Consider the following 288,358-nt stretch of genomic DNA (forward strand, 5'->3'; position numbering starts at 1 on the left):
GAGCTGTGATTGTGATGCCTCCCAAAGCTCACTGTCTGGGTTGGATGATAACAGAAATCCCAAGTTATCCACAAGGCATCAGCTTGTTCAGATGCAGAACTTACAAGTTTAAAAAAATCCTGTTTCAATTTAATGAAGTCACAGGGGTATTATAAATTATGCTAATTAGTCCTAATTAGGGTATTTCTTCTCAACCTCAACACTTTTAAGTGTTGTGCATCGGACAAGCAGAGCTGTGGTTTGGTTTATGGTCAAACATTGGATGACGGGGCTCTGTTTAATGAAATATGTGGTTGGCTGAGAGTTGCTCAAGGCTGATCAATTATTTGTGAGTTTCAATTCCAGGCCAAATGAGAATAGCTTACATGTGTTCCTTGTCTGAAGGACGGAATCACTTTGCCTAGATTCTAAAGTGTTACTTTTATGAAAGAAATGTTACAAGGGTGCAATAAAATTAATAAAGTGATACATTCACTCACATGGGATTAATTTTCTGCATGTCTCTCCTGATATAATATAGTTCATTTCAATTTGTACGCTAGTAATGCAAGCATTTGTTTCATTTTACACTCCAAATTTGTTTATTGATTTATAATGTGATAATACATTTATTCTTTTGACAAGTTACATAGAATTACAACTTAAAACAGTCCAATTCACCCAACAAATGCTTATAATCATCACGATCTTATAGGTGTATAAGATGATGAGAGGCATTGATCGTGTGTATAGTCAGAGGATTTTCCCCAGGGCTGAAATGGCTAGCATGAGAGGGCACAGTTTGAAGGTGCTTGGAAGTAGGTACAGAGGAGATGTCAAGGGTAAGTTTTTTACGCAGCATGGTGAGTGCGTGGAATGGGTTGCTGGCGATGGTGGTGGAGGCGGATACAATAGGGTCTTTTAAGAGAATGCTGGACAGGTAGATGGAGCTCAGAAAATTAGAGGGCTATTGGCAACCCTAGGTAATTTCTAAAGTATGGACATATTCGGCACAGCTTTGTGGTCCGAAGGACTTGTATTGTGCTGTAGGTTTTCTGTGTTTCTAATTCTACTTTTGAAACCTAAAGCATTCTACAATCATTAAGGGCTTTGGTTCTAAATGTTCTTGCATTATGTTCATGATATCAGCAAAGCTCATTTTGGCTGCTTTGGTTTGAGCAGTTAAACTTCTAAGCAAACTATATGTTTTTCCAGCTGTTGCACTCAGTAACACTGGCACTTGCTTTTCCTTGGCTATTTTATTTGCTTCAAAATACAGCTCAATTTGTTCAGTATGCGTCATCCAGTCATTTGTTGTGTAATCAAATAGCTCTGTCTTTCTGATGTAACCAGCCATTTCCGCTTTTTTTTAAATTTATGATAGTTATCACCAAATATTCACTAATAATGAACCCATGAATTTTGTCCATATTCTGCCTTTTTTAAAACTGGGACGTCTCTCTCCCCAATCCGAAGAAAAGCTTGCTGTGGTTCAACAGGTAGGTGATCATCTCGAATTTGTTTTAAAAGTACCTCATCGTGACTGTTATGTTTTATTACTCCAAAAACTAATCGAAAGGAAAACTCAGGAGCCAGGAAACATGTGTACTTAGTTTTTACTTTCCTTTTGTTTAGTGAGGTGCAATGAACTATGTCATGCATAAATACAGCATGACCTGTTATGAATTATGCAAACAAAGAAAGAATGCTTGATCAAACAATATATTTATAATGTTACAAATGTTACTCAAGTATTAAATACACTACAAATAACTGGTGGAAATACACAGCAGATCAGGCAGTATCTGAGGAGGTAGGACCAAAGGCAATGTTTCTGGTCATTGAAATTTTGCCAGAACAGTCTCTATCAATTACAGCCAACAATCCATCATGTACCAACATCTCACAGATTGTAATCAATCTATTTGATAATCTCAGGCACATTACAGAAACATATGGTCACTCATTAATATATTTTGCAAAGGACAAGCTGACATAAATCAGGAAACAGCAGAAAATAATCATTTGACATTGGCAGAGCCTCAAAACCAGACCCACACAATGTTCAGGGAAAAGAAGACTGACTATCAATAGGAGTGACCAAGGTTGCATAACTGAGACCATACAACAGAATGCTCAGTCCTCAGGCCTCATCCTTCTTCTCTACTTTCCTCTCATCTCCTAATCTCACCTGAAGTGAGCTGTAGAGGGGTAAGTCATTGAGGCAGGTACAACTGTGATATTTAAAAGTCATTTGGACAGATATGTGGATAGTAAAGTTTTAGATGGATACAGGCCAAACACAGGCAATTAACCACCAAGAAGCAACACTGAGCGTCATAGGAAGTCATTCTTGCCTGTGGCCATCAAACTTCACAACTCCTCCCTCGGAGTGTCAGACACCCTGAGCCAATAGGCTGGTCCTGGACTAATTTCCACTTGGCATAATTTACTTATTATTATTTAATTATTTATGGTTTTTATATTGCTATATTTCTACCTATTTTTGGTTGGTGCGACTGTAATGAAACCCAATTTCCCTCGGGATCAATAAAGTATATCTGTCTGTCTGTCAAAAAAAACAGGGCGGAACAGGCTGTTCCGGCCCAATGAGCCACACTGCCCAGCAACCCACCTATTAACCAATTTGCCAAGTCAAGTCAAGTCACTTTTTATTATCATTTCGACCATAAACCACTGGTACAGTACACAGTATAAACAAAATAACGTTCCTCCAGGACCTTGGCGCTACATGAAACAATACAAAAAACTAGACTATGTGAGACAGCACAAGGCTACACTAGACTACAGACCTGCACAGGACTACATAAAGTGCACAAAACAGTGCAGGGTATTACAATAATTAATAAACAAGACAATAGGCACAGTAGAGGACAAATTACAATATAATAATAAAGGATGTATATGTCAGTCTAGACTCTGGGTATTGAGAAGAATGATGGCTTGGGGGAAGAAACTGTTGCACAGTCTGGTTGTGAGAGCCTGAGTGCTTCGATACCTTTTGCCAGATGACAGGAAGGAGAAGAGTTTTGTGAGGGGTGCGTGGGGTCCTTCACAATACTGTTAGCTTTGTGGGTGCAGCATGTGGTGTAAATGTCTGTAATAGCGGGAAGAGAGACCCCGATGATCTTCTCAGCTGACCTCACTATCTGCTGCAGGGTCTTGCAATCTGAGACGGTGCAATTCCCGAGCCAGGCAGTGATGCAGCTGCTCAGGATGCTCTCGATACATCCTCTGTAGAATGTGGTGAGGATGGGGGCGGGTGTGGGAGATGGACTTTTCTCAGCCTTCGCAGAAAGTAGAGACGCTGCTGGGCTTTCTTTGCTATGGAGCTGGTGTTGAGGGACCAGGTGAGATTCTCCGCCAGGTGAACACCAAGCAATTTGGTGCTCTTAATGATCTTTTGTTTTGTAATTTATTTTTTTATTGAAGTTCATCAAACAAACATTTCCATAAGATGTATTTCAGACATTGTACATATATATCACAAAATCTCCACGATGTATTCATCTGGGGTATACACTTATAGAAAAGAGTGGAAAGAAAAAACAAGCAAAAGGAAAGAATTATGTGCAAGTAGGGAGTGATCTTTTTTTTTTACAACAGATTCATTGATTTGTGAGAATAAAATCAGGCCTATGAGACATTATGTAGTTAAACCATTTTTCCCAGTATGAATCAAATTGTTCCAGCTTATGATTAACAGATACTGTTATCTTCTTCATTTTGTAAATGTCCATTGTAATTTCTATCCATTTATTTAAAGTTGGGCTCTGCTGTGATAACTATTTCCTAGTAAGAGTCTTTTTACCAGCCACCAACAATATATTCATTAAATATTTATCTCTTTTCAACTATTCTTGAGGTATATATCCAAAATATATGGTCTTACTCTCTAAGGGTATTTCACATTTAAAGATGTCTTGTAGGGCATTGTGTATCCCCCTCCAATAGTTTTTGATAACAGGGCAGTCCCAAAAAATATGATAATGATTTGCTTTTTGATTTCCACAATTTCTCCAGCAAACAGGGAGGTTACTATCATAATGGGATTTCTGAGAAGATGTAATAAAATATCTTATCAAGTTTTTCCATCCAAACTCCCTCCATTTCTGTGAATTGGTACACTTCCATTGATACCTCCATATTGTTGTCCATTCTTCCTCAGACATAATTATCCCTCCTTCCTTCTCCCATTTTGTTTTAATGTATGAAGTCGTATGTGTTTTAAGATTTGACAACCTCTTATACATGCTTGAAATGATTCTACTACCATTTTCTGAATTATATGCTTTTCTAAAGAGCTCTATCTAGCACGTATTTGCCTTGGTTACATTTTTAAGCATCTTATTAACATATTGTCACATCTGTAAATACTGACAAAAATCTTGTTTTTCTAATGTGTTTCTCTTAAGCATTTTAAAACTGAACAGTGTTCCCTCTTTCATTATGTTGCAAAGAACTGTTATTCCTTTAGCTGTCCAGTCCTTAAATCTAGCATCCAATTTATTTGGTGTAAAATCCGAGTCATATGCACACCATTTAAGAATTGCAATATCTCCCTCTAGATTATATTCTTTTATAGTAGTTTTCCATATTGTAAGAGTCAATTTCACCCATGGGTTATCAATAGTATTTATGTACCTTTGCAGGTTGTTATCAGCCAAAATTGCTTGTATGGGGATGGGAAGTACCCACTCCTCAATGTTTTTCCATTGACCGTCATATGATGGGTTGCACCAACATATCACAGCTCTCAACTGTGCTGTAAAATAATAATCTCTAAGAGAAGGCAAGCCCCATCCCCCTTTTCCTTTGCTAATTGCAAAGTTTTGAGACAAACTCTAGGCCTTTTACCCTGCCAAATATACCCTGATAGCATCTTGTTCCATTCATTGAATTGATTATAATTAATCTCTATTGGTAGGGTCTGAAAGAGATAGAATAGTCTGGGCAGTATATTCATTTCATCCTTGAACTGAGACTGAAAAAAGGAATCAAGCTCCATCTTGTCACATCTTCCTTAATTTTTTTTATATAAAGGCTGATAATTACATTCTGATAATTTTGCTAAATCTTTTGGCATAATGATGCCCAAATATTTGAAAGACTCTGTGTGCCATGCCCAGGGGTATCGACTTTCAATTTCTCTTGGTGGGCTATAGTAATATGAAAATAATTGTGTTTTATCTATGTTGATCTTGTATCCTGATCATTGACCATATTGTTCAAAGGATTGCATCAATTTAGGTAAAGAGTATGTTGGCTGCCCTAGATAGATCAAAATGTCATCGCATAACAAGCCAATTTATGCTCTGTCCCTTTAATAGTAATTCCCCTAATATCTTCATTTTGTCTGATGTATTGAGCTAATGGTTCCAGATATAACGCAAAGAGTAGCGGTGACCATGCACAACCCTGTCTCATGCCCCTTTCTAGAGTAAGACTATTTGATAAATATCCATTGATTTTAATCCTAGCAGTAGGGTTGTCATATAGTGTCTGTATAGTTTTAATAATTGTGTCTTGGACACCAAATCTATGTAAAACTCTGTAAAGAAAATTCCAATTAACCAAATCAAATGCGTTTTCAGAATCCACGCTTATCACTATTGCTTCGATTTTATTTTTTTGTATATGATCCATAATGTGAAGTGTCCATATATTGTCTTGAGTCTGGCGTTGTATAAAACCTATCTGATCATTATGTATCAGTATGGGTAGAAACTCCTCTAATCGTTTGGCCATTATGGAGGTAAATAACCTATAATCTACATTAAGAACGGATATTGGTCTAAATGACCTGCATTCCATTTTATCCTTGCCTTCTTTTGGCATAGCTGAGATTATCGCTTCCTTCCAACTGGGTGGCATTTGTGCCTTTTTTAGAGCCCAGTTCAGTGTGGGGAGTAAAACAGGAATTAACTCATTTTTTAAATTCTTTCTACCACTCTGCCGTATACCCATCTGATCCTGGTGACTTGCTTAATTTAAGCCTACTAATTGCAGCTTTAAATTCATCTTCAGTTATGTCAGCAGTCATCGTTCTATTTTGTTCTTCGCTTAAAGTGGGTAACTCTAGAGAATTCAAGAAGGTATCAATTTGGGTTATGCTTCCCCCTGGAACTTTGGAATATAGCATTTTGTAAAACACTTCAAAAGCTTCTTGAATTTCACTTAGCTTATTTTTTTTATCATTTTCGTTCTTGGGTCCCTAATTCTATGAATTTTATTTTCTGCTATCTTTTTTTCAGTTTCCATGCCAGTATTTTCATAGATTTTGATCCACTTTCATAACGTCTCTGTTTCAGAAACATTAAATTTTTCCTGATTTCTTGCATAGCCAAACTATTAAATTCATTGCTAATTCTTTTAATTTCCCCTAATGTATCCTGTGCCAAATTCAATTTGTGTTTTTCTCTAGTTCCTTCAGCCTATTTTGTAATTCCTCTAATGTTTCATTCCTTATTTTTTTCTTATATGAAGATATCGCTATAATTTTCCCCCTTAAGACAGCCTACCGAGTATCCCATAAAATGGGAGGTGAAACCTCTCCATTATCATTAAATTCTAAGTAGAGACCAATTTCTTTTTTAATTTGTTCCTTAAGGTACGGATCATTGAGTAGACTTGAATTTAGTTTCCAAATAGTATTCTTTGGTTGTAGGTCAAAATCAACAGATAAATATATAGGTGCATGGTCACTTACATCTAGTGTCCCAATTCCACAGGTGTTTATTTTTTCTTTGTCTTTTCCAAATGTTATGATATAGTCTATTCTTGTATATACAGAATGTGGAGCAGAATAATGAGTGTAATCCCTTCTGTCAAGGAAAAGATCCCTCCAGATATCAATTAAACCAACATCCACAAAAAGTGTATTAACTTTCTTATGTAAAGATTTTGTTTCATAGGTTTTTCTACTGGAAGAGTCTAAGTTTGGTTGTAATTGTAAATTTAAGTCTCCCCCACATATCAGGAGACCTTCTGTTTCCGTTACCATAATATCAGTAATTTTCTGAAAGAAACCAATATCACTTCCCAGGGGTGCGTATATATTCAATAGAGTAACTGAATTGCCGTCTATATTCCCCCTTACCAGAATATATCTGCCTTCTTTATCTCCCATTTCAAATACTTTTTTAAAATTTAGCTTACTTGAGATAAGAATAGCAACTCTTCTATGTCCTGATTTATATGAGGAGAAAAACAGATTAGTGAAGCCCATTCTCTTTAGTTTTTTATGCTCATTATCATTTAAATGAGTTTCCTGTAAATATACTACATGGGCTTGTTCTTTTTTCATTTTGGATAAAATTCTCTTATGTTTGATTGGATTTAATAGCCCATTTACATTAAAAGAAATGAATTTTACCTTGTCCTTAGCCATCTGTATTTATCTGTCAATGTATCATTGAAATTAGAATAAAACTTAATCGATCTACTCCCTGAACAAATAAGAACCAAGAAACTCAAATAATAACAAAAATGGCAACAAACGTGTGATTCCAAGGCTGAAGTCTCTAGTAGATGACCCTGCGTTGAGCTAGAGGAAATGTCTAGCTGTGGGGGATAACCCCTCCTACTTGTGAGTTGAGGGCCCCCATTGCAGTATTCATAAAAGTCAGTGAACAAATCCATTACACAGAAAAGATTTCCCTGTACACTCCTCCTATATATTCATATATATATATGCACACACACACAAATATATATATGCATACATATATATACACACACACACACACACACACACACACACACACACACACACACATATATATATATATTTTCTCATTTTGGTGGGGAAAAAGGAGTAAGTGAGTGAATAAAGAATAACAACTAAGTAATATACAATCCACATTATAATAAGTATTTCTTGAGATAGGTATATCACCATGTACTTTTGCTTCTTTCTAGCTTCTCAACATTTTTAAAGTTAGCCAAATCTTGTGGCTCTACTTATGGGGGTAAGGACTGTCTTTGGGAAACTCCCGGTCTCTTCCTGATATGTTTCCCTCGGCCTCCTCCCGTCTCCTGCCTTCTCGTTTCTTGCACTATTTCCCAAGCTGAGCAGGACAATTCCTCAGCCAGGCTTTCCTTCATTTTGCTCACGCTGACGGGCAACCTTCTGGCCTTCATGTCTGTAGTCGCCTCTTCCACTGTCTGGTACAACCGCGTTCCGTTGTCATAAAACACTCGAAGTTTAGCAGGGTACAGAGTTTGAAACCTTATCTTATTTTGCTTTAATACTCGCTTTACTTCGGAGTATTCTTCGCATTTCTTAAGGACCGTGGGGGAGTAATCTTGGTCGAAATATATTAATTTACCCTCTAAAAACACTCTCTTCTTACCCCAGGCCCTTCGTAGAATCTCCACCTTGGTGCTGTACCGAAGGAATTTAATTATTATTGAGCGTGACTTTCTATCCTGGGTAGATTTTGGGACTAACGCGCAGTGGGCTCTTTCGACTTCCAGCTTCATAGCCGGGAGAAGATCCAACGCGTCCCGCAGTAACTTTCCGACAAACTCCGTCATAGACGAGCCCTCCGCTCCTTTGGGAACGTTGTAGATTCTGATATTTTTCCGCCGCAATCTTCCCTCCGGGTCAAGCAGTTTACCTTCTAGGTGATGTATTATTTTTATTGTCTTGCTCAGTATCTGTTCCACGTTTTGAACGCGATCTTCCACCTTCTCAATGCGAGTCTCTGCCACCGCTATTTTTTGATTAACGTTGGCGAGCTCTGCCTTAATATCACAAAGCTGCTGCTTCATATCTTTCTGGACCTCCATTATTTCTTTCAGGATTTCAAAGATATTCGCCGCTTCGTCAAACAAGGCCAGGCAACCACCTCGCTAGCACACGGTCGGGTCAGAGAGCCGCTCGCTGCACTCCTCTCGGAAGCAGGCTCCGCAGTGTCGCTTTTTTTATTTCCATTTCTTCTCCCCATTCTTGCCCTTCTTTTCAGTTCAAATATTTTTCGAAAAATATTCTATTTGACGGGTTAATGGGGCTTAATACGTGTTTTTCCGGAGGAGCTAGTGACTTAAGCTGCCATTCTCGATGATGACGTCACCAGAAAACCTGCTCTTAATGATCTTAATGGAGGAGCCGTCAATGTTCAGCAGAGAGTGGTAGCTCCACGCTCTCCTGAAGTCAACAACCATCTTTTTTGTTTTGCTCACATTTAGAGACAGGTTGTTGGCTCTGCACCAGTCTGTTAGCCACTGCACCTCCTCTCTGTAAGCTGACTCATCAGTTTTGCTGATGAGACCCACCACGGTCATGTCATTGGCGCATTTGATGATGTGATTCGAGCTGTGTATTGCTGCACAGTCATGGGTCAGCAGAGTGAACAGCAGTGTGATGGTGTTGGAGATGCTGCTCCCGATCCGAACTGACTGAGGTCTCCCAATCAGGGAGTCTAGGATCCAGTTGCAGAGGGAGGTGTTCAGGCCCAGTAGGCTCAGCTTTCCAATCAGGTGCTGAGGAATGCTGAACTGAAGTCTATGAACAGCATTTGAACCCATGTGTCTTTTTTTGTCTAGGTGGGTGAGGACCAGGTGGAGGGTGGTGGCAATGTGATCATCTGTTGAGCGGTTAGGACGATACACAAACTTCAGGGAGTCCAGTGAGGGGGCAGCAGGGTCTTGATGTGCCTCATGACGAGCCTCTCGAAACACTTCATGATGATGGATGTGAGAGCAACATGGTAGATGTTGAGGCAGGATACTGAAGACTTCTTAGGCACAGGGACGATGGTGGCGGATTTGAAGCATGTTGGAACAACAGCGCTCCCAGGGAGATGTTGAAGATGTCAGTGAGAACATCTGCCAGCTGGACTGCACATCCTCTGAGCACTCTACCAGGAATATTGTCTGGTCCAACAGCCTACCATGCACACAGGACAATTTACAATAACCAATTTAACTTACTAACCAGTGCATCTTTGGAACGTGGGAGGAAATAGGAGCACCCTGAGGAAACCCATGTACTCATGGAAATATGTACAAATTGAATTCCGAACTCCGACATCCGAGCTAAAATAGTGTCACACTAACCGCTACACCACCCTGACTCAGATAGGCTAATGTAGGCAACTCAGTTGGCACAGATGAATTGGACCAAAGTGCCTATTTCTGTGCTATGCAATTCTATGACTTTATGACTGCATTTACACTAAAATCTTACCAAAACCCTCCAATCATCACTACTCCTCCCTTGTGCCTTTCACTTTTCAGAACTGTAACCTGATTGTGCTGACACTGAGTGACGGGAGTCAATGAAGGTGAAGACACACCCTGCTTGACTTCATACTTGCAACCAATTTTCATCTCTCCATTATAAATTTAAAAAATTAAAGGTTGCATTGAACCATAACAAGAAAGCATATAATTGTGCAAGGTTAGTTGATTCAATAGAAAATTAAAAGCATCAAAGAATGACCAATAAGAGAAGAATAGAATAATACCAAGGTATCCAGAAATGCAAAAACAGATAATAATGATTTAAAGTTATTTTAAAATGAAAATTATTAATCAAATGAGCATGGTACCTAAAGAAAGTGAGATGGGAAATTAATGGAATGTAATGAGATGGCAGATGAATTAAACTGGTATTTTGCATTCATCTTCTCCAGGTGATGCAAGTAAAACACCAGTAAGATAGATAGATACTTTATTGATCCCAAAGGAAACCCCAAAGAACTGTAAATTAGGAACTGTAAGGGAGGGAAGAACCCTGGAAAATTATAATCACCACCAGACAAATTGTTGGAATTGCAGACCAAGAAGAACTTGACTCTGATGAATTTCATCCTATCATTGTAAAAGAAGAGGCTTATGAGATAGCTGACGGGTTGATTTAATTTTTCAGGTTTCTCAAGATTCAGAGTGGCAAGGTAGCATAGCAGTCAGTGTGATGGTGTTACAGCTTGGTGTGTCAGAGATTGAAATTCAATCCCAGTGTCTTCTGTAAGGAGTTTGAACATCCTCCCTGTGAAATGCATGGGTTTCTTCCCATCATCTAATGACACATCAGTTAGTAAGCTAATTGGTCATTATAGATTGTCCCATGATTAGGCTATGGTTAAATTGGGGGTTTCTGGAGGCACAGCTCAAAGGGTTGGAAGGTTCTATTCTGTGATCTATCTCTAAGTAAATAATAAATAATTAAAGAAATTCCATTAGATTAGAAAATAAGTGTCACCCCTTTATTCAGTGACGAAGGAGCTAGAAAGTGGAAACTACTGTATTATCATTTGTCAAAGGGAAAGTCTAAGAAAGTATTATTGATGGCTTTCTTGCAGAACACTCTGAAAAAAGTTAAAGCAGTATGAAGAAGAAATTATATTTGGCCAATTTAGTAGAATTATTAGAAGGACAACCACGTGCTGTGGATAAAGGGGAACCAGGGGACGCAAAACACTTAGATTTTCAGAAGACATTTGGTAAAGTTCCACATCAAAGAAGAATAAAATCTTGGCATATTAGGTTACATATTGGCATGATGGAAAATTAGCCTGCTGGCAGAAATCTTCAGATTGACAAGATTTACAGTACATTAGAATTGATGCTGTGAGCCTCAATTTTTTTTACAATTTCCTGAAAAGATGAAGGCATTGGAGGTATGATTGCCAAATTTGCTGCTATGCGGAGGAGTAAGTGCAAAAGGACATAAGAAGGCTGTAAAAGGATATAGATAGAGTAAATAAATGGACAAAGATCTAGTGAATGGAATATAATGAGGAAAAAAATGAAACTGGCCGTGAAATATACAAATGAGGCAAACTATCTTAATGATGAGAGATTGCAGAAGGAGCTAGGTGTCCTAATGCATTATTTGCAATGTCTAGTATGGAGGTATAGTAGGTAATATAATTAGGGAAACTAGCAAAATGCTATCATTTATTGCTAATGGAATTGAATGCAGAAATAGTGAGATTGTGATTCAGATATTGAGCTCTGGTGAAACTGCAGTAATGGCCTCATTATTTAAGGGACAATGTAAATTGGAAGATGTTCAGAAAAGATTTGCTCAAATGGGACACAGAGTGAACTGATTGCCTTATGAAAATGATTGCACAGGCTAGGCTGGAATTTTGAACAGTGGGAGGTAATTTGACTGAAACATACAAGATCTTGAGGGATCTTGACTATATAAATTTGATGAGGATGTTCCTTTTATGGGAGAATCTAAAACTAGAGGGGTAAGGCAAAACTAATCTTTGGAACATTCTTCAAAGGGTGGTGATGGTTTAAACATTTTTAAGCCAGTGAAGCTTGATAAGCTCACTAGGAAAAGGCAGGGTTTAAATTCCAATAATGTCACCATGATCTTATGAAATGGTTGACCAGCTTCATGGGGTGAGCAGCCTCTTCCTATTCCTAGTTCTTAAGTTTATAGTGCCTTCTCATATATGTAGGCAAAGAATGAGAAGGGATAAGCTGAATCTCAGCTCAGTTTTGTACCTTTGTACATTTGTGGCTCAAGGGATAGGTGAGTAACTCCTTTACAAATGTCTAAGCTGGCTATGGATAGCCATTGGTTCTACTCTGGGCATCATCAACATAATGACAATTTTTGCTAAACCAGATTATCAATTGTTGATTTTGTTATTTTGAACCATTTTTAAAGTGACTATTCTATGCTATATGTCTGTGATTAACAGAGCCCCTCTGAATTTGTTACTATGTGTGCTCTGAAAGGCTATCATTGAATATGCCTGGGATTAACAAGTACTCATAAATTTTACAAAGATTTCTACTTGAAACCCATTGAAGTGTTGCACTGAAGAATTCCCAAACCCTGTAATTACAATCTCAATGAGTTCCAATGTGATTTCACCTGTTCTGCCACCATAACTTTGATGTAGACTGGGAAGAAGTAGAAGATCCCTGATGGAATTTCAGGCGTATGCTTCTAGTTAAAAGACAGTTGCTTTATAAATGTCTTTGCCGAATCAATCATGCAAAATAGATGTCCATTACAAAGTGTTGGATATGTGGCTGAGAGAATTAGTTCAATATTTTGCTCTTTTAAGGGGTGTGTGTTTTGGTGAATTTTTGCTTTTAGTTTTAACTCATAACAATTTTCAGATGATCATGTAAGAAGAGATAGTCCTTTAGTTTATACATTTATTATCCAGAATCATATTGGAATAATATTACTAATAAAATTGCCAGCAACCTTTTGTAGACTTAATCCAGTTGAGCTTTTTGTTTCATACATTTGAGTTTTCAATAGGTTGGGCCTAGGTATGAGTAATCTTTCAATACTTCTTTTTGGTATATGAACATCACTGTTAAGGATGGCATTTATTGCCTATCTCTAATTTCCCTTGAGGAGGTGGTGGTGAGCCTTCCTTGAGTTACTGCAGTCCACATGGTGAAAGTACCCCCACAGTGCTCTTGCGGAGGGAGTTCCAAGATTTCATGAAAGCCCAGCGATTTATTTCCAAGTCGGGATGGTGTGTGACCTGGAGGGAACCTGCATATTACTCTCATACACCCTTGCTTTGTCGACAGTGCTTCTTCTACAGATGCTGCCTGGCCTGATGTGTTCCACCAGCATTTTGTGTGTGTTGTTTGACCCTTGCTTTCTTGGTTATTTTGTGAGTTATCAGAATTACCCAGGTAATTGAATAAATCATGGAGTGAGCAGCCTCTTCCTATTCCTAGTTCTTAAGTTTATAGTGCCTTCTCATATACGTAGGATTACGTATATTGCCCCATATGCTCCTGCCCCCACTCCTGCTCTACTCTGACCGCTGTATTACTGAGTACTCTGCCTCTCACCTGTTCCTCATTATTGCCTGTTCTGCTGCCACTTCTGTCTCATTGTGCTCCACCTATCATCTGCCTCTCTTTTTATTGCTTAGTGTATTTTAGTCCTGTTTTTTCACCTATTTGTTGCCAGATTGAATAAATCACCCCATAAATAAATCAACTGCAGTAGATTTTGTAAAGGGACACATTGCAGTCATGGTGCATAGCTGATAGAGGAAATGATTACTTTAAAGGACTGGGGATGGCTCCCATCAAAATAGTTTCATTCATCTGCAAAAAGTAGAGCTTCTTCAGTGCTAAAATTGCATTTTCCAAGCAAGTGATAAGTATCCCATCACACTACTGATGCATGCTGTGTAGATGAAAGAAAATCTTTGAAATGACAGTAGATGAATTACATTACAGCATACCCAGTCTCTCAGCTGCTCTTATAACCAAGGTATTTATGTTACTGGTTCAGTTGAGTTCTTGGACACTGGTGATGCCCAGATGTTGACTATGACGGTCTAAGGGTAATGGTAATACACAGATGGATAGACTCTCTTTTGATGGAAATAGTTATTCAATTTGTGGTGTGAGTATTACTTGCAACCTATCAATCTTTGCCTGAATGTTGTCTAGGACCTGCTGAATGAAGGCACAAACTACATTGTTTTTTGAAGAGTAGTCAATTGCATTGAACATAATGGAAGCATCAATAAATACTTTCACTTGACTTTGATGAAATTAGTGAAGATGGTCTGAAGAAATCCTGGGGCTGGGACAATTGATCTTTGCAACAACCACCTTGCTTTGTGTAAAGTATGACTCCATCTACTAGAATGTTTTCCACTTCTTGCCTAATGACCAGGATTCTTCAATGGCATATTTTTGTTGAACGCTATGTTGATACTAATGACAGTTACTCTTGCTTCAGTCCATGTTTAGACCAAGACTGTGATGACGTCTGTAGTTGAGCTTTTCTGGCTGAATCCAAACTAAACATTATTGCACAGTTTATTGGGCAGTAAATGTCATTGGCTCACACTGTTGATCACACCTTCCAATACTTTGATAATGATTGATGGTGGTTCAATATCATGCCCCCAATAAATATTTATCCTCTGTTCTGACTGTCAGAAAAGATAAGACCAGAGATCCTGATAATCAATATGGACTTAGTTGTCAAAAAAGGCCTGGCTCTGTGTTGTATGATTCTATCGTTAGAAAACTAAGTGAAAATATTGCTCTGCTATGAATTTCCAAAATTTAACACCTTGCACTTTGCTAGATTAAACTTCTTTTGCCATTCATCAGCCCATTGAGTGTGGAGTCCTGAGGATAGATGTGGTGGCACAGTAGCACAGTGGTGAGCACAACACTTTATATTACAGGTGACCTGAGGTCAATTCCTGTCATTGTCTGTAAGGAATTTGCATGTTCTCCCTTGGTGGGTTGTCAGTACCTCCAGTTGAACTTTGTCTTTTTGTGTGTTTTCCCCTCAGTCTGTGGTTTTGTATTGCCATGTGCTTTTGCTTGTTTTCATGCCCCATATGCTCCTGCCCCCACTCCTGCTCTACTCTGACTGCTGTATTACTGAGTACTCTGCCTCTCACCTGTTTCTCATTATTGCCTGTTCTGCTGCCACTTCTGTCTCATTGTGCTCCACCTATCATCTGCCTCTCTTTTTATTGCTCAGTGTATTTTAGTCCTGCTTTTTCACCTATTTGTTGCCAGATTGTGCCAGTGAGTTTTCCTGAGCCTCTCCAACATCTGTATCTGAGCTCTGTCTGTCCGAATATTGACTCTGTGCCATGCTCAGATCCCCTTGTCTCCAAGCCCAGATCCCCCTGAGGAATTTCTGAAACTTAGTGCCATCCTGCCTGAATACATGGACCTCAAGGTGTGTTCAGAAAGTCCTGGGCCACTTCCCTACTGCCTCATTGTCCATATGATTGTGCCATTGACCTCTTGCCTGGCACATCTCCCTGTCTTCCCTGTCCATACTTGAAACAGAAGCCATGAGTAATTACGTTCAGGAGTCTCTGGCTGCAGGCATCATCCAGCCGTCTTCCTCCCCTGCCGGTGCCTAACCCTTTACCTAAACTCCCATCAGCCAAAGAAACAGCCAAATTACTAGTACTACATGTATTTTAAATTACATGGTTTACCTGTAGATGTTGTGTCAGACAGGAGCTCTCAGTTCACATCCAATTTCAGGAGAGCATTCTGTAATCTTCTGGGTGCCTCTGACGCTGTCTTCAGGATTCCACCCACAGACCAATGGCCAGACCGAGCGGGCCAACCAACAGCCAGAGACAGTATTGTAGTGTCTGGTCTCCCAGAACCCCTTCACGTGGTGTCAGCAGCCACCCTGAGCCAGCTCTTCATGCCATGACGTCAGAAAGCATCTGTAGAGGTGGGGAGTGGGTTACTGTCAGACCCTCCAGTTGAACTTTGCCTTTTTGTGTGTTTTCCCCTAGCCGTCAGTCTGTGGTTTTGTATTGCCATGTGCTCTTGTTTGTTTTCATGCTCCTGTCCCTGATCCTGCTCTACTCCAGCCCCTGTATTACTGAGTACTCCACCTCCCACCTGTTTCCCATTATTACCTGTTCTGCTGCCACTTCTATCTCGTTGTGCTCCACCTATCATCTGCCTCTCTGTTTATTGCTCAGTGTATTTTACTCCTGTTTTTCAGCTGTTTGATGCTAGATTGTGTCAGTGAGTTTTCTTGAGATTTTTCAGCATTTGTACCTGAACTCTGTCTGAATATCGACACTGTCTGTTTCCCAATTCTGGTTTTTGGATTTCTCTGGAATTTTTGATCAATCTGGCCAGAATGGATCCAGCAGACCCCAGAAGGGCTGCAAAGGGAAAAATTGGAACTATAAAACAGTAAGCCTAACATCTGCATTAGGTAAGTAATTGGTGGAGATTCTGAGGGATAAGGTGTACATTTAACAAGATGGGTTGATTAGGGGTAGTTGCACTTCTACATGTGTAGGAGATCTTGGCTCACAAATTTGATTAAGGTTTTTGAACAAGTAACCAAGAGTTCTTTGCTCAGAATTTATGGACTTCAACAAGGCCTTTTGATAAGGTTCTGGATGGTAGACTGTTAGGTTTGACTGATGGGATACAGGGAGAGATGGCAAAACTGATACAGAATTAACTTGATGATAGGGAGAAAAGCATGATGGTGTAAGGTTGCTGTTTGGATTAGTGGCCAATGAGTAGTAAAGCACCTTGGGGTTGGTGTTGGGCCCATTGTCACCCATATCAATGTTTTTGAGAACGTATGCAGCATTGTTAGTAAATTTGCAGGTAACACAACAATTGTAGACGGAGATAAAAATTGTCAAGAATTACAGGGGGATTTTGATCAGCTGGGTAGGTGGGCTGGTGATGGCAAATGCAGTTTAATTGAGTTAAGTGCAAAGTATTACATTTTGGGAATTCAAACCAGGTAATCTTTTCACTTAGTTTTCAAATGATAGAATCGTAGAACAAAACAGCCCATGTTCATCTGAGGCCAGGGGAGGAAAAAACCAGAGGTCATGGGTTAAGGGTGAACAGGGAAAGTTTAAAGGGAACATTATGGGGGGCTTCTTCACACAGAGTGGTGGGAGTGTGGAATGAGCTGCCAGATGAAGTGGTAAATGCAGGCTCACTTTTAACATTTAAGAAAAACTTGGGTAGGTACATGGATAAGAGGTGTATGGAGGGATATGGTCCAGATGCAGGTCAGTGGGACTAGGCAGAAAAATGGTTTGGCACAGCCAAGAAGGGCCAAAAGGCCTGTTTCTGTGCTGTAATGTTCTATGGTTCTATTATTTTATACTGATCCTACATCAATCCCAGTTTAGTCTCCTGACACTTCCATCAAGACCCATTCATGTACATATGTTTCAAGAGGTACATTTAATGTCAGAAATCTACAAAATATACATCCTGATTCTTTTTATTTGCAAACATCCATGAAAACAGGAATGCTTCAAAGAATGAATGACAGCTAAATGTTGGAACCCCAAACCCCCTCCCACGCATAAGCAGCAGCAAAGCAATGACCCCCTCCCACCAGCAAAAAAAGGATCTGCACCCTCCACCAAGCACTCGGCTATGCAGCAAAACATCAATAAAGACAGAGACTTGCAGTACCCCAAAGACTACTCATTTATCTGGTAATTCAAAATACCACAGGCTCTTTCCCTTCCTAATAAAGGAAAAAGAGATGTCCCCATTTCACACTGAGAAGGGAGATATAACAAAACAACCTGCCAATTTATGGTGTTAATAGTCTGTTGCGTCACTTTTTCTAAACTGTGTACCCAAAGAACTCTGGTCTCTAGGCATGCAGCAGCTCGCTGCTTATGATCTTCCATCTCCCACAACACATCAGGTGGGGGCATCGACCTCAAATCTGCCTGCCTCCAGAGCCATGAAGATCCGGCACATAGGCTTCCAGGTCGCATCCTTGGCATATTGAAATGCAGCCAACGGGAGGCCCTGAGAGTGGGTCCCATTCCCGCAAAGAACCAAAGTCAGCGTGTAACTCCAGGTCAGGGTCTTCAAAAGAACCCTGAAAGGGAAAAATGGAGATATTAAAGATAGAAATTCAGCTGTTTCCGAAGATGCAAGAAAAGGAGTTGCCGTTAGGTGCCTTCTTCCTAAGCTCTGCTCTCTGCCCTATTGGGGCGATTTACATTGACCAACTACACCCACCAACTGGCATGTCTTTGGGAAGCTGGTGCATATCGAGTAATGGTCACAGGGGGAGCATGCAAACTTCACACAGGCAACATCTGGAGAGATCAGGATTGGACTCTGCTCACCAGCACTGCGAGACAGCAACTCTACCAGTTTTGCCCAGCCCTAGATTGAGGTCTTCATACTGAAACATAGCAATTCTCTCTTCATGATGAACTTCTAAACTTTCCCTACCCTACTCTTGCCTAAGTGTCTTCTAAATGTTGTTCATGTACCTGCCTCAGTCACTTCCTCATGGAACTCACCACATCTATGATCACCTTAGACCTGTGCCCTCGAGTTCTTCATCCTTCCAACTCTAAGAAAGAGTCCGTGAACATTAATGTACCCTTTGCTAAAACTTCACTCCTACTCACCTCAGCAGGCTCCCTCCGTATTCTGTGGAGGGGAAATAACAGCTGCCTAACCCATTGAGTATATCTAGCATTTCCTGGTTTTACTTTTGCCCATATTTCTTTGCAAAGGAGAGGAAAAAAAGCAATAGAGATGTTAAAATTTCCCGAGGGGCCCCAGCATCCATCACCACTCACCTAGAAAAAGGACAGATCCTGCATTGTGCCACTTCTTGCTCAGCCCGTTGATCTGAATACTCACGTTGTGACCATCTTTGTTGGATTTAACCTTTCTGGATGGAACCAAAAGGACACAGAGAGAGTAAGTACAACTTGTGATAACATAACACTAAACAGCATGGAGCCATGTATTACTAACAGCAACTACAAAAAGTTAAGTGCATTAGGTATGGGGGAAAAACCCTCTGGTGCTCCACTTATATACATTGCTCTGGTAACACACGCCTTCTTTCCAACAATCATGATATAATTGTCCAGACTGTGACAACACAGTTTGAAGTCTTCTTCCCTTAGCAACCAAATTCTCCAATTTAAAAATGTAGATAATTTAGCCATGGCAGGGAAGTCAACTCACACTTAATTGACGTAGAAGACAAAAAAAGTAACAAAAATCTTTTGTTCCCCAGGGGGAAACATTTTAACTCCCTTAATGTATTCAGGTGATAATGCAGTAAAGTCATTAGATTGTCTTGGTTGTATTTTTGCATAGTGTTTGTATAAAAAATATTCTGTCAGTTATTCATGCATGTTACTTGAGATAATACACTGCACACTGTATCTCTGCAGCTTGCATTGTCATGGTGTTTCATAGCCCATTGCTCAGTATTTTGTCTTCTAGTTCTGTTTATACACTAAGTTATCCTAACTGTTTGAAAGTGCAAACCATAAGAGTTTACATTCATCTTATACATTTCATGACTTTTTAAAATATTTACAACTATTGAAATTCTTCTCAAATGCAGTAATTGCTATTATGTAGGTAAGACAGCAGTCATTTTGTGTCCCATAACTCCCATAACATAATTAATAAATGGGATAATCTGCATTGAGTGAAAATTTTCTTCTTCAAATTGTGTCATAGTATCCATGAATTCTGTACTAGATGGCAAATTATATGTAAGATAGGATCTCTGGCTGCACAGAGATTGTACCTTGCATGCCTCTGACTGAATGTGGCTATTGATCCATGGCTGATGTAGCTCTCAGAGTTGGACATCTAAAATATACAAGTTTTTTTGGTGCAATGTGGAGTTTTACAGACTGATTAACACTCTTATTCATCACTAACTGTCCAAGTTTCAATGTCGGGAATGAACCCTTAGATGAAATATCAGGGCTTCTTGCTCGATATTCCTGTGCTGCTCAGTAGGTGCAATAAGTATGTTTTTCAGTCCTATTGGGAACACATTCATCTCTAAAACTAAATGTAGTTTATCTTATGTTGCAAAGAAATGCCCTCGTTCTTTGAAATGAATTTCCACCTTGTATTGATGTATTGTCTTGAATTTTTCTATTGTGTTTAAAGAGTTTTGCTTGATTCTATATGTGAACATCTGGTATTATCTGTGAAAATTAAGACTTTTAAAATCTGGAGCAGGCAGAGTACAGGTATCTCTAAGGAACTGATATTTTATTCAAAAAGAACACAACTTTTTAGAGATGCTGATTAGTATACATTGTCACATACATGGGTGAAGTTTTCATTCCACTAAAACTCCTGAAGACCATTCATTGAGACATCTGTGTTTTAGGAAGCCAATTCTCTCAGGATTTAAGTTAGGCAAAGATTACCTTGATCACCACCTGCTTGATTCCAGAAAGGACCAAAACCAATCTGTTTCTCTGGAATCACATGTACCACGGTTCTCAAACGACACACACAAAATGCTGGGGGACCTCGGCTGGCCAGGCAGTATCTATTGAAAAGAATATAGTTGATGTTTCAGGTCAAAGCTCTTCATCAGGACTGGAGAAAAAAAAAAGAGAAAAAATAAGAAGGTGGGGTTGTGGAGGTAGAAACACAAGGTGATAGGTGAAAACGGGAGGGGTGGAGGGATGAAGTAAAGAGCTAAGAAGTTGATATGTGAAAGAGATACAAGGCAAGAGAAGGGGGAGAACAGAGGCCATGGAAGAAAGAAAAGGAGAGGAGCACCAGCGGGAGGTGATGGATGAGCAAGGAGTTAAGACGAGAGAGGAAAACTGGGAATGGAGAATGGTGAATGAAGCCCAGCTGACTATCCTTAATCAGTCCATGTCTTTCCAAATACTTATATATCTGGTTCCTTAGAATACTTTCCAATAACTTTCCCATAACCAATGTCTGACTCACTGGCCTATAATTTCCTGGTTTCTGTTTAGAGCCTTCTTTAAACAGTGGAGCAACATTGGCTATCCTCCAATCCTCTGATACTTCGCCTGTTGCTAAGGATGTTTTAAATATCTCTGATAGGGCCCTGGCAATTTCTGTACTTGTTTCCCAAGGGGTCCAAGGGAACAGCTTTTCAGGCCCTGGGGATTTACTTACCCTGATTTGCTTCAGGGTAGCAAACACCTCCTCCATACAGGGTCCATGAAGTTGATGCTGCTTTGCCTCATTTCTGTAGATTCTGTGTTCGTCTCCTGAATAAATACAGATGCAAGGTAGGCTTCTTACACAGACAATGGTGAGTGTGTGGAACACACTTCCAGAGATTGTGGTAGAAGCAGATACATTTGGGAGACTTGAGAGACTGTTAGATGACTTTGAAAGGCATTTCAAAGTTACTGAACTGAAGTCTTCAGACCTCCAAATAAAAAATTATGGGAGAAAAGGTAACTCCTGTGGGAATGAAACTCGTAACAGCGAACCACATGCAACTTGTATGTGGCAAAATCAGGAGCATTTGTATTTTGCGTTCATGATTGCCTCAGACAACAACAACTTGATTGACGACCCCTACACCTTTTGCATGTCACACCCCCTGCAACAGAGTCAACTGACAGCAAATTAAGAAAGGTACTGGACGATGGCAAGGACGGCAATGGAAAACTGAAATGTATCAAGGGTAAAATAGTGTTAAATGAAAATGCCACACCCAAGTTTTACAAAGCCTGTTCAATTCCTTATACCATCCGTGATAAAGTAGCCAGTGAGCTAGATTCCACGGAGGCTGAAAGAATTCTTTCCAAGGATGAGTGGAGCCCGTGGGCAATGCCAGTGGTCCTAGTATCCAAGAAGAATGGGCCTGTCAGCATCAGTGTGATTTTAAGGTCACCATCAACCCAGTACTGAAAGTAGATTAATACCTTCTGCTTAGGATAGAGGCAAACCTTTCTGGAGTGAAACACTTCAGCAAAGTAGACTTAGCTGATGGAGTTGGAAGAAGATTCCAAAGTGTTTATCAATATAAACACTCACAAAGGGCTTTATCACTATAAGAGGTTTATTTTTAGAGCAACATCTGCACCTGCATTCTGGCAGAAAGCTATGGACCAGGTGCTGCAAGGTTGCCTGGGCACTCAGTGTTACATGATAGACATCATTGTTAACAATGAGGATAACAAGGAAAACTTCAAGGATCTCAAGACAGTGTAAAAAAGATTATAGGCTCAGAACACAATGCAATAAGTGTGAATTATTTACACCAAGTATCACTTACTGTAGTGTGGTCATCCTTACTGTAGTGTGGACACAAGTGCACTGAGAAAATTCAAGCAGTGATGGATGCCCCAGGGCAAAAGGATGTGTCAGTGACGTGCTCCTTTTGAGGATTTGTCAAATACTATAACAGTTTCCTCCCAAACCTGGCTACTGTTCTCCACCTTCTGAACTCATTACAACAGATCGGGAAGAAACATCAATGGACAAAGCAGTGTGAGATGGCTTTTCTAGAGGTAAAGAAATTGGTGACATCAGACACTGTACTCACACATTATGATCCACATCTTCCAGTAAAGTTTGTCTGTGATGCCTCATCTTGTGGTATGTGTGCAGTCATGTCTCATGTTATGGATGATGGAAGCCTAATAGCTTTGGCATCATGTTCCTTTACCACTGCAGAGAGAAGTTATGCATGGATTGACAGACGGCTCTTGAGTGTGGTTTGGGGTGTAAAACATTTCAACCAGTACTTGTTTTGGTAAGAGTTTACCCTCATTACTGATCATCAACCACTAGTATCCATTTTCAATCCACAGAAGAGTGTTCCACTTACAACAGCAGGATGAATACAGAGATGGGCTCTGTTTTTTGGAGGACACAATTAAAAGATCAAATTCAAGAGGATTGTGAGGACTGTATTTGGAGAAGCATAGTCTGATTAGGGATGGCTTTGTGAATGGCAAAATGGCAATGCTTCATTAACCTGAGCTTGTAACAAAGCACATTGATGATGGTTGAGCAGTTATTATTGTTGTTATTGATTTTAGTAAGGCTTTTGATAAGGTTCCCTTGGTATTTTCATTCAGCAAATCATGGGATCCAGAGAAACATGGCTGTGTGGATACAGAATTGGCTTGCCCAGAGAGGACAGAGGGTGGTTGTAGATGGAATGTATTCTGCCTGGAGGTCTGTGACCATTGGTGTTTCATAGTGATCTGTTCTGGGACCCCTGCTTTTTGTGGCTTTTATAAATGACTCGGATGCAAAAGAGGAAGGTAGGTTAGTAAGTTTGCAGATGACACACAGGTTGGTGGGGTTGTGAATAGTATGGAAGCTTGTTGTAGGTTGCAGCAGGACATTGACAAAATGCACAGATGTGCTGAGAAGTAGCAGATGGAGTTCAACCCAGAAAAGGGTGATGTGATTCACCTTGCAGGTCACATTTGAAGGCAGAATACAGGGTTAATCATTAGATTCTTTGTAGTGTGGAGGAACAGAGATGTCTAGGGTTCCATGTCCATAGATCTTTCAAAGTTGCTGCGCAAGTTGATAGGGTGGTCAAGAAGGTGTATGGTTTTTTTTTTACATTCAGCAGTAACAGCTGCAAGGTAATGCTGTAGGTCTATAAAATCCTGGCTAGACCATGTTTGGAATATTGCGGTCAGTTTTGGTCCCTTCCTTACAGGAAGGATGCGGAAGGTTTAGAGAAGGTGCAGAGGAGATTTATCCTGATGCTACCTGGATTGGAAAGCATGTCTTATGATAAAGCAGTGGCTGATTGGCAGGAGGCAAAGAATAGGAATAAAGGGAGCCTTTTATGGTTGGCTACCAGTAACTAGTGCTGCTCCACAGGGTCTGTGGGGGACTGCTTCTTTTTACGTTATATGTCAATGATTTAGATGATGGAATTGATGGCTTTGTTGTACAGTTTGCAGATGATATGAAGATAGGTGAAGGGCAGGTAGTTTTGAGGAAATAGGGAGGCTACAGAAGGACTTGGGCAGATGGAATACAGTGTCAGGAAGTGTATGGCCATGCACTTTGGTAGAAGAAATAAAAAGGTTGACTATTTTCTAAATGGACAGAAACAAAACAGAACTCTGAGGCTCAAAGGGATTTGGGAGTCCTTCTGCAGGATTCCCTAAAGGCTAATTTGCAGGTTGAGTCTGTGGTGAGGAAGGCAAATGTGAGGTTAGAATTCATTTTAAGAGGGCTAGAATATAAAATCAAGGATGAAATGTTGGATTTTATAAAGCATTGGTGAATTGGAGTATGTGAGCAGCTTTGGGCCCCTTACCTTAGAAAGGATGTATTGAAATTGGAGAGGGTTCAAATGAGGTTCCAGGATTGAATGGCTTGTCACATGAAAAGCACTTTATGGCTTCATGAGACTTCAGAAGATTGAGAGGGGACCTCAATTAAACCCATTGAATGGTGAAAGGCCACGCTAAAGTTGATGTGGAAAGGATGTTTCCTATGGGGTCTGTGTCTAAGACCAAAGGGCACACTCTCAAAATAGAGGGGCATTCTTTTAGAATGGAGATGAGGAGGAATTTCTTCAGCTAGAGAGTGATGAATCTGTGAAATTTGTTGCCACAGGCAGAGGTTGATAGATTCTTGACTAGTCAGGGCATGAAGGGATACAGATGGAAGGCAGGAGATTGGGGCTGAGAGGAAAAATGGATCAGCCATGTTGAAATGGTGGAGCAGACTAGATGGGCCAAATGGCCTGTTCTGCTCCTATATCTTATGGTCTTATGTTCTAAGATAGGTTGAATGAGCTTGGGCTTTTCTCTTTGGAATGAAGGAGGATGAGAGGCAATTTGATGGAGGTGTACAAGATCATGAGAGGCATAGATGGAATGGATAGTCAGGGACTTTTTTCCCTGGGCAGAAATACCTAATAAGAGAGAGCATAACTTTCAGGTGATTGGAGGAAAGTACAGAGGGGGATGTTAAAGGTAAAATTTTTACACAGAGAGTGGTGAGAGTGTGGAACCTCCTGGCAGGGGTGGTGATACCTTAGGAGCATTTAAGATAGGCACATAGAAGAATGGAGAATATGTCAGAAGGCAGGGTTAGATTGATCTTAGAGTAGGTTAAAAGGTCAACACAACATCAGGGGCTGAAGGACCTGTACTATGCTATCGAGCTCTACAGTATGTTCTATGTTCTAACAGTTACTTATTATTGTGATTAATAGCTGACTTGATATCATTTATTATTTCTGGAATAATATACAAGCTTCTTTTAGAAGGTGGAACTGTTTCCCACCATTACACCTGATAGAGAGTGGAGTCTAACATTAGTGCATGATCTGTCAAGTACTTGTGAAGTGAGCCTCACAGCTGAAGCATCACATTGAAACAGGTGCCTATGCATGTGAGCACAGTGCGTATCTTAATCTATTTCAGCTGCCACAGATTCCTAATGTGCTTTTTTTTATAGCACAGGTTCTGCCATCAGTTCTGCACTCCCCCGGTGTGTGCACTTTTCTACATGCAGGTGGTCGCTGTGAGATATGGCTCAGCAATAGATGCTTCTTTCCCCCATTGCTAGGCAATTCAGAGCCAGCTGCACAGAAGGCTGCAGACAGAACTGGAGCATAACTGAAAGGTGTTGTGCAGGAGAAGATTTAGAGAAAGGGAAGACCAAGTCCAAGATATCTGGGTAAGGACAAAGACTTTAAGCCATTCTTGATCAACTGGTAGTTAACTTAGAATTGAAACAATATCTTTGGACATTCAGACTAAGTTAATTGAAAGGATTGCAGTGAAGGTACAAAATTGGAGGAAGTGAGGTAAGGCTGGAGGGTTGCACAGTGGAAGGGAGCGAGTGCTGGAGGGAAGGAAGGCAATGGTCTTGTTGACACTTTCTTTATCATAGAATATTAAATAATTAACAATATTGGGTTCCAGGAGGCAATAGATATGTCTAGTCAGAACCATTAGAAGTTATTGTATTAATTATTTAGCTATATTACATATTTATTTGGAATAATAGTCATTTGATTTAGTGGATGTCTTAATTGTAGGAGACATAGTGAACACAATGGAAAAAGGCTGGAATTGTCAGAGGTCAATGATCTCATGTGATGGCGTTGGGTTTGCTGATTGTGAAGTTCTAAACTCAAATGAAGAACTGAAGTCTTATCCGATTAGATAGCTATGGGCACCCTCACTAAAAGGAGATTATACTGTAACTAAACAATCTTCAAAGACTTGTTCACTTCCCTGTTTATGCTCCATGGCAAGATTAGCTGCCAATACCCACTATTTGAACAGTGGGTCTCCCCTCCCTACCAAGGAGGAGATACTTCCAACTAACAAAGTAGTTTAAACACAGTTCATTTAAATTCAAACAACATTCTTAAAACACATTAAAAACTCACAGATGATTTCTATATTATAAAAGGCTTCCAAATTACAAACCATTTCTAAAGCTCAAAAGATTTCCAAAATACAGGTACAATTCTTTTAAGCTAAAAAGACTTACCCACAAGCTGCAGACAAACCAATTGTCTATCACAGAAATTGAAGGCAGAGGAATAGGTTCTAATTCACAGTGTGTTTCTGTCATGCTTCTTGATTTTCTTGGACCATTCCTAAAAAGCCTGAACTGCTGTCTACATTTATACTATTTTTTTGCCTCTTGGGTGACTTCACATATATAATTTTTTTTCAGATACCTTTTAACAAAGGTGGTCTAAAAGCTTCTGGAGACAGAATTCCCAGGTACTGTCAACTAATGATGCGAAGCTAATTCTTTGAGTACACAAATCTTCCAACTTATTAATAGATCAGTTATTTAATATATTAAGCGATATTATCCATCTGGGCTGCAAGCTTCCTTGAATGAAATAGCGTAGCTATACCAGGTGCTGTGGGGCACAGAACCTGCTGTATAAACAGAGCTTGTTTGCAAAGCTGTTGTTTCAAACATCAAACTGATTACTGCTTTCCATTTACAGTAGGAACTGGATACTGGCTCCCATTTGCAACTAAAGTTAAACAAAGAATATTAGTTGGAAATTTAACTTATTCAAAAACAACACTTTGATCTTTAGAAGTGTCAGCTGCTGTGTTTGGAAAGTTGGGCTTGGAGAAAACAGTGAACATCCATCATGCTCAGCCTCAGTGCATTGCAGTCTTAGTTCCTCAATGGAGTGTCCTCACCCCAATTATTGTCAATGACTTTTGTGTGAAATAAATATAATTAGTGTTCACCTTAAGACCAGAAGCAGAAATCATTACCAATGATTGTACAGGATTTGGGTCAATTTGCAAGTCCATCTTCTATATAAGACCTGGACAACAATTAGGCCTGCGTAAATCAGTGACAACTAATGCATAAAGGCCGTTTTCTACAATAAAGAATCTAACCACCTTCCCTTGATAATCATTGTTTTCACATCATTTTATCTCCTTCTATTCTCATCCTCAGCAATTGCCACTGACCAGAAATCTAACTGAGTTAGCCAGGTCAAAGGTGTAGTAAGAAGAAGTCAGCTGCCTTCATTAATCTCTTCACTTCTCAGTTTGTTTCCACTATCAACAATGCTGAATCATGAATATAATAGAATTGTAACAACATCAAAAAGTTCAGTGTCACCCTGGCCAAAGCAGGTTGAATAACAGACACTCGGTCCATCATCTTAAACATTCATTTCTCCACCACTAGTGACTGTGGCTGCAGATTTTACCATTTGAATGTAAGTCATGGCTTAACTAGTGTTTATTTCTCTTTTGACTCATTTGGTTCCAAGTTCAAACCCAGTGTGGAGACTTAAACACATAAATCTGGGCATGAATACCCACACATATGTACCTGAGGGAATGCTGCAATGTCACTGATACTGTATTTTTAAATTATCCTTGTCTGCCCTTATACAATCTAGTGAATTTTATCAAGAACATGGGCATTACCTACTGTACATGTCCTGCCCAATATTTAGCTTCATTGAAACAAATTATTTAGGTATTATCATGTCACAGTTTTCAGATGTCTGTACACCAATCTGCTCTTGGGTTTCCTACATTACCACTGTAACTACATGTTGAAATAGACTATTTTATGGCATTCTTAGATCATTAAAGACACTTGATAAACACAATCCATTTTTCTCTTTATTTATAAGATGCAGTACTGTACAGCAAATCATGATGTCTTCTTTGGCCAGCCTATTTGGAAGGGTGAGGGCAGCAGGTCCTGGAGACAGCATGATCTTGGGGTTCTCCTCCTAGTCATACACTGCCCTGACTTATGTATATATGGCATTCCTTCATCACTGCTTGGTTATGATCCTGGATTTCTCCATCTAATTAAAATTATGGGTGTACAGAGAGTCTCGGCTTCCTTGCAGCCATATCTACACATAGGAAAGGTTTTGGGAGTAAACCCTGAGGAAGAAATCTAGAGCCCAAGGCAGTTTGATGTTGTTTACAACTTCACTCTGGCAACCTCTGCAATGACACTGGTGCCAAGCTGTATCAGCACTTGCCCTTCCCTTGGACTACATCAGTGACGTGGAGAGGGGAATCTGCTGCATGGGCAACAGCTGGGTCTTCAAATCTTCTTGCCCAGGCTTGTGCCCTGGAGAAGACACAGTCCATCAGAGATGAAAACCCATGATCCCCTGGGATCGACAGCTGCCTACTACAGAGAGAGACATTTAATAAGGTGGCTCACCACCACATGATTATGGGCAATTGGAGACAGGAAATTATTTCCTTCTCTTTGCTAGTGACACATAAATGTTTACAAGTTCACTACCCAAAGTCAACTAAGCTCCTACAAAAATTTAGTCACTCCTCCGGCTAATTATAAATGTTCAAAGAGAAGAATCAATAGCAAAGATCCTCTGCTAACAAATTAAAACTCTGAATAAGATTCAGATATGTACGGTGTAAGGTGACGCCAAACTTATCCATGCTATCCCCATCTCTCAATTCCTCCATCTCTACCAAATCTCCTCTCGAGATGAGTCTTCTCATTCCAGAACTAAGAAGAGGTCCTCCTCCTTCAAAGAAAGGGGCTTCCCCTCCTTCACCATCATTGCTGCCCTCAACCACATCTCTTTCATTTCACGCACACCTACCCTAACCCCATCCTCCCGCCACCCTACCAAGGATAGGGTTCCTCTAGTACTCACCTACCATCCCACCAGCCTCCACATCCAGTGCACAATTCTCTGAAACTTCCACAATCTCCAAATCGGGTCGTACCATCAAACACATCTTTCACTCCTCCCCGACACCCCCCCCCCCCCAACTTCTGCTTTCCGCAGGGATCGCTTCCTACACAACTCCCTCGTCCATTCATCCCTCTCCACTAATCTCCCTCCTGGCACTTAACCTTGCAAGCGGTAAAAGTGCTACACCTGCCCCTACACCTCCTTCCTCACTTTCATTCCGGGCCCCAAACAGTCCTTCCAGGTGAGGCAATACTTCACCTGTGAGTCTGTTGGGGTCATCTACTGAGGCCTCCTGCATATTGGTGAAATCTGATGTAGATTAGGAGACTGCTTTGATGGGCACCTATGCTCCATCCACCGGAAAAAGTGGGATCTCCCAGTGGCCACCTATTTTGAATCCTACTTCCCATTCTGACCTGTCAGGTCAGTCCATGGCCTCCTCTACTGCAATAAGGCCACTCTCAGGAGCAGCACCTTATATTCCGTCTGGGTAGCCTCCAAAATGATAGCATGAACATCAATTTCTCAAACTGCCAGTAATGCCCCCCTTCACCATTCCCCATTCCCCTCTCTCACATCTCCTTACCTGCCTATCACCTCCTTCTGGTTCCCCCCCCCCCCCCACTCTTTCCCTTTCATCCATGGCCTTCTATCCTCTCCCATCAGATTACCCTTCTCCAGCCCTTTATCTCTTTCATCAATCAAATTGCCAGCTCTTTACTTCACCAATCCCCCCTCCTGGTTTCACCTATTACCTACTACCTTGTATTTCTTCATCCCCTCCCCCCATCTTCTAACTCTGACCTCTCATTTTTTTTATCCAGTTCTGATGAAGGTCTTGGCTCAAAACATTGACTGTTCACTCTTTTCCAGAGATGCTGCCTGGCCTGCTGAGTTCCTCCAGCACCTTCTATGTGTTGCTTAGAATTCCAGCGTCTGCAGATTTTCTCCTGTTTGTGATTGGATCACAACGTTGTCTTAGGATTTGGAGGCTTGTGTGCCTCAATAACCCAGAGCGCTGTTTGGGCTGGAGTCAGGGCATTATGCTTTGGCTCTTGTGAGGGTCACCCATACTAAACAGGTCAAAGTGTAGAGGCCAGGCTAAGAGTGATCCACCAGTCCTCCAGATTTGGGAGATCAGCCCAGACTTGAGGACTTTCATTGCTGCCTTCAATGCCAGTGGCATAACAGACAGTAAACAATGCCTGTCCCTGGGCATCATTGAGGTATCAAGAAATGAGTGGTGTAACTCTATTGTCTTGGTTCCAAAGAAAGATAGTACTATGAGATTCTGTATATATTTTTGTTATCTGAATGTAATCTCTGAATTTGATTCCTATCTAGTTCCTCCCATTGATGAACTTATTGACTGGTTGGGCAAATCAAAATTTTTAACCACCACTGATCTCTGCAAGGGTTACTGGCAGGTGCTGTTGACTCTACAGTCCTGTGAGCTGGCAGCTTTCCGTACGCCATGGGGTCTGTATCAGTTCACTGTAATGCCTTTTGGACTGCATGGTGCCCCAGCTACGTTCCAAAGATTAATGGATCAGGTATTGTTGGGATTTTCTGATTTTGCTGCAGACTACTTGGATGATATTGTTGTTCACAGTGCTATCTGGGAGGAGCATAAAGATCACCTGAAAGCGGTCATCGGACGTCTCCAGGAAGCCGGATTGACTGTCAACTCCTCAAAGTATCAGTTTGCCAAGACTGACACTGAATATCTTGGCTATATTATTGGCAGTGGGGTTATCAAACCTCAGACCCACAAACTTCAAGCCATTCAGTCCTGTCTGCGTCCACAGACAAAGACCCAGCTGAAGTCATTCCTTGGAATGTCGGATTGGTACAGACAATTTGTGCCTAACTATTCCTCTCATGCTGCTGTTCTCACAGATATGATTCAGCAGATGAGGCTTACTCAGCTGCAGTGGAGTGAGGAGGTGGAATGTGCTTTCAAGGACCTCAAGGATGCGCTGAGTGAGAACCCAGTGTCGTGTAGTCCTGACTTTACTAAAGATTTTGTGTTGCAGACGGATGCCTCAGAGCGAGGTTTGGGAGCGGTGCTTTTGCAGGGAGAGGCCAATGATCATCACCCAGTGGCTTACATCAACAGGAAGTTGTTCCCGAGGGAGACTCGTTATTCCACTGTGGAGCAAGAATGCTTGGCAATGAAATGGGCTTTGGACTCCCTCAAGTTTTATCTCCTGGGAAGAGAATTGATCCTGGAATCTGACCATAAAGTCCTGAGGTGGATGGACGGGATGAAGGATGCTAATAGCTGTATCACCTGCTGGTATTTGACGATGCAGCCATATTGTTTCACCATTCAGCACATTCCCGGGTGAGATAACACCACTGCAGACTTTTTATCACGCTCTTATAGGGCGTGATACCAGAAAGAGGGGAGTGTGTGGCGGCTGCAATTACCAGCCGCACCATCAACCGGGCATATTAAAGTGTCCTGTAGCCGACCGTCCTCCTGATAATCTGGCAAACGACTGAGCTGTTGCATTACACCGGCCTAAATCGATGGGGCTGGATAATTGGATTGTATATAGCCAGAGGGGTGTTCTCTGGAGCTGCTTCATTTATGCTGTATCTTTTAACGAGAGGAATGTTTTCTCTCCCCTGCAATTTACTATGGACTGGCCAGCATTGAATATAAACCCGCAGTCAGGAGATGAGTGGAATCACTTGGTTTGAGGACTATTTAATCCCATTTGCCTGCATTTGGCCCATATCTCTCTAAATCTTTCCTATCCACATACTGGTCAATTTATCTTCTTAATGTTGTAACTGTACCCACCCCTACCACCTCCTCTGGCAGCTTGTTCTATATCACTTTCACCCTCTGTGTGAAAAACATGTTCCTCAGATCTCCTTTATTCCTCTCTCACTCTAATCCTGTATCCTATACTCCCCTACTCTAGGTAAAGGACTCTGCAACCTCCATACCCCTCATGATTTTATAAAGCTTCTTTCCTCTTGAGGAACAGTCCCATCCTGTCCTGTCTTTCCTGATAAACTAAGCCCCCCAGTCTAGGTAACAGTCCTGCACATCTTTTCTGCACCTTCTCTAACTTATTCAACTTTCTCCTATGAAATGGTGACCAGAAACTGCACAGAGTACTCCAAGTATATCTGAACCAACAATTTTTTTGCAACTGTAACATGATGCTCCATCTCCTGAATTCATTGCTTTAGCTATTGAGGGTGATTCATATGCCTTTATCAACAGTGTCTCCACCTTTAGGGACTATGTACTGTACTTAGACCTCATGGTCCCACTGTTCAACAACACTCCCTAGGGCCCAGCCACTCACAGTGCATGTCCTGCTTCTCAACAAAGTGGTTTAGCTTCTCAAAGTGCATCACTTTGCACTTGTCCAAGTTAACTTTCATCTGCTATTCCTTTGCCCACATTCCTAGTTGATCTATATTCTGCTGAACCCTTAGATAACCTTCCTCATTGACCACTGTATCACCAGCTTTGATGTCATGTGCAAACTTACTAATCATGCCACCTATAGGATTCAACACCTATCCTTGTGACACACCAATGGTCACAGGTCTCCAACCTTTTGTGAGACATGATGTCCCAACAGACATGTGTCTCCACAGTAAATAACCATCCTTAATCAGATCTTGCCTTTCCAAATATAAATACATTCTGTCTCTAAGAATCCATCTCTGTAACTTTCCCACCACTGATATAAAGTACACTGACTTCTACTTCCTTGGCTTGTTCTTCAATCTTAAATAAAGACACAACATTAGCTATCCTACAGTCTTTCTGTACCTCACACAAGACTAATGGTGATACAGAGATCTTTGCTCGGGCTCCAGCAATCTCCTTCCTTGCTTTCCATAATGTCTTAGGGCAGCCCTAGTCAGTCCCTAGGGATTTATCCACATTTGTACACTTCAAGGCTGCCAACTCTTCCTCCTTTATCATGTCAATATGCTTCAGGATATCACTGTCTTCCTCTCCGAACTTGCCAACTTTTGTGTCTTTCTCCACAATAACTATTGATAGGAAAAGGTTGGAAGTATTCATTGAAGACCTCACCTATTTCCCATGGCTCTACACATGAATTATTACACTGATCCTCAAGGGGAATTCTTTTTGTTGCAGACAGGATTATGCATTCTTAGAATTATCAGGGTGTGTGCATGATGTATATACACACACATACAAATATATGTGCATATGCTTGTGCACATAGATACGCAAGTACACATGTACACTTGCACATCATACATACACACATCATACATCACATATGTGAACACATGTATACACACCTGCACATCCACAGATGTACATGTATACAGACATATGCAAATGAACATGCACAGTCACACGTCATGAACATTTGTGTATACTTACATTATACAAATGTATACACACCTATACACATGGAGGAAGACAAATTGATGATTAAAAGCTGCTAGAAAATCTTGGCTTTTATAACTACCAAGGATGCTGTAGATAGTATTTATAGTCATTATTTGGTATTATTAACAAGTTTAAAATATGAATGTTTGCACCAACCATAATTAAAGCAGATATATTTTGCTCCCTAGGTAACCTCAACCAAACTACAACAAAACAAAAACAGGTCCAAGCTACATTCACCTCTGGAACATCTGAACAGTAAAGCCACCTATGTTACACTATTGTTTATTATCTACATCTTCACCTTCAGAACTATAATTCCAAGTAAACTAATCTCCAAATTCCTAAGCATGGCACTCAGCACCTCCCTTTGCAACAGGATCTTTGACCTCCTAAACAAAGGACTACAATCAGTAAGGATATGCAGCTACACTTCTGGCATGATGGTCCTCGACACTGGCACCCCACAAGGCCCTACTGTACTCCCAATACACTCACAACTGCAAGGCCAGACTCTGCTTGGACTTGATCTACAAGTTCACTGATGACACCAGTGGCCGAATATCAAATAAAAATAAGCTGGAGGACAGGAAGGAGATAAAGAGCCCACTAGCATGGTGTCATGACAACAGCATTTCCCTCAATATCAGCAAAACAAAGGAGCAGATATTCACATTTAGGTAGGGGGGTAGTGCACATGTTCATTTTTATTTCAATGATACTGAGGTTGAGAGGACTGGAAACTTCAAGTTCCTTGGAGTGAACACTACCAAATGCCTGTCTAGGTACAACCACATAAGACACTAGAGCAATTACCATACCATTCTGTACTGTATACAGATAGGATGCTTTCTATGCAATGCACACAAAATGCTGGAGAAGCTCAGCAAGCCAGGCAACATCTATGGAAAAGAGTAAACAGTTGATGTTTCAGGCTGACACCGTTCATCTTTATATGGTGTATAAACGGAAGCTGTTGAAGATCAAAGAGGACATGCCAAATCTCTTTAGGGTTGAAGGTCAAAGAGGACATTCCAAGTCTTTAGCTTCCTGAGGAAGTAAAGGTGCTGATGAGCTTAGCTTCACCAATTTCTACTGTTGCACCACAGAAAGCATCCTGTCTGGATACAGCACAGCTAGTTATGGCAACTGTTGTACCTACAACTGTAAGAAACTACAGAGTGTGGTAGGCACAGCTCAGCACATCACAGAAACCAGTCTCCCCTCCCTGTTTGTGACAAAAATAAGCCAATTTACCTACCTATTTACCAGAAATGGGACTTTCATCAGTTACAAATACACTGCATCTGGAAGTGAGAACCTAGCAAGTCTATTCAGGCTCAATAGAAATTCTTTCAAACAACACAAGGCACATTCCCCAATTTACCTGGACAATATTTGCAGTGGGGCAAATCCTCCTTTCCCAATCTCAAGCACTCTACAACATCAGTTGTCTTGCTAGTCCAGTATCCAATTCTAAGAGACATTGCTCTTCAATTGGATTGAACTGTGTCCTGTTAACAAATTAAGCTCATTAGTAGCTGTTGGTTTCTTGTTACAATGTGGTGCATGTTGTTTGGGATCACTTCCTCTGTGCAAAATTAATTACTTGTTATGGTTCAGCATGTCCACATTGTACAAAAGTAACAGTGAGAGGTCCCACTAATTACCAACTCAGATGAGCCAGCTCAGCAAACCTAATGCAACAGTTAGCCATGTGTATCATGCAGAGCTGGGCACAGACCCCACACTCAGGAATTTGCCAACGGGCTGGCTTTAATTGGTCTTTCAATCTTTCCTGGAAGTTTTCTCTTCTCACTGATTACAGCTATTTTTTTGTTTTTGCTGAGACACAGTTATATTACAGCAATTCCCTGTCAGTTCTTCAAAACTTTGCCCAAAAGCTGAGGAGAACATGGTGAAAAATAGAATTTAAAATGTAATTTTACCCTTCAGGCCATAACTTATTTGATTATCAACTCTCAATGCTTTCTGTCCAATTATTTTTACTTCTTTTCAAGCCAGACATTATTTCTATCAATCTGGAAACGAGCATCAAATGTAAACATTAAATTGAGCTTTTTACAATGTATGTTGCAAGACAATGATATAATCTGTGGAATTCATTGTTCAAGTGCCTGTAGATGTCAAGCCATTTGGTATATTTAAGGCAGTGCTCAATAGATTCTTGTTTTGTCAGGGCATGAAGGGATATGGGGAGAAGGCAGGAGTCTGGGGCTGAGAGGGAAAATGGATCAGCCGTGATGAAATGCCAGAGTAGACTTAATGGGCCAAATGGCCTAATTCTACTCCAGTATCTTATGGACTTGTGGTCTTATAATTGACATGGAGCACTGGAAATATGTGCAAAGTATTAGCTTTAAAAACAATTCAGAGTGAAAATTGAAGTGAGAGGGGAAAGCTGAGGGAACCAGCAACATCAATAGGTCAAAGGAAGGGATTCTGCTGAAGGAGTATGAGGAGTGAGGAGCCAAAGTAAAGGAAAGAAACACAAATGGAATGATCTTCATACAATTTGGCACAGGGTCAATAAAATCTGAGAGTTGAAAACATAGCTCAAAGGGTGGAGTAGGATAAATGGTTTTTGTTCCATGGGAGCAAAATGTGTTCTGGTGAAGGGTCTTGGCCCAAAATGTCGACTGTTGATTCATTCCTCTGCTAGATGAGTTCCTGCAGTTTGTGTGTGTTATACTGGCAAAAGAATTGAGAGAAGGAGGAACTACTCTGATGGGATAGGCTTTACTTGGGCTGGGCTACTGTCTGAGCAAAGCAAATACCCAATGCTCAAATTAAGCAGGCCAGGCGGATTACTGGAGAGGGAAGAATTTAGATAGTTAAAGGGAAAGGGCAAGGGAATGGTGTAGCGTAGCAAATGTGTAACAAATAGCAGGAAATGATAGTGCATATAAAAACAGGAATAGTCTACATCTTAAATTGGAGACAGAGCAGGGAGGAACCATAAGTCAAATTTGAAATTTTTTATTGGAATGAATGCAGTATTCATAACAAGGTAAGTGAATTAATGGTTTAATTATAAATAAGAATGATTTAATGCTATTATAGAGCCAAGGAGCAAAGTGACCAAAGCTGGGAATTAAATATCCCAGGGTACTTAACATTTAAAAGAGATGAGTAAAATTGTAAAGGAGACAGATGATTCTGATATTATAGAACAGAAAAAAAGGCAGCACCAGGATTATAGCTTGGAGCATTAAGGAAAATCAATCATTTTGGTTGGAGATGAGAAATAACATGGCAGAAAGCATTGGTAGGCATTGTTTATAGGCAATGAGTGGTGACATAGGGCATAATGTGAATCAAAAAATTAAAGGTATCTGTAGACGGGGTAGTCTACATGTACATCCTATTCTGCCAGCAGCAAAACTATCCAGAAGATGAACTCATGGAGAGGCTTTACAAATCAGTAAGTTGAGAGACCAACGAGGGAGCAGGAGATATCAGATGTTTTCCTATATAGTGTGATAAAATTAACTAATATTCTGGTAGTTAAGGGACCTCCAGGGAAGAGTGATCATAATATGACAGAACTTCATTTCAAGTTTGAAAATTATTTAGTTCAAACTGAAACAAGAGTTTGAAATCTGAAGTAAGTTATGAAAGTATGAAATATATGTTGGCTTTCTTAGATTGGGACTCTGCATTAAAAGGTATGACAGTAAACAGGTAATAGTGAACATATATGAATTAGTATATAGCTTACAACAAGTAAAGTATATATATTACTTCAAATAACAAAACCCTGAAGTCCTTACCTCACATGTTATGGACAAATAGAACTTGATAAAGTTCTGATCTGAGCCGTCATAGAATGGTGTGTGACCAGGTCTGACCCAAACCTTAATGTTTTTGTAGAATATGGACTCGTCCCAACTCAAACCTGATGTGTGAATCTGTTTTACATGGTTTAGTTATCTCTGCTCCAGAGCCCAGAGATAAGCCAGCTCAATTGCAACAACAAAGCAAAGAAAACAGTGGCACCAATCTGCAGAGGACCGTCAAAGGGATTAGCAGCGTCTGTGGAAGGGAGGATATTGTTGATGCTTTAGCTTAAAACACTGCATTAGCACTGAGTGTAAAATTGTGGTTACTCAACAAGTTAAAATCAGAAGAACTTAGAGATCCTTTTGTGTTTGTCAGGCTGGAGAAGGTAAAATATTATTAAGGCTCTTCCAGTACTCTATTTATTTCAGCAAATCTGGACATAGTCTACTGGAGTAAATTGAAATCCTTTCCCAAATTACTTATTTATTTATTGACATACAGGCAGTGTGGGCCCTCCCAGCTCATCAAACCACGCCACACAGCTATCCCCCAATTTTAATCCTTGTCTAATCATGGGACAGTTTACATTGACTAATTAACCTACCAACAGGAACGTCTTTGGACTGTGGGAGGAAACTGGAGCACCTGAAGGAAACCCATGCATTCGTGGGGAGGTGTACAAGCTCCTTACAGTAAGCAGCAGGTGTTGAACCATGGTTGGCTATACTGAAAAGCATTGTGCTAACCACCAGGCTACCCTGCCACTCATATAATGTTATGACGTAACAAAGACAATTACTCTACACATGACTGGCTCTCTCATGCATTACAACAAGCCTTTTAGGTAGGGCATTAACGTTCTGGGGCAAAGGGTTGGGGGGAGGGAACATTTATTTTCTTTCACTTGCTTTAATGTCTGTGTGAATCTCCACAGTATCTGTTGATTGTGTGTTCTCTGTCTCAGAGGCCGAAGGCAGAGCATCCTTCAGGTGTCAAGTGTAAATTTACAGCACTTTTCATGCTGTAAAGTGTTCCTGAAAGAACAGCCTCTCATCACTATAGGCTCTTCCCTGAACTCCCTAGGACATTACCTTGGGACAGGGGAAACTATTTCTTCCAATGAAAACCTTTCAATAGCAGACCTTTGCAATAACAAATTCCTCCGCAGTACATGCCAAAGTAGAAGCAAAATTATATGGTCTGACAAAAAAACTCAATGCAACACTCTACTGCGCTAACAGTCCTGACTTTGTTGGTTAACAACTCAAAGGAAAAATACCATTCTAATTGCTCTATGTTGCGCTCTCTCTCCAAGAACAATAACCTATGGAATTCATTGCCCCAGGCAGTTATGGAGGCCAAGACATTGGGTATATTTAAGGCAGAGGTTGATAGATTCTTGATTAGTCAGGGCATGAAGGTTTACAGGGAAAAGACAGGAGACTGGGACTGAAAGAGAAAATGGATCAGCCATGATGAAATGGCAGAGCAGAGTTGATTGGCCAAATGGCCTAATTCTGTTCCTATATTTTATGATCTTATAGTCTAAATAGAGTGGTTAATAACTCCAGTGGTCTTGGAGAGAGAACAATGTAGAGTTATCAGAATGATGCCTGAGTTAGAGATTATTTTATGAGGAGGAAGTACCTCCACTAGTATTGTAGGCTTTTGCAATTAAAAAGATGGAGGCATTTTATGTTTCAGAAAAAGCAACTCATTTATTGAGCACCAAAAAACTGAACTCAAAATGTACTAAAAACCCTTTACGTAATTACATATCACACCAGACCAGACATTTCCACCAATTACTTTACCCTATAGTACTATGAAAGTTTAGGTGCGATTTAATGTGAGGTTTTATGATTTTAAGGAGACAAGTCAGGATAAATACAGAGCAAGTAATTCCAGTATTTTGGAAGCTGTGGAGAAGGGAGCATAGTCTAAAGTTAAAGCCAGCCATTTCAGGAGTGAGGAAGTTAGAAAGCCCTTCAGTTCACAGAATCTGATCAAAATTTGGAACTCTATTTTGCAAATTGAAATTGATCTGTGGTCATTTGCGACTTCAGTTTTTAATGACTAACGGTGAATTTAATGTTGAAAATGTGGGAATCTGGCATTAGGTCACAGATAAGCTATTATTGAATGACAGAAACAAATCAAGAAGCTTAATAGCCTGTTCCTGTTCCTATTATTTGCCACCAATGTCTGAAGAATAGAATTACTTTCCATCTATTGATAATGTGGAATGGATGCTTCTCTACTTTGCTGAGGTCCTCAGAGTATGATTGATCACAAATGTATGGTTAAATGTTGGACGTCAGTGGGGCTAGTGACGCTATTGTCACACAGCTCCAGAGGCCTCGACTTCAATCCAGACTCTGTGATGCTGTCTGTGTGGAGTTTGCACGCTCTCCCCATGACTGTATAGATTTCCCCTGTGTGCTTTGGGTTCTTCTCAAAATCATGTTGATCGATTAATCAGCAGCTGTAAATTGATCTTTGTGTGCAGGTGAGTGGTAGAATGTGTGGGTAGTCGAGGGAAACATGGGAGGAATAAAGTGAGATTTATAAATCTGTGCTTGATTGTCAACGTAATGCACTGAATGTCCTGTTTTCATGCCCTGTGACTCAGTGGATGAAGATTCTCTGTTTGGGAGGAAGTTAAAGTGGGGCAATCATCCTATGGCGAAGAAGATACCATCCTCTTTGTTCTGAGAGATAGCAAATTCTAGGGAAGAGCCTTAGTAGCAAATAATCCCTATTAGACTTACTGCCGACAGTACTCCATCTGTTTCGCACCTGAATCTGCCTGCCCCTGATGGTTTGCTCTTGCATTGATTTGCTTTAATCTTGTAACATTACACATGTGCCTTGCTATAAAAGCAAAATGCTTACATATATGCTGAACTTTTGTACTTTTTTTCATATTGTCAGCACTGCATATACCCATTGCTGTACTTGTTGAGATCTGATTCAGGATACCTTGGAAACAACATTTCAGCACATCGTAAGAACCAGCCTCCCCTCTTCTCTGCCCTGTAAAGCAGCCAAAGACCATACCCACCCTGGATACTCTCTCTTCTCCCCCTCCAATCAGGCAGAAGATACAAAAACCTGAAAGCATGTACCACCAGGCTCAAGGACAGCTTCTGTCTCACTGTTATCAGACTCTTGAACATACCTTGTATGATAAGATGGACTCTTGACCTCATAATCTACTTTGTTATAATCCTGCACTTTATTGTTTACTTGCATTGCCCTTCGCTGGTAGCTTTTACACTTCAATCTACCCTGTTATTGTTTTACCTTATTCTACCTCAATGCACTGTGTAATAATTTGATCTGTATAAATAATACTTAAGGCAAGCTTTTCACTGTACCTTGGTATGGGTGACAATAATAAACCAACACCAATACTAATACCAAAAACAATATCCTAGCCATTGAATATCACTGTCAGTGAAGCCACTCCTAGCATGTATGTCCTAGTATATAATTGACTCCTAGCATATATATTTCACAGATGAGGTTGATTGTCTATCATTGATATTGTAGAGAAGTTGCTGATGGTCTTGTTCTTTAGCCATTGCTGTCTCGGCAGTGGAGGTATTCCCAACGTGCTGTTTGGTTAACTGCTCCCACTCTTTAACAAGATTCATGTTTCAAAGACTGACTGGTTTGTTTGAGTTTACTTTTGTAATTTCTTTAATGTGAACTCTGCAACCCCTGTACTTTATCTCTTAAAAAAGGGAAGGCAACTGGACAAGTTTATTTATATCATGTTCAAGTTTATTGTCACAGGCTTGCATACATACTTATGTTGCTGCAGTGCAGTGTAGTACATTACAAACATAACAGATAACATATATTGTAGATAACTGAAGTATATGACAAAACAAACAGAACAATGCTAGTGTAGGTTGAGAGAGTGGAGAAGATTTATAGTCTGAGCTACTCCTAAGGTTTAACAAAAAATCCTGCATTAACAAAAAATTACTAGACAAGGAGCAATCTAATGAAAATAATGATATACTTGCAATTTGAACCATGCTTGTGTTGGTTTCTTGTTGACAATCATTATTCCAGTAATGATAAGAATCCACTTCAGCACATTGTAAATGAACATTCCTGTAATAACTACATTCCGAAAGTAAAGAACGTTTGATTAACACACTTGATGAAACAAATTATTCATAAGATTAGGTTGTGGCTGGCAAGGTCAACACATCCTTTGTGATCCAGCTTCTTGAATTGAAACATTTCCAATGGTGCAGTTTGGTATGGACCTCTTATGACTTGGGCAAGTGGTAATGAAATGACAGTTATATTGTTGCACTTTGTCATAAGAGAAATCTATAGTAATCATTCCTAGTTGCATTGCTGGAGTTCCAAAATAACCATGTTTACAAAACAAATCATAAACTAAGATAAAAGCGTGGAGATTTTTATCCAATTCTTTAAAATAAATCTCTCGGATTCTCACATCATTTCCTGCTCTAATTAGGTAGACCACTGGTGATGATCAAAAACAAGCTAAATTTAATCTGAACTCAGGCTCCACAGCATGATTCTGAAAGCAGTAGGTGCTGTGGTTCGTTGACCCATCTGGTGTGCAGGCTTTACAGACAGCACAATTCACAGAGGTCAGACACTCACAGGGTAGCCAGTGTTTTTATGGGTGAGAAAGGGAGTCTCTCTATCACTATCATAATTTACAATAACTAAAAGTTTATAAAAATAATCACTGATGTTATTCCTTTCTTCTCCCTCAGTATATTATATATATTTTTACTTGATTTGAAGTATCAAGTTCTGATTTGAAGAACCTTTACAAGAATATGAAAAGGTTATTTGACTCAAGGGGCTGTCACCTTTGTGACCTTAGTCCCATTATTCAGCTCATTATCCACATCTCCAGAGTCTTTCCCCCTCTCTGAAACAAAAGTGATTTCCTTTACCTAACATCTCATGGCCACCTGTGTGCAGTGTGTTGGTGTGTGCACACTACGATGGGGCCACTCGTGTGTGAAGTAGATTTTCTATGTGGGTCTGATGACTGAAAACAGTAAGGTTTCCTGTATTCCATGAAGATTGCACCTCCTCCATGCTATTTATAAATAGTCTCTGCTTTATGGTATTGTGGTTTGAAGGTCACTGATAGACAGTAGGATAGACAGTTTGTCTTACAGACAAACCACAGAAATTATCCCTTCAGCTCATTGAGTATGTATATCTATTGTATTTACATTCATCCCATTTTTATTCTGCCACAACTCGCATCAGAACAGCCCTTCCCAGACTCTGCTCCTCTCCTACACACCAGGCACAATTTACACTGGCCAATTAATACGCCAACCGAATGGCTTTGGGATGGGGCAGGGAAGCCTGTAGACTGCAAGAAGATCTTCTGTTAGTTAGTTTCTGGTTTTCCTTGTTGCAGGGGAGCGGGGCAAAGGACTTGCTGCAACTGCATATTTGGATCCAATATCTCTGGGTCCGAATTACTCTGGGAACAGACCTTCTGTGGCTTGTAAGAAGAGCTAGCACGGATATAACACCTTGAACATAATGAATCACTCAAGGCATTTCACATATGAAACAGTGGAGAGGTAAGGTAGATTTTTAGAAAGAAATGTGAGGTTATCCGTTTTATTGAGATAGTTCCAAAGTTAATCTTCACCATAGATTTTCCCACATTATTTTGAACAAACACCAGTTCCAGGCTCAGTTTTTCAGCTTACCATTCTATTGGGCTTTTCTGCAGCTCACGAAAATACAACACAGAACCGTACAGTACAGGAACAGGCCCTTCAGCCCACATTGCTGCATGACTACACCGCCAAATTAAAGTAATTCTTTTATGCCTTTATATGATCCATATCCCCACATTCCCTGCATACTCATGTGTCTAACAGCCTCTTAAACAGCACTATCATATCTGCTAAATATCACCCACAGCAGTCTATCCAAGCATCCACTACCATCTAGGTAAAAAAATTCCTGCTCATCTCCTTCAAATATTTTCCCTCACATCTTAAATGCATGTCCTCCTGTACTTAACATCTCTACCCTGTGAAAAAGACTGTACTCTTTCTATACCACTCATAATCTTATAAACTTCTATCAGGTTGCCAATGCTCTAATGTCATGAGCCCTGCAAGTCTGTATGATGAGCTGTAGAGCGTTGGGCTTTGAGTTTTTTAGAACTCCTGTATTTGTTACTTGTTGTTACTTGAGTTGGAATGTTATGATGAGGTTGTATAAGGCATTGGTGAGACCGAATATGGAGTATTGTGTGCAGTTTTGGTCACCAAATTACAGGAAGGATATTAATAAGGTTGAAAGAGTACTGAGAAGGTTTACAAGGATGTTGCTGGGACTTGAGAAACTGAGTTACAGAGGAAGGTTAAATAGGTTAGGACTTTATTCCCTGGAGTGTAGAAGAATGACGGGAGACTTGATAGAGGTATATAAAATTATAATGGGTATAGTTAGAGTGAATGCAAGCAGGCTTTTTCCACTGAGGTTAGGGGAGTAAAAAACCAGAGGACATGAGTTAAAGGTGAAAGGGGAAAAATTTAAAGGGAACATTATGGGGGGGGGGGGCTTCTTCACACAGAGAGTGGTGGGAGTGTGGAATGAGCTGCCAGATGAAGTGGTAAATGCGGGTTCACTTTTAACATTTAAGAAAAACTTGGACAGGTACATGGATGCGAGGTGTATGGAGGGATATGGTCCAGGTGCAGGTCAGTGGGACCAGGCAGAAAAATGGTTTGGCACAGCCAAGAAGGGCCAAAAGGCCTGTTTCTGTGCTGTAATGTTCTATGGTTGTCTTAACTAGAGTCATTAAGCCCTTGTGCTTTCTGCTTAATTTTGTCTAGCTTATTTTGACTGGCATGGGTTTTCCACATATTGTGATTATTTAAAGCAGACTCCTGATTAGCATTTATCACGGGATCCTTGTTTGGGGAATAATTTGTGCCATAGTATTGCACAGTCAAACCATCAATGTTCTGATGGAACCCCTATGTATAGATTCATGTTTCTGTCTCTGGGAGTCTGTTGCACCTCCGCGCTTGGGTTCTGTCTTTGCCAGCGCACAATGTGACACCAAAAGAAAACAGCCCAAGTTTGGCCAACCTCTCTTTGTTGCTCATATCTCTAATTCAGCACCCTGTTAAACATTTTCTGCATTCCTTTCACATTCTTCCTGTAATGGGCCAACCAGAATTGCACACAATAACACAAGATGTTTTAGGGGAATTGAAATGGATTTGATTTGCAGTTTCAGTTGCGTTATTGCCAAACTGAACTCACCTAATAGAGCTAAAGAGCTGAAGAGAAGAAATCCAGTCTCAAACACAATAAAATCTGCAGATGCTGGAAATCAGAAGTAACGGACATAAAATGCTGGAGGAACTCAGCAGGCCAGGCAGCATCTATGGAAAAGAGGAAACAGTCGATGTTTTGGGCCGAGACCCTTCATCGAGTCAGCTATTTGTTAACACTTATCACTTCACACACTGAGACATTGAGGCAAGGGGAAACATTGGCTTTATGTAACAATTCCATTTATATTCTGCTTATTTAGCTACTCATTCCATAACTTGTTTGCCCTTTTGTGAAAATAGCTCTGCTTCCCTTCTGCTTTATCATAACCTATTAAGTATTCTTTGAATTTTGTGGTATTTGAATCTTTGGCCACTGGGAATAATTGACTCAGATCTGGTAAATCTCCTTCTTATCTTGAAAACTTCAAAGTTGCCCCCTCCAATAAAAAAACAAGCTCAATTAGTTTGAACTTTCCTTATAAAAGAGCATTTTTAACTCAGCAGGAAGTTCTGATTTTATCCAATGGGAAGTTCTCAAGGGAAGCCATTATTTCAGAATGTGTGCTGAATCTCAGTTAACCTGCAGTTCACAAGGGAAGATCACAGAATGAGACCAGACAAATGCCCTGCCTCGCCTCCCCAATCTGAGAACTCAGGAGGGGAAAGGTTAAACAGTGTTCCTCTCCCAGTCACAATAAATTGATTCCCACACTTACTGGAAAATTACCTTGTCTGAATATCAGTTAAGTATTAGACCTGTTTATGATCATACTGCAGATAACCAGTGAGTTCAGATTATCAATATCTTGAAAAGTGACTAGCTAAAGAATGATCTGAAATTTGCGGACACACAAGAAAATACACAGAATCTGAGGCAACACAGCGCCTGCTGAAGGAATTCAACATGTCCTGCAACATCTGTGGGGAGAAGGGAATTGTTGAAACATCTGTATCAGAAAACTGTATTTGTGTTTGTGTTTCCCCCATTATAAAAGCAGTTATCCCCCTAAGGAACATTTTTATGAAAGAATTAGACTGGCAGATTTTTACGATTAGATTTCTATGGAAAGAAATCAGATGGTTACCCTGAACAAAAATGGTGGTGCGACAGGAGGACCATACTCTGAATCCTTGCTTCAGATGGTGGTGAAAGGGGCAGACATGAAAAATGAGACTCACATGTCAGTTACAGAAAGGAACCAACTCACTACTCCACACTTGCTTGTCAGTTTTAGAGCAGGGGTTGGTGCCAGGGAGGGAACTCATGCTGATATTATTACAAACCGCTGGCTACCTGGTGTCATTGCAATTATCCCATTGATCTCAAGATGGCCTGAGGTGAGTTTATTGATATTCTGTTGGTCCAAGTTAATTAGCAAAATCAGTGAAGATGTCTTAGCTATGCTGTGTACTGAGGATCCATTTACAACATATGAGACAACATTGAGTAATGGGACAAAGTTTATTACTCACCCTTCACTGTAACATGATAAACCCTGTATTAAATGAAGAATCAGAATAACTGAACTCCTTCATTGTGGTACAGATTCAGGAAGTGAATTTTCATGGGTTGGCAGAGACCTGTATCACACTTCACCATCTTCAGAGTGACCCAGATCATTGCACATTTCCTTCCCGGAAAATGCTGCCACTTTGTGCAGGCCTAATTCCATAGATCACTAGGTGATGACTGAGATGTGTTAATGCAGGAGAAAAGTCAGGCCTCATGCCATCACAGTGGCAGTGAGAAAGGGGGAGTGGGAAGGTGGTGGAATTCCATCATATCCTGTTGTTGAGGGGGAAGGCATTGCATGAAGTTATTGTTGCATTGAATCATCAGTGATTACAGAGACACATTAAGGGTGTGTGGACAGATGGTGAGGGATCAAACCAAGGATGAAATTAGAGGTGGAATGGGAGTAAGAACTTGGAAGGGTGGAGCTGGGTAGAGGCATCCACTGGGATCTGAAGGTCAGGAGGTTGAGAGTCAGCTCCTGAGCTTCAGGGGTAGAAGGTTTGGGAATGGAAGTTAGAGGGTCAGTGATTTGCTTTCAAGTAAACAGGTTTGCACAGGAAGGTGCAGCAGGGGTGAAACAGAAGTATTTGACTCCAAGAGATTAACTCCAGCACTGCTCTAGGAGGGCCAGGTTGTTCTGGGAATGCCCAGTGGAGGTCACCTCTATAATTGCATAACATTGACAAGGTGTTGCATCATTGGCTGTATTGATGGAATTATAAATACTGGTCAGATAACTGGGAAAATCCCCCCTCCCCCACACACCAACTGCTCCATTCTTCTTCCAAGTAGAGCAGCAGGATCTTTTACATTCTCCATAAAGGATGGCTGAGGCCCTGGTTGATTGGTTCATACAAATCATGACAGCTACAACAGTCCAGCCTTCCTTACTGCTGCACAAAAGAGGCACAATAGATAATGAGTTCCAGATCCTGTGTGTGAAGTGGCAAATTTTTAAGAATTAACCAATAAATGAATCACTACAGAAGCAGACATATTCTGAGAAGGTATCTTCAGGAAAAAGTTGAAGGGGTCAAGATGAATGTACAAACATATAAATTAAGAGCAGTGGTGGGGAGCTCAAACCCTCGATCCTGCTCTGTCTTTTAATAAAGTATTAGCTGATCTGATTGCTAACTCTACTTGCCTACATGCATTGCTCTTTACAGAAGACATATGTCTACATGAGGAAGATCTTCTCACATCACTTCTGTCTTAGGTGGATGGGTGACTCCTTACTTTTAAATGCTGACTCCTGGTTCTGGATTCTACTGAAAAATGACACATTGCCTTCACGTTATTCCTTCGCCCCAGGAACTTATGTGTTTCAAGCAGGTCATCACTCTTTTTCAACTCCAGAAGCAGCCCCAGCCTGACCAACATTTCCTCATTAATCAATCATTCCATTCCAGGTTTTAGTTTGGTAGGCCCTGAACCTTAAATGGCTAAGATGATGCCAAATGGCTGCTTCTTTGAGATCATCTGAGGAATCAGCTTAAATTCATCTCTTTACTATCTCTTTTTTTCTTTTTAAGGTGGCTGGGGTTCTGCCAAAGTCTGTGATCCACAGATGTACTCAAACTGTGGTTTTCCATGGCAAATGAGTTCCTGCTCCTGGAACTCACGGATTGACCATTTTTTGACATATCCAGGAGTGGACTGGAAGACGCGCCTCCAGGGCATGGGCCTGCATCGCCCTGTGGATGACCAATTCCATGCTGGTGTCGCTGACTGAGGCATCACAAGAGAGGGAACATCAGAATTTTGCAGTGGCAGAATTAACTGACGGAGGTCTCTGCACTCGAGCAATTGCTCCCTCTTTCTTTCAATGGTGGGGAGAGTTTGCTGCAGATTCTCGAGTCGGATAATCTCGGAATAAAGAGTGATGTGGCAGATTGTAACACCGTTATAGCGACTGTTTGTTAGTCTCCCCTTTCAGTGTGAAATGGGTGACATCTCTCCGTCCCTTGTTAGTGAGGGAGGGAGAGAGAGTGAGCCTGTGGCATGTCCAGCTGTCAGGTAAACAATAGTTTTTGTTCACTGTAGATCATGGTCTCTCATTGAGGGCCATTCTGTTATTTGGTGGGTGATGGGCTTTCTGCTGAAATGGGTGGGAGTTGGGTTGATGCTTTGCTGCTGTTTGTATGTTGGGGGTGAATGGGGGATTTGGGGTTGTAACATTTCTCTGTCAATCATTCTTTGGGGTTCTCTTCTGATTGTCGTGGATATCTGTAAAGAGTAAGAATTTCATTTTGTATATTGTATACATTCTCTGATATTAAATTGACCATTTGAAATGTTCAAACCACTACATTTGTAGTCTCAGAAATGCTCCATATAACTGAAACATAACTTCCTTGTTTTTGTAGTCAATCGACTTTGCAATAATTGTATCATTTTGATAACATCCCAATTATTTGTGTCTGAATTGTGCACCAGGATACTGAAAGCTGTGCAATTGCTTGCCATTTAAATAATTCATCTGTTTTATAAGTATCTCACTTAAATGGATAGCCTTTTGTAGCTTTATGTTTTCTTCACAACTTATTTTCCTCCATCTGTGTGCCTGTGATACCGCTTCAAGTCAGTTTTTCATAGCACCCGTGCATGCCTGCACTTGCAACCAAGTCTTCAATGCATTCTTTCATCAGTTATATCAATTGTTAGAAGTTGAGATATCAGCACAGATCCCTGTGGTGCACCACCCTTTATAAAGCACTAAAACCGGAAAATTATTCATTTTTGCTGACTCTATGTCTCCTGTTGGGCAGCCAATTTTCTACAAGTGCCAATATGTTATCTCCTATGCCACAGCTTTTGTTTTCTATAATAACCACTGGTGAGACAGTTCATCAATTACCTGGTGGGGGCAAGTATTTGAGCTCTACTTTTCTCTGGACCAAATTTGTAACACCACTTCAGCAGAGTGGAATGCTTCCCTGGCCCAGGTTTCAGCTCCAGGCTCCAACTGAGTTTCCAGTATTGGGGTAATTTGCATTGATTTACACTATTGTTTTCCAGTCATAAATCTGAATGCCTGGAACCTTGGTGAACCAAGTCCCAGCATAGTTAATTGCGTAAATAATATGTGATTCACTCTTGAGATATGTGCCTCATTTGTGTTTCAATGGAGTTGTTGTGAAGTGTCCACTGTTCCTCTGGAATTCATTCTATGATTTCTGGAAGGACAACATGACTGCTCTCACTCAGGCCCCAAAACTGAGGCCCTTTTGCAAATTACCCCAAAACTGGAAATTCAGGAGCTGAAGTCCGGGCCAGGCAAACATTCCACTCTGCTGAAGTGATGCTGCAGTTACGGTCAGGAGAATCGTACACCAATTCTCCCCGCCAGGCAATCCTGATAAAGTTGGTGTGCTCTTGACATTCATGCATGCTTTCATGAGCTGAACTAGAAGTAATTGTTGATGATATTTTCACCCAACACTCAACCATCTCCAACTCAGCATAGGACATAGGAGCCATTCAGCCCACCGAGTCTGCTCTGCCATTCCATCATAGCTGATCCTGGATCCCACTCAACCCCATATACATACCTTCTCATCATATCCTTTGATGCCCTGGCTGATCAGGAAATGATCAACTTCCGCCTTAAGTATACCCATGAACTTGGCCTCCACTGCAGTCTGTGGCAGGGCATTCCACAGATTCACTACTCTCTGGCTAAAAGAAAATCCTCCTTACCTCTGATTTATAAGGTCACCCCTCAATTTTGAGGCTGTGCCCTCTGGTTCTAGATACCCCCAGCAAAGGAAACATCCTCTCCTCATCCTCCCTATCTAGTCCTTTCAACATTCAGTAGTTGCCAAACGCTCCCCATATGTTAATCCTTTCATTCTGGAACTATCATTGTGAACCTTCTCTGGACTCTTTCCAATGACAACACATTCTTTCTGTGATATTGGCCCCAAAACTGTTGGCAATACTCCAAGTGCAGCCTGACTAGTGTCTTATAAAGGATCAGTATTACCTACTTACTTTTATATTCTATTTCCTTTGAAATAAATGCCAACATTGCATTTGTCTTCTTTACCACAGACTCAACCTGTAAATTAACCTTCTGGGAGTTTTGCATGAGGTCCATCTGCAGCTCTGGTTTGAACCTTCTCCCCATTTAGATAGCAGTTTGCACTACTGTTCCTCTTACTGAAATGCATTATCATTCATCTACCAACACTGTATACCAGCTGTCACTTTTTTGCCCATTCTTCCAATTTGTCTAAGTCCTACTGCATCGCATTGCTTCCTCAGCACTACCTACCCCTCCACCTATCTTTGTATCATCTGCAAACTTTGCCACAGAGCCATCAGTTCTGTTATCTGAATCATTAACAAACAATGTGAAAAGTAGCAGCCCCCAATACTGACCCCTGAAGAATACCACTAGTCACTGGCACCCAACCAGTAAAGACCTACTTTATTCTTGCTCTCTGCCTCCTGCCTGTCAGCTATTCCTCTATCCGTGCCAGCATCTTTCCTGTAACGCCATAGTATTTTATCTTGTTAAGCAGCCACATGTGTCACCCTTATCAAATGCCTTCTGAAAATCCAAGTAAATGACATCCACTGCCTCTCCTTTGTCCACTCTGCTTGTTACTTCCTCAGAGAATTCTAACAGATTTGTCAGGCAAAATTTCCCTTTACAGAATCCATGCTGACTTTGACTTATTTTATCATTAGTGTCCAAGTATTCCAAAACCTTATCCTTAATAATAGACTCCAACACTTTCCCAGCCACTGAGGTTAGACTAACTGGCCTATAATTTCCTTTCTTCTGCCTTCCCCTCTTCTTAAGGAGTGGAGTGGTATTTGCAACCATCCAGTCCTCCAAGACCATGCCATAATCAAGTGATTCTTGAAAGATCATGACCAATGCAATCATTATCTCTTCAGCAACCTCTCTCAGGACTCTGGAATGTAGTCCATCTGGTCCAGGTGGACTATCTACCTTAAGACCTTTGAGTCTGCCTAGCACTTTTTCCTTTGTAACAGCAATGACACTCACTCCTGCTCCCCGACACTCATGGACCTCTGGCACACTGCTAGTGTCTTCCACAGTGAGGGCTGATGCAAAGTACCTATTAAGTTCATCTGCCATTTCTTTGTCTCCCATTACTACCTCATCAGCATCATTTTCCAGTGGTCCAATATCAACTCTCATCTCCCTTTTACTCTATATGCAGTATAACTGAAAACACTTTTAATATCCTGCTTTATAATATTGGCTAATTTGCCCTCATATTTAATCTTTTCCTTTCTTATAGCTTTCAGTTGCGTTTTGTTGGATTTTAAAAGCTTCCCAATAATTCAACTTCCCACTCACTTTTGCTACCTTACATTCCCTTTCCTTGGCTTTTATGCAGTCCTTAACATCTCTTGTCAGCTTGTCAGCCACGGTTGCTACCCCTGCCATTTGAAAAGTACTTCTTCTCAGAATCAGGTTTATTATCACCGGCATGTGATTTGAAATTTGTTAACTTAGTAGCAGCAGTTCAATGCCAACACATAATATAGAATAATAAATAAACAAATAAATCTTATTCAGTATACTTCATACAGTATACGTATATTGAATAGATTAAAAATCGTGTTAAAAACACAAATACTTCATCTTTTTAAAAAAAGTGAGGCTGTGTCCAACGGTTCAATGTCTATTTAGGAATCAGATGGCAGGGGGGAAGAAGCTGTTCTTGAATCACTGAGTGTGTGCTTTCAGGCTTCTGTATCTCCTACCTGATGGTAACAATGAGAAAGGGGCATGCCCTGGGTGCTGGAGGTCCTTAATAATAGATGCTGCCTTTCTGAGACACCGCTCCTTGAAGAAGTCCTGGGTACTTTATAGTCCACAAGATGGAGCTGACTAAATTTACAACCCTCTGCTGCTTCTTTCAGTCCTGTGTAGTAGCCCCTCCATACCAGACAGTGATGCAGCCTGTCAGAATGCCCTCCATGGTACAAAAATAGAAGTTTTTGAGTGTATTTCTTGACATAGCAAATCTCTTCAAACTCCTGATAAAGTATAGCCGGTGTCCTGCCTTCTTTATAACTGCATCGGTATGTTGGGACCAGGTTAGATCCTCAGAGATCTTGACACCCAGGAACTTGAAGCTGCTCACTCTCTCCACTTCTGATTCCTCTATGAGGATTGGTATGTGTTCCTTTGTCTTACCCTTCCATCAGCAAATTTATAGATGGTATTGAAGCTATGCCTAGCAGTCATGTGTATATAGAGAGTAGAGCAGTGGGCTACGCACACACCCCTGAGGTGCACGAGTGTTGATGGTCAGTGAGGAGGAGATGTTATCACCAATTCACACAGATTGTGGTCTTCCAGTTAGGAAGTCGAGGATCCAATTGCAGAGGGAGGTACAGACACCCAGGTTCTGCAACTTCTCAATTAGGATTGTGAGAACGATGGTATTAAATTCTGAGCTATAGTCGATGAACGGCATCCTAACATAGGTGTTTGTGTTGTCCAGGTGGTCTAAAACCGTGTGGAGAGCCATTGAGATTGCATCTGCCATTGACCTATTGTGGTGATAGGTAAATTGCAGTGGGTCCAGGTCCTTGCTGAGGCTGTAGCTCAGTCTAGTCATGACCAACCTCTCAAAGCATTTCATCACTGTAGATGTGAGTGCTACCGGGTGATAGTCATTAAGGCAGTTTATGTTATTCTTCTCAGGCACTGGTATAATTGTTGCCTTTTTGAAGCAAGTGGAAACTTCTGCCCACAGCAGTGAGAGGTTGAAAATATCCTTGAATACTCCCGCTAGTTGGTTGGCACAGGTTTTCAGAGCCTTACCTGGTACTCCATCGGGACCTTCCACCTTGCAAGGGCTCAATCTCTTTAAAGACAGCCTAACATCGGCCTCTGAGACGGAGATCACAGGGTCATCAGGTGCAGCAGGGATATTCACAGCAGTGGTTGTGTTCTCCATTTCAAAGCGGGCATAGAAGGTGTTGAGTTCATCTGGTAGTGAAGCATCACTGCCATTCATGCCAACAGGTTTTGCTTTTTAGGAAGTAATATCTTGCAGACCTTGCCAGAGTTGTCGTGCATCTGATGCCACCTCCAACTTTATTCATAATTGTCTCTTCACCCTTGAAATAGCCCTCTGCAAATCATACCTGGTTTTCTGGTACAGGCCTGGATTGCCAGACTTGAATGCCCCAGATTTAGCCTTCAGCAGATAATGTTTCATCCGTGGCTTTTGGTTTGGGAATATTCAGTAAGTCTTTGTGGGCACACACTCATCCACACAGGTTTTAATGAAGTCGGTAACAACTGCAGCATACTCATTCAACTTTGAAGATGAATCCCTGAATTCAGTCCAGTCCACTGATTCAAAGCAGTCCTGTAGATGCTCCTGTGCTTCCCTTGTCCATACCTCTTGGTCCTCACTGCTGGTGCTGCAGTCTTCAGTCTCTGCCTATACTCAGGGAGTAGAAGTACAGTCAGGTGATCAGACTTCCCAAAGTGAGGGTGTGGAATAGCACGGTAAGCATTCTAGATGATGATGTAGCAATGGTCCAGAGTGTTGTTTCCTCTGGTATTGCAAGTGATCTGTTGATGGTAATTGCTTAGTGATTTTTTTCAGACTGGCCAGGTTAAAGTCTCCCAAAACAATGGTGAAGGTGTTAGGATGTGAGACATATTTATTCTGCGCCTTGTGAACTATTCTCAGAAACTTCAGCCTTCCCTGCTCTGCTGTCATCCCTGCCAGTATCTTTGTCCAATCCACCTTGGCAAGCTTCTGTCTCATGCCTCTGTAATTCCCTTTATTCCATTGCAATATTGATTACATGTGACATGTGCTTCTCCCTTTCAAACTGCAGTATGAATTCAATCATATTATGATCACTGCCTCCTAAGGGTTCCTTCATATTAAGCTCCCTAGTAATTACACAACACCCAATCCAAGATAACCTTTCCCCAGGTAGGCTGAAGCACTAGTTGCTCTAGAAAGCTATCTCATAGGCATTCACAAATTCCCTCTCTTACAATCCGACACCAACCTGATTTTCCCAATCCCCTTTCATATTGAAGTCTCCCATTACAATTGTGTCATTATCCTTATTACATGTCATTACCAGCTCCTTCTGCCTATGCCTTCCTGCCTGTCATTTCAATGCAAAGTAGATCCTTTGATGGTAAGCTCCCAATTAGGGCCTTCTTTCAGCCATGACTCAGTGATGACCACAATGTCATATTGACCAACCTGTAATTGTACCTCAAGTTTGTCCACCTTTATCTGAATGCCCCGTGCATTTAAATACATCACCCTCAGTCCTGCATTCTTTGCCCTTTTGAATTTTGCCTCTGAGGTACAATTTAATTCTTTGCTCTGTCTGGGTTTGTACCCAATCATTGACTTGTCTTTCCATACATTCATTTTGCATCCATAATCTACTTGTAAACCTGCTGGCTCATTCTCAACTCTATCATACTGGTTCCTATCCCCCGCCATATTAGTTTAAACCAATACCAACAGCTCTAGTAAGCCTTCCTACAAGAATATTGGTTCCCCTTGGATTCAAGTGCAACTCGTCCCTTTTGTACAGGTCACACCTGCCCCAGAAGAGGTCCCAATTATCCAGCAATCTGAATCCCTGCCCCCTTGATAATGCAAGGACCATGTGCTCCACCTTGCTTCCAGAAGTCAATGACCATCTCCTTCATTTTGTTGATATTGAAGGAAAGATTGCTGTTATGATTCTATGCTACTAGGTTCCCCATACCCTTCCTGTACTCCATCTTGTCATTGATTGAGGTCCAGAACCACTATGACGTTTCATCTGCTAACTTGTAAATGGGGATAGAGCAGAAATTGGCCACAAGGTGATGAATCCTGAGGCAATTTCTCAAGCTAGAGGAGTATTTGCTTCGACTGAGGTCAATGTGGGAACTATAGAATCCTCCACAGGTGAGGCAGGAGGTTGTTTTTGAGGTAGCCAGTTTGAGAGATGTCTGATTATGGTCCTGACCCATTGCCCTGAGGTTCTCAATGCCACCCTGAATGCCCATTCTCTATTTTGGATGTTCATGGGCAAGAAGTTCCCAGGAGTCATGAGGGACATAACAAATTTTCAAAATACTCTGCTCTTCCTTTGCTCTTATGGTTATCTCTTCTCATGACAGAGCTTGGTATAGAGTGTGTGGCTCTAGGGTCTGATAAAGGGCATGCAAGCAGCATGGCCTACCCAGTGCAGCTGCACAGTTGACCACATGATTGGAAAATAAATCATGGCTCCCAATTTATTCTGGCATTGATTGTATCTGACCCTGTAAGGTCAAGCTGAGAAGTATCTTAGTGATCTTATTCTCTGTTTGTTCCACTTCAACAATACATACCATTACCACCTTTAAGAGGAAGGTGTCTGCGTGTATCTGGTCTCTCTCACCTTCTCGCCCACTGCTCCCGGAGGAAGGTCCCTGTGTTTGAATGGACTCTCTTTCCCTCTTGCTCTGGGAGTGAATACTGGAGCCCTGGTTCTTGGGCAGGTTTAATCAATGCAGTTTGTGGACTGGACTCTGTAAGTCACATTATCTGGTGGCTTGTTGCTCCTTTTTTTGTTGTTGTTTTGTGTGATTTTGATCGGGGTGGACTGGATCTGTGACTGGAGTTAACGAATGACACTGCTCTAGATTGAGTTAAACTGTATATGTTTGGACTCTTTTGATGACTTGGGAGGGTTGATGTTTTATACACTGTGTGTTTTGTTTGTTTTATTTTCATTTGTGCAAATTGTATTAGGGGTTGATGTTTTTCTCTGAACAGGTTCCATAGTTTTTCTTTGCTTCACGGCTGTCTGTGGGAAGACGAATCTCAGGGTTGTACACTGCATACATACTTTGATAATAAACGTACTTTGAATCTTTTGAACCTTTGAAGTATGTTAATAGAACATAGAACATAGAATAGTACAGCACATTACAGGCCCTTTGGCCCACAATGTTGTGCCGACCCTCAAACCCTGCCTCCCATATAATCCCCCCCCCCTTAAATTCCTCCATATACCTGTCTAGTAGTCTCTTAAACTTCACTAGTGTATCTGCCTCCACCACTGACTCAGGCAGTGCATTCCACGCACCAACAACTCTCTGAGTGAAAAACCTTCCTCTAATATCCCCCTTGAACTTCCCTCCCCTTACCTTAAAGCCATGTCCTCTAGTATTGAGCAGTGGTGCCCTGGGGAAGAGGCACTGGCTGCCCATTCTATCTATTCCTCTTAATATCTTGTACACCTCTATCATGTCTCCTCTCATCCTCCTTCTCTCCAAAGAGTAAAGCCCTAGCTCCCTTAATCTCTGATCATAATCCATACTCTCTAAACCAGGCAGCATCCTGGTAAATCTCTTCTGTACCCTTTCCAATGCTTCCACATCCTTCCTATCGTGAGGCGACCAGAACTGGACAGAGTATTCCAAGTGTGGTCTAACCAGAGTTTTATAGAGCTGCATCATTACATCGCGACTCTTAAACTCTATCCCTTGACTTATGAAAGCTAACACCCCATAACCTTTCTTAACTACCCTATCTACCTGTGAGGCAACTTTCAGGGATCTGTGGACATGTACCCCCAGATCCCTCTGCTCCTCCACACTACCATGTATCCTGCCATTTACTTTGTACTCTGCCTTGGAGTTTGTCCTTCCAAAGTGTACCACCTCACACTTCTCTGGGTTGAACTCCATCTGCCACTTCTCAGCCCACTTCTGCATCCAGGTCGTTAATAAAAATCACGAAAAGTAGAGGTCCCAGAACAGATCCTTGTGGGACAACACTAGTCACAGCCCTCCAATCTGAATGTACTCCCTCCACCATGACCCTCTGCCTTCTGCAGGCAAGCCAATTCTGAATCCACCTGGCCAAACTTCCCTGGATCCCATGCCTTCTGACCTTCTGAATAAGCCTATCCTGTGGAACCTTGTCAAATGCCTTACTAAAATCCATGTAGATAACATCCACTGCACTACCCTCATCTATATGCCTGGTCACCTCCTCAAAGAACTCTATCAGGCTTGTTGCTTGTTCTCTTGCTGTTCCCCTTGATGCGATGGCTTGAGAGCCACAGAAAAAGGTGGGAACAAAAATAGTGGGAACCCCAGCTGATGCAAACTGATTGAAATGTTTTGTTTCTACAGTCTCTCTGAGACTCTATCAGTAGCGCCTCATTGATTACTTTTAAAGAGCAAACACGAGGAAATCTGCAGATGCTGGAAATTCAAAAAACAACACACACAAAATGCTGGTAGAACACAGCAGGCTAGGCAGCATCTATAGGGAGAAGCACTGTCAACGTTTCAGGCCGAAACCCTTCGTCAGGATGATGCACCATCAATAACTCACGCCGAGACTTAGGAAGTGAGATATCGGCTTTTATTGACTAAAGAACACACTACATCCTGGGGAAATGAGGGAGAGCAGCAGGCCACAGTCGCCTTTATACAGGGGTCTGTGGGAGGAGCCACAGGGGTAGTCAGCAGGGTCTTGGGAGGAGCCACAGGAGCAGTCAGACAGGTATATCTAGTTCACCACACAGGACTAACTGAAAGGAAAGGTAGTAAAAGATTTGAATGTAGTGGGGGGAGGGGGAAATGCAAAATGATAGGAGAAGACTGGAGGGGGTGGGATGAAGCTAAGAGCTGGAAAGGTGATTGGCGAAAGTGATACAGAGCTGGAGAAGGGAAAGGATCATGGGACGGGAGGCCTCAGGAGAAAGAAAGGAGAGGGGGAGCACCAGAGGGAGATGGAGAACAGGCAAACAACTAAATATGTCAGGGATGGAGTAAGAAGGGGATGAGGGGCATTAATGGAAGTTAGAGAAGTCAATGTTCATGCCATCAGGTTGGAGGCTACCCAGCCGGTATATAAGGTGTTGTTCCTCCAACCTGAGTTTGGATTCATTTTGACAATAGAGGAGGCCATGGATAGACATATCAGAATGGGAATGGGACGTGGAATTAAAATGTGTGGCCACTGGGAGATCCTGCTTTTTCTGGCGGACCGAACGTAGGTGTTCTGCGAAACGATCTCCCAGTCTGTGTCAGGTCTCACCAATATATAAAAGGCCACACCGGGAGCACCGGACGCAGTATACCACACCAGCTGACTCACGGGTGAAGTGTCGCCTCACTTGGAAGGACTGTCTGGGGCCCTGAATGGTGGTGAGGGAGGAAGTGTAAGGGCAGGTGTGGCACTTGTTCTGTTTACAAGGATAAGTGCCAGGAGGGAGATCGGTGGGAAGGGATGGGGGGGACGAGTGGACAAGGGAGTCGCGTAGGGAGCGATCCCTGCGAAAAGCAGAAAGATGGGGGGAGGGAAAAATGTGTTTGGTAGTGGGATCCTGTTGGAGGTGGTGGAAGTTACGGAGAATTATATGTTGGACCTGGAGGCTGGTGGGGTGGTAGGTAAGGACAAGGGGAACCCTATCCCGAGTGGGGTGGCGGGTGGATGGGGTGAGGGCAGATGTGCGGGAAATGGGAGAGATGCATTTGAGAGCAGAGTTGATGGTGGAAGAAGGGAAGCCCCTTTGTTTAAAAAAGGAAGACATCTCCTTCGTCCTGGAAAGAAAAGCCTCATCCTGAGAGCAGATGCGGAGGAGACGGAGGAATTGTGAGAAGGGGATAGCCTTTTTGCAAGAGACAGGGTGGGAAGAGCTGTTGTTGTCTGGCGTACTGACCTCTACCTGGCCGAGGCACAGCGACAACTCTCTGATACCTCCTCTTATTTACCCCTTGATCATGATCCCACTAAGGAGCACCAGGCCATTGTCTCCAATACCATCACCAACCTTATTAGCTCTGGGGATCTGCCATCCACTGCCACAAACCTCATAGTTCCCACACCCCACACTTCCCATTTCTATCTCCTACCCAAGATCCACAAACCTGCCTGTCCAGGTAGACCTATTGTCTCAGCTTGCTCCTGCCCCACTGAACTCATTTCTGCATACCTTGACACTCTCTTATCCCCCCCCTTGTTCAATCTCTTCCCACCTATGCTTGTGACACTTCTCATGCTTTGAATTTTTTCAATGATATTAATTTCCCTGGCCCCTCCATCTTATTTTCACCATGGACGTCCAGTCCCTATATACCTCCATCCCCCACCGAGATGGTCTCGAAGCTCTTCGGTTTTTTTTGGATTCCAGACCTAATCAAATCCCCTCTACCACCACTCTCCTCTGTCTAGCGGAATTAGTTCTTACTCTCAATAATTTCTCCTTTGGCTCCTCCCACTTCCTCCAAACCAAGAGTGTAGCCATAGGCACCCGTGTGTGTCCCAGTTATGCCTGCCTTTTTGTTGGCTTTGTGGAACAGTCCATGTTCCAAGGCTATACGGGTACCCATCCTCCTCTTTTCCTTCACTACATCGACGACTGCATTGGTGCTGCCTCTTGCATGCATGCTGAGCTCATCGACTTCATTAACTTTGCCTCCAACTTTCACCCTGCCCTCAAATTTACCTGGTCCATTTCTGATACCTCCCTCCCCTTTCTTGATCTTTCTGTCTCCATCTCTGGAGACGGCCTATCTACTGATATCTACTATAAGCCTACAGACTCTCACAGCTACCTGGACTATTCCTCTTCCCACCCTGTCTCTTGCAAAAAGGCTATCCCCTTCTCACAATTCCTCCGTCTCCACCGCATCTGCTCTCAGGATGAGGCTTTTCTTTCCAGGACGAAGGAGATGTCTTCCTTTTTTAAACAAAGGGGCTTCCCTTCTTCCACCATCAACTCTGCTCTCAAACGCATCTCTCCCATTTCCCGCACATCTGCCCTCACCCCATCCACCCGCCACCCCACTCGGGATAGGGTTCCCCTTGTCCTTACCTACCACCCCACCAGCCTCCAGGTCCAACATATAATTCTCCGTAACTTCCGCCACCTCCAACGGGATCCCACTACCAAACACATTTTTCCCTCCCCCCATCTTTCTGCTTTTCGCAGGGATCGCTCCCTACGCGACTCCCTTGTCCACTCGTCCCCCCCATCCCTTCCCACCGATCTCCCTCCTGGCATTTATCCTTGTAAACAGAACAAGTGCTACACCTGCCCTTACACTTCCTCCCTCACCACCATTCAGGGCCCCAGACAGTCCTTCCAGGTGAGGCGACACTTCACCTGTGAGTCGGCTGGTGTGGTTATACTGCGTCCGGTGCTCCTGGTGTGGCCTTTTATATATTGGTGAGACCCGACGCAGACTGGGAGACCGTTTCGTGGAACACCTACGTTCGGTCTGCCAGAAAAAGCAGGATCTCCCAGTGGCCACACATTTTAATTCCACGTCCCATTCCCATTCTGATATGTCTATCCATGGCCTCCTCTATTGTCAAAATGAATCCAAACTCAGGTTGGAGGAACAACACCTTATATACCGGCTGGGTAGCCTCCAACCTGATGGCATGAACATTGACTTCTCTAACTTCCGTTAATGCCCCTCCTCCCCCTCTTACCCCATCCCTGACATATTTAGTTGTTTGCCTGTTCTCCATCTCCCTCTGGTGCTCCCCCCACCTCCTTTCTTTCTCTTGAGGCCTCCCGTCCCATGATCCTTTCCCTTCTCCAGCTCTGTATCACTTTTGCCAATCACCTTTCCAGCTCTTAGCTTCATCCCACCCCCTCCAGTCTTCTCCTATCATTTTGCATTTCCCCCTCCCCCCACTACTTTCAAATCTCTTACTATCTTTCCTTTCGGTTAGTCCTGACGAAGGGTCTCGGCCCGAAACGTCGATAGTGCTTCTCCCTATAGATGCTGCCTGGCCTGCTGTGTTCTACCAGCATTTTGTGTGGTTTGTTTACTTTCAAATATTGGTAGAAATGTGCTTTCCAATCAGGCAGAAGATACAAAAGCCTGTAAGTGCTACCAGGCTCAAGGACAGCCACTATCCAGCTGTTATAAGACTATTGGAATGGTCCCTTAGATTCTTGACCTCACAATCTACCTTATTATGGCCTGGAACCTTATTATCTGCTTGCACTACATTTTCTCAGTAACTACCACTTCATCAACCGTTCTGTTCTCAGTATTCAAGGATAACGGATCAATATCAGTTTTATTCACCGTATACATTTACATCTATTAGGAATCTGGTGGATGTCTGGAACACTTTGGTGGTGGTAGGGGTAGATAAATTAGGAGCATTTAAGAAATATAACTGATAGAAAAATTGAGGCTTACGTAGGAGGTAAGGGTTAGATTGAATGAGGTAGGTTAAATTCTGGCCCAAGTTCATGGATTGAGAGGCTGTAAAGTTCTCTGTTAGACTATAAGACACTAAGACATAGAAGCAGAATTAGGCCATTCAATCATAACCGATTCATTATCCCTCTCAACCCCATTTTCTCACCTTCTTCTTGTGAACTTTGATACCCTTACTATTCAAGAACCTATCAACTTCCGCTTTAAGTACACCTAATGACTTAGCCTCCATAGCCATCTGTGGCAATTAATTCCACAGATTCACCACCCTCTGGTTAAAGAAATTTCACCTCATCTCTGTTCTAAAGGGATGTTCTTCTACTCTGATTTATGAATTTGCTGCATTGTGTAGGTCAGGGTGCGATGCGAAATACATAAAAAATGAAGAATTATAGATAAATAAAATATATTGTTTTTTCCTTTGTGCCCAATGCTCTGAAATTCTTAGCTGATGAAATGAGCTATACACTGTAGGTGGCATGAAAAACAGTTTCTCTCTGTTCCTCGGTACATATGACAACAATAAACCAATTTACCAAAGGTCTAAAATGCATCTCAGGTTTTATCTCATGAGGAATTGCTCATTGATTGCAGACTTCGTTGGCTCAGACTTTGTCCCCTCAACACATACTCATGCCCATTGAATGCCATTCAGATCAGTAACTTGTTTATACATTTTGTTGCTGTAGCTACGATGCTGATTACCCACCACTGATATTGATATACAAGCCAAAGAGAATGAAACTACAAATGAGGTTTATTCCTAAAGAGACAAGATCATCCAAAACAAAATATCATTATCGTTGCAGTCAGATTTCTATAAACCTAGAGTGACTCATCAGGAAGCACAGTCATTTTGTAAAAACTACTTAACTTACAGGCTCAGGGAAGTGATTGCAGATGTCAAGTAGGCATTCCCCATCAAAGATGTGAGGAATAATTAGGCGTCACCTGAGATCTGTCAGTGGAGATTTTTGTGAGGTTGTCATCTAGTCATTTAGCAAACATTAGAAACTCTCATTCAGAACACTCTTTATGAAAGGCCCCTCTCTGTGAGGAAGTCCCTTCCTTATCCACTTTGAAAGGGAATGAGATTCAACTGAGATTTCACCCTGCTTGCATTCCTAAAACTCCTACATATCTTCCTTTTTTCCTTTATGCTGTGCCTCATTTGCCTCAAAGGGCACGCTACCCTTTCTCCTTTGGTTGGCAGGGTTGTACATATCATGTCCACACCTGCCTGTGTGGTACTGCAGGATGGCCATTGTTGTTCACAGTGGAAATGCCTTTTAGACTATAGTTTCCAACAATAAGTCTTCTGTTTGCATGACTTTCAATCTACCTGCACTCACCTGTAGTGCGTAGTGGTGAGCAGAGGGTAGCTTTAATTCCCTCAGGTTTCTTCCCTCTCGACAATGCTGACCACTCACACTCCAGTAGGGAAGATTCCCCCAGAAGAAGGCAACACTTTCCCAGAAAGGTAGCATTTATCATGACAAAATTCTTTTACCGATTCACAACAAGCTGCATATCAGAATCAGAATCGGGTTTATTATCACCGGTATGTGACGTTAGATTTGTTAACAGCAGCAGCAGCAGTTCAATGCAATACATAATATAGAAGAAGAAAAAAACCAAAATAAAATAAAAATAATAATAATAAATAACTAAATCAATTACAGTATATTCAATTAATATTGAATATATTAAAAATCATGCAAAAATCAGAAATACTGTATATTTAAAAAGTGAGGTAGTGTCCAAGGATTCAAAGTCCGTTTAGGAATCGGATGGCAGAGGGGAAGAAGCTGTTCCTTAATTGCTGAGTGTGTGCCTTCAGGTTTCTGTACCTCCTACCTGATGACAACAGTGAGAAAAGTGCATGCCCTGGGTGCCGAAGGTTCTTTCTGCAGCTTCTTTCGGTCCTGTGCAGTAGCCCCTCCATACCAGACAGTGATGCAGTCTGTCAGAATACAGCCGCTGTCTTGCCTTCTTTATAACTGCATCGATATGTTGGACCAGGCTAGATCCTTAGAGATCCTGACACCCAGGAACATGAAATTGCTCACTCTCTCCACTTCTGATCCCTCTATGAGAATTGGTATGTGTTCCTTTGTCTGACCCTCCTTACCCTTCAGATCTTTCGTCTTACTGATGTTAAGTGTCAGGTTGTTCCCATGGCACCACTCCACTAGTTGGCATATCTCACTCCTGTACGCCCTCTCATCACCACCTGAGATTCTACCAACAAATGTCGTATTGTCAGCAAATTTATTGATGGTATTTCAGCTATGCCTAGCCACACAGTCATGGGTATATAGAGAGTAGAGCAGTAGGCTAAACACACTCCCTGAGGTGTGCTAGTGTTGATCGTCAGCAGAGAGGATATGTTATCACCAATATGCACAGATTGTGGTCTTCTGGTTAAGAAGTCGAGGATCCAATTGCAGAGGGAGGTACAGAGGCCCGGTTCTTCAACTTCTCAATCAATATTGTGGGAATGATGGTATTAAAAAACATCTTGACATAGGTGTTTGTGTTGTCCAGGTGGTCTAAAGCCATGTGAAAAGACATTGAGATTGCATCTGCCATTGACCTATTGTAGCGATAGGCAAATTACAATGGTCCAGGTCCTTGCTGAGGCAGTAGTTCAGTCTAGTCATAATCAAGCTCTCAAAGCATTTCATCACAGTAGATGTGAGTGCCACCGGGTGACAGTCATTAAGGCAGCTCGTATTATTCTTCTTAGGCGCTGGTATAATTGTTGCCTTTTTGAAACAAGTGGGAACTTCCGCCCATAGCAGTGAGAGGTTGAAAATGTCCTTGGATGTCGTTGGCATATTGCAGGAGAAGCAAGCTTTCTTGTTGATAATAGGTCTGGGTTATTTATGGCAGCCCTTCTGGGTGAAAGTGTAGTCAGTGACATAAGTATTGGTCATGCACATAAGTATTGGTCCAGTAATCACAGACACAATTTTACTCAGGGTATAATTTACTGAGTAAATCAAATATCTGCATTAGTGCCAACATCAAGCACCAAATTCTAACCTCCAAGGTCTCCAACAAAAAACCAGAGGGGTGGCTTCAGGTGGCAATTTCAGTACAACTGGCATCATGCTGAGTCGGTAGTTCCCAGTTTTCCTTTTCCTGGTTTTCATAAAAAGTGGGGTAACATTTGCTACTCCCCATTCCTCAGCAACCCTGCAGAACTTTGAAGTACAATAATTAGATAATTAACTATACTGAAAGCCTCTTTCTTCCTAAACTCTGAGATGTAAATAAAGAGGTTGTGGTGGCTTTTCTTGGATTCAATAAATTTTCTTGTATTTCTTTCACTACTATTTACTGCTTTTATTTCTTCAGACACACTGGATCTTTGGTTCTCCATTATTCTTCAGGGAAGGTCAGAAAAATTTGTATCTTCTTGCTGTTGTTGGTATAATGGGCTTATGAAATCCTAATACTTCCCATTATTTTATTCAAGAAAAGTTGAGGACCTAAGGGAACAATAACTGCTAGTTTTCCTGTGCTAGTCCTAGTTTTTCTTTAAAATATTGATGAATGAGATTCAAAAGACATTTTTTTGTGATTTGAGTTCTACCTCAGTCTGATATTGACTGCCAAGTTACCTTGTTTTGAAAGGCTTCACTCAGATGTCTGCATCAAGTAAAGAAATCTAAAATACTGCAGTTGCTAAAATGCTGAAGTAAAACAAAAGCACTGGAAATACTGTTTTCTTTCACCCAGCAACTGAAACTAGGAGCTTCAGATCAGTAAATCTAATTCTCAATCGTGCCTCAACTTTCAGACTGTTTCACCTCAGAGGCTATTTAACGCCTGAAATATTTGGTGAAAATAACTTTACAACTGCTGCTTTGCATTATCAGGAAATGACGATGCACTAGATTAAATTACTTCACTCAGAATTCAGAGGCCTACATGTGAGTTATGAGTTCAAATCCCACTATGTATGTCCACTAGGAAAATTAAATTCAGTTAATTAAATCACCTTGGATTGAATAAAAATATTTGGTCTCAATAACGGCAACCATGAAGCTGTTAGATTCAAGGAATCCAACCCCATACCCACAATAATGATGTTGAATCTGAGCTGCACTCTAACATATCCAAGTAAACCATTCGGCCTCTATGTTGTAGCAGCTGTTACAGCTTCTACCTCACAGTGCAAGTAACCCAGATTCAGTCCTGACCTCCTGTTCTGCCTGTGTGGAATTTACATATCTCCCTATAACAATGTGATACTCCTCCAGTTTCTCCCCAGCTACTGCAGTTTCCTCCCACGTCCCAAAAAAATGTGGGTTGGCTGGTTAAATGGCTGCTCGAACTTAACCTTTGTGCAGGTGAGTGGAAATGTCTGGGAGGAGTAGATGAGAATGTTGAAGGACTAAAGTGGAAGTAGTATGGGATTAGTGTACTGTAACTGGGTGTATGAAGGCTGGTGTGCACTTGATGGGCTGAATGGCCTGACCCGTGTGCTATATCCATCCCTGACTCTGCGACTGCAAAACTGCATGGGCCAGTTTCTATTAATCTAGGCAGCAAACATGGACACGGCAAACTTGCTCATAGCCCAGTTTACTTTTGAAGACCTCCTTATGAATGTCTGGAGACTGCTGTCATACAGGCCCAATGCTCATAGAATACTGCCTTACAGCCAAAGTGTTGGGTACCTCAATCATATTCCTAGTTCCATGGGTATCTTCCATCCCATTAGCAGGGGAGTGGAATAAGAAAGATAGGAGAGAATATTCAACATTGATTCCAAATTGTCACTGTTTGTGCTCAAACAACTGGACCCAAGTGTGGAGGAATGGCAGACTCTATCATGGTGAGCACTAGCAATGACTCAACCCAGGAACGGAGGAACAACAGCCACTGTCATGATGAGCACTAGCTGGTGTTTCTAAATTAGGCAGGTTATTCCTGGGCAATTCTAAATATTATTGACATTGCTGTAACTATACTGGAAAAACTGAATGCAGCTACCTCTGGACTGCAGGTATCCAGTAAGAGGGCTGGAACATTGTCCGACCCCATAGTCTTTTCTGTAGCCTTTGTTCTCAGTTATTTCTTGAAATTATGTGGAATTTCCCTATTGTCCTGTTTATTATTTATTGTAATGCCTGCACTGTTTTTGTGCACTTTATGTAGTCCTGTGTAGGTCTGTAGTCTAGTGTAACTTTCTCTGTTGTTTTTTTTTACGTAGTTCAGTCTAGTTTTTGTACTGTGTCATGTAACACCATGGTCCTGAAAAATGTTGTCTGATTTTTACTATGTACTGTACCAGCAGTTATGGTCAAAATGACGATAAAAGTGACTTGACTTGACTTGACTTGACTTGACTTGAATGGCTCAGGTTAACCTGTGTAATAGTGTTAACTTCAGGAAAGAAACAAAATCATCCACTCTGAATGAACAAGGTTGCAAACTCTTTAGCCTTGTCTTTAGCATTCACATGCTGGGCCACACTAGCATATAGAGTGGGGACGTCCTTGAAGCCTTCTGTTCTCAAGAGCTCCTTAATTGTCCACCTCTTTTTTATGATGGAATGTCAACAGAACTGATCAAATTACCTGATCAGTTGGGTTGTGGGATCATTCAACTCTGCTTGTTGAATGCCACTTTGCCGATCAAGTTTTGCCTTTCTATGCATCATCTTCACCCCATGCTTGTGCTGCTGCCAATTGTGAGGAAGGTTGATGGGCAGATGGAGACAGATAGAGTAGGGTGGGATGGAGATAGCAACGTAGACAGGAGGTTGCTGTGGAGACAAAGAAAAGGCTGAAGATTCTGGAACCCAATAAGGAAAGAAGGTTTTGAGAGGAACCAGGCAAAGGAGTGAAAAATGAGCTGCTGACGTAAGTTAGCAGGAAGTTTTCAGATTGTGTTGGTATGCCCCATCCACATCCCATGAAGAATAACTTTAAAATGAGTAGGTTTATCCCTCATGTTGGTTCTTTCACCACTGGCTTTGGATGTGGTCTGGTATATGCCCTTCAGGACTCATCCTGCTGTTTAGTGGTTGTTCTACCAAGCTACTTTTGTTGACAAATCTTGAATCCACTCACTCAAAGAACAGCCAGTGCCCTTGCAGATCTTACTACTTCAAAGTGTTGTTGGCATTAAGTGTTCATCAGCTGATGATCATAAACAGGTTTCAAGTTTGATGCAAAACTAGGAAACTTCATGGTATTTGTGTCATGAGCCCTATGGGCCTCTGTGGTGTGCTGTAGAGCATTGGGCTTCTACGTTGCTTGAGCACCCATGATCAATTGGCAGAGCAGACTCAATGGGACAGATAGCCTAATTGTTCTCGTGTGTCTCGTAGTTTAATCTTCGATCTTTAATTACAACATCAAAAATGGGCATGTTTTCTGATATTCAGGTATCTCTAAGAGGTGAAACAGTCCATATCTGCATGCAATAAGTTCTAGACAACATTCATACCACAGACCTTTCATTTAACTCTAATAAAAGTGGATCTCAATACCTAACCTTGACATTAAAATTCATTACTATTGACAAATATTCTCACCATCACCACCTCGTTGTTCCAGAAACTGAAGTGGACCAGTTGCATAAATAATGTGACTCCAAGAGCAGGCCAGAGGCTGCAATTTGTGCTTTAACACTGAATACTCCAATTGCATTTCATCATTTTCAAGACACGGCAGCAGTGAAGACAGAATCCTATCCACCTGTCTGATGAATGTTGCTGGAACAACATCTGGAAACAACTTCTCCATCACTGAAGTAGCCCACTTGATTGGTGTCCTATCATCCTAAACATTTATTTCAGTGCGCAGTGGCAACTATGAATCTCATCCACGGCATTCAGTTCAGTCACTTATCTAGCCTGTTCTGTCAGTACCTCCCCAGTCCTTGGACTTCACCATAAAAAACAAAGGCAGAAGATCTCTGGGAACACCAACATGTGATGCTACATATAATTTTAATTAGGAAATATTTTGCCATTCCTTCATTATTGCTGGGTGTAAATCCTGGGACTCCTATGACATTGAGGCAGTATCTGCACAATGACAAAATGAGGGATCGAGGAAGCAAGCTTAAGGGCAATTATGGATAAACAATAAATACTATCCTTCCCAGTGGCATCTGCATACCATAAATAAACAAATACTAAATATTTATTTAAACCTTGACTGGGAATGTCCGCAGTTATTTACTCACAAGAAGCATAATTAGCAAGATCAGTCTAGAGTGTGTTTCCTAGAAGAATATGTGATCTTGATAAGCTTTATCTTCCAAATGCCAGGGTACTGTGACATCTCAGTAGCCCTGCTCAGACGACTGTTATCACTGAACTTGGATGTTTTCTCATTTACTTGAATTACTGAATAAATCCACCAAGCTGTCAGGAGGGAATCCACAATATTGGAAATGGGAGAATTCCTCACAGACCATTAAATATTTTATCTGTTATTACAAGGTTAACACAAACCCCGAGTTGCGCTCAGCACTATGATTATAATTCAACTCTGCTAGCATCCCCTGTTTCCTTGATTACATGTGCTGATTTCCCAGCATATCCCCAGCTGTAATACTTCTCATTTCAATCTCTTCACTGATAAACAAGAATTGAGGACAGCTCATTACTTCAGTGTTCCAGAGATAATGAATGGCTTGATGCTTTGACCTATAATAGCCACTGCATCATCTACAGGGAAATATTCTAATTAACTTTTTGAAAAAAGAAGGAAATATCAAGACATGACTAAGTGCAAAAGCTAACAGCTGCTAAGCAAATGGTTTGCTGGAGACTCCAGAAGAACTACAGCAAGGAGGGACGTTGGGGTAATGCGCTTGTGTAAGGGGAAGGTTGCTGCTGCAACTTCTGCTGTTTTCATCTCCGCATCTTCTTCTCCTTTTGTTGCTTCTAATTGTATTGGTCACATTGGACCTTATCTGAACTAAAACATTGCCCAGCATCAACAGGACACATGTTCTGTCATTTAGCCTTAAATGTGGCACCCGTCAAGGATGCCCCTTAAGTCCCTTTCTTTTTGATTTGGCTGTAGAACCTCTGGCAATTGCATTTCAAAGCTGTCCTGAATTGACGGGGATCTGGGGGGGGGGGGGTGTTGAGCATAAAGTTTCTCTTTACGCTGACGATTTACTACTTTTTCTTTCAAATCCGTCCACATCCTTACCTCCAATGTTTTCTCTTCTTGTTTAGCCAGTTCTCTGTCTATAAACTTAATCTTCATAAGAGTGAACTTTTTCCAATTAATAAAGAAGCACAAGCATTAGTATTTTGCGACCTCCCCTTTAAAGTAGTTGATAATCAAATTACCTATCTTGGTATTACAGTTACAAGGAATTTTAAGGATCTTTTTCGTGAAAATTTTGCCGATCTTTTGCATTCTACAAAACAGAATTTGTCACAATGGTCACCTTTATCTATGTCATTGGTAGGTCATGTTAATGTTATTAAAATGTATATTCTCCCTAATTTTTTATACTTATTTCACTCTATTCCAATTTTTATTTCTAAAACTTTTTTTGATTCCTTAGACTCTATTATTTTGTCCTATTTGTGAAAGGGTAAGCATTCTAGAATTAATAAAGCTTACCTTCAAAAATCTAAAAAAGAAGGCAGCATGGCCTTACCTAATTTTCATTTATATTATTGAGCAGCTAACATTCATTGTCTTACCTTCTGGTCTTTTTTTCATAGCCAGTCTGACCGCCCTAGATGGGTAGCAATGGAGCTGAATTCCACTAAGGATCTCTCTATTTCTGCACTTCTTGGATCTGCACTCCCTAGTAGTTTGCCTAGACTAATTGTCAATCCTCTTGTTAGACACACTCTGCGAATATGGGCCCAGTTTAGAAAATTTAATGGTTTCTATGGTTTTTCCCTTTCTAGTCCTATTTTACATAATCATCTTTTTTTACCCTCTATGCACGATTCAACATTCTATGATTGGTATAGAAAGGGCATTAGGTATTTTGAAGATCTTTTCATTGATAATCGTTTCACATCTTTTCAACAACTCTCTGCTAAGTTTAATCTACCTAATGCCCATTTCTTTAGATACCTCCAAATTAGACACTTCATTAATCCTTTATTACCCAACTTTCCTGAGATGCCTGAGAAAAATGCTGTGGACTTGTTTCTTTCTATTAATCCATTGGGTAAAGGCTTAATATCTTTTATTCATGATAAATTAGCACCTTTGGATAAAATCAGAATGGCTTGGGAGCATGAATTAAATATTCCCTTATCTGATTTGTTTTGGGACTCGATTCTCAAGTCAGTTAATTCAACTTCTCTTTGTGTTCGCCACTGTCTTTTACAGTTTAAGATTGTTCATCAGGCTCACATGTCCAAATCTAAATTGTCTCAATTTTACCCTAATATTAGTCTGGTTTGGGATAAATGCAAAAGTGGCGAGGCTTCTCTCATTCGTATGTACTGGACCTGCCCTAGCCTAGAGAAATTTTGGAGAGATGTTTTCCTAACTTTATCTCATATTCTGAATTGCCACTTAGAACCTAACCCTCTGATTGCTCTTTTTGGTTCCTTGGGTGATATGGATATACATTTTAGTCCGACTAAACATTGAACACTATCCTTTGCTTCTCTTCTGGCTAGACATCTAATTCTTCTTAGATGGAGAGATGTTTCCCCACCCACGCACACTCAATGGCTCAATGATATTATGTCCTGTTTAGACCTTGAAAAAAATCACTACTCACTTCTTAATTCGGACATTAAGTTTCATAAGGTCTGGGGACCTTTTATTGAATATTTTCATAATCTTTCCTCTGATTAAGTTTTTTTTCAGTCCCTTACTTTCAGCTTTTTTTTGGTAGTAGGCATTATTATCTTCTATTTTTACTTGTATTTACAGTTTTGGGGGTTTGAATGTTCTGATTTATATTTCCTACATTTTGCTGTGGTTGGTCTGGAGTTTCTTTTCTTTGCGGGGGTGGGGTTGGGACACTAACTTTACATGACTTTAATTTGGGTGCTTTTTCAATTATTATTGTGAATTATATTATTATTATATGTTTATCTTGCACTGTATTAATTTCCTATTTTGTTTTTGGGGTTTTTTTTTGTTGTAGTGTTGTAGAAAATGCATTAAAAAAAACAGGACACACGTTCGTTTTGTAGTTCAGATGTAAGCACGTGCTCAGATATACTATCTGCAAAGCAGTCTAATCTCTCAGCATGAAAACTGGGAACAAACTCTTTCATACAAGCATGTAAAGCATCAGCTGGGAGATGTGGCAGTTCCTGGTCTCATGCTCACTCCCAAAACCACCTAGCAATCAGCTGCACTCTGGTGAGTTAGACAAAGTCTAGGAAACTTGTGGATCCAAATTGGAAAATATATCTTGATTGGCTGATCTATATTTTAAAGTTACCAACCTACTTCTCCCTAGGTAATTTTTCATTGTAGCTCAGTTCACCAAATTCATTTCTGGAGTTGGCTTCTTGCTTTGATCTCAATGTTCCTTTTGCTTTTGGAGTCACTACCAAAATGCATTGATAACCTTTCAACTTAGTTGAACAAAGAGGCCAGGCTTTTAGGTCTCCAGAGCAGGTGTGAACTTAACATTCCTCAGGCATGGCGTATCCACACCAACTATCAAGTTTCTATTTACAATAACCCTCCATTCATCCCAGTAAGCTGCAGAGACATATAAGCTCAGTCAGCTCCATCATGGGCACTAGCCTCTGTTGTAGGCAGGACATCTTCAAGGAGTGATACCTCAAAAAGGTGGCATCCATCATTAAGGATCCCCAACACCCAGGACATGCCCTCTTCATTACTGCTATCAGGAAGGAGATACAGGAGCCTGAAGGCACATATTCAATGATTCAAGAACAGCTTCTTCCCCTCTGCCATATGGTTTCTGAATAGACATTGAATCCATTTTTTATTTTTTTTTTAGTTTTTGCACTACTTATTTAATTTAACTGTTTTATGTATATATTTTTCTCTATTATTAGTGTTGCATTGTACTGCTGCCACAAAGACAACGTTTCATGTCATATGCTGGTGATATTAAATCTGATTCTGATTCAGATTTTTCTTCTTCTTTGCACATTCTTATCAAATCTCCCATATTCCAAGACTCACCCATATACTAGGGAGAATTTTCAATAGCCTATTAAGCTATCGACTCCCTGAATACTCAATGGAAACACACACAGTTACAGTGAGAAGGTGCAAACTCCACTTAGACAGCGTCTGAGCTTGGGACTGGTTCTGGTCTCTGGGGCTGTGAGGCAGCAACTCTACCAGCTGTGACACCTGAGGTTGGCAAGTGAAGGGTTACAAGTGCTCAACTCAGATTTTAACAGATAGGGATGTTGTATATTCTCTGTCTAATCTGTGACTGGAAATGGTTGATGTAAACACAGATCAGAAACAGGGTAAGTGCTCTCTGTTACCTTGGGGGCAAATTTGATTCCAGGAAGGTTATTTTTGAGACAGTTTTATTCCTCAGCTTCCTCTTCACCCTTTTCCTTCATGGTTTCATTTCCTATAGTTCAAAAGGAACCAGATGTTCTCCAGGTTTTACTCAAATTATTATTTTTATCTCTTGTCTTTGGCAATGATTGTCTTTAGATTGTGCAAGAGAAATGAATATAGACCTTTAGACAGGAGAAGAATTAGGTCATTTGGCCCATATAGTCTGCTCTGCCATTCTATCATGGCTGAATCTTTATTCCTCTCAACCCCATTCTTCTACCTTCTTCCTATAACCTCTGAGGCCCTTAGTAATCAAGAACTTATCAAACTCTCCTTTAAATACTCCCAGTGACTTGGCTTCCACAGCTGTCTGTGACAATGAATTCCACAAATTCACTATCCTTTGCCTAAATAAATTGCTCCTCATCTCTGTTCTAAAGGGATGTCTTTCTATTCTGATGCTGGTCCTAGACTCCCCTACTATAGGAGATTTCCTGTCCATGCCCAGCCTATCTAGGCCTTACAATATTCAATAGGTTTCCATGAGATTCTTCTGAACTCCAGGGAGTACAGGCTAAACTCCAGCTATCATTGTATTGTCCGCAAACTTGTCCACAAAACCATCATATAACATGAAAACAAATGGTCCCAACAACATCTCCTACAGAACACCACTAGTCATCAGCAGCCAACCAGAAAAGGCTCCCTTTATTCCTTAAGGGTGCTTATACCTTAAGCTCCCTAATCAAATCTGGTTCATCACACAATACCCAGTTTCGAATTCCATTTTCCCTAGTGGGCTCAACCACAAGCTGCTCTAAAAAAACCATCTCATTGTCAAGGTGTTCAGATATGGTGTGTGTGTGGTGGGGGGGGGGGGGGGGAGAGAGACTTTCAATGTAAACAGGATTTTAAAGGAAAGGAAAACAATAAAAGCTAGGCCAAACAGGATTGTTAACTAAAACACTGAAATAGGAAACTAAATGCAAACACTGCAGCTGAAAGGAATAACTAAATTAAAAATGAATACCTCTAGTTTCCAGCGTAAGCCGACTTGACAGGTAAGGATGAATGCAAGCAGGCAGCATAACATTACTGTGCTCTGCTCAAGTCTCAACAAGTGCTACAACAAAAAGAAAGGAGATAAATCCCACCAAAACAAAATAGTAATTAGCTGACAAGTGCATACTCACGAGCTCAATTGCCAAGCCTGCTGTTCAGATTGCCTGTGGGGGTGTGTAGACCCTGCAGCAGAGTCCGTGGTTGTCACACTCATAGGCATTCTACAAATTGCTTCTCTTGGGATCCAGTACCAACCCGATTTCCCAATCTACTGTATTTGCATATTGAAATACCCCATGAATATCATAACATTACACTTTTTACATGCCTTTACTATCTCCCGTTGTAATGTGTACCGCACATCCTGGCTACTGTTTGGAGGTCTGTATATAACTCCCATCAAAGTCTTTTTACCCTTGTAGTTTATTAACTCTACCCACAAGGATTCAAGAATTCTACATCTTCTGATCATATGTCACCTCTTTCTAAGGATTTGGTATCATTTTTTTACCTGCAGATCCACCTCATCTCCTCAGCCTACCTGCCTGTCCTTTTGATACAATGTGCATTCTTAGACAATGTGAAGCATTAACCAAAACATTAGGGTGAATACCACACCTCTTCTCCATATTATGTATTAAGGTACGTTAATATGTATTAAGGAACATATTATATGCATTTGTATTGGGTTAATATTTCATCCACGCAAATCTACCTTTGCTAGGACAGTGCTCCCTCTGCACTGTATTGGAGTGTTAGCCTGGTGCTTGTACTTTGGAGAGAGCTGTGAACCCAAGGCACTCTGATGCTTTATTTCTCATGTTATTTTGGAAATGTATAATCCATCAATGAAGAATGAAACAAGGCAGACATCTCAGGAACAATGTTCCCTCTAACTTGTAATGACCAGTGTGTGCAAAAATCTTGAGCTGTGCAATTTTTTTGCCCACTGACAACAACATGTGTGCGCTGAGCTTTATATATAGAGGTAGCATTTTAACAGCTAGCAAAACACTGTCAATAAAAACTTTGATTTCTTCTGAGTTTGATTATTTTAGCTCTTGTTCACCTGCATTCTCACAAAACATACTTAAAAGGTCCATAGCAGGTAATGAAGGATTTTCTCGACTGAGCTGTTGCACACCATCCATATACGATTTGCTAGCTAAATGACACTTTAAACAGTCAAGGTTCCAAATATCACTCCATTTATTCTTACTTGCAAATTCTCCGGCAACTTTTGCACTGCAACAATACGTGCAGGTAACACCAATTTCAGTATTGTACATAAATATTTCTTGTAGCTGTACGTTCCTGACGTAATGAGCTTTTGGTGTAGCAGTTTCTACTGTTCCGTTAAGCCACTTCGCTTTAAAAGAACCAGCAGTTCTTTTGCGCTTCACACACTTTGCTTCTTTGGTATTTGACATAGTGAAGCAATAATTTCTTCAATAAAAACAGTATAGATAAGGCAGTTCAAAAATCTGCAGGCAGATCATCGCAAACTCCACGTTGTCAACACCATCTGCATCAGAAACTGGAAATGTGATCGTGAAATATACTTAACATGCCAACAAGGTAGAGGGTGACAACCCTTTGTGCGCAATTTAAATTCCTTTGTGCGCTAGTAGCAAAAGATGTGTGAAAATGACATTTACTAATTCTTGGTCTTTTATTATCCCAAATAAAAGATAGAATAATAGAATCAATCCGATCAAAAAACAGGAATATTCTGAAATAAATATAAAAATATAAATTGACTGTGCTTTTTGGAATAATTCCTCAAAATATCCATGGTATTTCTGTGTCTGACCAACAATGCGTTTGTTACATTGATAGCTAGGAGGGCCATCTTGTTCAAGTGGAAGGATATATCAGCTCCTACTTTGTCACAATGCTTCTCTCAAGTGATGCTGTGTCTTAGCTTGGAGAAAATTAGAAGTCGAACCTTTGAATCTTTATTTGATTTTGAGAAGAGATGGGGCTCATTTGCTCGTTATTATCATTTCAGTTAACTGATAGATTTCCTCCACAATCTAAATGTAAATTATTTTTTGACATATCTTTTTTTCTTGTTGGTGGTTTGATGTTTATTTTTAGAAGCTTTTTGTATGACGCATGGCTCCGGGGTTATACCTCCAATGGGTTTCTTTTTTTCTTCTCACTGTTCTTGCTTAATAAGTTTTTTTTTATTCACAAAATTTTCAATCCTTAAGATAATTTCCTCTTTTATGAGGCACTGTAAGTGTTGTTACTTCAATGTACTTGTGCTATTTTTGAATAATAATAATAATAATAATAAAAAGAATTGAAAAACAAAAGATGTGTGTGTGCGCACACATACACCTTAGAGGGAATATTGCTCAGAACTCTGTGACAATATTTTGTTCGTGGAACTAGACAATATTGTGATGAATCATCTTCAGTCTGAAACCCTTGGTCTCTCTCTACTGATGCTGCCTGACCTTCTGAGCATTTTCAGCATCTTCTGATTCTTTTTAATGAACTATTTCCTTACAACTGTTTACAGAATGATCTCAGTGTTTAATGATTACAGAACCATATTAACACCATACCTTATTTTGGGTTACGGTTGACCAAGCACAAGATTCTTCAATGCTTGAAGAGGTGAAGATTCCAGTTTGAACAGGTTTCTAACTGAAGTGTTGTTTTGTAACTAAAAGCTATACATACACGCTTACTTTTTCTTACACCCTCCAGTTTGGTTCTTGGACAAATATTAAATCTTTTTAAAAATCTGAAGAGCTTGATTTGTAACTCATCCATTGTCATAGTCTCCATGACCTGTCTAACAGTAGTTTAATAGTCAAAAGGCATAAAATTGCATTTGGTAGAAATCTGAAGGCAAGATTGTAAATGGTGGAAATGGTAAGCAGGGTAGGCATCATCCATGAAGAGGGAAAAGGCTCGAGGTTCAGGTTGTTGATCTTTCATCAGGTTCCTATTCCACTGAGTTCATATAATTCCACAGATACATTAAGAGTTGGGAACTCTAGACATCAGACCTTTTAGAGTTAATTGTCTCTCCTTCTGTCGAGACTACCTGAACTGTAGTTCCAGCATTTCAGCTTTGTGGTTTGATCTCCCAATATTCATTCCTTACTTAGACTATAAGATAAAGGAGCAGAATTAGGAGATTCTGCCCATGAAGTCTACTACCAGGCATTTGCTCAATTCTTTGATGTGACAGAACTGCTACAGTGTGAACCTTAATGGAGAAGTGTCCAATTTTCATCCATCGATTTTACACTGGTGCACTTCCAATCACTGGAATTCATATCTATTTCATATCATTTATTACAGTAGATATTAGTCATTAAATGGTGTGCTGGGAAAACTTAGCCCACCATTCTTATCCCAAGGGAAATTATCTTGTCATTGATGTCTGTATCTCAAGTATCTTTGCATAGGTACCTGCGTCATCAAGTTTAGTCATTCATAGTTGGGCGTTGTTTACAGAATAATGACACAAATAAAATTCTGTTTATGAAACATGAGATAAAATTTAGGCAGTGGAAGCAAATTTAACAGCTGCAGATTTGTAAATATTTCATAACCAACATTCAATTCAAATTAATAATGCATGGTAATGATATTCTCTGAAAACTTTACATTTTTAAGCAGAAAAAAATCTGATTACTGTAGCATTGTAACAGTATTGTGATTAAATGAAAATTAGTCATACTGATTAATGCTTTAAAACTTAAATGTGGGTCAAATTTGCAACTCAAATGTTAATTGAAAATTCTGCAGAGTCCTTCCAGCTTATTAAACCTCCTGAGGCAGGTCAACAAGAATAGGGATACTTCTCTGATAATAAATTCTCTCCTGAACTGTGAAGTCTAATGACTTTAGGCAGAGGAGAAAAAAATTGTGTCGATTTGGAACTAAATGCTGAAAGAATATTGTCTAATACTGAGGTCATATATTTCCACAGATTAAACTGTAGTTGGATTAAAAATTGGGAATTCTGGGCACCAGGTCACTCAGGATCCCTCAGCACTCATCCTCTTGATTTGTCATCCATTACTCCCTGAACATGCAGTACAATGTATGAGAAAATGGGTTCTGACAACATTTACAAACAGCAGTTATAATAAAATAAGTGAAATCACAATGTAAAAACAACTAAAGACCCAAGCTTGTGTAGAATTAGGTTAAGACTGACTTAACCAAACTCATATGTGGCACAACTGCTGGAAGGAAAATGATTTTGGTCTGAACTGGATTCAGACTGAGTTGTTGCATAATCTCTTGTGTTGCATAACCCATTGACGTTATTCAAAATGACTAATGAATCACCATAATCCTGCTTTCACGCCTGGCTTCCGCTGTTGTTCTTGATCAGGCACAGCCCAGAGAAGGAAGGCTTTAAATCAGCCGTGACAATGAAGTCAAAAAATGACAGATAACAGCTAAGATTCTCTGCCTGACTCCAAGCATGTTCTGAGCAGAAAAGAAGAGAATATGTAGACCACCGTTGTGTCCTTCCTGAAGCTGTGGCCCTCATTAACAAGTTTACTGTCTGTGACTTATTGCCTTGAGAAAATGGTTAGACTCTTTCCCTCTCAGCTGCTCCACATGGTCTCCATATGGTGTGGAGTTGTCTCAGATGCTTCTCTTATGGGTGAAACATTAAAATGAGATCTTGTCTGCCCTCTCACTTGGATGTAAATGATGTATCAGTTTATAGAGGGCAGTATTGATCACTCAGCTGCATCTTTATAACAGAACTTACTTGTCATTATGTTTACTGTGTGTGGGTCTCTGCTGTGTGCCAAATGGCTTCCATGCTTCCTGATTAGTGCCTAATCTTCAAAAGGCACTTCCTTATTGTAAGGTCTGTGGTAAACTATGTATACCTGTCTGGACACGCCCCTCTGCTGACTGCTCCTGTGGCTCCTCCCACAGACCCCTGTATAAAGGCGATTGAGGCACTGCTCCTTCCTCAGTCTCTGAGATGTCATGCTCCCTTTTTGCTGCTAATAAAAGCCTATCGTTCACTTCCAGTCTCCGAGAGTTATTGATGATGCATCAAGGTCGTTGGAACATCCTGAGCCTATGAAAAGCAGCTAATATTTTTTTGAAGTTCTCTACCCAGAGAGCTGGTATGGGCACTTTCTCCAGAAATAGTTGCATTCTTATGTATTAAAAGAGTTCAGAATTTGATGGAAACTTGGAGTTCACATATAGTTCTTTTTTAGATGGCAGAACACACTTTGAAGACATTGAAGAATATTTGCCCTATTCCTCTTAATCATGTGGAAGTAGGTCAGAAGGCCATTTAACTTAGCAAGTGCATTGGAGCTCGACATACAACTATTTGTCAATCCCTAAATGTGGTCTTTCCCATGAGCTCTTTGAGACTAAGTCCCTATCCAATTCCATTTTGAAAAAAAACCTGATCGATTCTTTTTCCAGTGTCTTTACAGGCAGCAAATGTGTCCTTCACTTTAAACTGTGTCCCCTGGTCTTTGAAGTTCAAAAGTTCAAAGTAAATTTTATTATCAAAGTACATATATCTCACCATTCCCAACCCCGAGATTCATTTTTCTGTGAGCATATTCAGGAAATCTATAGAATAGTAACTATAACAGGATCAATGAAAGATCAACCAGAGTGCAGAAGACAATAAACTGCAAATGCAAATATAAATAAATAGCAATAAATAATGAGAACATGAAATAATGAGATAAAGAGTCCTCAAAGTGAGATAACCATATAACAATCACAGCACGGAAACAGGCCATCTCAGCCCTCCTAGTCCGTGCCAAACTCTTAATCTCACCTAGTCCCACCTACCCGCACTCAGCCCATAACCCTCCACTCCTTTCCTGTCCATATACCTATCCAATTTTACCTTAAATGACACAACTGAACTGGCCTCTACTACTTCTACAGGAAGCTCATTCCACACAGCTATCACTTGTTGTGAGAAACATCCCAATGATGGGGCAAGTGAGTGTAGTTATCCCTTTTTATTCAAGAGCCTGATGGTTGAGGGGTAGTAAATGTCTTGATCCTAAAATGATGTGAGACTGAAGGCTCTTGTATCTTCTACCTGAAGGCAACAGTGAGAAGAGAGTATGACCTGAGAGGTGGAGATCTTGATGATGTATGCTGTTTTCCTATGACAGTGTCTCATATAGATATGCTCAATGACTAGGAGGGCTTTACTTGTAACATACTGGGCTGCATCCACTACTCACCCAGCACCTCACCACCCACCACCCAGGACATGCCCTCTTCTCATTGTTACCATCAGGAAGGAGGTACAGAAGCCTAAAGGCAAACACTCAGCAATTCAGCTTCCTCTCCTCTGGCATCTGATTTCCGAATTGACATTGAATCCATGAACACTACCAGACCACTTTTTTATTTCCTATTTTTTGCACTACTGATGTAACTATTTATATATATATGTGTGTGTGTGTGTGTGTGTGTGTGTGTGTGTGTGTGTGTGTGTGTGTGTGTGTGTGTGTGTGTGTGTGTGTGTGTGTACTGTAATTCAAAGTTTTTTTCTCCCTATTATCATGTATTGCATTGGACTTCTGCCCCAAAGCTTACAAATTTCACGACATATGCCAGTGATATTATACCTGATTCTGATTCTGATTTTTGGCTGATTGGAACAGCTTCCCTACATTGAGCTCTTCATCTCCCACGTAGATTTATATTGAAGGGAGCATCCCAGTGGCAGCGTTAGCATAACTGCCACCTCACAGCTTCAGCAGCTCCTGCTTCAATCCTGGCCTCCTGAGATGTCCGTGTGCAGCTTGCACATTCTCACTTTGATCACACGGTGTTCCATAGAACCATAAAACATTACAGCACAGAAACTATGGCCCATCTTGGCTGTGCCGAACCATTTTCTGCCTAGTCCCACTGACCTGCACCTGGGCCATATCCCTCCAAACCCCTCTCATCCATATACTTGTCCAAGTTTTTCTTAAATGTCAAAAGTGAGCCAGCATTCACCACTTCATCTGGCAGCTCATTCCACACTCCCACCACTCTCTGTGTGAAGAAGCCCTCCTTAAATGTTCCCTTTAAACTTTTCCCCCTTCCCCATGACTTCTGGTTTTTCTCTCCCCTAGCCTCAGTGGAAAAATCTCCAGTTACTACAGTTTCCTTCCACACCCGAAGATGGGCTGGTTAGTAGCTGCATTGGTCACTGTAAATTTCCACAAGTGGTAGAATCCTGGAGGAGTTGATAGGAAGATGAGGAGAATAGAATGGGATTTGTGTAACTGGGTGCTTGACGGTCAATGCATTCAAGTATGCAAGAGCTGTGTGACTCTTTGAACCACATCAAATTTCTGCTTGACATTCATTACTTCAACTCTCAAATTTCCCACATCACTTTGCTGCTGAAATCCCTCATCCATAGAAGCAAAGGCCGAACTTATTAGTGCGATTACAAAGTAGGCTCAACAGCAGCTATATTTATTAGGAGTTTGAGGAGACCTGGTCTGTCTCTATAGACTCTTGTATATTTCTACAGAGGTACTGTGGGGAGCAGTCTAACTGGTTGCAACACCATCTGGTATAGAGGGGCCACTGCACAGGACTGGAAAAAAACTGCAGTAAGTTGCAAACAGCCAGCTCCATCATGAGCACGATTCTCCCCAGCATTGAAGACATCTTCAAAACATACAGTGGCATAGTGGTTAGCAGAATGCTTTACAGCACAGGCGACCTGGGTTCAATTCCCACTGCTGCCTGTGACCAATTTGGGTGCTCCAGCTTCCTCCCACATTCCAAAGATGTACCAGTTAATTGGTTAATTGGTCATTGCAAGTTATCCCTTCATTTGGTTGGGACTAAATCGGGGGATTGTTGAGTGGCTTGGCTTAAAGGGTCAAAAAGGCCTATTCCATGCTGTATCTCAATAAATAAATGTAATGCCCTGGTTCATATTTTTACTGTTATGCTGTATGTATTTCATTTTGTGCTCTTCTGTATTTCGTTTTAGCAGTTCTGTGAGAGCTGCTTGAGAGCTTATGTTTGGGTTATTGTTGAAGATAAGAGATCAGGAGAAATATGTGCCATCCAATTCGGATGGTCAAATTGAAGGGGAGATTTCTCTGGTGAGAGACACGAAGGTTGGGCTTGGGGTTTTTTTGTTCGAGAGGAGATGAAGAGAGAAGACTCTGGGGAGAACTAGTTGTAGCATAATCTCAAGCAAAAAACAAGTTGCTGGAAGAACTTAATGTGTCTGTCCGCATCTGTAGAAGGAAGCAAAGAGATAGTTGACATTTGCAAAGGCATTGATCTCCCTGAACATGACCGCACAAGTTGATAGATTAGTAAAGAGGTTATATGGTATGCTTGCCTTTATTAGTCACAGCATTGAGTCAGGAGGTTGTGTTGTAGATTTATAAATCTCTGCTTAGGTTGCAGCTGGGGTATTGCTTCCAATTCTGGTTGCCCCAGTATTGGAAGTATGTGCAGGCTTTGAAGAGGGTGCAGAAGAGATTTAACAGGATGCTGCATGGATTAGAGCCATGTGCTATAAAGAGAGTTTGGACAGACTGAGATTACTTCCTCTGAAGTAGCAGAGACTGAGAAGAAACCTGATAAATTACGTGAGGTATAGGTGGAGTAGACAGATAATATCTATTTCCCAGGGTAGAAATCTTCAACAACAGAGAGTACACATTTAAGTCACAATGGAGTAAGTTCAAAGAAGATGTGCAGCGTGAATTTTTACAGAGAGTTGGTGATGCTTGGAATGCACTGCCAAGGTGGTGGTGGCACAAATGTTAGAGACATTTAAGTGGCTCTTAGATAGGCACATGAATGTACAGAATATGGAGATTACTATTAAATACCTAGTCAGGTATTTCAGGTAGATGGAGCTCATCAGCCTGGGAAGGCAGTCCATCTAAGAGAGGAAATTCTGATTTGAAACCTCCGCTGCTTTGCGGCCATACTCACTCATGGGAAAGGCTTCGGGAGCAAACCCTGAGGGCAAATCCAGAGCTGGAGTCCCTAAGAAGTCTGACGTTGTCTTCAATCTCGTTCTGGCAACACCTGCGATGACACCGGTGTCAAGCTGTATTGGTCCTTGCCCTTCCCTTGGACAACATCAGTGGCATGGAGAGGGGAGACTCACTGCATGGGCAACTGCCGGTCTTCCATACAACCTTGCCCAGACCTGTGCCCTGGAGAGGGCGCAGATCTATGGTCTCGCGAGACGAACAGATGCCACACACCTAGTCAGGTATTCAATCACTAGTTCAGCACAGCATTGTGGGCCTAAGGATCTGTTTCTCTGCTGTAGTGCTCTACACTGATTGGCCAACTGTATATCTGCTTATTAATGCAAATATCTAATCAGCAAATCAATAAACAAAAGCGTGCAGACGTGGTCAAGAGGTTCAGTTTGTTGTTGTTCAGACCAAACCTCAGATTAGGAAGAAATGTGATCTAAGTGACTTTGACCATGGAATGATTGTTGGTGCCAGCTGAGTATCTCAGAAACTGCTGATATCCTAGGAGTTTCAGGCATAACAGTCTCCAGAGCAGATTCCTGAATGGTATGTTGCCTCCTGCGTGCCCAGGTCTGAGATATCTCAAATCAAGTCCTCAGTATTCTTAAATAGGAGGGTGAACAGCCAGAAGTTGTGGGCCATATACAGAAGGTACCAATGACATAGATAGGATGAGTGACGAGGTTCTGCATAGTACATTTGGGTAGTTAGGTCCTAAGTTAAAGGGCAGGATCTCCAAGGTTGTGATCTCAGGATTGCTACCCATGCCATGTACTACTGAGGCCAGACCTAGGAAGATTATACAGTTCAATACATGGCTAAGGATTTGGTGTAGGAAGGAGGGCACATGATTTTTGGATCATCAGTCTCTCCTCCAGGGAGCCGTACAGAAGGGGCGTTTTGTACCTGAACTGGAGGAGGGACTAATATCCTTGCAGGAAGGTTTGCTAATGCTACATTGTGTGGTTTAAATTAGAGTCGCGGGGGAAGGGAACCAGAGTGGCAGAATAGTAAGTGGAGAGGTTGTGGAGGCAGATGTTGGTAAGATTTCAAACAAAGTTTAAAAAATCTTAAGGTTGAGCATGGTGCGACTAGTGTCCTGAACTGCGTATATTTCAATGCAAGAAGTATCATAGGAAAGGCAGATGATAGTGCTGAAGATGAGCTAGCTGCTTTAGAAACAGAGGCAATGTGTAGTGAGGAGACGCTGTTGATGGGGGAAAATTGCAGTCAGCAGGATGAGTTGCAGCATAAAAAGCGGACACAGTCAAAAAGGGTGAATACAGGACTGAATGGGCGCAGTATACGGAATGAGGTAGATGAACATATAGCACAGTTACAGGTTGGTAGGTCTGATGTTGTAGGCATCTCTGAATCATGGTGGGTAGAAGGGAAGAAGATCTATGAAGCTGGAGCTTCATGTTCAAGAATACATATTGTATCAAAAGGACAAGCAGAAAGGCAAAGGGGGCTGTATTGCTCCATTGGTAAGAAATGAAATCAAATCATTAGAAAGAGGTGACACTGGGTCAGAAGGTATTGAATCATTGTGGATAGAGCTAAGGAATTGCAAGGGTAAAAAGCTGTTGTTGGGAGATGTATACAGACCCTGAAACAATCATAAGAACGTGGTCTGCAAATTACAATGGGAGATAGAAAATGCATGCCAAAAGGGCAATGTGATGCACCATCAATAACTCTCGGAGACGGGAGGCGAACAATAGGCTTTTATTAGCTGAAAGAGACCACGATTAGCAGCAAGAGAACACCACACAACATCCTGGAGACTGAGGCAGGAGCAGTGCCTCCAATCGCCTTTATACAGGGGTCTGTGGGAGGAGCCACAGGAGCAGTCAGCAGAGGGGCGTGTCCAGACAGGTATATGTAGTTCACCACACAATAGTCATGGGGAATTTCAATATGCAGGTAGATTGGGAAAATCAGGTTGGTGTTGGATTCCAGGATTACTAGAATGCCTACAAGTTGGATTTTTAGAGCAGCTAATGGTTGAGCCCAGTCGGGGATCGGCTGTTCGGGATCAGGTGTTGTCCAATGCACCAGAAGTAATGAGAGAACTTAAGGTAAAAGAACCCTTAGGGGCAAGTAATCATAATATGATCAAATTCACCCTGAAATTTGAAAAGGAGAAGCTAAAGTCAGATGTATCAGTATTTTAGTGGAGTAAAGGGAATTACAGAGGCATAAGTGCCTCTCCATACCCCCTGATCCCTTTAGCCACAAGGCCACATCTAACTTCCTCTTAAATATAGCCAATGAACTGGCCTCAACTGTTTCCTGTGGCAGAGAATTCCACAGATTCACCACTCTCTGTGTGAAGAAGTTTTTCCTCATCTTGGTCCTAAAAGGCTTCCCCTTTATCCTTAAACTGTGACCCCTCGTTCTGGACTTCCCCAACATCGGAAACAATCTTCCTGCATCTAGCCTGTCCAATCCCTTTTTAAATTTTATACGTTTCAATAAGATCCCCCCTCAATCTTCTAAATTCCAGTGAGTATAAGCCTAGTTGATCCAGTCTTTCTTCATATGAAAGTCCTGCCATCCCAGGAATCAATCTGGTGAACTTTCTCTGTACTCCCTCTATGGCAAGACTGTCTTTCCTCAGATTAGGGGACCAAAACTGCACACAATATTCTAGGTGCAGTCTCACCAAGGCCTTGTACAACTGCAGTAGAACCTCCCTGCTCCTGTATTCAAATCCTTTTGCTATGAATGCCAACATACCATTTGCCTTTTTCACCGCCTGCTATACCTGCATGCCCACCTTCAATGACTGGTGTACGATGACACCCAGGTCTTGTTGCATCTCCCCTTTTCTTAATTGGCCACCGTTCAGTTAATAATCTCTTTCCCTGTTCTTGCAACCAAAGTGGATAACCTCACATTTATCCACATTAAATTGCATCTGCCATGAATTTGCCCACTCACCTAACCTATCTAAGTCACCCTGCATCCTCTTAGCATTCTCCTCACAGCTAACACTGCCGCCCAGCTTCGTGTCATTCACAAACTTGGAGATGCTGCATTTAATTCCCTCGTCTAAATCATTAATATATATTGTAAACAACTGGGGTCCCAGCACTGAGCCTTGCGGTACCCCACTAGTCACTGCCTGGCATTCTGAAAAGGTCCCGTTTACTCCCACTCTTTGCTTCCTGTCTGCCAACCAATTCTCTATCCACATCAATGCCATACCCCCAATACCGTGTGCTTTAAGTTTGCACACTAATCTCCTGTGTGGGACCTTGTCAAAAGCCTTTTGAAAATCTAAATATACCACATCCACTGGCTCTCCCCTATCCACTCTACTAGTTACATCTTCAAAAAATTCTATAAGATTCGTCAGACATGATTTTCCTTTCACAAATCCATGCTGACTTTGTCCAATGATTTCACCTCTTTCCAAATGTGCTGTTATCACTTCTTTGATAACCGACTCTAGCATTTTCCCCACCACCGATGTCAGACTAACCAGTCTATAATTCCCCGGTTTCTCTCTCCCTACTTTTTTAAAAAGTGGGGTTACATTAGCCACCCTCCAATCCTCAGGAACTAATCCAGAATCTAAGGAGTTTTGAAAAATTATCACTAATGCATCCACTATTTCTTGGGCTACTTCCTTAAGCACTCTGGGATGCAGACCATCTGGCCCTGGGGATTTATCTGCCTTTAATCCCTTCAATTTACCTAACACCACTTCCCTACTAACATGTATTTCCCTCAGTTCCTCCATCTCACTAGACCCTCGGTCCCTTACTATTTCCAGAAGATTATTTATGTCCTCCTTAGTGAAGACAGAACCAAAGTAGTTATTCAATTGGTCTGCCATGTCCTTGTTCCCTATGATCAATTCACCTGTTTCTGGCTGTAAAGGACCTACATTTGTCTTGACCAATCTTTTTCTTTTCACGTATCTATAAAAGCTTTTACAGTCAGTTTTTATGTTCCCTGCCAGCTTTCTCTCATAATCTTTTTTCCCTTTCCTAATTAAGCCCTTTGTCCTCCTCTGCTGGTCTCTGAATTTCTCCCAGTCCTCAGGTGTGCTGCTTTTTTTGCTAATTTATATGTTTCTTCTTTGGACTTGATACTATCCCTAACTTCCCTTGTCAGCCACGGGTGCACTACCTTCCCTGGTTTATTCTTTTGCCAAACTGAGATGAACAATTGTTGTAGTTCATCCATGCGATCTTTAAATGCTTGCCATTGCATATCCACCGTCAACCCTTTAAGTATCATTTGCCAGTCTATCTTAGTTAATTCACGTCTCATACCTTCAAAGTTACCCTTCTTTAAGTTCAGAACCTTTGTTTCTGAATTAACTATGTCACTCTCCATCTTAATGAAGAATTCCACCATATTATGGTCACTCTTACCCAAGGGGCCTCGCACGACAAGATTGCTAACTAACCCTTTCTCATTGCTCAATACCTAATCTAGAATGGCCTGCTCTTTAGTTGGTTCCTCGACATGTTGGTTCAGAAAACCATCCCGCATACCTTCCAAGAAATCCTCTTCCTCGGCACCCTTACCAATTTGGTTCACCCAATCTATATGTAGATTGAAGTCACCCACTGTAACTACTATTCCTTTATTGCACGCATTTCTAATTTCCTGTTTAATGCCATCCCCAACCTCACTACTACTGTTAGGTGGCCTGTACACAACTCACACCAGCGTTTTCTGCCCCTTAGTGTTATGCAGCTCTACCCATATCGATTCCACATCCTCCAGGCTAATGTCCTTCCTTTCTATTGCGTTAATCTCCTCTCTAACCAGCAATGCTACCCCACCTCCTTTTCTTTCCTGTCTATCCCTCCTGAATATTGAATATCCCTGGATGTAGAGCTCCCATCCTTGGTCACCCTGGAGCCATGTCTCTGTGATCCCAACTACCGGTATATCATATTCATTCATAACTATCTGCACATTCAATTCATCCACCTTGTTACGAATGCTCCTCACATTGACACACAAAGCCTTCAGGCTTGTTTTTACAACACTCTTAGCCCTTATACAATTATGTTGAAAAGTGGCCCTTTTTGCTTTTTGCCCTGTATTTGCCTGCCTGCCACTTTTACTTTTCACTTTACTACTTTTTGCTTCTACCCTCATTTTACACCCCTCTGTCTCTCTGCACTTGTTCCCATCCCCCTGCCACATTAGTTTAAAGCCTCCTGAGCAGCAGTAGCAAACGCTCCCCCTAGGACATTGGTTCCAGTCCAGCCCAGGTGCAGACCATCCTGTTTATACCGGTCCCACCTCCCCCAGAACTGGTTCCAATGCCCCAAAAATTTGAATCCCTCCCCCTTGCACCATTTTTCAAGCCACGTATTCATCTGAAATATCCTCCTATTTCTACTCTGACTAGCACGTGGCACTGGTAGTAATCCAGAGATTATTACCTTTGTGGTCCTACTTTTTAGTTTATCTCCTAACTCCCTAAATTCACCTTGTTAGGACCTCATCTCGTTTTTTACCTATATCGTTGGTACCTATGTGCACCATGACCACTGGCTGTTCACCCTCCCATTCCAGAATGGCCTGCAGCCGTTCAGAGACATCCTTGACCCTTGCACCAGGGAGGCAACATACCATCCTGGAGTCTCGTTTGCGGCCGCAGAAACACCTATCTATTCCCCTTACAATCGAATCCCCTATCACTATAGCTCTTCCACTCGTTTTCCTTCCCTCCTGTGCCACAGAGCCACCCATGGTGCAATGAACTTGGCTGCTGCTGCCTTCCCCTGATGAGACATCTCCCCCAACAGTATCCAAAACAGTATAACTGTTTAGGAGAGAGATGACCTCAGGGGACTCCTGCACTACCTGCCTACTGCTACGCTGTCTAGTGGCCACCCCTTCCCTTTCTGCCTGTGTAGCCTTTACCTACAGTGTGGCCAACTCACTGAACGTGCTATTCACAACTTTCTCAGCATCGCGAATGCTCCAGTATGAATCCAATCGCAGCTCCAGACGCTCAATGCAGTCTGCCAGAAGCTGCAGTTAGACACATTTCCTGCACACATAGTCGTCAGGGACACTGGAAGTATCCCTGATTTCCCACATACTGCAGGATGAACAAACCATGGGGCTGATCTCAGCTGCCATGACCTACCCAATACTTGCCTCAACTTTTGAAACTTTCTCCTTTGAAAGGAACTTACCCAGCCTTACCTCACTTGGAGTGAAGCTCGTCCTCAGCCTCTTCTCGTCGAAGCCTCTCGAGTCAAAGCCTCAAATCTCCACTCCTTCACTGGCCCACTCACTCACTTTATTAGGTACAGAAACTTTATTAGGTACAGAAAGTACGTAATAAAGTGGGCTCTGAATGTGTGTTTTATAGGCCTTGAAGCAAAATTTTGAGTATTCCTTTGACTCAACAGATGCTACCTGACCCTCTGAACTTCGCCACCAGCTTGTCTTTTTCCTCAGATTTCAGCATCTTCAATTTATTGTATCTTCATTCAACATAATCTCTCTGCTGTTAATTATGAAACCAATTGAAACACGTGCTTTGCGAACTGCTTTCTGAAGGTATCTTAATACTTTCATAGAATAGTGCATATATGCACCAAGGGCTCCCATTCCTGAATGCTTTTTTGATGTAATTCAAATGCTTAAAGCAGTTGGACAATGATATTGCTCACTAATTGCTCATTATTAGTTCAAAGTTTCAAAGTTTTATATTGCTATTAGAACTTCATTACAGTGGGCTTATTTCCAGAAACAGGTCACGCTGACAAACCTGCTTCATTGGCCATTACAGAAATGTTATGTCACAGGTAATGTTCCACCAAGTATTACAGAGCTGCACAATGTGTTCACAAATTTCTTTCTGACTACTTAATTCAGGAAACAGAACACTGCAATTTTAAGTATAGAAAAGACTGCTTTAAGTGCAAGAATTACTTGAATTTCTACAAGTTTAGTTAGAAACAGTGGCATTGGTTTTGTTTATCATAATTACTGTATAAAATGCAATCATATATACGTAGGGAAATTCTGGGCAGTTTCTAGAGGAGGTTACATGGTCAGCACAACATTGTGGGCTGAAGGGCCTGTAACATGCTGTAGATTTCTATATTTCTATGTTTCTATATCTTCCTGGGAAAATGATCAATGTTTTATAGTCAGGTTTATCTGGATTTTCTACACCAAAGAAATGTCTTGTATTAGTTCCTACAATTAGTGATTTTGCATGTTGCACATGCATTGAACTATGAAAATGAAGGTGTTATTCATGCCGGACTGAATATTTAATAGAAAAATCCAGAACACAGTGGCTGCAGGTTTTTGTAATTTTCAAATAATATTGTTGAAAGCTTAAATCTGAAAAGCCCTGGTTTGACTTCTTTTAAATCATTTTATATTTATTAGGTAAAGCAGCATTAATCTGCTTTGAGTTCAATACATAGGTAATTATATCTCCTTTGAGTATAGATTTCTAAACAGCTTATCAACAAGCTTCTAGATTCATGAGGTATAAGACTACTCAGTAAAATCATAGTTTAGACCATTAAGAGGAGCATTGTCAGTAAATACTCCAAAACCGAGGCTAACTGCAGAAAACATTCTCATGAGAGCAGGGAACAGCTCTCTATTCCATGTCTCCCTCTGCTTGACCCCACTTACCTTCTGTTGTGCAAGATTTGTTTTTTGCCATTCTAAATACTGTATTGCCATTTCCTACTCAGTCAGAGTGTGGAGTCTTTGATTTTCATTATAGCGTGAAATTAGAAGGAATAGTTCACTGTGGATTTATAGCAATGATGAACATGACTGAGATTCACTTCTTATTAAGTAGAGGCGGAAGACCCTGAACCTAAATATTCTGATCCAAGCTCAAACACGAACCAGGTCTCTTGTTTTCCAAACTGCCATCTCTTACTTTCTGTGATGCTGATTCTCATCGCTTCAAGAGAATTGCCCTAACTTTATGGTGTGCAGTAAGTCCTGTGACATGGTCTTGTTCAAGTACTACGATCGACAATGTTGTTTAGACATGGATAAGAGGTAAATTAAAACGAAAGAATTACATGTAATCAGCACTTTCCCTGTGTTGACCTGAATAACAAGTACGTGCAGCACACCTGAAGAGTCAAGGGGGCAGCCTAATGGCACATTCTGCTTTTATGTTCATTCCTTAGCAATTCAAATGTTGCTTTTCAGTGTTAATGGCTTACAGGTCATCTGGCTGACCTTTAACACCATCTTATTGGCTCTGATCCAAGCCAGAATCCATTCATTGCCCTTCTTCTGCAAGTGACAACTGGTAATTTATGGCTTTTTGTTCTCTTTGACTCTGACTGGTTCAAAGCAGTCAAGTCAGGTGACCCAGACCATGAGTCTAACGAGATTACTTCTGCAAATCTGCTGTTGTACACAATACACAGTTTATCTGAGAATCATCTCAAGTTTAGCATCTTAGCTGGAGCATTATTGTGTTTACTTTAAAATACTGATCAAGCCAAGCAGCTTCAGTTCACGAAATAGAGGATGCAGAGCAGCTTCACAAAATGGCAGCCTCCATCTCCTTCAAGCACATGGCAAGAGCAAAACCGATTGGTTTGTCTGCTTCCACTGTCTTTGATTCATTTGAATACACTGATTTGTAGATTGTAGTTCTTTCTGGCCAACACTACTTAGAAAAAACACAAATAACCTAAGTTAAACTGCAGCATAAAGGAGGAATGCTTTGAATTGCTGTCCACAGCCAACCACATTCAGATCCACTGTCCTTGGAGACATGAACATTTATTCAATTTATTGGACAGCCAAATTGCTCATAAGAAAGCAACAATGAATCATTGTCTCTAACTCTGCTGAAGGCACTTGGCAATGTCAAAGATCAGACTTCCAGGATTTTGACCCTGGAATGATGGAGGATTAAAAATGTATTTTCAAGTCATTATATTGTTTAATGAAGGTAACAAAGGTGTGACATTACTGCATTATATCTGATGATCTTGTCAGTTTAAGTGGCGAGTGTCAGTAATGGTGGAGAGAGTAGGTGGTTATGGATGGCTGGCAATGGTCAAGTAGTTGGGCATGTGTTGCTGATACTAATTTGCATATTATTGTTGCAGCAGACCCCATTCCACGAAGTAGATTATTTTATCATTATCTTTCCTTGTACAAGAATTGAGTACATTGTCTCTGAGTTACAATTTATATGTCTGTGCTGGTTATACTTATTGCCAATTGTGACTCCAGATTATTGATGAGAAATCTGTGATGGTATCATTATTGATTGTCAAGGGAGTTGGCTTTATTTGCTGTTATTGGAGACGGTAAGTGTCTAACACTTCTGTGGTGAACAATGGTATTTGCCACCTATCAGCTCTTGCTTGGATACACTTTAACTACTGGATATGTTGCATGGACTGATTAATGTGCAATTCTACAGCAGGCTTACTGTAAAAATGGAAGGTATAGCAGCACAGCATGCAGCCAGTAGAACCACAGTCTCATGGTGTCACAGACCTGAGTTCAGTCCCAATCATGGGTGATTCTATGTGGTTTCAATATTCCCACTGTGACCATATGGGTTTCCTCCATGTGCTCTGGTTTCCTCTCACAATCCAAAGAAGTTTATTTATTTAGAGATACAACACAGAATAGGCCCTTTGAACCCTTTGAGCTGTGCTGCTCATCAGCTGCTGAAAATCCTGATCTAATCATGGGACAATTAACCTACCCAGTATGTCTTTGGACTGTGGGAGGAAACCGAAGCATCTGGAGAAAACCCGCGCACTCCATGGGGAGAACGTATGGAGACTCATTCTGGTGGATGCTGGGACTGAACTCTGAACTCCAATGCCCCAAGTTTTAATATGTTGCAGTAGCCATGGCACCCCATGGGACTTGGTATTTGGCCACTGTTTGTTGCCTCTTTTGGTAGAAGTGTGGTGGATCTGGGAGATTGATGGGAATGTGCGGAGAGTAAATTAAAAATAGAATATTGTAGGATTAATGTAAATGGGTGGTTGAACGTGGACATAGTGATTGCATGCTTTATCTCTCGCTGACATCAGTTTACATATTGAACATATTATATGGAACTAGGTAATGTGTGTTGTAGATATACAGACCTTGTAATGCAATAGTTCAAGAATAACATTGGAAATTTAAACTATATAGAAGGATTGGAAGGATATGATTGGATCATTGCAGTTGCAATGCAATGCATAAAGGACAACAGCTCATCAATGGAGAAGTGGCTTCACAGCAAACACATATATATTGTCTTAGAATCTGAGAGATATACTGTAGGGAAATGAGCCCTTGGCCCAACTCATCCATGCCCAGCAAGATGTCCATCCAAGCTAGACCCAACTTCTGCATTTGCCTCAAATCCTTCTAAAAATTTATTTATCCATTCAATTCTAAAGCTCACATAAAATTCAAACCTGTATCACCAACTTGTGAACAGTCTTGTTGTGAAGTGTACTGATTAAAATTCTTGGATTAAACTGAAATCAATTTTGCTCTTGATTTTATTTTACTTAAAGTCATAGTGTCATACAGTCATAGAGCACCACAGCTCAGAAACAGGCTCTTCGGCCCATCTAGTCCATGCCAAACTATTACTCTGCCTAGTCCCATTGACCTGCACCCAGTCCATAGCTCTCCATATCCCTCTCATTCAAGTAGTTATCCTAATTTCTCTTAAATATTGAAGTTGAACCCACATCCACCACTTCATCTGCCAGCTCGTTCCACACTCCCAACACCCTCAGAGTGAAGAAATTCCCCTCGTTCCCTTTAAACATTTTAACTTTCACCCTTAACCCATGATCTATAGTTTTAGTCTGAACCAACCATCAGTGGAAAAAGCTTGCTTGCATTTACCCTATCTATGCCCTTCATAATTTTGTATATTCGGGCCCAGGGTCTTGGCCCAAAACGTCAACTGTACTTCTTCCTATAGATGCTGCCTGGCCTGCTGCATTCCACCAGCATTTTGTGTGTGTTGCTTGAATTTCCAGCATCTGCAGATTTCCTCATGTTTATGGAAAACTAGGGGACTTGGCTTAGTACTTAGAGTCATCGAGTAGTGGAGTAACATGGCAGAGAAATGTGCTCTTTGTCCCAGCTAGTCTATGTCAAAACAAGATTCCCATTTGCAAACAAGAGAATATCTGCAGATGCTGGAAATCCAAGTAACGCACACAAAATGCTGAAGGGTCTCAGCATGACGCATGGACTATATTCTTTTCTATAGATGCTGCAAGATTCTCATCTGTTTGTGTTTGGTATCATGATTTTATACATCTCTATGATATTACCCACATTCTCCTTTCTTTCAACCTGCTCAACCTCATTCCATAACTCTTCACCTATAGATAATTGTTGGCCTTCCTTCTGTTTGAAATGCTAGACACAATTATTATTCAGTGTGTATCATAGTGAGCAACCATTCCACTGTGAAGGATTGAATCTACCTTCCTGGCCCACGATGTGGTGAGATGCATCACGGTTGCATTCCTCAAGAGAAAGGACCAGTTATGTCCAAAACTTCTGTCAGTGAGTGGTGCCAGACAGGAAAGTCACCACAAGTTGAATAAAGAAGGTCTAGCTGTTGAATTCATGGGGAAAAAATTCCTACATCAAGAGTTGTATTTTTTTTTACAGCTGCACCAGCTCCCTAGTTGGGAATTCCATGAAACAATGAGTTTTTCCAGTGTAGTAACAAGATGCCATGGATTAAAACTTGTCAATGAATCTGATTTAAATGTTAACCTATGTCTTGTTTCCTTTCCCTAATTTTATACATTACCTCACCACAACCCACACATCCATTGATCACAAGCATTTATCAACCTAAAGTTACTCATTCAACTCCATTTTGTTGACTGCATATGCAGTTTGATTGCAAGGGAAAATGGAACATTTTGTTTTCTTTGTAAAAAATCTCGGTGGCATAGTGGCACAGATAGTAGAGCTGATGCCTCACAACATGGTAACATAGTGGTTAGCGCAACACTTTACAGTACAGGCCACCGAGTTCAATTCCTGCTGCTGCCTGTAAAGAGTTTCCACATTCTCCCTGTGACCATGTGTGTTTCTTCCAGGTGCTCTGGTTTCCTCTCACAGTCCAAAGATGTACCAGTTGGTAGGTTAATTGGTCTTTGTAAATTGTCCTGTGATTAGACTAGAATTAAATTGGTGTTTGTTAGTATTCTGCACTGTATAACAATAGATAGATAGATGATGATCCAGGTTGTCCTGATCTCCAGTGCTATCTGAGTGGAAATTGCATGTTCTCCCTTTGACCACATGTACTTCCACTGGATTTCCTCCCACATCCCAAAGACCTGCAAATGGCTACTGTAACTTGTCTCTGAAATGTAGGTGAGTGATAGAAACTGGGGGAAGTTTTTTGCAGTGTGGGGAGAATATCAAATCGGATTAGTGCAAATGGTGGTCAATGGTCAGTACAGACTTGGTGGGTTGAAGGGTCTCTGTGCTATAATTCAATGACTTGATGATTATCTGAATAAAATAAGATAATATTTTCTCTTGTTAGTGATGATTTTGTTACAAGATGTCTTACTGTCAGTATAAGAACAAAAAGATTTACATGTAGGTAACACTTAAATCAACTTTGGATATCCCAAATGGTTTTGGAGTGAAAATCATTTGAAGTCCAGTCATAACAGAGGCAGCACACTGACAAAGTAAGCTCACCTGGTGATTTGGACACATGGGAGGATTTTCTTTAAACTAGTGCCATGGGTCCTTTTAAAGTCACCCAAACAGGCATGCAATTCCAGGAATAATGTAAAATAAATTATCTCCAATAGTGCAATTGTCCATCTAGTATTGCTCTGTCTCAGTCCAACTTTCATGCTCAGGTTACCCAAGCTAAACTTAAACCAAGAGATTAGAGGTAAAAGAGCCATGGCACAGTATAACTGCGCAGAGGGACTCAATGCAAAACTTAGGGGCACCAGTTCCTGAGATAGCACAGAGCATCTAGATATTATTCTCCACTCCTGTGCCAGGGCTGATAGATCGACTGTGCGTAGAACAAAATCAGGCCAGAACATCCAGAGATTATGAGAGATTCATTTATTCCCTTCCAAGTCAATGCTTACAGATCTAATGAGGCTGGAATCACAGCTGTCAGTTCAATCTGCTCCTGCATTTTGAAGGCTTTACTTCATTCTCCTTTTACTGAACTGATTCTGTACATCAGGTAATACAGATAGAGAAGGAGCTGAGAACTTGGGCATCATGGTTACACTCAAAAATAACCATGAAGGCAACTCAATACACAATATCAATCACATACTCACTCTGGGGTTGGATAGGTTCAACTCTCTCTTTTTCTCTTACTCTCTACTTCTTTCTCGCTTGCTCTCTGTTTCTCATTCTCTTGATCATTTCCTCTCCCTTTCTCAGTCTCCCTCCTTCCCTCCTACCATTCCTATATATTTAAATTTTTGTTTAGGGATAGAGCATTTCCTGCCTAACAAGCCTGAACACCCAATTACACCCATGTGACTGATTAAATTACTAGCCCATACGGCTTTGGAATGTGGGATGAAACTGGAACAACCAAGGAAACACTTCCAATCACAAGGAGAATGTATATGCTCTTACAGACAGTGGCAGAATTGAACCCAGGTCGCTGCTGCTGAAATAACATTATGCTAACCACTGGGCTACTGTGCCACTCCCATAGGCATCATGCCCATCCTGTTCAAGGACCCAAAGAAGGAATTGCGAAGTTTGCATGTACATTTTCAAATGCTATTATTAGAAATAGAAGTACTGTAATAATTTTAGTATGGTTCACATTTCCATTTTGTTAACATAACCAGCTATCCTTTAGGCTCATTTTATCCCCACTGAGTGTCCTGATTTAAGTCCCATGGCAGTCTTTTAATCCAATCATCTTCTGTTCATCTGGGTCCATATGGACTGATTATAGATTTTAAATGGCCTTTCATTTTTAAGCAGCTCAACATTTTGTCAAGGTCTTTTACCAGTGTCCCAATATGCCTCCCCATATTAGCATCTTTGCTCTGTCTGCTGCATCAACAAGGATTACCTGATGGCCACCCATTTCAATTCAACTTACTATTCCCAAAAAACATGTCAGTCCATGACCTCCTCAATGCCACAATGAAGCAACATCTCATATTCCACCTGGGTGATGTCATGAGCCCTGCCGGTCTCTACAGCTTGCAAAGGGCATTGAGCTTCTAGGCTTAGAAACATAGAAAACCTACAGCACAATAAAGGCCCTTCAGCCCACAATGCTGTGCCGAACATGTACTTACTTAGAAATTACCTAAGGCTACCCATAGCCCTCTATTTTTCTAAGCTCCATGTACCTATCCAGGAGTCTCTTAAAAGACCCTATCGTATCCACCTCCACCACTGTCGCCGGCAGCCCATTTCATACACCCACCACTCTCTGCGTAAAAATAACTTACCCCTGACATCTCCTCTGTACCTACTTCCAAGCACCTTGAAACTGTGCCCTCTCATGCTAGCCATTTCAGCCCTGGGAAAAAGCCTCTGACTATCCACATGATCAATGCCTCTCTTCATCTTATACACTTCTATCAGGTCACCTCTCATCCTTCGCCGTTCCTAGGAGAAAAGGCCGATTTCACTCATCCTATTCTCATAAGGCATGCTCCCCAATCCAGGCAACATCCTCATAAATCTCCTCTGCACCCTTCCTATAGTTTCCACATCCTTTCTGTAGTGAGGTGACCAGAACTGAGCACAGTACTCCAAGTGGGGTCTGACCAGGGTCCTATATAGCTGTAGCTTCTTGGGCAACTGGATTTACTCATTGTTAACTCAATTAGAGCTGTTAAACACTTGTGCTTTTGGTTTAATCCTGTCAAGTTAACTGTGTTGGACAGAACGACTTTGCTACTATGGACCCAGTGGAGCTTCTGACCACACCGAGTCAACACTCCGACTGTACGTTCCGAGCTTTTCTTCTCTTCTACGTTCAAGAGTTTTTCCAAGTTTCCCTGGGTCAAGTCACAAGCTCGTCATCTTCAACTCCTGATTTGAGGCTGCGCCAGTGACCCCTGTGACAAGCACTTGGGTCCAGTCCTACGAACGCCAACTGTCGTAGATAACTTCCAACTGGATGGCATGAACATCGATTTCTCCAACTTCCAGTAATCACTCTTCTCTGTTCCCCTCACCCTTCTCTTTTTTTTTCCATTCCTTATTTTGGTTACCCCTCACTCCTTTCCTTTCTCTTCTCCGCTTCTGCCCTCATGACCTGCCCATCGATTCCCTTCAGTTCTCCTCTCTCTTTCCTTTATTCCATAGCCTTGGTCTTCTCCTATTAGATTCTTGTTCAGCCCTTTACCTCTTCCTCAAATCACCTTCCAGAATATTCCATCATCTCCCTTCCCTAACCATCTTTTCCCCCTTATTTGGCCTCCACCATCACTTGTCACCTTGTACTCCTCCTCTTCCTCCACCTTCTCATTCTGGCCTCTGCCCTCTTCCTTTCCAGTCCTGATGAAGGTCAGAATCAGAATCAGAATCGGGTTTATTATCACCAGCATGTGACGTGAACTTTGTTAACTTAGCAGCAGCAGTTCAATGCCAACACATAATCTAGAAGAGAAAGAAAAAATAATAATAATAAATAAATAAGTAAATTAATTACAGTCTATGCACATTGAATAGATCAAAAAACATACAAAAATCAGAAATACTGTATATTTAAAAAATGAGGTAGTGTCCAAGGGTTCAATGTCCATTTAGGAATCAGATGGCAAAAGGGAATAAGTAAACACAAAGTACACTGCAGATGCTGTGGTCAAATCAACACATACAAACAAGCTGGATGAACTCAGCAGGTTGGGCAGCATCTGTTCAAGGGAAGAAGCTGTTCCTGAATCGCTGAGTGTGTGCCTTCAGGCTTCTGTACCTCCTACCTGATGGTAACAGTGAGAAAAGGGCATGCCCTGGGTGCTGAAGATCATCAATAATGGACGCTGCCTTTCTGATGTCCTGGGTACTTTGTAGGTTAGTACCCAAGGTGGAGCTGACTAGATTTACAACCCTCTGCAGCTTCTTTCAGTCTTGTGCAGTAGCCCCCCCCCCCCCCCCCCACCCCCCATACCAGACAGTGATGCAGCCTGTCAGAATACTCCCCATGGTACAACTATACAAGTTTTGGAATGTATTTGTTGACATGCCAAATCTCTTCAAACTCCAATGAAGTATAGCCAGTGTCTTGTCTTCTTTGTAGCTACATCGATATGTTGGGACCAGGTTAGATCCTCAGAGATCTTGACACCTGGGAACTTGAAACTGCTCTCTCTCCACTTCTGATCCCTCTATGAGGATTGGTATGTGTTCTTTCATCTTATCCTTCCAGAAGTCTACAATCAGCTCTTTCGTCTTACTGATGTTGAGCCAGGTTGTTGCTGCGACACCACTCCACTAGTTGGTATATCTCACACCTGTACGCCCTCTCATCACCACCTGAGATTCTACCAACAAAGGTTGTATTGTCAGCAAATTTATAGATGGTATTTGAGCTGTGCCTAGCCACACAGTCATGTGTATACAGAGAGTAGAACAGTGGGCTAAACACACACCCCTGAGGTGTGCAAGTGTTGATCGTCAGCGAGGAAGAAATGTTATCACCACTCCGCACAGATTGCGGTCTTCTGGTTTGGAAGTCAAGGATCCAATTACAGAGGTACAGAGGCCCAGGTTCTGCAACTTCTCAATCAGGAATGTGGGAATGATGGTATTAAATGCTGAGCTGTAGTCGATGAACAGCATCCTGACATAGGTGTTTGTTTTGTCCAGGTGGTCTAAAGCCATGTGAAGAGCCATTGAGATTGCATCTGTCTTTGAACTATTGTGGCAATATGCAAATTGCAATGGGTCCAGGTCCTTGCTGAGGCAGGAGTTCAGTCTAGTCATGACCAATCTCTCAAGGCATTTCATCACTGTAGATGTGAGTGCTACCAGGCGATAGTCATTAATGCAGCTCACATTAGTCTTCTTATGCACTGGTATAATTGTTGCCTTTTTGAAGCAAATGGCAGTGAGAAGTTGAAAATGTCCTTGAATACTCTCACTAGTTGGTTGGCACAGCTCGACTGTTTATTGCCTTCCATAGATGTTGCCTGACTTGCTGAGTTGTTCCAACGTGTTTTCCACATTAACTCCTGCTTGTTTCTCTTGTCACCAATTGTCCTTCAAAAGTGCTTAAATGGTCTCAGGGAAGTTACTGTCACATTTGATACTTGTAGTTTTCCCCTACCTCTGAGAGAGAAACGCATTAGTTATTTAAGAGCTTTAAAGGCATGGAACAGAAAGGGATTAGATTATTGTGTAGGTGCTGCATCATGATTGAAAGTTCTTCCCTTTAATTTAAGCTTTTGTAGTGTTCACAGCTGCACATTAGCAAATGACAAAATCACCAAAAGAATGTAAAAGTGTGAGGGTTATATAATGGGCTTCAAGACATTGTAGACAGCGATCAGATTATTATTTATTTTTGGTGCCTTCCCCCTCAGAGTAATTGATCTTTTTATATTAACCTTGGCTGCTTTGAGAGTGGTTCTGCCAAGTACAAGCTGGCAGCAGTAACAAGAGGATGTGAATTCTGATCCAGCTTCGAACTGATACTTCATGCCAGAAGTTACGGCCGTGGGTCCATATATTAAGAAATGCAAGACATTCCAGCTCGCATGTGTGAATTTAGTCTCAGCCGTTTAGCTCATGGAGCTGGAAGACCTACTAGCTGATAATCCCTTCCAAATCAGGGCTAATCAGGCCTCCTAAACCCACTGAGCCCCCCCGCCCCCCCCCCCCCCCAAGCAGCTGTCAGTCAGATCAGCTACTGCACTTTGAAGTTGCTTCATCAGTTTACGGTAATTAGCTTGATTCCACTGCCAATGGGAGAAAGGGGGAAAAAGTGGGAATGTGGGCATCAAACCCACCTGTTAACTAAGGATGTATCATGATCATTCTGAATTTAGCTTGTGATTTTTGATCACACTCTTTCCTTACTCACATATAGTCTCTCTGAAACAGAGAGACAGGATCTAACTAATGTGTCTTAAGTCTGCTATTTATAAGGTTCAGGGTTGAGATGGGCCCACAGAGGACCTTTCCTGAAGCCTTTCAGCTGATCCTGATAGAACTTTGTTCCGTCTCTCTGTAATAAGTATATGGGGTCAGGACCCATACACGTGAACAACAAATTTCGGCTGACACATCAGTGCAGCTGTGAGTAGGTGGTGCATTGTCAAATGTGTTGCCATAGAAGAAACGGAAAAGACCTGCCATCCTTTAGTGAGGAAATAAAAAATGTCTCTGGCACTACTTGAAAGAAAATTAAGAAAAGTTATGCCCAACTTATTGTCCAAGATTCATATGCATTCTTCATCCAACAAATCATAAAAAAAAGAAAATGTCCTCATAATTACATAGCTATTTGGTGAAGATTGCTGCACATAAATTAGCAAACAAATGTGCTAATTGCAATCAAGCTTATATGATAAACACAAGAAAGTCTTCAGATGCTGGAAATCCAAAGCAACACACACAAAATGCTGGAGGAACTTAACAGATCAGACAGCATCATTGGAAATGAATGATGTTTCAGACTGAGACTCTTCTCCTGGATTGCAAAGGACGGGGGAAGAGGTGGGGGAGGGAAAGTAGGATAGTTAGGTGATAGGTGAAGCCAGGTGGGTGGGAAAGGTAAAGAACTGGAGAACAAGAAATCTTATAGGAGAGGAGAGTGGATCATAGGAGAAAGATAAAGAGGAGACGACCTAGGGAGAGGTGATAGGCAGGTGAGAAGAGGTAAAAGGCCAGAGTGGGGATTAGAAGAAGAGGGGAAGGGTGGGGAAGGGAAAAAATTACTGGAAGGAGAAATCGATATTCATGCCATTGGGCTACAGGCTCCTCAGATGGAATATAAGTTGTTTCTCCTCCACCCTGAGGGTGGCTTCCTCTTGGCACAAGAGGAGGCTATGAATTGATATGCTAGAATATGAAAGGAATTGGAATTAAAATATTTGGCCACCAGGAAGGTCCACTTTAGGTGGAAGGAGCTGATGTGCTTGATGAAGCAGTCCCCTAATTTCCAACTATTATCAGTATGAAGTGCCCTTGTCTGTTCGAAAGGGCCAAAAACACATGGCAAAACTTCCTCCCTTTTTAGCAGATGGGATAGCATAGATCATCAAATGTGGAACAGGGTTTTTTTTTGCTAGAGAAGATGCAGATTGATGTCACATCTGAAAAGCTACACTTTCAACAATACAGAAGTTACTCATTTCTGAAGTTTCAGCTGAATCCATGTTTCTGAAGTGAGGTTTGCCTCTCCAGACACTCAGAGAACAAAAGTCGCCAGGAAAACAGCTCCACTGGCATTGCAGCAACACCTTGAAAAGGCATCCAAGAAAATGTGCTCTAGTAGGGTAGAGGCTTGTTTCTTGCCCGAACTAAATGTTATATCTCTCTCAGATGACATTGCTCGTATACATAATGATGGACAATATGGCCACTGGATTCTTCATCAAGTCTTTTGCTTAACAACACTCAATCTTTTAAACATGCTAGAGAGTATTATTTTCTTCTCTGCATTTCTCATTATTAAATAATGCTAGAACTTTAGATGGGTTTATGGCTCACGCTTTCTAATAGCCAGTTCAATTGCCTCATTTTTGTTATTAAAATTATTAATTGAGTTTCAGATTTTCACTACTTCACTAGAGCCTAAGTTTGCTGGGAACATGTTCAGTAATGTGAACTTGCTTGGATTGTTGTTATCAGTCAGATCTACAGGCAGCCAGGCAGATTTGCAAAGGTCAAGTAGCTCATTTCAATTTCCTAAAAATGGTAAATGTGAATCACTATCATTAGCGTAGCTCCACTTACTGGTGGCCTTTCACACAGCCAGTAGAAACTTTACAATCTGCCAAACCAAACATTGAGTCCAACATCCCGTGCCAGATTGTTTAAGCTTTTGTCAGGGTTTTAAGGAAACGCCCTGTGCTCAATTGTGGAAATAAGTCATGTAAATCATAAGCATTTAAGGGGCAAGAGGAGTATGGTTCGATTCTGGAAGAAGGAAAAAAATGCAGCTAGGGTTGTAGTGAGGGCAGCTTAATTGCCCTCAGAGCCTTTGAATTAAGCAGAGACATTTGCATAGCACCTTTCAAATCTCTTTCAAGTTATCTCAGATTGCTTTCAGCCAATGAAGTCTTCTTGTCACTGTTATAAAGTTGGAAACACATTGTGCACTCAGCAAGCTCCCACAAATTGCAATGTGGTATTATCCAAATCAGAATCGGAATCAGGCTTATTATCACCGAGATGTCATGGAAATAGTTTTGCATCAGCAATACACTATAGGACATAAGATTACTAAGGTAAATAAATAGTGAAAAATCACATGAGGTAATTGTGCAAATGAGATAGTGTTCAAGGGTTCATGGAGTGTTCACAATCTGATGGCAGAGTGGAAGAAGCTTTTGCTTGAACGCTGTTTAGAAATCAGATAATATGTTTTCAATAATCTAAATTAAAGGACAACAACTAGGCAGAACACTGGAAATATCTCCCATTCAATTTGAAACAGTAATTATTTATATCATACTGGAAGAGAATCCAGGTGCATGTTTATGTCTTTTTCAAAAGCCCACCTCAGAGAGCATGGTGCTCCTAGGAGGTGTCCCTGGAGTATCAGTGGAGATTTTGATGCTTTATTCTTTGGAGTGAGCCTGAACCTGGATCTTCCTAATTAAAGCAACACACAGAAATACTAGAGAAATGCAGCAGGTCAGGTAACATCTATAGAAAAGAGTATAGACAACGTTTCGGGCCGAGACCCTGTTGTCCCTCTTCCCCAGCACACCACTTTAGACCTTCGCATTCAAACTTCCATCAGTCACTCATTCTATGGATGTGTTATCCTTACCAACACCACCCACAGAAACACAATCAATTTGCCTTCTGAGCCAATTTCTAATGTTGACTCGGGATCTCCAGTACTGTGCAAAAATCTTAGGTGTATGTGGGGAGAGAGAGAGAGGGAGAGGGAGAGAGGAAGAGGGAGAGGGGGAGATAGAGTGGGGGGGGGGGAGAGAGAGAGAGAGAGAGAGAGAGAGAGAGTGCGTGTGTGCTTGGGTGCCTAAGACTTTTGCACGGTACTGTAGTAATTTTATGCATTGCACTGTACTGCTGTGACACGTTATTGTGTGTTGCTTGGATATCTAGCATCTGCAGATTTTCTCTTGTTTGTGATCCTTCCTAATTAAACTGAGAATGCTATCTGCTGAGACACAGCTGTCACCTAAAGAATACTGGTCATAACCAAATCCCATTTCAATTCCACCTTTGTAGCCAGAGAGTTCCAAACAATGCTTTCTCTTCCAAGTTTTCTCTCTGACAGTCGTCCCTCTTCCTCAGCACACCACTTCAGACATTTGCATTTGCATTTTTGCACAATACTGGGGATCCTGAGTTAGCATTAGAAATTGACTCAGAAGGCAAATTGATTGTGTTTCTGTGTGTGGTGTTGGTAAGGGTAACACATCCATAAAATGAGTGACTGATGGAAGCTTAAATATGAAGGTCTGAAGTGATGTGGCGGGGAAGAGGGATGACTGCTAGAAAAGCCCTGCTTAAGATTTTTATTGCTATGCCGTAGATATTTCATTTTATCAGTTCTATCAGAGCAATCTGTTCTGCTTTCAGCCTGTTTGGGTTTGAGCTAAGTTAAGGGGCTTTGTTGTTCAAGTTAGGAATGTGGTGTCAGCCACATCAGGATGGTGGAATTGAGAGGAGGTCTTAGAGAAAACTGGACGGAGAGGTTTTGGTGACGGACACTGGTGTGGGTTGAGGTCTTTTTGGGGGAGCTGGGAGAAGACAGGAGGGAAGATGCCTGAGGGTGCCGTCCTTGTTGCACGAGGTGCTTTGTTCAGATGAACAGCTTCAATGAAGAAGGAACAGTACTCCGGTGGGACACCCATTTGTTCAAGATGGATTTCGAGTGACATTCGGAAGATGGTGTGTGATTTCACGCAGACTGGGGGTCCAGCAAATGAGTTAAAAACAACTTCAAGATGAACTTCAACTTATGTGCACATTTGACTGTTTAATTATAATCATCCTTTATGTTTTCTCTTTCTTTTCTCTGATAACATTTTAGTTAAGTTAACATTCTTAAATATACTTTATAATTGTATGCAGTGTACAGTCTGTTATTTCTTGCTGGTGGGCAATTGCACGGGAGCAGTAATTTACACAGTATTCACACAAATCAGGGTTCAGGTGGGCGAGACATCCCAACCTCACAGGTTAGATGGGCGTGACCCAGGTCACATCTACCCTAGACATACAGAGTCTGAAAAGGGTGGTTTTCTCACCGTTGGGTCTGCTGCCTGTTAGCAAGGGGCTAACAAGCTGCATCTACAGAGATGCCCAGTAAAAAGGTGTTTCATTGTGAGGGCTCATCTGGGATTGAATTTGTTGAATGCTGTGTAATTGCTCGAAGAATTGATTAAGTGGGTTTGTGTCTAAGCCTGTGTTAAACTATTGTCTGGGAAAGTGATTAAGTGTTGGTGTGATTCAAAGAGATTGCCCGTAACTAATGCTTGTGTTGTGAGTGAGGTGGACGTCTGCAGCCCAGATGAATTGTTGATTCGGTTTTTAAGTAACGTTGAAGTATTAGGGAAAGTTGCGATCATGTGACAGCAGTTTAACCAAACTGCAGGCAAAGAGGTGGTTTTAGTTCAGACTAGCAATGATGTGATGGGAGTGGATCTGCCTGGTACCAATGAGGTCCTGGGAGAGGCAATGCCATGGGCTGTCCATACGAGGGTGCCATATTAGAAGTTGAGTTTCCCAAGTCGAGTTTCCCGTGGCTGAGGGTGATATTTTTAAAGAAAAGTTGCTCTCATTTCTGCGAAGTGAGGGGAAGGAGTTGTCTGGTGTGAAAGGTCTCCTGAGTCCTTCAGCTGTTGATTTAAATTCTGGGCTCATTTTGGTTATTATGTCACTGGTTGATAAATGCAGAAGTATATCTACAGAGAGCCAAGATTATTGTAGGCTGGGAGTGTTCTCTAGGGTCAAACCCAAACCTGATAGAGAAGAAGATTACAAGGCTTGGGTTGAGCAAACATCTCAGTTCCTGGATGAATGGCAGTGCACAGATAACAGAGACTGGTAGAGAGCGTAAAGTGGCTGATATAGTGAGGTTCCTCAAGGCAGAAAATCCATTAGCTAGGTCAGCTAATTATCTGCAAGCTCTGGAAGATGCCTTTGGCACTGCTGGAAGTGCAACCGATCCTAGGCACACAATTCCGGAGGAAGGAGAGAAGTTGTCTGTCTACATTTTCAAGTTGGAGAAGTTGCTGCTCTGTTTGTGCCACAAAGGGGGCATTCAGCTGTCTGAGAGAAATTGTTTGAGGATGGAGCAAGCTGTGGACACGTTCTCAGATGACATGATTGCTCCCACCGGATGCGTCCTCCATCTTTTACCGAGTGTTTTCTCGCAGACTGAGGGTCCAGCATGTGAGTTAAAGACAACTTATTTTTATTTTTTATTTGCTGCTGCAAAAAAACCTCATTTTATGACATATGTGAGTGATGATAAACCTGATTCTAAAATGGGTCTCTATTGTGGACTGAGAGTCGGAAGGGGCAGACAGAAGGGAATAATAGTTGGGCAAAGGGAAGGGAGAGGGAATGGAGTGGGAAGCACTAGAGAGACATTCTGTAATGATCAATAAATCAATTGTTTGGAATCAAAGGACCTTGCCTGGCGTCTCAGGACTGGGTGTGGCTGCACCCATGCCAAACCCTGCCCATCACTTCTTCTCTGCCACCTCTCCCACTCCCCTCCTGCAGTGCTCCACCCTCACCATTCCCAACATTCTTTGCTCCCGCCAAATTTATGAACTTGCTCTCTGCTCCACGTTGACAAATACAGTACTGTGCAAGTATCTTAGGCAACCTAGCCATATATATATGCCTAAGACTTTTGCACAGATTGATCCTGAGCTGCATTTCACCATTTTCAGCATAATGACCATGTACAGCCAGCCACTCAGTAATTTTACCTATTTCTATCCAACTTCAATATGTTTACAGATGAAACACTGATATTTACCATTATCAGCGACTGACCTAAACATTCCAAGGTTTTGTTCATCACCCAGTTCTTCTACCTCTCAAATTTTGCAAAGTTTATTCAAACTTCTACTCATATCCTGTCACAGGCCTTTAAATTGAGTGTGACTGTCAACAGCTTCCTTGCAAACTATATTAAGGCATTGCAAACTAATATAGTTTGCAATACCTTAAACTTAAGAATCATTTTCCAGTCTTGTAATAATCTAAGAAGCCTATTTCCATGACATCCTCCAGCAACATTTCCTTCCTCTCAAAGCTCTCCACTCGTACATAGTCAGGAGTTACCAACAATTGCAATTAAATTATCTGCTTCAGCGGTGTAGACTGGGGGATGAATTTAATACAGGACTCTGGCTTCTCGATTGCTGTGGATGTTCCTACTCCTTGCTCCATTGCTGCCAAATATGTTGCTGGGGTCCCATTCTCTGAGGCTCCTCCTAAAACCATCCTCTCCTCCTAGGGGTCTGTCTTCCAAACGCCAGTCCTTTGACTAGATAAGTATTCCTTGCACATTCTGAGTAACTATACTGATTTCTTTACAAATTCAAGTGTCACTTTTAATGACGATAAAGGCAGCAGCATTGAAATGTTGATGATCGGCTCCTTCTCTCACAAACTCGCCGAAAAAAGATGTCAAGAAAAATTTAAATCAATGAGGACGGGAGTGGATGGTGTGGGTATCCAGCTTGCTGCTTCTGGAGGAAGGTGTCTACATTCGATTTGGTCTCTCTCTCCCTCTTGCACATTGCTGCTGAAGGATGGTGCCGGGATCTTGGGTAAGGTTTAATCAATATGGTTTGTGCACTGGTCTCTGTAGTTCTTGCTATGATGTGTTTCTGATGTGGCTGGTTGCTCTTTTATTTGTTGCCTTTTTGTGCATTTTTGATTGTGAAAGACCGGCTCTGCGGCCTGCCGTCAATGAATGACGCAGTGCTAGATTAAACTGAACTGAGTTGGAACTTCCTGTTCCTTCTGTTTCATTGACTTTGTGGCTTGAAGTTTTATATACTGTGTATTTCTGTCTTTTTTTGCCACTTAGAATTTGTTCTTTTTTTTGCATTTTGGGGGTTTGTTGTTTTTCTTTGAATAGGTTCCATGGTTTTCTTTGTTCCATGTCTGTCTGTGGGAAACAATTCTCAGGGTTGTACACTGCATATATACTTTGATAATAAATGTACTTCGAAGTCTTGAATTTTGAATCTTTGATCGGAATCATCATGTCGGTTCTTCACTGAAGCGGTTGCATCTCCGGATACTTTATGAAGGACAGGGTGGACAGAACTGTTAATATCATGTCATCAGTAACAATAGCAGCCACTATAAAACATGTCAAACTGATCAAAGCATTCAGAAGAGTCTGCTTCCATGACATTTGTACCCAACACTCAGCAGAAGGAAAAGGATTAGCTAAAAAAAGATACAAAAAAGATATGCCAAACTTCATGTCTCATTCACAAAGCTTCTGCTGTGGGTCAATAACTCCATAAATATTTAAATACATTTTCAGAAGGAAATAAAGATTCTTTGGAGTGATAATTCAATCAGTGATTGTGTACACAAAATGAGCCGTGCAAGCTGATTGCTCCTATTGAACAGTGACTGTAGGTTCTGCAAATGTTATTGTCCTGGCTCTCCTATGGGAGCTGCTTTAGTTGAAAAGCGTAATTGGATGCTGTCCTGAATTAATTGAACCATCCAGCAAGTTGGGAATTAGAGCTGTGTCTAAAATAAGAAGGACAATTATGTCGGTGTATGGTTTAATCACACTCTGTCCTGCTTGTGAAGATGACTCTTTAGACAAGGGCTTTAATCCCAGTATTCCCACAGTCCAAGCACAGAGTCCCTCTCATAGGAAGCCAGACTGAGAACTGAGGCTGTGGTATCTAAAAGCTCTCAATCTTATTAGTGAGGGTGATTCCCAGCCTTAAGTTCAGGCTCACGGAGATAACTTTTTATTAGTTGTCTCACCAAACACCGGCAAAGATGTATTGAGTCACAGTGTGATAATTACAGGTGGAAAAGCATTCTACGTTTGCTGATTCTATACTTGATGAAATGCTTTGAAAGGTTGGTCACAGCTGGAATGAACTCCTGCCTCAGCAAGAACCTGAACCAATTTGCCTATTGTCACAATAGATGCAATCTCAATGACTCGTCACGTAGCCTTAGATTACCCGGACAATACAAACTCCTTATGTTAGGATGCAGTTCATTGACTATACCTCAGCATTTAACACCATAATTCCTACGATCCCGATTGATGTTACAGAACCCATGTCTCCATACCTTCCTCTGCAATTGGATCCTCAGCTTCCTAACTGGAAGACCACAATCTGTGTGGATTGGTGATAATATCTCCTCCTCGCTGATGATCAACACTGGTGCGCCTCAGGGGGTGTGGAGAAGGGAGAATCTGACTGGAAAGGACAGGAGGCCATGGAAGAAAGGGATGGGGGTGGAGCAGCAGAAAGGAGTGATGGGCAGGTGAAGAGATAAGGTGAGAGAGGGAATTGGAATGATTGGGGGAGCATTACTGGAAGTTCGAGAAGTCAATGATCACGCAATCAGGTAGGAGGCTACCCAGACGGAATATAAGGTGTTGCTCCTTGAACCTGAGTGTGTCCTCATCGTGGCAGTAGAGGAGGCCATGGACTGACTTAACCTTGCAAGTGGAACAAGTGCTACATCTGCCTCTATACCTACTCCTTCACTACAATTCAAGGCCCCAAACAGTCCATCCAGCTGAGGTGATACTTCACCTGTGACTCTGTTGGGATTATCTACTGTATCAGTGGTCCCAGTGTGGGTTCCTGTATATCAATGAGATCCAATGTAGATTGGGAGACATTATCAGCCTGAAAAGGTGGGATCTCCCAGTGGCCACCCATGTTAGTTCTACTTCCCATTCCCTTTTCAACATGTCAGTCTATGGCTTCCTTTCCGCAAAGAGGCCTCACTCAGGTTGGAGGAGCAATTAGGAAGCCTCCAACCTGATGGCATGAACATCAATTTCTCAAACTTGCGGTAATGCCTCCCCCTTTCACCATTCCCCTTTCCATTTCCCTCTCACCTTATCTCCTTGCCTGCCCATCACCTCCCTTTTTTTCCAGGGCCTTTTGTCCTCTCCTATCAGATTCCCCATTCTCCAGCTCTTTACCTCTTTCACCAATCAACTTCCCAGCTCATTATTACCAGCATTTCAGGCCCACGTGAGAATGGTGTGTGTCTTGAAGTCAAAAACAGAAGATGTTAGAACCACTCAGCAGGTCGGTCATCATTGGTGGCAGGAGAAACAGGAAATGATGTCTGCCCAAGACATTTTATCGGAACTGAGAAGAGAAATACAAGTTACCACCACCAGGCTATGAATGCTCAAATTATGGGCTTGTCTGCACATGATTCAGTGTATTATTAAGTTCAAATGTCTAATATACTGTACATACATATGTTAATTATATATACACAGCGATAGAGATCCTCTTGTTCTTACCTACCACCCCATGAGCTTCTGTACCCAACACACGGTTCTCTACAACTTCCGCCATTGCCAAAAGGATCCTACCACCAAGAATATTGTGATACTCTGGGGGTGAAGAGCAAGGCTTATAAGTGGACTGCATGGTGGAGGGCATCAGATGCCGGTGGACACCAGGTCAACCATCACTATCATCCATCCCGGTGTTCTCCCCAACACGGACCAGCCATCCACGCCTCCACCTGGGTGGACAACGACGGCGGTCCAGCTGGCTACGGTCACCTGTAACCATGTGGCGATGTGAGGGAAGAGAAGGCTGCGTATTGCCGTGGGGAAAAACACCAAGGAGCACGAGGTGTGGCTCGCTGACATCCCAGAGTACTGCATCATTGTCCCGCTGGAGGGGCCTGAGTGGATGTGTCAGGGGCTACACTCTACCTCGGTGCCGAAGCCGTGGTTCTCCACAGGGCAGCTCCAGGAAATTGACCCAGCGGGAGGAGCAAGCTCCGCCGGTTTCACAGCGGCCCGCGGCGATACAGCACACCCGGCAGCGGCCCAACGCAACACAGCTGAACCAGGAGCAAGCGACAGTGACGGCCCTTCAGGTGACAGCCAGCGATGACCTCCCCAACACAGACTGGTAGCTGCGAGCAAGCAGGTGAGCGATCCCGTGTTGGTCCGGGTGAGGGGATGACTGAGTGTGGGACGATGGCTGGAGTAGGCAGAGGTCTCCGTTCTGAACCCAGAGACAACAAAAGCCCTATACTCACGGTGGAGAACGCTGGAGGTGCGTGACGGGTAGCTGGTCAGGTGGTGGCCGTTGTCTGACGGTGACAGACATCTCCTGCGGCTGGTGGTCCCCTGGGGGCTCCACACCATGGTTCTGCGGTCAGTGCACGGGCTGGAAGGGGCCAGCCATTTCAGAGTTGCAAAGACATTGGACAGGCTGTGTTAACGCTTCTACTGGCCCGGGTACAGGCAGGACGTGGAGCTGTTCGTACTCTGCTGCACACTTGTAAGTCCCAGAAGGGGCCGGGCTGCCAGTCCAGGGTGCCAATGCAGCAGAACATGGTGGGGGCCCCAGTGTGGGTCTACTGGCCCTCCCAGAAGAAGAGACTATCTCCCAAGCTTGAAAGCCACTGGAAGGGGCCGGGAGAGGTGATCAACCACCTCTCCAATCGTGCTGCACCGGGACCGGCTGGCACTGTGCCAGTCCTCGGCCACCACTAACCCAGCGAGGCTGAAGGAAGGAAGTGACACTTTGGGTGCCGTGCCTCTTGCCTCACACAGGTGGCATTGTCGGCGTCCACTGGAACTTTTGGACTTCGTTATGGGCTTTGGGGTTGCTGGGGATGGCTGACCTCTCGGGTGGGGGCAGTGTGATGCTCTAGAGGGGACGTGATCAACAGCCCACCCCTGCATTTCTAATGACCAGTACTGTTTATTGTTCTTGTGTTAAAATGCTTTTGTGGGATTATGGTGGGAAGTTCCAGTTCATTTATTGTTACATTTTAGCTTGGGTTATACAGTTATTTGCTTGTGTATTTGTGGATCACCTAAACTGTAACCAGGGTGTGTGATGGTCACCTCCCCCGTCTGTGTGAGACTGGTTGGGTTCACTCTCTAGGTCATGGTGCCTGGTCTGTTTTGTGTCTATCACAATAAAATGGTTGTTGAGTTCAACAAGCTTCCTCATCTGTCAATATGGACCAATACTTTTGCCTCCTCTCACTCTCTCCACTTTCCACAGGGATCACTTTCTCCATGATTCCCTTGTTTATTTGTCCCTGCTCACTATCCTCCTTCCTGGCACTTAACCCTGCAAGATGCCTAAGTGCTACACCTCCTCCCACCTCCTCCCTCCTCCTCATTCGGGGCTCCCAAACAGTCCTTCCAGTGAGGCAACACTTGGAAATCTGCTGGGGTCATCTGATGGTCATCTGGCACTCCTGATGCGTCCTCTTCTACACTGGTGAGACAAGTCGTAAATTGGGGGACCACTTTGTTGAGCACCTCTGCTCTATCTGCCGAAAGCGGAACATCCCAGTGGCCAAATATTTTAATTCCAATTCCCATTCCCAATCCAACATGCCAGTCCATGGCCTCCTCTTGTGCTGTGATGAGGCCACTGGCAGGGTGGAAGAGCAACACCTTATATTCTGTCTGACCAGTCTCTAGCCTGATGGCATGAATATCGATTTCTTCTTCCAGTTCAAAAAAAAATCTCTCTCCTTCTCTTCATCTCTATTCCCCAGGCCTCTTATCTCTTCACACTTGTGTATCACCTCCCCTGGGTCCTCTCCTCCTTCCTTTCTTCCTATGGTCCATTCTCCTCTCCTATCAGATTCCTTCCTCTCCAGCCCTTTACCTTTCCTTCCCACATGGCTTTACCAATCACCATTTGGCTGTCCTCCTTCCCCTCTCCCCACCTGTTTATTCTGGAATCTTCCTCCTTCCTTTCCAGTTCTCAAGGAGAGTATCGGCCCAAAATGTTGACTGTTTATTCATTTCCATATACGTTGCCTGTCCTGCTGAGTTCCTCCAGCATTCTGTCTGTGTTCCTCTAGATTTCAGGCATCTACAGAATTTCTCCTGTTTACACATGTTCATTTTTCTGGACAGCAGACCTTGTTTCCCCTCTCCATTTTTAGCAATTGTTCTAATCTGTCAGCATTACATGTTTTTGATGCCACTCATTACAATTCTGTGCAGGTATAGTTACCATATTGAATACACACAAAATGCTGGAGGAACTCAACAAACCAGTCAGTATCTTTAGAGGAATATTAATAGATGACATTTTGGGCCAAGACCATTCATTGGCCCAGAATGTGACATAATCATTTTCCTCCATGGATGCTGCCTAATCTGCTGAGTTCTTCCAGCATTTTGTGTGCGTTGCGGAAGGTTTCCAGCATCTGTAGAATTACTTTTGTTTCCAAGTTACTGTATTCAGAGAATTTTTCTGTATTGTCAAATTTGTCAAAATTTTCATTTTCAACCTCTCGTTGCTACGGCGGAAGTTCCCACTTGCTTCAAAAAGGCAACAATTATACCAGTGCCTAAGAAGAATAATGTGGGCTGCCTTAATAACTATTGCCCGGAAGCACTCACATTGACAGTGATGAAATACTTTGAGAGGTTGGTCATGTCTAGACTGAACTACTGCCTCAGCAAGGACCTGGACCCACTGCAATTTGCCTATCACCACAATAGGTCAACGGCAGAATCAATCTCAGTGGTTCTCCACACGGTTTTAGACCACCTGGACAACACAAACACCTATGTCAGGATGCTGTTCATCGACTGTAGCTCAGCATTTAATGCCATCATTCTTACCATCCTGATTGAGAAGTTGCAGAACCTGGGCCTCTGTACCTTCCTCTGCAATTGGATCCTCGACTTCCTAACGGGAAGACCACAATCTGTGTAGATTGGTGATAACATCTCCTCCTCGCTGATGACCAACGCTGGTGCACCTCAGGGGTGTGTGCTTAGCCCACTGCTCTACTTTCTATATACACATGACTGTGTGGCTAGGCGTAGCTCAAATACCATCTATAAATTTGCTGATGATACAGCCATTGTTGGTAGAATCTCAGGTGGTGACGAGAGGGCGTACGGGAGTAAAATATGCCAACTAGTGGAGTGGTGCCACAGCAACAACTTGGCACTCAACATCAGTAAGACAAAAGAGGTGATTGTGGACTTCAGGAAGGGTAAGACAAAGGAACACATACCAATCCTCATAAAGGGAGCAGAAGTGGAGAGAGTGAGCAGTTTCAAGTTCCTGGGTGTCAAGATCTCTGAGGATCTAACCTGGTCCCAGCATATCGATGTAGTTATAAAGAAGGCAAGACAGTGGCTATATTTCATTAGGAGTTTGAAGAGATTTGGCATGTCAACAAGTACACTCCAAAACTTGCATAGTTGTACCATGGAGAGCATTCTGATAGGCTGCATCACTGTCTGGTATGGAGGGGCACAGGACTGGAAGAAGCTACAGAGGGTTGTAAATCTAGTCAGCACCATCTTGGATACTAACCTACAAAATACTCAGGAGATCTTCAGGGAGCGGTGTCTCAGAAAGGCAGCATCCATTATTAAGGACCTCCAGCACCCAGGGCATGCCCTTTTCTCAGTTATCATTGGGAAGGAAGAACAGAAGCCTAAGGCACACACTCAGCGATTCAGGAACAGCTTCTTCCCTTCTGCCATCCGATTCCTAAATGGACATTGAATCTTAGGACACCACTTTTTTTTAATGTAGTTTTTCTGTTTTTGCACATTTAAAAAAATCTATTCAATATACATATGCCATAATTGATTTACTTATTTATTATTATTAATTTTTAAAATTTTATTTATTATTACTTTTCTTCTCTGCTGGATTATGTATTGCATTGAATTGCTGCTACTAAGTTAAATTTCACGTCACATAACAAACCTTATTCTGATCTGATTCTGAATTCACTTACAGGTGTATTTTGAAACTGAACCTGTCTGTTACCAGGGACACTGTATAGTTTCCATTAAGAGAGAAGATGGGGAAAGAATATGTAGACAAATGAGATGTCTCTAATAAGATGATTCTAAATGGCTTAAAGGACACATTTGCCAGTATTTTAGGTTCTTTGTTCAATGTCTTGTAAGTGATGAAACTGTGTGACAATCCCAGCTGGGAAGGAAAAAAATAAAATGAGACAACAAGACGTAGGCAGACCTGAAAAGAAAGAGCGGGGGACTTGTAGTTGAACCCCACATTATTAAGGGCGTTGGATCCAAAAATGCTAACTACGTCTCCTTCCACTGATTCTACCTGATCTGTTAAGCATTTCCACCAGTTTCTGTTTCTTGTTTCAAATTTGCAGCATTTACAGTTTTTAAAATTTTTTATTTAGAGTTGATGCAGTTCCCTATCATCTCTGTCCATTTCCCTCCGCGTAGTTAGGGTTTAAAATCAAGCAGTGCAATTAAGCTATATATAATTATAATTTCATTGTAATTAACCAACTGGCAGTATTTAACACACACAAAATGCTGGATCTTCGGCATGTCAGCCAGCTTCTATGGAGGAGAATAAACAGATAACATTGGGGCCAAGACTCTTCATCAGGACTATTCATCAGCTGTATTTAAAGTTGTATTTTACTGTTTAAAATGAAAGCAGGAGAGTCTATCCAGCTTCATGCTGCAAATTATTTGCAGTTTTTATTTGCATGTTTAACATTCTGAATTTGATATAAGCTGTGGTGGAAACAAAACATTTTGTTATGTGGGAAGAGGTTTTGGGGTACTTGCAGGCTCATGATAAAGAAGGACAAAGTTAGCAGGGAAAATCCTGCCTGACAAATTTGCTGGAATTCTTTGAGGAAATAACAAGCAGGATAGACAAAAGAGAATCAGTGGATGTTGTTTACTTAGATTTCAGAAGGCTTCTAACAATGTGCTGCACATGAGGCTGTTTAATAACTTAAGAACCCATGGTATTACAGAAAAGATACTAGCATGGACAGAAGATTGGCTCGACTGGCAAGTGGCAAAGAATCAGAATAAAGGGGATCTATCCCGGTTGGCTGCCACTAACCAGTAGAGTTCTGCAGGGACCGCTTCCTTTCATGTTGTATGTTAACGATTTGGATGACGGAATTGATAGCTTTATGACAAAGTTTGCAGATGATACGAAGGTAAGTGGAGGGGCAGGTAGCGTTGAAGAAGCAGGGAGTCTGCAGAAGGACTTAGACAGATTTGGAGAATGGGCAAAGTAGTGACAGATGGAAAATAGTGTAGGGAGGTCTATGGTCATGAATTTTGTTGGAAGGAATAAAGAAATAAACTATTTTCTAAATAGGGAGAAAACTCAGAAATCAGAGGTGAAAAGGGACTTGTGAGTCCTTGTCCAGCATTCCCTAAAGGTTAACTTGCAGGTTGAGTTGCTGGTAAGGAAGTGAAGTGCAATGTTAGAATTTATCTAAGAGCAAGGATGTGATGCTAAGGCTTTATAAGGCATTGGTCAGACTGCACATGGAATATTGTAAGCAGTTTTGGGCCCCTTATCTATAAAAAGATGTACTGGCATTTGAGACGGTTCAGAGGAAGTTCACAAGAATGATTCCAGAAGTGAAAGGGAGTGTTTGATGGCATTGGTCTTGTTTTCCCTATGAAACTCTCCTTTTTGGAAACATTCTGGAAAACATTCTGTGTATCTTCTCCAACATTTTCCTTAACTTCATAAAATGTGATGGCTAGAATTGAAAATGACACTGTCAACAGGTATCTGATACAAGTTCAGGATAACCTTCTAGTTTGCAAAGTTATAAAGCCCAGGATCCCATGACTTTTACCCTCTCCTGTAACAGGACCTTGACTCTCCAAATCTTTACTTACAAGTATTACCAGTACAACATCACCACATTCCCTTCAGAATTGTACCTGTTAACATCTGTTGTCTTGTGCATTCTTCCAAATGCAATGCTTCACTTCAAACTTTTCTGGCTGTCAGTTCAATCCACCTACTGACCAGTTGCATTATGAAATTTTGCAATGGCATCCCCAAGGGCAAGTTCTGACTCCAACCTAGTTCAATCTGTTCCTCAGTGGCCTTCCTGAAACCAAATCTGCTAAATACGGATACACTTATGACTGGGCCATAGCCTTCCAATTGAACGATGTCAAACTTATCGGAAAAAAATCCTTACCCAAAATATCAACTCCCTATCCAACTACTGCTCAAAGCAGTACCTATATATGAATGTCAACAAAACAGTAACTTCCACATTTCATCTGGACAGCCAACTAACCAAACTTAAAATTAATATCAAACTAAATGACAAACATCTACCCAATGATCCACACCCAAAGTATTCAAGAGTCACACTAGATCAAACTGGCACCTGGCAAATCCCAGCTTGCCCCTGTGGTTCCCCAATCCAGGGCATCCTCTAAACATGTCCTCTCACCAAGATCCGAGACAGCTTTGTCACGGTCCATCCATGTGGCCGCAAGCTGAAGGAGTGGCTTGACAAAAAACAATTAGAAGAATGAAGAATTAAGAAAAACTTGGACAGGTATATGGATGAGAGTGGTTTGGAGGGATATGGCCCAGGTGCAGGACAGTGGGACTAGGCAGAAAAATGGTTCAGCACAGCCAAGAAGGGCCAAAAGGCCTGTTTCTGTGCTGTAATGTTCTATGGTTCTATGAAGAGAAAAACACTAGTCATACGAAACAAAAACAGCAACCAAGCTGACCTATGCCTCCTGAATAATATTATTTACTTCACATTACCCAACATATTTTAAATTTCATATGAATAACAACTGCACTGGACACATCCATCCTGCCTTCACACCATTAAACTAAATGGGTGCATTTTTATTGGAAGGAGTTACCTTGAGGACTAGAATATAAAATATGGGTGGAATGCTGAGGCTTTGTAAGGCATTGGTCAGACCGCACTTGGAGTGCTGAGAGCAATTTGGGGCCCCTTATTTAGTAAAGGTTGATCTGGCACTGGAAAAGGTCCAGAGGAGGTTCACGAGACTAATCCTGAGAAAGAAAAGCTTAACGTATGAGGAGTGTTTGATGGCTCTGGGCCTGTACATGCTGGAGTTTAGAAGTCTGAGGGGGATCTCATTGAATCCTATCGAATACTGAAAGGCCTAGATAGAGTGAATGTGGAGAGGATGTGTTGAAAGTGGATGAATCTCAGACCAGAGGACACAGCCTCAGAGTAAAGGGACGTCCATTTAGAACAAGAGATGAGAAGAAATCTCTTTAGCCAGGGACTAGTGAATCATTGAATATATTTAAAGTGGATCTTGATAAATTCTTAGTTAGTCAGGGCATCAAAGATTATGGGAAGGAGGCAGGAGAACAGGGTTGAGAGGAATAATAAGTTATCCACGAAGGAATAGTGGAACAGACTTGATGGGCTGGATGACCTGGCTCTGCTCCTATGTCTTATGGTCTTATGGAAAGGTGAGAGATCTAGAAAATATGATGACTCAAGGATCAGGTGCATCAGGTCATAAGGTCTTAACATTCAGAGGTCTTAAGGTGGATAATTCATCTGGGCCAGATGGACTGCATCACAGAGTCTGAGAGAAGTTGCTGAAGAGATAACGGTCATGATCTTTCAAGGATCACTTGATTCTGGCATGGTTTCAGATGATTGGAAGATTCCAAATGTCACTCCATTCTTTAAGAAGGGAGGTAGGCAAAAGAAAGGAAATTATAGGTCATTTAGCCTAACGTCAGTGGTTGGGAAAATGTTGGGAGTCTATTATTAAGGATGAGGTTTTGGGATACTTGGAGACTAATGATAAATAAGTCAAAGTCAGCATGATTTCTGTAAAGGGAAATCTTGTCTGACAAATCTGTTAGAGTTTTTTGAGGAAGTATCAAGCAGGGTGGACAAAAGAGAGGCAGAGAATGTAATTTACTTGGATTTTCAGAAGGCATTTGATAAGGTGCCACACATGAGGCTGCTTAACAAGATAAAATCCTATGGCGTTACAGGAAAGATACTGGAATAGATAGAGGAATGATTGACAGGCAGGAGGCAGCAAATGGGAATAAAAGGGGCTTTTTCTGGTTGGCTGACTAGTAGTGGGGGTCAGTATTGGGACCGCTACTTTTCACATTGTTTGTCAGTGATTTGGATAATGGAATTCATGTCGTCGTAGCAATAGTTGTGGGTGATACAAAGATAGGTGGAAGGGTAGGTAGTGTTGAGGAAGCAATATGATTGCAGCAGGACCTGGACAAATTGGAAGAATGGGCAAAAAATTGGCAGATGAATACAGTGTTGGGGAATGTATGATAATGCATTTTTGGTAAAAGTAACAATAGTGTGGACTATTATCTAAATGGAGAAAATGTTCAAACATCAGAGGTGCAGAGGGATTTGGGAGTCCTCATGCAAGACTCCCAGAAGGTTAATTTATAGGTTGAGTCTGTGGTAAAGAAGGTAAATGCAATGTTGGCATTTATTTCAAGGGGAATAGAATATAAAAGCAAGGAGATAATACTGATCATTTAAGAGACAATAGTCAGGCCACACTTGGAGTATTGTCAACAGTTTTGTGCCCCATATCTCAGAAAGGATGTGTTGTCATTGGAGAGAGCCCAGAGGAGGTTCATGAGGATGATTCTGGGAATGAAGAGGAAGAGTATTTGGCAGTTTTGGGCCTGAACTCACTGGAATTTAGGATGCGGGGGATCTCATTGTAACGTACCGAATGTTGAAAGGACTAGATAGGGTGGATGCGGAGAGGCTGTTTCCTGTGGTGGGGGTATCCAGAACTAGAGGGTATAGCCTCAAAACTGAGGGGCAACCTTTTAGAATAGAGGTAAGAGGATTTTTGTTTTTAGCCAGAGAGTAGTAAATCTGTGGAATGCTCTGCCACAGACTGCATTGGAGTCCGTGGGTATATTTAAGGCAGAAGTTGATTGTTCCTGAAGGGCCAGGGCATTAAAAATATGGTGAGAAGGTGGGTGAATGGGGTTGAGTGGGATCTGAGATCAGCCATAATGGAATGGCGGAGCAGATTCGATAGGCTGAATGGCCTAATTTAGCTTCTACGTTTTACATCCTTATGGTCATGGGTCTTCTCATGAAGAGAATCTGGACATTTCAAAGTCATTTGACAGGTAGAATTGATAACACGTTAAAGTACCCAAGTATAATAGTCAACAGGTATAAAACAGTTAAAAGTTTATTCTTCACGAAGTAGCAGGTTGCTGACGTGACTTCAAAATATACAATCCTCTAGCGTGGTGCTGCAGCTGCCTGAGGTGGTGCGGGGTGCACGCAGGGGCATTGACCCTTACTGCCACCCACAATAATTATAGTCTGTGAGCATATGTGAGTAATTAATAGATGCTTGTCTTATATCTCCTTCAAATGCATCCTGGTTTGCATTTCTGCGCATTTCTTTATTTGCAATATGCACTCTTTTTCTAATATGGGCAAACTATGCATTTCTCTGTGTGTTTTATGCATCACATTTTCCTTCAGCTTGAGCCCGTGCCTTGAAATCACAACTTTTAGATTCCTTTATGTGAATGGCCATCACCAAGATAAATGGACACCACTGCATTATTTCCTATCCTTCAAACAATTGATAAGTTTTTATTTAACTATTGTTTAACTCAGCTGCCTAAAATTGACAGTTGGGTTTCCTCCTACAATGGAATTAGAAGACAGGGATTCCATTTCTGTACAGGATAGTATATAGTCAACAGGACTAGGCAGGAGAATAGGCTTAATGCTGAGATACTGATGCACTGTTACTTAAAAACAATGTGAGAAGCTTGAAATCAGGAATTCACTGCTAAACATCAGTCATGCATTAGCTGAGTTTGTGTATGCTGAACCTTCTAGCCAGATGCATGTGTAACTCTCGCTTCGGTTAGCGGCTTAATATAGGGGGGTGATAGCCCCCGGCCCGGCTAAAGAAATCTCGTTTGGGTGGAAGCTGCGTGATGTGTGCCCTGTTACAAATCAGTACCATGAAATAACAAACAGTACATAATATGCAATTAAATGATTGAGCTTTATAATTCTTAATTTGACTATATGGTTAGTAAAGAAAACAAAAAAGAAAAAGGGCCCATTCTCACGAAACAGTCTGTTGCTCAAAGTTGGAGCTCACTGATAAGGCCGTTCATCCACCATCGACCTCCTCCGATCATCACTGACCTTCGGACCCTCGCTCTAAGTCCATTCCAACTCTCTCCGTTCACATCTTCTCTCCTCAGCTCTCCCCGCCAAAAAAACCTGCAAATTCCTGGCTCCCAGACACACAAAAAAAGAACAACATCCCGCTCATTGGCTAGCATGTCCCGTTATCTCTAGTCATAACCCAAACATTGCTGCTACAGAGAAACCATTACCTCAGCAGTGGAACATTGCGGAGGAGCCATTACATTAGCAGTGAAACTTTACAGCGTGTTACACATGAGAACGCTACAACAGAATTGAACATGACTTTTTTCTCAAGACTGCAACTTTATTAGTACAATCCCATTAATATATTCATTTTTAGACAGAAACAGGATAAACCAAAAGCAATACAATAGTTGAAGTTAGTTAACATCGTAAAGAAAACTTTTGGCACACTGGCCTCCATAAATCAAAGTATTGAGTACAGGAAATGGGATGTTATGTTGAAGTTGTACAAGATGTTGGTGAGGCCTAATTTGGAGTATTGTGTGCAGTTTTGATCACCTCCCTACAGGAAAGATGTAAATAAGGTTAAAAGAGTACAGAGGAAATATACAAAGATGTTGTCAGAGTTAGACTACCTGAGTTATAAGGAAAGATTGAATAGGTTATGACTTTATTCCTTGGAACATAGACGAATGAGGAGATATTTGATAGGGGTATAATACATAGGGTAAATGAAAGCAGGGTTTTTCTGCTGAGGTTGGGTGGGACTACAACCAGAGGTCATGGGTTAAGGGTGAAAGGTGAAATTTTAAAGGGAACATGTGAGGAAACTTCTTCACTCACAGGGTCGTAAGAGTGTGGATGAGCTGCCAGTGCAAGTGGTGCATGTGAACTCGATTTCAATGTTTAAGAGAATTTTGGATAGGTACATGGATGGTAGGGATAAGGAGAGATATGGCCCTGGTGCAGATCGATGGGAATAGGCAGCTTAAATGGTTTGGCATGGCCAAAGGGCTTGTTTCTCTGCGTACTTTTCTATGACTCTATGACACTATAATTGTGGCTTGATATCAGTAATAATTAGTTTTCTTATTTTCAAACTTAAAATTTAAGGAAGCATACCAGGCTCTAGTGGGTTAAATTATAAGCAATTTTACATAAATGTGATTGGTTTGCCCTTGAGGTTGACAGATTTGAGCACAAACTGTAGGCTGAGAGTTCACCGTGCCGTTGAGAACGCGCTACACCATAAGACTGGCCAGCATTCGCACAGACTACTAAACTGAGGAGTAGAATGGGCAGAACATTATAAACATGATATTAAAATATTAAACAAAAATATTGTTTAGCATTTTTAAATTTTGTTCAAGTTTCCTGTACATTTGTTATAGAGGGGAGAATCACAAGGAGATATAACATCAAATGTTGGGAAATTCAACAGTGAAATTGCAAATGGACTGGTAGAAACGTAATACTTTCTCCAATGAATCACAGATACAGAGGGGGATTGGCGTTTTCAGGATCAACAATAATAAACTTTCATTTGTGACTGTACCAGGGGTATTGAAGCAGAGGCACAGGCATGAAGATCTGAATATCCTTCCTTTTCCAGTCTTTGATTCTAATGTTAGATGTAACGTGATGTAGCATTTCCTTCCTGTGGTGAACTACATATACCTGTCTGGACACGCCCCCTCTAGTTATTGATGGTGCATCACTTCCGCTGGCTGGTGGTGTTGCAGCATCAGCACTGGACTTCGAGGCAGACTGAGTTCGAATCCAGCCGGGTCCCAACCTGGACAGCATCAGTACCTGTGAGAAGAGAGGCCTGACAATCTACTTGACACGAAAACCCTATGGACAACTACACTGCCCACAGAGTTGCCGACTCAATGGTACTCAGCAATAACAAAATATATTAGAGAGTGGCATAAAAGTCCCTATTAAACAGGGAATATGAAAAAGCTACTCCAGCTTTGGAAAAGAAATCTTATTTACACAGTAGTGTAAATCATAGTCCTGGATGAAGATCAGACTAAAATGTCAATTGTTCTCTTATTATGTGTTCAACTTTGAATTTTGGACCATTTTGTCTCCACCAGACCAGGGGCTGGCTGGCATCTATGACTTGCAATGCACCAGCGGTTCAATTCCTTTGCACAAACTCACAATGATGTCCATAAAGTCAGTTTCCTCCATGCATTCCCTGGTTTTCTTTCACAACTCAAAGGCATGCTGGTTGGTTAACTGGTAGTGACCTCTTAGTGAGTGTCCTAGTAGGGTAGGGAGCTCATCGACATATGAAAGTGAATAGGTTACCTAAGAAAATATCAAGGGGCAGCACAATAGCGTAGTAATTAGCCCAAAGCTTTACAGCACTGGCGATCGGAGCTCAATTCCCGTCGCTGACTGTAGAGAGTTTAAACGTTCTCCCCATGACCGTAGGTTTCATCCAGGTGCTTTGGTTTCCTCCCACAGTCCAAAGACTGGCAGGTTAGTTGGTCATAGGAAACTGTCCCATGATCAGGCAAGGGTTAAATTGGGTGATTTCTGGGTGGCACTTCTCCAAAGGCTGGAAGGGAATTAAAAGGTAAAGCAAGTAGAGAATGAGAGATGAGATTGCTCTGAGATCAGGCAGACTGAATAAGCTGATAGCTTCTTTCTATAAAAGACAGCACGATGATTAATACTACTGCTTTATATCTTCAAGTCAAGTTTACCGTCACTTACAATTTGAAGCTATGCCAATACATCCACCCCTTTGTCATTCTATCTGAATACACTATCCCTATTGGTCAGTTGTATCTGAGCTATCCATACAGTAGGTCTGTTACATCTCAATGCAAGAACTGAGAATGTGGATCTACTGGGTACTCGCCATATTATCTGATGTTTGGGCGTGAGGCGAGGTTGCCCATCGATCTTTGTTTTGGGACTGATGAGGGCGTCTTTCCACCGAAGACATCTGAAGTAAGTGTCTGATATGAGAAGGGAGCTGAAAAAGGCTTATGAATTACCTGAGGTCATGGCTGCCAAGCAGAATCAAGGAAATAAGAGGAGGTATGATCAAAAGATTAGGTTCTCCTAAGTCATGCCAGGAGACCGAGTTCTTATAAGGAACTTGGGGCTACCTAGGAAGCATAAATTGGTGAGCTGCTGGGCAGCTACACCCTATGTAGTGGAGAGTCAAACATACCAGTTTTCTGGGTGAAAAACCCGAGGATGGGAATGGGCCTGTCAAGATTCTCCACCAGAACCACCTTCTGCTTTTGGGACAAGAGCTGTAGGTTGACCGAAAGCCCGACCTGGAGCCTACACCTAGTAAGAGGACTCTGTGGCAGCAAGGGGCAACTGAAGGACCAACAGCAGGAGAGATTAGACTAGCCCCCACCCCTGAGAGGGATACTGATTCGGAGGATAAGGAAATGGGGGTATAGTATGGCCTTTTGCTAATTCCTCACTGATTGATGAAGAGATTCCCAATCCTTCTCACGCTGAGTCAGGTGAAATCGGGGGGGGGGGGGGGGGGGGGAGAGGGTGACTATCCGTGGACAGCCTGGGTTTCAGCCGGACCCTGCAAGGGATGCAGCAGGACTCAGTCAAGGGACAGAGGGATCTGAGTTGCAGAAGGGCAGGTAGACCAGAAGTATCCCAAATATTGTCGGAACATGAAGAAGTAGATGAAAGGGTAGGAAGGTCTCAAAGAATCAGGAGACCACCAGATAGACTGGCCTTTATAGCACTGAGGGAACAGAGTGTGGCACCTATCACCTTGGTAAGCTATGTCACTGCCTTTTACACCTGGGTTGGACTTTGTGCTTTGCATGAAGGGTTGGCAAATTATCTCAATGTCATGACGACATGACTAAATTTGATGGGGGGAGAGTGTAACACCCTGGGAAAGTTTCACTGCTAACGTAATGGTCTTTCTCTAGCATCCATGTTTGGGTTAAGGTGAGAGACAACGGGTGTTTTGAAATGTGCGCTGTTTGCCTGACACCGAGCTGATCTGGGTCCTTTTTGTTCAGTGGAATTTGGAGAGAGAAGATGCCAGAAAGGAGAGGTCATAGACACCAGAAAAGAGTGGATGAAAAGGAGTCGATGAAACCCAGGGAAATTGATGGAGGACCAGTGGAAGGGAAACTGTGAGCTCCAACTTGTGCACATTAAACTGCTACATTAAAATGGCCCTTTTCTTTTCGTTTTTCTTTATTAACCCTTTAGTCAAATTAAGAGTTATAAAGCTAAATCGTTTAATTGCAAATGGTGTACTGTCTGTTATTTTGTGGTACTGATTTATAATGGGAACAAATCACGCAGCATCCACACCAACAGGAGGTTTTGCACCTCAAAATTTCTCAGTTTAGCAGGGCCAGAGACTGTCTTCCCTAGACTTACGCTGCTCACTGAGCCTGAGGGTTACGCACATGTAACACACAATAACTTAGGAAAGTAATAATTAAATTAAATTAAATCACAGATAAACATAGTAAAGTGCGTCAATTAAATATTGTAGGGTACAGTACAAATTATCTGGTCAGTTGCGATGCAACAGGGAGTTCAGAAGCATAATGGCCTGAGGGAAGAAGCTGTTTAACATCCTGACCGTTCTTGACTTTATGCAGAAAGTCATAGAGGATGCTGGATGGATGGGTGGGATCCTTGAGAATACCAAGGACCCTGTGTACACAGCACTCCTGATAAATGACTCCGATGGATGGTAGGGAGTCTCCTATGATCCTCTCAGCCAATTTCACAGTCCTTTGTAGGGACTTTGCTGTGCTCACAATATCAGATGAAGATGTAACTTTCTGACCTCAGTGCTGTCTGTGTGGAGTTTGTCTTTCTCCCTGTGACAGTGTGGGCTTGCTAAACTGTTTGGTTTCTTCCTACATCCCTGAGAAATGGTAGGTTAACTGGCACCAGTAAATTCTTTCGAATATGGACAGGTCACAGACTCATTGACTAATACAGCACTGAAATAGGCCTGCTGGCCCAACTCGTCTACATCAAAGAAAATTCTCACCGAAGCTAGACCTCCTTGTTTGTCTTTGGCCCATATCCCTTTAAATCGCCAGTTGGATGCTGGACTTCTTAACAGAAGTACCACAGTTAGTCCATGTGGGCAACAATATCTCAAGTTCCATTACGCTGTGCACTGGCGCTCCCCAAGGCTGTGTGCTCAGCCTGCTGCTGTTCACACAGTTGACACATGAATGTGTTGCAGGATCTGGCTCAAACCGTTTCATCAAGTTTACGGATGACACAATTGTGGTTGGCCTTATCAAGAACGATACGAGACAGAGTATGGAGTGGAAGTGGAGCGGTGGGTGGATTGGTGTGAGAAGAACAACGTATGCCTGAATGTGCAGAGTATAAAGGAAATCATTGTGGACTTTAGGATGGTGCAGATGAACCATCCCCTACTGAAAATATATGGCTCCTCCATAGTGAGAGTTAAGTGCACCTAGTTCCTGTGAGTTCTAATCACAGATGACCTCACCTGATCCCTGAATAAGAAGGCACAGCAGTGCCTCAACTTCCTAAGCAGATTGAGGCAAACAAGACTCCCACCCCCATCTTAACTGCGTTTTACAGGAGCACTATTGAGAGCATTTTGACAAGTTGCATCTCCATCTGATATGGGAACAGTCAAGCACCTGACCAGAAGTCCCAATGAAGGACTGTGAGAAGAGTTGAGAAGATCATGAGGGTTTCCTACCATCCATCAGGGATATATATCAGTAGCGCTGTATACCCAGAGCCCTTAGTAGTATTATTAAGGATCCCACCCATCCATCCAGCATCCTTTTTGACTTTCAGGTAGGAGACTACGATGCATAAAAACAAGAACAGTCAGGATGAGAAACAAGCTTTTCCCCCCAGGCCATCAGGTTCAATTCCTGTCTCTGTACTACCACAATTACATAATCCAGTTGGATGTTTTCCTATTATCTTTAAGTAATAGTTTAGCCCACAATGCCCCAGCCTAAGTCTTGTTAATTTCACCATATCTCTATGATTTATAGAGTAACAGTCTAAGACCTTTTTAACTAGAGGGTGACTAGAAAAGAAATGCCTTCCCTTTAATTCATTTTTCCAATCCTCTTGCCACTTCTTCTCTATGCCTTTTTCTTATCCTACTTCTCAATTCTGCTCTGCCTAGGGGTATTCTAATTCCTACTTGCCCACTCTGTAAGGAAGACTTGGCAATGCCATCCACAATTTCATTTCCCTCCACCCCAGCATACCCAGGTATCCATGTAAATCTAACTTCACAATCCATCTTCCTTATTCTAAACAAAACTAAGAAAATCTCAATAACTATGTCAAGACGAGCTTTTGATTTATTCCCTTTTATAGCCTCTAAGGCAGCAGCAGAATCCAAACAGATGACAACCCTGCATGGTTGAGAGTCTTCTATCCACCATAAGGCCCAGAGGATTGCTAATAATTCTGTTGCAAAGACAGAAACACCATCTGAAACCCGGTGACCGAGCTCAACTCCAAGCTGAGACATGTACATCCCAGATCCTGCCTTATTGCTCTCTGGGTCCACTGAGCCATCAGTAAAAATCTTTAGATAAGATCCCCATTTATTATTTAAATATTAATTTACGATCGACGCTGTTGAAATTGACAACGTTGTCATCGTCTCGCATTTATATACATTATATGGTTATATGTGTTATATACATGTATATAGTTAAATAACAATAAACTTGACTTGACTTGAACCTTTCTTTTCCTTGTAGGTAGTAGAAGTGTGGTGGGTAGGAACTGAAGCAGATGAGAGGAGAAAATTGGGATTAGTATAGATGGCCAGATTAGAGTGGGCTGAATTGTCTATTTCTGAACTTTATGATTATAACAGATTGCTGTCACCTCATACTCACCTATTTAACACCGTCAAAATTTATCTCTAGGAGTTTCAAGTAAATTACAGTTCACCATCTTTGGTGAAACAGGGATAAATGCTTAAATAACAAGACTATAGAATATAATATTGAATGTTTTCATTAAGATATTGAATGAAAAACCCAAGTATTTCCCACGTTATGATGTGCAGTGTGTTATTCCTGTTCTCTAAGTGCCTTTGCAATGTGGAACAAATGAATTTTTCTATTGCTTCACTGGGGAGTTTTCTAAAAATAAATAGAATGACGCAGCAAGTCTTAAAGCTGCACTCAATAATTACTCTCATTTTGATTGACGCTCTGAAATCTGACAGCAGGAAGGATTTATGAGCCGTTCAAGAAAACAGTTTCACCTGTGCTTTACCATGACAACGCAAATGAAATCAGAAGGAGCTTTTGAGATGAACTGATGGCAATCTAAACACGGTAGTCAGATTTTGCAGCTAAGACCCACATTTGGCAAAGTGTCAGCAGATTTTTGATAGTTCCACTGTCTGAAGTTGAGCTCATTGTAGGATAAGGATAAATCCTCTATTTTATTGACAAAGAGATGTATTTATCCCCAATATGTATGATGAAGTTTCACTTTTCAGTTTTGATCCAGTGCACATGAAACCTGAACTTAAGGTCAGAACCTGATGGCACAATCAAATATTAAAAAATTTCTGAGAAAGGACACTTTAGCCTAGTCTTCTGCTCTCTACACCTGAATTATATTGGGATTAGTATAAGAACTGCATAAAAAAACTCTAAAATTACAATGATAATGCACTTTTAAAATATTCCTTAGCAACAAGGTTGACTTACTTCCATTCTGATTGTTTTGTTTCTGAAGTGACTGGTGATGCTAATGTGTGGACCAAACCCATCTGCAGGTGGCAGGCCGGTCTCTAACAGGGAGGATAGGGTGGGTAGTTTGTGTAGCAACATACTTCTTCTGCTGGGATAAAAGCTTTGACATGGTCTAATCATAACCAACATTCTGTTTCTTCACAGGGACCAGCACATGAGCTCATGGCAGCACAGGCAGTCCAACCACTGATGCCAGTTATGGACTATTACATCATCTGTGTGAGGAACTGTGAAAGTGACCACATCGCCCATACCATGACGACAACTACTGGACTGGACTCTACCTAATCTGTTCTTTTACCTTCATCATCTTAGCCCCAAAGAATCAGCACCAACAGAAGCATTTCTGCAGAGAGAGCAGTGCTGAAATTGTTAAGGGTCCCACAAAGCTAATTCTTCTCTGACAGAACCCCACAAACAACTCAGCCAAGAGGAGCCGCAGGGTCCGCAGAGTGTTGCTTTCTTGAAATTCACTATTAATTACAGGAGGCTCTTGGCTTTTCTCCCAAGAAGAACCAGGTCGGTTTGATGACAGTAACCTACAGATAGGGGAGCTAATTAACTACAAGCATAAGCACCACCATACCTCAAGAGAAATTAAACAGCCCTTAATCTACATGTCAAGATGATGCACAGATCAGTTAATACAGGAAAGTATTGCTTCATTTCTGTCACTTGTTACAAGGCAGGGCCAGTACAGTACAGCTGACGCCATTACTGCAGCATGAAGGATGATGTTCTTTGTGCTCTGTCACAGAGGTGCAGATATTAATGACATTTGTGAATTGGTTTTGGAAAGCTTTTTATCCCAAATGTGTTACTGGTGAATTAATGATGACACAGTGCTGATCTGTTACGGTGTTTCTCAATGCTGGAGCTGGTGTCTGGAGTTTAGCCTTAATTCTTAGTAAAACTTTAAGTCTCTTGTTCGGATACTCCCTATCTAAGAAGTGGTCTAATGAGGCAACTTGGAGATTGTGGGTTGAGAGTGAGGATTTTGGTAAGTTTCAGTTTATAATACAATCGTTAGAGAAAGAAAGAAGAGCATTCTTTTGGTTTATATGATCATCTGAACACAAAACTTCACTTGGTGTAATGGTGTGAAGCAGGCAATGGAGGGGTGGCAGCCATTATGGTGGTTGTCCATCACGTTCAGGAAACCTGTGCGGGAGAGTTTTTAAAGTGGAAAAGCTATTGCACCAGGCCAGTTCCATTCTCTTGACCTCAGAAGTCCGGGTCCAATTGTTGGCCATGGTGAATTTAAAATGTGGAAGAAAATGTCAAACTTGAAAGAGTCAAGAACAGTGGAAGCAGACAGATCAATTGTCTTTGTTCCTGTCATGTTCTTGGAGATGGAGGCTGCCATTTTGTGGAACTGTTTTACATCCTCCATTTTGTGTGTTAGTTGCTTGGCTTGATCAGTGTTTTAAAGTAGACACAATGAAGCTCCAGGTAATTTGCTGGACTAGAGATCATTTGCAAATAAGAAGTTATTTGTGAGGTGTTTTGATATAATATAACATGCAAGTTTCTGAATGTTGGGATCTGTGTCTGCCTGGAATGATTTGAGCTGGTTACTGAAGAGAGCAAAGAGCCATAAATTACCAATTGTCACTTGATGGGAAAAGGGCAATAAACGAATGCTGGCTTGGAGCAGAGCCAATAAAAATGTATTAAAGGTCAGGCACATGACCTACAGCCAATGACACTGGATACTATATTTGAATTGGTAAGTTATGAATATAAAAGTGGATACTTTGAGTGTGCTATCAGCAATAACTCTCTCAAGAGGTCCTCCATCACAAGGAAGAACCCCCATACCAGGTGCTGGGCTAGGAAAGGATTGATCGTCTGGCCTGTGGAGACCCCCTGTTTTGGTGTTATAAGTTGGAAAAGCAGTCTGTGTGTATTGGAGAGGGAACAGTAGAATTCATGTTCTAAGTTGTTGGCTCGGGGTCAACATATTTACGTTGTTGTTTGTGCAAAGGCAATAAAGAGCGAGCTTCAATTAATGACAAGTAACGTAATGAGTTTCTTAACCTAGTTCCTTTGATGAACGGTCACACATAGGTATGAGTAGTTGTCACAACTGGGGTCTTCCTTGGTTGCAGTGGATGACCATGACTCCTTCTCTGACTCGCCATGCCCTTCGCTCTCCACAAAGTGTTGCAGAGCCTCCTTCCTGGCCGTTGAATCTGACTGTTAATATCATCCACTCAGTCCACCAGAAATGACTTTGCATGCAAGGACAGGCATGTCCCTGAGGGTATAGGCCCTCAGGCTACCTTCACCTGGTTCAGCCTGCCTGTTGAAGCAGTGTACCAGGGTGTGGCTACTGTCACATGCAAGCAGCCACTTGGAGCCACAGGTGAGAGCTGGCCATCCATTGGGGACCAAAGGTGAGTGTGCTGCCCTAAAATGGACATGACAAACTCCTTCACCAGTTGCTGTGTACCTCTCTGGACACCCCATAAACCCCATTATACATCATCATCATTCCTTACTTCTGCTATCATCAGTCAGAAAAAAATGTTTGTCTGGACACCAATCCCAATAATTACCTTTTCATATTGTCAACAAAAGTGCCAAAACAACCAGCCAGGAACAAAATGCAAGGGTGTAGAATGAATGGAATTTTGTATTGTATTGGTTTATGATTGTTACATGTACCAAGATACAGTGAAAAACTTGTCTTACATACTGTTTACACAATCAAATCATTTCACAGTGCATTGTGCTAGAATAAGATTAAACAATAACTATCAGAATAAAGTGCAGTAAAGGTAAATGATAAAATTGAAGGTCATAATGAAGTGCATTGTGAGGTCAAGAATCCATTTTATCATACAACTGGTCTATTAACAACGAGATAGAAGCTGTCCTTGACCTTAGTTGTATGTGTTTTCAGGTTTTTGTATCTTCTGCCCAGTGGGGGGGATGGGGTGGAGTGGAGAGAGAATGAATGGAGTGGGTGTGTTTTTTAATTACATTACCGGAATTAATTAATTATTTTTTTAATTACCGTAAGTTGGAGAATTCGATGTTCATACCAAGGGGCTGGAGACTACCCAGACGGTAGATGAGGTGTTGCTCCTCCAACCTGAGTTTGGCCTCATCGTGGCAGTAAAGGAGGCCATGTATGGACACATCCGAATGGGAATGTGAAGCAGAGTTGAAGTGGGTAGCAACCAGGAGAACCTGTCTGTAGTGGCGGACGGAGCGTAGGTGCTCGATAAAGCGGTCCCCCAATCTGTGTCGGATCTCGTCGATGTAGAGGAGGCCGCACAGGGAGCTCTGGATGCAATAGATGACCCCAACAGACTCACAAGTGAAGTGTTGCCTCACCTGGAAGGACTGTTTGGGGCCTTAAATGGTGGTAAGAGAGGAGGTGTAGGGACAGGTGTAGCATTTACGCTTGTAGGGATGTACCAGGTGGGAGATCTGTGGGGAGGGACATGTGGACCAGGGAGTCATGGAGGGAACAATCCCTGCAAAAAGCGGAGAGGGGTAGAGAGGGAAAGAAGTGTTTAGTGGTGTGGTCCTGTTGAAGGTGGTGGAAGTTGCGGAGGATAATATGCTTTTCACCTGGCGCGTACCAGCCTTCTCCTTCCCACCCTACCCCCACCTTCTTTATGGAGCCCCTGCCCCCTCCTTCTTCAGTCCTGACGAAGGGTCTCAGCCCGAAACGTTGACTGCTCATTTCCATGGATGCTGCCCGACCTGCTGAGTTCCTCCAACGTTTTGTACGTGTTGCTTTGACCACAGCATCTGCAGTGTACTTTGTGTTTAGTATAGACAGGTTCTTATCCAGAGGAGAGGTTGGTCCTTGTGATGTGCTGAACTGTGTCTACAACCCTCTGCAGTCATATGCAGAGCAGTTGCCATACCAAGCTGTTATGCATCCAGCCAGATTTCTTTCTATTGGGCATGAATCAAAAATTGCTATTCTATTGATTTTTAGTAGGGAATTGGTCATAAAGTTGAAAACAAAAAAAGAAAGTGAGGGAAATAGAGAAAGAACTTGTCCAGGATAACTGTTTCAAAGAGCCAACAGAGGCATGCTTGTTCAAATGATCCCTTTCTCTTCAGTGTTCCAATGTCACATGTTTGGGAGGGTAAGATTAGGAATATATGGTAAATGATTGTGTGGCAGAAACATTGGTGTAGGGAGCTGTGATTTAGCATTTTAGGCCATTGGGATTTCTTCGGGAGCAGAGGTGACCTTTACAAGAGGGACAGGTTACACCAAAACTGGAGGGGAACCACCATCCTGGCAAATAGATTTGCTGGTGCTACCAGAGTTTATTTAAACAAGATTGACAGGAGGTTCAGATCCCAAGCAACATGGAGGAAAATGAGAGGCCGGAAAGTGATGCAAAAGTCAGTGATAGCAAATTGAATGGACATGACAAACAGGAGAATGCCCAGGAGTGAGGAAAGCCTATTTACTTTGACTTTGAATTTGACCATTGGATTAAATTGCACTTACACTTACAGTATTTCAACACAAGATATCTGACGGTAAGATGGATGAATTTTAAGGTGGGACATTTTCAGAATCAGAATCAGGTTTATCATCACCGGCATGTGATGTGAAATTTGTTAACAGCAGCAGTTCAATGCAATATATAATAATAATAAAATAATAAAAATAATAAATAAGAAAAATCTTATTCAGTATACTTTATACAGTATACATCTATTGAATAGATTAAGAATCATGAGAAAAACAGAAATACTATATATTAAAAAAGTGAGGTAGTGTCTAAGGGTTCAATGTCCACCTAGGAATTGGATGGCGGGGGTGAAAGCTGTTCCTGAATCACTGAGTATGTGTACCTCCTACCTAATGGTAACAGTGAGGAAAGGGCATGCCCTGGATGCTGGAGGTCCTTCATAATGGACGCTGCCTTTCTGAGACATTGCTCCTTGGAGATGTCCTGAATACTTTGCAGGTTAGTCCCCAATTTGGAGCTGACTAAATTTACAGCCCTCTGCAGCTTCTTTCAGTCCTGTGCTGTAGCCCCTCCCTCCATACCAGACAGTGATGCAGCCTGTCAGAATACTCTCCATGGTACAACTATAGAAGTTTTGGAATGTATTTGTTGACATGCCAAATCTCTTCAAGCTCCTAATGAAGTATAGCCAGTGTCTTGTCTTCTTTGCAACTACATCGATATGTTGGGACCAGGTTAGATCCTCAGAGATCTTGACACCCGGGAACTTGAAACTGCTCACTCTCTCCACTTCTGATCCCTCTATGAGGATTGGTATGTGTTCCTTCGTCTTACCCTTCCTGAAGTCCACAATCAGCTCTTTCGTCTTACTGATGTTGAGTGCCAGGTTGCTGCTGTGGCACCATTCCACCAGTTGGTATATCTCACACCTGTACGCCCTCTCATCACCACCTGAGATTCTACCAACAATGGTTGTATCATCAGCAAATTTATAGATGGTATTTGAGCTATGCCTAGCCACACAATCAGTCATTTTAGTCATTATGGAAACATGGCAAAGGGAAAGACAGGACTGGTAGTCCAATATTCCAGCGTACAGGTGCCTTATGTGTGTCAGAGGTAGAGGAAAGAGAGGGAAGCGTGTTGAATTTTGGATAAAGTTTATGTTACAGCGGTAGTCAAAGACAGAGTTACTGAAGGATCATCCAGTGAAGCTCTAAGGGTGGAACTGAGAAATAAGAAGGGATTGATGCCGTTGTTACAGTTGTACTACAGGCTCCCAATAGGAATTAGAGGAACAAATACGCTGGGAGGAATGGTTGTCATAGGAAGGGACCGTCTTAACATAGACTGGTACTGCATTAGTGTTAAGGCTTAGATGGTGTGGAAATTGTTAAGTACACTCAGGAAACTTTCCTTGAGCAATATATAAAGAGTTCTACTAGGGAGAGGACATATCTCAACCTGCCCTCAGGTAATAGGGTAGGGCAAGTGACTAAGGTGACATTAGGAGAGCACTTTGGGACTGGTGACCATAGTTCTATTAGTTTTAGAATAGTTACGGAAATGTACAGAATTGGGCCATAGTTTCAAGTTCTAAACTGGGGCAAGGCAGATTTTGCTGGTATATGACAGGAGCTTGCTAAAGTTGATTGGAGTAGACTGTTTGCAGACAAAGGAACCTCAGGCAATTGAAAGGATTTTAAAGGTGAGATACTGAGAGATCAAGTTCTGCTTGTTCCTTCAGAGTACAAGACAAGACTGGAAGGAGTAGGGAGCCCTGGATGTCAAGGAGTATTGAGGCCTTGGCCAGAAAATAGAAGGAGGCATGTGTCAGATTCTGACAGCTGGTATGAAATGAATCCCCAGATGAGTAGAAGGGATGCAGAAGTGTACTCAAGAAAGAAATCCAGAGGGCAAAAAATTGTCCTTGAGATAAACTGGCAGAGAAGATTAAGGATATTTTGTAAGTATATTAAGGGGAAAAGATTAGCTAGAGAGAGACTAGGGTCCCTCAAAGACCAAAGGGGTATGCCTTTGTGTGGAGACTCAGGAGATGGGAAATGCTCTTAAAGAATATTTCTCCTCTGTAATACCATGGAGAAGACATAAGGACTTCAGAACAAGGGAAAGTAAATTGGTCATGGGGATAGTCATATTAACAATTGTCAAAGTGCTGGATGTTTTAAAAGGTATGAGGTAGGCAAATCTCCAGGACGTCATTAGCCTTATCCAAGAACTGTGTGGGAGGTAAGGGAAGAAATTGCTGAGCTCTGTCTGAAGTATTCACCTCATCATTAGACATTGGTAAGGTTCCAGTAGACTGGAGAGTGGCAAACATTATGCCTTTATTTAAAAAGGGCAGCAAAGAAAAGTATGGCAACTATACACCAATATATCTTATATCTGTGGTTGGTACTACTATTATGTCGACTCAGGCCAAGGAGGCCAGCATCGGGCATGATGACGGACTCTCCACTCCTCCCTCTCCCTCATCAGTATGTTCAGTTCATCTACATTAGCCAATCCGCCATCTTCTAGGAGTGTGTTGACCATAGTCTTGGGAGGGCACCCAGGGTTCATCCTCCCATGCTTGGACTCCTATGTGATGACTAGGCTGGCAGGTAGTTCAGGGTGGCGTAAACAGTGCCCCGCTAGTTGCAGTCTTCTTGCCTCGATTTTAGCAGTGAGCATTGGTAGGTCGTCATAGAGCTTGACGTTTGTCATGTGCTGTTGCCAACTCACGTCAAGAGCAATCTGGAGCATTCGTGTATAGCAACCATCTAGTGACTTTCACATGGTCTTGGTGAGTGTCCACGTCTCACATCCGTACGTGAGAATGGACTCTATGACTACTATGAAGATCCTCTTTTTGAGCCCTCGGGTCAGGTTCACCCTCCAGATTTCCTTCATGTCGTTCATAGCCCTCCACGTCAGCGCCTTCCATATCTTTATGTCCTTCTCTGAACTCATCATTCTTGACCCGAGGTACTTGAAGTCTAAGACTTTCTTAATGGTATCATTCTTTACGGTCTTGAGAGTACCTTCATCACAGTTGAATGTCATGTACGAGGAAATCTGCAGATGCTGGAAATTCAAACAACACACACAAAATGCTGGTGGAACACAGATGCCAGGCAGCATCTATAAGGAGAAGCACTGTCGACGTTTTGGGCCGAGACCCTTCGTCAGGACTCAAAATTCTCCTTATAGATGCTACCTGACCTGCTGTGTTCCACCAGCATTTTATGTGTGTTGTTTGAACGCCATGTACTCTGTTTTTTTAGCGTTTAGGTGAAGTCCAACTTTATTGCACTCAATTTCCACTTTTGTCAGTAGCTGCTGTGCTTCCTCCATCTGGTCAGAGAGCAGGACTATGTCATCTGAAAATCGCGATCTGTGAGCGTAACTGGTCTGACCCTTTTGGTTCGTTCTGGTTTTATGGTTGGTAAGTTATCATAAAGCATTCTGAGGGATAGCCGGAGAGTGGCGAATCTGTAGAATTCATTGCTACGAATGGCTGTAGAGACCAAATCATTAAGTATATTTTAAGTTGATACTTCTAGATTAGTCAGGTCATCAAGGGTTACGGGGAGAAGGCAGGAGAATGGGGTTGAGAGGGATAATAAATCAGTCACAATGGAATGGCAAAGCAGGCTTGACAGGCCAAATGGACTAACTGTGTACTTATGGATAGGATATACATGTTGATTAGGAGTAATCAGCATGGCTTTGTCCATGAGAGCTCATTTCTTTAGAACTTAATTAAGTTTTTTGATGAGGTGGCTAAGAAAGTAGATGAGGCAGGAGATGTGGTTTATATGGACGAGTAAGACCTTTGATAAGGTTCCATATGTTAGGAGGGTCTAGAAGATTAGTCACTTTGGAATCCAGGGAGAACCTGGTTAATTGGATATGTAGTTTGCGTGATGATATAAGTCAGAAGGATAGCATATGAAGTTTCATTCGGATAAGTGTGAGATGTTGCATTTTGGAAAGTCCTATCCAGGTCGGACTTCCACAGTAAATAGCAGTATTCTAGAACACAGGGACTTTGTACAAGTTCATAGTTCACTGAAAGTGGATTCACAGGTAGAGAGGGGGTGAAGAAGGCTTTTGGCATGCTGGCCTTCGTAAGTCAGGGCATTGAGTATAGAAGTGGGGAGATCATGCGCACCATTTAGCAATTAAACTCATTATATTCCATGAAACTTAATTTCTGTTTTTATCCAAATTCTTATGTGATACAAGTAATCTGAAATTATATTTCTGCTCAGCTTGCAGTGGTCTATCATAAGCCATACTTCACCAACACTGGACAATTGGAATGAACCTAGGGGTTACACGAATGCATTGCTATTCTCAAATGAATATCAACAATACTAAGTATCTGTAGCTCTGATCCAAGTTTCCCCAGCATCTGACTGGAAGCCCTTGGTTCAGGTTGAGCCTTGTCTTTGCAGCTAATATCTGTAGGTAATTTTTAATAGCTAACTTGTGTCATGGCATGACTCCAGGTGAGTAGGTAAGGACACATACTACATTGTTGCTGTGGAAAGTTGGTTTCAGTGTGCGTTGACCCCCTCAATACCATGGAGAACAGTGAGTGAATTCTGAGACTCCTCTTCTCAAGGTATTCCTCCATGATATTCAAAGCAGTGGTGTAGACATTAAAGAGAGTTGATCTGAATCTTGAGCCTGGGACTGTCCACTAAAACTTTCACTTAGGTGGACTCCCAGGAACCTGTTGTGTGGTATCATCTACAATGGAAGTAATGTCTTCTAGAGAAGATGATCCTTACAAGTGATAGCAAGTGTCAGATCTTTGATCAAAACTGTTTTGTAGCTTGATAAAAAATTCCCAGAAGCTTAATTTTATAAACATCAAAGCTTGAAAACTGCTTTGTTGTTTGGGCAGGTTGGCTCAATGGAAGGTTCAGCTCCCCAATCGTTAACCTGAATTGTTTACTGTTTCTCTTTCCACGGATACTGACTGCCTTGATGAGAATTTTTAGCACTTTCTGTTTATATCATGGTGAGGCATAGATAAGGCAGAAATAAAGAACCTTTTACTTGTGCTTTCAACAGATCGTGCATTCAGAGATGCTCATATGCAGAGCATTGTTGTAACTCGTGGTTATATAAGTAACTGTTGACATCCGGTCAGCTTGAACCTGACTGGCCATTCTCCTCTAACCTCTCTCGTTAACAAAGTATTTTCACCCACAGAACTGCTGCTCACTGGATGCTTTATTTTTGCTGGTTGCACCATTCTCTACAAATTCTAGAAACTGTTATGTGTGAAAATTCAAGATCAGTGGGTTCTGAGATACTCAAAACACCCTATCTGGCACCAACAAGCATTCCACAGTCAAAGTCGCTTAGATCACATTTCTTCCCTGTTCTGGTGCTTGCTCTGTACTACAACCGAACCTTTTGACCATGTCTGCATGCTTTCATGCATTGAGTTGCTGCTGATTATATATTTTCATTAATGAGCAGGTGTGGCCTCTAAGTGTATTGTAATTTTTATGTTTGGCTGGCACTGTACTACTGCCACAAAACAAGTATCACGACATATGTCAGTGATAATAAACCTGATTCTGATTCTGAATAAGGATTAGTTTAATTCATCATCACTGGCCAAAATGCCTGTTCATGTGTTGTACTGTTATATGCTCTATCAGACAGATCAGCTTGTCCGGTGTGAAAACCTAAATCAATCTTGTTTTCATTAAGTAAAATGGAGGCACACCCATACAGACCCTACTTTATCATGTGTCTCCGAAAAACCTCAAAGCACTTCACACAATGAATTATTCTTCATTATTGTTGCCAACCCTGGACAGTTGGCACAACCTGAAGGTTAATTCCTCTCTGTTGGTGCAATGAAAGATATGGATCAGTTCAACAGAAAAATTTCCAGAATTTCCTCATGGTTCCCTCTCAGCTGGTTATAACTTTGCCAATACACTAATGCGTTACATTTAACTAAATTTTGTACCTATTACAAATCTTTAGTTATGGCTGAATATTCCCTCAGGTGCTGAGCTAGCCACTGGTATCAGAAAGCTGACATTCTTGTTGCTAATCTAGCAACAAGGGGACCCTTAGAATTTAAGCAGTTCAGATGCAGAATGAATTACATTAAAACAGGGGACCTGGCTTATACCAGGCTTTCAAGAACATTGGAAAGATAGCGAAGATGTGAAATGAGGAAGAGGGGCCTAGGTGATTAAAAATAAAAACTCTTTGATGATTGAAAGATTGAGGTAAATATGCAGTGGAAGAAAGATTTAAGATTTGAATGAAGGTTGATCGCATCAATGAAATGATAGAATACATCTCCAGAGAATAAAACAACTAATTAAAAAGCAGTTTATTTCTAAATTTATGTATTCTATCATTTCAGCAGACTGCTCTAAGTACAAGTAGCAAGTTTCTTATTTGTTTTTACAAGTATGGCCAGTTGGTGAAATATGAGATGTGTCTAAAAGGCATTGAATGCCTTGGATTCGGGATAGAGGCAGGCAACAATAGAGTCTGCCCGCACTACCGCAATCAATGGCAGTTGGAGCAAAGTGAATGTGGTTTAGTCATAATCAGTGAGCCAGAATTATTTGGCAGTCAAGTGGTATCTGATGTGTTGCTTAATTGTATTCATCATACATATCCCAGTTCAATGTTATGTTTTAAAAAGAGAAACACAAGGCTGTTCCAAAGGTTCTGGATTTAACAAAGGCTGGTTTCAATGCAATGATGCTTCCCAGAGTAAAATGGAAAATTTAATATTAACTGGGTAAAACAACAGCAGTCCAGGGGTGATGCTCAAAAATAGTATGTAAAACTTGCTTATTGTCCTTGAGGACAAGAACTTTGCTTGTCAAGCTAAAGATGTATTGTTAATTGGCCTGTGATTAGGCTAGGGTTAATCGGGTATGTTGGGGAGAGCGGCGAGGCTCAAAGGGCTACAAGGGCCTACTCTGCGCTGTATTGCTAAATAAATAAGTAGATAAGTCTATGGTTGGCTGAAAAGTTATAGGTCAAAATAAAAGTAAAGTGCAAAAAACACTGAAGAAGCAAAAAAAACCATAAATACAAGGAAGTCTGCAGATGCTGGAAATCCAATGCAACACACACACAATGCTGGAGGAATTCAACAGGTCAGGCAGCATCAATGGACATGAGTAGATAGTCGAAGTTTTGGACTGAGACCCTTCTTCAGAAATAAAAGAGCACCAAACCTAGCTAATGGGGGAAAAGCAATGAAGAACAAAAGGCGACAAGCCAAACAGTGAATCCGTAAACAGGGCATGGAATAAAGTTAAGTGGATATCTCAATCAATGCATGGAATTTTAAACATTTTATCAAGATACTGGAGGATGTCCATTTAAGGTGAGTGGAGGAAAGTTTAGGGGAGAAGTCAGGAGTATGTTTTTTTTACAAAGAGAGTGACGGGTGCCTGGAACGCACTGCTGAGGGTGGTGGTGGAGGCTGATAGAATATTGACATTAAAACGACTCTTAGATAGGCACATGGCTGTAAGAAAAATGGAGCGTAATGGGGTGCATAGCAGGGTTAGATTGATCATGGAATAGGTTTATATAGAGCATCATGGGCTGAAGGCCTGGTACTGTGCTGTTAAAAAGATCATAAATCTCTCAGTGTGCTTGAATCCATTTGCTGCATATGAGTGTCGCAGGCGAAGGTGATTATCAAGCTTTTTGAATTACTGCAGCCCTAGTGAAATGATTTCCAAATTCCGACTGAGTGGATCACTTCAGGATTTTGGTGAATGATTGACAACATATGAAATACATTGTCATCACTTCATCGTTGTTGGGTCTAAGTCCTGTTACAGGAAGGGATCTGCAAGTGATGGTGTTCCCACGCACCTGCTGCCTCGGCAGATTACTGTAGAAATGGAACGATTTGAATTGGCAGCCTAAAGACCATGTAAACATCACTCTGAGTGCTTCAATCAGGATGTCAAAGAGTTGGCAGAATCTACAAATTCGGCAGTGACATTAGGAAAAACTTTTCCCTGCAGGGAAGAGAAGAAATATAGAATGCCTTCTGCAAATAAATGGTATTAGTCAATTGTTGATTATAAATCAGAGGATGATGGTCCTCTCAGCAAAAGATGTTAAGGAATATTATCTCAGATCAACGCAAACATGAGGAAATCTGCAGATGTTGGAAATTCAAGCAACACACACAAAATACTGGTGGAATGCAGCAGGCCAGGCAGCATCTATAGGAAGAAGTACAGTTGACGTTTTGGGCCAAGACCCTTCTTCAGGACTGACAATATACTATATACTATATACAATATGCTATACTTCTTCCTATAGATGCTGCCTGGCCTGCTGCGTTCCACCAGCATTTTGTGTGTGTGTTGCTTATCTCAGATCAAATTAGGCAGGAATTTCAGTTTATTTGTAAAGTTAGAACATTTCCATTTGGTAGCTCTCTGCCTCTTCTGCTCTGTTAATACAAACAGAAAGTGTACAGATCCTGGGAGAAGACTTGTGTTCAGCCAGAGAACATAACACCAGGGCTGGGAATGAAGGAGAAAGACATGGGGCATAAAGCAATGTCTGGCATGCCTAAACTAGGAACACTGACAATAGGAACTTTAAATAACGCAGGAGACCATGGAGTGTGTTGGTCAAAGTAATAGATTGTGATGAGGAGCAAAGCAAGTTGATTTGCCACCAAAGATTTTTGATGGATTTGATGCCATAGCTGAGAAAGATCCATGGAAGGAAGTAATAGTTGGACAGATAAACTGTGAGTGGCCAAAGGAGCAGATGGAAGGCTATGCAGGCTCCGTGTTCAACACAGAGGTTAAGGAAAACAAGGAGTTAATATAACACTGAAGAAAAATGGTGCAGAGGTAAAATATCAGCCTATGTTTTATTGAATTTATTACATAGAGGGCTGAATTGCCTACTCTTCTGTTACACAAGAGATTCTGCAGATCAGGAAACACCTATAGGGAGAAATCAACAGTTGACATTTTGGGTGAGGAAGGTTTTGGTCTGAAATGTTGACTGCTAACTTCCTCCCATAAAAGTTACCTGACCTGCTGAGTTCCTCCAGCATTTTGTGTCTCCTTTGTTTATGTGAGAGGAACCAATTCAATACTTGGGTGAATATGTTGGAAGAATATGCTGCATTAATCTGGGTGACTCGGTGAAAAATTAGCAATTAGATCACAGCATTTGTGCGATGATAACGTGCTGCAAGAGGAAAAGAAAAGGTCCAAATTCTGCTGGTGTTAAGGAATTTCAGCTCTACTGGGAAACACATTGAAGCTTATGGACCTACTGCCTTATAGTACCAACACCCCAAGTTTGAAAACTGACCTCTGTTTTCTGTGCAGTGTTTACGTGTTATCCATGTGATACAGGTGTGTCCTCCAGATGCTCTGATATCCTCCCACATCTCAAAGATGTGAGCATTGGTGGGCTTCCTAGCCTCTGTAAATTGTCCTTAATCTTTCAATGACTTTCTGATTTTGTGTTTTATATTCTGTGTTTTTTGCTCAGTTTTTGCCATTTGTGCGATTTGCTCTTTTTGGTGTGTGGGGGTTTGACGGTTTTCTTTGAACAGGTTCCATGGTTTTCTTTGTTTCGTGGCTATCTGTGGGAAGATGAATCTCAGGGTTGTATCCTGCATATATACTTTGATAATAAGTGTACTTTGAATCTTGCAACCTTTATGTAGCAGAGTGATGGATTCCAGGGGTTGCTGATGGAAATGTGGTGAGAACAGGAGGCAGGTAAATTAGTCAGGGATAAAGGTAACTCTATGAGCAGCATTTTCAGCATCTTCCGTCAACACTGGAGAGTTTTCCCTCTCTCACCTTATCTCCCTGCCTACCTATCACCTCCCTCTGGTGCTCCTCCCTCCTTTTCTTTCTTCCATGCCCTTCTGTCCTCTTCTATCAGACTTCTCCTTCTCATGACTTGTACCTCTTTCAGCAATCAACTTCCCAGCTCTTTACTTCATCTCTCCCCCTTTAGGTTTAACCTATCACCTTGTGTTTCTCTCTCCTCTCCCCCCACCTTTTTAATCTACTCCTCAGCATTTTTCTATAGTCCTGCCGAAGGGTCTCGGCCTGAAACATTGACTATTCCTTTCCGTAGATGCTGCCTGGCCTGCTGAGTTCCTCCAGCATTTTGTGTGTGTTGCTTAGTATCCTTCCATATTGTATGGAAATATGGAAAAAGTTGCAAATATCATTCTACACTGGATTCCTGCCAACACAAAGCAGAGTGTTGTGGGAAAAATCTTTTCTTTCAGTTAATTTGCTCAGATATCATCACAATTCCTTTCCTCTGCTCCAGTGAATTAACAATCTACAGTGCATGAACAGTTAAATATCTGTTTTGTTATTTTTTGTGCAATGATTTAAACTTAGTATTAAAAGAAACAAGAATGTGTATGGCATGTAGCTCATGATCATTACAGGACAATTCTTTCTGCTCAGCCTGAGACACAAGGAATGTTTTTGTTGTTCCTGGATTCTGCTCAACATGTTTCACATTTGTGCCGAATTTTCCCTCACAACATCAGAATTTGGACCTTTGCTTTTCTTGCAGAGTTTAATCATCTCACAAATGTTGTGAACTAATTGCTGAAATGTTGCACAAAAGCAAGGAACACAGCAGGCCATACGTACTATACTCCTTACATCAATTCTAAGTGATTCCTGCTTTTACCTGTTCACACAGTGAAACTCCAACTTCTAATCACCCACATTAAAATCAGGCAGCCAGACACCCAACCACTGATTGTGCTTGACTTGTTCTTCTGATCAAGTTGTCACTGTCAAGAGTGATTATCTATATTCATCTGTCCTTTGGAAAATGGTGGTAAGCATTCTTGAGTCTCTGAACTCTGTAGGGTGAAGATCCTCCCACACAGCCATTAGAAACAAAATTTCAGGTTTTTGATGAAGGAAATTTGAAATGTCATCATTGTCTGGAAATACATCCCCAGGCATTTGTACTAAACATGCTGTAAATCTGTGACCTGTCCCTGGGGGGAAACGAAATGACTCTATTGTTTTATTATTTTGTTAACCAGTTTTAGTTTGTCATTTCTCTTCCATCACTTAGACCTAGTGGTGTAATTTTGGTTCTGTGCAGCAGTTGACTGGGTTTGAAGGGCAAGGTGAAGCTTGTTGAGTAATTTGAGTGTTACCTGATCTCACTTGGCTGGTGTGTTCACCAGTATCTTTAACCTTTCACTTCAGCTGTCTGAGGTACTCACCTGTTTCAGACAGACTTCAATTATATCAGAGTCCAAGAAGAATGTGGCAACCTGCCTCAATGACTATCATCCTGTAGCACTTACATCCTCTGTGATGAAGTGCTATGAGGGGTTGGTGATGAAGCATTTCAATTCCTGTTTGAGAAGTGACTTGGATCCACTCCTATTTGCCTACTGGCACAACAGGTCCACAGCAGATGCAATTTTGTTAGCTTTTCACTCCACCCTGCAACATCTGGTTAGCAAAGATACATACCCATTACACCACTGGCATTTAGGGCAGCAATGAAGGTCCTCCATCTCTGGCGGTGTTCAGGGCTTCATCATGCCCATAGCTCCAATGCCATATTTAAGTATGCTGATGACACCACTGTTGTTGCCGAATCAAAGGAGGTGACAAATCAGCACATAGGAGGGATATTGAAAATCTTGCTGAGTGGTGCCACAGCAACAACCTCTCACTGAATACCAGCAAGAACAAGGAGCTGATTGATTTCAGAAGGAGAAACACTGAGGTCCATGAGCCAGTCCTCATTGGAGGATCAGAAGTGGAGAGGGTCAGCAACTTTGGCATGACAAACTACTATAGATGTGTGGTATTGACTGGTTGCATCATGGCCAGATATGGAATCATCAATGCCCTTGATGGAAAATCCTACAAGAAGTAGTGGATATGGCCCAGTCCATCACAGGTAAAGCAACACCCCCCTGCACACCTTTGAGCACATCTACAAGGAACACTGTCGTAGAAAAGCAGCATCCATCATGAAGAATCCCCATCTCCCTGGTATGTGCTCATCTCGCTATTGCCATTAAAAAGAATGTACAGGAACCTCAGGATCCACACCACTTGGTTCAGGAATAGTTATTACCCCTCAACCATCAGGCTCTTAAACCAATGGGTTAACTTCACTCAACTTATGGACTCACTTTAAAGGATTCTTCAACATGTTCTCAATTATTTATTGCTTATTTATTTCTTTATTATTATTATTTCTTTTTTTTTTCTTTTGTATTTGCACAGTTTGTTATCTTTTGCACATAGATTCTATTATGTTTCATAGATTTCCGGAGTATGTCTGCAAGATAAAGAATCTCAGGGTTGAGTATGGTGACATAAATGTACTTTGTTAATAAATTCACTTGAACTTTAACTTCATACCAGAAGGCCAGATTTAGTACACATTCTAGGGTAACCAACTTTAGGACATACATTTGCTGGCAATTTTATTAGGTATCTCCTGCATGTTTGGGTTCTTCTGTTACTGTAGCCCATCCTCTTCATGGCTTGACGTGCCGTGTGTTCAGAGATTCTTTTCTGCACACCACTGTTGTAACACAATGCTTATTTGAGTTACTGTTGCCTTCTTCTCAGCTTGAACCAGTCTGGCCATTATCCTATGATATCTCTTATTAACAAGGTGGCTTCACTCACAGAACTGACACTCACTGGATGTTTTATTTTTGTTTTTCACACCATTCTCTGTAAACTCCAGAGTCTGTTGGGCATCAAATCCCAGGAGATCAGCAACTTCTGAGATACTCAAACCACCCTGTCTGGCACCAACAATTATTTCACAGTTAAAGTCACTTAGATCACATTTTTCCTCATTCTGATGTTCGGTCTGACAACTACTGAACCTCTTGATCATGTCTGCATGCTTTTATGCAGTGAATTCCTGCCACATTATTAGCTGATTAGATATTTGCATTAACGAGCAGGTGTACAGATGGCCAATGAGTGATAGAACAGTACAAAATGGAAAAAGACCCTTCAGCCCATGATGTTCTGCCACCTGATTAAACAAAACCCTTTTGCCTATGCAAAATCTGTATCCCTCTGTTCTCTGCATATTTTTCTACCTCCCTAAGTGCCTCTATCATGCTTGCTTTCACCATTACTTTTGCTATCTATTCCAAGCATCTATCATTCTCTGTGTAAGAAATTTACACACACATCTCCTTTGAACTTACCCCTTCTCTCCTTAAATGAATGCTCTCTGGTATTAGACACTTTCACTGTGTGGGACCTATGGGACCTATGTTTCCACTAGTCTTGGAAACTTCTATCATGTCTCCCCTCATTCTCTCCCACACCAGGGAAAGCAACTTCACTAAAGGGAGATGTGTATATTGGAAGTGATGATTTCACACTGATAGTCAATGCAGAGGGGCCTGGTTGATGTATTAGGTCTGCTCTTCACTGATGTGCATTACGTTGGAATACATGAACTGTACACTGATGGTGAGACATTTCCCTCAGCAGTATGTAATGATAATGGGTGTTACCTACTTTCAGTAGGGATCAATTTCTATTTACATATTTATATACATATTTACATACTATTTACATATTTACATTTACATATTCCCTTGTCAACTCACTCCTTGCCACCAAAGTCCTTCCCTCCACTTATCCCTGCAAACAGGACATCTACTATACATTCCAATGTGCCTCTTCCTTCACCACTGTTCAGGGCCCCAAATAGTCCTTCCACGTGAGGCGACACTTCTGTCAGGGCCATCTACTGTATCTGATGCTACCAGTACTGCCTCCTCTGCGTCGGTGAGACCCGATGTAGATTGGTGGACTGCTTTGTCGAGCAGCTTCACTCCATTTGTCACATAAAACTGGAGTTCCAGGTGGTCACTCATTTCACCCATAGTGGTTTCCCGTTCCCACTCTGACACGTCAGTCCATGACCTTCTCTACTGTCACAGTGAGGCTGCACTCAGGATGGAGGAGCAACACCTCATATTCCACCCGTTTAACCTCCAACCTGATGGCACGAACATCAACTTCTCTAACTGCCAGTAATCCTCCCCCTTCCACTTCGCTCTTTTACCATTCCCCATTCTGGTTCCCCTCTAACCTCTTCTCTTCTCATCTGCCCATCATCTCCCTCTGGTGCCCCTTCTCCTTCCCTTTCTTTAACGGTCCACTGTCCTCTCCGATCATACTTCTTCTTCACCCCTTTACCTCTTCCACCTATTACCTCCCAACATCAAACTGCATTCCCCACCCCTTCCTCACCATCCTACCATCCCCCTCGCCTGATCTCACTTATCACCTCCCAACTTGGAACCCTTCCCCATCACCCTTCTTATTCTGGCTTATCCCCTTTTCTTTCCAGTCCTGCTGAAGGGTATAGACACTGCCTGTTCTGCAGTGTGCCTCCAGCATTTTGTTTGTGTTGCAATGGTTGGATGTGGAATTTATTACTGGAAAACCCAAATATTTATTTTTCTTCCCTTTAGATTTAGCTTCCTTGAATAAGTTTATAAAATCAGCCACATTATAGTATAAAAAATGTAATTACCTTGGGAGACCCTGCTCCAAAGATTCCGTCCTGAGAATGGATTTTCCAGTTTTGTGCTTTTGACATTTAGATTCCTCTGCTGTTTTATTGCTCCTCTCTGTGTAACATTTTACAGAGTTATGGAATGTAGATCACACATCTACTTGTTTCTGCATCAAAGAAGAGGGGGAGTGAGATAGGGATTATCGTTGTTAGAAACGTAGTTCAGGCTTAAGATTCCTGAGAACTTTTTAAATAATATTAAGTAATACTGACCACTCTGGCCATGGAGCAGATGCCTGCTTGTAATTCCTGCATGTGCATGTCTTCCCACTTTGTTCCCAAGTGATTTACTGTGTTGCTTGTAAGTGTAGAGACATCAGTAGGAGGGACTGCTCTTGAATTAAATTGAAGCCTAGGCCCCTGATGCTTGCAAGCTATGAAGAAGCTGCAGAACTGTAGGCTTCAAATAAAGAGGGAACAATTCAAATGAAAATGCATTGAAACCTCTGCCAGCATGGAACAGATCCAGTTCATTTTGTTCAGTGTTATTGATGGGATCCAGGCAATAGGCATTATATGAAAGGACTGGCAGTTAGGCTGTTATCTTCTATAAAGGTAATATGACTGAAAATTAATACTGGCTGGACAAAAGTGGAATTTAGAGGAAATGTTTTCACACAGAGGATTAATAGAATGTGGAATATTTTATCACAAAAGGATATTAAAGTGTAGACTATAAACCTATCTCGAGGATCAGGATAAGTTCTTCACAACAAGGAGTAATGGAATAGAGAGAACAGACATGGAATGCCAGTCTAGCAGATGGCTGTGGTGAAGAGTTTTTGTCATTCCATTCTGAGATGTCTATAGCAAGGCTAGCACTTATTGCTCATCCTGAATGTGCCTTGAGACAATGGCGATGAGCTGTCTTCCTCTGGTGAAGTGTGCTCCAATAGTGCTACTGTCTGCTTCCAGGATATGGAGCAGGTGATCATTGAGGAAGAAGAAGGTAATTGCAAAAAGGGTGTCACAATAGTGCTGCAAGGTAGAGATGCTGTTCCACAGCTCCAAAGATATGGTTTCAATTCCGACCTCTGGTGCTATCTGCATGGAGTTTGCATGTTCTCTTTGTGACTGAATGGGCTTCCTTCAGTGCACTGGTTTCCCCTCACATCCCAAAGACACGTTAGACTATTATATGTTATCACCCTGATATGGCTGATGGGAGAATCATGGGGCCAGGTGATAAATGGAAAGAATAAGTTGCAGGAAAATGTGAGGGAATGGAATTAATGGATTCTTCTCAGATTTAATATGATTGTGAGGATTCAAATGGCCTCCTATTTTCAGAAGGAAGTATGAAATATGAGAAGTCCTTGTGGCCTGTAGAGGAATTTGCAAATGGTAAAATTCCCATGTAGCTGTTTTTCTTACCCTTCTGGGTACTGGAGTTTGTGGGTTTGTGAGGCGCTGTTAGAGAAGCCTAAATGAGTGGCTTCAGTGCATTTTGAACATGATGCAAACTGTGTGGTGGAGGGTGTCCTGTTCAGGGAGATGGATGCAGTGGAAATAAAGCAGGCTGCTTTGTCATGAATGCAGTTGAATTACACACTTGTTAAGACCCTTGAAGATCTTGTTACAGTCAAATCATGTCTCATTAATCTAAACACCAAATAGTACAAGCCAAGGATGTCTGACCTTTTCACAACAAACATTTCTCCACATACAAAAGCTGGATGAACTCAGCAGGTCGGGCAACATCCGTTGAAATGAGCAGTCAATGTTTTGGGTCAAGACCCTTCATCAGGACATTTCTTCAGTTTTTGATACTAGTCTATTAAACCTTCTCTGAACTTTTTCCAAAATGTTTACATGCTTCCTTGGATAAGGAAATCATTACTCTACACAGTACTACAGATTTATTCTCACTTATCCTTATATAACCAAAGAATCATCTCCCTACTTTTATATTTGACCACCCTTATAAATTTCAGCTAGGTGACATGAGCATAGTTTTACTATCTCCATTATATAACCATATAACAATTACAGCACGGAAACAGGCCATCTCGGCCCTTTTAGTCCGTGCCGTACGCTTACTCTCACCTAGTCCCACTGACCCGCACTCAGCCCATAACCCTCCATTCCTTTCCTGTCCTTATACCTATCCAATTTTACTTTAAATGACAATACCAAACCTGCCTCTACCACTTCTGTTGGAAGCTCGTTCCACACAGCTACCACTCTCTGAGTAAAGAAATTCCCCCTTGTGTTACCCTTAAACTTTTGCCCCCTAACTCTCAACTCATGTCCTCTTGCTTGAATCTCCCCTACTCTCAATGGAAAAAGCCTATCCACGTCAACTCTATCTATCCCCCTCATAATTTTAAATACCTCTATCAAGTCCCCCCTTATCCTTCTACGCTCCAAAGAATAAAGACCTTACTTGTTCAACCTTTCCCTGTAACTTAGGTACTGAAGCCCAGGTAACATTCTAGTATTATCACCACTTGATCTGATCAGCTTATCTGGCAGCTGTTTATTTTCCAGTTGCTGTGCTTCTTTATTTTTTTTTGTTCTTACTGTTTTCGTTCCAGAGCTTTTCTTCATTTCATCTTTTTCAAACTGCTACATTAACCCACTGGCCAAAGGATCTGCACCTCTTATCTCCATGGCAAACCTGACCTCACCCTATCAGAGATATTTGCTTTGCCCTGTCCATCTAAACCCAGCCCAACTCTGCAGAAAAAGCATTGATTCCCTTTCCCAACTGATGAAAGATCTTCAGAAATGTTCTTTTTCTGCTGTTGTTGTTTGTCTTGGTGTTTCCAACATTTTTTGTTTTTAAAACTATTTTAAATATCCCCTAAACTTTTAAAAACAGAAATAATGCTATTTCACACTATAGTAGTTAATTTCGAGTGGCAAAGTGCCTGATAAATAATAATTGCACTGATTACATAATTAGGAAGGTAGTTGTGCTGCTAATTATCAGCATTAATATTTGCAGTTGGTTTAGTTTATTTCTACCAGTACAGTAGGTTATAGATATACAATGAAAGGTAACCATGAGGTAGACAGCAAGATCACATTTTTTTCTAAAGAAAACCAGCAGGCTGAGACAGCAGCTCTGAATATTTGTAATTCACCACCGCATTATTATCTGGTGATGAATTTTGCCTTAATACATGAAAAATAAATCTGGTGGTTTCATCTTGATTTCATCACACTGAAATATGTTTTTGTTGAGTTTGTTCTCTTAGGTTGAGATGCTATAAGATAGCATATATCCTAAGTCATATATTCAGTGACTCAATAATGGGAAACCAAATATCTGATTAATACTGTTATCAAATAAATTATTTAACAGCTCCTTACCTACAGCACCCAAGAGACTGGCACCAATTATCACTTGCAAGCAGAGAACACATCATGCAAGCATAAGTTGTTGTCTTGACTGCTTACACAGTCTTCACAAGCCCAGGCCATAACCTCGAAGGAACACTGGTGAGTTGTGATGTTGTAGGGTTAATTATGACCTGAAACATGACGCATTTAGTTCAATATGTCCTTCCTGCCAAGGCAACATGCAGCATAGAATAGCACATGTTGAAGTGTTCCGATACAAATATTTTTTTATGATGAAGGTATAGTGTTACTATGTGTACCTACACTCTAACAATGGAAGGAATGTTCAATTTAATGTCTGTTTAGTCCCTGGTAATTGTTTTACTTTTTCACATTACGCTGGACAACACATTTTGTTTTGGAAGTATTGCTTTCCCCAGAATTTTTGTTTTGTTTATGATAGACAGCTTGAAAAAGAACACAAATATAATTTCAGACTACTTGTATCATTTAGGAATTTGGAGAAACAAGAAATTAACTTTTATTGAATATAATGCATTGAGCAACAGTGCTGACACTTTGCAATAGTCTAAGCTAAAAATGTTTTATTGATAATTTTCATTTGTACTCAGTGTCTGAGGCTTCTCGCATAAGTGTCCAATAATAATCAGCAGCATTGATGGATTCCAGTTGCACTGATACTGTTTCTCCATGACTGCAATATCCCAATGTAGTGGTCCCCAACCACCGGGCCACGGCCTGGTACTGCTTTATGGCCCGGTGGTTGGGGACCACTGTCCTAGTGAAACCTTTCACCATGCTCGTCACTCACAGCACCAAGATTTGCTGGGAAGAAGTCTAAATGGGAACGCAGAAAATAAATCTTGAGTGACATATTGCATTTCATGGTTTTGTAAGCTTGAAGCATGTTGTCAACTAGCTGCATGTAGCTTGGTGCTCTGCACTTGCCAAGAAAATTTTCAACAACATCCTTGAATGGCTTCCATGTGATTTTCTCCAGTCCTACTAGAGGTTCTTCGAATTGCCTGTCATTGATGACCTATTTGTGGACTAACAAAAATTCCTTCCTTAATCTTGACATCAGTTATTCTGACTTGAATTCTGAATTGAAATATCAAATACAGGCAATTTTTAAAAACTGGTACATGATAGGGAAATTTCATGGTAATTTTCATGATCCACAGCCCAAAATCCAAGATACACCCAAAAGTATTCAAGAAGCAAAATTTTTGTTGTCCTGAGTGGAACGTTGCAGTTTCACAACAATGCCAAGTGTAAAGAGAAAGCGAATATTCTGTTTGTTTATTGTAGTTATGATTATTAAAATTGTAGCCCGGTAATACTGAGCTTAAACATTTGTTTTTCCAAAGTACAATTACTGTAACTATTTTATGCTCGTGGCTCTTTATTTTTATTTCCTTCCTTTGTTGTTAAGCTTCATGCTTCTCCTATCAGCAGAGAGTTGGTAATGACCTGTTACTGCTCGAGGCCTTAGAAAGCAGATGGTCCCTATACATCATGCTTCTTTATCTATTGGTTCTCAAAGAAGGAAAAGAGAACTGTGCAAAGCAAATGTGTTAGCATGCGTGCAACAACCTGTCCAAGAACTAGGATCTTCAATTTTCCAGCTCCTAGTTTGAGGATCTTTTCACACCTTTACCTGTTTCACTAACTTGAAGACTGCATTTTTATTTGGCCAAACCTTTTATCAAATATTTATGCACAAATTTAGTGTGTCCTGAATGTCAACAACAATTATAGTTACTAACACAATGTTGAGAACATTGCAGCCAATTTTAATACTCCAAGTTTTTAAAAAATCTGTTCTAGTAATGCTGATTATGCTATTGGCTAAGGCATCAGAAGTGGCATCTTCACCTTCCGTAGAGTAGAGCCAAGAAATCCACGTTCATAATATTAGTCTAGATATTTTGCTCAAGCCTCTGAAGTGGGACTTGGATTCCAATCTTTTAACTTCGAGGTAGGAGGGTTACCAACTAAGTGACAACCAATTCCTGATACTTTCTCAGCATTAGCCTTTACGTTTGGTAGAAGAAGGCACATAAATTATGTTTGTAAAATAGCACATAAAAATGTATCTCTTTGTGGTAGTACTAAACACTACAGGTATTCTTTGATTTATGAACATAACCTTTTACATGTTCTTGCCTTAATGCCAATGCCTCTTTAGGGTGCATGTTCTCAATTTGGGAATTTTTTAATTAATATGATTAACTGGATGCTAGTCAAGTCAAGTCAAGTCACTTTTGATTATCATTTCGACCATAACTGCTGGTACAGTACACAGTAAAAATGAGACAACGTTTTTCAGGTCCATGGTACTACATGAAACAATACAAAAACTACACTGATCTATAGGCAGTCCCCAGGTTATGAACAAGTTCCGTTCCTGAATCCGTCTTTAAGTCAAATTTGTACATAAGTCGGATCAGGTACATCCGGTATTATTTAGCATTAATTAGTCAAACATTTGTCTTAGTATATAGTATATATTTTACCTTTCTATGCATATAAAACACTTAAGAAAAGTGTGTATTTCAATAATTAAATCACTGTGTTGCTTAGTAATAATTGTAGCTTTCATCGGGGCAGGGCCTTTCATATGCTCCATTATTCTCACTTGATCCTTTACCTGTATCCTTTAAAATTGTTCCGATCATTGACCGACTGTAGCCTAACGACTTTCCAATGACTGAAGACGTTTCACCTCTTTCTGATCACTTTATTATTTCCACTTCATTTTCAATTGCGATCGTTTTCCATCAACGGAACAGAAAACTGCAGATTCAGCAGCAGCTGCGGGTCTTCTGCTGCCCCAGATCCTAAAGTCCACCCGCACTGAGACAGGTTAAATGGGACAAGTGCTTTTCCAGTGCTGACTGGAAAAGCGGGTGGGGGTAGGGGGGTGGTCAGGGTGAATCGTGCTAAGAAATATTTAAACCAAATACAAAGTTACACACTCAACACAGTGTTAACAGCAACGACTTAAAATGGTGGACGGCATCATGATATGACTTAAAATGGCGGATGGCGTTGTGATCCGACTTAAAATGGTGGACGGCGTTCTCCTCCCTCTAGTTGTAAGTACGAGTTGTCCATAAGTCAGACGTTTGTAACTCGGGGACTGCCTGTATGGACGTAAAACAACACAAAAAACTACACTAGACTACAGACCTACCCAGGACTGCACAAAGTGTACAAAACAGTGCCGGTATTATAATAAATAATAAACAAGACAATAGGCGTAGTAGAGGGCAGTAAGTTGGTGTCAGTCCAGGCTCTGGGTATTGAGGCGTCTGATGGCTTGGGGGAAGAAACTGTTACATAGTCTGGTCGTGAGAGCCCGAATGCTTTGGTGCCTTTTCCCAGATGACAGGAGGTAGAAGAGTTTGTATGAGGGGTGTGTGGGGTCCTTCATAATGCTGTTTGCTTTGCAGGTTCAGCATGTGGTGTAAATGTCTGTAATGGCGGGAAGAGAGACCCCAATGATCTTCTTAGCTGACCTCACTATCCGCTGCAGGGTCTTGCGATCCAAGATGGTGCAATTTCTGAACCAGGCAGTGATGCAGCTGCTCAGGATGCTCTCAATACAACCCCTGTAGAATGTGATGAGGATGGGGGGTGGGAGATGGACTTTCCTCAGCCTTTGCAGGAAGTAGAGACGCTGCTGGGCTTTCTTTGCTATGGAGCTGGTGTTGAATGACCAGGTGAGATTCTCTGCCAGGTGAACACCAAGGAATTTGGTGCTCTTAACGATCTCTACCGAGGAGTCGTCGCTGTTCAGCAGATCTGCTCACAGGAATACTACGTACCATAATACTCCTAATGTACTTCACCCAGCTTTCCCAATCTGCAAAAATGTTTTAAATTTTGTTTTGTGATTAGTATAGATGGCTGGGTATTTGATGGTCAGACCATGTGTGCTGTATGACTAGGACTCAATGAATTATTTTCTAGTATCACAATCCTTTCATAAGGTCAAGACATTATTGTATACTTTTTTCACTCTGCTTCTTAAATTTATTCTGCTGATTTCAATGGACTATATTTTGGAAACAGAAGACAATGTCCCTGTATCATCACTTCATGAGGTACTATTGACTGGGTTGAATTTCTACATCACCGATGCTCAAGGCAGAATCACTCTTGTCAAGCCCTGTCAAGTTTGAACAAGTCCGATGCTGCCGGTAGGTATAGATACAGGTACAGGCCATAATAATCTGATACAATACTGTGGGGCTAGATTTTTAGGATGTTTTTAATCTTGGTCTGTCTGCATGACAAAGACTTGATTGTTTTTATTGTTTATTCTGCCAAACAAGTTAATAGTGATAACTGTCAAATCTGCTAAACAGTAAATCTGAACCTTCGAACATTGCTTATCTTGTCCCAGTTGTCTAATCTTTCCAAAGTGGCCACATTATTGATGTCTCTAAAGTGATTGATGAACATGTAAGACACTGTACTGCTGTTGGGTGATATCCAAGGATAAATGCACGAATCTCTGCCGGTTTCTAGGTCATGTTGGTTGAACCTTCTTGAGTGAATGAGCCTGTGTTTCAAGACTGTATGAAAAATAATGCAGGCCAGGCATGCAAACAATAATGATCTGTAACTGCTAAAATTCCATCAGTTTACTCAACCATGGGATCCATATCAGACAAATTTGGATTTATTCATTCTTATGGCACTAAACCCATAACTGAGAAAATATTATATTGTAGCGGTGTGCTACACGCAGTGCTGAAATAACGACACGGAGTCGGTGAGCTGCAGTTGCAAAAAGAGGTTTATTCAAACTTCGCGGCCTCACTTTAAAGCCTTCCTGATCCCGCCCTCCCCGGGCTGCGTATTCACAGTCCCGTCTCGCGCGCGGGCTTTTCCCCTTGCTGGTGAAGCAGACTTGGCGCCCTCTTTGCGACCGGCCTCAATGCTGGCACGCGCCACTTTGTGAGCCGGTTCGAGTGCGCTGGGAAGTGGGACGCCACATAACCCCCACCCCCCAGAACTGGCGATACACCCCCCAATGTCCACAGTCTGGGTCAGACTCTGTTTGGGAGGTCTGCCTCTGCGCCGTGGTGCCGGAATCTCGACCGGCTGCACTAAGTCCACATGGGTCGGTTTGAGTCGGTCCACTGTGAAAACCTCCTCTTTCCCCCCAATGTCCAGCACGAATGTGGACCCGTTGTTTCTGATCACCGTAAACGGCCCCTCGTAGGGCCGCTGTAGCGGTGCCTGATGCCCGCCCCGTCGTACAAAAACGAACTTACAGTTTTGCAGGTCTCTGGGTACGCAGGTTGGGTTCTGCCCATGCTGTGAAGTGGGTATGGGGGCCAGGTTACCGAGCCTCTCGCGTAGTCTGCCCAGGACTGCTGCGGGTTCTTCCTCTTGCCCCCTTGGGGCTGGTATGAACTCTCCTGGGACGACCAGGGGTGTGCCGTACACCAACTCGGCCGACGAGGTGTGCAGATCCTCTTTGGGTGCCGTGCGGATTCCGAGCAGGACCCAGGAAAGTTCATCCACCCAGTTAGGCCCTTTGAGGCGGGCCATGAGAGCCGACTTCAGGTGACGGTGGAAACGAAACACTCCACTAGTCCATTCGACTGTGGGTGGTAGGCAGTTGTGTGGTGCAGCTGTGTCCCCAAAAGGCTGGCCATAGCTGACCACAGGCTGGAGGTGAACTGGGCGCCTCTGTCGGAGGTAATGTGGGCCGGTACACCAAAGCGAGATACCCAGGTGGCAATCAGTGCCCGGGCGAAAGATTCGGAAGTGGTGTCGGTGAGCGGGACCGCCTCTGGCCATCGTGTGAACCGGTCCACGATAGTCAGGAGGTGCCGCGCTCCTCGCGACACTGGCAGGGGCCCCATGATATCCACATGAATGTGGTCGAAATGCCAGTGGGTGGGGTGGAACTGCTGCGGCAGAGCTTTGGTGTGCCGCTGCACCTTGGCTGTTTGGCAGTGCATGAACGTTTCGGCCCGTTCTCTGACCTGCTTGCGGAGTCCGTGCCAAACGAACCTGTTGGAGACCATCCGGACAGTTGTCCTGATGGAGGGGTGTGCTAAGTTGTGAATGGAGTTGAAAACCCGCCGCCGCCAGGCTGCCGGAACGACGGGGCGGGGTTGGCCGGTGGTGACGTCAGAGTAGGGTCCTCTCACCTGGGCCTATGGGGTGGTCCTGGAGCTGCAAACCGGAGACTGTGGTTCTGTAACTAGGGATCTCCTCGTCTGCCTGCTGCGCCTCCGCCAGTGCTTCATAGTCTACCCCCTGGGACAGGACTTGGATGTTAGGGCGGGAGAGGGCGTCCGCCATGACATTGTCCTTTCCTGAGACATGCTGGACATCCATTGTGTATTCGGAGATGTAGGACAGCTGTCGCTGCTGGTGGGACGACCAGGGGTCAGATGCTTTCGTGCATGCAAAGGTAAGAGGTTTGTGGTCCGTGAACGCGGTGAAGGGCCTACCTTCTAAGAAGTACCTGAAATGCCGGATCGCCAGGTATAGTGCCACAGTTCCCGGTCGAAAACACTGTATTTGAGCTCGGGTGGTCGTAGGTGCTTGCTGAAAAACGCCAGGGGTTGCCAGCAACCCTTGATGAGTTGTTCCAGCACTCCACCGACTGCCGTGTTAGATGCGTCCACTGTGAGGGCAGTAGGGACGTCCATTCTGGGGTGCACTAGCATCGCGGTATTTGCTAAGGCTTCTTTGGTTTTAATGAAAGCGGCGGCGGACTTCTTGTCCTAGGTAATGTCCTTGCTCTTACCCGACATCAGGGCAGCTGAAGGGAGGAAGCGGTGGTAGAAATTCACCATACCCACGAATTCCTGAAGGCCTTTGATTGTGTTGGGTCGGGGGAAATGGCGGACCGCGTCTACCTTAGCGGGCAGAGGGGTTGCCCCGTCTTTAGTAATCCTGTGGCCCAGGAAGTCGATGGTGTCGAGCCCGAACTGGCATTTGGCTGGGTTGATTGTCAGGCCGTATTCACTCAGTTGGGCGTAGAGTTGACAGAGGTGGGACAGATGCTCCTGACGACTACTGCTGGCTATGAGGATGTCGTCCAAATAGATGAAAGCGAAGTCCAGGTCGTGTCCCACCGCTTCCATTAACTGCTGAAACATCTGTGCGGCATTCTTTAGGCCGAACGGCATGCGGAGGAACTCGAAAAGGCTGAATGGGGTGATGAGAGCCGTTTTGGGGACGTCGTCCGGATGCATCGGGATTTGATGGTGTCCCCGGATAAGGTCTAACTTGGAGAAGATCCGTGCGCCGTGCAGGTTTGCTGCAAAGTCCTGGATGTGCGGCACAGGGTAGCGGTCCGGTGTGGTAGCCTCATTCAGCCTGCGGTAGTCGCCGCATTGTCTCCAGCCCCCTGTTGCTTTGGGCACCATGTGCAGGGGGGAGGCCCATGGGCTGTCGGACCGCCGTATGATCCCCAATTCCTCCATTCTCTTGAACTCCTCCTTCGCCAGTCGGATCTTGTCCGGGGGAAGCCTTCGAGCACGGGCATGGAGGGATGGTCCTTGTGTCGGGATGTGGTGTTGTAAGCCATGTCTGGGCATGGCTGCCATGAACTGCAGTGCCAGAACCGATGGGAGATCCGCCAGGACTCTGGTGAAGTCGTTGTCGGACAGCGTGATGGAGTCTAGGTGTGGGGCCGGCAACTGGGCTTCACCCAGGGAGAACATTTGAAAGGTCTCGGCGTGGACCAGTCTCTTCCTTGGCAGGTCGACCAGTAGGCTGTGAGCTTACAAAAAATCCGCTCCCAGGAGCGGTTGGGCTATGGTGGCCAGTGTGAAGTCCCACGTGAACCGGTTGGAGCCGAACTGTAGCCGCACCGTACGGGTGCTGTAGGTCCTTACTGTGCTGCCATTCGCGGCCCTCAGGGTGGGACTCGGTGCTCTGTTGTGGGTGTCGTAACTCGTCAGAGGTAAGATGCTGATCTCGGCTCTGGTGCAGACCAAAAAGCGGCATCCCGACTGCTTGTCCCAGACATACAGGAGGCTATCCTGACGTTTCCCGGGAACTTGCAGGTCGGGCTACAGCGGCGGGCTTCTGCGCCCCACCGCTGGTGGTAGAAGCACCATTGTTCGTTGGTCTCCTCACCCCTGCCTCTGGTGTTAGCGTGCTCTGCGGCCGGGCCTGGTCTGGTCTGCTGCTGGGAGCGTGGCCTGGTGATCTGTGTGACGGACGCCCCACTCTCCTTCTTGGCTTTCCACAGCACGTCCACCCGGGCCGCCACCTTCCAGGGGTCGCTGAAATCCGCGTCGGACAGCAGCAGGCATATGTCCTCGGGCAGCTGCTCCAGGAATGCCTGCTCAAACATGAGGCAGGGCCTGTGACCTCCGGCCAGGGAGAGCATCTCGTTCATCAAAGCCGACAGCGGCTTGTCTCCCAAACCATCCAGGTGCAGTAAGCGGACAGCTCACTCGCGCCGTGAGAGTCCAAAAGTCCTTATGAGCAGGGCTATGAATTCTGTGTATTTGCCATCCTCTGGGGGTGACTGTATGAACTCCTCAACCTGGACGGCTGTCTCCTGGTCGAGGGAACTCACCACGTAGTAGTAACGTGTGGCATCCGAGGTTATCTGCCGAATGTGGAATTGGGCCTCTGCTTGCTGGAATCATAGGTGAGGTCGCAGCGTCCAGAAGCTTGGCAGTTTTAATGAAACTGCATGAACAGATGCGGCGTTGTTCATCTTCGGCCCAAACGATATTTGGGCCGTCGGGGTCACCAATTGTAGCGGTGTGCTACACGCAGCGCTGAAATAACGACACGGAGTCGGTGAGCTGCAGCTGCAAAAAGAGATTTATTCAAACTTTGCGGCCTCGCTTTAAAGCCTTCCTGATCCCGCCCTCCCCAGGCGGGAATGCTGTAGGGAGCGTGTATTCACAGTCCCGTCCCGCGCGCGGGCTTTTCCCCTTGCTGGTGAAGCAGACTTGGCGCCCTCTTTGCGACTGGCCTCAATGCTGGGGCGCGCCGCTTTGTGAGCCGGTTCGAGTGCACTGGGAAGTGGGTCGCCACAATATTGGAATTTTGAGATTAGCAGATCTATTCAATAGCTTCAGAAAGTGTTGATGCAACATGTTAGTTCCTCTTGTGTAAATATATTATCAATAGTGGTCAGATATGTAACAACTAGATTACACTTCACCAGATTCATAGCAGGGCATCTCTTCCATTTTGAGTTGGAGATCAAATGTTGTCTGATGATGATTAAGCACAATCCACTGCCTCCCACACAGGATAGATGTAGATCTTTCCTACAAAGTTGGCTGCTCTACCATGGGCTTTTCAATGAAACTGGCCATGAAACTTGTGAACCCACTGACAGCTAAGAAGTGAAAACAGATGGCAGAAAATTAGCGGGAGAGTTTGGAAGATAAGATAAATAAAAGTCGAGCAGTAGGCAAAAACAGACTTGCCTGTGCTAAATGAAATATCTCAAACTATAATGTATGAGACTGAAGAGCAGAAAGCATTGACAGAAGCTTGTAAGTACAATGTTATAACGGTGATGGTATTCAGCTACCTCGAAGGACAATGGAGTAATGCGGTTCTGGAGTGTCCTGTCTGGGTGGAAGATATAGAGATCCCAGTCGTCAAGAGCCCCCTCGGCCTCACCAATGTAGTCCAAAGGAAAGCCAAGCAATACGTTTGGCACCAATTTGGCTGCAGGAGCTTCAGGAAGGATGTTCAGTGATGTCCAGCCTCCTTAAAGGCTCCACTCCGAATTTTCTGTCTGGCTTTACTCCTGAAGCCTTCTTTTCTCCTGAGGCTGCCCACAAGGTAGTGGGGCTATTTACCCATAGCTGGAGATCTGGTTCATGAGCACCAGGGTGTGTCCACATGCTAGTGGGCCTGCGTGCTATGTGTGCAGGGGTCAGATCTCCTCCCCGTCCTCTGTAGTTCACCTGAGGCCAAAAGGGGTTTTGTTTCCATGTGTCGCCATTGTATAATATACAATATTATAACCACTGTATAAATATAAATATGGCTTTAGATTTAGTACAGCAATAGAAAACAATAAAGATAAAATATAGGGATACTGTAGTTTTTAAGGTAAGGCCAATTTTTCCAGACTAAGTGATTAAGCAAGTATGGACTAGAACAGCTACTTGATGGTGAATCAGTTGCAGAACAGTGGAGAACTTCCACAAAGAGATTTAAAGGATACCTGTTGAAGGAATTTTTGCAAAATAAAGTGAGGCATAATTATCGGATCCAAATGAGAAGCTATAGAGAAGCTGGGAATAAGGCAAAAAAGTGAAGTCATGTCAGGTACTGAACCCCTAATACTGCAGATTGATGACAGGGGCATGAAAAGTATGCAGTGAAATCAAAAGGGGAAGTAGCGAAGCAAAGAATGTGACTGGAAATATACTGGCATATAAAATCAAATGGAATCTAAAATATTTGGTCAGCACATAGAGGCGTGTAGGAATTATTAGGAACTAAATAGTTAACATTAATGCAGAGATAGAGGTAAGGTTAGTGAGTATTTTTCACATGTCTTTATAATAAGGGGTCATCATTGATGCTCTGGTTAAGAAGGAAATAATGGACAGGCTAACTTAGTAAAAGAAGAAGTAATAGAAGGGTTTAATATCTGCAAAAATAGTTAAATTATAGTCTTGGATGAAAAATACCCCAGATATTAACAGAAACTAGGAAGGAAATTGCAGAGGCTCTGACCATTTTCAGTGATTCTTGGCTACAGACACACAATGCAGGATTTTTCATGTTTCCTTACAACATAGAATGATATAATTGAGCCCAACAAGTCCATACTGTGTCCCTACTAATCCTATCAAATCCATTCCCACCTTTATTTCTCTCACATGTCCACAAGTTCCTCGCTGATTCTCCCATCATCCATCCACACCAGAGGTACATGGGGGAATGACAAGCTGGGTTGCGTGCGTGTGTTTGGCTGCAGACTGCCAGGAACTGCACCATCAATTTGGGGGTGGCAGAGCATGTCATTCAGGAACTTAGGCTATATATATAAAAAATATATTGTGTGACTGAATGTATGCTCACTGTTGTACTGTTGCTGAAAACGGGAGAGCGGGATAAAGAAATAATTACCCAGCTATTTAGTTTAACTGGGCAGATTATTGGAATCAATTCTTCAAGATCGTATAAACATTTATACAGAAGATGACAGATTAATTAAATTGGGTCGGGATGGATTTGTTAAGGGATGATAATATTTTGTTAATTTGTCTGAACTTTTTGAGGAACTAAGAGGGTGAACGAAGGCAGCATCTTATGTGGATTTAGCAATGGTTTTGACAGGCTAAGCATAAACAGAGCGGACAGTGTGATCCCCAGAGGAGTAGTAAACTGACCCATGATTGGCTCCGAGGCAAGAAGTGAAGAGCAATGACTCATGAATGTTTGTGTAACTGGAAGGATGTTATCAATGAGTTTCCATGCAGCTCAGAACCCAGTCCTGTGTTTTGTTAGAGACGTTAATGATTTAGATTTTAATACTGGGGACCTGATGAAGAAATTTATAGGTGGAACAAATGTTGTCAAATGCCCCAACACAACATCCAGCAGGAAAGGAAGAAATCTTTCAACCACAAGGATATAGATGGCCATCTTAGCGAAACACAGAATTGATGACTAGAATTTAATCCCAAGAAACATAAAGTCGTGCTTTTGGGAATGCAACGAGGTGAGTGAGTGCACAGTGAAGGATATTGTGACACTTATTTATTTAGTGATACGGCATGGAGTCGTCACTTCCGGCCCTTTGAGCCATGCTGCCTCAGCAACCCCATAAACACTAACCTAATAACAGGATGATTTACGATGACCATTAATCTGCACATTAATCTGTGATCTGCACAACAAGTGAAGGAAGATAGGATTAGGTTGACAGGCATGCACACAATGGACTGAATAGTATTCTGTGCTTCCACAACTTCAATACTTTATTGCCAAGAGGGCTTCATCTTACGGCCACATTTTGTGCCAGAGCATCTCTTCTACTTTCTTAGCAAGTGTACCTGCTTGGTGCTTCTCACTAAGAGCACAAACTAAGGTGGATGGAAGAGAGGTGACAGTATTTTTGTTTTGTCCAGGATAACGTTCCCTCCTGCCTGAAATCACAAATATCCTGGACTTTCAGTATCAGCTTCCTGTCCAATATGTAACTTGAGTGGAGAATAGGCAGAAGTGACAGCCAAAGGTTTTTACAAGATGAATGACAACTCCTACCATTCTCTCATTGATGGCTACATTCTCAGTATGCCCAGGGATGGATCTGGAACATACATTCATCTTCATGGTGGAGACCAAAAGAAGATGGAACTTGTGTTTCTCAATATCCTGGATGGACTCTGCCTTCTCTGATGAGTTACTGCAGCACATATCTGCAGATCATGAACATTTGAACTTTGTAACCTTGGTAATATATCAAATTAAAGTATGGAATATTTATTCAGAGCTAGTAAGCTGCTAGGTGTTTGGGTCATCAAGGTAAAGTTGGTTGGAAGGTAGCTGAAGTAGACTTAAATAATTTATTCTGTTTCAGAATTTCTTTTATCTGGTATGCCGAGGGAGTTGTGTATAGTACTTATATTTAGAATTGCATACATTTAAATTTTTTTGGTGTTTATTTAATATATAAATCAACACAGTTATTGTTTGCACTAAGCTATAATTTGCTTTATTATGTCTTCCAAGGTATTAAGACATCATGTGTGGTCATAATGCAGTTACCGAAAGTCTCATAAAGATGATGATCTTCAATTGTGAAGTCACAGAGCAGCGTTGTTGTCTATCCCTGTGTAACAGCTGGTCCTTGTGTCAGTTCCATTGTCCATTACTATATTCAAATACCTCATGGTTGTCCACATCCAGCAGTCTTCATATTACAATTTCTGCAGTCACCCTTTAAAGGAACAAACTCTACCAGCCCACTGGAGAGTGATGCTGCTTAAAAAAAAAGGCATGGGAGCGAGTGAGGGGGAGTGCTCACAAGACTCAGGAAGATGTGGGCAGGGTGGTGGAAAATATTTCTTTGGAGAACAGGATTATTCCAGGGCTGAAAGAATATTTCCTTGGGGGGGTGAGTGCAGGTTCCTGTAAAAAAAAATTATGAATTAGGGAAGTCTACAATATAGCATACCCTTTTGCTCTTGGCTCCGGTAAGCTGGAGGAAAAGTAGTTGAGACAGCCCCCCCCCCCTCCCCCACCAAGTCTGGTGCCTGAGTAACTGCGGTAATGCCAAAGTGAGCCGCAACCTGTGAAATGTGACAGGGAGCATCAGGAGTGATTCTGGGCCTGAAAGCTGAACAAGATGAACAAGACAAGACCCCACTTGGAGTACTGTGCTCAGTTCTGGTCGCCTCACCACAGGATGTGGAAGCCATAGAAAGGGTGCAGAGGAGATTTACAAGGATGTTGCCTGGATTGGGGAGCATGCCTTATGAGAATAGGTTGAGTGAACTTGGCCTTTTCTCCTTGGAGTGACGGAGGATGAGAGGTGACCTGATAGAGGTGTATAAGATGATGAGAGACATTGATCGTGTGGATAGTCAGAGGCTTTTTCCTAGAACTGAAATGGTTGCCACAAAAGGACACAGGTTTAAGGGGCTGTGAAGTAGGTACAGAGGAGATGTCAGGGGCAAGTTTTTTACTCGGAGAGTGGTGAGTGTGTGGAATGGGCTGCCGGCAATGGTGGTGGAGGCGGATACGATAGGGTCTTTTAAGAGGCTTTTAGATAGGTTCATGGAGCTTAGTAAAATAGAGGTCTATAGGTAAGCCTAGTAATTTCTAAGGTAGGGACATGTTCAGCACAACTTTGTTGGCTGAAGGGCCTGTATTGTGCTGTAGGTTTTCTATGTTTCTATGTTTAAGATCAAGGCCTTATCCACTGTGGGCAAAGCAGCCCGAACACATGGTTGAAATTGCAATTACAGTTAGTTCATAGGAGATCATTGATTTCAGTAGGAACAAAGCATGCTGTTTTAGTGGCCTTTTGGGGAAAACTGAAGCCTAACAATTGGATTCATTACCAGCTGTTCTTCAAATTACACACATACAGTAAGTGATTTCACATTGGATAAAGTGTGCCAGTGTTCATTTCCAGATTGATCACAAAATTAATCCAGGTATTTCCATAACCAATTTATTTCAGTGGCTGACATTTTCCCAGCAGCCATTGTGTACTTAACAATATCACAAGTTGCACCATACATGCTTTCTTCCCTTACCAACATAAACTGGAGCATTTGGGTGCAATTACCAGCCTTTGATGATCACCAAAGGTAAAGCGTGATGTCCATCATGCTAATCTGTTGCGTTTGTCTCCATTTTAAAGAGACTCTTTGTTGTCATCAGGAGACCTGACTAAGAACTTGGTACACATCTCCCAAAGTTCACAGAGTGTGATAAAACTGACCAGTGGTGCCTTGGTTCAACATGTAACGGCTGAGATGCTCTTTCAATGGATGCCTCCGGAATGAGGCAAATGGCAGCGTTTCACCAGCAACCTTTGCAGCTGATCTTTTCAAGGAAGACAGCAAGCTCCGCCCCCTGCCTCCCCAATGTTATATCATGGCTGCAGCAGATACCATTGGTGAAGACCAGACTAGCATGAGGATGCCTGGATGTAAAAGGCTGTGCAAAATCTATCTGTACCTCCAGAGCAACTGTGCTCTGAGTTAATACATTCTTTGGGACAAAGTTGACTTAAGGAAGTGTAAATGATTTACAGAATAGACAGCATGGTTTCCTGCCTCTGCACAACCTGTGTGGGCGCTTAGAGACTGTAGGGTTTACATTGTCAGTTTTCATGTAGTTCAACTTTCCTTATGCTTGCTTATATGCTTGTATAATCACTTATTTGTCTGTAAATATTCAATTTTTTGTCATTTGTACTATAGCTGGTTCAGTATTTTGCATAGCTTCTTTGCCTGCAACCTGTGTCATGCCAGCATAAATCAAACTGTCTCATAGACTGTGAGGCAGTGAGATGGTTTCTGTTATGAACATCTAATAAAATGGACGTCATCACAAGAGTTGCACTTCTTTCTTGACTTCCAAAGAATCTTCTGGATAGTATCATCTCCAGATCCAACATGGATCTGAACTCCACACTTCAGTCAGAGAGGCATGATTTGGTGAAGTTTTGTTGGGATACCAATGGGTATTTGGTGTTTTTGTGCACCAGAAAGTATATGAAATCGAGCTTCTTGACAATGGTTGGTAAAAACCAATTGTACTTTTTGCAAATAATATCAGATCTGTGTGGTTAAAACCTGAAATCAGGTGTGAAATCTATTAACAACCAGGATCTTCCAGTGGCCAAGCATTTTAATTCCACCTTCCATTCCCACAACAGCATGTCTATCCATGGCCGGATAATCTGCCACAATGAGGCAAGATGTAGGCTGCAGCAGAAAACCTCATGTTCTGTCTTAATAGTGCCCAACCTAAGACATTAAAATTGATTTCTCTAATTTCTGGTAACCACTCCACTTGGTTTCCACATGCCCCCCCCCATTTTGTTTTCCCTTATGCTGGTGGTCCTCTCACCCATTCTCCTTCCCTCTTCTGCTCTCTGGTTTCCCAGCTCTTTCACTTGATTCCATGGTCTACTATCCTCTCCTGTCAGATTCCTTCTTCTTTAAGCCTTTACCCTTTCCACCTATCTACACTATGTTCAATTATCTATCATCTCCTAGTTTCTTACATTGTTCCCTTTTATCACCCCCACCCCACCCATCCACCTTCCCCTTCACCAGACTCACTTATTACCTGCCAGCTTGTGCTCCTACTCCTCCCCCACCTTTACATCCTGGCTTCTGCCCCCTTCCTTTTCGGTCTTGATGAAGGGTTTGGCCCAAAACATTGACTGTTCACTTTCCTCCATAGATGCTGCCTGATCTGCTGAGTTCTTCTGGAATTTTGTGTGTCCGTTGCTCAAGATTTCTAACATCTGCAGAATCTCTTCTGTTCCTGGTAGTAAGCAAGAAGCTCAGTAGCAACTTTACTGTATAGATCTCAGGGAGAGAGGAAGATTAAAAAAAGGAAGGAAGGAAAAGTTTGGAATCATGCAAAATTTTTGATCACCCAGCACATTCAAATTTTGGAACAGCTGTTACTATTTCAATGTGTGAAATGTGGCACTCAGCTTATGCACAACAGAATCCACTAATGACATAATGACAGACCCTTGTCTTGTAGTCACAGGTTGAGAGGTAGGAACAGGCAGGTACAATAAAAAATACCCTGCAAAACGGATCCTTTGCAGGGACTCCATTCAATGTCTCATCCAGTGGAAGTTTCCACAATGCAACACTATAGTGTTATATTTGTGTGATGAGCTCATATTTCTGAATAGGAGTGTGACCCCAAAACTGTCAGAGTCAGAAGCAAGAGTGCTACAATTGAGGCAAGACTGAATAATAATTGAAAAAAACATGAGGGTAGAAGGGAATTATAAATCTTATAATTTCAACAGTGAGCTCTATGAGGAAAATTGGCCAATAAACATTCACACTGAAGTCACCCAAATACCACAATTAATTTATACAGCATTCTGAAGTAACTCTATTTTGCCGAGGAGCTGGATATTAAATAATTCCAAAATGTGTCATAAAATCTAGGTGGGAGGTAACATTTCTAAATTTAGGCCACAAACAATAATCTGTAGTTTTCAGTTATTCAAACATGTAATCATTTAAAAAGATTTTTCTTTGTTCAAAGAGGTTATTTTATGGTCAATATGAATGAGACTTTGATTTGAATATCCCCATCTCTATAATGATATCCCAATCCAATTTTGCATTGCCAAGACAGCCTAAGGTTAATTTAGCATGCTGTTCTGCACAGGCAATGAAACACATGTCTTGATTCCAAACACTTTTAACCTATTGGGAGTTGCACATAGCCTCTGAGCATTTCTACTTTAAATTTGAACTTACTCTTTGTTACATTACTAAAGGTTGTTGTGTTTATATGATGCCATATTCAGTCTCACAATTGTCACATACTACTATAAAGTGAGTTACTTTGAAAGTCAGCATCTACTACCTAAGCAATGAATTCAAAGACAATAATTAAATGATTTCTACAGTGTCTCTTCAAAGTTTCCTCATAAATTTATTACACAATCTGATCTAACTATACTGCAGTAGTGTTTGAGTTTGCAATATCACTGAGTGAATTGATCCATGTTAATATATTACAAGCACTGGAGTGGACAGCATCCACTAGAGGGCACCTTCTGATTAAGGTGAGAGAGAGAGATGAGGGGGCCAAGTTTGTCAGTGGAAGAGCTTAAGTATTTGTTGTTACTCCAGAAGTCAACATATTTCAAAACTTGACCAAGAGGCTGGGCTAATTATAAGCTCCTTGGAGCTGTGTTCCAGTTGTGAATGTGCCAAGCACGCTAACAATCCTTTCTTGTTCAACAACATTTGCCGACGAAGGCAATTACATTGAAATAATCTGGTTTTGCATTTTTGTTTTGTCCTATCCCAATCTTTGGAGCAATACAATTAAGAATATATTTCTCCAAAATATGTTCATGCATTAGCAAGAAACACCTCCGCTTTCTTAGTATCTCAACCTTTGTTTAAGAGCCATTTCCCACCTTTATGGTAACTGGGTGGGAAGACAATGTTCTCCTGATTCCTTTGTTCTTTACGTACCCTGAATTCATCCCACTCCAACAGCTTTCATCTTTCTTGCTCTCATTTTGCTGAGATTTACATTCATCAGATTTTGTCAAATCTTTTATCAGAGTGACACCTCATATTCATCAATGTTGCTTGCCCTGAAGGTTATTTTCTCAAAGTCAGTGGTTGTGGGAGTGAATTTTGATCAGTCCTGCAATGATCAAAATTCCATAGAATGCATTTATTCTTTGGTGCTAGGGCCGGAGAAAATATTGCTTGTGAAGTGCAGGACTGGAGAGTGACCTTTGCATGAATATTTTGGAATTTTGCATAGGATAATGTAGGATTTTTCATGGATGCCTTTTAATCGAGCAACAATGTGGGTGTAGGCCAGGTTCTGGTGTACAATAGGGCTCACTGAGAATGTTATTGGCTTGAAAGATAAACTCTTACACTCTTTCTCACTGTGGATACTTCCTGACTCACTGAGTACATTCAGTAAATTCTGCTTTTGTTTAGCTGCCAACTGCCCTCCTGCAACAATGATGCTGGTACCGATCTCACACACAGTCTTGTGCCGTGTTGCTAGACACACTGCGAAAGGCCACACACCAGATGGGCAGTGACAGAGTGGATTTTTTCCAGTGGCATCACGTGCCAGGGTTGGCACATGAGTGGTGTGAAGCTGTGTGCAAGCAGTGAGTATATTCTATACCACAAGGCACTTTGCAAAATCAGTAAAGCCATGTGCTCACTCCCAGTGCTGCTTTCTGCTGTGTCAGAATATGGTGCTATTGGCTGTTGGTAACCTTCCTGTTGAACAGAGGAAACAAACTCTAAAAAATTGCAAATGCAAGGATCCCTGTACCCAAAAAAAGTCATGATCATCATCTTGAAGCTACTGAAAATGCATGCCTCATCTTCTTCTGAGATTCTGAGATTCAAGCAGTAGCAGGAGGAACCTTTCAGTACAAGTTCTCCTCATCCTATCCACTTTCTCACTGAGGTTCAAGCAGGCCAAACGTTCCCTGAATGAATTTGCCCTCTTTCTCCAAGCCTTATTGCTTACTGCTTACTCCAAGCCTTCAGTGTTTACTTCTGTTTCACCAGAGGGGTGTATCTACTAATAGACATAGGCCACAACTAGTTTGCGAATTAGCCTCAAAGTCAACACCTACAGGATCTTCAGAAACCTTGCACACCTTCTGTTCTCTTTAATAAATTTAATGAATGTCTGCTCACATCAAAAGCCATAAAATGTATCAAATGAACCATTGGGCTGGAGATGTCATCCTGCAGCTCACCTGAGAGTAGTTGCTGGTCTCTTTAAATAATGGAGAAGAGAAAGACTTGGCAGCTCCTTCCCAAAGCTGCATGCAGCTTCAAACCTGAGGATTAGAAAGCCTTAGCTGAAGTATTGAGCTTGACTTTGGAGGTGCTGATGCTAAATCAGCTTCATATGTTAATGGATACCATTGGCTGCCTGCTCATCATGCCTCTGGTGACCGCTGGATAAACGTGTCCTATTGTTTTTTTCTGAAGTTGAATTTAGAATAATCCCACTCCTAATGTAAGCAAGCATCAAGCACTGTGTTCAAATTGATTTACCTTCCTTACAGCAAATTAAAAATGCACCACAGAGTCCAGTCTTGGGCATTATGTTAATTATTTTTACAACTAGGAACTAGGTTATTCAACCCATCAGGTCCACGTCAGATCCCAGCAGATCAATCCCAACTGTGATACTCTACTTCTCCCATAACCCAGCACCATTCTCACTCTGACCTGCTCATTAACTCCCTTTAGATTGTTGCACTGACTTACTTGTAGTAAAGAGGTAATTGACTGCAGCAACTAAAGTACCACCACGTTTTTGGAATGTGGGCGGAATCCAGAGCATCTGGGGGATAACTCATAAGGTCATGGGAGGAACGTGCAAACTCCACACCGACAGTGCCTGAGATAAGGATCAAAACCAGATTGCTCAAAATGAACTGCAATGCAATCAGGCCTCTGCTTCCAGGTTTTCACACCTTTTCTACAACAGGGTCTAAAATGTACAGTGTTATGACTGTAATCTATTTTTGTACCTATGCTTTACTCCTGAGTTTTATATTCCTCTTTCTAAGACCCACAAAAACTGTTTGCTCTTATGTCTTTATCCAAACGAACATATATTATGTATCTGATATTTCCATTGTTTTTGCTACCCATGCAGTTTGCCCTCTCTGATGAATGATGGAAAATGAGATTCATTTTGGAAAGAACAGTTGAAAAGTAGAACATTACTTAAATTATGTGAAACTATTAAAAGTTGGTGTTCAGTGATAACTCGGTATCATTGTTCAAGGTCACAGACAATTGAGCATATAGCTAATGAAAGTAATTAGGAAGGCAAGTGGAATTACAATAGGAATAGAAAGGAGATGTGTGGAGATGTCCTTCTCACTGATCTCCCTCCTGGCATTAAATTTGCAAGCAGTACAAGAACTGCACCATCCTATTCACCTCCTCCCCAAAAAGAACTTCCAGATGAGCAACATTCCAACTGCAAGCCTATTGGAGCCATCTACTGCATGCCATGTTCCCAGTGCAGGCTCAACGTAGATTGCTTTGTTGGGAGGCTTCACTCTGTCTGCATCAGGGAGAACTTCCTGGTGGCCAACCATTTTAATTCCACTCCTCGTTCGCATGCTGACATGTTGGTCCATGGCCTCTTCTACTGCCACGATGAGGCCACTCCCAGGCTGGAGAAGTAACACCCCATATTCCGTCTGGATAGCCTCCAACCTGACGGCATAAACATCAGTTTCTGGTAATCTCCCTCCTCCCCCTTCTCCTGTACCATTCCTCATTCTGCCTTACCTATTACCCCTTCTCTTCACCTGCCTATCATCTCCCTCTGATGTCTCTCCTTTTTCCCTTTCTCCCATGATTCCTTATTCTTCAGCCCTTTACCTTTTCCACCTATCACCTCTCAGTCTTTCAGTTCATACCTCCTCCCAACCCACTTCCATTCCCTCTCATCTGGTTTCACCAATTACCTGCAAGATTGTATGCCTTCCCTGTCCTCAGCTTCTTATTCTACCTTCTTCCCCCTTTCTTTCCAGTCCTGATGGAAGGTCTTGGCCCAAATCATCAATCATTCATTGATCTTCATAAACATTGACTACTTATCTGTAAGGCTGTGAGACTGCCCCCGGCTGCTGTGCTTCATGTCTACGGACTTTGTAGCGATTTGTCTTGTTAATATGATGAACTGAATACTGAGGCTTTGGGCCTACTCCAGCCTGCTCCAGGCATTTTGATCCAAGGACTCAATTACGCTCGGAATGCTGTTGTTGTTGCTCGCTTCTATTGTTTGTATGATTTGTTTTGTGTTTTTTTTCTTTTTCTCTATGGGCACTCGGGGTTGGTCTTATTTTTTTAACTGGGTTCTTCTGGGTTCCTTGCTTTGTGACTACCTCTAAGCAAATAAATCTCAAGGTTGGATAATTTATGCATTCTCTAATAATAAATGAACTTTGGAGATTTGAATCTCCATTGATGCTGCCTGATGTGCTGAGTTCCTCCAGCATTAAGTGTACATTTCTCTCACCGCTTGGAAGGCTTTTCTATGACTGCGCAGGGTTTTGATGAGTTCACATATGGAAACTTTGACGTCGTTAATGAAGTCGGGGTATACCTGCCTTGGAGGCAGTCCAGTGAAGATGCATGTGATATCACATAAAAGGTACTATCCTACAAAGATTAATTTACTGGCAGTAGGCAAAGAGTAGGAATAAAGGAGGATTTTTCTGGTTTGCTGCTGGTAACTGCTGGTTGTTACGGTATGTCTCTGGCAACAATTAATATAGAATTGAGACAGGTTTATTATAAACAAATAAACATTTATTTAGCTCAGCTCAACAGAAATGAAAAGGAAACAAACGACTAACTTAACCGGAAGTTAACTGCTATACGGCAACTCGAACAGTTCTTAAAGCGATAAATGCGAACACAATTCTTAAAGTGGTAAATGCGAAAGTCCAAATGATTTATACAGTCAATTAGGAGAAACTTTCCTGAAGTAACGGATTCCTCGATGACGTGACGTTACTGCTGATACCAACAGAAATATGCCTTGTCCAAAAGACTCACAATGAAGGAAATTTAAAAATGGTTTAAAGGAACTGATCTTTTCCTTGGCGAATATCACTGCCCCAACCCTTTCTGCTCTTACAGTAGGGATTATCTCGGATGCAGGTTACTATTTCCTGGAAGGAAGATCCAATAAGGTCAATCCTGTAGTAAACCGCCGACAACACCAACTTTACTCGATCCTTTGGGTTCCCATACTTCGGTAAATATTCACCCTCCAATTCTTAGACTTTAAAATTAAATCGAAGATACATCAAACATAACTGGCAGTGATTTTCAAAACTGACAGCACAACTTACAGTAGAAAGTAAAACTCCACTTTAAAACGAAACTGTGTCATGAGACCAAATACACAGCATAACAGAGTAACTGATGACTTAAACGACGTCTCAACACAAAAACTCCCTGCATCACAGCAGGCTTTCCAGTTTTATACCTGTTGAGAACAGGTCATCACGTGACCTCCCACTGGCAAGAAATTACATCATGTGACCGCACACTGGCGGGAAATTACATCACCCCACCATCACAAGACCATTACATCATGCTCACCAGATACTCAATTACATCATGGTCATGAGACAATCACAAGTTTCCCACGGGATATGTAAAACCTCCCTCCAAAAAAAAATTTTTGTCTGTCATGAACAAAATTTTAACAATTAACTAATTACATAAAAAAACAAATGTATAAAATTTACAACATATACAATATACATAGTATTATCATACAGCACCTTACAAATTAATATACAGTAGGAGTGTTACAGATGTTAAACTACCACTCCAATAAAAATATTACATTGTACATTCAACATCTAGATAGACAGTCATCTTTGCCTTTAATATGAGTTATCAAAATATTATACTCCTGTAACATCAGACTTTGTTGCTAAATTGGAGCTTGACTTACCTTTGTATTTCCTTAACCAAACCTGGACCTACAACATAACCAAGGTAAGTCACAGTGGCATGACCAAATTCACTTTTAACTAAGTTAATAGTTAAGTTAGCTTTTGAAAGCCTTTCAAGTAGTTTCTCCACTGCAGTAACATGTGCTTCCCAAGTATCATTTCCTGTAACTAAATCCTCAATATAGGCATCTGTATCTTTTAACCCATAAATCACAGAATTAATCATCTGCTGGAAAGTACCTGGTGCATTCTTCATCCCAAAAGGAAGAACATTATATTCATATAACCCAGATGGGGTTACAAATGCAGAAATATCTCTACCTTTATCCATCAATGGAACACACCAATACCCTTTTAACAAATCAATCTTTGTGAGGAACTTTGCTTTGCTGACTTTATCCACACAATCATCCACTCTAGGGATTGGATACGCATCTGTTTTCATTACAGCATTCACCCTCCTGTAGTCAGTACGAAACTGAATACTTCCGTCTGACTTGGGCACCATAACACAAGGTGAACTCTAATTCGAATTAGAAGGTCTAACAATAGTATTCTCTAACATATATTTAATTTCTTTATCAGCAAGTTCACATTTTTCCATGTTCATCCTATATGGATGTTGTTTTATGAGTTTCGCATCTCCAACATCTACATCATGTGAAGCTACTGTGGTTCTTTTAGGAACGTCTGGAAATAAATCCCTATACTTAAAAATTAATTGCCTCATCTGCTGCTTCTGCTCTGGCTGTAAATGGGCTAATTTCTCATCAATATTTTCCAGAATTGTTGAGTTTGGTAATCTGACAGAAACAATGTTCGGTTTAGAATGAGTTTCAGATGAATCATCCATTAAGTTCCTAGTGAGATCAGACTCATTATTATTGACCACAACAGTCATAATAGCAGACTGTTTCTTATAATATGGTTTTATCATATTTATATGACAAAGCTGGGTTAACCTTCTTCGACCTGGCATTTTTATCACATAATCCACATAATTGACTTTAGACATAATTTCATAAGGTCCATGAAATCTAGCTTGTAAAAGATTTGTTTGCACCGGGAAAAGAACCAGCACCTTATTTCCAGGCTTAAATGACCTCATTCTAGCTTCTTTATCATATCAGGTTTTCATTTTCTCCTGAGCCGATCTTAAATTTTCCCTGGCTAAGCTACAAGCTTTATGTAATCTATCCTTAAATTTTAAAACATAATCCAGCAAATTAGTGTGTACCTCTTTGTTAATCCATTGTTCTTTTAATAAGGCCAAAGGTCCTCTAACCCTATGCCCAAATACAAGTTCAAATAGACTAAAACCTAATGATTTCTGTACTGACTCCTGTACTGCAAATAGAAGTAAGTATATGCCCTCATCCCAATCATTTGCATTTTCTACACAATATGTCCTAATCATACTCTTGAGGGTAAAATTAAGCCTCTCCAAGGCTCCTTGCGATTCTGGATGGTATGCAGATGAGGTAGTCTGCTTAGCTCCCAGTTTATAAACTATCTGTTGGAACAATCCAAACATAAAATTACTACCTTGATCAGATTGTATTTCCTTAGGCAACCCAAAATAAGTAAAGAATTTTATAAGAGCCTTTGTTACAGTTTTAGCTGTTATATTTCTAAGTTGTATTGCCTCTGGAAACCTCGATGCAGTGCACATTATGGTCAATAAATATTGATGGCCAGTTTTAGTTTTTGGTAATGGGCCTACACAATCTACAATAATTTTAGAAAACCATTCACCAAATGTGGGAATAGGTTGCAGTGGGGCCATTGGAGTAACCTGATTAGGTTTACCCACAATTTGGCAAGTATGACATGTTCTACAAAATGTCGTCACATGTTTTCTCAAACCAGGCCAGTAAAAATTATCAAAAAGCTTGTTCACAGTTTTCTTCACCTGTTGATGTCCACCCAAGGGCACGCTATGAGCTAAAGTTAAAATCTCATTCCGATAAACTTTAGGAACAACTACCTGGTGAACAACCTTCCATTCATCACTTGCAGGAATTGTAGGTGATCTCTACTTCCTCATTAACACTCCTTTCTCAAAATAATATCCTACTGGCATGTTATCAATTTCAGTATCCTTTAATTTGATAATCTCAGGGTCTCTACTCCGCTCTGCTATCATCCCCTTCCGAGACAGAGACAAATCTTCATGGTCAGACTTACTCCAAGAATCTTGGAGGTAAGAAAGTTTCTGACACATCCTCAAAATTCGAATCCCGAGATGAACAGTCATGTGTAACAACCTCATCTGGCACATCAAGCTTTTTAGCCATAGCTGGAGTTACAACATAGGAGGAATCAGTGTTAGAATCCATCCGTGGTTCCTCTGACTTTATTGTCAAATGCACTTCAGGGAAAACTTGTCCATCTGCTAAGTCATTCTCCAACAAGAGAAACATCTTTCACGGGTAAACTGGATTGTAATCTTGCTTTAACAGGTCATGTAACTAACCCTGACCTTAAATTTACTCTATGCAAATAAGTGCACTCCCAACACCTCGTATGTAGTTTACCTCACCAGTGTCAGACTCATCACTAAACTTTAACACACTGTCTAACATTCGTGATTGAGAAGCTCCACTATCCCTAAGGATTTTTATTGGCACCGGAGTGGATCCTTCTTTCAAGGATACAAATCTTTCGGTTATAAAATGATTATATCCCCTCTTAACTTGGTCAGACTCTGACAAAGCTTCACGTGTATTTATCGAACCCTGTGGATTTACAGGTGTTTCAATATGTTGCACACAAGCATCTGGGACTGCTTCCTTCTCCTTCTTCTTCAATCGGAAACAGTTAGCTATTGCATGACCAGGTTTCATACAATAATTACAAATAGGACCAAACTGTCTTTCCTTCACATGTTTTCCTTCATCCTTACCTTTCTCACTAACTTCTGATTTAATTTCTGGTTTACCTTGATTCTCTGTGCTATTTTTCCTTTTAAAAGTTCTACCCTGAGGAAATTTATTCTTATGGATTAAAGCATACTCATCAGCTAATTTAGCAGACTCCTGCAATGTAGCAGTGTCCCTCTCATTTAAGTATGTTCTTACTTCAACAGGGATGCTCCTTTTAAATTCCTCCATTAAGATCAACTCTTACAATTTATTATACTCCCCATTCACATTTTTAGAAGAAACCCATCTCTCAAAACACACAGCTTTATTGTTGGCAAATTCCATGTGTTTTTTCCACAGATTTCTTCATATTTCGTAATCTTTCTCTATAAGCTTCTGGAACCAGTTCATATACTTTCAGCATATGCTGCTTCACAATATCATAATCAAGTGCTCGCTCAGCAGTTAAAGCTGTATAAACTTGTTATGCCTTGCCTTTAATTACACTCTGTAACATCACTGGCCATTTCTCTTTTGGCCACTCTGAAATCTGAGCAACAGTTTTGAAATGTTGGGAATATTTATCCACTTCTGTTTCATTAAATGAAGGAGCTAATATATCTTCTCAACTAGCAATAAACTGTTTCCTAGAACCAGTTCTTGGACTGATTCTCGGACTTTAATTTCGCCATCGCTAGCTCAAACTCCCCCTTTCTCTCAGCTTCTTTAACTTCAAATTCCCTATGTTTATTTGCTTCTCTAGCTTCAAATTCTCTGTTTTTATTTTCATCTTCTAACCTACATCATTCCAAGTCCGCTTTACATTGTTCTAACTTCATTTGTTGGATTTGTAACTGCAACTCTAGATTACTTATTGGAAACATACCTAACACCGTTTCATCAAAATCACCTGACTCTACATACTGTGATGCGATTTTTATCTGAATTACGGGTTTTGTTGTAGCCTTTGAATTACCTTTAAGTTCCAACTTGCTAGCAATCTCAGATACATCACTCTTTTTCGTCTTTGTTAATAACGCCAGGTCTGGCAATGACAGAAAGTCGTCAATATTCATTGTTGCCGAATACCACCCACAAGCTAATCAAACAAAAGGATTGGGTATTTACCTTTTCCAAATCAGACCGATAATTAAGCAAGCACTTAAACTCAAAATTGGAACATATCCTGGACGAGCCCCCAATTGTTATGGTATGTCTCCGGCAACAATGAATATAGAATTGAGACAGGTTTATTAGAAACATGCATTTAACTCAGCTCAACAAAAATGAAAAGTAAACAAATGACTAACGTAACCAGAAGTTAACTGCTATACGGCAACTCGAACAGTTCTTAAAGCGATAAATGTGAACACAATTCTTAAAGTGGTAAATGTGAAAGCCCAAATGATTTATACAGTCAATTAGGAGAAACTTTCCTGAAGTAACGGATTCCTCGATGACGTGACGTTACTGCTGATACCAACAGAAATATGCCTTGCCCAAAAGACTCACAATGAAGGAAATAAAAAAAACACTTAAAGGAACTGGTCTTTTCCTTGGCGAATAACATTGCCCCAACCCTTTCCACTCTTACAGCAGGGATTATCTCGGATGCAGGTTACTATTTCCTTGAACGAAGATCCAATAAGTTCGATCCTGTAGTAAACTGCCGACGACACCAACTTTACTCGATCCTTTGGGTTCCCGTACTTCGGTAAATCTTCACCCTCCAAAACTTAGACTTTAAAATTAAATCGAAGATACATCAAACATAACTGGCAGTGATTTTCAGCACAACTTACAGTAGAAAGTAAAACTCCGCTTTAAAATGAAACTGTGTCATGAGACCAAATACACAGCATAACGGAGTAACTGACGACTTAAACGACATCTCAACACAAAAACCCCTGCGTCACAGCAGGCTTTCCAGTTTTATACCTGTTGAGAACAGGTCATCACATGACCTCCCACTGGCGGGAAAGTTACATCACCCCACCATCACAAGACCATTACTTCATGCTTACCAGATACTCAATTACATCATGGTCATGAGACAGTCACACGATATCCACGGGGTATGTAACATGGTATTCTGCAGAGGTCATGGTATATGTTAATTATCTGGATGATGGAATTAATAGCTCTGTAGTTGATTTTGAAGATAGTATAAAGATAAGTGGAGGGGAAGCTGGTGTTGAGGAAGCAGGGAGTCTGCAGAAGGACAGTGAAATTAGGACAATGAGCAAAGAAGTAACAGATGGAATACAGTGAAAGGAGGTAAATGGCAATGCACTTTGGTAAAAAGAATATGGGCATAGACTATTTTCTAAACAGAGAATGAATTCAGATATTTCAGGTGCAAAGAAAATTGGGAATCTTAGTGAAGGATTCCCTAAAGTTAAACTTGCAAGATGAGTCAGTAGTAGGGAAGACAAATGTAATGTTAACCTTCATATAACCATATAACCATATAACAATCACAGCACGGAAACAGGCCATTCCGGCCCTCCTAGTCCGTGCCGAACTCTTAATCTCACCTAGTCCCACCTACCCGCACTCAGCCCATAACCCTCCACTCCTTTCCTATCCATATACCTATCCAATTTTACCTTAAATGACACAACTGAACTGGCCTCTACTACTTCTACAGGAAGCTCATTCCACACAGCTATCACTCTCTGAGTAAAGAAATACCCCCTCATGATCCTTTTATATTCTAATTTTATTCTGATGATGAAGCTTTATAAGGTATTGGTCATACCACATTTGGAGTATTGTGAGCATCTTTGGATTCCATATCTAAGGAAGGGTGTGCTGGTACTGGAGAGTATCAAGAGGAGGATTTTAAGAATGATCCTGGGAATGAAATGTTTAATATATATGAGAAAAGATTGATGGCTCTGAGCTTCTGAATTCAGAAGAATGAGGGAGGGATCTCATTGTAATCCTCCAAATATTGAGAGGCCTGGATAGAGTCAACATAGAGAGGATGTTTCCAATAGTGGGAGAGTCTAGCACCAGAGGGCACAGACTCTGAATAAAAAGACTTCTCTTTAGAAAAGAGGTGAAGAAAAATTTCTTTGGCAAAGGGGTGGTGATTCTTTAATTATCACAGATGGTTGTGGAGGCTAGGTCTTTGGATATATTTAAGTTGTTAGGTTCAGTATTAGAAAGGGTGTCAAAAGTTTCAGGATAAAAGGCAGGAGAGTGGGGCTGAGGGGGAAAGTAAATCAGCCATTATTGAATAGTGGAGCAGACTCAATGAGCCTAATAGCCCAATTCTGATTCTATGTTTTTATGTTATGATTTTATGGTCTTATGACTGATTCTGGCAATGAAAAGTGATTGACAAGAATGGGTTTGTATTCTTTGTTATTTAGACAACAATCTCATTGAATCAGATAAGATGCTGGGGGAGCCTGAGATTTTTCTATAGATGCACAGTGAGCGGTATCCTAACAGGTTGCATCATGGCTTGGTCTGGAAACACCAATGGCCAGGATGTTATGGTCCAGTCCGGAGCCCACTTTCCAGGTCTTGATCCGGTCCGTGGACTCCAGACTCTGGGTCTTGTAGCCATCCCTCCTTTCACCTTTAAGCCCAAATAGGATCATCTTGGCTTAAGGAGGTGCACCTAAGGCCTATCGGCTTGAGGGTGGATATAAGGGGATCTGGGACTGAGTCTAGTTGTGGGGGGGGTTGTCTTGTCTTGTCTTGTCAAGAGACTCATGGCACAGATGGCTGGTGGAAAGCTAGAATGGACTTTTGCCATCATTGGGGCTGCATTGGAGAACCATGGCTTCTGGGAGCCTTGCTGGCGGTAGTCGGAGCTGTCATTGCGGTAGGGATTCAGCTGTTTCCCGGGCCAGCTGGGTGGCCATCAGCCACTCCGAGCTAGGCAAGGATCCGGATGTTTCCATAGCCAGCCAAGGCTGCTGGCCGTAACGGCTACTCGGAGCTACCCTGATGCAGAGGTGGAACTGTCTGTCGTTCCTTGGTGTTTGTCTCTTCCTGTCCTCGCCTCTGTGGGGTAAGTCAGGCCGTTCTGCCATTGCCCTGCGGGGGGATCTGTCTTGTCTTGTCCTCACCTCCGTGGGGTAAATCAGGCCGTTCTGCCGTTGCCCTGCGGGGGTAATCTGTCTTGTCTTGTCTTTGCCTCCGTCGGGTAGGTCAGGCCGTTCTGCCATTACCCGATGGATGGTCCTGCCCCACCTTGGTGTGGAGTTATAGATGAGTCCCGGCTCCATATTGATGTAAAGTTCCTAGTCTGCCCCTAGCTCCAGCCTTCGAGTTCCCCAAGCTCCAGGACTGCAGCCTCAACCCAAGCCTCAAGCCTTGTCCCATAGACCCATCCTTTAGCCTAGCCAGGGTCCTGCCTTCGCCATGAACTCTCTGAACCCAGGATCACCGATGCATGCCATGGTCTCCCCATCTTGTTCTATCCTTTAGTTGTTCCTGTCCTGCCCCTAGTACGTCAGTGCCTGTGTCCTGCATTTGGGTCCAGTCTCCACGTCCCCTTGTGACACAGGAATGGAAAAGGCTACAGATAATTGTGTATGCAGCCCAGACTATCCACAAGCAAAGCCCTCTCTACCACTGAGTACACTCACATGAAGTGCAGCCATAAGAAAGCAAGTATCCATCATCAAAAAACCCACCATCCAGGCCATGCTTTCTCTCACTACTATGATCAGGAAGTGGGTCAGAAGCTTTAGGTCCCACACCACCAGGTTCAGGTGCAAACATCAACTCCTGAACAGGTATGGATAACTTCATTCACCATCATTCTGAACTGATTATTTGACCTTCAGTCAAGGACTCTTTACAGCTCATGTTCTCAGTGTTATTTTTATTTGCTCAGTCTGGGTTGTATATGGTGATATATATGTACTTTGATAATAAATTAACTTTGAAGAACATTTCTCCTGCTTAGGACTGAGACTGCAGTCTCAAGGTAAGAGGCTGGCTGGTTCCCTGAGGTGAGAAGCAATTTCTACTTTCTGCAGTTTGGAATTCTCTAACCCAGAGGATTATGGGTATTCAATCATTTAGTATACTCAAAACTTAGAAAGGTAGGATCTTTGAATCAAGTGTTCTGAAAATCAGGTAAGGATATAAGAATGTACCAAACAGAAGCAGTGGTCCACATGACTCAAATGTACGACACTGTTTAAGAATCAATCACAATTGATTCAGCCTTAGCCTCAACTCCACTCTACTGTCTAACTCCCAATGACCCAAGATTCCCCTATAGTCAAGGAATCCATCCATTTCAGTTCTGGCCAACGATCAGAGTATCTGTGTTCTTGACGGAATGACGGAGCCACTCGCAGAAATGTACATTGACACAATCCCTGATGTTCAAATGGTTTTATATTTCCATACCTTGTTTCCATCTGAAACTCAGTGGGTTGGATCAGTCTCAATCTGGCCACTGCTTACCCTTGCCCCCTCCCTCTCATGAGGCTACACTTACTGTTTACATGTGTAATGGCCTGGTACGTAATTTTACTGTTACGCTGCATGTATTTCAATTTGGCAGTTCTGTAAGAGCTGTTTTCAGCTTGTTTGAGTTATCGTTGAAGATAGGAGATGAGGAGAAATGTTGTCCTTCCAATTAGGTGGTTCAAATTAAGGGGAGGTTTCTTTGATGAGAGACACTAAGGTTGGGCTTGGGGCTTTTGTTCGGCAGGAGATGAAGTGAGAAGACGCTGGGGAGAACCGGTCGTGGGATATGACTCGGTGGGAGACCCGTTTGTTAGAGGTGGATTGCAAGCGACATTCGGAAGGTGGGTGGGCGTTCATGTTGACCGAGGACCGAGCGCATGAGTGACAGGGAAGTTCAAGCTGAGCTCCAACTTGTGTACATTTGACTGTTTAATTGGAGTAGGATCTTTTCCTTTGTTATTCTTTACTAACTTTTTAGTTAAGATTCATAAATATAATTTCTTTAATTATATGCAATGTGCTGCCTGTTATTCCGTGGCACTAACTTGTAACAGGGTAGCAGATTACACCCCATCCACACAAACCGGGGTTTGGGGTGGGATTGAGCCATCTCAATCTCACGAGTTTGGCAGGACTTGAGAGTGTCTTCCTTAGACTTACGAAGCCAAGGAAACCAGGGTGTTTCACGTGTTTAACTTCTCTGGACATCTCCACCATGTCCATACTGTGTGGTTGTTCAGTCTGCGTGCAGCGAGATGGTCAGACACTCAAGCTCCCCTCCAGGACCCATGATGGCCTTTCAGCAACTGTTGTCAAAAGCCTTTGGACTTCAAAAAACAATTCAAATAGATGTAAATAACATAGCAAGTTTACTAAAAATGACAAATATAGTAAGTTTTAAAATACCCTGTGATTGTGTTAAACTGGAGGCCAGATGCAAGACGCATGTGGGGTTCTCAGCTCTGGATGTTCATGCTTCACACCTGGACTCAGGAGGAAGCCTAACCATGGAGAAGGAGCAGGGATGTATCAGTCTCTGATCTCCATAAAATACTGCCAGCAAGAACTACTCATGTTATGGACTCACTCACAGTATTTGGCCCCTGCCAATATGCTAATCTCAGTCAGCCCTTCTGATGTGCTTTACTGGTAACTTTGCCAAGTCTCCAATCTTTAGACGGAAAACAAAAGCAATCGCCAGACAGATACCACTACTAATATATACCTAGTCCAAGTATCACCTTTCCTTTTCTGCTTCAAATCCACATTGCAACACAATTTTTCTTGATGCTTGCTGTTTTTGAGTTATCCAGTATGTCCCAAGAATTCATGAACTCTGTATCTCTTTATATATCCAATCTCCACCTTACCAAAAAAAAAACCTCCATTAACTTTGGCAAGTATGATGCGATTTTAGAACATACAAGCTGGCTGTCCCTTACTAACTTAGATGCTTATTAATTTTACCTCTAAACAGAGATTTGTTTGAATTTAATGATGACAAATTTTGGAAGTAGCATACAAGGGCAGCACAGTAGCATAGTGGTTAGCACAGCACTTTACAGTATGACCAGGGTTCAATTCCCACCGCTGCCTGTAACGAATTTGAATGTTCTCTCCATGACTGCGTGGGTTTGCTCCAAGTGCTCTGGTAATCCAAAGACGTATCAGTTGATTAGTTAATTTGTCATTGTAAATTGTCCCAAGATTAGCCTAGGGTTAAATCGGGGGTAGCTAGGCAGCACTGCTCTAGGGCTGAAAGTTTCTATTCAGTGCTGTATCTCAATAAAAGTATACATTTAGTGTTAAGGATGGATTTCTACCATTTGAACCAGCTCTATAATTTTACAGCATATCATAGAAACTGAAGGCACAGCAAGAGGTCATTCAGCCAATTCTGCCTCTTTGAATGGGCACCCATGCTCAGACCTATATCCTGAAATTCCACCCATGATCCTGTAACCTTCACCTCATCAAATACCTGTGAAAGTCCCTTTCACAGCAGTGGTTCCACCTTATTTTCCAATGGTGTTCCAGATCCGTTCAGCTCACTGAGTGAAAAATGTTTCTCCTTATCGTTCTTTCAGATCTTGCGGCAGTGATTTTAATCTATGACCTTCACCTATTGAGCCACTCTTACTTTTTTTTGAATAAGTCTGCTACATTGGTAGCTCTGCACACCCATTGCATTGTTGCATACAATGATGATTCAAGTATTGTGGCTGGAACCTCTGGTGCCTCTGTTTGACTTTCAAAGGATGCATATGCACCAGAGCGCCGTGACTTTTATATCTCAAACTGTTTTAGATTGCTTCTCCATGGGTACTCGTACCTTGCTTGAGTTTTTAAAAGAACCAGTTCTCCATCTCATCGGGGCTTGTTGGGAGTATATCACAAGAAATAAACAGCTGGAGCAGAACAAAATTTGAAATTCTTATGGCAATTGTTCATTGTGGTTACTTCATTAGAAGACTGCCTGTTAAGTACAGTAACATTTTCTGCTTATGAAAGATTCCATCCAAAAACTATTGCTGAGTCATGGAGATGGAAAGTATGTAGTATCACTAAGTTCGAAGGACTGCCATTCTACAGACCTGGGACCTGTTCTGTCAGTTTTCCTGTGCCGATGTATATTGAAGAGGAATTGATTTCCTGTTGTTCAATAGGGGATTATAGAAATGAGGAGGAGCAGAAAATAAGTGGCAAATGGAGATTGACTGAGAATCAGTCCAGACATTGTAAAAACAAAAAGGCTTACATAAGCATCAACGTTGAATAAAACCAATCAATTTCAAGTGGCCTCTAGCTGGTAATAATCACTTAAAGGAAAATTGAGTCCATATGTTCAAAATTCCAGAGTCAACCACAAAAGGTCATGGATTTTGGAGTTTCTAGTAGAAAATATGGCCTGCCATGGATTGATTGGAAAAGGTATCAATAAGCATCAATATGATCAGATAGAATTCTTGGTTCCTTGGTTTCTGAAAGTGAGCTGGAATTTACAAACCAGTTGAAAGGTAAATCCTGTCAGTGAGGTCTAGTAACTCAGTTGTTAGTTGCACTACTGAGCTGAGCTGATCAACATTCATCATAATGTAGCTTGGTCAGTTAGCAGGATTGTTAAATTTGACTTCATTTCTAGATGATGACTGAAAAATAATCAATCCCTTTGGTCCAGAGATGATGGATAATTCACTGATTGCAGAAAACAAGGAGCTAACTGAGTCGTGCTGAGTCAGGTTTTTACGAAACAAATGATGCTGTTCTGAAGCTGAAGCTAATACATAGCAGTCACATGCCTCATTGGACACCGACTGGAAGTTAGCTCAGATAGGTTGGAGGAGTACAAGGACTTAGCTGTGCTGCACATTACTCATTCTAAAAATGCAAAGGAACAATTTCTGCAATTGGCTGTTCAAGGCTCTGTTGTCAGCAATCTCACCAAGGTTGTAACTGCAATGCTCAGAATCTAGGCTGAGGCCTCAGCATAGTCATGAGGGAATTCACTGTCCATTGTTCAGGGAAGGCCTCCTGGCACCCTTTTGGCTGGGCAAAAAAAACTCATGATGCGAAGACCAAAGACGTTCTTCCCTTTCCTATTGACAATGTTGAAAACTGGAAGGATATCCAGAACAACTCCTCCAACCTGGTCTGATGTGATGACATGATAATGTAATTATGGAAAGCACTTTTACTGTACTTTGTGTTCATTTTTCAGTCATCATCTAGAACTGAAGTCAAATTTAACAATCCTGCTAATGGACCAAACTACATTATGATGAATGTTGATCAGCTGAGCTCAGTAGTGCAACTAACAACTGAGTTACTAGACCTCACTGATAGGATTTACCTTTCAACTGGTTTGTAAATTCCAGCTCACTTTCAGGAACCAAGGAACCAAGAATTCTATCTGATCATATTGATGCTTATTGATACCTTTTCCAATCAATCCATGGCAGGCCATATTTTCTACTAGAAACTCCAAAATCCATGACCTTTTGTGGTTGACTCTGGGGTTTTGAACATATGGACTCAATTTTCTTTGTGTACTTTGTGTTTGGAGTACAATTAATTAGTTGTTACGGTTTTCTTAAACATAAAACACCTCCACCATTTTTACTTGTGAAAATCTACATTGGTGACCTGGATGCTCTATGACGATTCCAGAGTTATTGAACATGTCGGCCAATGCAGTCACTTTGGGAGCGCTGCAGTTTTGGGAGCAAAATGCCATTGCTTGGTTTGTACAGGTCAAGGCCCAATTCACGCTGCGAAAAATCACTGCCGATAATACCAAATGTTTCTATGTGGTAATGTCATTCGGAAACTCCATGGTTGTGAGAGTGGTGAGTCTACTAGAACACCCACCTGAACACGATAAATACTGAATGCTGAAAACTCACCTTTCACAGATTTTCGGACTATCGGGGTCTGAGCACACGGAAGAGTTGCTTTCCATACCCAACCTCGGCGATGCCAAGCCGTCAGAGTTCATGGACCACATGTTGTCTCTCCTGGGAAATCACTGTCTTTGTTTTATTTTTAAAGAACTCTTCTTGCAGCAAATTCCTGATCCAGTTTACTTAGCCCTCGCTAATGCTCCCATGATGGACTATAGGGAGCTTGCTAAAATGGTTGATAGTCCACACTCAGCTAGGCAGTGGTGCATCATTCCTCCTCCTTTCTCTATCTCAATAACCCCGGACAGCAAGGCCCCCAACATAAGGACACCCGCGGCTGCAAAACAGGCGACGCCGGGTCTGTGTTTTTACCACGCTGGCTTTGGTACGAACGCTAGGAAGTGCCGACGGCCTTCCAGCTTCGACAGTGCCAGCGCATCGGGACATCAGAGACCTGTGAACACCATGGGTTCCAGCTGCCAGGGTCGTCTCCTGTTCATTATGGACACCCTTTCAGGGCGACGCTTCTTGTGTGACATAGTACTCGAGTGAGAGTGCTACCAGCATCGCCTATTGATGGGAAGGCAAAGAGTGATGAAACCTCACTAGAGGCTGCCAATGGTAGCAGGATTCAGACTTACGAGATATGATGGGTGATGCTTTACTTCAGTGGGCGACGTTACACACAGGACTCCATCCTGGCTAAAGTGGCTAGACCTCTGCCCGGTGCAGATTTCCTGTGTGCCCAACGAATGTTAGTTGATCTTAAGAACTACAGGCTTGCAGATGTCATGGACTTTGGGTCATTACCCTGCTCCCTCAGTAATTTCCCATAATGACTCTGTCAAGTGCATGCACCACCATATGTAGTTTACCTAACTGCTTCATAAACTCCACATTCTCCACTACAGTCACAAAACACAGGGTCGGGCACCACATTCCCACAACTGGCCTGCCAATCCATGCCTACGTGCGTAAACTGGACCCAGAAAAGCTGGCAACCGCAAAGGCTGAGTTTGCCAACATGGAAAGACTTGGCATTGTACACCAGTCGAATAGCCCCTGGGCTTCACCCCTCCTAAGACTGATGGTGACTGCTGCCCACGTGGCGATTACCAGCACCTTAACGAGGCCACCACCCCCAATCATTACCTTGTCCCACATATCTAAGACTTCTTGACACGCTTAGCCAGAAAATTAATTTTTTCCAAAGTCGATCTAGTTAGGGTAAACCCTCAGATACCTGTATGCTCGGAAAACATTCTGTAAACAGCTGTGATAACCCGGTTTGGCCTCATGAGTTTCTGTGTATGTGGTTACAGCTGTAAAATGCAGCACAGACTTTCCAACGGCCAATGGACTCTGTATTAAAACCCTTCGATTTTCTTTTTGATTACCTGGATGACATACTTGTCGCCAATGCATCCAAATCTGAGCATGTATCTCATTGCCACATACTTTTTGAGCACTTAAGCCAACATGGGTTGATTATTAACCCTGCTAAATGCCAATTTGGGTTGTCAACCATTGACTTTCTTGGCCATCGGATCTCTGCAGAGGGTGTGAAACCCTTTCTATCAAAAGTAACCGCTATTATGGATTTCCCAGCTCCCCGTGCCACCAAAAAACTACCCAAGTTTTTAGGAATGGTGAATTTCTATCACCATTTCATTCCATGAGCTGTTGAATTTGTTCTTTCCCTGTATCGCATGTTTAAAGGCAATGCCCCTAATCAAGTGCTTGACTGGTCAGCGGGCATGACCAAGGCATTTGATGATACCAAACAAGCTCTTTCCATCGCCACCCTACTGACACATCTGCTCCCCAATGCACCTATAGCCATTGCTACTGACGCTTCAGTCTATGCTTGTGAGTGTTGTGCATGAACGGTTTGTGTGGCAGCCACTTGCCTTCCTCAGCCAGCAGTTCCGTATCCACCTCTTGCCACCCCTGAAAGGAAGTACAGCGCATTTGACCATGAGCTTCTGAGTCTCTATCTGGCTGTCCCACATTTTCATTGTCTTCTAGAGGGTTGCCATTTCACAGCGTTCATTGACCTCAAACCCCTGGTCCATGGCAGCACTGATACTGGCTTACATGTCCAAGTTCACAACTGATATACAACACTTCAAGGGGAAAAGTAATGCGTGGCTGATTGCCTCTCATGGCCACCCGCTGAAGCCATACACATGGGGATTGACTATACCAGCATGGCAGCCGACCCAGAGGTCCAGATTTACTGAACAGCAATCATGGGCATGTGATTGGCTGACATTAAGTTCAGGGAAGCTGGGGTGTCTCACCTGTGTGATGTTTCAACCCTTGTCCCATCGTGCCTGAAATCTGGAAGTGGACAGTTTTCGATGCCATATGTGGCCTCTTACATTCGGGCCTCGCTGAAACTGGTGGCACTAAAGTTTGTGTGATACCGTCTTAGAAAGGATGTATGTGATTGTACTGCAGCCTGTGTAGAGTTCAGTGTCAGCAGGCAAAAATTAACTGTTATGTTCATGTGCCATTGGCACCTTTTGAGTCCCTGAGTGACAGTTTGTGGAGCCTATTAGTCCTCTTCTCCCTCCCACAGTTTCAAACACCTCCTTATCATGGTGGACCATACCATCAGATGGCACAAGGTTGTTGCTCTAGCATCGATGATAGCCGCAGACTTGGCCCAGGCGCTCGGCAGCATCTAGGTTGCTTAGTTTGATGTTTCCATTGACTATGGTCCCTGATTCATATCAGACCTCTGGGCTGTGATGGCCCTGAACCTCAGCATAGTGTACCATCCATAGTCTAATACCCTATGTCAGTGGTTTCACTGCTCCTTAAGGGCTGCTCTGAGGGCTTCCCTGATGGATGAGTTTGGGCATGATCATCTCCTGTGGGTCCTGCTCAGCTCAGAACAGCTCCAAAAGAAGACCTGCACTCATCCACGGCTGAATTTGTATATTGGCATTCATTACAAATGTAATGTGATGTTATTCCTAACACCACGACTGCCTGGTTGGCATCTCAACAGTGTTCCACTCCTCAGTAAATTCAACTCCTTTGCACCTGTTCCTACCTCCCTTCATGGTGTACAGCACTCTAGGGATCCTGATGACCTACATTTCACCTCGTTTGTTTTCATCCGCCATGATGCACACCAACATCCTCTATGATGGTCCATTCCGCACTTTGGAACAGAGAGAAAAGAGGAGTAAACCTGAATATATTTTGGTAGACCGTCTTAAACCAGCCCACTAAGATTTGGAAGATTCTGCTACATGACCTTGCTGATGAGACATGACCATGTCAACACACCTCTGGATGAGCCAGAGGCACCTGCTGTTCTACCAATAGAACACAGGACCTGAGCCAGGCGGCTCATCTCGGCTCTGGAGAGACTCTCAATGCTGGTTTTAGTCAATTCTGCGGCGGCTTGTGAAGGGTAATGTAATTGGTGGGAATTGTGTTGGGGGTCACTTTAAGAGGCTGGTCTGATCTGATGACATAATTATGTAAAGGACTTTTACCATGCTTTGTGTTCAGTGTTTGGAGTATAATAAATGAGTCCTTATGGTTTTTGTAAGCACAAAGCTGCTCCGTGATTTTTATTTGCAAAAACTTACAAGAGCAGCTAAGGAAAAAGTAAGTCTCCTTAGGGCCCAAAGGAGTCATCTATGCGAAGAGATAGATGATATGAGCAAGGTGCTAAAGGAATACCTCTCATTGGTACTCACCAGGAAGAAGGATATGGAGGGTAGAAAGTTAAGGGAGGGGTACACTGATATTCTGGAGCACATCTCTGTAAGGAAGGAGGAAGTGTTAAAAGTATTGGCACACATTAGAATGGGTAAAACCTAGCATCTGATGGGAACTGTCTCAGAATGCTAAGGGAAACAATGAAGGAGATTTCTGAGGATCTGATGGAGATTTTTGCATCTTTGTTTACCATGTGACTCGTACCAGAAGAAATATTGGATAACTAATGTTGTCCCTTTGTTCAAAGATTCTACTGCCTTTGGGGTGTGTATATATAAAGCTATGCAGTCAGTTAAACACCTTCTCAAAAATCACTTACACCAGAAACTTTCCTCAGGGTTTTTGACAAGATCTTATTCGTGAAACTGCAGAAAGTTATGTAAGATATGCATTAAATTTCATACAGAATCACCGCACACCTGAATATACTAATACTGTTGATTGGTCTCGCAACTGGTGTTAACCAAGGTAAAACACACCTACAACATTCCATAATTTTGGCACATTCCAAATTTTTACACTTCTGGTGCAATGATATCTTTACAACATTAAATGATAAGGATAATACTTCCTCCAAAATATATCTGCTAAATGTTTACAAATATGAACAAAACTTAAGACTCACAGATATTGCTGTTACAAGGGCAAAGAAAGAAAGGATGGAGACAGATGTCTTTCTACCATGTGCTTCAAGTTGAAATCCAAATTAATCCATGCAGGAAATGATATAAAAACAGCTTACATACAGGAAGTGACATCATACAAAAAAACTGCACCTCTAAAGGCCAGAACATTCCCTCTTGCACCCCTAGGATGTCAAACAAAAGTCAGATGATCATTTCATTAAGTCTTTGGCAAAAGAAGGATAGTGTCAGAGACTGGCATTCAAAACAGTCCTACCACACAGTCTTTAACCATTCTCACTTTGAAAATGTCATTCTTGATGACATACTTGCTTGTTGTTATGTCTATTGAGAAGAGAGGTGGCATTTGGTTTGGAAGTAAGCTTTGTCTTGCCCAGGATCAATCCAGCTTCACTATATCCAACAGCATCTGTGAACTTCAGGTATACAACAGCAACAAAAGCTTTAGTTATTGCATTGCCGAAGATGCAGATCTCTTTCTTTTGGGCTGTAGATATTGGAATTTTGTTGGTTCTTGAAATTTTCAAATCTGAAGTGAAAAACAAAACTGCTGCACCGCACGTTCCTTTTTTGGGAGTGGGACATTCCATCCACAAGTCAACTCCCTTAATATGATACTGACTGGAACAGTAAGTCCAAGAGGCTCAGATAGGCTGTTGATAATTGATAGGACACCACAACACATAAAGGGTCTTTCAGTATCTGTGACCTGGACAGTAAAACTATTGGTAATGAAGTCCTATTCAAGGCCCAGACTCTACTGTATAGGAGGGAGGTCCTGTCCAAGATCAAGAATTTGTAGACCTTTGGCCAGGTATTCAGATGGGAAATGTTGCATGCTGTTGGATGCATTCTTATGTAGTCTAAAAAATGACCTAAGACCATCATCAACATAGAAATGCTTCTCTGTGTACTGTACTCCTGTGCTTCAGTCCCGAATTCCTTCTCTCCCTCGATAGCTGTCCTCTTAAGGCCATACACTGCCACAGCTGGCGAAGGGCAGATTCCAAATACATGAAATACATGAACTTCATTGCAGTACTCCAGAATCTCATTATCCAATTGTGGTCATGAAACCACAAGAATCTGAAGTAGTCCCAATGATCCCCTCTCACTAGGAAGCTGCGCAGCGTTTGTTCGATGTTTGACAAGAGGACTGTTACTGAGGTCTGGACTCCGCAAGAGCACATTGTTCAGTGATACACCTTTGAACTGCACAGGTGAATCAAAGTCAATTCATATTTACGCAGATTCCTGGAGTTGGTTAACACCAAAGTTAGATAAAATACTGGTTTTCTTTGTTGGGATCTGGTGGAAGCACTAACTCAGCATGATTGTTCCTGAAGAGTCTCTCCAAGAACTCTACATAATAATATTTCATTTCTGGTTTCCTTCTCACTGTGTGACTGAGGGACACGAGTCAACTATGGGCTTGTCCTTTGTTGTTTGGTAGGACTTATCACAGTGAGTGGAAAGGAATGGGAGCTACCCAACTGGTTGATTCATCTTTGCAAAACTCTTAGTTCATGACTTGGAGAAAGACCTCATTCACAATGGAAGTTGCCAGTTTATAATCATCTTCCCGGTGACAGAAGAGCATCTTGTTGAAACAAGTTTGTCAGGGTGCTTTCTTTGCTTACTTACCAGCTTCTTTGTCATCTGGTCTACACTGACAGGGTCTGAAATGGTTTGGACACCCATTCTCCACGACATGAACCTTAAATGTGCTGACAGTGGGCTGCTGTGCACCATCGAGGCAGACTTCATCCACTGTTACCCAACCCAAGTCCAGTGGTTGGGCACAAGGTGGGCCATGCTGATCACTGCACTGTTCACAGTTGGTGTCTCTGCCAAGCAACAGTGGAACCTCAGCAGATGAATCAAGTGTGTGAATTTTGTCATCGATGGCCTGAAGATGTGAATGACCATGTGCAGCTTCAGGGGCTGGGATTTCATCCCTGTTGTTGGGAATATGTTGCACTCTATAAGGGTTGACAAGGGCATTGGGTGTTGTGATGGTAAAGCATGATTGATTCTGGTTATAGATTCACAACTGTGTAAGTCAGCTGCTGCTTTATACACCTTCGTCTCTGCTGAGGCAGTCTCAGCTTCACGTTCTTCCTTGTGCACACTTAATGTAGCCTCTGCATGTGCTCTCTCCCTGTTGATATGTGCTCTCTCCATGTCTAAGTGAGCTTCCTCTGTTTGCAGCACTACTTCGTGATTAGTATAAGCCATTCTCATTGTTGCCTCTTTGGCTCTGGCACAGGCTATGCTAATCATGGATTCAGTTGAGGGCCACAATGACGCAATGGATGTGCCACATTGTAACCTGACTTCCAGATCCTGACAATTGATGTGAGTCAGAAGCTGACATTGTTGCATTCAGAAGTGTCTCCCACATGTGGGCAATGCCTTTGAAAACAAGTTATCTTTTCACTCTACTGCCCTTGCAGTGCCTGTATAAAATGTATGCACCTTCTCAAAAATCACACAAACCAGAAGCTTTCTTCAGAGTTTTTAATGAGATCTTACTTGTGGATCAGCAGGCTGTTAAGTAAAATAATATATACTAATATACTAATACTGTTGGTTATTCTTGCAATCTTTGTTAACCAAGATAGTACACACATGCAACACTCCATAACTTGCTGTGTAGACAAGAGTAAACTCATGGTGCAACGCTATCTTAATAACAATAAGTGGTAAGATAATACTTCCTTCAAAACATGTCTACTAAACGTTTGCCAATATTAACAAAACTCAAGACTCACAGATATTGCTGTTTCAAGGGCAAATAAAGACTGGATGGAGATAAATGTTTTTCCATCATGTGCTTCAGGTCAAAATCCAAGTTAACCTGCGCAGGAAATGATGTAGCAAACAGTTTACATACAGGAAGTGATGGTTATACAAAATGAACTGCATATAAAACAATTTGCACCGCTTGAGGCCAGAACAAGGATAGACCAGGAATCTACAGACCCATAAGCCTCACGTTAGTGGTAGTGAAATTGTTGGAGAAGATTCTGAGGGACAGCATTTATGTTCAGCTGGCAAGACAGTGGGTAATTAGGATGAGTCAGCGTGGTTTTATGCAGGGGTGATCATGTCTCTGATATGTGACTGAGATTTATGAAGAGTTAACTAAGAAAATCGATGAAGTTAAAGTGCAAAAGAGTTTACTGAAATGTTTTAATATCAAAAGGTTGAAAATATCAGGGGAAATATACAGTCTCTGACTTATTCCATTAGAAGAGAAAAACTTGAGAGATCAAACCAATGAAAGCACTTAAAACTGTGAAGAGATTTAATAGAGTTAATGAAGAAAGGATGCTACCGCAGATGGGGCAGACCAAACTGGTCATATCTTTCACTAAAGAATCTACAGTTGTTTTTCACTGAACAGAGGAGATATGACAACTGTGTTCAAAATCACGAGGGGTTTAAATAGAAAATATTGGGAAAAACTCAGCAAGTTAAGCAGCATCTATGCAAAGAGAAACAGTCAACATTTCAGTTTTGCAACGCTTGGACAGTGAAAAACTATTTCCATTAGCAGAAGGGGTCAAGGACCGAGACGACATATCTGAAGCGACTGACAAAAGATCCGGGGATCCAACATGAACAAAGATTTTTTCTTCAGCTACAAGTTATGATTAGAAAAGCATTGACTGAAATAGAGTGGCTATATATTCAAATGTGGCTATCAAAAGAGAATAGGATAAATATATAAATATAAGTTTGCAGGATGATGGGAAACAAGCAGAAAGAATAGAATCAATTAGATTATTCTATAAATTGGGGACATGTAGGCTTGACATGTTCCTCCTCCTACGATATGGTGATTCTGTGAAATCCAAAAAGAATTCAGAAGATGTACATCGATTTCTATAACTATATCACTATGTTCTTACCCTCCATTTATGTTCTGATCCCATCATCCACCGATCTTTTTCACCTCCCCCACACTCTCCATCTGCCAATCGCACACACATTTCTTGCACTGGTTCCCTTCCTCGTCTCCTTCCCTTTATTCCATGGTCCACTGTCCTCTCAGATTCCATCTCCTTCAACTCTTTGCCACATCCAAATATCACTTCCCAGCATATTAAATCTTTCCTATTCCCCTTCCTCCCTCACCTGCCTATCGCCACACCCACTCACCTGGATCAACCTATCACCTGCCAGCTTTTGCTCCACCTCTTCCCCGCAACTTTTCATATTGGCTTTAGAAACATAGAAGACCTAGAGCACAATACAGGCCCTTCTGCCCACAAAGTTGTGCTGAACACGTCCCTACCTTAGAAATTACTAGGCTTACCTATAGCCCTCTACTTTACTAAGTTCCATGTACCTATCTAAAAGTCTCTTAAAAGACCCTATTGTATGCAGCTCCACCACCGTTGCCAGCAGCCCATTCCAAGCACTCACCACTCTCTGAGTAAAAAACCTACCCCTGACATCTCCTCTGTACCTACACCCCAGCACCTTAAACCTGTGTTCTCTTGAGGCAACCATTTCAGCCCTGGGAAAAAGCCTCTGACTATCCACGCAATCAATGCCTCTCATCATCTAATACACCTCTATCAGGTCACCTCTCATCCTCCGTCGCTCCAAGGAGAAAAGACCAAGTTCACTCAACCTATTCATGCTCCCCAATCCAGGCAACATCCTTGTAAATCTCCTCTGCACCCTTTCTATGGCTTCCACATCCTCCCTGTAGTGAGGCAACCAGAACTGAGCACAGTACTCCATGGGGTCTGACCAGAGTCCTATATAGCTGCAACATTACCTCTCAGCTCCTAAATTCAATTCCACAATTGATGAAGGCCAATACATCATACTCTTAACCACACAGTCAACCTGTGCAGCTGCTTTGAGCGTCCTATGGACTCGGACCCCAAGATCCCTCTGATCCTCCACACTGCCAAGAGTCTTACCATTAATACTATATTCTGCCATCATGTTTGACCTACCAAAATGAACCACTTCACACTTATCTGGGTTGAACTCCATCTGCCACTTCTCAACCCAGTTTTGCATCCTATCAATGTCCCGCTGTAACCTCTAACAGCCCTCCACACTATCCACAACACCTCCAACCTTTGTGTCATCAGCAAACTTACTACCCCATCCCTCCGCTTCCTCATCCAGATCATTTATAAAAATCAAAGATCATCGCCAGAGGCTCAGCAATCTCTTCCCTCACCTCCCACAGTAGCCTAGGGTACATCTCATCTGGTCCTGGCAACTTATCCAACTTGATACTTTCCAAAAGCTCCAGCACATCCTCTTTCTTAATATCTACATGCTCAAGCTATTCAGTCTGCTGAAAGTCATCACTACAGTCACCAAGATCCTTTTCCATAGTGAATACTGAAGCAAAGTATTCATTAAGTACCTCTGCTGTTTCCACTGGTTCCATACACACTTTCCCACTGTCACACTCCATAGGTCCTATTCTTTCACGTCTTATCCTCTTGCTCTTCACATACTTATAGAATGCCTTGGGTTTTCTTTAATCCTGCCCGTCAAGGTCTTCTCATGGTCCCTTCTTTCTCCCCACTTTATCTCCAGTCCTGATGAAAAATCTTGATCTGAAACTGCGTCTGTCTATTTCCCTCTACAGATGCCTCCTGATCGACTGAGTTCCTCCAGCATTTTGTGTGTTACTCCAGATTTCCATCATCTGCAACCTCTGTGTCTCTCAAAGGAAGCTATTTTATCTGGAGAATGGTTATCACACTAAAAAAGAGTGGTACGGGAAATAAGAGAAAATCTGTAGATGCTGGAAATCCAAACAACACACACAAAATGCTGGTGGAATACAGCAGGCCAGGCAGCATCTATGGAAAAGAGTGAACAGTTGACGTTTTGGTCCGAGACCCTTATCAGGACTGGGAAAAAAAAGGTAAGTCAGAGTATGAAGGTGGAGGGGAGAGAAGGAAGAAATTCAAGATAGCAGGTGATAAGTGAAACCAGGAGAGTGGGTGTGGTGCTCCTCCCTCTTCTCTTTCTGCCATGGCCTTCTAACCTCTCCTATTAGATTCCCCTTTCTCCAGCCCTTGATCTCTTTCACCAATCAATTTCCCAGCTCTTTACTTCATCCCTCCCTCTCTTCTAGTTTCACCTATCACCTTGTATTTCTTCCTCCCCTCCCTCCAACTTCTTACTCTGACTTCTCGTATTTTTTTCTCCTGTCTTGAAGAAGGGCTTCAGCCCAAAACATTGACTGTTTACTCTTTTCCTTGGTTCCTTCCTGGCCTGCTGATTTCCTCCAGCACTTTTTGTGTAGTACGAGAAATGTGAGAGTGATAGGCAGATGGAGACAGTGGGATACGTGAAAGAGATTGGCGGTTGGTGGGCTTAGAGAAATATGGGCAGAAGAAAGCATGGGATATGATAGAGAATTCAATGGGTGGAGGAGATAGGAAAACAACATGAAGATTGATAATGATAGGAGTGAGAGAGGGTTCATAGAGAACTAGATAAAAGTGACTGAGAGCTCTGAGTGGACATTTCATCATGTAAATTGCCCCATTCGATGTACATTCTAGACATAGAATAGACATAGGCAAGACATAGAGTTACCCTTGAGAGCTGAATTGTATATCTTAATATAATATTTCTGATAAGTTCACACCTTTCAAGCCAAAATTCTGTTCTGCAGTCCCTGAATAAGGAATGCTGTCATTAGAGTGCTGAAACCTGTAGGTGTTAAGCTTTTTCTTTTGTTTGTTTTCCAAGATCTGAATATTGCTGATAAGGCCCAGATTTCTGACCATTCCTAATTGTCGTTGAGAAGTTGGGGATGAGTCACCTTTTGGAATTACTACTGCCCTTCTGATACAAGTGCTTCCTGCTTCCATGACACTGTTGAGAAGGGGGTTCCTGGATTTAGACCCGGAGATGATGAAAGACTGACAATATATTTTAAAGTTGGGATTATGTGTGAGTTCAAGAGGAACTGTGATGGATATTCACTTTCCAGGGTATGAGTCTCGAATTACTAACTTCAGCTTTCTAGCACAGCAGCATGATCTTTCCAAAGGGTCAGAATGATTTTTGTCAAAATTAAACTTCTAACCACCATTCTTTGCTCAGCTTCTTGTTAAGAACAAGTATCCAGTGAGGTCTTACAGGCGCATGTTTAATCGATGTAAAACAATGGGGTTATGTTAATTGGCCTGCATCAAACCAGCCAACATTGGTTAAGTTATTTGCACCATTGTTACTGAGTTCAAGAAGCTTGCAGATCAGATTGATTTTGTCACTTAGCAAATCAAACATGATCACAGGTACAGTTGATCAATCAATAGTTGGAATATTTGTGTACCTAGAGAATTAATTTTAATTAACAGCTTTAATTTTGTGTGTTTGGATTTCTGTTTACAGAAGCTTTTAGACCCTCTATGTGAGCTACTTTGTCCCAGCAAAGGTATCTGAAAAAAAACATCACACTCAAATAATGTCAACTGGCAGCAAAACAGTATAAATGTTAGAGAACATAGGAAATTGGTAGGATTGACGAGAAGAACCATAGAAAGGCAGAGTGCCACAATATGGAAAGAACGTTGGCATGTCCTTTTAGTTCATAAGAATTGTATCTGTGTTTGGAAATCCTTTGTGTTTATTTATTTTTTATTTATTTTCCTTTTACTCCTTTTTATTTCAGATATGATTCTGCTGTTGTTACAGCCACTGTGTTTTCACAATCTGACACTTTGCTGTCTCCGAGAGTGTTCCGTGAGGCTTAAAAGCCAGGGAGCCAGGAGACAGGACATGAGCCAATGATCAGCTGCATCTCTCACCAATTAAAACACTGAGGAAGATTGAAAGCATTGAGGCCGAAGCAGGTGGAGGGCGAGTGAGTGTTCAGCACTGTCTGCAGCCTCTGACTCACTGCTGCCAGAGGAGGTGTCCACATGTGGCGGTCTCTCCCTCGCTGCTCCTTGTGAACAAGTGAATCTCTCTTCCCCTCAATTCTGTCAGTAGATAGTGCCAGAGCAAGGTTTATTCACCACACTTTGTAGATTTGAACTCTTAATTCAGGTTTATGATGTGTTCTAGTTCAGGTCGCTCTTTTTGGTTTCAAATTTTGGGCAATTTCTGAATCAAGATAGCCTGCAGATAATGAACACAGAGCTGAACAATACAGAAATATGCCTTTTAATTTTGTGATTTATATTCTGTTTTTGATCATTTTTTGTTGTCATTTGCCCATTTTTTTGCCCATGAGGGAGGGGATTTTCATATTTGATATTTTTCATTGAATGGGTTGGTTCTATGGTTCTTTTTTGTATTGTGACTGTCTGTGGGGAAGACAAATTTCAGGGTTGTACACTGCACACATACTTTGGTAATAAATGTACTTTGAATCTTTGAGATACAAAGGCTAACAGGCCCTTCTAGCCCAATGGGTCCCAGCTGCCAAATTACACCATGTGATCAATTACCCTACTAACTCATAAGTCTTTGGGAGGGAACTACAGCACCCGAAGGAAAGGCACACAAGGAGGTTGTAAAAACTCCCTAAAGACAGCGGTGGGAATTGAGCACGGATCACTGGCACTGTAAAGTGATTGCGCTAAACACTACACTCCCATGCTGCCCCAACTTGGAGTTCATAAAGATTTTGAAATTCTGAAATCTTTTACATATCAGAAATCCTCTGTGAGTTTTAAGGCGTGTTAAGAATATTTGTCTAAATTTGAATGTGTATTAGTAAAATTAAAATAAGACAGAGTTTAAACTATTTCTTAGCTGAAAGCATCTCCTCCTCAATAGAACCCACCACTCAAATAGTGGGTATTAGCAGCTAAATCTTTCTGCAGAGACTAGACAGGGAAATAAGCTAGTCTTTGAAGAGTAGGCTGATACATTATAATTTCCCCATAGTAAGGGTACCCACAGAACTTAAAGTCTCCTTTTGCATTTAGAGCTTTGCATACAGGGAAACCCAAAACCATCACACAACATCCATGCCTCTATTGGTAGTGTCCTTCTTGATGATGGAAGTCATGAATTTGGAGATTCTGTCAAATGTATACCAGGCAAATCACTATAGTCATATTGTAAATGATATCCACTGCAGCCACTGCACCGCTGATGGTTTTGTTGTGGTTTCTCGTGCCCCACAAACAACCAGGAGACGCAGAAGATTCTTCAAGAAGTATTAAACTTTAATTTGCAAATCAAAGCTGAGACAGTCATTGAGCTAGTCGCTGATTGCTCACAGATCCTTGTACATAGCATTTTTTATAGCAATCTCCTGGTTTAGTTGTATTAGCATATCCAATCAGTCTACAGTTGCATATCACAAGTACATCCGCCACTATTGTTTCTACCCATTGACTTAATCATTTTCTAATCTACATCTCTTAGCTACCTCTCATTAACACACCATTATAATCTACATCTCTTAGCTAGCCTCTCATTAACACACCATTATCTTCTACATTCTTAAGATTTCATTCTCCTACTAAATTGTATACATGCATAGTAAATAGCAAGCTCAAAGCTGACTACATAGTTTTGGTTACACAGCAAACAATGCAACTTTTATACTCCAGTAATGGTAGAAGTGACTATTTAGGGTGCTGGACAGGTACCAGTCGAGACAATATACAGAGGAGCTCAACATACAGAGGGTTAGGAGAAACTCAGTGAATCAGGCATCGTCTATGAAGAGAAATAGATAGTCAAGACACTTCATGTCAATATGATATAGCTCTACTGTATATTGGGCTATAAGCACTTCTGTATCAAGACAAGTGTAGTTTATCTCGTCTCACCTCTAGAATTTAGCACCTTGGTCCATATTTTGATCAAGGCTATGGATGACATGTAAAGCCAAACCCAGACTGAACATCAGTGAGCAGATCATTGGAAAGTAAGTCTCGCATAACAATACCTTCCATTCTTTCACAATGATTGGAAGTAGATGAATATGGTAGAACATTGATAAATGAGATTTATTTTTTTATGTGTGAATAACCCATATCTGGGCAATTATCCTCATTGCTAGTTTTTTAACTCTTCTTGACCTGAGGTGTGTCTAGTTTTCAAATGCAGATCAAATGTACTCATACCCGGAATGTTGTTCACTCCCATTGAATTTGCTCTCTCCAGTGCTTTCAACAATTTCTTGATATCAAATGGTGTGAATGGAATTGGCTGAAGATAGACTTCTCTGATGGTGGGGATCTCTGAGATAGATCGTGCACTCTTCACCTCTATCTGAATATAGTTGTGTTTTAGCATTGTTGTTACCACTAGCAGCTGCGTCTCCAACGTTATTTAAATTTTATGATCTTAGAGCGTCCTCCTCCTCCCGTTAGCACTTCCATTATCCACCATCACTCAAGACTAGCTGAGACACCTTTGGTCTCATTCTTTCATTATGAAATCAGTTGGTGGAAAATACATTTTTTTTTCAGTTTATCATGTACTTCATGTGGTCATGTACTACAGCTTCCTGATACCTTATTGTTAGATTTACCTGATAGCATGTGTTACTACTGCACTGTTGGTTCATAGACATACAAGCTAAGTGTGTGTATAGATGTGTAACTATTGTTGTTACTCTTCTGACCAGAGAATACAAGCTGGAAAGCAGGTCAGGAAAGCCCTTAAATGGTTAAGTGTAGAGTTCAAGGGTTCCCAGCATCAGACCCACAAACCCCTCAGTTAATGGTAAGGCTCCATGGCATAAAAAGGTTGGGAACCATTGATGTAAATGAAGTCTTCAGCAGCAGATAAATTGAGGGAGAGACAAAGATCGCATGAGAAATAAGTTTTTCATTGAACTTGGACTTAGATGCACTTGCGCATATGACAATGAACTTGACTTTGAGTTGGATGTTTTGGAGGTGGAAATTTAGTTGGCTTGATTCTGTATGGGCTTGGTCAATGGAATAGATTCTCAATGTATCACATGATTAGAATTATGATAGGGTAAGTAGCTGGGACAGGATTAAACAGCCTGAAAGGTACTTAGAGCACTGTTGCTCTGGTTAATTTTGGCAATCTTTTTCAGCTTCTTGTAAACCCTGGTTCCAATCTTGCACTAAGTTTGGATAGAGGGAATGGCAGTGACATGGTTAAGAGTAAATCTGATGGAAAAGTGATTAACTTTAGAGGGAAGCAAGAAGCCAGAAATGTGAAAGCTCTGAGACTTCAGAGGACTGCTGAGAGGGAGGTGCTGTAATTATCAGGAAATGGAGAGAAGAAGTCATGGAAATTAGTCACTGCAACCCTGGATACATTGTCCTACAGGGCAAATAGTGGAAGGGGGGAAATCAGCAGTCATATTCAAAAAGAAAATGGATAAATATTTGAGCAAAGGAAAAGCATCGTTTTTACGGGAAATTAAAATGTTAATGGGTTAGATAAGTCTTACGAGGACCCAGTGCTGACACCCTGGGCCAATCCTCTCTCAACTGCATACATTTCTTTAATTCTATGAATTCTGCATATATGTGCCCCATAGGAATGCTTGAAAACAAACTGACTCCAAGTCTTCAATAGCCAGCTGATTGAGTTCAAGCCTAGAACAAAACAGATGTAAAGAACAATAATTCCCCAACAGTTGGCATTCAACTCATCTCAGTCATGATCGGCAAACTGCTATCTGCAACAACCTGAGGGGAGGGAGGGCCAGGTCTCCCCTGACTCACACAATGAGCCAAAACCAAAGTGAGGAAACAATCCCTTCTTTTGTTGACCTTATAGGCTTTGTTTCAAACTATTAAAAATAGAATGTTACCCACCCTGCCATAAACTTCAAAGTTGTAAGCAGAAAGCAATAAAGCAAAAGTTAGTTTTGGAGCAGAGTATCTATCATTTATGTTTACAGGTCTGTAAAAAGTTACTGCACAGGCATTTGCAAAAATTTCCAGAGTAATTAGCTTGAATTTTTACTGAGAATTCTTTATGATTTAAACCATACCATGTGGAATAGATGTTTAGTACATTGTGAGTTCTAGCCTTTCATAGACTGCAAAATCATGCTGTCTGGTAGGGGCACAGCAGGGGCTCCGGGGGAACTTTGGACAGTAATGAGTTGGTATCTGATTATTTTGTGGTTCATGATGTCGGATGGTTGGCTCTTGCATTTGAACAAAGCCTCGGGGCCCTGGTGTGCTGGTGACTAAGGAAGTGATGCTGCTAAAGCACTTTGAGCACATGGTGCAATTACAGAATCAAAGTAACTCACAACAGGAAAAGAGAGCTGAGAAATGTTGATAGCTGGCTCAGATAGAGCAATCATATTCAATCCTTCACCTTGTGTTTCTCATCCTCCAAAACCTGTCTAAATGTTCCTCAAAAGTATTTATGGAATCTGCTATCAACATTTTTCATTCAAGTATTCTGAATTTTTTCCTCCCCATCTCTCTAATTATAAACTTTAAAAAAACATATGTTTGCAATACACACAAAATTCTGAAGGAACTCAGCAGGCCAGGCAGCATCTATGGAAGAGTCCAGTCAACGTTTTGGGCCTAGACCCTTCAGCAGTATGATCAATTTGCAGATTTTCTTTTGTTGTGATTGAAACACATAATGTTTATTTATTTGTTTCATTTTGAGACTTTATGTAAAATTCAACAAGTCCTTGCTGATCATCTACACATCACCATACCTTTTAGAGCTTACAATCTTTTCATATTAATTTTGCGTAGTTGAACCAGCTCACAGTTCCTCACAATGAAATGAACATTCCATGAATCAGATCCTTCACCATCCAGACTGTGTCATCTTGAAGCCTACAGCTACCTCTTTCATTATTAACTACATTTATGCTAATACTATCATCCCCTCAAAATTGATCAATAAGTTTCAAGACCTTGGTCTCAAATACTCCTGCTTTAATTGCATCCTTATGCAAATGAAATCCATGCAGCATAATTGTTGCTGGTCTCCAGATGTTTTCTATGGTCCATAGTTTCTTGTATTGTTCTTTATTTCTAGAATAAGAACACCATAACTTGTCTGCCTATCTTTGGCGTGATCTCTTTACAAAATATTCCACTTCAGAATCAGAATCAGAATCAGGTTTAATATCACCAGCATATGCCCTGAAATCTGTCACTCGTAGACCCCAATCAGTTTGGATTGCCAACAACATCTCCTCCACAATCTTTATCAGCACAGGTGTACCACAAGGTTGTGTGCTTAGCCCCCTGCTCTACTTGGTTTACACTTATGGCTGTAAGGCTAAGCCCCGGTTCAATGCCATATTCAAGTTTGCTGACAACAGCACAGTTATAGGCCAAATCAAAGGTAATGATGAATCAGTAGAAGCAAGGGAGATTGAAAATCTAGCTGAGTGGTGCCACCACAACAACCTCTTACTCAATGTTAGCAATACCAAGGAGCTGATTATTGACTTCAGGAGGAGGAACACAGAGGTTCATGAGCCAATCCTCATCCAGGGGATCAGAGGTGGAGAGAATTAGTAAATTTAAATTCCTTGGTATTATCACAGAACCTGTACGTAAGTGCAATTATGAAGAAAGCACAGCAGCATCGCTACTTCCTAAGGAGTTTGTGAAAATTTGGCATGCCATCCGAAACTTTGACAAATTTCTATAGATGTGTGGTGAAGAGTATATTAACGGTCTGCATCACAGCCTGGAAACACCAATGCCCTTGACAGGAAAATCCTACAAAAAGTAGTGGATACAGACCAGTCCGTCACAGGTAAAGTACCCCCTACCATTGAGCACATCTAACGAGTGTTGTTGCAGAAAAGTAGCATCAGGGACCCCCACCACCCAGGTCATGCTCTCTTCTCTCTGCTGCCATTAGGAAGAAGGTACAGGACCCTCTGGATTCACATCACCTGGAACAGTTATTACCTATGAACCATCAGGCTCTTGAACCAAAGGGCATAACTTCACTCAACTTCACTTGCACTATCACTGAACTGGTCCCACTAACAACGGACTCACTTTCAAGGACTTTTCACTTCATGTTCTCAATATTTATTGGTTATTTATTATTATTATTGATTTTATAATCAAAGCATTACAACATTAAACAGAACGGCCATAATTATCAGTTCCTCTCAAGATTATGCTAACATTCTGCAGATTGGTACATTCTCAACTAGGGTCAGAAATAGTGGCTATTTGTCACAAACTAGATCATAAGTACACAGTTGTCAGATGGCTATATCTGCGGTTACAATCAGCATACCCCTACCCCCACTCCCCATTTTCTCAGGATGCTTTTTGAAGTTAAGCAGTGTCAACATTCCTTGTTAACCAACATCATCAGGAAGTGATTTAATGACCATTGATCTACTAATTATGAGATGTTTCAGCCACAGAAACATTGCCTTGGTGCTGACTTAACGAGTCAATAAACTTCAAAAGGGAACTCATTCCGCAAAGCAATTGAAGGTTTTTTTAAACTTTATATAAAATGCTGGAAATGGCTAATGGGTCACGCAGCATCTATAGAGAGACAAGCAAAATGGGATCAAATAATTGACATGCAGTGTTAGTTCTGTTTCATTGCCCGTGGATACAACTTGATCTGCTGAATAATTTTTGCTGTTTCTGCTTTTATTTCAGATATCCAGAAGCCTCAGCCTGAAACATCAACTCATTATTTCCCTCCATAGATGCTGCCTGACTTTCTGAGTTATTCAGTGTTTTGTGTGTATTCATCCACATTTCAAAATTCAAGTTCAAAGTACATTTATTATCAGAGTATGTATACTATCTACAGTCTTGAGATTTGTTTCCTTACAGGCAGCCATAGAACAAAGAACCCCAATAGACCCATTAAAAGCAAAAGAAGACTATCAAACACCCAATGAGCAGAGAGGAAAAAAACAAATTATGCAAACATTAAAGCAAGCAAACAACATTCAGAACTGATGTTCACAACGCCAGGCATCACTGCAGACCATTCAGAAGCTGATTCAAATTTACTAAATATAGTGTATTTGCACAAATAAATTACTATTTTGCATGTTTATGCAGATCTCTAAGTGCAACTGCTCTGAAGCAAGGTTGTGGTGTTGAATTCTTAACCCGAGGCTCTTTCATATCACTTTATCAAAACCTTCAGGGAGAATTCAGATAAGTGAAATGGGGTTTTGCTGGAGTTGAACTGTTAAGAGCACATTACCTGGGTATTTTTAGCCTATATTTAGGATACATACTGTGTAGGAATATAAAAGCTGTAGATGGATAAGTTCCAACTGAGGGCAATATAACTAGCTGAAGTAGACACTTGGGTTAGCATGGATAAGTTGGCCAGAATGGCCTGTTTTCTGTGTTGTGTTACTTCTGTGACTCAGCTGAAGGGTTGTTTATTTATTTAGAAATACAGCATGGAGTAGCTCTTCTTTTCCACCTTACAACATTTCAGAATCAGAATCAGAATCTGATTTAATATCTCTGGCATATGTCATGAAACTTACTGTCTTTGCGGCAATAGTACAATGCAATATATAATAATAGAAAATAATAGAAATCAAGATGTTGCAACCAATTCTGTGATGAGAAACATAATCCATTGCATACAATGTTGTTTACATCTGGCAGAAGAGGAAAGACTTGTGGCCTTTGTAGAATGAAAGAGAAGGACAATAACATGTGATTAGAAAGTAAGAGAGATAAACTCTTTTGCCATTTGAAGAGAGCGAGGGGTATATACAGCTGTGAAGTCTGGCAAACCAACCGTACACTGGGATCATTTAAAATCATGTTTTTAGGTGAATCAAAAACATTGGAAAGTCTGCTAGAAATCTAAAGCAACACACACAGAACATGGAGAAACTCAGCAGGTCAGGCAGCATGTATGGAAGGTAACAAACAGCCCACATTTTGGGCCGAGACCCTTCTTCAGAAATGAAATGGAAGTGGGGAGATGCCAGAATTATAAGGAGAGGAAGGGGAAGGTGGCTAACTGGAAGGTGACAGGAGGTGGTTTTCTGGCAAATGGATGGCTTTCCAGCTGCATGCATACTTGTGGATGTAACAGAGACATGTGGCCTGGTGGAGGAGTATGCAGTGAGCGTCCAGAGAAAGCATGCATTTCCACAGAAAGTCCACATTAATCAGCATGTAGTTTTGGGAAGGAAGAAGGGTGACCTCCTTCTACTCAGACCTTCAGTAGCAGTCATCTAATTTATTTTCTTGTTGTTAATCCAGAATGTAAACATTTTAAAAATCACAATAAACTTCTCACCTTTCTAATGAAGTTATAACTTATGTCATTAAAATTAATCTATTTTGTCCGTGCATTTGTCTGTCATAATGATCCTGACAAGTCTTACCCCAGTAGCTGCAGCACAGCTGAGGAAAGGTCACCACTCTCGGGAAAAGCGATGGGAAGAAGACTGCAGATAGATTTGATTAGCTCCATCTCTACAAGGTTCACTTCTGGGTTGTCCCATCTTAGCTGAGGACCATTTCATCATGGTGCAGGCTGAGAGAAGTTAGAAACCCCACTGCAGTACTCGGAGAGTTGGGGGGTGGGGTTGCTGTTTGTACTGCAATGATACAGTCAGGGGAGGTGGAGGAGCATTACAGAACTGCTTTGAATTGCTGGGCTGGACCATATTCAGGGATTCACCTTCAGATCTGAACGAATATGCCAGGGCCATCATCAGCTTTATCAAGACCTGTGTGGATGAGTATGTGCTTTCAAGATCATACTGAGTCTTCCCAAACCAGAAGCCCGATCATTAGTTAGGAGATACAACAGCCTGAAAATCCACACTCAGCAACTTAGGGACAGCTTTCTCCTCTCCTCTGTCATATTTTTGAACAGTCCATGAACCCTGAATCCTGTTATTCCTTTTATTTCCACTATATAATTATTTTATAACTTATAAGTAGTTTTATGATTTACGCTGTACCCCTGCCACTAAATTCATATAATTTTAGACAGTGATGATAAAACTGATTCTGATTCTGATGGAAGTTGCTCGGCTTCTCTTTGGCCCGAGGCCTACCCCTGCCTCCCTGAGTAAAGTGTAACAATAACTGAGTGATCACTGGACGTGAAAAAGTCCTGTCTAAGAGTTTTGGTAAATGACCAAAACAATTCCTTATTTTATGGTGAAGTATTTGAGACTGAATTATCACAGTAGTATTAATGTAATAGGCTACTCTTCCCTTTCTCTCCACCCATTTTGTCTGAGCTGAATTCTATATATCCTGGGGGTAAATCCATCAATGACACCCAACATTAGCTGAAAAGCCAGTTTACTGTTCCTGACTGCAGTAGCTGAGATGTCCCATGAGGTCAAATCACACTGCCAGAACCTGCTGTTTTCCCTTTGTGCCTGGTCTCCGTTTTCCCTCCAATCTGAGCAATTAGTGTTTCACCTCTCTCCCCCTCGCCCACCTCCCCAGTCTGGTATCCTGCATTCCGATGTTCATACCTTCTGTAGGACAGTGTTAGAGTTATTCATCCCGTCAGTCTATCCCACCTCCCACTTAACTCCCTGTAACCTATTCTCATGAACCCATAATTAGCTCCTAGCACCTCCCGCTCCCCCATTGCAAAACAATTAACAGTAGGAAATTAATCAAAGCCAGCACATCTCTGAGTAGTGGGAGGAAACCCATATGTCCACAAGAAGAATGTGTAAACTGCACACAGACAGCACCAAAAGTCACAGTTGAATCCAGGTCACTGGAGTTGAGAGGAGCTATGCCCACAGTAATAACTGTTAGGAAATGATATTTGTTTGATTCTCTTCCAGATTACTAAATGCAATTTCAGTGATTGCAACAGGTTACTTTAGGTGTGAAAATGGTTACTAGGGGTGCTTTCACATTATAGATGAGGAAATACCGTAGATTTCGCACTACAGAGCGCACCTGATTAAAAGCCGCTGGCTCTAATTTTAGAAATAAAATCAATTTTGTACTTGTACAAGCCGCACCGGATTTTAGGCCGCACCGGATTTTAGGCCGCACCGGATTTTCGGCCACACCGGATTTTCGGCCGCAGGTGTCCCACGTTGTAATATGAGATATTTACACAGAAAGATATTACACGTGAGGATTTTTTAACTTTTAATTAAATCCATATGGTAACATAAACAAATACATATTGCAAATGCTTTTTTTCGAACCGTGCCTGTAACGCGGCTACTTTTAAATATACGTTGCGTATACTTTTTTACTGAACAACATTCCAATATCTCCTAACGACTGGTAAAAAATATATATACTGCAGCCTACCAGGAAAAGTTATTGATCGCCTTTAACTTAAAAGCAGCGTTTTGGCTCCGCCGCTCGCCCCCCGCCTTCCCGTTTATCGCAAACCGGTATTTTTCCCACAAGACGCGGCGAAACCGGGTGTGACGTCATAGCATCCCGGGATGTAGTACAGAAAACAAATATAGTTAAAACACTTCTAACTTTAACTAACAAATGAATTACTAAGCGAAAATATTATAAACTAAATAACTGCCATAAAGGCAGCACAATGCTTTTCTTCGAGTGTTTTCCATGTTGATGAGGGTGAGTACAAATGACTGATTTACAATAATTTAATTGTGAAAGTGCACTTGATTTATCGTACAATTTCATTGGACCTCTGTGAACTACTCATCAATTTTATTGGTCTACTGTTACGAGGCAAAATGTTTTTGGCGGCATGAAAAAAAATCATGTATTAGCCGCACCGTAGTAAAGGCCGCAGTGTTCAAAGCTGTTCAAAATGTGGGAAAAAAGTAGCGGCTTATAATCCGACATCTACGGTAAATGCTTCCTCGCGCCTGCTTTCTGCAGTTGAATTCTGTGTGCAAGCAAGCTACTCCTGCATGTCAGTATTCTGAAAGTGTTTTAGGATGAAACTCAGACATAATCAGCCACTATTTTATTACAATAATACTGGTATTATAGGTCAGAGCATGATCATCCCTCTTACACGTGCCCTATCACTCTCACAATTTCACAGTTTATGAAACTGATTCTTCTGAGCTCAGTGGAAACTACATTTTGGACATTACTGGTATTGCAAGCAAACTCAGGCCCCCTGTATCCCTCCATCTTGCTTTGCCTTATAACCCAAATGGATTCTGGTCCGCACCCTTCAAGTTCCTATGGTCCTCCCATGCCAAGAGGCTCCTTATGGGTAAGGATTAGAAGCTGCTGGGGTGAAAAGGCAGCAGGTTATTTGGGACATTCGTTAATGTTGTGGTCCATGGATCAGCCAAAACTCCTCGTCCCAATCCTAAACTTCAGGGTCTCTGAATCTCACTCTGCTCCTAAATCTACGGCATGTTTGTCTTCTGCTGTCCCTTATTTTTACAGGATGTCTGAATCCTGTGCTTAGACTCAGCACAAGAGCTTCATCATTTCTGTACGCATCCCTTTATAAAGTGTTGGTGTCTGCCAAGGGACACCACTTCTCCCACTACTGCTGGAGCCACTGTGCCTTGGTGTCTTGTGACCTTTTTAGTTTCCCACCATTCCTGTCCCACGACCTGCCCTTACACCCTGGTAACATTATACCTGTCCTGCTACCCCTGAAATCTCTGTCTCCTACTCAGTCCCAACTGGCCGCAACTCTTTAAACCTAGGGGATTTCTGTGATGCCCTTCAGTCCTGAACCCTACTTTGTATGTCCATTCTGTAGTGTTGGACCCCTCGTGTTCCATAAACTCAGGGTTCTCTATCTCCTGCTGCCTATAAATCCAAGGAGCCTCTTTCCCGTTATCCCTATATCCATAAGATCTCTCCCCACTACCCATAAATGAACTGTCTGCTCTATCTCATCCCTTGTGGCCACTGCCTCTAATCCTCATAGCCTCTGTCTCTCCCCAGCTCCAAAACCTAAGCTACCCAAACCCCCTCGCCCCCAGAATTATCATTGACATACGAAGTGAGATTTGTTTTGCTGGAGCAGTGCAGTGGCATGGTATGAAAATCTATAAGTTACAATTTAAAAACCGTGTAAAACAAAAGGGATAATGAGGTAGTGTTCATAGGTTCATGCAAAGTTCTACAATTCCTCCCCTATAACCTAGTGCATGCCATTCCCCCAGTGCTGGCTTCACTTTGCTGGAGTGTCAGCTCAGGGGAATGATATTTCTCATTAGTACAACTTGTCCAGAATAGTAGCTGTGGGTGTCCAGCCCCATTAAAGAGTGCTCTGCTGCAGCATCCACACTCATTAAAATATCCTTATTATTTACATTCAAGGTAGTTGTGAACTCTCTGCTCTCTTTTGTGCCACTGAACACCAGTCAACTTGCATTCCTTGATGTCGTTGTTGGCTTTCGTGTCATTCAGAGCTGCTCTCTAAGGTAACACTATGGCATAATTCTGAGGATCTGCGCAAACCATGGGCTGCAATTCTCTGTCTCGGCCATACTCTATTTGCTTCTGTAAATTGGTTCCAGAATTCCAATTGTACTACAGTTTTAACTGTGGGATATTTAAAATGGAGAGTTGGAACTTGGGATCAGTGACATGGTCTATGACTGTTACAAGCATATACTGGGAGATCTCCTCGCTTCTCAGGTCCTGTGGTAGCTGGTTTTCTCTAATTATTCTTAATGCTGTGGTGACTTAAGTCTTGATGCCAAGATTAGACCATTACTGCTTTTGTGGTTTTGTTCCATACTCACATCTGCAAATTGAGGTGAACAAAACTCCATCAACGTTTTCTGTGTCAGCCCCAGAGTTCCTGAAATTGTGAAGGTTTTTTTTCAGAATCAAACTCTAAGTGATTCCACATTTGAGGTGAGAATGACTACATCAAAACAATTGTTGACCAATTGTGATGTCAAGGAGTGCTTGTAAAACTGGCAATAGACATCAAATGAAAGCACTCCATTTTGTGGAATCATTCCTCCCACAAAGAAAGATAGTTGTAATCACTGACAATCAGACATCCTATCCCCAGGACATCACTTACAAAATTCTTCAAGGTTCTACCATTTTCCACTGTTTCATCATGACCTTGCTTTCACCGTGAAGTTACAAGTTCAGTGAGTGACCATGGCTCAATTCCATTTACAGCTCCTCAAAAAACCCTATGCTTGCAAGGGTAAACATCCTAGACAACATTCATGCATGAATTGCAAGTAGCAAGTAACTTTTGCTCCACAGAAGTTTTAGATAATGACTAATAGGAGAGAGTCCATCCACCTACTTTGTAATTCAGTGACATTATCATTATCAACATCTAGTGGGGTCACCAGTCAAAAAGGTCAACTGGGCCAGTGGCTACAATGGCAGGTGTGATAAATGACTCACCTACTGACTCTGCAAACCCTTTCTACTGTCTGCGGGGTGTAAGTGAGGGGGGTGAGTGAAGGCGGAGCTTTAGAGGGATAATGGTGCCTAACAGCGACTCCATTGCATGCATCTTCAGAAACAGCTCTATTTCCATCTTTAATATCTCTACTTTTCCCTTTTAAGGTTCTTTTCAAGACCCAAGACCCTGTTACATGCTGACTACGGTTCTTTGCGGGAACATGACCTGCTCTTGGAGTTTCACAACCGGCCATTGTTTGGCACACCAAGGGCTTGGCTTAAGAGCTCCGCTCACCTTTGGAGGACCGAGTTTTCATGATTCTGGAGATGGGGGCTTTGGAGTTCAGTGTCCGGCCAGAAGACCAATGTGTCATGTGAGCTGGAAGATCTAACGCTGTGTGCCCAGAGACCCGAGACCTTTGGGCACAGAGCTCAGAAAAAATGACACAACAGAAACCAGCGAGCTGTTTGTTATGTCTCCCCTCTCACGGTAAAACAGAAACACCTCTTTCTCCATTATCAGAGGGAGAGAGAGAGCCAGTGGTATGTCAAATACCAGGTGAACAACTTATTCTTTGGAGTACTGCAAGTCTGTGTCATTACTGTTGCCTTGCTTACGCTTGAGTGGCGGGTGCCGATGCTTTTTTTTGCCGGGGGAGGGGGAATTGTTGCTTGTTGCTACTTACACACGGGAGGGAGGGGAGCTGGGGCAGACTTTGGGGTCCTAACATTTAACTTTCATTCATTCTTTGGGGAACTCCTCTGTTTTTGTGGATGGCTGTGAAGAAAAAGCATTTCAGGATGTATACATTTCTCTGACATTAAACGTACCTTAGAAACCTTAGAAACTTTTGCAAGTTCTCCACTTGCCTGTCGCAACAACTCACAAAGATCATACCATCCAGAACAAAGGTGGCATCCCACCCATCAGCATAAACATTAATTCTCTTCATCAGTGGCTCACAATGGCTGAAACAAAGATGTAGTGGCGCTTCTCATCGTGTTATTCTGGTAGAACCTCAAACCTGCAAACTCTACCACAACAAAGGACAAGGGTAGCTAACCTTAACCTTCACCAGTCTTTTCTATGCCACACATAATGCTGACTTGAAAATATATTACTGAACCTCCATGATTAATATGTGTCAATTTTAATATCTCCCTACACAACTGCACTGTGGGAGCTCTATCACCAAAAGAAACACAGTGGTCAAGAAGGCAACTCACTACTACTTCCTCAAGCTGTAATGGACTGGGTTGATCAGACCCAAAAGATCAAAACCAATATGCGTGTCCAGGAGATGTGGTAGTAAGCATACAGGCATAAGAAAGTAATTTAAGCCTAATTTATTACCATAAAATAGGAAGCACAAATAAACTACACTATATACTACGTAGTAAGTTACAAAAATTCCAGGGCTCGTGATTCTCAGTTGTCACTTCATTGTCGCCCTATTTGAGGTAACTCAAATTCCGACTCATGACATCACCCTGGATACGTCCTAGGCACCTATTGATCATGACCCTTGGTCTAGGTGAAGTCCCAAGAAACGAGCGAAAGGTTTACTTCAATAAATAAGGATTCAATCCACAAGCATTGAGAAACAGACAGAGGCAAATGCTTTGGTCTTCTATTCTCATGCTATTAGTGCCTGAGGCTAAGAAAGAATCTAGAGGCTATTAGCAAACAATTAACAAACCTGTAGTGTAAGAACTTGCATCAGCAGATTTTCTCTTACATGTACAACGGCTATTAAACATTTAACAAATCTACAGGGTTTAACTTGTACAGACACCTTACCTGCTGGAAGGTCACAAAGAGCTAAAGTGTATTGTTCAGACTTTCATCTAATATTTTTACAAGATTTAACACACCACAACACACGAGCACAATAACGAATAGGCAATAAATGCCGTGACACCCATATCCTTAAAATGAACCAAATCAGAAAAGTATCTTACCATTAGGTTCTTGATTAGCCAGGGCGTCAAAGGGTATCGGGTGAAGGCAGGAGAGTGGGGATGACTGGAAGAATTGGATCAGCCCATGATTGAATGGTGGAGCAGACTCAATGGGCCAAATGCCCTCCTTCAGCTCCTACATCTTATGGGCTTATTATTTTGAACTCACTATTTACATTGCTTATGCACTTCAACAACTGTTGTATTCGAAGACAGTGAAATTCTGGATGCTACAATAAAGAATTTAGAGTGAAAGATTATAAAGTACAGATTCCAGTATAATATATTACAAGAAAATTGCCAACAGAAACACAATCAAAGAAACAAAAAGGTGATTGCATTTATGCTGAACTTTGGATAACCTCAGGGAATTCCAAGCACTTTATGAACAATGAAGTGCTTTTAAATTGAAGCCACTGCTGTAACTTTGGAACTGCTAATGGAAATCAGTTAAAACACCGTCCTGCAGACAAGAATGAGACAAATGGCAAAATCAACCGTTGTTTTAACCGTTCACGATTAAGGGATTAAAATTAGTCCTGATTCTCTACCTCCATCTGAGAAGGCAACATTTAGTCAGTATTCTGTGTCTCCACCTGAGAGGATCTTGGTTTAATGTCTCATCTGAAAAGAGACTGCTTCAAATGCGTCCCCTTTCTTTTCAGCGTGAAAATAACTGACAATAAAGAACAACCTCATGTTGCATAGGCAGAACTAAGAACAGAAAGTGCCTGAAATGCTCAGCAAGTCAAGCAGCATCTGTAAATGCACGATTCAAGATTCAAGTGTATTTGCCACATGCACATCAAATGACAACAGTGAAATGCGTTATTTCTATTAATAACCCACACATTCGAGAGTGTGCTGGGGGCAGCTTGCAAGTGTCACCACATATTCCAGTACCAACATAGCATGCCTACAATTCTCAGCAGACCAACACAGAACACAACAAGCAATAAAACTGAAACAGCAAAAACAAACCCTGTCCTCCCTTCCAACCATGCATATACACAGTCCTTATCTCCAGGACAGGCCTTCTGACATGGACTTGGGCCTGCAAACATCAAGCTTCAACCTCCCCAACAGAGTCACAGAAATTTGCAGACTCTGCTCCAGCCAATGGGCCTCATCTTCCCAACTTCCGAATCGGTGTCAGGCCTTGATCCATAACATTGGTCCCAGAGCACACCATTCACGGAATACCAGGCCTTGATCTCCAGACTTGCTGATGGTGGGACCCTAAACTCTTGGCCTTGAACTCCAGTTCCATCAATTTGCGAACACAAAAGAGTCATCACAGCCCATTCTTGCCTGCATCGAACTCTGACTCACTGATCTAGGCGGCTTTCATCCACTCTCTGGAGGTCCAACGTCCAATATCCAACATCTGACTGTGAATGTCCCATGTCCGCACTACTGGTCTTCAAAACTGGAGTGAAGACATAGACTCTAACTTGAATCCTAATTCCCCCACATCCTATTCCTAAACCCTATGCTGACCCCAAACTCTTCTTTCTGTCCCCAAAACTATCCTTAAGAGCTTAAAATCAATTAAAACTGAAACAATTAAATAATTTTAAAAGCAACTAAATATGAGCTACAACTCAGTGGAGGTCATATCTTTATTCCACCTTACCAAGTTCTCTGGGAGAAAGTAAAGGTTTTTTGGGTTGATGATATTTATCTCAGTAAATCATGGAGTAATAGAGTCAGAGAGACATGTAGTATGAAAGCTGGACTCTTGGCTCAGCAAGTCCGCGCTGACCATGAACCACCCATTCACACAAAGCTCCTCCAATACCATCTTAACCTTCCCATTTACCATCAAATACCTCAAGTTTCACCAGGGACAACTTAGTGAGCCAATGAGCTTACTGGTCTGCAAGTCTTTGCCCAGGGGATAAAACCAGAGCATTCGGATGAAAACCCATGGGTCACAGGGAGACCCAAACTCAACGTGTGTAAAGTCCAAACTACAGGTAGCTTCAGAGATCTGGTCTGAACCCAGGTAGCTGGAGCTGTGAAGCAGCAAGTTCATCACTGTTAAATTTGCTCTGGTGTAACACCGTCACCCCCATGGGTACTCCAGTCTTTGCAGCACTTATTGTTTTCATTCAAAATGCATGCTCCCATGGTATTGTCCTTTTATTGAGGATGAACTACTTGAATGTAAGTGTAACAATCACCCATGAGCAAAGCTTTACTTTTTTGCGTGTTTGTATTTTACTGCTATTTTATATGTGTTTGCTATCTTGTACGTGTGAGGATTAGGCCTCAAGCTGTGCAGTCGCCTGTTTACAGCCATCAGGAGAGAGGCCGCAGAGCTGGTGCACTGGAGTCAGTGCTGCCCCCCAGTGTTCGATTGGCAGAACACTTGTATTGTGGTTGACTCCAGATTTCTGCGACATTTGTGGCTCAGGTCTGGACTATTTTATTTGTGTGGTTGTATCTTAGTGATATCTTTATGTGCTTGCTATCTTGTACGTGCTATGTGTGCTTTGTGCTGTGTGTGACTGTTGGTACTGTGTTCTGCACTTTGGCTCTGGAGCAAAGCAGTCTCGTTTGGCTGTATTCATGGATATTAATGTATGGTTGAATGACAATTAAACTTGAATTGAATTGAATTGAACTTCCTTCAAGGCACAGGTATGAACAAGAAGAGCTTGACGGCTGTTCATAGGTGGTGACATAAACTAAAAAGGGATATCTTTTTAATTTCAAACAGGAAAAAATCTGCAGATGTTGGAAATCTGAGCAACACACACAAAATGCTGGAGGAACTCTGCAGGCCAGGCAGCATCTAGGAAAAGAGTACAGTTGACATTCCGGGTTGAAGCCTTTCAACATCTTTTTAAATTCCTTGTCCTCAGTTTAAGACTACTGTTTATGTCCATTACTCAGAATGTGAGGAGCTAGACTGAGAAACTCAGTGAGCAACAGCAGTGGACTCTGTTGAGGAGGGACAGAGTGACTTGTCCATTGGCTTTCCAGTCGATCAGAAGTTAACATAAATCTAGATTTTATTTCATGAACCAAAATGAGTGATGGGGATAGTTCATAGTTTTGACAGAAGGGGAGAAGACGCTAAATAGTTGGCACAAGGTATGTCAGATATATAAACCCTTTTGATCTCTTCAATCAGAGGATGCTTCTCATCTGGAGTTGCAGATGTTGGATTGCAGCTTGCTGCGTGCCTTGGCACTAGTGCTGTACTGACTGTGTGATGACTCTGGGGTGAATACATTTAGCCTACTCATGAGCAAGAAGTCAGGCCAATTTATTTCTGCCCTAAGTTTGAGGGGGTAGGGGAATGCCTAATTCATAGGTACTGCTGCAGTTAGCGTTGGACATATGGCACACAGACTGTGCAGTTAGTCCTTGGCTAGCTCTTTTACCTGAGTCTAATTTAATGCCTTTCTGATCAAGTGTCATGTTTGGCAAGGAAGTACAATACTCTAACATTTCAGTGTAAAGAGCATAATAAATTATTCGCAAAGTAAGGAGCACAACCACAAAAATAAAAGATAATATAACAGATATTAAATGAGTAACTCTTCTTAATGAAATTTGCATGCATTTACACCATATATTTTGGCTTTTCTCCATATTACCATAAATATGGTAAATGGGAAGAATAGCGTGTTACTATATCTAGTTCTGCAAAAGTTTGTTTTAGTTTCCTGTGACTTTTACAAGGGTGTACCATATATGCATGTCTGTTTTCTCTTCCCCCTTCTTGAGCTAGGCAGCTTGGAGACAGAATACAGATAAAAATATTTTTAACCTGTAAGGTCTGGGTGGAAATTCAGCAAATGAGTATGTATTCTGGCCAGAGCATATTGCCTTTTTGTTTGTTTGTTACTGCTAGTTTGTCATGCTCACCCGTGGATTAAAAATTTACTGATTCATAGACACATAGAATACCAGCCTAATACCACCTTTGAGCACTCAATTGTAGATCACTGTACACGTACTTAAGTTCCAAGTACTGTTTAAGTATGAAACAGGTTTCTGACACTATCCTTTGAGACTGTGATTTCCAGAACCCTACAAACATTGTATGTAAAGCTTTGTTCCTTATCTCCCTTTAATCCTTTTACCAATTACTTTTTGACTCCTCTGTTCTTAAAATAGCAACATAGATCCCTCAAAATTGCTGTGGAAGTTGGTAAGGTGGTTAAGAAGTCATGTGGTGGGCTGGTCTGCATTTTCATGACTCAGTTCATGAGCTGTGAGGTATAATGTTGCAATTCTATAGAACTCCACGTAGACCACACTTGGATTATTGTGTTCAGTTCTGGTTGCCTCATTATGACATGGAAGCTGTAGAGAGAAAGCCGAGAAAATTTATCAGGATGCTGCGGGGATTAGAGAGCATATTTAATGAGGAAAGGATGAACAAGCTATGACTTTACTCTTTGGAACAAAGGAGGATGAGAGGCAACTTGATAGAATTTATAAGATAAGGGGTATAGACAGTATTGGCAGCCAAGACTTTTTATCAAGGGTACCAATGGCTAATATGAGAGCACATATTTTTAAGAAGATTGGAGGAAAATATAGGGGAGAGTTCAGAGGTAGGTTTTTTTTATAAGCACGGAGAGTGGTCAGTGTAAAGAACGCATTGCCAGGGTAGTGGTAGAGGCAGATATTTATCCTACCCCTCCTCTACCTTTTTATTCTGGTGTCTTTCTCCTTCCTTTCCAGTCCCAAAGGAGGGTCTCGGCCTGAAACATCAACTGGTTATTCATTTCCATAAATGCTACCTGACTAGCAGAGTTCCTCTAGAATTTTATGTGTGTTGCTTCGGAATTCTAGCATCTGCAGACTTTCTAGTGTTTTTATTTTACCAGAATCTTAGATAGCCACATGGATGAAAGAAAAATAATGGACTACGTAGGAGGGAAGGTTAAATTGATCTTGGCATAGGTCAAAAGTTCAGCAAAACTTCATGGGCCAAAAGGCATTTACTGCGTTGTGTGGTTCTATGTTTGTCACAAGGTGGGTGCTAGGAACTGATTCAAATGCAAGACACAGACACTAAAGTACTAGAAACTGGACTGGACTAAAGTTAGGGACAGGACAGGACACAGACTTGGGCTAGGACTTTGGCTAGGAAAGCAAGACCAGGACAAAGAACTAGGAGCTTGGGCTTAGACTCCGAGCCAGAGACTGGACAAGGACCCAGAACCTGGGACCAGACAGGGACCCAGGGCCTTGACTCTTTGAGAGAGACAAGAACACAGGGACATGGAACACAGAGCACAGAGCCAGGACCCTCCTTAGGAACAGGACTTGGGGCCAGGGTTCTACACAGAGTCAGGGCCCCTCCTAGGGAGCAGGACATAGGGCCAGGACTCATACACAGAATACAGAAAGACAGTTCCTAACACAAGGTAGCGGCAAACAGCCGGACCTACCTAGCGAAGGCATGGACACAGAGACAGTTCCAAACAACAATAGATAGTTCCTTATCTAGACACAGCAAGGCTCCAGTCTTGCAGTAGAATTTGCCAGCAATACAGGCAAGGCTTCAGAAGGAAGGTGAGGGGACGGGAACAATCCAACAAATGAAGCTGAACCCAGGAGCTATTTTGTAGCCAGCCCAAAATGAGAATCAGGTGCCTCAATTAGAGCACCCAACAGAACAAGGGAAAACCGGAAAACCTGGAATAAGGAACAATGGACCGGACTGTGAACCAGAATGCGGACTTCACGGACTGGACCATGACAATGTTCTGTGCTTTATAAATGCCAGCTAGATCCCTCATTATTTTATTCACTTCAATCGGGTCTCATCTTGGTTTCTTCTGTTCCAAGGAAAGCATCCTTAGCTCACTATTACATCTTCATAATCACCAGAACATTCTAGTAACTCCTGTGTACTTAGAACTTCCTGTAATATAAACCTGTTGTGCAACTAGCACATAGTACAGTCCCAGCATAACTGCTTTTATGCACCCTGCCTCAGTTAATAAAGCAAACCATTCAATAGACTTTTTGATCGTCTTATTGATCTTTATGAAATGGTCAAAGTACACTCCAAGATCTGTTTGTTCCTCCACTCCACTCCATTCAATATTCTTTTATTTGTTGTATAATCTTTCAATTTACCTTCTAAAATGTATTATCTGACATGTCTCAGGATTAACTTCCTTTGACTGTTTTTCTACAAAATTGATCTACCCTATTGACATTTAGTAATCTTCTTCTCAGTATTTTTTTTTGTTTGCACAATTTGTCTTCTTTTGCACATTGGTTGTTTGTCAGTCTTGCTATGTACAGATTTTTATGAAATTCTATTGTATTTCTTTTCTTCCTTTAAATGCCTGCAAGAAAATGAATCTCAAGGTAATATTTGTACTTTTGTATTACATTTATTTGAATTTTGTACTTTGAGATCTTTCTACACTGTAAAGCCTTTCTCCATGAAATCATTTATGCATTACCTGTTGTACATGCCTCTTCAAAGGTCTATACAATTTTAATAAGAGAAAAAGCAAACAAAAAGTGCTGAGCCTCTGGTCCCTGGTAACAGCCTTCCAGATGCAAAAGCACTGATCTTTCCATGAGAACTAGGGCTGTTATAGTCACACCCAGCAATATGACTGTCTTGTTTCTTATTGTTTAGCTCACCAATATGGCTCTTCTGATGATCCTTCTAAAAAGTTGTCCATTCTCACAAATGAGGAAACAATCCTTCAGCCTTCTCCCAATCTCATTCAATGAACATGCAAGGAGGAACATCCAGCTTACAACCTGTCTCTATTTCAACCTCACAGTCAGATATGTGCCTATTATTACCTACTGTTTATTCATCCCAATCACTAAACTTTTTGAATTTGTTTCTGTATTTCTGCTCAGTTGACTATCCCCTTCTCACACCAGGTCAAAGTCTCCCCAAAGGTACTAACTAAAATCTGTCCAGTTGAGGTATGACTTGACTGATCTAAATGGGTCTCAACTTGCTCTGAACCAATCCCAGTGGACCAGGAATCTAAAGTTCTCCCTCCTGTACCATTTCTCCAGCTATGTATCCATCTGCTCTTATTTCTGTATTCCCAGGTGTGTGGCTCCAAAAATTACTACATTAAACATTTTGTTTGAGAATTTCTTTCCAAACTTCTTAAAATCTGCCAGAAGGGCATTATACCTTCTTTTATCAATGATTTTCTTTGTTTCATGGCTACCTGTGGGGAAGATGAATCTCAGGATTGCATACTGATACATATTGATAATGAATGCACTTTGAATCAATGTTACAGATATGAATCCTAACCCTATGCTGTTCACTGACTCCCCACTCAGAACGTCTGAAGCTGTTCATTACTATCCTTCTTCTTAGCACTTAGTATCATTTGTATGAGCAGGAATATCCATTTGCTTCCCTAGCAACAAGAATCTCTCATTAACATACTGTGTTGTAATGTTCTACGTTCTATATTCCATGGATTACTTTTGCCCCCTTGGCTTGTTTCCTTCCTCTTGGTACAACTGAGCCTACTCTGCTCCACAGATTCATAAGCACAGAACACTGTTCCCTCTAAGCTGCATTGGTGCACGGCCGCACAGCAATTGAAATGCTCCCACGCACATAGCGTTTGTTGCCATGCAGCTGGAATCAGATGCAGCTTGAAAAAATTTATGAAAAGTGAAAGGTTTTCTTTGTTGAACTGCATTTCATTAAACCCTTCAATTATTAAATAAAATCAAAAGTATGAGATACTTCAGTTTTCATTCTAATTATTCATAGTTTGCATATTACAAAAAAAACCTATAAAGTGCCGCAGCTTTCAGGCTATGTAAACGTTTTCCGCTCAGAGCAATGGTTGGCCCATATAGCTGTAAAAGCATTAGAGGGACTGTTAGCACAGTATAAGGCCATTCAGCCCACAATATTCATGCTGCCTGTTGTACCTACCCTCATTAATCCCATTTACTTATGTTAAGTCTGTATCCTTTCATGCCTTAATACTTGTTGAGAAGTTTCTCAGTTGTCAAGAGCATATCAGTCATCTGTCTCCACAACCTCTTCAGGTGACCTGTTCCAGATGCTACACTATCTTTGTGTGAAAAGAAATCCCCTCAGATCCCTGTTAAGCCTCCTATCTCTCACCTTAAACTGTGTCCTCTTGTCGTAGATTCACCCACCAAAGGAAAGAAGAAGTTTACTATCTTATGTCTCCCAATCCCCTTCATAATTTTATACCCCTTTGTCAGGGTACCACTCAGCCTCCTCTGCTTGGCAAAACAGATCCAGCTGATCCAGCCTCTCCTTATATTCAAAACTGTCTAATCTTGGTAAATGTCCTCGCTAGTTCAGTCACTTCCTTCCTATAGTGTGACCATAGTCTTATATACCCGTGGTTTGACTGCATTCTCCAGGGGAATCCTCTCCCCCATAGACAGTCAGCATTGAAAACTGATTAGTGTTCTCCCATCTCACAAAGCATCTGTCCTCCTGTCACCCATTCCATCTCTTCAGAATCAGGGTGAACTGCTCCTGAAGCAGGTTATTAACAAAACACTCTGTGTTGAGAGTGTGTTGTGACATCAGAGCTTGTGCTTCTGTAGCTGCAGGCAGTGCACTGACTCACAGCTCTGAGACCTGGGTTCAATCCTTACCTTGGACCTAGTCTCAAACCCTCAGCCATCTGGCTCTTGAATAAAAGGGGATAACTACACTTACTTGCCCATTCATTGAGATGTTCCCACAGCCAATGATCTCACTTTGAGGACTCTTTATCTCATCATTTCATGTTCTCATCATTTATTGCTATCTATTTATATTTGCATTTGCACAGTCTGTTGTCTTCTGCATTCTAGTTGATCCTTGATAGATCCTGTTATAGTTACTATTCTATACATTTTCTGAGTATGCCCAGAGGAAAATAAATCTCGGGGTTGTATATGGTGACATAGATGTACTTTGAGTATATGAGGGGTGATTGATAAGTTCCTGGCCTAAGGTAGAAGGAGATGAGTTATACAGCTCAAATGAGTTACACATGCAGTTCAACTCTTTGAGTGATTATGCAGAGAGTTTGAAGTTAATAACTCATCGCCTTCTATCTTAGGCCACAAACTTATCAACCATCCCTGATGAGTTATTAACTGATGGGCGACTTTTCATCAAGAGGATGGTATGTCCATAAGAATGAGCTGCCAGAGGAAGTGGTTGAGGCAGGTATATTAACAATGCCATTTTAAAAGGTACTTGGACAGCTACATAGATAGGTAAGGCTTAGAAGCCAAAGGCAGGTGGACAGGATTACCTAAGACTGGCCTGGACCATTTGGGCGAAGGGCCTGATTGCATGTTATATGACTCTAACTCTGTGATTGAAGGTCTTTATCCATCGGTATTACTTCTGCAAATTAGAATCCAAATTACATGAAATGAAATTACAACATTTAAGGTTCAGACCAACTAGCATTTATACAGTTTTAATGTAATAAATTAATATCTCCCCCAAAGCTCAGAGGTATTCTCAAAGAAAATCTAGTAAAACTGGAAACCATCAATTTGAATTTATTTAAATCTTACATTGATCCTACAATGTGAGAGAGTAAAAATCTTTGAATTATTGTAGAAAGAAGCTGTCACGTAGCCTGCTTGTCCTGGCTTTAATGCTGTGGTACCATCTGCCAGACGAAAGCAGCATTATGGTTAATGTGACTGGTGTCGCCAATGACCTTCCAGGCCTTCTTTATGCACCTGCTGCTGTAAATGTCCTCAGTGGAGGGACATTCACATCCACAGGTGCGCTGGGCTGACTATACCACTCTCTGCAGTGCCCAGTGATCAAGGTTGGTGCAGTTCTCATACCAGGCGGTAATACAGCCAGTCAGGATGCATGTACGTCTTGAGGATTTGGGGGCTCATACTGAACTTCTTCAGTTGCCTGAGGTGGAAGAGACGCTGTTGTGCTTTTTTGCCACACAAAACTGTGTGTACAGTTCAGGTGAGATCTTTGGTAATGTGGTTTCCAAGGAACTTGAAACTACCCACCTTCTCAACTGCAGACCCATTGATGTTGATTGGGGCAAGCCTGTCTCCATTTCTTCTGTAATCCACAATCACTTTTGATTTTTGGATATTGAGGGAGAGGTTGTTACCTTGGCACCACTGTGTCAGGGTGTCAATCTCTCCTCTGTAGGCTGTCTCATCAACACTAGAAGTAAGGCCAATCAAAGTCATGTCACCTGTGAATTTGGTCAGTAGATTGGAGCTGCGTGTGGCAGCATAGTCATGGGTGTAACGGGAGTAGAGGAGGGGACTCAGGACAAAACCCTGGGGGGGGCACCTGTGTTGAGGGTCAGAGGGTCAGAGGTGAGTGAGCCCATACTTATCACCTGTCAGCGATCCAATAGGAAGTCCATGATAATAATTCATGTTGACTGCACTCCAATGATGTGGTCAGAGAGCTTTCTAGTTCTCTCTTCTCAGTCAAAATCACAGCTGACATGACTGTACAAAGTGAACACAAGAGCTGAATGAACACTTCTAAGCTTGTGTCCTTATGCAGCAGTGTTATTGAAATAAGGGTAAAGGTCTATGTGTTTACAATTATACAAGCTTGTAACAAACATCATTCAAGCCATACGCATTGTGTTTAACATAGCTGCGAGCGTGCTTCAAAGTGTTAATACTCAAATGTATATGCATAGCAGATTTTTGGAAATGGCTATAAGCCAGCTGGCTCATACTCAGGAGTCTGGCTAACACCCTTGGATCATCTTTTGAGGACACAAGTGCTTCCAGTGTAATTGCATTTCCTTAGTCTGTGTGATCTACTTCTACAGCCAAAATTTTGCACTCTTGACCTGCTGGGTTTCCTGCGTCTGACTCTACTTATATTTTACTGTATCTTACTGTATCCTACCTTGTTTGTGTTGTCTACTTTCCCCTTTTGGACCTTTGCTGTCCAGTCCTCTTCTTCTTCAGCTTCTTCTTTATGGAAAGTGGTTTTGGCCTTCACTCCAACCTGTACCATGTTTCATCTCCCTCTCCCCACTTCATTTGAAGCAACTACCATTTAAACTAGAGAGTCGAGATGTTGGAGTCCAGAGTAATAAACAAGCTGCTGAATGAACATAATGGGTTGAGCAGCACTGTGGGGTAAGTAATTATCATAGTGTTGGGTGAAGCCCTGTATCTGACCTGATATTGGGCCTCAAATCAAAGTGTCAGCAGTTCCTTCTCCCCACAGATGCTGCTCATTCTCCCCATAGAGTTTCTACAGCAGTTTTCTTCTGTGCCTGTTAACCTCTGTTTGCTTCTATATCTTAACCTGGTTTGAAATTAGTAATTGTCCCCAGAATGTTATACATTCTTCTACAAATGTTTGTACAATGCTTTAGCTATAATTGTTTTTGGTACACTTCTTTCAAAAGTTCCATAAATAAAAGAGCACCATTTAGAGCTAGAGCAGGTCTGGAGCCTGATGCTCCAGTTCTGCTGTCAGCCGCTGGAACTTTGACTGGTCAAATTTTTTCAGATACAAATCTTTGCAAAGTTGCTTCTGCTGCATCTGAGCTACAGCATCTCGACAGCAGCTGTTTCCCAGAGCTAGTAAGTAAAACCATTTGGACTATCATTCATCTGTCACTCCTTCCCTGGAATGATTGTTTCCTTTGTGAGAGTGATTGTATATACTGTATATAATTCATGTATGAGTCACAGTCCACATTCTCCTTTGACATCCCTCAGTTCTTTGTTGCTTTCTTTTGGTTTTACTCCGCTTTGCCACAAGCCTTCTTTATGCTGTGAAGTTTCAAATTCCTTGGTGTCAATGTTTCTGACGATCTGTCCTGGGCCCAACATATTGATGCTATTGCAAAGAAGGCACGACAGTGGCCATGCTGTATTTCATTATAAGTTTGAGGAGACTTGCTACGTCACCAAAGAGTCTCACAAATTTCTGCAAATGTACTGTGAAAAACATTCTGACTGGTTGCATCACTGTCTGGTATGGAGGGAGCACTACGCAGGATCAGAAAAAGTTACAGAGATTTGCAAAGTCAGCCAGATCTATCATGGGCACTGGCCTCCTCAGCAACAAGGACATCTTCAAAAGCCGATGCTTCAGGAAAGCGCATTCCATCACCTAGGACAAACCCTCTTCTCATCGCTACCATCAAGAAGACACACATTCAATGTTTTAGGAATAACTTCTACCTCTCGGCCATCAGATTTCTGAATAGACAATGAACCCATGAACAATATTTTCTTCATTTTTTTATTTTTTGCATTACTTATTTAATTTAATTTATATATGTGATTTTATTGTACACTATATTTTTTATGTATTGCAGTGTTCTGCTGCCACAAAGCAACATATTTCATAAGACAGTCCAGGTCTTGTGTATAGACTTTTCCAGTTCTAATCCTGTGTTACTGTTTCCAGTTCTGCCTTACACCAGTCTAAACTGTTATCTGTGGTTTCTACCTACTTCTTTTCTCTCAGCCAGAGTTACTTGTGTTCTCAGCCAAGCCTTCTCTTGGTTTCCGTGCTCTTCATTGTATCATCATCCACACATCCACACTGGGAATCACATCAGCCCTGACCTACAGCTTCAGAATATTAGTGGTGTGTCTTGGATTTTTCAATTTGTACTGCTCAAGCTTCCTGTATATTCCCAGTCTTATGCCTTAATTGATGATGATCTATCATAACTACTTTCAAATGTTAACATCCAGGTCACAATTTTTCACCATGTGTGCAATAGGTGTCTTCAAATCTTAACACATTTTTCGGCCCGTCACCTTTAATATTGCTTTGCATCCTGCAAAGTGGGCCACCTTTTATCCTGGATTCATAGCCAATTCCGTAACGATATTGTTCTCATAGCCAGCCAACTTTTCACCTTGAGATCCTGTGGTAACTGAAAGCATGAATCCTGATGCCTAAAGTGCCAGCAAAGAGTCTGTCAAAGCTAGCCAACATCCCATTTTATGGATGTTTCCTGTTGGTCTTTTGCATTCCTTCCGGTGTTGTCTTCTCTCTGCCTACCTCCATATTTTTCCTTCTTGTTAGTCATGTAGCTTGACTCTTCTGGAGCAGGCCCGTGATCATCACTGGGAATTAACTTCTGCTTAATTTCCCATTTCCAGTCATTGACACCAGGCCATAAGCTTGGTCACTCTCATCTAAAGCATTTTGTCATTGAATCACTTAGCAAGGAAACAGACCCTTCAAGCTAACGAATCACTACCACCCATCAAACACCTACAATATTTAAACTAAACCTGTTTGTTTCCCACAGTATGGAGGCATGTGGACTGAAAACAGCAAGAGTGCAGAACAGCATCGGGGATCTTCTATCACTCAGTTACACACTAGGGACAATTTTCAGTGGCCCTACCAAGCTGAATAACTCTGGGATGTTGGAGAAATCTGGAACAGCTGGATACAGCCCGATCCTCCAGAGCAACCCTATACAGTGAGAGGGAGAAAGTGCAAGGTCCACCCAGACAGCAATGTAGATTAGGATCAAGTTCTCTGGAACTGAGGGGCAGCAGCTCCATTAGCTGTGCCACAGTGCTGCCCACTCTACCTTCTCGTTGACCCATCTGCCGATTGCTCCAACATTCCCCAAACAGCAGCTAATTGTTTTGTAGAATTTCTAGCTTTAGCTAATGACTGTTTTTAATTCACCTGGGCTGCTTATAAATCCCAGCAGAACTACTTTTTTTTTAGTGGTACAATATTTTTCATAACTTTGAAAGTGCGCTTCTCATTCACCGACGTGACACTCAGCAAGTTCTCAGCCCCTGTTCCTTTCTCAGGTAGCTTGCTTAAATTCACAGATGACATACCCTCAGTTTAAAAACAGGGCAGAGAGTGCCTTAATTTGAGTCCATCTTCTTGACATTTAAAGTTTGAAGCCAGGGCTGATTCACATTAGCTTGCAATTGAGTTGGCTGCTCAATCAGTTTTCCTTGCCCCTCATTTAGTGCTCTTTGTAAGCGATCTATTCTAACATCCTTCAATTCTCCTTGATTCTCCAAAGGGTTTTACCTTTCCAATTAAAAGGCAAGTTTCTTTCCCAATTCTTTCATTCCTAATGTAACCAGGTACTTTCAGATTTCTTCAGAGACCATTCAAATTTTTGGACATGTGGTTTCATGTTTCACTTTGATTATAAAAGTGTTGATTTTTGTCCTTGAAATATCATGTGACATCACACTTTCCCCTGATCTTGCATTCTTGTTACATATTCTTCCTTAAGCATCTGCACCCTTTCTGATTCCTTGCTCATGAGAGGGAGCACTCCCTTCCTCATCCTCCTAAACTTGTTTTCCTGCATGTCTGTAACCTTTTTACTTCTGTCTTTTTTTCTGTCTCACTTAGCTGTCCTTCTCCTACCTGCAAACAGGCAGAGGCTAAAGAGCAAAAGGCTCCAGAGCTTAAAACAACAAAGAGAATGTCACAGGAGGCAGAGGAGCAAATACAGGATTGCTTTGTGTCAGTGGACTAAACCATCTGAATGAATGTGCCACTGTTGTCATGGACGTCATATAAAGTCATAGATGAGTGTGTCCCTGCAAAAATCATTCAGTCTTCACCAACCAGAAGCCCTGGATGAACCATGAGATCTGCAGTCTGACTAGCAGCATCACAGCCTGGTATGGAAACATAATGCCCTTGAATGGAAAATCACACAAAAAGTTGTGGATGTGGCCTCCCACCATTGAGCATATCTACATGAAACGCTGTCGCAGGAAAGCAGCATCCATCATCAGAGATCCCCACCATCCAGAACATGGTCTCTTCTCACTGCTGCCATTAGAAAGAAGGTGCAGAAGCCTCAGGACTCACACAACCAGGTTCAGGAACAGTTATTACCCCTCAACCATCAGGCTCTTGAACCAGAGGGATAACTTCAATCAACTTCACTTGTCCTTTAACTGAACTGTTCCCACAACCTATGGACTCATTTTCAAAGACTTTTCATCTCATGTCCTCGATATTCATTCTTTCTGTGCAGACCTTTTCCTCATCTGTTTTCTCCTCTGGGTTACAGCTTTGGCCTTTGCATTAGCTCAGACATTCTGTGCCCAGTCTCATCCTGCTCTGACCATAATACATAAATCAGGTACAAATGAAGCTATATCTGCTTCTTCATCTCCAGAGGGATTTGATACTGGTTTGAGATCTGAGGTTGCCTATATTTTCTTTCCACCAATACATCTAACTCAAATTGAATTTGATTTATTCCATGGACTGACAATAACACATTCAACTCTGCCTATGTTTCTTGTCTTTAACCATTTCACCCTTAACATGTTTTGTGAAGGGGATAAATGTACTCTGTGCAATGTTATCAAATTATCCATTGCACAATATGTACCCAGCCCAATTGTTCAAGGAAGGTTATTGCTGTGATCTGTTCTTTAAAAATCGTTAACACCATCTCCTCCTGGACAGAAGAAGAACAGTGTTTTTCAGGCTTTCACATTCCACACCACCAGCATCAGCATTTGACAGAGTATCCTTCACATTGTCCAAAGAAGGGTTTCAGCCTGAAATGCTGACCGTTGATTCATTTCCACTGATGCTGCCTGACCTACTGCGTTCCTTTAGCATTTTGTGTGTGATCCTTCACAATTTTTGCCACCTGTAACATGGATTTCACCACCAGACTCATTTTTGATTCCCCATCTCTTTCAACCTTTTAGTCCCTTAACAGCTCATTTTTTTGTACCTTTGTCTCCTTCTATCATTTACCTTTTCACTGTCTCCCAGCTTTACCCTACCTGGTGCAACCAGCCTGTCATCTCACACCCGTCCTCAGCACACCAATCACCTTGGACTCCTGTGTCAGCACTCTCATTCTCCACTTTACACTGCTGATCTCTCATCTCCACTCTCCTTCTGACTCCCACAAAACATCACCAGTTCCCTTCCATCCACAGATGCTGCTCGACCCATTGAGTTCATCCAGCAGATTGTTTCTCGTTCCCTTAACAAATGCATCATCTGCCCATGCATCCTCATCAACCATTTCCTATCTTAAAGCATTTTTCCCAAGCAGCCTCAGGAGATGCAGAACCTGTCCTTTCACCTCTTCCCTTTCAACTATCCAGTGAGAAGGCACTCTTTCCAGGAAAAGTGGCAATCATTTACACTTCCTCTAACCCAAAGCCAAACATTGCACAGAGTACAAAGCCAAACAATGTGGTCTTTGCAGTACTGAAGAAGCCAAATGCTGACTGGATGATCTCTTTGAGACTGAAAATTTAGAGCCTTATGTTGAACCTCACTTTAATTCTCTATCTAACTCCTATTCTAATTTGTCCCTTTGCAGTCTCCTGCACTATTACAGTGATGTCCAATGCAAGCTTGAGGAACAGCAATTTATCTTCCATATCGGGACACAATGCTGAATTCTACAACTTTATGCAACCCACTCTTTATTTCTGTTTTTATAAGAATTAGTCATTTCTGACAGTTATCAATCTGTGATTTTTGACATAGTTTTTCTCTTTCTGTTGGTTCAGCCTGTTCTGCTGGGCATGCCCATTAGCTTTGCTTTCAGTCACAGACAAGGAAACAGAATCTGAATCTCACTGCCCATTAACTCCCCTACACACTCACAACTGAAAACTAAATTGTTTTTTTTCTTTCTTTTTCTTAGTTTCATCTTGGATCTGAAACACCAGCTTTATTTACACAGATGTCATCAAACTGCTTGCTTCTTTCCTGATTTTATTTATTTTTATTTCTCCAGTTACTACAGTGATAGTAACCTGGAAGACAAGTTGTACTATGCCCCATGCTGGTGCTAAGAAATTTTTTGCTTTGTCTAAGACTTAAGGAATCCACAATGCTATTAATTAATCTTATCTTTTCAATGTGGCCTTTTATGTTCCCTTTTATTAAACACTAATCTTAACATAGTTTGAAAGAGTGTTTTAGTTGCAATGAGCGGCTGAAATGGACCCAAGGGCAGGACACAGGCACGGAGATTGGGTTAAGATTCTTATGCGGATTTGAACATTGCACAGCAAACAGGAGGGATCTTGACACGGAGTCTGGACACGGAGACAGACTTGGACTTGACTTGGACACTGAGCCTGGACTTGGACTTGACTTGGACTCGAACCTTGGACGTGGAGCTGGGGCTTGAGCCTTGGACAAGGAGCCGGGACTCGGACTTAAAATGACAAAACCAAACAACAACATACGATTCGTATCTTGGTTCAGAGGAGTGGCAAACGGCCTGCAATCCTCAGCTGGACATGAGATGGCAGAATTCCCAAAGCAACTTAGAGTCCACTATTCTCGGCGGCCCGGAACGTTCATTGCCGCACTGACTAAGGTGACGATCCGGAATTCTTGACGGCCCGGAATGTGCCTTGCCGCTCTGGCTGAGGTGACAATCCAGCACTGAGTAGATGAAAGCCGGAGTTTTTATGCTGCCGGTATGGATGAGAATCAGCTGCCTCAATCAAGGAGCCCAGTGAAACATGGGGAAAAGGAAATTAACAGAAATGAGGAATCAACGGACTGGACCGTAACAGTTTTTATTTCACCATCGCTTTTGGAAATTAGTAAACTCCATTTTTTACAGCCCCAATGGTCAACAGAGGTGTCATTTATTTTGATGCTTGGAGCAGATTATCACTGCCAATGGTTCATAAAAAATATCAAGAAAATACACCTGATTATTGTGACAATCTATTTTTAATGGAAATGTACACAGGTACAACAATGATGTAGGAGCAAAACTTGTGACCAGGTGTCCTAAGCCATCAAAACATCATGATAACTTTTCCTTCAGCACCAACAAACACTTCCTACTTGTGAGTGAGGCATTTGTTGGTCAGAGTTGACCATGAATGTTGCATCCAAGCCGTCAAGAAATACAAGCCTAGGCAGTACGATATGGAGAGTAAGCTGTTGCCCATGTAGCAGGTTCCCCATTTCTATGCATCTGATGAACCCAAAAGAATGGCAGAGGCTGATACCAGAGTTTGGTACCAGCAGCATTGCAGTAGTTGCCATTCAGTGTTGAACTCAACATAGAACTGCCTTAGGGATTCCAGCTCTGGATTTCTCCCTTGGACCTTAATCCCAAAGCCTTCCTCATGAGTGGGCATAGCCGCAAGGCAGCGGAGGCTTGAGATCAGCATCTTCTTTCTGCTAGAAGAGCTGCAACCATAGCTGACGAGCTCCATCTGCCTGAGGCTACTGGTTTTAAGATGCCAGTAATCTGCCTTTGCCCCTTCTCCTGTCAGTAGAGATTGATCTGCCTGGTTTAATAGCTAAGCCACATGTGAAGGGCAGGAGCTAGACTTGGTTATCAGAGGCTATTTGAGGCGCATGCCATTGGGAGCATTTAATAGGTAGTGGGAGCTTGTCCCCATTACCACCCCAGGCTATAACAAACTTAAGGAACCATATACACTTTTAACCTACAGCAAAAAGTGAATATTATATTCATTTAAGTATTTTTGCAGCCTTAAGATTTTAAGACTAGAGATTTTCTTTACTTTTTAAAAGTGGTCCTACACTGTGATATACTGACTGGCACAGTGTGTTCAGTGAGACTCGTGTTATGTAAACGGTATGTACTTCTGTAATGAAAGAAGAAGATGTGCTGATGGTTAGATATATGGTCTCAATTAGTAGTAATGATCCTATTGCTACAACTGCAATGCCAGCAAGAACTGGAGTCAACAAAATTAGGTGTCAGACAAGACTGTGGTCAGCAGCAGCTCTTGAAATAGTTCGAAGTGATTCCTTCAATCCATCCATTTTCCTTTTTGTTTTCAGTCCACAGAAATGTTTGCTGAGAAGGGGAAGAAATTAAATTTAATACTATATTTCAAGGCATAATTCTCAAATGCCAGGGGTGAGAGAGATCTTGGAAACAGTAGTCAGGGTTAAGCATGAAAATTTTGTAGTGGTGTGTGTGTTTTCTTTAAGTGGGTTTCAAGTGTATGCTGCACAGTAACATTGAGCTTATACCCAAAAGGTGAATATTTGTATTCATGATGATACAAGTATAGGGGTCTGTACTGAATGACCTCTGCACATATCTATTTATATTCTTGTTGCCCAGGGTGAATCAACTCCTGGTGCTTTGTTAGTTCTGAATCCTTTTTTTTGCATAAGTGTGGATGAATTTTGTTCCTCCAGTCTTACCTGATCCCTGGAAATCTCTGCTCCCTCCACACAGTTCTGTTTCAGACTAGCTATATTGGTAAAAATAAAATGCACTTAAAAAAAATTCTTCCTTAAAATATAATATCCTTCAGAAAAAAGTGAGTTATCAAATATATATAGATATTGGGTAAGAATTTATTGCACAGTTTTGAGTAAATATAGTTAGTGCAACAAATAAGTATATTGTGTCCTGTTGCCTTATTAGTACATGCTTACTTTGAACCTAGACCAAATGAAGTTTGTAGTGTAGTAAGCAAGTTATTTAGAACATTTTACCCATGCCAGCTCTTTGCAAGCTGACAGCAAACCTATTTTTCTGGCCTCTTCCCATAGACCTGTATTAATCCCTTTCTTTGCCCCTCCCTGTGGCCTTGTATTAATCCCTTTCCTTGCCCTTCCCATAGCCCTGTATTACCGGTAATCCCTCTCCTTGCCCCTCCCCTTAGCCCTGTATTAACCCCTTTCCTTGCCCCTCCCTGTAGCCTGTATTAATCCCTTTCCTTGCCCCTCCCTGTGGCTCTGTATTAATCCCTTTTCTTGCCCTTCCCATAGCCCTGTATTAATCCCTTACCTTGCCTTCCCCATAGCCCTGTATTAATCCCTTTCCTTGCCCTTCCCATAGCCCTGTATTAATCCCTCTCCTTGCCCCTCCCCTTAGCCCAGTATTAATCCCTTTCCTTGCCCCTCCCCATAGCCCTGTATTAATCCCTTTCCTTGCCCTTCCCTGTGGCTCTGTATTAATCCCTTTCCTTGCCCCTCCCTGCGGCCCTGTATTAATCCCTTTCCTTGCCCCTCCCTGCGGCCCTGTATTAATCCCTTTCCTTGCCCCTCCCTGTGGCTCTGTATTAATCCCTTTCCTTGCCCCTCCCTGCGGCCCTGTATTAATCCCTTTCCTTGCCCCTCCCTGTGGCTCTGTATTAATCCCTTTCCTTGCCCCTCCCTGCGGCCCTGTATTAATCCCTTTCCTTGCCCTTCCCATAGCCCTGTATTAATCCCTTTCCTTGCCCTTCCCATAGCCCTGTATTAATCCCTTTCCTTGCCCCTCCCCATAGCCCTGTATTAATCCCTTTCTTTGCCCTTCCCATAGCCCTGTATTAATCCCTTTCCTTGCCCTTCCCATAGCCCTGTATTAATCCCTCTCCTTGCCCTTCCCATAGCCCTGTATTAATCCCTCTCCTTGCCCCTCCCCTTAGCCCAGTATTAACCCCTTTCCTTGCCCTTCCCCATAGCCCTGTATTAATCCCTTTCCTTGCCCCTCCCTGTGGCTCTGTATTAATCCCTTTCCTTGCCCCTCCCTGTGGCCCTGTATTAATCCCTTTCCTTGCCCTTCCCATAGCCCTGTATTAATCCCTTTCCTTGCCCCTCCCCATAGCCCTGTATTAATCCCTTTCTTTGCCCTTCCCATAGCCCTGTATTAATCCCTTTCCTTGCCCCTCCCCATAGCCCTGTATTAATCCCTTTCTTTGCCCTTCCCATAGCCCTGTATTAATCCCTTTCCTTGCCCTTCCCATAGCCCTGTATTAATCCCTCTCCTTGCCCTTCCCATAGCCCTGTATTAATCCCTCTCCTTGCCCCTCCCCTTAGCCCAGTATTAACCCCTTTCCTTGCCCTTCCCCATAGCCCTGTATTAATCCCTTTCCTTGCCCCTCCCTGTGGCTCTGTATTAATCCCTTTCCTTGCCCCTCCCTGTGGCCCTGTATTAATCCCTTTTCTTGCCCTTCCCATAGCCCTGTATTAATCCCTTTCCTTGCCCCTCCCTGTAGCCTGTATTAATCCCTTTCCTTGCCCCTCCCTGTAGCCTGTATTAATCCCTTTCCTTGCCCCTCCCTGTAGCCTGTATTAATCCCTTTTCTTGCCCCTCCCTGTGGCCCTGTATTAATCCCTTTTCTTGCCCCTCCCTGTGGCCCTGCATCACCCTCTGCTCCAAATCATGGGTTCCTTCTTTCTCTTTAAGTTATACAACCATCTCTGCTTACAACACTCACTGTCACAAGCCAGTCTGTTTTCCAGCAAAGCTCTTTATTCACAGCCCTCTGTCTCTCAGAAATGATTGTAAACACTTCGTCACTGACTCCATAATGTGAGGAAATAATAGGTCTTTCTTCACCCTCAAAAATCTCATTTACCATTTTTACAAATTCTCAACTAAATTTCCACTTAGCCTTCTTAGCTCCAATGGCAAAAGTAGCACATCCCCATACCTAGAGTTACTTGCAAACATGTACATTCAACCCCATGTACTTTTTGGAATAACTACTCTTTTCTACAGTTTGAGCTAAATGCTGCCCTTGAATGCCACTTCTTTGTGTAACAGAGGATAGTGTCTCATAGGTAGTAACATAGAGTAGGTCTCATAAGCATGTTGTCCCATTCAATGACCTGATTGTTGGCCACAGTACTAATTTCCTGCATATTCGCCCAATTCTTGACAGAGGCTTGAAGTCCCACACCAACAGGTTCAAGAATACCTATAAGAATAGCATTGCATTGTACTGCTGCTGAAAAGATAACAACTTGTATGACATATGCCAGTGATATTAAATCTGATTCTGGTTTATTTCAACCAGTTGGTTTTTGAATCAACTGGCAACACTGTGACCACTTTGATCACTGTGCACTAAAATGGATTTTGATTTTTGGTTCTAATTGTGTACTTTCTTGTAAGAATTGTATTTAATTTAATGTTTTTCTTGTGAATGCTGCTTACATGATGTCATGTGTCTGTGATGTTGCTGCAGGTAAGTTTCTCATTGTACCTGTGTGTACAATTACTTGTGCATATGACAATAAACTCAAATTTGATTTTGATTTTGAATGAGTATAGGCCCAACTGCTCAACTTTTCTTAATGCAACGACTTCTGTGGTGTGAACATTGTCCAGGTCTTGCTGCATGAAGGCATGGACTGCTTCACTTGCTGAGGAACTGTGAATAGAATTAAAGATTGAGCAATCATTAGCAAACATCCTCTCCTGACCTTGTAATTGGCTGAAGTTTATTGCTGAAGTAGCTGGAGATGGGCAACCCAAGATGCCATCCTGAGGGACTCCTTCAGTGATGTCCTGAGACTGAGATGATTGACCCTCAATTACTACAACCATCTTTCTCCCTGCCCACCCCTTGCTTTTTCCTCTTTCCTCTTCCTCTTCCTTTGCCATTCAATAAAGATGAAATAAAGAATTTGCTTGTGTATTTTACAGAAAGGAGGGAAGTTGTGGAACAGATTTTCAATGAGTAGCCTAAAAGAAGAGGAGAAATGCTAAATGGAGTAGGATATATTATAATAGATTGAGAATTAACTAAGGATTGAGATCCACAAAAGCACAGCAATGTTTAAAGTAAATTAAACACTGAAAACATTGACAGTATTGGAGCAAGAAGGCAGGAAGATAGAAATCCTGAAGGAGCTGCTTCACCCTCCTGCTCTCCATAGTAGCAAATAAATGAGGATTCTATTACAGAAAATGGGCAAATTTGACAACTATAGTTTAATATCAGTGATGAAAACCTGTAGAGAGAGTAATGCAGGATAAAATTAACAACCATGTTCGATAAAGGGAAGGTGGGGAAGATTGCTAAGGGTAAATCATACTAAATGAAAACAGAATAGGTGTGCCCAGTCCAGTTGATATACATGCAAAATTTTAAATACTTTTGATAAAGTGCCACTTAATAGATTGGTAAGTAACCTCTAGGATATAAAACACAGTAACAGATTCTCTAAATGATAGAAAACAAAGCATTAAGGAGAATGGCTGTATTTTACATAAGAGGGATGTAGATGGTGGGTTAACGCAGTTCAGAATTAAGACCACTTCTGGTTTCACTATACGTGTTTATGACATTAATGAGGGAAAACTGGACAATGTTCCAAAATTTTCAGATTGTGTCTGAGTTGCATGTGTGGTAAATAGTGAGAGCATATGACATAGGAACAGAATTAGGCCATTTGGCCCATCACAACTGCTCTGCCATTCCATCAGGGCTGACTTATTATCTCTCTCAACCCTATTCTTCAGCATTCTCCCCATAATCTTTGATACCCTGACTAATCAAGAACCTATCATCCTCCACTTATACCCAATGAATTAGCTTTCACAGCCACCTGTGGCAATGAATTCCACGTATTCACCACCCTCTAGCTAAAGAAATTTCTCCTCATCTTCGTTCTGAAGGGATGTTCTTGTATTCTGAGGCTGTGCCTTCTGGTCCTAGATTCCCTCACTATAGGAAACATTCTCTCCATGTCCACTCTACCCATGCCTTTCAATATGCAATAGGTTTCAATGAGCTCTCACCTCATTCTTCTAAACTCCAGCAAATACAGGCCCAGAGCCATCAAACGCTCTTCAAATATTAACTCTTTCACTCCTGGGATAATTCTCATGAATCTCTCTGGACTCTTTTCACTGCCAACACATCCTTGATTAGATAAGGGGCCCCAAACAGCTCACAATACTCCAAGTGCAGTCTGACCAATGCCTTACAAAGACCCAGCATTACTCCCTTGCTTTTATATTCTAGTCCTCATGGTAACTCCTTCTAATAAAAATGCACACATTTAGTTTCATGGTGTGAGGGCCGGATCGATGTGCCCAGTGCAGTTGCCATTCATATGAAATTTAAAATATGTTGGGTAATGTGAGGTAAATAATAATATTATTCAGGAGGCATAGGTCAGCAGGTGGAATGGACTGACAGCCAGAAAAGTTTGAAGTGAAGCATTGCATTTGGAAGAATGCACAAGACAACAGATGTTATCAGGTACAATTCTGAAGGGAATGTGGGGATGTCGAACTGGCAATACTTGTAAATAAAGATTTGGAGAAGTCAAGGCCCTGTTGTAGGAGAGGTTAAAAATCATGGGATCCAGGGCTTCATAACTTTGCAAACTAGAATGTCATCCTGAACTTACGTCAGATAACTGCTGACAGTGGTATCTTCAATTCTAGTCATTTCATTTTATGAAGTTAAGGAAAATGTTGGAGAAGATACACAGGAGATTTCCAAGAATGTTTCCAGAGAGAAGAGTGTTATTAATAGTCTGAGAATTTTGAGGTTAATAATAGAGCAGAGGAGATAAAACAAAGTTTAAGATCTTTAAAAGTTGATTATATAGTAGTAAACAATTGCTAAAGGTGCAAATTTAAAGCATTTCTTAAAACAGAAGCAAAATGAAGAGACAATATTTTACAAAGTGCGAAGTACAAAGTAACTTTTATTATCAAAGTACATATATTCAACCTGACATACATTTTCTTGTGGGCATACTCAAAAATCTATAGAATAGTAACTCTATGAGGATCAATGAACACTGCCAATCAAGGGGTTCCAACCAGAGTGCAGCAAACATTACAAGAAATTAGTATTTGGCATTTTATGCTTAATTTTATGATAGATACAGTTTATATAACAATATTGAGTGTGTATTACAATTAAAACTGCATCATACAGTCAACTGTGATCTATGTATGTGTTTTTAGAGTGCTGGCAGTAAAAGGGTAGAGTCAAGTACAAACTACAAAGTAAACGAAATTCCTCCCTCTCTCTGCCTCTCCCTCTGTAAGCTATTTTGTTTAATAAAGCACTTTATTAGCATTACCTGCTGATGATCCTGGAGCATCTTAACAGATTGATATTAATATATGATGTCAGAAGTGATGGTTATTAAACTATGAAATTGAGAAATACCTGAATCTGAACACTAAACATCAGAAAGATTCCTTCCAATTGAAGTAATGTGTGGCTATGCATTGAGACATTGCAGGCTAAACAATTCAAGTGAAATATCATGCAAGGGAAATTAAAGATGACTAAGCCAGGGGATTTTTGAGCAGTATGAGGTATAAAGAATGGCCTTATGCTATATATGGAACTGCCTGTAAAAGATTAATCCAAACAAATGAATATAAAGATGCTCTTATATCTCATTGATCAGAAGAGTGTAGATGTACCATCAACATGTGTGTGGTTATCTAAACCTACTGCATGTGTGGTTATCTATACAAATTGTGTGTGTGTGGTTATTTATACCTACTGTATAGGTGGTTACCTATACCTACTGTGTGTATGTGGTTATCTATACCTACTGTATAGGTGGTTATCTATACCTACTGTGTGTATGTGGTTATCTATACCTACTGTATAGGTGGTTATCTATACCTACTGTGTGTATGTGGTTATCTATACCTACTGTATAGGTGGTTATCTATACCTACTGTGTGTATGTGGTTATCTATACCTACTGTATAGGTGGTTATCTATACCTACTGTGTGTATGTGGTTATTTATACCTACTGTATAGGTGGTTATCTCTACCTACTGTACATTAAAGTGTTCTGTATACATGGACATTAGCCTCCATAGTATCAATGATTTAGGAACAGCTTTTTCTCCTCTGCCAACAGATCTCTGAATAGACATTGAACACATGAAAACTACCTCACTACTTCTTTTAATTTCTATTTTTGCACTACTTATTTAACTGTTTAATATATATATTCACAATTTTTTCATTTATTATTATGTATTGCATTATGCTGCTGGAACAAAGACAACAAATGTCACAACATTATCAAACCAGATTCTGATTCTAGTGTTTTCATGGTTAAGACAGTTTTGTGGCCTCTCATGAAAAACCAAGAAGGTTCTGTAATGTTCCTCTAATGAACAAGCTGTAAGAGGATGATTTCTTCTTTGAACCTCTGTGATTTGACTATCCATATGATTCTGAAATTTATGGAAATGTATAAAACCTTGGTTCCAATATATCTGATTCATCTCTGAAATTCTGTGAAAAAGTTAATGCCCAGAACTTTTGTTGTGTTAAAACTGATTATTTAGCTCTTTCAAATGTTGATAAACGCAGACATGTTCTCTTGATAACATCCTTGTATGATAAAAGCCAATCTTCAGGCAGAATGGTATTTCTTCAAAGACAATGGATTAGTTAACTCCAGACCTTACAACAGGTAGGATGAAGATGCCTGGGCTGGATTCTTGCACAAGTTAGTAAACAGTTAGCCTCAGGGATCTGATCTGGGACCCTTACTCTTTGTGATTTTTATAAATGACCTGGATGAGGAAGTGGAGGGATAGGTTAGTAAGTTTGCTGATGATACAAAGGTTGGAGGTGTTGTGGATAGTGTGGAGGGCTGTCAGAAGTTCCAGCAGGACATTGATAGGATGCAAAACTGGGCTGAGAAATGGCAGATGGAGTTCAACCCAGATAAGTGTGAAGTGGTTCATTTTGGTAGGTCAAATATGATGGCAGAATATAGTATTAATGGTAAGACTTTTGGCAGTGTGGAGGATCAGAGGGATCTTGGGGTCCGAGTCCATAGGACACTCAAAGCAGCTGTGCATGTTGACTCTGTGGTTAAGAAGGCATACAGTGTATTAGCCTTCATCAATTGTGGAATTGAATTTAGAAGCTGAGAAGCTATATAGGACTCTGGTCAGACCCCACTTGGAGTACTGTGCTCAGTTCTGGTTGCCTCACTACAGGGAGGATGTGGAAGCCATAGAAAGGGTGCAGAGGAGATTTACAAGGATGTTACCTGGATTGGGGTATCATGCCTTATGAGAATAGGTTGAGTGAACTCGGCCTTTTCTCCTTGGAGCAACGGAGGATGAGAGGTGACCTGATAGAGGTATATAAGATAATGAGAGGTATGGATCATGTGGATAGTCAGAGGCTTTTTCCCAAGGCAGTGGTTGCCACAAGAGGACACAGGTTTAAGGTGCTGGGGAGTAGGTACAGAGGAGATGTCAGGGGTAAGTTTTTTTACTCAGAGAGTGGTGAGTGCATGGAATGGGCTGCCAGCAATGGTGGTGGAGACAGATACGACAAGGTCTTTTAAGAGGTTTTTAGATAGGTACATGGAGCTTAGTAAAATAGAGGTCTAAGGGTAAGCCTAGTAATTTCTAAGGTAGGGACATGTTCGGCACAACTTTGTGGGCTGAAGGGCCTGTATTGTGCTGTAGGTTTTCTATGTTTCTATGTTTCTAAACATGCCCATTTTAAAAGTGAGTAAGTATGAATTACTCCTCTCTGGAGCTCCAATAAAACGTGTTGAATTGAGTCCAGTTCTCAATTTGCTTGGGGGGAGGGTTGGTGGGGGTCCAACAGGGATAGAGAATCTGTGTGACAATGTCATCAAATGACACCCTGGAAGATGAATTAAATGCATCACAACCAATTTGCAACCCACCAAGAAAATATGCTTACCTCCACCACCCTCCACCCCAACAAGCTGAGAACTGGATGCAACTCAAGATGTTTTAATGGAATTCCAGAGAAGAGATTACCCTACTTTTGAATGATAAAACTTGTCTTTTTTGACCTGGAAAGGGTATTTGAGCAAGTTCCTGCCCCAGTGGCAACCCAGAGTGGTGGAACAGGCACCTGTTCAGAGAGACAAATGTAAAGGCTTACTCAAAGGAAGGAGATGTGGGGACAGCAGATAATACACACTCACCCTTCAGGGTAAATACTCCACATTTCATTTTGAGCCAAACTGGTATGAGCAGCCAGTTAAAACAAGTATCCAGATAACTTAATACCAGTTTAACTTAAAATGTATCATCCAGATCATAGTTATTCATACTGATGCACTATAGATAGTATCCTTCATAAAGGAATTAGATAGTAACTTAGAGATGAACAGGGTGATAGAATGGACAGCTCTCCAACAAAGTCTGCTGCGAGATTTAAAACGTTTATCTTCACCTTTGTCCATGTTTCACAGTACTTGCTCCTAACAAAACAAGGAGCATTTTATTTAAACACAAGTTAAAGTAAAGTAAGTATTAAAAATGGATTCTTGGCACTCTGAACCACTGCCAGCTCAGAATTCTGGGACAGATTTCATCATGCTTATCTTGGTTATTCCTTTAGCAATTAACTGAGTTTATGCATGATCAAACACAACTCTTCGTTCAGACTTCGAGCTGTGGAATATAAAAGTGGCAAGAGTTTGCATGACTCTGCGCTGTATAAAGAGTGCAGCCAATGAGGCTCTGTAAATTACTTCTGCATTCTGGCAGAGTTTCATCAAAGTATTTAGATACAAATCTCTCCAGAAGGAATTTAAATTGAAAACAGAGACAGAATTATGCAGATGGGATGAGGTACTTCTGTTGTTCAAGAAGCTCACAGGACAAGACATCCTTCTAATGTTTATCAAAGAATGCATATTATATTCATTTGATACTTTTGCAGCAAGAAGTTAAATGTAAATTGTTGATGGCTGATAATGGACAGACTTACAGGTTTGTAAACGTGCTATGAGGGGAGTCAAATTCTCAAGGATATAGATCATAAAAGTCTCAGTTTTGGCTCATCAGTGTGTCCGCTGTATTACTCATCACACCCCTGAATCTGCAACTTGAGAATGGGGCAGGCTGCACTGGGGATATGGGAATTGTCATTTACTTAATCACCTCATATCGGGCCTTCAGTGTGTAATGTAACCGTAGTTTCCATATCCAAAATCGTTCCATCTGCAAACAAGATTCCATCGGTTTTGTTCACATAGTTTGGACAGCAGATTAAATAGATTGTATTGTGTAGTCACTGCTGTAACATAGCAAAGTGTAGGAGCCCTATTTCAAAGTTCAAGTTCAAAGTAGATTTATTATTATAATACATATACAGTATGTCACTATATACAACCCTGAGATTCATTTTCTTGTGGGCATACTCAATATAAGTATAGAATATAACTATAACAGGATCCATGAAAGTCCGTCCAACTGTGCAAGTGCAAAAAGAAATAATAATAAAAAATAAATAAACTATAAATACCGAGAACATGGGATGAGGAATTCTTGAAAGTGAGTCCATTGGTTGTGGGACCATTTCAATGATGGGGCAAATGAAGTTGAGTGAAGTTATTCCCTTTGGTTTAAGAGACTGGTGGCTGAGCCATGAGGCTCTTGCACCTTTTTCCTGGTGGCAGCAGCAAGAACAGAGCATATCCTGGGTGGTTGCGATCCCTGATGATGGACTTTGCTTTTCTGCAACAGCATTTCGTGTAGATATGTTCAATGGTGGGGAGGGCTTTATCCATGATGGACTGGGCTGTATCCACTACTTTTTGGAGGATTTTCCATTCCAGGAAAATCCTGGTGTTTCCATACCAGGCAGTGATGTAGCCCGGCAGCAACGTAGGAAGATCCCAATTTCAGCAATGATAGCATTCGGTACATTGGGTTTGGGGATATGGAGAAATAAGAAATAGATTGGTCACTCCATTATCACTCCATTTTCTATTCATGGCATTGTAAGAAGACAAAGCTTCTAATATCCTCCAAGACAAGCACCTCATTACTGGAAGGATTAGTATTAATTTACTTACTGAATTAGAGTGAAGCTTGAACTCACATTCCTCTGTATTATAAAAGAGTGTTTTCTGTCCAATATCAAGTGGCCTTTTGGAATAGACTTCCATATTTGATGCCTGGATCAACATTTGATAGAGTAACTTGCTACTGGAATGAAAATCACTGATTCTCTAAAGGACACGTGATACAATTCACATGTTTGTCACTCAGCAGGTCTCTGCAATATCTCAGTCCATTGTATTGAATTTAAATTATCCAATCTTATACTCTACCTGTCTATAAACTGGGTTCTCACAGACCTGCACTGGCTCTCAGTCCTCCTGTCAACAGCATCTAAAGTCATAGTTTACAAATTCTTCAATGACCTTGCCCTACCTTATCAAAGGATTTCCCGTTAGCCTCTCCTGCATCATTTGCTCATCTAGTTCTGGAGCTCAAAAGTTTGTTTTTATCTGCCCGATCATCACTCCATCTTTAAACATCCAGAGGTCCATCCAAGCAATCTTTCAGTTCAAAATGCATTCCATTTTAATATTTCTTCCCAGATGCAAAACTTTTGTTTACCTTAAAAATGATTAATGTGTCATCTTTGCCCCTGAAATTTCTTTTTTTTTAATTGCTTTTGTTTGAGTTATCTAATGAGATGCTGCTAATATTGGAAGCCTTTGGGTAATAGATTATTGAATCTTCCCGACCTGTAATGGACTCTTACAGAAATGGAATCTTGTTGAGACAAATATATTTATCTCTTTGGAAACTGATACCAATTATGACATCAGCTTGAAAAGAAATACAGTAGATATGTCAAGGCTTACATATTCTGCAAGAATATAATTTGATTGAATTTGAGAAATGGAATGGTCCCCAAATAATTAGGAATGCACTGCACATATTTTGATCCCAGTTTAATCAAAAAAAAATTAAGGGGCTTTGTAAAAGGTGCAATAAAAGATGATACCAGTATTCAGAATTTATAGCTATCAGAAAAGCCTATATAGCAGGGATCTTTATTTTACCAAAAGAAAGTGACTTGATAAGAGGTCTTTAAGATCATATAATGATGTGATAGGATAACTATAGAGAAGATGTTTTAGATGCAGTGAGACCAAAACTGAACTGTAAACATATGATGGTTATTCTTACATCTGGGAGAAAATTCAACATAGTTGAGATATTCAGGTAATACTGGAATGTGTAACTGCCTGTCACGGAGAGTTATTGAGTTAAAAGGTGCAGGCATATTTAAAGTGAAGTCAGATGAACTATGATAAGTAAAGAAAAAGATGACACTGACAGGGTTTGCTGAACAACAATGAAGTGTCTTGTATGGAGGATAGTTTCTGGGCAAGGTGGACTCTTTCTACTCAACCCACTCCTAGCATTTCACCCAGTGAATGTTACCAAACTATGATGAGTAACAAAAAAAAATCAAGGGGCCAGATGAGGTGAATTTAGTTTTAGATGTTACTGTCAGACATAAAGAAACTCTGGAGAATCTTTGCAATTGAGCAATAGACATAGTGTAAGTTTTCAGTCCTATAAAAATATTTATGTAGCCATAAATCTATTCTGAATCTATAAGGAGGACATCAGCCAATTCAGCAGTGAAAGTAATTGACAAACTGAACTCAGCCAGTAGCTGTTTGGATTTCTTCCCACATTCAATGAAATGACTGCTGGTTGTCTATCAATTCTCTTGCAGTTCCTGAAAGCAGTTTGCCAATCTTTAAGCTAAAGACAAACTCTATACCAGGAGAACCTCCTGATTCTCATTCAAATAGAGCAATGAGATTGTTTAGAGAGTGTTCAATCTTCCATGTAAGATGGAGCATCTTCAATAAAGCAGCCCTTTAATTTCAGTTTATTTTAATCTACAAAGATCAAAGTATCTAATGAAACTCCAGATGAAAGCCATGCCACAATTGGTATAACAGTAATATTACAATCATCAAATTATTCTGATGTATCTCCAAACATTTTCCAATAAACTTGCTTGGGTAATATAAATCCATATGGCTTAAGTTTTACTCAGTGCTCTGAAGTTGCTTGCCATTTAATAAATGGCACTCTGTTTTCCAGCTATAATTATACAGCTGACAAAAGCCTGAAATTGTTAAGTTTCTCCTACTTACTGAAATTTAACAAATAGGAACAATGATGATTTTTCCTGTCCCATGTCTGAAACTTGTATTTAGAAAGTAATAGATTTCATCCTCTGTCCTAATGTAATTCTCTTTTCATTCATTTCATCTGCTGTTGTTTCTGCATATGTCTGTTTAATTAACGACCATTTCTAACAATGTGTTTGAGTGCATCTGTGAGACCTCCAAGTACAGAAAATGGGTGTCACTTTGCATTCTCTGAAAGTCCTTAGTCTTCTTTTCATCTCTGTTTGTCAGATGCTGTTTAACCAATAAAATGAGAAAAAGCTGCCTGCTGTATACTGTATCTTTCAAAAAATCACATAACCAGTAAGAAATTGCTATTACAGCTAATGGCAAAGATACGCACAAAATATTGTGTAGATGCTGAAAATCCAGAGTAACACACGCAAGATACTGGAAGAACTCAGAACTTTACACTCCATATATGGAAATGAATAAACAGTCGCCGTTTTGGGCAAGTCCCTTCATCAGGACTGGGTGTCAATGTCTGATATCAACAGCATGCCTGACCTGCTGAATTTGTCCAGCATTTTGTATGTGTTATTCTTAGGCCTCCATTAGTCAGGGTTGACCATGGATGCTGTGTCCCAGCTATTCACGTGATATACAAGCTAATACACAAGCAAGCCAGGGCAGTATGATATGGAGAGCAAGCTGTTGCCAATGTAACAGGCTCCCCCCTCTCCACCAGCTGATGAATCTAAAGGAACATCAGAGACCGATACAGTTTGGTACCAGCGGTGTCGCAGAAGTTGAACAGACAGACAGACAGATATACTTTATTGATCCCAAGGGAAATTGGGTTTCGTTACAGCTGCACCAATCAAGAATAGTGAAGAAATATAGCAATATAAAACCATAAATAATTAAATAATAAGTTAATCATACCAAATGGAAATAAGTCCAGGACCAGCCTATTGGCACAGGGTGTCTGACACTCTGAGGGAGGAGTTGTAAAGTTTGATGGCCGCGGGTAGGAATGACTTCCTATGATGTTCAGTGTTACATCTCAGTGGAATGAGTCTTTGGCTGAATGTACTCCTGTGCCTAACCAATACATTATGGAGTGGATGAGAGTCATTGTCCAAGATGGCATGCAACTTGGACAGCATCCTCTTTTCAGATACCACCGTCAGAGAGTCCAGTTCCACCCCCACAATATCACCGGCCTTGCAAATGAGTTTGTTGATTCTGTTGGTGTCTGCTACCCTCAGCCTGCTGCCCCAGCACACAACAGCAAACATGATAGCACTGGCCACCAAAGCCTCGTAGAACACCCTCAGCATCGTCTGGCAGAATTTGAAGGACCTCAGTCTCCTCAGGAAATAGAGATGGCTCTGACCCTTCTTGTAGACAGCCTCAGTATACTTTGACCAGTCCAGTTTATTGTCCACTCGTATCCCCAAGTATTTATAATCCTCCACCATGTCCACACTGACCCCTTGGATAGAAACAGGGGTCACTGGTGCCTTAGCCCTCCTCAGGTCCACCACCAGCTCCTTAGTCTTTTTCACATCAAGCTGCAGATGATTCTGCTCGCACCATGAGACAAAGAGTCCCACTGTCTGTGGTGAACTACATATACCTGTCTGGATACGCCCCCCTGCTGACTGCTCCTGTGGCTCCTCCCACTGACTGTGGCTCCTCCCATAGACCCCAGTATAAAGGCGATTGAGGCCTGAGCCCTGCCCTCAGTCTCCAGGATGTAGTATGGTGGTCAATTACTGCTTGTTCTTTCTTCCAGTCAATAAAAGCCAATATCTCACCTCACGTATTGGAGAGTTATTGATGGTGCATCACTGTCGCCCTGTACTCAGCCTCATCTCCCTTGCTGATGCATCCAACAATGGCAGAGTCATCAGAAAACTTCTGAAGATGGCAAGACTCTGAGTTGTAGCTGAAGTCCAAGGTGTAGATGGTGAAGAGAAAGGGAGAAAGCTTAAGACTGACTTAGGGACTCCAGCTTCAGATTTTTCCTTGGGGTTTACTCCTGAAGCAGTCCCCATGAGTGAGTATAGCTGTAAGGCAGCAGAGGTTTTCCTTCTCCTAGATGAGCTGACAACCACAGCTGATGATCCCCATCTGCCTGAAAGTGGCTGGTTTTAAGGTGCCAGTAACCCCCGATTTTCCCCTCCTCCCGTCAGTAGAAACAGTTCTAATGGGCTTAGTACCTAAGCCACATGTGAAGGCCAGCAGCTCCACTTGCGTGTCAGAAGCCATTTGAGGTGCATGCTATTGTGAGCATTTAACAGATAAAGGGAACTTACCCCACTACCTCCCCCAGCTATAACAACCTTAAGAAACCATGTGTTACTAATGACAAGAATAGTAGTTTTTATGCAAGCATATACTGTAGTTAATTTTGCGTATCACAGACTCACACAAATGGTATGGCATGCTTCTTTTGTGAGGGAAAGTTCCTTATCTTCTCTGATATATGCTTTGGCAATTTCAATATCTGACTGAATAGACAGCCTAAGTTTCCTAAGTCTGTATGTTTTACAGCTCCTCTGGAGGATAATATTCTTGACGATGCAGTGTTATTGAGTGGGATGGACCTTTGATGTGTGGGCAGTGGGTGTCATAACAGTGCGGAAGAACCCTACGGTGTCATGGCTATCAGTGAGTTGCTGAGCCTTCTGTGCTCTCTCAATCCCTGTTCTTTAGATCATAGGATTTTTGCTAGACCCTGGCCTTCAGCTGCCTACTAAACTTGCCCTTTGGTAAATGATTCAACTTCCAATCCAAGAACGCCTGGCTTTTGCAATTAATTAGCTACTTGTCTTGGGAGTGAGCACAGATCTATTCACAGTTGTGATGGATTTCAAGTTAGCCCATAAGTTTCAGGAATTCTGACTCCTAAAGGCTGTCTGTGAGTTGACTAGAGAACTGGTTACCCTGGGAAAGGTATTCTGCAGTGAGAAAGGGTTAGTTCATGACCTCATCTCTCTGAGTGCATTGGATTCAGATTTATCATGTACACATCAGAACCTGCAGTGAAATGCATCATTTGTGTTAACATGCCCAAGGATGTGCTGGAGACAGCCAGCAAGTGTCGCTACACATTCCAGCACTGACAGTGTTCAACTGAATAACACTCACCCGCTCACCCCCTTACACTCACAGACAGGCCTCCAACCCCAGGACAGGCTGCCTCTTGATAATTCTATCATTATAGCATTCATCATTTTGAAAACAAGTGAAATAGATCAACCCAGAACTAGGGTCCTAAATCTGAACAACAGATATTGTGATATTATGAGGGGCAATTTGGTTATGATAGACAGAGGTCCTTAAATTAGTCATTAAATGGTATGATGGCTAATATTTAAAGAAGGTGTGATTGGATTTACTGTAGATTTCTGAAAATTAAATAAAAAGCTACCAATGTAGATCAAGTGAAACTTTAACTTTCTATCTCTTCCTGCTGATGCGATCTGATCTGAGCATCTCTAGCACTTCTTGTTTCATTATAGTTATGAATTGCTGGTTGGCTAAAACATACAGGTAAATTGCCCCAACTATGCCCAACAAACAAAATTAAGCATAATATTGGGTAGTATTGGGTCCAATAATTTGAATATGAAACGATTGATCCCTAATTTGCCTTTTTTTGCCTCCATCAATCACCTTTGAACCTTTTCCCACTCTACTCACCTGAATCCACCCATCACCTGTCCACTCCTGCTCCACCCCTTTCCTTCTCCTCTAAACTGCCTATCGCTCTATATTTCAGTCCCGATGAAGGGTCTTGATGCGAAACATCAGCTGTCCACTTCCCACCACAGATGTTGTCTGACATGCTGAGTTCCTCCAGCAGTTTCTATTTTGTTCACTGATTCTTGTTCTTTTTTCTCCTCAGTGGTCTGCACTACAAACCTAGATATCTCTTCAATAATTTTCCACAATAAATCTTGTAACCATGCTTTCCTCCCAAAGCTCTCTCAGCGTTAAGGAACTCATTTGTACTCTCATAATACTTCTGTAAAACCACTCACCAAATATAACTTGATTCCAAAATTTATTTTGTAACACTTCATTTATGGTTAAGCACAGCAATTTTGATTTAGCGATGTTTTCTTTAAATGATTTCTTTTAAAAACCTCTTTAAACGTTTCAGCAATTTTTAATCTATTTTAACTTATGCATTTCACTGTTCAAATCTATGTCCTTTAGGTAGCCAGGTTTTGAAACGTGCCTGTAATATTTTAGGTGTCACGAATTGAAATTTTTTCTGTCACACTTTTAAAAATAATGATAAATCTTTTGACAGCCTGTAACTACCCAACAAACCAATAAGTGTCTGTGAATGAGCAAGAGTGATGGTTTGTCATACATGCTAACTTGATTTATGCCTGTGGGCAGGATAAGCCACCAAACGCAGCTTTATGTAAATTGGTGGCAGCAAAGGATTTTGGAACTTTTAGGTGATGCAAAAGAAGAGAAAGAGGTTTTCTTTTAAACAGTGTATTGCTTCAGCTCTCTTTCCTGGTGAGGTTAAATTCAAAATTCAAACTTCAAAGTAAATTTATTATCGAAGTATATATATGTCACCATATACAATCCTGAGATTAATTTTTTTGTGAGCAACCATAATAGAATCAATGAAAGACCGCACCTTTGGGTGATCAACCAAAAATCAAAAGACAAGAAACTGCAGATACAAAAAGAAAGAAATAATAATAATAACATATCAATAACATGAGATGAAGAGCCCTTGAAAGTGAGTCTGTAGGTTATGAGAACATTTCAATGATGGAGCAAGTAAGTTATCCTCTTCAATTCGAGAGTCTGATCGTTGAGGGGTGATAACTGTTCATGAACCTAGTGGTGCAAATCCTGAGGCTCCTGTACCTTGTCCCTGATGGCATCTGTGAGAAGAGAGCATGACCCGGGTGGTGGGGATCCCTGATGCTACTTAATATTGCAATTTTCAAAAATTATCTTCCATTTTCTCTGACTTCCTCCTTCTCCATCACCAGTGAGTATTGACTATTACAGTATGGTATTATTCCAATGGTGCTTAATGGGATAGTTGTAGGTTAATGTTCCCTTAGACTTTAGTGTCTAGGACCGAGATGAATTTCTTCACCCAGGTAAATTCAGAGAATTCTACAGCATGGAAATTAGCCCTTTGGTCCAGCTCATCTGTGCTAATCCAAATGCTGTCCCAAGCTGGTTCCTTTTGCTAATATCCCTCCAAACCTTTCCTATCCATGTAGCAATCGAAATGTCTTTGAAATGTTGCAGTTATACCCACTTCTACCACTTCCATCTGGTAGCTCATTCCACATCCCATTGCCCTCTATATGGAAAATCTTGCCCCTCAGATCCCTTTTCAATCTTTCTCCTTTCACTTTAAACTTATGCCCTCTATTTAGAGATTCTCCTAACCTGGGGGAAAAAGGAAGTGACCATTCACCTTATCTAATATCCTCATGACTTTATAAACCTCTATAAACTCGCTGCTCTGCTTCCCTCTCTTTAGGGACAGCACTGCTAGCTTATCCAGTCTTTCCTCATAAATTGATGTCCTTCAATCCTGGAAATATCCATGTAGATCTTTTCTCCATTGTCTCTAGATTGGTGGGTAAGTTTAGGAATTCTCCCAAGCAAATTGACAGTGGAGGCTCAGTGCATGATCACATTCAAGACAGATCAATTGATTTTTAGATGTGGGATGAATGCAGGGAAGTGGCAAAGGGATACAAGATCGGTCATGAACTTTTTGAATGAAAGAGCTGAGGCAGGGGGCAGAATGTTATGCACCACTGGCTATTTATTATATTAAAACATAAGACATAAACCATAAAGGCAGGACCATTAAGACATACGACATGTAAGACCATAAGAAATAGGAACATAATTAGGCTAGTTGGCCCATCAAGTCTGCTTTATTTTCTCACTCAACCCCATTCTCCTACCTTCTCCCAATAACCTTTGACACTATTACTAATTAAGTACATATCAGCCTCTATTTGGCCTCTGTCTGTGGCAATGAATTCTACAGATTCATCACTCTCTGGTTAAAGAACATTCCCCTTATCTCTACTTTAGAGGATGTCCTTATATTCTGAGGCTATGCCCCCTGGTCCTAGACTCTATATATTTACCTCTGTTTTTCTGTAAATTCATTTGTGTGTAAGAAAATTTTATCTCTTTAAATTAAACTGCATCATCCTGTACCTCTGTGATTCATACTGACCATAAGATGTAGGAGCAGAACTAGGCCATTCACTCCATTGAGTTTTCTCTGCTATCCAATCATAGGGGATTTATTATCCTTCTCAACTCCTTTCTCCTGCCTTCTTCTCGTAACATTGACATTTTTACTAATTAAATACCAAGCAACCTCCACTTGGCCTCCACCTGTAGCAATGGATTCCACAGATTCACCACTCTTTGGCTAAAGAAATTCTCCCTCACCTCTGTTCTAAAGAAATGTCCTTGCATCCTGAGGCTGAGCCCTTAACTCACTCATTATAAGGAGCATCTTCTCTACACCCACTCTCTCTAGGCCTTTCAATATATGGTAGATTGCAATAAGATTCACCCTCATTCTAAGTTAATTATGAGCCTGCAGTCTTTGTGGCCCACATTCATTCCTCACTGTGACACTGTGACAAGAACTGGTGGACTCTGACATAGGTGTGTCACTATCTCAGGTGGAACTCTTCCCTTGAAATCTAATCCCCTGCCAGGTGAGGCTGAGCTATCAGACATAATGGGAAACACACTTCATTGCTCGCTTTGTACTAAAATAAACTTTGTTTTTTCTAATTTAATTTTCTTGTAAGTATGTTTTTCGTATGAATCCTATGCACCTGTGCTGCTGCCACAAGTAAGTTTTTCAGACGTGTGTATCTGACAGGAAACTTCAGTTTGACTTTAAGTGGGTGAGCTCAAAGGTGCTGCCCAGAATTCTCCACTGGATGAGTTTAACAAGCTCGTTCTAGTTAAATAAAACCTGCACAGCAATTGGCAAATTACAAGTAACTTACATGGGAAGGCAACTATTTAAAGTGAGGGGGTAAGTTTAAAGGAGACGTGCAAGGCAAAGTTATTTACGCAGAGAGTGATGGGTACCTGGAATGCACTGCACCAGCTTGTGGTAGCAGCCAATATAATTCAGGCAATAAAGGGTCTCTTAGGCACAGGAATGTGTAGGGAATGGAGGTGATATGGACATTTTGTAGGAAAAAGGAATTGTCATGATCCGGTCCGTTAACTACACATTTTAGTTCATTTCCTTTTTCCCATGTTCCACTGGGACTCCTTGATCAAGGCACCTGATCCTCATTTGAACCTGCAGCATAAAAACTCTGGCTTTCATCTATTCGCTGCTGGTTCATCACCGTAGCTAGTGCGGCTATGCTCGACCCAGGGCAGTCGAGAATCGTGGACTCTAAGTTGCTTCGGTGCCTGTGGCCACTTAGTGAATTCAGTCGTTTTCGTGTCCAACTGAGTTGCCGGCCGTTTTGCCTCCACTCCGAGCTAAGATGCGAATTCTGTCATTTTCATGTTCGGCTGAGATTTGCTGGCTGATTGTCGCCACTCCAAGCCGCCAAGAATAAGAGACTGTCTTCCAAGCCGCCAAGAATAAGAGACTGTCTTGCAAGCCGCCAAGAATAAGGGACTGTCTTCCAAGCCGCCAAGAATAAGAGACTGTCTTCCAAGCCACCAAGAATAAGAGACTGTCTTCCAAGCCGCCAAGAATAAGGGACTGTCTTCCAAGCTGCCAAGAATAAGAGACTGTCTTGCAAGCCGCCAAGAATAAGGGACCATCTTCATGAGCTTCTCTGTGTCTAGATACAAATGAACTGTCATTGTTTGGTTTCTGTCGTCTTACTTCCAGCTGAGTAGGTCCAGCCATTTGCCACTACTCTGAGTTAGAAATTCTGTCTCTTTGTGTCTGGCTGAGGATTGCTGGCCATTTGCCACTCCTCCGAGTCAAGCTATGAGTCGTCTGTCTTTGTTTGGTGTTGTCGCCTCCATGTTCCAGTTCCAGGCTCTGAATCCAAGTTCAGTCCAGGTCCAGGTTCTGAGTCCGAGTCAAGTTCAAATCCGTTTCCGTGCCTGTGTCCTGCACTTGGGTCCGCTTCCAGTTGCCTCCTGCCGCTGATTGTAACAGGAATAAGTTTAGGTTCATTAGTTTGGCACAACACCATTAGTCAAGGGCCTGTTCCTATGTTGTCCTGTTCTAATGGTCTAATGCCCACCTTTGGTCACTAGGGTAATAGTGAAAAAATGGAGGTAGTGATCCTGGGCATGACCCAGTATGTCATGAGTCTCACGATGTGGTGTATTCCTGACTTGGTCGAACATACTCAAAGTCTTTCTTTTTTTCTTTTATTCGTTCTGCCATCATGGTTCAGGGCTAGTGATTAGTCATCAGGGGAGGCTCTTGGATATTGGGTGCTTGCTGGTTGGCACATAGTCTTGTTAACTGGGGTAGGTAGGAATAGGCTTGGTAGTTGTCTGTGTCATAGGACTGGTATTGGGGGTGTAGGATCATGTCAGTGGATGCCCGTAATAAGCAGTGAAAGATGAAGATCAGCAATGCATGTGAAATCAGTGAAATTAGTTGGGGAGGGCAGGATGTAGGTCACTAGAATAATGAGGAGCGGGGGGGGGGGGGGGTAGGTTTAATTAGTGTAACAAACTCATGATAAAGGAATCGAGCCAGTTGAGGAGTTGGGAGTGTGATGGAAAATAAGTGCTTAAAGAAACCTTGTGAATCAGTTTGCCTGACTTGGCATAGGATGTGATCAGCCAAGTCAATGTGTGACAGCAAATGCTATGATTTATGCCTCCTTAAGCCTCACAGAGTGATTTGAATGCTTTGGATGTCACTGTGAATTTCCCCAGGCCTCACTGCATCAGGACATAAGCAAAAGCTCGATATTTCACATATTGTCCCTGATTTATAATTTTCATTGAAATCTGATGGCCCTGCACCCAAATATATGGGATTGCACAATCCAGTTTCTAAGCCACATTTGTTCTGTACTTTTGAAGCCACTCTTTATCATAGGAAGGTGAAGTAAATTCCAGGTAATCATTGTGAGGAATTCTTTAAATTACTATGATTATTTTTGGAATCATAGTGACTGAATTGTTAAATCATAGTCAAACACTCACTGAATCCCAGTGATAAACATGCTGTGTAGTAGAGATAAATTAATTGAATCGTAATCACACATTCAGTGAATCAAAACAAATCATAATAAATTACTGGATCACAGTAACAGTAACAGATTCATTTTTTTTATAGTGACACATTTATTAAATGCTAGTGAAATACTGTAATCATAGAATAACAGTGGTATGTTCATTGATTCAGTGTTAAATTTGTTGAATTAAAGCGATATGATAATTGAATTGAGCAGATTCATGAAAATCATGACAAATCCACTGAATTATAGTGACATTCATTAAGTTGATTTCATAATTGTGGAATCATAGTAATGCATTCACGGGTTTGCATTCATTAAATTATAATGACTCAGTCATGCTGCTTTGCATATTATTATTTTTAATTGAATTTCTTAGTTTAATTTTCTAAACATTCGACTCATCTTAAAATTGGTGTTTTCAAGGAAAAAGTAAAATGTGATTCCTCCTTGGTGTATGTTAAAATAAAATGGAAGTCAGTGAGACAAAATGGTGTTAAGTTTTGAGTGGGATTGCATTAATAAAGTACTAGAGAACCAGTCCAAAGCAACGGTTTGTGAAAGTTAGATAGATAGATAAATAGATAGATAGATAGATACTTTATTCATCCCCATGGGGAAATTCAACATTTTTCCCAATGTCCCATACACTTATTGTAGCAAAACTAATTACATACAATACTTAACTCAGTAAAAATATGATATGCATCTAAAAACACCCTCTCAAAAAGCATTAATAATAGCTTTTAAAAAGTTCTTAAGTAGTTTACTTAAATACATTGAGTCCTAACCCCGGCACTTTAACATATCTTACTCCTGGCGGTTGAATTGTAAAGCCGAATGGCATTGGGGAGTATTGATCTCTTCATCCTGTCTGAGGAGCATTGCATCGATAGCAACCTGTCGCTGAAACTGCTTCTCTGTCTCTGGATGGTGCTATGTAGAGGATGTTCAGGGTTTTCCATAATTGACCGTAGCCTACTCAGCGCCCTTCACTCTGCTACTGATGTTATACTCTCCAGTACTTTGCCCACGACAGAGCCCGCCTTCCTTACCAGCTTATTAAGACGTGAGGCGTCCCTCTTCTTAATGCTGCCTCCCCAACACGCCACCACAAAGAAGAGGGCGCTCTCCACAACTGACCTATAGAACATCTTCAGCATCTCACTACAAACATTGAATGACGCCAACCTTCTAAGGAAGTACAGTCGACTCTGTGCCTTCCTGCACAAGGCATCTGTGTTGGCAGTCCAGTCTAGCTTCTCGTCTAACTGTACTCCCAGATACTTGTAGGTCTTAACCTGCTCCACACATTCTCCATTAATGATCACTGGCTCCATATGAGGCCTAGATCTCCTAAAGTCCACCACCATCTCCTTGGTCTTGGTGATATTGAGACGCAGGTAGTTTGAGTTGCACCATATCACAAAGTCCTGTATCAGTTTCCTATACTCCTCCTCCTGTCCATTCCTGACACACCCCACTATGGCCGTGTCATCAGCGAACTTCTGCACATGGCAGGACTCCGAGTTATATTGGAAGTTAAGGGAGTTCAAGCCATAACAGTGGGAAACGGTGAAAAATATGTTTTTCATGGGATGGCAAGTTGGTTGTGCAGAGGCAGGTACCAATCGCATGGAAAAGTACCAGTGCAAGGGGTTTTGAAGGGTATAAAGGGGGCACCTGCTTGATGCAAGGAGAATTTTGTCCTAGGCTAGGTCACAGCTGATTGCTAGTGCTAAGACAGGGAACAGGACACTGAAAGAGTCAGAGTTAGACTTAGATTTAGAGAGAGAGAAGAAGTCATCAGCATTCTGCTGAACAGCTCATTTAGAGGATAATAAATATTTTGATTTAAGAAGATAAGAAATAGGAGCAGGAGTAAACCATCTGGCTTGGTGAGTCGGATCCACCATTTAATAAGATCATGGCTGATCTGGCCATGGACTCATCTTAACTTTTCTGCCTTTTCCCCATAACCCCCAATTCCCGTTATGCAAAAATATGTCCAAACTTGTCTTAAACACATTATCTGAGGTATTATCATCATATTATCACAATATTAACATATTATCATCACTGCTTCATTGGGCAGAGAAATCCACAGATTTACCATCTCTGTTCTGCTACTACTGTAGACATCTGTTTTTCCTTGTATTACGTTTGTGCTAGATCTATTAAAGTGCTTTCTTGTGGCCTTGAACACGTGTTGCCATCTCCTTTTGTTTGTGAATACATATGCAAATACTCTGAGCTGAACTAGGAAAGAACATAAAATAATTTTCATTGTTAAAGAACAATGTTAAAGGAAAGGCATAAAGATTGTCTGAAACTAAAAGCAATTTTATCATATACATAGTTACTAATATAATGACATTTTCATAGACTTAGAATTTAAATGGATTCTTTCTTGTTTTTATATTAATCATGATTTCACTTAGCAAGTTACATAGTTATGTTGAAGTGAGAGTTCTGTATGCATCAGTTTTCTATCTTTCTTTAAACCCTGAAGTTCTCATTAGCATTTAAAGTTTAATTTGTAAGCATAAAATATAAAGTTATCCCCTGTTTTGCATTCATCAAATTTTTGACCTGGAGAGCCTATGCCCACCATATCGCATTTTTTACAACCTGCCTAAGTGTTCTGAAGAACTTGTTTGCTAAATGCAGCAGGACACAATGAGCACCAACACTCTGCTTCTGAAGTTTTGACTCAAATCCTCTGTGTACCCGAGATGCAAGGCATGTTATGGCATTGGTTGGAATATTTGTTTCCATCTGGCTTCAGACTTTCAGTCTGAAGCATAAATCTTCCTCCAGGGAAGCTTCTTTTGTTAACTTTTCATCTTTAACATATCCAGTCATTACCCTCCAGTCTCTATCAACACCCTCAGTCTATCCCCAACTCAGTCATCTGGCCACTTGTCCTCTTTACTTCCCTGACCATCTAAGTGTTTGTAAACCAACCATCCCAAAACCCATCACGACCTTCCACAACTAATCTCAACACCCATCCCATATCATCTCCATGGCATTTCCCCACTTGATTGTGCCTCCAATTTTCCTCTGGGATTCTTCTCTCCTTTCCTTCATTCCTCTTTGATCTTCTTACCAACCTATCCCCCTCACACATTCCTTCAAGGTTTTAGGTAGTGGCAGGAAGTTGCTATGGTCTTCGTGTATTCAGTGATATGGCAATGAACTTTGCAGAATCAACAAGGACTTGTGGAAGAGTAATCCTATTTATCTGATCTACTAGAGTTCTTTGAGGTTGTGACTAGTGGAATAGATAAGGGGAAACAAGAATGTGTGGTGCATTTAGGTTCTCAGAACATATAACCATATAACAATTACAGCACGGAAACAGGCCATCTCGGCCCTTCTTGTCCATGCCGAATGCTTACTCTCACCTAGTCCCACCGACCTGCACTCACCCCATAACCCTCCATTCCTTTCCTGTCCATATACCTATCCAATTTTGCTTTAAATGACAATATCGAACCTGCCTCTACCACTTCTACTGGAAGCTCATTTCACACAGCTACCACTCTCTGAGTAAAGAAATTCCCCCTCATGTTACCCTTAAACTTTTGCCCCCTAAGTCTCAACTCATGTCCTCTTGTTTGAATCTCCCCTACTCTCAATGGAAAAAGCCTATCCACGTCAACTCTATCTATCCCCCTCATAATTTTAAATACCTCTATCAAGTCCCCCCTCAACCTTCTACGCTCCAAAGAATAAAGAACTAACTTGTTCAATCTTTCCCTGTAACTTAGGTGCTGAAACCCAGGTAACATTCTAGTAAATCTTCTCTGTACTCTCTCTATTTTGTTGACATCTTTCCTATAATTTGGTGACCAGAACTGTACACAATACTCCAAATCCGGCCTTACCAATGCCTTGTACAATTTTAACATTACATTCCAACTCCATGTTCAATATGATCCATAGGGAAAGTTGGTCAACAGACTAGAGCACATGGAATTAGGAATATTAGCACATAGAGGACAAAAATGGGAATAAAGGAGTCTTTAGCAAAAGGATTTGAGTACAGGAGCAGGGAGGTTCTACTGCAGTTGTACAAGGCCTTGGTGAGACCGCACCTAGAGTATTGTGTGCAGTTTTGGTCCCCTAATCTGAGGAAAGACATTCTTGCCATAGAGGGAATACAAAGAAGATTCACCAGATTGATTCCTGGGATGGCAGGACTTTGATATGAAGAAAGACTGGATTGATTAGGCTTATACTCGCTGGAATTTAGAAGATTGAGGGGGGATCTTATTGAAACGTATAAAATTCTAAAGGGATTGGACAGGCTAGATGCAGGAAGATTGTTTCCGATGTTGGGGAAGTCCAGAATGAGGAGTCACAGTTAAAGGATAAAGGGGAAGCCTTTATGACCGAGATGAGGAAAAACTTCTTCACACAGAGAGTGGTGAATCTGTGGAATTCTCTGCCTCAGGAAACAGTTGAGGCCGGTTCATTGGCTATATTTAAGAGGAAGTTAGATATGGCCCTTGTGGCTAAAGGGATCAGGGGGTATGGAGAGAAAGCAGGTACAGGTTTCTGAGTTGGATGATCAGCCATGACCATACTGAATGGTGGTGCAGGCTCGAAGGGCCGAATGGCCTACTCCAGCACCTATTTTCTATATTTCTATGTTTCTTGGTTTGGAAATCTGTTGCTAGTGTTCCATAGGGATGGGTCCTTGCACCTCAAACATTCGCTATGTCAGTGATAAGGAGCCATAGATTCCATACCACCAGGTTTAGGAACAGTTATTATGCTTCAACCATCATGCTGCTGAGCCAGTGCAATAACTTCACTCACCTCAACACTGAACTCCTTCCACAACCAATGGACTCACTTTAAAGGACTCTACAATCCATTTTCTCAATATTATTAATTTATTTGTCTATCTATTTATTTATTATTATTTATTTTCTTTTTTATTAATACAGTTTGGCTTCTTTTGCACATTGGTTATTTGTCAGCTGACACAATGTTCAGATATGGCCCAAGTATGGAGAGAGAGAGACATTGAAGTGGGTCAACAGTTCACTGACTTTAATGAGAACTGTTGCAGAATTTAAAGGAAAATGAAAACAACAAACACTAGGCCAGCAGAGCTGTTAACTAAAACTCTCAACTGTTAGTTAATGCCAACATTGAGACTGAAAGCAAGCACTAAACACTAAACAAATATCGTCCTTTTTCCATGAAAAGGATGAGGGTAAGCAGGAAGCATAAATGTTGCTGTGCTTATGGTCAAGTCTCAACAAGACTAGAATGAAAAGAAGGGAGTCAAATACCACTATAATGAAACAGTGATTGGCTGAAACATGCGTACACATGAGTGAGCTTGCCAAACTTGTTCTACAGTCCGCCTGCGTGCGTGTAGACCCCGCAACAGAGTCCGTGGTTTGTAACATTTAGCCTTTGTGTGTCGTCTTTCACTGATTTTATTGTATTTCTTTGTTCTCCTGTGATTGCTTGCAAGAAAATGACTCTCGGAGTTGTGTATGGTGACATATACGGACTTTGATAATAAACTTACTTTGAACTTTGTTTTTATGAGGAGGCAAAAGCTCTTATTTTTAAGTGGAATTGTGAATAAGAAAGAAGTAGCTTCAAGGAGATAGGAACAAAGTTAGTGAGAGGTAAGAGCATTCAAAGCACACTTATTATCAAAGTATGAGGGGTGATTGATAAGTTCGTGGCCTAAGGTAGAATGAGATGTGTTACACAGCTCTTGTTACATGCACATGCAGGTCAACTCTTTGAATGATTATGCAGAAAGTTTGAAGTTAATAACTTATCTCCTTCTACCTTAGGCCACAAACTTATCAATCACCCCTCGTATGGATGCAGAATGCAGCCCCGAAGTTCGTCTTCACACAGGCAGCCACAAAACAAAGAAATGCCATGGAACCTGTTTAAAAAAAACAACAAACACCCAATGTGCACAAAAGGAAACCACAACAAACTCACACAAATGGCAAAGAAGGAGTGAATAACTCACAGAATATCAAACATCAAACTGCAGAGTCTTTGAAACAGTCTAGGAATTTTCAGCTTAGTTCAGTTCATTTCAATTTAGCAATGGGTTGTTTGCTGATTACAGGCTGCAGAGCCAGTCGGCATCAAATTGTCCTGCCAAAATAGTAATAAGAAGAGTAACCAGAAAGCAACATATTTAACATGAACTCCAGAGTCCTCTATAAACAAGTTCAATCCACAAATTGTGCCAATCAAACCTTGCCAAGACCCAAGACTCCTGCACTTTCCTCTGGCAACAACGATCGAGAGGGCGAGGGAGACCAGTCAAACACAGGCAGATGGCGTTGAACACCCGCTTGCAATCTGCTCTTGTACTCGTTGACTTTAATCTTGCTCAATACTTTAATCAGCAAGATCGGCGATCGTGGCTTCGCGCTTTGTCATTATGTCACACACTCCATTCTCAGCCACACACTCAATCATGCTGAGTTCCCTTGGATATATCAAAAATGCCAAATCTTCCAGTTGGCCCAATTCACATTATCAAAATGTAAATTACAGGCTCCAATCTCACATATATTAGTAATAGAAGTGTATTTAAAAGAAGAAGAAGAAGAAGAAGAAGAAGAAGAAGAAGAAGAAGAAGAAGAAGAAGAAGAAGAAGAAGAAGAAGAAGAAGAAGAAGAAGAAGAAGAAGAAGAAGAAATAGTTTTGTGAGCTGTCTACAGGACATTGCCATTGGTTGCTGGCACCTTCTTGCATGGCGAGTTGACTAGGATAACAAAGATGTACTGTAAAAGTTTTATAGGGCATTGTTCAGACTGCATTTGGAATACTGTGAGCAATTTTTAACTAACATTTAAGGAATGATATGCTAGCCCATGAGAAGGTCCAGAAGAGGTTCACAAAAATGGTCTTGAGAATAAAAAACTTAAGCTGTAAGATATTCTTGATGGATTTGGGCAGTTCAGAAAGAGAAGTTACTCTTGGAGTTGGTGGGGGGGAGTCTGGGGGAAATTGCATTAAAACCTACCCAATACCAAAAGGCCTGACCAGTATGGTGGATGTGGAGAGGATGCATCCATTAGTAGGAGAGTCTAGAATCGGAGGGAACAGCCTCTTGGAAAAAAGGGGCATCATTCAGAGCTGAGAAGAGGAGAAATTTCTTCATCCAGAAGATGGTGAATCTGTGGAATTCTTTGCATGGAGGGTAGTGGATGTATTTGATAAGTTCCTAGTTGGGAAGAGGGTTAGGGATTACGAGCAGAACGGAAGAATTAGGTTGGGAAAAAAAAGAACAGCCATTATTGAATCGTGGAGCAGAACTAATGTGACAAATGGCTGAATTCTGCTCCTGTGGTCTTATGGGCTTATTAACTTTAAACCATAGAACCATAGAACACTACAGCACAGTACAGGCCTTCAGCCCTCCATATTGTGCCGACCCATATAATCCTTTAAAAAAAGTACTAAACCCACACTACCCCATAACCCTCCATTTTTCTTTCATCCATGTGCCTGTCCAAGAGGTTCTTAAATGCCCCTAATGTTTTAGCCTCCACCACCATCCCTGGCAAATCATTCCAGGCACTCACAACTCTTTGCGTAAAAAACTTACCCCTGATGTCTCCCCTAAACTTCCCTCCCTTAATTTTGTAGATATGCCCTCTTGTGTTTGCTATTGGTGCCCTGGGAAACAGGTACTGACTATCCACCCTATCTATGCCTCTCATAATCTTGAAGACCTCTATCAAGAGCCCTCTCATTTTTCTAAGCTCCAAAGAGAAAAGTCCCAGCTCTGCTAACCTTGCTTCATATGACTTGTTCTCCAAACCAGGCAACATCCTGGTAAATTTCCACTGCACCCTCTCCATAGCTTCCACATCCTTCCTATAATGAGGTGGTAGAGTTGCAAAATGACCTCTCTACTTTAAGTGGGAAACTGTGAGATCTATCACTTCGGTTCACAAAGTGGCAAAATTAGGTATGTATTTCTAAAATGATTACAGACTGGGAAATGTTAATATTCAAAGTGCCTAGATAACATTGTACACAAATAAATGAAAGTCAACAGGCAGGGTGCAAATGATGGATTTTATTGTAAGAGAATTTGAGTGCAGTGTAAAGATCTCTTACCACATCTATATAGCCTCTTGGTGAGACTGTATTTCAAGTATTGTGTAGAGGTTTATCTAAAAAGGTAGATGTGTGGCATAGAAGGAGTGCAGCAGACTGGTTCCTGGCAGGACAAGTTTGTTATTTGCGAAGAGATTGACAGGCTGGTTGAAGAGAGGATATTTTTCTTGGTTGAGAATTCTAGACCCAGGAATCATGGTAAAAATAAGACATAAGGCATTTAAAATATAGAGCATTAACACAGAGTGCAGTCCATTCAGCCCATCATGTTGTGCTGATCTTTTAACTTATTCTAAGATCAATTGAATGCTTACCACCTACAGAGCCCTCCATTTTTCTATCATCCATGTGACTACCTAAGAGTTTCTTAAGTGCCCCTAATGTATCTGCCTCTACCACACCCCTGACAAGGTGGTCATTCTTAGTGTAAAAAGCTTACCTCTGACATCCCTTCTACAGTCACCCTAAAATTAAGCCATTTCTGCCCTGAGAAAGTTCCTGGTATCCACTCGATAGATGCTGTTTATCATCACATACATCTCTATTCAATCACCTCTCATCCTCCTTTGCTACAAAGAGAAAAGCCCTAGCTGCTCATAAAGCATTTTCTCTTGTCCAAACATCATCCTGGTAAATCTCCCCTGCACCTTCTCTAAAGCTTTCACAGACTTCCTATAATGAGGTGACAAGAACCGAACATAATATTTCAAGTGAGGTCTAAACAGGGTATTACAGAGCTGCAAACATTACCTCTAAAAGTGAATCATTTCACACTTTTCCAGTCTGAACTTCATCTGAAAATTTTCAACCAAACTCTGAAACCTGTCAATGTCAATTGCAACCTATGTCAAATATCTGCACTATTCAGGGCTCCACAATTTGATGTGAACTGCAAACCTACTAACCCACCCTTCCACTTCCTTATCCAAGTCATTTATGAAAATCACAAAGAGCAGGGGTCAGAGAACAGATCTTGTGGAACACCATTGATCACCAACCTCCAGATTGGATAGATGAAGGTTGCTTCATCTACAACCACCTTCTTTGCCTCTCTGAGCAAGCCAATTCTGTATCTACACAGCCAAGTTTCATAAGATCCCATGTTTTCTAACTTTCTAAGTGAGTCTTCCATGGGCATCCCTATCAAATGCCCATATACAGCACATCCACTGTTCTACCTTCATCATGTTTTGTCACATCCTCAAGGAATTCAATCAGACTTTGATGCATGACCTGTCCCCCCACAAAGCCAGTCAGACAGTCCCGAATCAAACTATGATTTTGCAAATACTCATAAATACTGTCTCTAAGAATCTTCTCCAATAATTTGACCACCACTGGTCGATAATTCCCATGGTTATCCGTGCACTTTCTTGAACAAAGGAATAACATTTGCCACTCTCCAATCAGCTGGTATGACACCTGTGACCAGTGAGGATGCATAAATCATCACCAACAATGCCACAATCTTTTCTTTCACTTACCTGGGGTATATCACATCCATCTCTGGGGACTTATCTATCTTAGTATTTTTCAAAAGTTCCAGCACATCCTCTTTCTTAACATTGACATGTCCTAGCTTATGTCTGTTTTATGCTGTTTTCATAAACATCGAGGTCCCTCTCACTGGCGAATAATGAAGCAAAGCATTCATTAAGGATCTCCCCTACCTCCTCTGACTCCAGGCACAAATTTCCACTTTAACTTCTAATGGGTCCTACCCTTACTCTAGTCATCTTCTTGGACCAAAATAAAGAGAAGTTTCTTTTTTCCAAGGCATGTGGGGACTCAGCCACAGAGGTCAATGAAAACAAAGACTGATAAATATCTGAATTTGGGAACACTGCAGGAGAATGATACTGAATAGAAAATCAGCATGATCTCACTGAATGTTGAAGCAGGCTTCAAGAGAAATATGGTCTATTTCTGCTTCTCATTTTGTTCTTACATTCATGTCTGTAGAGTCTCACACCTAGTTTATTTGCCTGTTATTCTGAGTTTCTCTTTTTTTTAATTAACAAATTCAGAATGGCTCAGAAAATGCAATAGCACGGTTCATGCAGCAAGACAGAACCTCAAGAATGGACCTGGATCAACTGGGGTCAATAATCACCACAAAGTTTTACAATCACTTCATTGCAATGTGTATTAAAGCCCTTGGGTTATTTCCATAGCTAGTGACAGCCCATATCTAATGGTGAAAAACTTCATTTATCACATTTTTTTCAGATAAGCAGAACTAGTAACAAGTAGCATTTCCAGTTCCTGGTCCTCTTTCAAAGCATGACCCAAGAGGAAACAGAATTTGCGTTAATGGAAGCCACATCTTGCCAAGTTATTTTGTATTTTCTCCACAACCTCTTGATGGATGGAGTGCTAATTTACGGAATGTGTCTCAAATACACAAAATAATACAAGTTTATTAGCTTCCCAACAAAATAAAATGAAAAAGTAGAAGATCCAACATATCAGAAGGTTCCCAGAAGAAGATAGTACCAGCAAATATGGCGACCAAGGGCAAAATCCTCCAGGCGGTTCATGAAACTACTTCTTTCATTTATTTTATGTCTTGTTTTTCTTTCAAATGTGGTTCTGCTACAGTTGGAGCCTGTGATCTCCTATTCAATGCCTGTGATCTACATTTTCTGTTATGTTTTTGGGCCAATTGAGCAATCTGTGGCTTTGCTGCCTGCATGAGGCTTCATGTAAATCATGTGGGCTCAACACCAAGGAGCCTGGAGATGGGGCGCAAGAACATGGTCGATTCCATTCTTGTTGCTCTTGCCAATTAAAGCAGCGAAGGTGATTGTGGCAGGTGACTGAGTGTTCAGCGCCATCTATCAACCTCTCATTTAGTACTGCCAGAGGAAGGTCCCAGCATTTTAATGATATCTCTCCCTCAATGTTATTGGAGGATGGTGCCAGAGCAAGGTTTAATCAATGTGGTCTGTGGGTTGGACTCTGCAGTTCACATTATGATGTGTTTCTGGTTTCTGGTCACTCATTTTGCTTTTGCTATTTTGGGTGATTTTGAATCGAGGAGGCCTGCAGGTAATGAACACTGAGCTGAGCTCAATATGTCTGGACTCTTTCGACTTTGTGTTTTATATTCTGAGTTTCTTAGTCTTTTTTTGCTGCAGTTTGCACACTGTGTTTCTAAGAAGGAGGCTTAGGATCAAAAGGCACTTTGGCTTCTGTTAAGCTTCTTTTATTTTTCTCTTACTGTACTTAGTATAGTAAATGGCTGTTCTGTGGTGTTCATGCCAGAAGTTGGAGTCCTAGGAGACCCAGAGTCTCCTAGGGAACTAGATCTGCATGAAGTGCATCCGACTGCAGCTCCTTGAAGACTATGTTAGGGATCTGGATGACCTTTAGCTTGTATGGGAGAGTGAGGAGATAATCGATCGGAGTTACCGAGAGGTAGTTACCCCAGAATTGCAAGAGGTGAGTAGCCGGATGACTGTCAGAAGAAATGGAAATATAAATAGGCAGTTAGCGCAGAACCCAGTGGCCATTCCCTTCAATAATCAGTATACCATTTTGGATACAGTTGTGGGGGATGATATCCCAGGGAATGCCATGGAGACCAGGTTACTCGCACTGAGCATGTCCATGGTGCAGAAGGGAAAGAAGGAGAAGAGGTGAGTGGTAGTGATAGGGTACTCAATAGTCAGAGGAACAAACAGGAGATTCTGTGGGCGTGAATGGAATACCCTAATGGTATGTTGCCTCCCAGATGTCAGGGTCAAGGACATCTTGGATGGCATCCACAACATTTCGGAGAGGGAGGGAGAGCAGCCAGATGTCTTGGTACATATTGGTACCCGTGACATAGGGAGGAAAAGCAATGGGGCCCTGAAAAGAGAATTTAGAGAGCAAGGTAGAAAGCTGAGAAGCAGAACCTCTCGGGTAGTAATTTCCGGATTGCTGCCTGTACCATGTGCCAGTGAGGGTAGAAACAGGATGATTTGGCAGAAAATTGCATGGCTGAGAAGCTGATGCTGGGGACAAGGCGTCAGGTTCTTGGATCGTTGGGATCTCTTCTGGGAGAGGAATGACCTGTTCAAAAGTGACGGGTTGCATCTGAACCTGAGGGAACCAATATTCTCTTGGGCAGGTTTGTCAGAGCTGTTGGGGAGGGTTTAAACTAATTTGGCAGGGGTGGGTGGGAACCAGAGTGAAGGGACTCGGGATAAGACAGATGGTAAAAAAGCAAAGGTAGCATGCAGTCAGATTGTGAGGAAGGACAGGCAGATGATAGGTCATAATTGTAGCCAGCAGAGTGAGTATCAGTGCATTAGAGATGCAGAATCAAAAAGTGTAGCAAATATAGTGCTCAAAGTGTTATATCTCATAAGAACATAAGAAATAAGAGCAGGAGTAGCCATCTAGCCCATCAAACCTGCTCCACCATTCAATAAGATCATGGCTGAAATGGCCATGGACTCATATCCACCTACCTTCCTTTTCCCCATAACCCTTAATTCCCCTACTATGCAAAAATCTATCCAGCCTTGTCTTAAATATATTTACTGAGGTAGACTCTATTGCTTCATTGGCAGAGAATCCCACACATTCACCACTATCTGGGAAAAGCAGTTCCTCCTCATCTCTGTCCTAAATCTACACACCCAAAATCTTGAGGCTACCTCCCCTAGTTCTAGACTCACCTACCAGTGGAAACAACTTTCCTGCCTCTATCATAATTTGATATGTTTCTATAAGATCTCCTCTCATTCTTCTGAATTCCTGTGAGTACAGTCCCAGGCAACTCAATCTCTCCTCATGATCTAACCCCCCTCATTTTTGGAATCAACCTGGTAAACCTTCTCTGCACAGCCTCCAAAGACAGTATATCCTTCCTCAAGTAAGGAGACAAAACTGCACGCAGTACTCCAGGTTCAACCTCACCAGCACCCGCTGGGGGAGTCTAGAACAAGAGGGCACAGCCCTGGGAAAGAGGGACATCCATTTAAAATACAGATGGAAGAAATTTCTTCAATCAGAGGGTGGAGAATTTGTGGAATTTATTCCACAGAGATGTGTGGAGGCCAGGTTATTGGGCGTATTTAAGGCAGAGCTTAATACATTCTTGATTGGACATGGCATCAAAGGTTACAGGGTTAAGGCTGGGGGTAAGACTGAGGAGTTAAAAAAAGGATCAGCCATGATTGAATGGTAGAGCAGAATCAATGGGCCAAGTGGCCTAATTCTGCTCCTCTATCTTACGGTCTTATAGCCTTTTTTGCATGAGGGGGGTTTGATTTTTTTTAATGGATTTCATGGTTTTTCTTAGTTTTGTGACTGTCAGTGGGGAGGACAAATCTCAAGGTTATATACTGCACAAATACTTTTATAATAAACGTACTTTGAATATTTGAATCAAACCAGTCACCCAATTTCCAAGAATATTTTAATCAATTTATTCATCCATTTATAAGCTGTGAGTATTTCTGACGAAACTTTTTACCTCTAAAGGCACAGTTAATCATTTATAGGTTGACTCTTAACTCAACGGACATTAGAGATAGGATTTTATGCTTATCAGATGTGTTCTTGGACATGATTATTGAGGCATATTTTATTTTTTAATTTAAAAATCATTTAACTACTTGACTATGAAAACCTAGCTGTCTTGATAGGATTCAAACTCATATCTTGAGGTCAATGGTCCAGATGTTGGCCCACTAACATAACCACTATGATACTAATCTCCAAATTAAACTGACCTAAAGCACCATCATTGCAAGGAGAAAGTGAGTTAATGTTTCAGGTCAATGATCCAGAAAATTATTGACCTGAGTAGTTGACTCTGTTACACTCGCTACAGATGTCGTATGATCTGAGTGTTTCCAGAATAATTTGTAGTCTGTGGAGATTCAGCATGACAGCTAAAACTTTGACCAACTTCTGTAGATGTTTAGTGGAGAGTGTATTGACTGGCTGCATCACAGCCTGGTATGGGAACACTAATGCCTTTGAACGGAAAATCTGACGAAAGGTAATGGATTCAGCCCAGTACGTCACTGGTAAAGCCCTCCCAACCATTGAACCCATCTTCATGAAATGCTGTCATAGAAAAGCAGCATCCATCATCAGAGATCCCCACCAGCCAAACCATGCCCTCTTCTTGCTACTGACATCAAATAGAAGGCCCAAGAGCCTCAGTTCTCACGCCACTGGGTTCAAGAACAATTACTACCCCTCAACCATCAGGCTCTTGGATAAAAGGGGATAACTACACTCATTTTCCCCATCATTGAGATGTTTCTCACAACCAGTGATCTCACCTTAAGGACTCTTTATCTCATTATCTTATGTTCTCGTTATTTATTGCTATTTATTGATATTTACATTTCAAAGTTTGTTGTCTTCTGCACTTTGGTTGATCTTTCATTGATCCTGTCATATACTCTATATATTTGCTGAGTATGCCCACAAGAAAATGAATATCAGGGTTGTATATGGTGACATATTTGTATTTTGATAATAAAACTTTATTTGTACTTTGTATTTAGATGCTTCCCTGTCCTAATTTGACACGTGATGGAAGTCTATGCGACTTTCTGTAAATTTGACTCAAATATCAGATAACAGCTTGATAAAAAATAGTTTCTGTTATTTAAAATAGGACAGAAGTTGGAACAACAATGGAGCAAGTCCATACATTGGGTAGCAATGATTAATGAACAACAGTATTGTGTATCACTGTTATTCTGCAAATGTACAACCTGTTTACATAGGTGTGAGCAGGCTTGTAGCAGATCAATAATTGTGCAGTTGATTTAAGGCATCAAAATTATCATTCAGCTGTTTACCCATGAGACTTCCTTCATTATGAAAGATTTTTCCTGTTATACCCTAAATAACAAACTCACCAACAGTTGTGTCTTTGATGCACAATAGGTGTCCAACAAAACAGTAGCACACACACACCCCAGATGGATTCTCCCTTTTATTAAAGACATAGTAAAAGCTCCAGATTTGTGCTGCTCATCTTTAAGCTAAGATTTATTTCCTTTAATGTCTGATTTTGGTTGTTTTCTACTGCCATTTCTTACTTTGTGAGAGGTGCATTCCTGCAAGGTGTTTCAACAAACCTTATATTACAATTTGAAAAGGTTTGTTGCAAAATATTATGGACATTTTGTTACAGTGTAGCACAGGGACAGGAAGTGGCACATTATTCATTATAGTGAGAGACAATCACATAGGAAATGGAATAACAATATTGAGTCAATGGTTCTATGGAAGACAATTCATACATCAACCATTTGTACATGGAGTAAATTGGACACTTTTTTTATTTCATCAGTATAAGAACTGGATTCAGTCTTAAAGTATTGGCTTTCTTTGCAAGTTTCAAAACATTGACATTCCTCCCTGCAATTTTTGGCTCTAGGTATAATTAGTTTGATTTCGCACATATTATTCAGCATGAGCTAAAACAAAATCTTCCTGTGTAGCATGTCGCTAAATTAACCAATTAAGGATCGACTTCGCAAACCATCTCCACGGTGCTTTGATGGAAGTAGAAGTGAAGTGAGATGAGCCATTTCGGTTACAATGCTTCCATCCTTGGCCCAGTACATACAACACTTAGCGTACCTTGAAAAGTCAGCTCTAAACCAAAGTTTTCACACACAGCTCCTGCCAGCTGTCTGATTCCGACCCACAAATCTTCCATAGTTTTCTTTTCTAATAGTTTAGCAAGTCCAATGGGTTTCTTTGTTATGTCGCTGCCTGCAAGGAAACAAATCTCAAGGCTGTATTATATATACATATATATATATATATACTTTGATTATAAATGTACTTTGAACTGTTCAGAGTAAAAGTATTATTAGTGATAAAGTTTCTGACTTGGACCCCAGTAATACAAAATGAGCAGAGCACATGAGATTAGGCTGATTGCATGCTTCCTCCTTTCATGACTCTGTCCTTAGCAGTAACACATCTAGGCTCACAGCTTCACACCCTTGTCCGCGTGTGCAGTGTAACGTGCTGGTCTGGTCTCTTCTGGCTCCATTTCTTAAACCACCTAACATGGCCTGAAGGGTTTTGTAATTCAGACCCCTTCAGCCCCAGTGCTCCTGAACCCAATGTGATCATCCTTCAGCAAAATCAAACTCAGAAAAATCACTGAGAAATAAATGCAAGCTACTAAAACCTGAACTCAATTAATAAAAATATATCTGGAAACTTACGAATGAAATTGTGCTAAAAACTGAAAATGGGGAGCAACAGAAATCCACCAAATCAGAATGATACATTCAAATGGCCAAGGCTCTGGTTTTATATCTCTACTCTGAAGTTTTATTGGCTCACAGTGACCCCATTCATCAAATCAGAGATTATCAATGAATGAATGGAACATAACATGAATCCCTGTGACTTTCTTTGAACTTACAGACTAGGATTTGCAATCAGTGGTGAACTGTCTATACTCACCTCTGACTTGCGTAGGAAGTGCACATCCATTTGCATTTCAACCAGTCTTTAAATTTATAGAAACTTTGAAGAGTGTGACAGAGAGAATACAGAAATAATGCTTCCACTTGTGGGAAAGAGTGGAAGTAAAGGCCACCAAACACACAACCGTCACCAAGAATTCCAACTAGGAGTCTAGAGGAAATTTCTTCTCCAAGATATTTAAGAATTTGGAAGTCATGACAGTGACTACAATAAAAAGCAAAAAAACATTGATGTTGTAGCTATTAGTGAAACATGGTTGCAGGAGGGGTGTGATTGACAACTAAATATTCCTGGATTTCGTTGCTTCAGGTGTGATAGAATCGGAGGGATGGGGGGGGGGGGTTGTGTTACTTGGCAGAGAAAATATTACAGCGGTGCTTTGGCAGGATAGATTAGAGGGCTCATCTAGGGTGACTATTTGGGTGGAATTGAGGAATGGGAAAAGTGTAGTAACACTTATAGGGGTGTATTATAGACCACCTAATGGGGAGCGAGAATTGGAGGAGCAAATTTGCAAGGAGATAGCAAATATTTGTAGTAAGCACAGTGTTGTGATTGCGGGAGATTTTAATTTTCCACACATCGACTGGGAAGCCCATACTGTAAAAGGGATGGATGGTTTGAAGTTTGTAAAATGTGTGCAGGATAGTTTTTTGCAGCAATACATAGAGGTACCAACTAGAGAAGGAGCAGTGTTGAATCTTCTGTTAGGAAATGAAATAGGTCAGGTGATGGAGGTATGTGTTGGGGAGCACTTCGGGTCCAGTGAACAAAATGCCATTAGTTTCAATATAATTATGGAGAAGGATAGGAATGGACCCAGGGTTGAGATTTTTGATTGGAGAAAGGCTAATTTTGAGGAGATAGACAATAGACAATAGGTGCAGAAGTAGACCATTTGGCCCTTCAAGCCTGCACCGCCATTCTGAGATCATGGCTGATCATCTACTATCAATACCCGGTTCCTGCCTTGTCCCCATATCCCTTGATTCCCCTATCCATAAGATGCAAAAGGATTTAGAAGGAGTGGATTGGGACAATTTGTTTTCTGGGAAGGATGTAATAGAGAAATGGAGGTCATTTAAAGGTGAAATTTTGAGGGTACAGAATCTTTATGTTCCTGTTAGGTTGAAAGGAAAGATTAAAAGTTTGAGAGAGCCATGGTTTTCAAGGGATATTGGAAACTTGGCTAGGAAAAAGAGAGATATCTACAATAAATATAGGTAGCATGGAGTAAATGAGGTGCTCGAGGAATATAAAGAATGTAAGAAGAATCTTAAGAAAGAAATGAGAAAAGCTAAAAGAAGATACGAGGTTGCTTTGGCAAGTAAGGTGAAATTAAATCCAAAGGGTTTCTACAGTTGTATTAATAGCAAAAGGATAGTGAGGGATAAAATTGGTCCCTTAGAGAATCAGAGTGGACAGCTATGTGTAGAGCTGAAAGAGATGGGGGAGATTTTGAACAATTACTTTTCTTCGGTATTCACTAAGGAGAAGGATATTGAATTGTGTACGGTAAGGGAAACAAGTAGGGAAGTTATGGAAACTATGACGATTAAAGAGGAGGAGGTACTGGCACTTTTATGGAATATAAAAGTGGATAAATCTCCGGGTCCTGACAGGATATTCCCTAGGACCTTGAGGGAGGATTGTGTAGAAATAGCAGGGGCTCTGACAGAAATATTTCAAATGTCATTAGAAACGGCGTATTGCTCATGTGGTTCCATTGTTTAAAAAAGGATTCTAAGAGTAAACCCAGCAATTATAGGCCTGTCAGTTTGACGTCAGTGGTGGGTAAATTAATGGAAAGTATTCTTAGAGATGGTATATATAATTATCTGGATAAATAGGGTCTGATTAGGAACAGTCAACATGGATTTGTGCATGGAAGGTCATGTTTGACAAATCTTATTGAATTTTTTGAAGAGATTACGAGGAAAGTTGATAAGGGTAAAGCAGTGGATGTTGTCTATATGGACTTCAGTAAAGCCTTTGACAAGGTTCCACACAGAAGATTAGTTAAGAAGGTTCAATTGTTAGGTATTAATATTGAAGTAGTAAAATGGATTCAACAGTGGCTGGATGGGAGATGCCAGAGAGTAGTGGTGGATAACTGTTTGTCAAGTTGGCGGCCGGTGACTAGTGGTGTGCCTCAGGGATCTGTAGTGGGTCCAATGTTGTTTGTCATATACATTAATGATCTGGATGATGGGGCGGTAAATTGGATTAGTAAGTATGCATGATACTAAGGTAGGTGGTGTTGTGGATAATGAAGTAGGTTTTCAAAGTTTGCAGAGAGATTTAGGCCAGTTAGAAGAGTGGGCTGAACGATGACAGATGGAGTTTAATGCTGATAAGTGTGAGGTGCTACATTTTGGTAGGAATAATCCAAATAGGACATACATGGTAAATGGTAGGGCATTGAAGAATGCAGTAGATCAGAGTGATCTAGGAATAATGGTGCAAAGTTCCCTGAAGGTAGAATCTCATGTGGATAGGGTGGTGAAGAAAGCTTTTGGTATGTTGGCCTTTATAAATCAGAGCATTGAGTTTAGGAGTTGGGATGTAATGTTAAAATTGTACAAGGCATTGGTAAGGTCGAATTTGGAGTATTGTGTACAGTTCTGGTCACCAAATTATAGGAAAGTTGTCAACAAAATAGAGAGAGTACAGAGAAGATTTACTAGAATGTTACTTGGATTTCAGCACCTAAGTTACAGGGAAAGGTTGAACAAGTTAGGTCTTTATTCTTTGGAGCATAGAAGGTTGAGGGGGGACTTGATAGAGGTATTTAAAATTATGAGGGGGATAGATGGAGTTGACGTGGATAGGCTTTTTCCATTGAGAGTAGGGGAGATTCAAACAAGAGGACATGAGTTGTGAGTTAGGGAGCAAAAGTTTAAGGGTAACACAAGGGGGAATTTCTTTACTCAGAGAGTGGTAGCTGAGTGGAATGAGCTTCCAGTAGAAGTGGGAGAGGCAGGTTCGGTATTGTCATTTAAAGTAAAATTGGATAGGTATATGGACAGGAAAGGAATGGAGGGTTATGGGCTGAGTGCGGGTCAGTTGGACGAGGTGAGAGTAAGTGTTCACCATGGACTAGAAGGGCCGAGATGGCCTGTTTCCATGCTGTAATTGTTATATGGTTATATAACATTGAAAGAGAAGTTGGACATGCATATGAGGGAGAAGGGACTAGAGAGTTATGCTATTAGATTTGGATGGTAAAAGATGAGTGGATAGTCGTGTGGAGCATAAATGTAAGCATGAATTGATTAGGCTAAAACAAGAATGGAAAAGAGGGAGAAGCAATATATCAAAAGCATCCAGAGAAGATTATGGTTCAAATGCAAATCATCATATTCCTTAAAAGGGCATAGGTGGAATTTCCATGTTAATGCAGCCAGGATGACAAAAGTACTGTAATAATTATTTAATTAATTCCTGCATAAGTAGGGAGTTTACACTAAGGTCAGAAAAAAGGTTCAGTTAATAACCAGGAATATTATAAAAAATGAAACAACAGTGAAGTGAATAATTCATGTGGGATTTAAAGTTTTGTCACTAGAAAACTTTAGTGGCAATGTAAGATGCATTCTAAAACTCCACATAGATATAAAAATATAAGTGTTTGATACTGGGGGAGATGCTTGGGCCTAGTAATGATCCAGGTAAAAGTTGTCATTTAGATGTAATAGACAGGGTAAAGCATTATGTGACTATTTTACAAATATCTTTGTGAATGTTTCCTGAAAGGAGAGAGCGGAATTATTGAGAGGGCAGGGAATAGGCACCAAATATGACACAGGGATTATGAATATGGTCCCTGTTCCAAATATCTGTTTGAGAGAAGGGCAAAATCAATGTTGGGAGAGCAATTTATGATGGGAACTGTAGATTATACTCCTCTTTCCTTCATATTTAATTGGAAGAACCTAATCTAAATTACTTTAAGAAAAAAAATTTAAACAGTTAAATTGAGTAAGTAGTGCAAATAGAGAAAGAAGGGGTGAGGTAGTGTTCATAGGTCAAATGTTCATTCAGAAATCAGGTGGCAGAGGAGAAGATCCTATTCTTGAATCTTTGAGGATGTGCCTACAGGCTCCTGTACCTCCTCCCTGATGATAGCAATGAGAAGAGGATATATCCTGGGTAATGAGCTCCTTAATGATAGATGCTGCTTTTTTGAGATGAGGTCTCCTTGCAGATGTCCTGGTTGCTGGGGAGGCTAATGCTCATGATGGAGCAGACTAGGTTTACAACTCTTTGCAGCTTAATTCAATCCCCTATACTAGTCGGTGATGCAGCCAGTTAGAATGCTCTCCACGGTACACCTGCAGAAGTTTGTGAGTGTCTTTGGTAACATACCAAATCTCCTCTAACTCCTAATAAAATATAGCTGCTTTGTAACTGCATTGGTTCACTGGGCCCACGGTAAATCTTGAGAGATGTTGATGCCCAGGAACCTGAAATTGCTCACCTTTTCCTTTTCCTCCATTGGTGAGGACTGGTGTGTGTTCCCTCACTTGCCCTTTCTACAATCAATTCCTTGGTCTTACTTATATTTAGTGAAAAGCTATTTGTGCAGCACCATTCAACTAGCTGATATATTTTGCTCCTGTATGGCCTCTGGTAACCATCTGAAATGCTGCAAAAAACAGTTATGTCATCAGCAATTGAAGAGATGGCATTTGAACTGTGCCCAACTACACAGTAGTGAGTATAGAGACAGGAGAGCAGTTAGTTAAGCACATGTCTCGGAGGTGGTGATGTTATATCCAATCCACACAGACAGTGGACTTCTGGTGAAGAAGACGAGGATCCAGTTGCAGAGGTCTAGGTTCTGGAGATTTTTGATCAGAACTGCAGGAACGATCGTGCTAAATACTGAGCTGTAGTCAATAAGCTACAGCCTGACGAGAGGCCTCGGCCCGACACATCGACAGTACTTCTTCCTATAGCATTTTGTGTGACATATAGCATTTATTATGACATAATACTTAGTATTGTCCAGATGATCCAAATCAGCATGGAGAGCCATTGAGATCACATCTGCTGTAGATCTATTGTGGCGATTGGCAACTTGCAATGGGTCCAGGTTCTTCCTTAGGCATTAGTTGGTTCTAGCCATAAATAACTTCTCAAAGCACTTTATCACTGTAGATATGAGTGCTATTGGACAATAGTCATTAAGGCAGCTCACCCTGCTCTTCTTGGGCACTGGTATGATTGGTGTCCTTTTGAAAGAGGTGGAGACTTCCAACTGTAGCAATAAGAGATTGAAAATGTCTTTGAACACATCCAGCAGTTGGTTGTCCCAGACTTTCAGAGCTCTACCAGGTACACCATAGCAGCCTGTTGCCTTGCAAGGGTTCACCCACTTGAAAGACATTTTGACGTCAGCCTCGAAGACAGAGATTGCAGAATCACCAGATGCTGCAGAGATCCTCATAGATGTAGCTTTATTCTCCCTTTGAAAGAGGGCATAAAAAGTGTTGAAAGTGCAAAATGTTTGTTGAATGATGTGGACTGGATCTTTCACATCAGAATGAGCATGATGGGCCAAATGGCTTCTCTCCCCATCTTATAATGCCTTATTTTATAGGGTTTGGTGTGGTGATCTGACTGTCGCTTTCAAAGCCATGATATAGGTACATCTATTAGAGAATGTACTGGATCTCACAGGAGACACATCCAGAAGAGTAACGTACATAGGATCAGCAGTGACTTGCCTATTTGGATTCAAAATTTACTTTCCCATAGAAGACAGAGGCTGGTGGTTGATAGGCCCTATTCTGGCTGGAGGTTTGTGACCAGTGCTGCTCCACAGGAATAGACTTGCATCCCTGCTGCTTATGAGATGACCTAAATGAAATGTGTATGGGTGGGCGAGTACATTCACAGATGATACAAAGATTATAGTACTGTGGAAAGTGTAGAAGATAGAATATTGCCAAAGGATACAGTAGGATATGGATCATTTATGGATATGGGTGGAAAAGTGACAGATGGAATTTAATCGCACCAAATATCTCATTAGGGAGACCATTAGGAACTCTGCTATCCCACATTTTGCAGAAGAAGCATTCCATTGTCTTATCATACCTACCTTTGTTATACTTTTGGCTTTAACTTCTCAAGCTTAAATTCTATAGTCAACTAAATGACTGCAGAAGACTCAGGACCCTTAGCCTCTGCCTCTTTTCTTTGAAGTCTATTGAGTCAAAGCATAAACACTCTAACACTGGCCCACTCCCACAATGGCCACTCTACTTAAACCTAACATCTTTATATTGGCTCTTGCTAATAACCCAAGCAATCTCCTACTCTGCAGACATCCTGGCAGGCAACACTTGCTTCTTTAAAACCAACATGTAACCTCCACAAAGAACTCACTTCAACACTCTCTCTAGTTTTGTGTCCTGTAATCTGAAAAATTGTTTATAAATGCTTTTCAAAGCCAGTATCTCTACCCCTGGTTAACCCTTGTTGATCCAAAAGAAGCTTTTGTTTCTGTTTTAGAAATCCTGCTATTTCAAGCTGTGCAAGCTGGTTAGTTGGAAGTGGTTTAGAATGGTTAGAGAAGCAACTTGGGTTCCATTTTGACTCTTGTGGCTACCAGGAGAGCAGAACATTTATAATGGGGGTCAGTTAGCCAGTCTAATGGATGTCCACAGAGTCCTGGTTTATTATGCACTGTTTAACTGTACTTTTGAACCATTTTATAAAAATATTAGCCTCTCTTTGGGAAAAATAATTGCTTGTGAGGCTTTGCAGCTTGAATACTGAGATACAATAATACAGAACAGCATGCAATAAAGTTGTACAGATCTGATTTGTGCCACTTTGGCAATAATCTAAAAAGACAGAGTACTCAGCCACCTCTGTGCATCAATGAAGAGGTTAAACTCTGGCAACCATTAGTCATTCTTATAATCTACTGGTCTCCATGGACTTGAATGTGACTGATTCCAAGAATAAAAGATGGATTTTCAATGCAGTCTGCCAAATAAGGCATATTAAAAGTCCATCTTGTGATCATTGATATATGATAGTGGCCAAAAGTGCAATTAAGGCTAAGTCAAGTTGAGGATTCCTCCTTAAAGATGCATTTTTCTATGCATCATTTCTTTAAATATTGGTGTTAGTTCAATTTACACTGTGCTTTATACATCACTGGAATGTATTGAAGTGCTTCATTATTGTTCTCTGACAGGCAATGACTTTCATGTCAGCAACATGACAACTACTCCGTTAATGAGAAAAGCAAAGGAGTAAGGAGCTTAGTTTTTTGATACACTTTCAATAACCTCTGACACTTTATACATGATCTTTAGCCAGTTTGCCTTTGATCTGTTTGCAGAAGCTATTCAGGGGATGAAGGCAAATTGGAAGGCTGTATCCCTGATCTTCTTCATATTTGTGAAAGGAGTACACCACTCTCAGGGAATTCTGGGGACATACAAGAGGGTAGCATTTAAATGGATTCAAGGAGAAGCTGAAAATGTACAAGAGTATAAGAATAAAAATAAATGCTAATAGATTAAGATAATTTTAGAGCAGGAGGAGACTTGTGCTGTGGGTAAAAGCCAACTGCACCAAGTGGCCTGTGTCTTTGCTATGAAAGCTGAGTAATTTCATTGATTTGTGCTTTACAGTTTACGAGAAAAGATGTCTGCTTCTGTTCAAATTGATCTTCTAACTTTGCTGAATGCCCAGATGAGACTAACCTTTGAAAATTCATCCTTTGGCAACTTGGAAATGAAAAGAATACCATTCTGTTAAAGACTAAAGCCAGATTGAAGAATTACGATGTTCAGTAACGATTCTATCTGACTGCAACCAGAAGGCATAGGGACCTGTAGCACTCCTAATAACATACCTACTGTAGATCAGGATTGGCAAGCGTGCACCCATGGCAGCAATAGATCATAGGCCTGAATTGCATCTTGTTGTGTGTACACCACTCCCCCCCCCCCCCCCGACACTTTTGACCGTGGAAGCTAAATAATGGACCTGCTTGAGTAGATGAAGAGGCGGCTATGCAACTAATCTTAAAGCTGCCTCTTCACCTAATCACCAGGTCTATTATTTAAAAACAAGTTCCCTACTTGTAACACTTGTTGCATTCATTTTCCTTAACTACTTACTCAAATGCTGCTCTGAACTTTGCATAAAAGACTTAATTTCTGAATTTTAAACATCAGCTTCCATTCCATTACCAACAGGAGAAATGTACTCAATTGGTTTCATTAATTCTCTTTATGTAATCTTTAAAGTTTTAATTTGGTTTCATTTTGATGTCCTGATCCCTAAAAGAATGAATCAGGCATCCATGATCTTTATTGGTACTAACTGTGGTCTATTTGTTAAGCCTATCCATATGAAATATCCAGTCTGCAGTCTCAAATATTTTTTTGCTGCTCTCTAAGCCAAATCTTCAAGTTATGCGTAAGTACCAAACCACATATTTAGCTATTGAATATTTGTTTGGGGCAGATCATAGTGCAGCCCTTGAAAGTTCTGCCAGCAATCTATTCTGGATAACGTGAAGAACCTACTCTGGGATTGCAACAGAAATGTCAAAAGGCAACCATTCCGAGAATCATTTGGATTGGGAAAACTAGAGGCAGGGCATATGGATTATATTTTCCATCCTATAGGATGCACGTTCATACACACACTGCATTCTTGGACTCATTGCACACAGATACAAATTAAGTTCTGTGCTATGAAGTCTGCTTACATGAGGGCTGAGGTCTCAGAATTAGAGCTTAAAATATTTAGGAGTGAGATAAGGAGAAAAATCTTCACAAACGGTGGTAAATCTTTAGAACTCTCCAACCTTGTGGACTGTGGAAGCTCATAGAACATTGACATAGTGCAATACAAAGACAAGCCCTTCAGCCCACAATGTTATACTAAATTAATTAATCTAAAGCCACACGATTAAACTGATTTATTCTACCTGTACACCCCTCTATTCTCTGTATATTTCTGTGCCTAAAAGTCTCTTAAATTGCTCTATCATACTTGTCTCTACTGCCACCTCTGGCAGCACATTCCAGGTGCCCGCCGCTCTGTGTAAAAAACTTCACATATCCCCTTGGAACTTCGTCTCTCCCACTTTAAATGCACACCGAATATTGGACATTTCAACCCTAGGAGAAAGATAGCAGCTGTCTACTTTATCAATGCCTCTCAGAATTTTATGAACTTCTATCAGGTATTCCCCAGCCTCTGACACTCCAGAGAAAATAACCTAAATTTTTCCAACCTCTCTCTATAGCTCTTACTCTCTAATCCAGGGAGCATCCTGGTAAACCTCTTCTGCACCCTCTTCAAAGCCTACAAATCCTTCGATAATAGTGTCACAACCAGGGGTTGTCTTTAAAAGAAAAAGAAGTGATTTTTTTTCAGTTAGCATGTGGACTGTAATTTCTCAGTGTCACTTCATGGACATGCAGTGATCCTTGCATAATTTACATTTTAGGTCTAATTGTTTGTCTTCGGACTGGCTTGGGATTTTCACTTTGTGTTGCAGGGGTCTCATTTGGGATCATGGGGATTGTTACACTCTCGTTATATTTATCACCTTTATTCAACTTCCGATAATTTGATTAGCATGGAATTTTCAATGTCTTTCATTCCTATGTGTCCGGGGTGTATTTCGGGTGGGGGGGTGGGGGGGAGCATGCCAACCCCTCTAGGCTCGGTCATTGTGGTTCCTTGACAAAAAAGTGTTTTCTTGGTACTATAACTAAACCATGTGGAGTTTGCATGTTCTCCTTGTGATTGCATGAGGTTCTGGTTTCTTCTGACATTCCAAGAGCATGCATGTTGGTAGATTGCTGGTAGATGGCCACTGTAAATTGTCCCTGTGTGGAGGGGTGATGGGAATGTGGGGAGAATATACCGATAGTGGAGAGGGCTAATGTAAATAGGGGCTTGATGGTCAGTGTAGACTTGGAGGGCTGAAGGTATGTTGTATTACTCTATGCCCTTTATTACTTTTGTGCTTAGATTAGAAAGCTTAAAAAACTATCCTTCTATCTCTCACTAAGCCGCTCTACTTGTAACTCTCTTATAGCAAATGTATTTTGAACAAGACTGTGTACACTGAAATTTCCCAGGCCCGTGGTTTGAGGTCACCTATGGCAATGATAATTCCACTAGTTGAGAGTTTTTCTTGTTAGCCAATTTAATTTATTTCTATTTATTTTTGAGATACAGCATGGAATAGGCCCTTCCAGCCCTTTGAGCTGTGCTGCCCAGCAGACCCCCAATTTAATCCTATGTTAATCAAGGGACAATTTATAATGATCAATTAACCTGCCAACTAGTACATCTCAGGACTGTGGGAGGAGACCCACAGGTCACAGGTCAGCCTATGAAATCACCCTTCCATGTTGGCCCCTGTCAAGGGCTTTACTGACTCATTTCCATCACGCTGAGCACTAATTAAGGAGTTTTGCAATTTTTTTGTATGTGGATGTTGTTGGTTCAACAATATGGACCTTTATTTGTTGTCGTTTTTCCTGAATCATGCTTGCAGAACTCCCTGTGAATTAACAATGGTCAGATGTTGCCCCCCCCAAAAAAAAGATTCAATTTCTCTCAGTAATGGAGCAAACTTGGCCGCAGGATCTGTGATGTCATTAGTTTTGAGAACCATCAATGGACAAAGGTTACCATCGTTCAGGAGAATTGTACACCCTATCCTTGTTATATGCGGGGCATACATTCCTCGCAGCCGACGCATAATGTGAATAATTATTAAATTGGAGAAAATAGGGATGCGTTCCAGAGGGCTTCCTAAATATGCTTTATCTGTAATGTATTCACATTTTCATACCAATATGACAAAAAAGCAGTACTACAAGGCAACATTCATATATTTCATCAATTTAATGTAATGTTCAATGTAATAAATCATAGAAATCATAGGGTATACAGTACTCACCAACAGTGGCAGGTGTGTTCGCTCCGGGAGATGAGTGGTGGTTGTGGTGTTGGGCAGCTCTACATGGATAAGGTGGATGGTTGTGGGTCATCAGGATTATCAAGCAGAACAAGAGGTGAAGGAAGACTTACAGAACTCTTAGAACTGCCAGCAGCAGGAAATGACACCGGTTTGAAGAAAGTGGTGAGAGTTGTTTGCTTGGCAGCATTTTGTTTTTCAGCATGAATTTGCTTGTAGGGAAGAAGGGTTGACAGCAGGGAACGACTGAAATGCTGACTCTGCTCTAAACTTGGGTCCATGTCCATTGCCATTTGTGCCAAGTGTTCCAACTTCCAACATTCCCTCACCGTTGGTAAACTCCCAGGATTTTCAAAATCGTCTGTTGCTTGCAGCATCTGAGAGATAGTTTGCTGTAAAAAAAACGCCTTGAATGTAGATCACACCTTGGTCGAGTGGTTGAATCAGTGATGTTGTGTTAAGCGGCAGGAAACGTACCGTTATATCACGATGAATGCTGTCCAAATGTTTAGGATGGGCTGGCGCATTGTCAAGCAACAAAAGAACTTTAAAGGCGAGATTCTGTTCCTGGCAGTAGCATCCCAGAGCTGTGTTACCTTCAGCTGATGCCGCGCTGTTTCTAATGTCCTACTTGTTTTTCAAGTGTTAAAGCGGTTCTCTGCTGCTCGGCTGATGGTCCAGGACATGACATGGACGCTTAGGAAGCATAGTTAAATATTTCAAGCACAAAATCATTGCACTGTAGGTAAAACCAACAAAAGTTTAAGAGCGCAGGATCACACATCCACATCTTGCCAAAACCAATGCGAGACTGGCAGGAGTGAGATTGTGAGGCACACATACCTGACTTGTATTGGTGGGAAAGCGGTGCTTCTTGTCCCAATAGTGAGACTGTAAGGCATGTATATGTGACTTATATTGGCGGGAAAGCAGTGCTCCTCACATAACTGTGAGTTTTGGATGCATAAAAGGAGACGTTGGTAGAAATAGGTTCCTCGCATAACTGTGAATCCACATAGTCTGAAGACACATATAACGAAGATAGGGTGTAGATGGAAATGCCCAGCTAAGATCCCAATGTGTACAATCTCACTTGGAATTGATCACCAGTGTGATTTTATTTATTCATTTATGATTTATTGGGACACAGTGCAGAACAGGCCCTTTGAGATGAACTGCCTAGCAACCCCTTGATTTAATCCTAGCCCAACCACAGGACAACTTACAGAGCCCAAATAACCTACCAACTGTTACGGCTTTGGACTGTGAGAGGAAAGCGGTGCCCCCAGAGGAAACCCACGCAGTCACAGAGAGAGCGTACAAACTCCTTACAGGCATCAGCGAGTCCCTGGTACTAACCACTATGCTACTGTGCTGCACCAGGACTTATCCTCCTTTATAGAAATAATTCCTTTTGTAAATAAGTACAAGTGAGTGCAGTTTATTTACATTTATAACCAACTTCTGTAAGGAGGTAAATTGTGTTATGTTCAGTTAACGGTTCAGCAGCAGTGAATGATATCTAATAACATTCACAGTATGGTCTAGTTCAATACAGTTCGAATTACAAAGTTTACAAGCCATTTGGACGTGTACTTGGATGGAAAATATTTGGAGGGATATGGGTCAAAGAAGGCAAATGTGATCAGCTCAGGTAGATGACTTGGTGGTCATGGTCAAATTGGGCTAAAGAGCCTGTTTCCATGATATATATAACTCTTGACTCTGTGGGACTGTGGTCTTTATAAGGTGGAGGGGGAAGGTGCAATCCCCAAGTTCGAGCTAGACTGGCGAGCAGTAGAGTTCGACAAATGGGCCCTTCTCGCTCAACAAGGTTCGGGAGTCAAGTACTTCAAAGGGAATGAGTTCTCTACATTCAGCTTCCAGATGTGGGTAATACTACATTGATCATAACGGGACAGAGATTACTCACAATAAAATGGCCACAAGTGATGTTCAGGAATATGGCATATCAAAAGGGCTTGGAGTGCTCAGAAGGGAACCAACCCGTCCACCAGCGCTTTGCTAAAAAGAACCAGTGGCCAGGAGGTATGGGTGGGGCTGTGGTAAAGTTAGCAGAGCAGCTGCCCTGCATCTTCATACATTCTGAGCTCAGGTGCGGTCCCTGTGGAGTTTATATATTCTCTCCAGACTGCATGCACTTCCTCAGATTGTTCCAGTTTCCTTTCACATCCCTGAGGTGTGCAGGTTGGTAGGCTAATTGGTTGTTGTAAGTTGCCTCTGGTGTGTAGTTGAGTGATAGAATCTGGAAACTAATGGGAATGTTGGGAGATTAAAATTATTAAATGAAGGAATAAAACATTAGGATTGATGTAGGATTAATTTAGATGGTTGGCTGACTGATGTCATGGACTCTAGTGGGTCAAAAAGCCTATTTTCATGCTGTCTGACTATAAAACTAAACTAATAATTTATAAACAGCTTACAAAAATGCAAAAGCCATCAGAGATCTTGACAACTGAAATCCGTACATAAAGATAACAAAACAAAAGCAGAAAAAAATGCAACAAAAAGTACAGAAGTATATTAGAGCAAACAGGTCACAATGATCGTCAGGAGATATTGAAAATTGTACTAACTGAGTGGTAGATAATTCATCATCTAATGAGAGAAGCTCAAAGAACATCCTCTCCCTCAATGATGATGAGTCCCAATACATGAACATGTTCAGTGCTGAGTCGATCAGCTCAGCTTCTCAGCTTCCACCCAACATCCCCAGTGGCACAGAAGGCAGCTGTCAGCCAATTGCAATTCCATCTATATGGTATCAAGAAGGAGCTGAGAGCACTGGATGCAGCCAGGTCTGTAGAACCAGGTAACATCCCAGCCACATACCGAAAACCTTCAAACTGGGACAATTCAGGCTTTTGGTCAACACCGTTCCTTCATTATTGCCATAACTGCCTTCCCAGCTACACTGTGTGCATGTTTTCACTGCTGGGCTGATGTGACTCAAGAAGGCAGCTCACCTCTACCTTTCTCAGGGTTAGGAATAAATAGAAGCCATGCCATTGGCCCCAGAGTGCATGCAGGTTATTAACAAACACATCTATACTAACCCCACATCCTGAGAATGAATAACAAAACATGGCGGGTAGGCATTAGTACCCCCTCAGTGTTGGGGAGGGTCTAAAACACAATTATTACCTGGAGTTACAAGAAATGTCAGATCCTGGAATCTGGAGCAATGCAGAACACGCTGGAGGAACTCAATGGTAGCTTAGTGTGGGATATGTCACAACAACCTTGAAGCCAGGAGAGGAATCTGTGACAAAATGATAATCAGAGGACTTTTATCAATATAACAACTGGTGCTCTGAGGAAACCCAGTCAAATGCATCCGGTCCATTGAAGAATTTATACAAAACTTGATTTTCTTCATAGCTTTACATTTTATTAAGGTTCACAATTAACATATTTTAAATATTGTTCATATGTTCTAATGGTGAGCGATGGACAGCCCAATCTTTACAACCAATACAGGAAGAGGACAGTGATCAGAAAAACTGATAGCAGCAATATCAATATAAGGGAAAGGAGGGCAAACAGAATAAGCATTGTTCAATGGTATTAGAGTAGGGGAGAAGAGAGTGTATGAACATTGCAAGGAAACTAGCAATGACCATGAGACCACAAGACATAGAAGCAGAATTAACTTTGGTCCATCGTTCCATCATGACTGATATATTTCGTCTTTATTCTCCTGAGAATCTATCAACCTCCAGTTTAAATATACACAATGACATTATCACCCAGTGGCACTTACATCCATAGTAATGAAGAGCTTTGCGAGGCTGGTGTTGAAGCAGTTCCGCTACTATCTGAGTGATATCTGAGGACAACATCTGCCGGAAGTAAATTCCTTGTATATGCATAGGTACTTGGCGATTAAAGTCTGATTCTGATTCTGATTCTGATGACTTGGATCTGCTCCAATTCTGGCATTTCCGGCATCATTTATGTAAACCTCCTCTGGACCCACTCCAAAGCCAGCACATCCATTCTTTCTCACAACACTCTACGTGCAGTCTGAACAAAGCCTTATAAATTCTCAGTATCACTTCCTTGCTTTTATGTCATAGCCCTCTTGAAATGAATGTTAACATTGCATTTGCTTTCCTTACCATTGACTCAATCTGCAAGTTAATCCTGCACAAGGACCCTCAAATCCCTTTGCATTTTTGATTTCTGAATTTTCTCCCTGTTTAGAAAAGTGCCTATGCCTTTATTCCTTCTTCCAAAGTGCATGACCATATATTTCCCTACACTGCATTTCATCTGCCACTTCTTTACTCGTTCTCCCAATCTGTCTATGTCCTTCTGGAGACATCCTTCTTCCTCAACACTACCGGCCCTTCCACCTATCTTATTGTCTGCAAACTTGGCCACAAAGCTATCAATTCCATCATCCAGATCATTGACATATAACGTGAGAAGAAGTGGACCCAACATTGAACCCTGTGGAGCACCACTAGTCACCAGCAGCCAAACAGGAAAGGCTCCCTTTATTCCCTTCAGGATGGGAACTCATCAAAGTGAATGTATCCTAATGAAAAATAATAAAGAAAATAAGTAACTCTATTTCCCAGGGAGCAGGTTGGATTGTTTCAGGGAAACGATTTCTTTAAAAGTCACTCCACTACTGAAGGAAAGGGTACAAAGAGAAAAAAGGAAATTATTGATACTGTTAGCCTAATATTTATTCCTGTTAAATTATTGGAGTTCTTAGTTAAGAACAAAATGTCAGAATTGTTGAGAAATCCTGAATTATATGTTCATCTCCACCTTTTCAATGGTTCTCAGGGATGAGAATAAATAGAGGTCATACCATTGGTTCCCATGTCCATGCCAAACATTAAATAGCCACCTATACTAATCCCATATTCGGAAACTGAATAACAAAACATGCTAGGTGGGTGAGTGTTAATTCCCCCTCACATTACATGTACTGTAGGGGGAGGGGGCATCTACAATGCAATCATAACCTTGAGATACAGATACTGGAATCTGGAGCAATGTACAAAATGCAGGAGGAATGCTGATAATCCTGATATATGAAAAGTATGTCGT

Source organism: Hemitrygon akajei, chromosome 22, assembly GCF_048418815.1.
Source record: "Hemitrygon akajei chromosome 22, sHemAka1.3, whole genome shotgun sequence".
NCBI lineage: Eukaryota > Metazoa > Chordata > Chondrichthyes > Myliobatiformes > Dasyatidae > Hemitrygon > Hemitrygon akajei.